At 42.6% G+C, this 288,358-nt stretch overlaps 1 protein-coding gene across 3 annotated transcripts; it reads left to right on the top strand.

Annotated features, from left to right (window-relative positions):
• The first annotated feature begins 93,053 nt into the window (after nucleotides 1-93,053).
• On the top strand, nucleotides 93,054-254,622 carry LOC126281729 (caspase-1-like). Of its 3 annotated transcripts, XM_049980916.1 has the most exons (7): nucleotides 93,054-93,220; nucleotides 160,474-160,657; nucleotides 160,761-160,950; nucleotides 192,059-192,345; nucleotides 219,881-220,059; nucleotides 231,526-231,667; nucleotides 254,275-254,622. In XM_049980916.1, exons 3-7 carry the CDS (start codon nucleotides 160,817-160,819, stop codon nucleotides 254,544-254,546), a joined length of 1,014 nt encoding a protein of 337 aa, XP_049836873.1. In that variant the 5' UTR covers nucleotides 93,054-93,220; nucleotides 160,474-160,657; nucleotides 160,761-160,816; the 3' UTR covers nucleotides 254,547-254,622. The 3 variants fall into 3 exon arrangements, with proteins under 3 accessions (XP_049836873.1, XP_049836869.1, XP_049836882.1); XM_049980912.1 differs by lacking the exon at nucleotides 160,474-160,657 and having other exon boundaries at nucleotides 93,055-93,220; XM_049980925.1 differs by lacking the exons at nucleotides 160,474-160,657; nucleotides 160,761-160,950 and having other exon boundaries at nucleotides 93,059-93,220.
• The last annotated feature ends 33,736 nt before the right edge of the window (nucleotides 254,623-288,358 follow it).

Raw genomic sequence — 288,358 nt, 5'->3', positions numbered from 1 at the left:
GTTTGACCTATGGCAGCGCTATCTAGCAGGCCAACCATAGCCCCTTCTGATTTCCCCCTTCAAGCTAGACAAGTTTCGTTCTTTGTAGTTTTTTCGTTTGATGCTTATTTCGTGAGATATTTGGCCCGGTCACTATCAATGGACCACCCTGTATATGAGGGTTGTATCGCGTAAAAAAGATAAAAAAGGGCAGTACGTAGACGGAGCTCTCATCTGTACTCAGATGATGTTTGTGAAAAGGTTTCCGTAGTGATTGTGGAACACGGCGGGCATTAACAGACACTGAACGGTAGTTGAAGCTAAATGGATGGGACATTCCATTTCGGAAATTGTTATGGAATTCAATATTCCGAGATCCACAGTGTCAAGAGTGCTCGGACAATACGAGATTTCAGGCTTTACCTCTCACCACAGGCAGCGCAGTGGCCGACGATCTTCACTTAACAACCGACAGCAGTGGCGTTTGCGTAGAGTTTTCAGTGCCAACTCGCAAGCAACACTGCATGAAATTACCGCAGAAATCATTGTGGGACTAGCTACGAGCCGGCCGGAGAGGCCGAGCGGTTCTAGGCGCTTCAGTTTGGAACCGCGCGACAGCTACAGTCACAGGTTCGAATCCTGCCTCGGGCGTGGATGTGTGTGTCGTCCTTAAGCCGTCTGCACCCGGACCGTGCTGTCGAACGTTAACGTTGAGCGTGACAAGTTCAACGTGCTCCTGAACGCTCAGGAACTATGCGACTTGTGCATACGGTACGTGGGCCCCAACGTGGTATACACGATCGCAACGCACTCTAGCGGCAGTTGAGGGATGTTTCTAGTTTGTAAATCACACTGTTTACTCGACGGGCGGGCGTAAATTTCCCACGTTAGCTCTACTAAAACGCACATTTCCTCCATCGTCAACGAAAGGGAAAGTACCATGTCCAATCAATAAGGACACAGGGTTATAAAAGTTCAATTACAGACAGTGCGCTGCAAATTTGGTATACTTCTCTGCATAATATAAACATTATTTCATCATTCCAACATTTTAGTAAAACCCCAAGGTCAGTCTTGCTCGCTGTTCCTGCCCAGTGGCAGAATCTTTACATGTGAATTACGAAGCGTAAAAGAAAAAAGAGCAAAATAGCTTTACACAAGTAGCGCAAGCTGTCCTTTAAATTAAGCCAATTGAATAAAGTCACCCCTCAAGAAAGGGTGAACTCATATTTACATAACATCAAATATTATAGTATATATTTATTTTAAACTAACAATAAAGTATCAGAACCTAATAAAATCGTCAATGTTAGGAAAAACAATTGTAATGTCCAGTCGCGAACCACCGCCTGAGCAACCAATTATTAAGTGACATTGACGCTACTCACTACGCTAAACCAATATTACAGTCTTAGCATCTAATCATATTATCTTACCCTTTCTGAAAACTTCATCGTGGCTATGTTACTGATTGAAATTTAATTATAGCAAACTGTGCCAAGAACAATGCGTTTTGGGTGGATCTTCAGTGTGTGGCTGCCTTCAAATAGTCTACGCTCATAATACGCACGTTACAATAATTCTTATGCCACGAATATGATGTTTCTCATTATTTGATTGGAACGAATCACACAGTTAACAACGCGTTTTCCAGTGATTCTCAATTTTCTGGTGCTCAGAAACGGCATGTATACGTATAAGCTTGAAATGAATGCCAATATGGCGCCCCACAACTCTGTTCTGAAGGGAGACGGAGTGCGTGTGACGTAGGTGGCGTTGTGACACCTTATTGGTCAACGCTCAGACGCACACTCAGAACATCTGACATACTAGATATTGCTCTGCACGTTCGGAAAGACTCAGGAACGTACTATTCCACGCTATGACGTCAGAAACTCGACACGCTCAACGCTCAACGTTCGGATGCACGGTCCGTGTGCCGGCTGCTTGAGGTTAGTTAGCCTTAAGTTATTCAGAGTTCTAGGGGACTGATGACCTCAGATGTTAAGTCCCATAGCGCTGAGAGCCATTTGAACCATCTGAACTAGCGATGAACGTATCCGTTAGGGCAGTGCGGAGCAATTTCGTATTAATGGGCCACGGCAGCAGACGACCGACTTGGGTGCCTTTGCTAACAGCACGGCACCGCATCCCTAGATGACTGGAAAATCGCGGCCAGGTCAAACGAGGCCCGATTTCAGTTCGTAAGAGCTGATGGTGCAGCACGAGTGTGGCGCAGACCCAAGGAGCTCGGGACCCAAGTTATGAACGAGTCACCTTGCAAGCTGGTGGTGGTTCTGTAATGTCGTGGACTGCGTTTACATGGAATGTGCTGAGTTCGCTGGTCCAAGCTCATTCACTGGAAATGGCTGCATTCGGCTACGTGGATACCACTTGCAACCATTCTTGAACTTCATGTTCCCAAACAACGATGCAATTCTCATGGATGACAATGCGCTGTGTCACGGGCCACAATTGTTCGCGTTTGGTTTGTAGAAAATTCTGGACAATTTGACGGAATGATTTAGTCACCCAGATCTCTCGACATGAATATATTCCAACATTTATGGGTCATAACTGAAAGACGTCAGAGACAGCAAAGGACTTGGAAGAGCAGTTGAACGGAATGGATAGTGTCTTGAAGGGAGGTTATAAGATGAACATCAACAAAAGCAAAACGAGGATAATGGAATGTAGTCGAATTAAGTCGGATGATGCTGAGGGAATCAGATTAGGAAATGACAAACTTAAAGTAGTAAAGGAGTTTTGCTATTTGTGGAGCAAAATAACTGACAATGGTCGAAGTAGGGAGGATATAAAATGTACACTGTCAATGGCAAGGTAAGCGTTTCTGAAGAAGAGAAATTTGTTAATATCGAGTATAGATTTAACTGGGAGGAAGTCATTTCTGAAAGTATTTGTATGGAGTGTAGCCATGTATGGAAGTGAAACATGGACGATAAATAGTTTGGACAAGATGAGAATAGGAGCTTTCGAAATGTGGTGCTACAGAAGAATGTTGAAGATTAGGTGGGTAGATCATATAACTAATGAGGATGTATTGAATACGATTGGGGAGAAGAGAAGTTTGTGGCACAACTTGACAGGGCATGTCCTGAGGCACCAAGGGATCACAAATTTAGCATTGGAGGGCAGCGTGGAGGCTAAAAATCTTAGAGGGAGACCAAGAGATGAATACGCTAAACAGATTCAGAAGGATGTAGCTTGCAGTAGGTACTGGGTGATGAAGAAACTTGCACAGGATGGAGTAGCATGGAGAGCTGCATCAAACCAGTCTCAGGACTGAAGACCACAACAACAACTGAGTGATCAGTTCGTGCACAGTATCGTGCGCCGGCAACACTTTCGCAATCGGCACCGCGGAATTTGCCGAGTGGTCTTAGGCGCAGCAGTCTCGGACTTCGCGGCTGGTTCCAGCGGAGGTTCGAGACCTCCCTCGGGCATGGGTGTGTGTGTTTGTCCTTACGATAATTTAGGTTAAGTATTGTGTAAGCTTAGGGACTGATGACCTTAGCAGTTAAGTCCCATAAGATTTCACACACATTTGAACATTTTTGAACTTTCGCAGTCATGGACGGCTATAGAGGCAGCAAGGCTCATTTTTCTGCAGAGGATTTCCAACGACTTGTTGGACCCATGCCACGTCGAGTTGCTGCAATATGCCAGGCATAAAATGTTCCGTCACGATATTAGAAGGTATCCCATTACTTTCTTCACCTCAGTGTATTATTTTAGGGTGCATGTTGATGAAGATCTGAATAGGAAGAAACTTAACTGATCTGATCAAATAATTAAGCCCTGCTGTTTTTGCTCTTTGCGTAATTGCTTGTTTGGAAATTAACAAACCACGAACGCACATTTACGCCTGTTTCTGGGATTTTATCCTTTCACCATTCATTCCAGTACAAAACTTCTATGTCTTCAAAAAATGGTTCAAATGGCCCTGAGCTCTATGGGACTTAACTTCTGAGGTCATCAGTCCCCTAGAACTTAGAACTACTTAAAACTAACTAACCTAACGACGTCACACACACCCATGCCCGAGGCAGGATTCGAACCTGTGACCGTAGCGGTCGCGCGGTTCCTGACTGTAGAGCCTAGAACCACTCTGCCACCACGGTCGGCTCTCTCTCTATCTCTCTCTTCGATTCGTTATATTGTTCATTACAAATTTTTTATCGTTGATTCGTCTTCATTTCTAGCTCGATCAATTCATCCGACCTTTAATGTTATGCTGTAACATCACAGTTCGAATGCTTCTGAACGTTTTCAGCACCTCAATATATTTTGAACATTTGCAGTTAGTAATGTAAGAATACCATTCTTCTTTAACTTATCAATTTGAAAGAAATAATTTATTGCAGGAAAATTGGTACCGAGAACATTACTTGCTGTTCACCCACAATCAGTCTGTAGACAACTGTTCAAACATTTAGAAATTTTACACTCTTTTTAACAATCTGTATTTTCGCAGATGAAATCTGGGAGGTGCCGGGGCTAGCAGTGTATTTAACACTAAATTCTTCTAGAATCTTCATATGGAAATGATGCTCTAAGCCCCCCCCCCCCCCCCATTTCTAACTCCGACTTTTGCTGTTGCACATGGATTAAGAAGAAACGAGAACTGACTATAATCGACACTGCAAGTGTAGTAGAAAAGAGTTTGGCACCTGCAATAATTTAATTTGATAAAGGAAAGTTTCATTAACGTAGTGAGAAATGAAAGGGTTCCTCTACTTCTGTCCGAAATAACAATTTGATTTATTATGACTAACCTCAAAATAATAAATAAAACACATGAAACATTTACAATACATCAAACTGGATACTAAAATAAATACTGTGAAGGTGAAGTTGTCCATAAACTATATTGTGACATTTATGAGCAATTGGTATGTGGAGCCAATTCCTTGCAAGTCAAATCTTAAGAGAAACACCCAGCCAACCCAACATTACTCAGACAATGAACACCCAATACAGAACAAAGTTAGAAAAGACGAACAGGTGCGCTCTGCTGAGCTCTGATTATCACCTAGCAAAATTCCCTGATTTGCCGGTGCTGCGGACGTACATTACCAAGCTGTCTTCTTAGCTGCAAGGACACGATCTGGCGTAACGGAGGCGATGGCTGGTAGCTTCGACGTCCCTTCGTGGTGATGATAATATCGCGAAACAAATTCTTCTGGTCTGGTTGTTCCAGACTAAAGACTTCCTAGCAAACACAAATGTGCCTCTGAAGAGACGAAGAAGGCTCGCTACACTATCACTGACTGTGCAGTGAGTGATTTCAACAGGAGAAGTCACACAATAACTCCGGTATACTCAACTTTAGCCAAAACTGCTCAAGACGGACAACATAGGCGTCTTGTACACAGAACGCTCAATTGCCAACTGTACGCGGAAAGTTACGTGGAAGTCGAAACTTCAGCAACTTCGTCAAACAGTTACAATTAAATGAAAGTATATTAGACAGCCAACGGAAGGCAGGCTGTCCAGAGCAGCGACAGCTCAGTCTTGTAACCTACTCCGACCGAAAGGCGAGAGCCGACCCTCTCAAGAGCACCTGTACAAGCCGAACACAGAACATTCCCGCCCCCACGACAGTGGCCGTGGTTAAACTTTCCAATCAGCAACTCGAAAACTGGCGGAAAATTCCACTCTATTGCCGAAACACAATGGAGATACTTGGCGCCAATTTCTGCGCCGATTTTGCTACGTCACGGAGATATCCCCTGAGCAAGCCAATCACAGTTATGATTTTGCAGAAAACGCGGGAATTTGCCCGCCAAGACTCTCTGGGAACACAAGTCATTCCCACGCCTCGCTGGTAGCCCGCCAGAAAGTGTTTTCAGTAAGTTTCTGTGAAGTAACGGAATCTATAGCCCAGCAGCTCCGTCTGGCTCCTGTGGGCGTGTCGCCCCCGCTCTCATGACAATGTCGGCGTCTGGAAAGCATCCACTCGACTCCCTCACACCCTTTCAAGATCAGCAGAACCCGCCTGTCACTGGACCACCCGGGTGACGAGAGACGCTGCGTGGGAAGCCCGTGTGTGAAGGAATAGCAACTTTTCACCGCATGCAATTAGAGAGGAAATCGAATTACTCAGAGTAAGATAGAAATATGAGAGGAGGCTCCTGCCACCTCTCAAACCTATCGCAAATATCGTAGTACAGTTTGGGAAGAATATCCATATCCACAGTTACAACACGAGAACAAATAATGACCGTTATTACTCTGTGATAAAGCTCCCAGTGGGTAGCTCATTGGTCATAACGAGTGCAATACCCCAATTTACCTGCAACTTCGCTCAGTGGAAGAGAGATCGAAACAACCGAACAAGTGTCTCCGCATACCTGTAGATACTCTACCGTTTGTGAGAAAACGGTGATCAAAGTTTTCGTTGTATTTTCGAGGTATCTCAAACGGCTCTGAGCACTATGGGACTTAAATTCTAAGATCGTCAGTGCCCTAGAACTTAGAACTACTTAAACCTAACTAACCTAAGGACATCACACACATCCATGCCCGAGGCAGGATTCGAACCTGCGACCGTTGCGGTCGCGCGGTTCCAGACTGTAGCGCCTAGAACCGCCCCACCACTCTGGCCGGCCTTCGAGGTACTGTACGTTCGTTTTAGCTTGGGTTACTCTCAGACGAAATGGTAGCACAGTGGCTGGCGTCGCAGCTTCTTCATTTTGCGCCCCGTGTTCGAAATCCCACTATCACTTTTATTTTTGTTTTTTCATTTATATTCTTATGTCTGTAGAATACTGTTATACGAATGTTTTCCAATGTATACTGTCCTTATCCGTCTACGAATTGTATGTCATATGAATGAATTTAAAATAATGAGAAAACTGTTTGAAGTAATTTGCGCGAAATTGTCAACGTACGAAACCTTCAGTAATGTTACTCGACATTTTTTCCCGAGTGAGATTCATACGAAGAAATGTCACTGAGGCAAACCTGCCTTCAAAATATGCTCGTGGTGTTCGGAATATCTATGTTTTGAATGTTTCTACGATCGGTATCGTGCAACGGAGTATGCCAAATCTTCCCGAAGAATAAACAGCTGAATAAAATTTACGAATATGACGGTTTAGAAATATTGTACTTTCTCTCCCTACCGTACACACAGAAATTATATGATAAATGTGTGACATGTGTTGTCAAATCCAGCTGTAATTTTACAACTAATATAACGGTCTTGTATCCCCTAATTTAATAATAAACGTTCGTGAAGTAACCTACGCGAATGGGAAGATAAATGAAAACAATAAAAGTGAAACGAAAATAAAAATTAGCCACTCAGCCACCATTTCGTCGGTAGCCAAAGCGCGATAAAAGACAAATAAAGTAACTCGAAAACTTTGATCGCTGTTTTTTCAGAAACGGTCGAGTATCTACGGATAAGGCCAGATACGTGTTCGCAGCAGGTAGGTAGTAAAGTAAATGGTAAACCTAATTTAAAGTCGTTCCTTCTGACAGCTCCTCTACTGTACAGGGTGTTACAAAAAGGTACGGCCAAACTTTCAGGAAACATTCCTCACACACAAAAAGAAAATATGTTATGTGGACATGTGTCCGGAATGCTAACTTTCCATGTTAGAGCTCATTTTGTTACTTCTCTTCGAATCACATTAATCATGGAATGGCAACACACATCAACAGAACGTACCAGCGTGACTTCAAACACTGTGTCACAGGAAATGTTCAAAATGTCCTCCGTTAGCGAGGATACATGCATCCACCCTCCGTCGCATGGAATCCCTGATGCGCTGCTGCAGCCCTGGAGAATGGCGTATTGTATCACTGCCGTCCACAATACGAGCACGAAGAGTCTCTACATTTGGTACCGGGGTTGCGTAGACAAGAGCTTTCAAATGCCCCCATAAATGAAAGTCAAGAGAGTTGAGGTCAGGAGAGAGTTGAGGCCATGGAATTGGTCCGCCTCTACCAATCCATCGGTCACCGAATCTGTTGTTGAGAAGCGTACGAACACTTCGACTGAAGCGTGCAGGAGCTCCATCGTGCATGTACCACATGTTGTGTCGTACTGGTAAAGGCACATGTTCCAGCAGCACAGGTAGACTATCCCGTATGAAATCATGATAACGTTCTCCATTGAGCGTAGGTGGAAGAACATGGGGCCCAATCAAGACACCACCAACATGCCTTCCCAAACGTTCACAGGAAAAATCTGTGTTGATGACGTGGTTACACAATTGCGTGCGGATTCTCGTCAGCCCACACATGTTGATTGTGAAAATGTACAATTTGATCACTTTGGAACGAAGCCTCATCTGTAAAGAGAACATTTGCACTGAAATGAGGATTGACACTGTAATTTTTCCTCCTATCTATGTAGTTCTCAATTCGTTCGAGCAATCAATCGTTCACGATAGGAAACACAGTCATAGCTCTGTCATTCAAAATGATTGAGAAATTTTACTTGTTAGAATGAAATCAGGCGATGATTCTTCTTCTCTGCAGGCTCGTGCTTTGCGGCAGTCTGCTAATATGTACAAATAAAATGTCTCGTGATTTTGGGAGCGTTGTATAATCAGTCGGGAAACCTCAGATCAAGCGGATATTTGGCTGTGATGAAGTTTAACCTTCCGAAGAAGTAATGGAGCTCTTGGATTATTAAATGCAGGTTCGTATCCAGTTTTTCTGAAGTTCCCTTCTGATTAACAACTACGCAATATATGGATGAATATCATTAATCCTCAGTTGGCAAATACACACCTTTGTTTAAAGGAGCAATATATATATTTCCCTTTAAACCGTACAATTTCGTACCACTTATCGTCGGTCATAAATCTCAATAATTAGATTACAGTTCTACAAACCAAAACTCAGGCTACTCGGCACGAAGACAATCTCCGAAGCTTTTTTTTTTAACCACCACCAGAGAGAGTACTACAAAGAACAATTATGCGCTCATGGCATAGCTATTGTATGAAACTATTTTGATCATGGATTCTGCGAGTATGAAGATAGAAATTTTGTAAACGTCATTCAAGGGTAGAATTGTATCAGAATAATTCATCGAATATAAAGAGATGTTACAATTGCCCCTCGTAGCGAGCAGAGTTAATGATAATACAGTTTGCGAGCTAACAGGAAAAATTTGTTGGGTTGTTTATTGAAAAGAGGAATATTTTGAATTAATAGAATTTTACTATAGAGAGTATGGGTATCATGTTAAGACAGTAAGTTACGAGAATACCTAAGCTGTAGCTTTTACATATACCGGGGTATACCCGCACCCCCAGTACATAACCAGGGAAGATGTAGACTGGTGCAATTACGAAAAAGGTCTACCCATTTGGGAACTAGCTTTCACAGGGAAACCCTGGAAAACCCGGAAGAATAGACCGCAGCTCAGGTATTAAAGAAGAGAGGAAAGCCTAAATCCAGTAATTTTGAAATTTACAAAAGCTCGATATATCGAAGGAAAAGTGCCTCATAGCCAAAAAAATTTTACAATAGTGCTCCAAAAAATTTTCAAAATTCTTCTTTCGACGATGTAGCCGGCGATCTCGTTGTGAAGTCGATGGAACAGGAACACTGGGTACGGACAGCGGGTAGGCGACGCACAGCGTTTGGTGGAGGCGGTACGGAGGTCAGGCGATGGCTTATGGTACAGGACAGAAGCTGGTAACGTGCCGTAGAAACAGCAAGATGATCTCAGGAACAGATGGTCAAGGACGTGAACATGGAACAGGTTTAAAGTGGAATAAGAAAAGGTTCTGACTGAATAAATCCCTGGAAGAGAGTAGATTAAGGCAACGAAGTCCATATTTCATCGTTGAACTCAAAATCGGAGTGGATTCTTATATTCTTTCATCTGTACTAGACTGGAACATCCATCAGTCCTGACAATCGCGAAATTTTTTGTAGTCCTCAGTACCAATTACAACTGCTGATTGTCCAAAATATTGCCAAGTAGACTGTGGGCATTTAAATTTTGTTGTAGCTCATATCGAATGTACACCTCTCAATTTTTTTAAATCTAATCTTCGTTTTGTAATAGTGCAGGTGGAAGTAGAGCATTGAATCTGTCCGAGGTTTGCTTTCAATTACGAAATTATGGATAAAATTTAAGTTTACACCTGATGAAAAGTATTGAACATAGGCATATGACACTGACTCCACAAAGGGAATAATTTCTAGAAAAAAATTCTCTGAAAAATTTTGATTATTCTTATAATTAATTGATTTATAGATCCACCTGCAAATAAATATCATTAATGAGACGTATGTTCATCTACTCGCAGAATCTTCTTCATTCTCTCATGAACATTTATGGAAATATATTTCAACAATTATGTCCATAATATGAAACACACAAACTGCTATTCTTAAAATGTTAATTAAAATTCTTAAATTAATTCTCCTGGTAGAGAAGGCATAATGAAAAATCTAAAAATTATAATAATTTTCTCTCGCACAACCAGAGAGTTTCTTCAGTTGTTTGCAGCAGTGACATTATCGACTGTTGCTTCATTTCACAGTTCATTTGTTTTCTCGCTCGAACAGCGCACATCATAGACACAGGGTATTTACCTACATATCCCGCACTGTTCAAGTTTCACACGCAATTCTCACATAAGTGCCGTGTCTTGAGGAAATGTAGATGCACTTTCATTGTATATCACTATGGCTTCTGCTCATAGTTCACATTTAAAACACCAGTATTTAACAATTTCTTATATGTATCTTAAAATTTTGTGCTAAACTATCACAGGAGTAATCTCACTGTCTCTTAACCTATGACAGGAGTCATATCACTGTCTCTTAACCTATCACAGGAGTAATCTCACTGTCTCTTGACCTATCACAGGAGCAATCTCACTGTCTCTTACCCTCTAGACAACATAAACATCTTGATAATTATATAAACATTCGACTCATAGTCAAATTCCACTCTAAATCCTTCTCCACATTTGGTATCACAGATCCTTCAAAAATTTCTTAATATCATTATGCGGGAATAATCCCTTTATTCTTTTCGATTCGGGATATGCCAACAAGTATGATCCAGGATTAGGTATATTTACAATAACATATGGTCCGGTATAAATAAGATTCCGTTTCTTTATGTTCTTCATCAGTTTCGAGGAATGGTTGTGTCGCCTCAATAAAACCTTTTCTCCAAGATGAAACGTCTGAATCCGGTGAATCCGTTTATCATATGTCAATTTCAGTTGTATTGCCTTTTTAGTTAAATTGGCAAGTGCGAGTCTCATTTTAAATTCTGGTCTTCATATTTTTCTTTCGTTGCCTCCAGGTTTTGGAACGACTTAGAGCGGAGAACAATGTGGACTAGTTGATGGCTCAATCAAGTTCCATTCTAACATTCTATTTATCTCCCTTTGAACAGATTGTTTTAAACGCCAGGGGATCGGATAGTGCGTGTAACAGTAAGTCTGACGTGGCTTCACTTGTAGGTGACAAATACACCCTTCAATAATTCCTGGTTTCTCATAGAAAATCTCTTCATATGCCTGTAACAAATAATGAAACTGCTGCCTTTGTTCTCCGGTAAGCTGCTTTGATTCACTAGCTTTTATCATTGTTGTTTGGTTAAAGTCCTCCTGTTGTATCAAATCCTTTGAAAGCTCCTTCCAACGACCGTTTGTAGAGTCAATTAATTGAATTACGGCACCGCGACAATATTTCTCATGCACAGTTTCCTTTCTATTTAAATCCAGTGCTATCTCTTCTCCATTTAATCTAAATTTAACTATTCCTTCCAAAAAATCATTCTGACAACCATACTCCTGCATACTCCCAATACCAAGAATACAGTCCACTAATAACTTCTCCACTACAAGGAAAGTGCATTTTATTGCTACATTTCCCATTTTCATCTCTAATTGTGTTTGTATTTTGACATTGGGAGAGCGTGCTCCAACAGCTCCGATGATTTTGCAGTTCTGTAGCCGCAAAATTGGTACTTTCTTCTTCCTAATAATTCTCCGGAAAAGAGCGCCTGAGATGACATTGGCGAAAGCGGCGGTGTCTAATATCACATTCGTTGGAACTTCTTCTATTTTAACAAATACTTCCGATACCGGAACACTCGATCTGTCATTATGACACGTTATTAAATCCTTTGTTAATTCTTCAGTCAACAGCTCACCATCATTATATCTTAACAACTGTAATTTTACTGCTTCGCCCCTAACAGATCCCCTGACCGCTGCTCCGAGGCACGATGCGGTCATGTTCAGTCTGACTGATTGTTGGTCCGATTGGTATTTGTCTCTTCAGCTACTTCAGTGATGATCGGTTGTTGTGGTGAATTCGATCTATATTGTCTTGCTTGATTCGTGTAACTATTGTTGTTGTTCTGCCGGTGTTGGTAGAACTGTCTTGTGTTGCCATACATTGGATTATAACGATTAAAATTCCTATTGTTCCTAAAATGGCCCCTCGCTGCACCATCAGTAAAGTTTCCATTATGGTAATAATTATTGTTTGCATTTTGTCCATTTCTAAGTCTCCTCGGAGAGTGTAGTTGGTTATGATTATTGTTACTGCCTACCATTACTGCCATTCCCATTCGAGTTGCAGCTCGGATTCGCTTCTATTACCCTTCTCTGATATGACATTTCTCTTGCCCTTTTATTGTCCTCCTCAATTATATCAATATGATCAAGCGTAGTCATAAATGAGTCTATATCCTTATCATTTATATATAACAGCTGATTCCTTATACTGGTGGGTAGTCTGGACTTGAGTATCTTAAGTATATCCGGCAAAGGAATCGGTACATCCCAGTACAAAGATTTATTAATGTATTTCTCAAAATATCTCTTTAGAGATCCTCTAGAAAATGAGAAAGGCTCAGGATATAATACTTCCTGCCAAAGTCTTTCTTGTATTCCAGCAGACCAATATTTTGCTAGAAAAGCCTGCTCAAATTCTTTGTAACGTTTACAAGAAGATGTTTGTTCGGATGCCCACAATGCTCCTGATCCAGATACAAAACTAATCTTTTGCCATTCTGTCCAAGATTGTGGAAGTAGACCTCTGAAACTTCGAATAAAGACTACAGGATGAACATTCTTTTTGTCATGGTTAAAGATTTGAAACTGTCTCTGTTTAATCATCTTCTCCTCAACGGTACTACGATTCCAAAAATCATCCTGTTCGTACTTTTCCCTGTGGCTATCCGTTATATCGAATCTAACTTCTGACGTTCTAGTTCTGTGTACATCGGATCTTGACGTGGACGGAATGTCACGCGCAGATTGAGAATTTTGTTTCCTACTTCTCGCTGTTTCTAAATCCTCCTGCGAGAGATTTTGTGATCTTTCGATATTTTCTTTCCAACGCGAGCATTCTTCGCAAAGTTGTTCACGAACTTCCTTTAACCCTTTGTAGAAAAAATTCTCTTCGGAACTCTCCAATATTGACTGTAAAGCTACTTTCACAGTTTCTTCTATCGTTTCAGAAGGAAAATTTTGCCGCTTTATGTCATTTCTGAAAACTTTCCCGCAAGTACATTCATTCTATGTTCTACTGTCTCCTGGTTTTCCTTCACTTCGTCAAATTGCTTCTTTAGATTATCTTGGGATTCTATAATTTCTGGTATCATAGCTACGGAACACTGTATGTCCTCTTGAGCTTGTATTACTTGAGGAAACAATTCTACTTGTTTTTGTATCGTGTCAATTTTGGCGGATACATATTCGGTTTGTTCCGTTTTTAATTTACTAATGTTTTCTTGGCATCGTTGGCGGACCTGCTCAATTTGAGCAATAAGATTCTGTTCGGTCCTTACTGCCTGTTCATTTATTTCCTGTGTCTGGGTATTTAATCTCTGATCTAATTCGGTAAAGGTTGCTCTTAATTGATTCGGTAATTCTGTTTGATTTTCAGCTAATTGATTTTGGAGTTCATTTTGTATAAAGGATAAATCTCGTTTTACCTCCGCTTGGCCTTCGGCTACTAGAGACAACTGTTGCATAATAACAACTAATGTGTCAACAACAGTCTGATCAGCTGTTGGATGAATGTTTTCTGAACCAGCGGAATTATTTATATTGCTACCGCTAGCCACAACAGTCTCAGAATTGCTATCCGTGGCCTCTGCTTCTGCGCAAACAGCTGAAGGCTGTTGCATGTCTCGTTGCTGATTCAATGACATTTTAAATGCCGCTCTAGTCAATACCATTAAATAACTGTCAATATCAGGTTCTAATTACTAAATACGGTTCCAAATTTACTGTCGTAGACACACTTAACTTTCAAATTGCTTCACAGATGGTATAAAGTTCAATGTCCAGATACGAAAATCACACAATATACAGTTCTACAATCTAAATACTATCTGGAAAAAAGTTCTTTCTAAATGTATTTCAAACTATTTTAACTACAGGATAAAAAATTAGATTTCTCTGGCCATGTTCTGCAGTCTCGGTGTTGTCCAATAGTTGAAATCGTTTCTTGGTATCCGCAATCTTTTCCTATGGGCACCGAATCTCTCTTCAGATTAGTTACCTTTCGTTCTCGTTGGTTATAATGAAATAAAAAATACATATATTATATAACAATCCAAGAGAGTCCTGTCACACTGGCGCCACTGTAATTTTTCCTCCTATCTATGTAGTTCTCAATTCGTTCGAGCAATCAATGTTTCACGATAGGAAACCCAGTCATAGCTCTGTCATTCAAAATGATTGAGAAATTTTACTTGTTAGAATGAAATCAGGCGATGATTCTTTTTCTGTGCAGGCTCGTGCTTTGCGGCAGTCTGCTAATATGTACAAATAAAATGTCTCGTAATTTTGGGAGCGTTGTATAATCAGTCGGGAAACCTCAGATCAAGCGGATATTTGGCTGTGATGAAGTTTAACCTTCCGAAGAAGTAATGGAGCTCTTGGATTATTAAATGCAGGTTCGTATCCAGTTTTTCTGAAGTTCCCTTCTGATTAACAACTACGCAATATATGGATGAATATCATTAATCCTTAGTTGTCAAGTACACACCTTTGTTTGAAGGAGCAATATATATATTTCCCTTTTAACCGTACAATTTCGTACCAGTTATCTTCGGTCACAAATCTCAATAATCAAATTACAGTTCTTCAAAACAAAACTCAGGCTAATCGGCACGAAGACAATCTCCGAAGCTTTTTTTTTTTTTTTTAACCGCCACCAGAGAGAGTACTACAAAGAATAATTATGCGCTCATGGCATAGCTATTGTATGAAACTATTTTGCGCATGGATTCTGCGAGTATGAAGACAGAAATTTTGTAAACGTCAATCAAGGGTAGAATTGTATCAGAATAATTCATCGAATATAAACACATTGTTGGACGAACCATTCACAGAAGTGTACCCGCGGAGATCAGCTGCTGATAGTGCCTGCACACACTGTACATGGTACGGAAACAACTGGTTCTCCCGTAGCACTCTCCATACAGTGACGTGGTCAGCGTTACCTTGTACAGCAGGAACTTCTCTGACGCTGACATCAGGGTTATTGTCAACTGCACGAATAATTGCTTCGTCCATTGCAGGTGTCCTCGTCGTTCTAGGTGTTCCCCAGTCGCGAGTCATATGCTGGAATGTTCCGTGCTCCCTAAGACGCCGATCAATTGCTTCGAACGACTTCCTGTCGGGACACCTCAGTTCTGGAAATCAGTCTCGATACAAACGTACCGCGCCACGGCTATTGCCCCGTGCTAATCCATACATCAAATGGGCATCTGCCAACCCCGCATTTGTAAACATTGCACGTTCGTGATGAACACTAACCTGTTGCTGCTACGTACTGATGTGCTAATACTGTTGAGCAATGAGTCGTATGTCAACGCAAGCACCGAAGTCAACATTACCTTCCTTCAATTGGGCCAACTGGCGGTGAATCGAAGAAGTACAGTACATACTGACGAAACTAAAATGAGCTCTAGCATGGAAATTAAGCGTTTCCGGACACTTGTCCACATAACATCTTTTCTTTATTTGTGTGTGAGGAATGTTTCCTGAAAGTTTGGCCGTACCTTTTTGTAACACCCTGCATAGACGAGTATTTATTAGTAGCTTGTAGCACATGTACCTGAATCCGAAATAGTCAGTAGTTACCTGATTGATATTGTAAGGTACATGATTAGTATTGTACATATGTCTATACTGAAACTTGCTGGGAAATTAAAACTGCGTGCCGGAACGAGACTCCAAATCGGGACCACTGTTTTTCGCGGGCACGTGGTCTACCAATTTCTTTTCTTTTGTTGTTGTTGATCTCATTGTGTTTTATATTGTTCGTTGAATTTGTTCGGTGCGGACGTCAGATGGCACCCGTTGAGGTTCATTGATCCGTTCATTCAGTTTTTTTTTTATTACAGAGGGTAAGTAACCCTCTGATTGAACACGCTGAGCTACCGTGTCGGCTGTCAACTGAGCAACCTAAGCACAGCTTCAATTCTGTCAGTACCTCGTCTCCTACCTCCCATACTTCACAGAAGTTCTTCTGCGAACCTTGCAGAACTAGCACTCCTGAAAGAAAGGCTATTGCGGAGACATGGCTTAGCCACATCCTGGGGAATGCTTCCAGAATGAGATTTTCACTCTGCAGCGGAGTGTGCGCTGATAGGAAACCGTGTGGAGGGGTTGTGAGTCGTCCTTGGGTAGCTCAGTTGATAGAGCACCTACCTGCGAAAGGCAAAGCTCCCGTGTTTAAATCTCGGTCGGGCCCACACTTTTATATTTGCCAGGAAGTGTCGTATCAGAGAATACTCCGCTGCGGAGTGAAAATATTAATACTGGCTATATATACTGTTCGTACGTATCGGATCTTACCCATACTCATCTCTGAGGGAAGGGAACACACAAGTGGCACGGGCGTGCTTCATCAGGGAATATAGATGCGTTCTGGCACCTGTCGACTTCGCGCATGGAAGTGAGCCACAGGCGAGCGCGGTGAGCGCAATGACGAATCTGAGTGCGGGAAAAAAGGGGCGAGCATTAATGCATGTCGATGCACATTAGTCTTGTAGAAAAGAGAAAACATACAATACACTACTGGCCATTAAAATTGCTACACCAAGAAAAAATGCAGATGATAAACGAGTATTCATTGGACAGATATATTATACTAGAATTGACATGTGATTACAATTTCACGCAATGCAGAGATCCTGATAAATCAGTAACCGGAACAACCACCTCTGTCCGTAATAACGGCCTTGATACGTCTGGGCATTGAGTCAAACAGAGCATGGATGGCGCGTACAGGTACAGCTGCTAATGCAGCTTCAGCACGATATTACAGTTCATAAAGAGCAGTGACTGGCATATTGCGACGAGCCAGTTGCTCGGCCACCACTGACCAGACGTTTTCAATTGGTGAGTGATCTGGAGAACGTGCTGAGAATGCCAGCAGTCGAACATTTTCTGTATCCAAAAAGCCCCATACAGGACCTGCAACATGTGGTCGATCATTATCCTACTGAAATATAGGGTTTCGCAGGGAAATGTTACGTCCACTGTTCAAAGTGCCGTCAATGCGAACAAGAGGTGACCGAGACGTGTAACCAATGACACCCCATACCATCACGCTGGGTGGTACACCAGTATGGCGATGACGAATACACTCTTCCAATGTGCGTTCACCGCCATGTCGCCAAACATGGATGCGACCATTATGATACTGTAAAAAGAACCTAGATTCATCCGAAAAAATGACGTTTTGGCATTAGTGCACCCTGGTTCGTCGTTGAGTACACCATCGCAGGCGCCCCTGTCTGTGATGCAGCGTCAAGGGTAACCGCAGTCATGGTCTCCGAGCTGATAGTCCATGCTGCTGCAAACGTCGTCGAACTGTTCGTGCAGATGGTTGTTGTCTTGCAAACGTCCCCATCTGTTGACTCAAAGATCGAGACATGGCTTCAATATCCGCTACAGCCATGCGGATAAGATGCCTGTCATCTCGACTGCTAGTGGTAGGAGGCCGTTGGGATCCAGCACGGCGTTCCGTATTACCCTCCTGTACCCACCGATTCCATATTCTGCTAACAGTCATTGGATCTCGACCAACACGAGCAGCGATGTCGCGATCCTGTAAACTGCAATCGCGTTAGGCTACAATCCGACCTTTATCAAAGTCGGAAACGTGATGGTACGCATTTCTCCTCCTTACACGGGACATCACAACAACGTTTCACCAGGCAATGCCGGTCAACTGCTGTTTGTGTATGAGAAATCGGTTGGAAACTTTCCCCATGTGAGCACGTTGTAGGTGTCGCCACCGGCGCCAACCTTGTGTGAATGCTCTGAAATGCTAATCATTCGCATATCACAGCATCATCTTCCTGTCGATTAAATTTCGTGTCTGTAGCACGTCATCTTCGTGGTGTAGCAATTTTGATGACCAGTTGTCTATTTTAAGACGACCGAAAAAAAGGAAAAAAAAACAGTAGTAAATCTACTTACATGTCGTATAAATGCTTTCAATTAACTTAAAGCATGATTAATTCAATTTCTGGTATTAAGCCTATAAAGCGCTGGCACACTCAAACATATCTACCGGCGGAAAATTGCCCATATTGGAGCACAAAATGGCGAATACCTATGACTGGAAAGTGGGGCACCAGCTTTACTCGCACCTTTAAAAATGCTTCCAAAAATTCTGGCTCGCAAACATTTTCGCGATCTTTTTAACATGCAGCTCACTTTTCGCGATCTTTTTAACATGCAGCTCACTTCTCACTCCCACACGCTCCCCTAACTAACTCACTCACACCCACCAGCCTATCGCTGTAATTCACGCACACCCTTCCATTCCCAGTTGTTCATTCTAACTGATTCAGCCCAACTCATTTTCATTACCTCTTTGTGTGTCTTGAAACTTCTTAGCTTGTTTGTCTAACTGAAATAACTGAGTACAAATGAACCTACTATGTCATTACTTGTTTTTCTCATTTCAACACTGACCTGCAGGATTTTCCCTAACAAACACAACTCAAGCTTATCCTATTCAATTATTACCCACAAGATACACGTGCAACGCACTCTGGCTGCTTTAGAAATGACAACCTGTCTTCAAATAATTAACTCATTAATGGCCCTGATTTAGAAGAAATTCAGTCCATACTTTTCATAAGTTAACTTTCCTCCCAAAACTCTTCTAAACACCTACAGCAATCACAGCAAGCAGCAACTACAGCCCGCTAAATAAGAGGATTCTAACTACTAAAGGCTCTAATATGTTTAGCAAAAGAAAGGTTTTGTTGAAGGGCAAACAATGTATTTAGCAGATTTTACCTTAATCATCTGACATCCAGTTCCAAAAATCATACAATCATCAATAATCCCACCAGTTCCAAAAATTATATAATCGTCAATATTGCCACTACCCATGCATGAGCAAATACATCAATCAACATTTTACAATGTATGTCCTACCAGTGCTGGATCTCCATGACAGACACCTGTCCGATCCATCCGCTTGCGAACTGCCGACCGCCGAATGCTACCTGCTAGTCTGTCCAACCACTGAGTCTCTTACAGAGGGTGCAGGGCGCTGTCAGTGATATTAATGCAGTCTACCAACATACAAACATATAAACGGGCTACTTACATAGCCCCCTGCTCCCCTCAAAAAATTTTACGAAGTGTTTTGGGCAGTGGCCAAGACTAAGTTGTTAAACTTTTTTATATTAACAATATCAAATAGATCATGTGCACACAAAGGTTGAGTAATGCTGTTGGTCCATAAAGCAAAAATTCTCCTCGCATTCCTTAAAGACAGTTCTAACTCAGCGGAAGATAAGTTTATGACAGTTTTATCTACAAAGGCATTAGTAAAAGAAAATGCTCACATAAGTAGTGGACAACCATGCTGTCTTGAAGAAGTAGTGTCGTCCTCCCCACAGACTCTTGACACGAAGATTGGTAATGGGCCACAATACAGCAGAGCCACAGCAAAGTCAGCCAAAGTCTTGAAGGGTAATGGTAGAATCGTTGGGTCATCACAGAGCAGACCCACAGTATTCCTTGTAGACATTATGACAGTAATGAGCCACCAAAGATGCAGACCCACTGTAATCCTTGTGGAGATTATGGTAGTAATGGGCCACCAAAGGTGCAGACCCATTGCAGTCTTTGTAAAGATGGCCAGCAGCCATCCATTGCGACTGTGTGGGTGCACAGTAACAATTGAAGAGTCTTGAGGATAACGTAGCAAGTCCATGAATCACCACTTATGCACTCACAAATTTTTGTTATATCCTTATAACCAGCAATGCTGTTAACCAGTCCCTTACTGAATTATTATCACACGTGCAAGCACTAATGCAGTCATATAATCTCGGAGATTTGCTACATACAGTATGACCAACAGACAAATGTGTGCAGTAAAATGAAACCCTACCATTTACCTTACTTGAAGAACTGGTCTCTATACAATTACATTTTAACAGTATTAAATTTCAATTACAAATGTAAAAAGAAAACATTATTATGGCAAAGAACTTGATAATACAAGTAACATTTGCAGTAACAAAGGCTTTACAAAAAGGATAAAAATAAGCATATATACGAGTATTATAGGAATTATGACATAAGTAAATAAATGAAAATTGAGAATATCAGTAGAATCATAACATAATAAATTATGTTTAAAAGACCTTCCTAACATAAAGAGCAATATCCAAAAACAGATCAGATTTAAGAATAACAGTATTCCTCATCATAGAACATGCAGCCTAGTATTAGAAGGAAAAAAAATTCTACCAAATATATCTTATCAGGTAAACACACAGAGATAGGAAGAACACAGACACACAGTGGTACACAGAATCATAGTGGAATAACACAATAGGAAAGGACAGGGTCTGTTTTCAAGAGTAAATGTGTGAAAGTGTAAGTATAACATTTGGTACTGCAGTACTTGTAGTGAGCATTCGATACCTACTTTATGCTCATACCTGCTTTACTTTCAACCAAAACTACTTCATTTCCAACTAAAACTTCATTTAATTATTGCCAACTTTTCTTACTTCAACATTTGTTTCCACAAAAAAGTCCTATTTATCCTTATTTAACCTAGACTACTTCATTTCCTCTTTCCAAATAATCATTTCTCGATATAGAATATTTTTTGGCCAAATATTTTTCTTATAACTTCTCAATGCATTTCTTCCCAACTCATCATAACTCAATTGCTTATATAGCATACCCCCCTCTTAAGCTAACTTAAAGTCTGCTGAGCTCAGATACATAAACTAGAGAACAAGGCAATGCACCAGCACAAACATTAACACAAATAACAATGACAAAAATGCAAAGTGGCAAAGCAAGTAGCAGCATATCTAAATTAGGAAAGCAAATGCAACATTACAACTAATATAAGGCAATATGCAGCAGAACAAGACAATGCACCAGCACAAACATTAACACAAATAACTATGACAAAAATGCAAAGCAAGTAGCAGCATATCTAAATTAGGAAAGCGAATGCAACATTACAACTAATATAAGGCAATATGCAGCAGACAAGAAAATAATCAGTGGTAAACTGGCTTAGAACAGTAATACAGAGTAAAATTCAGTTGGACATTTCCTGACAAACAGCAGCAGCAAATGCAATAACTTATATCTAAACATCAGAAAGCACAAGCAGAAGAAAATATTACAGTAAAGAAAGCAATGCAGATAAGGGGGAACATACGTGTGGGCTTAAAACAGCTTGTGTGCATATATCATCAAAACTACTCAAAACGCCAGCACAAGGAACAAGATCTATCTCCCATGTGAAATGCAATGATTCTATGTCATATCTTAATACTAGAGTTCTATGTCACATCTCAACACTAAATTGGTGCACCACAACAACTTATTCTACCAAGAAATTACAAAGCCCTTGAAAAGAAAATTATGTATGCAGTTCCTATTCCTAGTCTCTTCTCCTTATTATTGTTCTTTCCTCTCCAATTGCTCCTTTTTCAAGAATGTGGATCATGACATTATTATTTAATAGATCGGTTGGCAGAAAGTGTTCATATTAGCATATGTACTGAATTTTATTTTATGAAACCAATGCTGCAGCGCAGCTAGAAAACAAACATCAAATAAAATAAGCAAATGATGTACAAAGCAAAACATACGAACATCATTTAACAGCCATGTGGCATTTCATAAATCAGTAGAAATTCTCTCGTAGATAGACGCTTGTCATAATAAGTGTGTAAACGTAAGAATATTTCTCATCAATTCATAAGCGTTTCAGTAAGTAGCACAAAGTACAAACTCCAATGTGTAATCATATGTTTCCAAGTAATAGTGTATCGTATTTGTGGTGTGTTCTGCAAAGGAATGTTAATAGTGAGGTCAACAGCCTCTTTTCTACAGCTAAGCGAGCGCTTGCAGGACTGCAGTGAAAGTTGAAAGGCACAAAAATGGGTTTTCGTGACGGCTAGCGCACAGCCCAGGGCAGCAGAGCATTAATTCAACATATACTCTTTACCAAAATATTTGCAAACTGCAGTTTCAGCTACAATGACTGTTTCACACAAGTAAAAAGATTTTCACACGTTGAGAAATTACAGGAGAAGTGTGTTGAAACGAAATCTCATCAATAACAGTGACCAAAAACTTCCGTAGGCATTCTGGTCTTCACATTCACATATATATTCTGTTTTCATAACTCTTAAAGTACAATTCTTGGTTTCCTACATTCTTTTCCACAAACCAGAGTCCCTAACCCCTACTCATTATTCATTACCTTATTATACACATGCATATTCGTCGATACTTCTTCACTATTTCATCATAATAAACACGTAACATAATCATATTCCTCAGCATCACCTTCTTGGTTATAACCATATCTCACCATCATAATACACATCGTTGTCGTAACATCATGATAACACATCAGTTAAACCTCAAGATCGTCATAGCTTCCTTCAATAATCTCAAAACCTCTTAAAAATCCTCTCTGCTCGTTAGAATAGTGTCATCCAATCAAACGTACTTCAAAAAGCTTGATTTCATACAATATACACCAGTAAAAGCTCTCGCAGTACCACAATGGTTCCGAAAATATGTGTGAACGGTTCACAAAATTCAGACGAGGTACAATTTCATAAATGCAAAGTAATCCAACCATGTGATTACCTAGACGTATGTCAGTCACATAGTAAAAAATGTTTATTTCTCTCAGTTAAATATCATGTAGCTGTGTAATTCTGTGGCAGAGAAATAGAGTACCGATGTGTAAAACTGTATGAGCAAATACCATAGTAGCAAGGGCTCCTTGTGCTTACACACGCATGGTACACAAAGTAGGCGTACCCCCATGAGGGGCGATGTAATTATACCTCAGATGTTACAGATTAAAAGTGCGGGGTGAAATGCATCACCGAAAATCTTCTCTGTATCACTGTAGTTCACAAATATTTCTAAAAAAAATGTTCAAAATGCAAAAGTAATCACTCAAATGCGTGTTATGTAGCGCTTATCTATGCTTCTTGCTGTAAGAAAATTTCTGTCATTGTTTAGCGGTAAAAACTGCCAATTGTCGTAGTTATCGTCCTCCAGAAGCAGAGTTCTTCAAAAATCGATGTACTTACCTTGTCATACACAAAAGTAAAATGCTAAAGTGCTACGTATATAAATGTCGAAGTCATTACGTTCATTGCTGTGACTTGAAAGTACTGTAATGTAACGTATTGTTGAGTTACGAAAATAACTGTCTCATTGTACCCATACCACAAAAGTCATTACCCAAAACGTGTTTTACTTTCCAGAAGAATGTAGAAAAACTGTGCAGACATAAGACAGAGACAGCGTAAAAGCAAAGGTGAAAATTGTGTCACTCGTTAGTGGCGTCGTAATATAATCATACAGGTGTCAAACAAACGAAGTACCGTGTCATCTGTGACCTCTTAGAAAGTATTTCAAATTAAAAAAAAATGATTCTTTTCAAGTAAACTAAAATGTTGCAGTGAAACCTCTTTAGCAGTATATGTTCCTAGAATGCGAACTTTATAGTCGTGACGTAATCGTGCAACTAACAAGCAAAAATGTGCACTCAATAACACTGTGTCGCCTGTTCCCTATAAAAGTGAACTCGTAAAATTACTGTCTTAATAAGTTCCATAGGTTGTTGATCAAAGAGTTAACTTCAAAACATGGCAGCATAGTAAATGTGACAAAGCGTAATAGTAACTTGAAGTGAAAAATTTAATAGTGAAGATTAGGCCAAAAAGCGGATTATATCTAAATTAACGGTATTACGTGAGAAATAAGGTGTAATCTTTTGTTAATCTTTTATATATGTTGCTCATATGACGAATTAGGTGGAAAACAATGATAAAATTGATGAAGCCAAGCTTGTGGCTGTATGTCATCACCAGAAGTCTTGAATGTTTTAAATTGACGCGTTGTTATGAAGAGCTTATAGTCAAAGTCGGCGAGTCGCAAATCGGTCATTGTTAAGTCGTGTCGGCTGTTCCAGCTAAAGGACTCACTGCACCTTGCCGATTCCTTTCAAAATCTCCAAATCTTTTGTGTCGCGTATTGACTTTGTTTGAATTTCCTAATTCTCTTGTACTCCTCTGCATCAGTAAAGGCTACCGGTCTTTTATCATTCAAATCATCATGTACCTTCTAAGATAAATTTGTTAACTGATCCGAAAGTTCGGCTACTTTTTCCGCTAGTGTGCTGATTTCCTCCGTGAGTTTTTCTCAGCCAAGTTTTAGTGTGTCCATTTGTGTCGTAATCGTATCTACTGTGTGCGTTAAGTTTTCGCGATTTTTTACAAGTTGCGCTACCATATCGGTAGATTCAACTGAGTCAATTTTAGCCTGCAAGATGTCGTGATTTTCGTGTACGATGGTCGTTTGTTAAATTATGTCTAACTTTTGAAGCTGTTGCTGTCTTTGTTTCCGATTTTGTTCCATTGTGTCTAACATCTAAAGCCTTTGATCAAGTTCTTGAATTAATAGCAATAACAATGCATTAGTGACTGAAACATGTTCCATTGTGTTTCTTGTCAGTACATTTGCAGCGGCAACATTTATATTTTCAAAAGCAGAGAATGTCTCTTGACTTAATTGAGAAAAGTGTAATGACGCAAATCCTGAATCTACGGTATTTGCAAAATTTTGTTCTGTTATTTCCCAAGCCTACGGCGAACTGTTACCAACCGATTGATCGACAATACTTCCCTGTTCACTGTTTCAATGTCTACGCCGCTAATTACGGCTTGGTCTATGTCCCTATGCAGTATTACCAAATTAATGTCTTCGTCAGTTCATTACTAGGTGGTGCTAACAAGCTACGTTCGTCGTCACTGTCTAGTTTTGCGCTTTTCACTCGCCACGATTTCACACAATAACACACAAAACACAATTTGAACAGCAAAAATAAGAAGACACACTAAAATAACACTGAAAATAATCAATATATAATCAGTTCCAAAAGCGACTGCGAGATACTTAATGAAAATGCACATGCGTGCCACAACTGCTTTGTTCATTACAATACAGTACAACAATAAGAAACTACAACTACAAAGGAAATTCCATACATACAATTACGCGCTAACAGTAAACAATTTTTAATCATGCACTAATTATTCAAACTACAAGAAAACCAGAAGATTCCTGTGAAGTATTCTCTGCTAAGGATCGAGAGATGAAACTTCTTAGTTCGTTTGCCTAACTGAAATAACTGAGTGCAGCTGAACCTGTCTCATTAGTTATTTTTCTCAATTCAACACTGACCTACGGAATTTTCCCCGACAAACAACTCAAGCTATTCCTACTCATTTATTACCCACAATATACAAGTGCAACGCAATTTGATTGCTTCAAAAATGACAACCTGACTTGAAATAATTAAAAGAATGGGCCTGAATTAGAAGGAATCCTAACAATAACCCACACTTTTCATAAGTCACTTACCTCACAGAAAACTTCATAACGCGGACTACAGCAATTACAGCAAGCAGCAACTACAGCCAGCTAAATAAGAGGATTCTAAATATTAAAGGCTCTAATTACTAGTAGGCATTTGTTTAGCAAAAGAAAGATTTTGTTGAAGAGCAAACACTGTATTTAGCAGATTTTACATTAATCATCTGACATTCCGTTCCCAAAAATTGTATAATCGTCAATAATTCCACTACCCAAGCATTAGGTAACACATTAATCATCATTTTACAATGTACTGCTAACTGCTAGTCCGTCCAACCACAGACGACGCAGTGTGTGGTCAGTGATTTGAATGCAGTCTATTGCGCTGCCAACATACAAACGAATAAACGGGCTACTTACAATCTCTAACTGTCATTGCCTCCTGTCTCGCAGTTACAGTCTCCTTCGTTCGTTCTACTACTGTTGTCTCTCTCATACTGCAACCTCAATCATTTCTTCCCGCTGCTGCTGTGTGTTCTGTCACTATCTCTCTTTCTCTCGTAGCCATAGTCGCAGACTCTTTCTATCATTATCACTGGCTCTCACCCCCTTCTCTTTATTGCTATCCCACTGAGAGTGTTTCCTTCAGTTTTTTCCTGCCACTGTTCTGTCGCTGTCAATAATGTTGCACTGTCACTGAGCCCCTCTTTTTGTCTCATACTGCCATCGTCTCATTTGCTCTTTCTATACTACAACCACTGTCTACTATCTTCCAATATTTATTACTTTTCCGACTCTTTCTCGCGACCACTGTCTCCTTCTCTCTCAGCATAAAAAGCGCGACATCTTCGCATGCGAAAATGTTTGTGAAAATTGGTGGAAGATGGAATGAAGCAGGTGGGACCCTACTTTTCAGTCAGACGCTTTTAGACTGAAGCATATTCGCCATTTTCGTGCTCCGATACTATACGCCCATTTTTCCTTTGCTTCCTTCCTTTTCCGTGCTATGGCTGGGCATCTCACTATTATGAAAAGAAAGCAAATTTTATACCAGAGACCGGTTTTTACGTGCACAAAAATTCTGCGTGTGCTTCAACACTACTACATTGGGTTCCCAGAACCCTTATGACAATAACAATGAAACTTTACAGCATTTCTTTTCGTGCTAAGTGACTTTACGAACTACGTTTCCGCATCACACCGTATTTTACGTGTGCAAGTAGGGTAACTTTGAACCTCTGTATTTCAGAAACGGATAAAGACGTCAAGAAAACTTTCAAAGTTGTTCGAGATCGAGGTCTTAAAGGAATGCATCGTAAAATTTCAGCTATTTGCAACGTGTAGCCGTCTTGGAGCCCGCGACTTCGTTTTGGTATCCAAAAACCCTGTTTTTAGAATGTTTGTTGATAACGTACAAAATTTTTTGAAAACGCGAAGATGGCTGCGAAAAAATGGTGAAAAACGCTTTTTTTCGGGTTTTCTCAGGAACTGCCCATGAGATAAAAGGTGCCTCGTGAAGCCCATTCAGGCGCACCGTAGAGCACATCAACGAATAAGGGAAAAAAAGAAATTGCTCCATTGCTCCATGTTCTTAAGCTGGAGGAGTGTGTTATGTTCAAACTTAGACCCTGTAATTTAGCATAGTTACAGTGATAGAATCCATTTGTTGGGTACACAAATGGTCCCTAACCCAAGTACTATCCAAACACTTGACCCTACCTTTATACCACTAACAGAACCCAGGGTATGAACCCCAGTTGAAACCCATTTTTATGCGCGGCGTTTGGAACATATTGGTAGCGCTGAAACGTCCCCTTAGAAAAGTTGTTGAATTACGTTATTTGATTTTGAAACAGCTGAGCAGAAATGAACGTACTCAGACATTTCGCTCTTTACTTATTATGATCAACACTAAACTGACACACAATATTTTTAGCGCAACGCAATCTGACTTTCAAAAATCCCTACAAAAGAATGGTCCTGACTAACAATAACCTATACCTTTCATGAATCACTTACCTCACAAAAATCTTCGTTACTCGAACTACTGCAATACAGCGAGCGCCAATACTGCCAGCTAAATAAAAGATTCAAACTACGGAAGGCACTAACTACTGTTAGGGATACTTAGCAAATGAAAGATTTTGATAAAGAACAAACAATGTATTTACCTTAATAGTGTTCAAAAGTCATAACATATATATCAGTTCATGACATCCAGTCTTACAGATTTACTGTCTCTGATGGACACACGTCCAGATCATCCGCTCTCAAAACTCCGCCATGTCTCTCCCCACATTCACCACCGCTGGCGGCTCACCTCCAACTGCGCAACGCTACGCGCTGTCAACAGCCAACTGCCCAACACTACAATAGCAAACCAGCCACAGACTGTACACAGCACAGTCGTTGATTTTCATATAGAGCGCTACATGGAGTTACCAAAGTAAAAACCTAGACAGCCTACTTACAGCGCATGATGTCCAATGCTTCCCGATGTGAAGGACGAAAACTGGCTTGTTTCACCTTATCGAGACTAAAATCGTTCAGATGATCTGCGTATCATTTAACTAAATTTCCTCACCGCCTCCTCCCCCCCCCCCCCCTAGTTCAATAACGAGTGGTAAGCGGATAGAGCGACTGTTGGTATACGTCAGTATAATTTGATTTTCTGGTCGTCTGCATTTCGCTAGAGGTATATTGAAGAAAAGTACCCTCTCAGAATTTTAACAGAAAATGGTTGGACTGTAGCGGTTCTGTTATACTTACTGTACGGACCTGGGACAAACCACACTGCTCTTCTTTGGATCGCCTCCTTCTCTTCTACGAGCCCCGTCAGTATGGCGAACGATAATCAAGAATTGGCGGAAGAAGGTTTCTGTATGTTACTGCTCTCGAGTTGAATTTTCCTAGTGAATTCCTCACTGGCACTTACTTTTGTTTGGTCGCTCCGTTTTAGACCACTCCGGCCCATGCTCAGCTCTGTGCGAGCTGATATTTATGCAGTTTTAAATGCGTTATATTTACAATACAAATACGTACAAAAGTGAAGAACTTTTGTAGTTTAACCCTGAAAAACCGTACTTTAAGTTTCCTAACGGTTGCTAGCGAGGGATGTCTGTGCATTTCTTCGAATGTTTGCCAGTTATACTTCCGCCCCGATCACACAGGCATGACTCTATTAGCCCTCCGTTCTTTGTACAGTTTACATGTTGGATGTCTCCCGTTAATACGACCTGGTGCGAGTCGCTTAGAATAGAGAAGTGCTTAAGTATGCGCCACATATGTATTTCGTGTGGAATCACTTTTGTACACTATCTTCATTTTTAAAACAATTCTCATTTATCTTTCATTCGCAGTTGCACTATTTTTGTGGAACTGAGACTGAAAAATAAATGAGAATTGTTTTAGATCTCAATACATTTGCTGATTCCCTCGCAACGAATATGCCGACTACAGTGTATTTTAATTTTCCCAGTATCCACCCACTGCATCGTAGCTTGACATTTCATTTACACGAAATGTGATCATTCTACTTCACGTCTCCACACTCTGCTCTTATGCGCAATTTCTAAGCAAAGCTTGCTTCCTTTGTGAGTCATGATTGTGCATTGAGGGATTATAACACATCTGGAAGTGCACGACATTACATCTCTCTATATTTTGAGCTAGCTCCCATTCTTTGCAGTTGGTTAATAGGTTTTCATGACGTAACTTATTATTACCACATGTAAGTCAGACGGAATTTTCTTATTCAGCGGTATGTTGTTCTCAGTGAAACAACTGAGATTATAGATGACATTAGCACCAGCTTTTCCGATAGCCATAGTTATTTTTTAAAAGCTGCTATTAATTTCACGTGTTTTCAAAAGTGCTTTTATTACCTCACGATTTGGTAAACGCTCTTCACAAAAACAAAGGACATCCATTATATTAGTACTTGTCAGAGTTTTCCTAGCGAATATGAAATTTAAATTCTTTTTTGGTATTGTGAAGGGTTTAATTTGCACGACTTTTCGGCAACAAGACTTACTGCGATCTCTAGGCACTGTTGGTTCACCCGGGAGTCATTTTGCACTCTTATGGCGTGCGACGTGTTGGGGGAGAGACGTCGCTCTCTCATCGTCACTGGGTTCGCATTCAGCTTCGTGCTGTGCCCTCTGCATTTGAAGCGCAAAATCTCATACTTTGCTAAGACGAAATCCATTGTCTTTGACCCCCAACGTATCGCCATCCACTGCTTTAGTGGCAATACGACTAGCAATATCGGATGGCTCCTTGGACTGTGAATTCTGTCCGCCTCACAAAACCTCGGCGCAGTTAGGATGTGTGGGAGATGCCTCGGCCCCAAGCAAGCTGGCGAGGCAAACCGTACTAGCCGCGCGGAATGGCCGCGCGGTTTGAGGCGCCATGACACGGATTGCGCGATCCCTCCCACTGGAGGTTCCAGTCCTCCCTCGGCCATGGGTGTGTGTGTATGCGTGTTGTTATTAGAAGAAATTAGTTTAAATAGTGTGTAAGTCTAGGGACCGAGGACGTCAGCAGTTTTGTACCTTAGGAATTCACACACATTTGAACATTTGAATCCGTGCTTTGGACAGTATGTGTGCGTTACAGGTGGGCGAAACGATTGTTCCTCAGTAGCAGTGCTTGTATTGTAAGCTATTTTTAAAAACGGCTTTTAAAACTAATTTTAATAATTAGCACTTACATGTGCTGCGTTTGGCTGCTGGAGAACAAATTAAGCAGATGCTTTGGTTGATGTCATTAAACTGAAAAAAAAGTACGCCATGTTTTTTTTAAATACAGAGTATTTTAAAAATAGTCAGCCGATATCCCAGATTATATCTCTTACAGTATTGAAAATAGAAACGTAGGATGGGTTTTAACTTATACATCCAAACTAAACGTTTGCCTTGGGAATAGGTGGAAGTTGCCAGATTGTTTGCCGGTAGCGGTCTCACTGGTGTACCTAGATCGTTTACTCTGTGGCGTCGCAACTAGTGCGAGCGCACAGTTTTCTATCAAATATTTACTGTGAAATGTAGACAGACTGTAAAGTAGCCATCAGATTAGCATATGTGCTGTAGCGGGCAGATTACCGGTGTCCGTTCGTCTGACGTCACGACCATATGGCATGTCTGTACCGTGAGAATGTAAGACCTGTGCGCTAACTAGCCGCGTGTATAACGTGGAACTTTCATCTTTAATAACTTCTAACTGAGGAACCTGAGGAAATTAAAAGTTAATATACTAGTTTCTGTTATGAATAAAAATAAGTCATCCAAATTTGAGCTTTGAAACCTGCATATTTTGGAAATTAGAAAAATCTTACAGAAAACGCAAATTTCTACAATTTTCGAGTCTAAATAAATACCATTATGTATAGATCACCTTCAGTGACCATCCAACTATGAAACAAAATCACCTTCCGTGCTTTTGTATTTATTTTGAGAATTTTACTTTTAGAAATTCACCTATAACTTTGTTAAAACCATAAATGTTTTGAATTTTGGTGAACAGTTATTTTATATGAGTAGGTGAGAGTGAATGAGTGTGCCTGAGTGAATGAAAGAGGGACATTCGCCATTCTTTGCAAGTGTATAAAATCTAGGTTGGAACTCGCAAGTGTTCAGACGATGTAACCGTGGGAACAGAGTCGCCAGTGGTTCCCCATCTTAGTGAATGTCGGATGTCCAAGAGTGTATGGTATTGTACAAGCAGCCAGAACGTTCGCGAGTATTTAAATAATTTCTGGAAATAAAGTAAAGTCTAGTTTTCCTTTCGGTTTGTTAAATTATACAGTAAATTTTGTGTAACAAGAAATCATGACGTAAATGATTCAGAAGTCATGACTGGTGCGTGCTAGATTTTGGCGCGAGGCGCACCCAAAGAGTTAATTCTGATTGGCTGTGTGATGTGTGAGCCAATGAGATGCGAGGACGGTTAGCAGACTAGGAGAGTGAGTCGCGAGTGGATGAGGAGTCGCGAAGGAACTGTGATCGAGAAGAGACATGCTTGATGTGTCCTCGCGAATAATGTGTAAAATGAAGTCATAAAACGGCTTCATCGGTTCGGTACTGTGCGATTTGAGACTGGAAGAGTCCAGTAACGCGTAGTGTGAGTTTGAGCGAGTTGTGACTTTTCGTTCCGCGAAAGACGCGAGTAACTTTAATAATTAAAAGCGTGGCGGTACTTCGTAAACTTTTACTAAGTGCTTATGGCGAGCATTAACGTTAAAAAACGAACTATTATTGAACATCGACTGCAAACGTGTATGTTAGAAAATCGTCTGTGTTGCAGTTAAGTAAATTCCGTAACTTTGAAAGCTAATTCTGGCGGGGTTTGAGTGTGGATAGAATTGTGAACTGAACTTTCTTCAAACGTAGATTAGCGGGCTGATGATCAGGCTTAAAGACAATAAAGAGCTTAAATAGAATTACCAACTTCGCGTTCTCGTTTGAGTAAACAATTACTACCATTCCAATAACTCAATTTATTTAGGAAGATTGCTCATAGATTGTATTTCAGCAAACATGTATCGCGGCCTCCGGTGAGCGGCTATTAAATTGCAGTTTCTTCAACACTGCTTTTCTGCAATTTTTCCAGTAGCTGCTATCAGGAGAGGCGAGTGCAGCAACTACCTAAGAAACGAGGTAGGTGGATTTTCTTTCAGGGAAAGGAAACTGCGCGATAAGAGCCTGACCCGTCGCAAGTGGTGCATCGGCCGGGAAATAAAAATAGTAAATTCCAGTGAATTTCAAAAAAAGCAGTAGTGACAATTACCGGACAATACAGAAGTGCTCGCTATGTGTAGGAACTGTGTAGCGTACAAATTGATATCGCCACGTGAATAGGAAGGACAGTGAAAGTGTCCGTGAACTGTAATGTGTTGTACGGAACGGAAGAATTTTTCGGTGACTACGCGCCGATTGGAATAGCAGTCTACGACGGCGTCTGGCAGACGACGAGCTACGGAGACTGCGCAGAGGCGACGACAGCAGTGGCAGTTGGCAGCGCTGATTCGAGCGGGGGCCCGGAAACTGGTACAGCATTGCAGTGTATGGTGAACGGACCCGCAGTTTCATCTAGCAGCAACGCAGCACGCCGAAGCACAGAGTTAAGTACAGTGCTTTTGAAAACTTTGTGTGTTTGTGGAGTCAAACTGAGAAAAATGGCTGAGTTTCAACCAAGTGACAAAAAGGCGGAACTAAGTTGTGATAGTGGGATGGAGACAGGGGAAAATGACCCCATGAATTTTAGTTTAGACGTGTCTCAACCCAATTTCAGTAGTAGTTTGACTGATTCATCCTATGTTAATTATAGTTTGGAGTCAGATCCAAATATGTCAGTGCCCAGTGAGTTACAGTTACCCATGCCGGTAGTTAATGGTAATAGGGACATTGTATCAGCAAATGAGGGGGCGAAGGATAATGTCGCCAGTATGCTGATGAATCTATTAACTAAGATGAACGTGTTGGATTCCAATATGTCAAGTAAAATGGATTCCAGTATATCAAAATTGGAAACTAATATGTCACAAATGGAAACTAATATGTCAAGTAAAATGGATTCAAAAATGTCTAAATTAGGATCTGATTTAAGTAATGAGATGACTAAAATGGGCGCTGATTTAGATTCCAAAATATCCGATCTCAGAGACTGTTGGAAGCAAGATTTAGCAGTGCTCAGTAGTAAAGTAAATGTTGAAATACAGCAGGTTAAACTAGAATGTACAGAAAATATTGTTCAAGTGCAAAGTGAATTGACGACACGAATCGAACAGGTTACTGAGGATCAACAGCAATTTAAATCCCATGTTGATGCAGAATTAGATAAAGTATGTGAGCACATAAAAGTGGTAGAGAATTCCAATGAAATTAATCATGCCGCCTTAGAATGTAAAGTAAATGATACCAAAATTCGGTGTGAGAAACTTGGAGAGCAAGTTGTAAATAAGGTCAATAATTTAGAGACTCACATAAGCCATTTCAGTGAAAGTGTGAATGAGCAACTTTGTGGGCATGAATGCAGACTAACCAAAGTAGAACAGTGTGTTTCTAACCATAGTGGTAGTATAATTTCCAGTGGAATAATTGAATCTACCGAGGTTGCGTATGTTACCCACAGACAGTTTTTAAAATTTGACCCAAGTAAGAACATGCACCCCAGAGAATTTTGGAACGATTTTGAAGACGTTTTGCCGAAAGTATGGAGCGATAAACAAAAGATAGGCTTTATCACTTCAAATTTGATGGGAGAGGCCAGAGTATGGGGGAATTTAGCCTCTGAAAAATACGCGAAATTGTCAGAATTTAAATTAGCGTTCTTTGAGGAATACTGGGGAAAGAGAAAGCAGATGGATGTTCTTAATCGGTTCTGGTCGGGAGAGAAGTATGACCCCAAGAGAGAGGGCATCAAACGATTTGTTCAAAGGTGGGTAACAACTCTGTCCTACCTTAGTAATAAGTTAGAAACAGAACAGATCATATTAGGGGTAGAAAATAAGCTACCGTGGAACTGGAAAACTAAGATCATATCTGCGCCCCGAGATAACATTGACAAGTTCGTACAGTATTTAGAAAGGGTTGAATCCGTCCAAAAAGAAGAAGAAAACATGAGGAGGGAGCATCGCCCGCCTGCTAGGCAGAATGACAATCGCGCGGATGTAAACATTAATAGGATGGGTGTTCAGAGAGGCGGCGGATACCGTGGCAGTTCACGTGGTAGAGGAAGAACATATGTTAACAGGTTCAATGAACGCGAGCAGTATGACAGCGGCCGACAGATGTCAGGAGGTGAGGCGGTCAGCTGGAGGCATAGTGATGACGCACCGCGCTCGGAAAACCATTAATTGTCTACGAGTGTGCTGGCGATCGTAGGCAACAGCGTTTAAAGTTAAATCCGCTGGCAAAACCATTCATAAGAAAGCAGCCTGAACGACCACCTAACATAAATGTTGTTGCTACAAAATTTAGGGAGGATAACGTAAAACAGACAGAGATAGTAGCTTTAAGTCAAGTGGAGGTTAATGAACCAATTAACTGTAAGAATAATCATAAGAAGCCACTTATTGAAGAACTAAGTACTAGTTATAAGGGTAATAATCAGAAAGACATTATGCACAGTAAAACTAATGAAGAGCTGTCGGATAGGGGTGAGAACAGTAATAATGGCAGGGTTGTGACTGTGCTTGATAAGATAATTGATGTTGTAGATAGTTACGAAGAAGAGGATAGATTAGAGGAGGAGGTAGAGGTTAATGACGACGCCTTGGATAGGGTCGTAGAAAAGGAGGTTAATGAGAAAGAGGGGGAAACATTGGAAAAATGTTTTGACTTAGCAATAGTGGATAGGCTAATAGGAGCTGCCACTAGAATTGAGGGTGATAATAAGCATGAAATAAACCCTGTAAGTGTGAATGTGATTGCCACCCAAAAGACAGGCTTCGAAAGGAGAGAAATTGTGCAAGATTTATTGGAGGAAGCAGAACCCAAAATAAATAAAGAGTACTTAGGGCAACCGATAGTAGAGCTAAGAGTATTAAATGAACCAGTTAAATGTTTGATAGATACTGGATCGGAAGTCTGTGCAGTATCCCAGAACTTGGTAAATGAACTCCCTAACAGTAAACAGATTGTTAAGATGCCAGTAAGTGGCTTGAACATTGTAGTAGCAACCGGTAAGACTAAGAAGACAGTAAAACAGGAAGTGTTTCTACCCATAGCATTTAAGGAAGTAGAAATAAGACAGAACTTCTTAGTTATAAATGGACTGAGTGTAGACATATTGGTGGGGGCTGACTTTTTGAATAAATATGAAGGATGGGTGAATTTTTCTACCAATGATGTTATGGTAAAAATTAAGGGTAAACTAATTACTATACCTTTCATCGGTAAGCAGCTATGTGAGGATCCTGAGCAGAATGATTTTCCTATATGTATTTGTAAAACAGAGAAATTCTTGGAGGGCTATAATGAGTACGGTGGCAAAAAAGTAGAGGATCCGTCTGAGCTTGTGAGTGTCAGAAATAGGATCGAGGAGAAATTACTAGAATTAATTGATATTGATGAAGCAAGGAAAAACGATTTAAGACAAATACTAGTCAAACATGCCGAGGTTTTCTCAGATCAACCAGGGCTAGTAAAGGATTATGAGTGTTTTTTGACAGTGCAGAAAGACGCTCATTTCTTCAAAAAACCATTTGCAATCCCAGAAGTACATAAGGAGGCAGTACGTGACTTAATTCAAAATATGTTAGGGCTTAGGAACATTGTGGATTTGAAAAGATATGTTCAAAAGAGAGACGTGGCCAGGAGTGAGTAGATACCTCAGAGAGCTTTGCACTCTTTGCAGAGCTAAGTGCGTGACGAGCACTAGGTCTCGAGTCGTTTGACAATATTTCTTCCACTTTCTTTTCCGTATTGTCAACCTACCTCTTCTTTCATTCAGAACTAAAATTCTATCGTCTTTCCTTCTTCTCTATCGTAGTTTTTAAGTGATAAAGTGTTTAAGTAATGAGTAGGAAAGAACCTCAGTGCAGTATAGGTTAAGCGTAAGGAATGAGTGTAAGAGAAAATCAAAAAGGATTAAGATACCTCAGATAAGTAATAAGTCTCAGTAAAGTAAATGTTTGGCCTAAGGTGTGAGTAATGCCCTTAGAAAGGTAAAATAACTAAGAAATGTAAGAGCCTCAGAAAATATGGTGACGAACATTGAAGCTGTTTGTTAAGTAACAGAACGATATGTTAAGACGTAGCATTAAGCTAATGTTTAGGAAAGGAAATGGAGCAGTACAGCAAAACTGTCTGTTCAATGAAGTCAGAGCCTCAGGAGGTGATTTAGTGGTAAAATGAGTAAAGGTACAGTGCAACAAGGTTGACTGTCAAAGGGGTAAAGGAAGTTAAGTTAAAGGGACAGTGCAGCAGGACTGACTGTCAAATGAAGAGAAATATGTGAGAAAAGGAGAAAGAATGAGCATAGTGTTTGGCTAGCTCGATATTAGGAAAAAGTGAGGCTACGAAGGTGAGTAAATAAAAAGCTTAATGTTGGTAACCAGAGGTGGCGTTTGTTGGTAAACAGAGGAGATGTTTGTAAACAAAAGGAAGTGAGGCTACGAATGTAAACAGAGCTGAGGCGACGTTGGTAACTCAGGAGGTGGATGTATGTTAGAAAGTATGGGTAACGAGGTTTCGCAGATTAGTAGGAAACGCTTTAACAAATACTAACCTGAGTGTGTGAAGTATGAGTATGAGAGTTGTAAATTAAACCCGAATATGACTAGAGAAAACCTGATGTTGACAAGAAATTGAAGTAACTCCAGATATGTGAGATGAGGAAAGTACCCATGACATCGATTCCATTTTTGACCAGAGACACACAAAGCTCCCCAAGTTTGTCGTAGAGATTAGTATAAGGATTGTAGTGTTGATAAATGAATAAGTAAATATGTATTTTTCAGTGTTTAATTTATGATACAGGACTACAGGAGATTGCCTGGAGACAGAATTGTAATATTGATAATTTTGTGTATATTTTATATTGTTGTGTATTGTACAGGAACTGGAGAGTCACCAGTGCTGGCGGAGATTTATTATGTATTTGTGAACTATTTGTAGGAATTGTTTTTCTTAGTATTTCTTATGTAACCATAACTTGTTTGATTATGAGATGAAGAAGTAATTAAAGAGTAAATGTGCCACTTCGGTACTGCATTAGGAAAGTCAATTCACTTTTCACTTAAAAAAAAAAAAAAAAAAAAAATTTGAAAATTGTACATACTGTAAAGTAAATTTTATCAAAAATATGAGACTTTAGAGTCAAGCAGATAGCGCCATTTATCGCTGCTGTAGGTTAAGACGTAGCAGTTAGAAAGGGAACTGAGGCCAGCTGATGTTTCAGGTGCGCCGAAGTAAACAGAGGTGGTAGCACGAGACTTGAAATGGACCTCCCAAGCGGGACCCGGTCGAACTACGAGTGCTATCAAAATCTTAAGTGTAAGTGGTAAAAAAGTGACGCTCACCATAGCGATAGTAGTGTTAGTGTGCGTGTGACGTACATCAAGATAGTATTTAGGTTTGTTTTCTCTTTCAGGAATTTGTAAATAGAATTTTGTAATCTGAAAAATTTTTTTTGAATGATGATAAAAGTGCATGTTTAGATATAAGATGTTTTGTAGGTCGTCAGCCCTAGGTATAAGTGGATGATTGATGTACAGGAACTATAAATGTTAAATAGCTGTTTGAGTAAATCTTTAATAGAAATTTTTTTTAGAAAACTAAAAGTTTGTCATGAATGAAAAAATTTAGTTTCCTCAGGAGGTGTGTGGCGTCGCAACTAGTGCGAGCGCACAGTTTTCTATCAAATATTTACTGTGAAATGTAGACAGACTGTAAAGTAGCCATCAGATTAGCATATGTGCTGTAGCGGGCAGATTACCGGTGTCCGTTCGTCTGACGTCACGACCATATGGCATGTCTGTACCGTGAGAATGTAAGACCTGTGCGCTAACTAGCCGCGTGTATAACGTGGAACTTTCATCTTTAATAACTTCTAACTGAGGAACCTGAGGAAATTAAAAGTTAATATACTAGTTTCTGTTATGAATAAAAATAAGTCATCCAAATTTGAGCTTTGAAACCTGCATATTTTGGAAATTAGAAAAATCTTACAGAAAACGCAAATTTCTACAATTTTCGAGTCTAAATAAATACCATTATGTATAGATCACCTTCAGTGACCATCCAACTATGAAACAAAATCACCTTCCGTGCTTTTGTATTTATTTTGAGAATTTTACTTTTAGAAATTCACCTATAACTTTGTTAAAACCATAAATGTTTTGAATTTTGGTGAACAGTTATTTTATATGAGTAGGTGAGAGTGAATGAGTGTGCCTGAGTGAATGAAAGAGGGACATTCGCCATTCTTTGCAAGTGTATAAAATCTAGGTTGGAACTCGCAAGTGTTCAGACGATGTAACCGTGGGAACAGAGTCGCCAGTGGTTCCCCATCTTAGTGAATGTCGGATGTCCAAGAGTGTATGGTATTGTACAAGCAGCCAGAACGTTCGCGAGTATTTAAATAATTTCTGGAAATAAAGTAAAGTCTAGTTTTCCTTTCGGTTTGTTAAATTATACAGTAAATTTTGTGTAACAAGAAATCATGACGTAAATGATTCAGAAGTCATGACTGGTGCGTGCTAGATTTTGGCGCGAGGCGCACCCAAAGAGTTAATTCTGATTGGCTGTGTGATGTGTGAGCCAATGAGATGCGAGGACGGTTAGCAGACTAGGAGAGTGAGTCGCGAGTGGATGAGGAGTCGCGAAGGAACTGTGATCGAGAAGAGACATGCTTGATGTGTCCTCGCGAATAATGTGTAAAATGAAGTCATAAAACGGCTTCATCGGTTCGGTACTGTGCGATTTGAGACTGGAAGAGTCCAGTAACGCGTAGTGTGAGTTTGAGCGAGTTGTGACTTTTCGTTCCGCGAAAGACGCGAGTAACTTTAATAATTAAAAGCGTGGCGGTACTTCGTAAACTTTTACTAAGTGCTTATGGCGAGCATTAACGTTAAAAAACGAACTATTATTGAACATCGACTGCAAACGTGTATGTTAGAAAATCGTCTGTGTTGCAGTTAAGTAAATTCCGTAACTTTGAAAGCTAATTCTGGCGGGGTTTGAGTGTGGATAGAATTGTGAACTGAACTTTCTTCAAACGTAGATTAGCGGGCTGATGATCAGGCTTAAAGACAATAAAGAGCTTAAATAGAATTACCAACTTCGCGTTCTCGTTTGAGTAAACAATTACTACCATTCCAATAACTCAATTTATTTAGGAAGATTGCTCATAGATTGTATTTCAGCAAACATGTATCGCGGCCTCCGGTGAGCGGCTATTAAATTGCAGTTTCTTCAACACTGCTTTTCTGCAATTTTTCCAGTAGCTGCTATCAGGAGAGGCGAGTGCAGCAACTACCTAAGAAACGAGGTAGGTGGATTTTCTTTCAGGGAAAGGAAACTGCGCGATAAGAGCCTGACCCGTCGCAACTCGCTCGCTTTTCATATAGCTTTTTCTACAAATATGAGCACATGACGAAAATTTCATTTTTCAGCAGGACTGAGAACAACCGCACTGGCATTTATTAACAGAGAGCTACCTCAACGATGGATCAGCCGTAAGGGTGTCGTATTCCTCCATTTTTCTCAAAGCTCGCCTCATCTCAAGGTGTGTAATCTTTTTTTTTTTTCTTGTGGGCGTCTGTAAAATGCTCCATTTCTCTCCCGTTCCACTAACTGTGGGCGAATCGCGACTCCGCGACCAATGGCAATGATTGCAGATGTTGTTGTTGTTGTTGCGGTCTTCAGTCCTGAGACTGGTTTGATGCAGCTCTACATACTACCCTATCCTCTGCAAGCTTCTTCATCTCCCAGTACTTACTGCAACCCACATCCTTCTGAATCTGCTTAGTATATTCATCTCTTGGTCTCCCTCTACGATTATTATCCTCCACGCTGCCCTCCAATGCTAATTTTGTGATCCCTTGATGCCTCAGAACATGTGCTACTAACCGGTCCCTTCTTTTTGTCAAATTGTGCCACATACTCCTCTTCTCCCCAATTCTATTCAATACTTCATCATTAGTTATGTGATCTACCCATCTAATCTTCAGCATTCTTCTGTAGCACCACATTTCGAAAGCATCTATTCTCTTCTAGTCCAAACTATTTATCGTCCATGTTTCACTTCCATAGATGGCTACACTCCATACAAATACTTTCAGAGACGACTTCCTGACACTTAAATCTATACTGGATGTTAACAAATTTCTCTTCTTCAGAAACGCTTTCCTTGCAATTGTCAGTCTACATTTTATGTTGTTGTTGTTGTTGTCTTCAGTCCTGAGACTGGTTTGATGCAGCTCTCCATGCTACTCTATCCTGTGCAAGCTGCTTCATCTCCCAGTACCTACTGCAACCTACATCCTCTGAATCTGCTTAGTGTACTCATCTCTCGGTCTCCCTCTACGATTTTTACCCTACACGCTGCCCTCCAATGCTAAATTTGTGATCCCTTGATGCCTCAAAACATGTCCTACCAACCGATCCCTTCTTCTAGTCAAGTTGTGCCACAAACTTCTCTTCTCCCCAATCCTATTCAATACCTCCTCATTAGTTACGTGATCTATCCACCTTATCTTCAGTATTCTTCTGTAGCACCACATTTCGAAAGCTTCTATTCTCTTCTTGTACAAACTAGTTATCGTCCATGTTTCACTTCCATACATGGCTACACTCCAAACAAATACTTTCAGAAACGACTTCCTGATACATAAATCTATATTCGATGTTAACAAATTTCTCTTCTTCAGAAACGCTTTCCTTGCCATTGCCAGTCTACATTTTATATCCTCTCTACTTCGACCATCATCAGTTATTTGACTTCCTAAATAGCAAAACTCCTTTACTACTTTAAGTGTCTCATTTCCTAATCTAATTCCCTCAGCATCACCCGACTTAATTTGACTACATTCCATTATCCTCGTTTTGCTTTTGTTAATGTTCATCTTATATCATCCTTTCAAGGCACTGTCCATTCCGTTCAACTGCTCTTCCAAGTCCTTTGCCGTCTCTGACAGAATTACAATGTCATCGGCGAACCTCAAAGTTTTTACTTCGTCTCCATGAATTTTAATACCTACTCCAAATTTTTTTTTTGTTTCCTTTACTGCTTGCTCAATATACAGATTGAATAACATCGGGGAGAGGCTACAACCCTGTCTCACTCCTTTCCCAACTACTGCTTCCCTTTCATGCCCCTCGACTCTTATTACTGCCATCTGGTTTCTGTACAAATTATACATAGCCTTTCGCTCCCTGTATTTTACCCCTGCCACCTTTAGAATTTGAAAAAGAGTATTCCAGTCAACATTGTCAAAAGCTTTCTCTAAGTCTACAAATGCTAGAAACGTAGGTTTGCCTTTTCTTAATCTTTCTTCTAAGATAAGTCGTAAGGTCAGTATTGCCTCACGTGTTCCAACATTTCGACGGAATCCAAACTGATCCTCCCCGAGGTCTGCATCTACCAGTTTTTCCATTCGTCTGTAAAGAATTCGCGTTAGTATTTTGCAGCCGTGGCTTATTAAACTGATAGTTCGGTAATTTTCACATCTGTCAGCACCTGCTTTCTTTGGGATTGGAATTATTATATTCTACTTGAAGTCTGAGGGTATTTCGCCTGTCTCATACATGTTGCTCACCAGCTGGTAGAGTTTTGTCATGACTGGCTCTCCCAAGGCCGTCAGTAGTTTCTAATGGAATGTTGTCTACTCCGGGGTCCTTGTTTCGACTCAGGTCTTTCAGTGCTCTGTCAAGCTCTTCACGCAGTATCGTATCTCCCATTTCGTCTTCATCTACATCCTCTTCTATTTCCATAATATTGTCCTCAAGTACATTGCCCTTGTATAAATCTTCTATATACTCCTTCCACCTTTCTGCCTTCCCTTCTTTGCTTAGAACTGGGCTGCCATCTGAGCTCTTGATATTCATACACGTGGTTCTCTTCTCCCCAAAGGTCTCTTTAATTTTCCCGTAGGCAGTATCTATCTTATCCCTAGTGAGATAAGCTTCTACATCCTTACATTTGTCCTCTAGCCATCCCTGTTTAGCCATTTTGCACTTCCTGTCGATCTCATTTTTGAGACGTTTGTATTCCTTTTTGACTGCTTCATTTACTGCATTTTTATATTTTCTCCTTTCATCAATTAAATTCAATATTTCTTCTGTTACCCAAGGATTTCCAGCAGCCCTCGTCTTTGTACCTACTTTATCCTCTGCTGCCTTCACTACTACATCCCTCAGAGCTACCCATTCTTCTTCTACTGTATTTCTTTCCCCTATTCCTGTCAATTGTTCCCTTATGCTCTCTCTGAAACTCTGTACAACCTCTGGTTCTTTCAGTTTATTCAGGTTCCATCTCCTTAATTTCCCACATTTTTGCAGTTTCTTCAGTTATAATCTACAGTTCATAACCAATAGATTGTGGTCAGAGTCCACATCTGCCCCTGGAAATGTCTTACAACTTAAAACCTGGTTCCTAAATCTTTGTCTTACCATTATATAATCTATCTGATACCTTTTAGTATCTCCAGGGTTCTTCCACGTATACAACCTTCTTTCATGATTCTTAAACCAAGTGTTAGCTGTGATTAAGTTGTGCTCTGTGCAAAATTCTACTAGGCGACTTCCTCTTTCATTTCTTAGCCCCAATCCATATTCACCTACTATGTTTCCTTCTCTCCCTTTTCCTACACTCGAATTCCAGTCACCCATTACTATTAAATTTTCGTCTCCCTTCACTATCTGAATAATTTCTTTTATTTCATCGTACATTTCTTCAATTTCTTCATCATCTGCAGAGCTAGTTGGCATATAAACTTGTACTACTGTAGTATGTGTGGGCTTCGTATCTATCTTGGCCACAATAATGCGTTCACTATGCTGTTTGTAGTAGCTTACCCGCATTCCTATTTTCCTATTCATTATTAAACCTACTCCTGCATTACCTCTCTAATTCGACCATCATCAGTTTGTTTGCTCCCCAAATAGCAAAACTCCTTTACTAGCTTAAGTATCTCATTTCCTAATCTAATTCCCTCAGCATCACCCGACTTAATTCGACCACATTCCAATATCCTCGCTTTGCTTTTGTTGATGTTCTTATATCCTCCTTTCAAGATCCTGTCCATTCCGTTCAACTCCTCTTCCAAGTCGTTTCCTGTCTCTGATAGAATTACAATGTCATCGACGAACCTCAAAGTTTTTATTTCTTCTCCATGGATTTTAATACCTACTCCGAATTTTTCTTTTGCTTCCTTTACTGCTTGCTCAGTATACAGATTGAATAACATCGGGGAGAGGCTACAACCCTGTCTCTCTCCCTTCCCAACCACTGCTTCCCTTTCATTCCCCTCGACTCTTATAAGTGCCATCTGGTTTCGGTACAAATTGTAAATAGCCTTTCGCTCCCTGTATTTTACCCCTGCCACCTTTAGAACGTGAAAGAGAGTATTCCTATCAACATTGTCAAAATCTTTCTCTAAGTCTACAAATGCTAGAAACGTATGTTTGCCTTTCATTAATCTTTCTTCTAAGATAAGTCGTAAGGTCAGTATTGCCTCACGTGTCCTAACATTTCTACAGAATTCAAACTGATCTCCCCCGAGGTCGGCTTCTACCAGTTTTTCCATTCGTCTGTAAAGAATTCGCGGTAGTATTTTGCAGCTGTGACTTATTAAACTGATAGTTTTCCACATCTGTCAACATCTGCTTTCTTTGGGATCGGAATTATTATATTCTTCTTGAAGTCTGAGGGAATTTCGCATGTCTCTCACATCTTGCTCACCCTATGGTGGAGTTTTGACATTACTGGCTCTCCCAAGGCCGTCAATAGTTCTAAAGGAATGTTGTCTACTCCCGGGGCTTTGTTTCGACTCAGGTCTTTCAGTGCCCTGTCAAACTCTTCACGCAGTATCGTATCTCCCATTTCATCTTCATCTACATCCTCTTCCATTTCCATAATATTCTCCTCAAGTACATCGCCCTTGTATAGACCCTCTATATAGTCCTTCCGCCTTTCTGCTTTCCCTTATTTCCTTAGAACTGGGTTTCCATCTGAGCTCTTTATATTCATGCAAGTGGTTCCCTTTTCTCCAAAGGTCTCTTTAATATTCCTGTAGGCAGTATCTATCTTACCCCTAGTGAGATAAGCCTCTACATCCATACATTTGTCCTCTAGCCATCCCTGCTTAGCCATTTCGCACTTCCTATCGATCTCATTTTTGAGACGTCTGTATTCCTTTTTGACTGCTTCATTTACTGCATTTTTATATTTTCTCCTTTCATCAATTAAGTTCAATATTTCTTCCGTTACCCAAGGAATTCTACTAGCCCTCGTGTTTTTACCTACTTGATCCTCTGCTGCCTTCACTACTTCATCCCTCAGAGCTACCCATTCTTCTTCTACTGTACTTCTTTCCCCCGTTCCTGTCAACTGTTCCCTTATACTCTCCCTGAAACTCTGTACAACCTCAGGTTTAGTCAGTTTATCTAGGTCCCATCTCCTTAAATTCGCACCTTTATGCTCATTAAAATAAAGGGCGAGTTTGATTATAGTCTGTCTGTTTGTCAAGTGTCCGGCGGAGAGCACACTGAAAATTTGTGAAAGGCGTATGAAAACACCGATCATTAAAGTAATTGTAAAATGTACGTAAATCTTGTATATGCATGCATGTAAGAGATGCACCTTTGCAAAAGCGGATGGCTCTTCAGAAAATAAAAAAAATACTTTGTAGGCCTATCCGTAACCCCATTTTCATACATGTACAAGACGTTACCTTGTTAAATCGAGCGAATCTTCTTCACGCATTCTATATTAATTCTACATTAAAACTTACGTGCAACGAGAAAAATCTACTATCAGCTTCTGGCGGATTAAAGATCCATCAGTTCAGCGTTGTATTTTTTTTTACTCGTCCTCTAAAAATCTTACGGCGGAAAATGCTGTGCCGTTGTATAAGAACGTTACCTCCGTTAGCTTTGACTAACACTCAGACCAGTTACTGCAGATAAAGTTTGAAGTTAATTTTCTGCTGCTCTGTAGTAGCTGCGTTAGGTATGCCGCTGTACATAGCCACAAATGAACATTGCATGGTACTTCTGGACAACAGAGGTATTGCGACATAGTATTTATCCGTCGAAACCGGGTAAGCGACTTTGAATTGGTATTTGTCACCTGTAACGGAATATACGTACTGAATATACGAATGCAGGTTGTTGGCGCATGGATGACGACATATGGAGGTTTGGATTCGGCGTGAGTCGTCCTCGGATAACCTAATGGTAATCCAGAGGGTGACCTTCGTTAACGTATACCTAGCACCGAGACTCACTCACGTAGCGCATGTCCTGCCTTTAACGCGCACAATGGCATCACGGATACAAGCAACTTTTGGAACTTACGTGAGTGTGGGACACCTGTTTAAGATCCAATACACAACGCTTACGCTCTTACGCTACCAACTGGAGAAGGTGCACTTGGTCTGGTGAATGTATATGTAATGACAAGGGCGTTATTCGTCAGTACGATTTTATGACAGTGGCGCGGTCAATTTCGCAATATCTCGGGTGCGTTGGCCGATGTACTAGCGCCCTCCTCAATGCTGTCCCCAGACCTTGTCGGCCATATTTCACCGAAGATGTCACATTTGAAGTCTTTTTTTATTGTGCTTAGCTATGTCAAAGAATCCTTCCCAACAACACGACTACCGACGACGCGAGATGTATACCAACTCTTACTGCGCCGGTGTCCCAGGAATGCCCTGCGATACATTTGGCAGACACTCCACTATGTTTAGGCTGCGCAACAGTGGACACTGATGAACATCGTGTAGCATGTAGTGGGACGGCTGCGGTGTGGCACTTGGCACAACAGATATTGGCGTTCCTGTTACGCTCCGCCCCTCACACAATTTCATCAGACACACTTTTTTTCCCCCAAGAATCTTATTTTCCGGCCCAAAAAATCAATGCAGTGACATGTGTACGGGGAATGGTCGTGGGCTACGTCTATAACCAATCGGAAAAGGACAAAATGGATTTTTGGCATTTTCTCCTGGATGGACACGCGAAGTTGCAACAGCATAAGAGATGTGGGCAAGACTTCGCTAATTACTTGCGACTTACATTTACCGAACCGCCGGCCAGATGGGGTGTAATGGGTGAGAGATGAGATAGACGAAGAAGCCGAGATAGACATCGATCACACTTACGGACCCTCAGTTAATTTCGAGAAGACGACCCAGTCTTACACCAACGTGTGGAGAACGAGTCGATAGATGGCCCTCTTGCTCTACCGAACATCGGGTCGTGAACAGGTGTCGCCCCCGACACGAATTTCATTTCATTGCTACAGGAGCATGTTTCTTTTGTATTTGTACTATCCGCGATGTCTTCATATCTTTCATTTGGACATTTTCAGTTTTATTCATTTCCTTACTTAATTAATTTTATAATTAGCCACTATTTGTCAACATTTGGCCACTGTAGACACTATTTATGCGGTAGTACAACAAAATGTACGTCAGCAAAGGTTGTAAGTCTGACATTCAAAAATAATAAAAATAATCAATAAAAAATAAAAATAAATGAGTAGCGTTGAAGTCTCAGTATGAGCTTCAAACCATCTTTACACCATTTTTTCTTACTTTTATACATTATAAAAATTTAAAAAAAGTGGTTAGCGTTCAAGCACCGTAATAAAACAATGGTAAGCCGACCGCTCGCGATAAGCGAGGAATACAGGTTCGAATCCCAGTCCGGCACAAATTTTCACTGTCGTCATTTCTTTATACAGCTGATGGTTACTCGTATTCGTAACTGCGAATACATTTGATGAAACTGAGGTGACATCGAAGTACGACGGTTGTTTTTTAAGCAAGGGCCGTTTTTTTTTAAAAAAAGATACAAATACTTTTGTAAAAATACTTTTATCTTCTGATTCTACACACTTTTACCTATTTTTCTACATAGTTGACTTGTTTATTTAAGCACCTGTCATACCGTACAACTAAGTTTTTAATTCCCTCTTCAAAGAATTCGGCCGCCTGCTCCGACAGCCCGCTTTCACTTCATCGTCGTCATTGAAGCGCTGCCCGCCAAGATGGTGTACGGAAGGCACCGTAAAAGGTGAAAATCGCTAGGAGTAAGGTCGGGGCTGTGTGTTGCGTGGTCCAAAACTTCCCAGCCAAAAGAATCAATCAAATCCCGAGTGTTTTGAGAGGTGTGAGGCCTAGCGTTATCGTGCAGGAGCCTCGTAGATTGTTTCACTACGGGGCAAAATATTTTGTTCAAGAAAAGGTTTATTAGATAAAGCTACAAATATGGTAATAAAGCTTCCAGTTGAGTTAAAAAAACCGCACGAATATTCAGCTGAAGCCTGCATGTTATTAGAATAAATATTGATATGTACACTACAATTTGCAGTATCTCCAGCAGATCGTGTTCACATGTTAAAAACTTGGAAATTTGTGGGAAATCCTATGGGGTCGTTGATCCCTAGACTTACACACTACTTAATGTAACTTAAACTAACTTACGCTAATGACAACACACAGACCCATGCTCAAGGGAGGATTCGAACCACCGATGGGGGGGGGGGGGGGGGGGGGGAGCCATGCGAACCGTGGTAAGGCGCCTGACACCGCACTGCTACCCCGCGTGGGCACATGTCAAGATAACGTTTCTTAGTAGTATAGGCTGCTACAGCGTTAGTGTGGTCCACTGCTGTGTAAGGGAATGTGGTTTCTATCACACTCAGATCCATTTATTTATTTTTTCTGACGCAAAATCTGTGGTACGCCAAGTCGTATAGGGTAATGACACGTTAAAGAACTCTCGAGTGTCTGTAGAGTGTAGACCCATAAGCTGACTTGTGGTATGACCCCACCAGGGCAAGGCGTATACGCCAAGTCGTATAAGGCTATGACACATTAAAGAACTTTCGAATATTTGTAGAGTCTATAGGCCCATAAGCTGACCTGTGATGAGATCGCATAAGGTGAAATTTTTTTATGACTAATGAGAACAAATGGTATTTTACACCAATTTTCGAAATAAAAGCTCATCATCCAACATGAAAAGGATGCTATTTAATTGTATATCCTTTGAGGTGTAATGCCACAACGAAGCATAGCCAAGGCACAGCAGTTGAATAAGTGAATGCTCATGGCGTCTGTTAGATAGTTGCGCAAACAAAAGCACAGGTGCTTTTGCCTGGCGGAAGTCAAATGAAGTAGCGCTACGAGTAAGACAGTATCTGAATAGTGCTGCGCTCAGACGATGAAATAAAGAAGCATTAAACTAGGATATTATATATATATATATATATATATATATATATATATATATAGATATATATATATATATATATATATGACTGTAATTGAATATGGTATGTTATGGTATGTCCATTTGTAAGTAGAGAGCTTGGCATAGTGTAAATTAATGTTTAAATGTGAGGGAAATCCCCGAGAACACGGACAATACAGGTTGGCGCGTGAATTTGGCAGTAGAGAAAGAGATGTGTTCTGGAACTGTTCAGATGCAGAACAGAGATTACGCGGCCCGAAAGTGACGGTTTAAGTACGGTACGGTAACGTTTCGTATAGACAGTTAACCGTAAGCTTACAACAAACACGAACTGGATTTATCGTATGTTAGCAAGTCAAATGGACAACAAGGCTTGCAGGATGCAACATTTCGAGGGAGACGGCTTGTGAGCGATAAAATTGCTGTTCCCGCTCAAGAAGCACATGGGACGCCTTGTGGAAGTCTGCGTACTTAACGACGGACCAGCAGCAAGGTATGAAGTGAGCAGCGCCTGCAGCTAATGTTGTAATGTGATCTTACTGCCACATGAGATCCATTGATGAGCTCACGCCAGCACAAGTACCGAACTAGTAGTTATCGTACGACTGTGTTTTTATGAACAGTGCATTTTATACCGCCGCTATAACAAGTACATTTATACGTAGCAAACCAGTTTATGTATTTATCAAGTCAAGTTCTCTACAGTGTAATGTCTGAGTGAAATAATAAGCTTGTGAGTCAAAGTGCATTCCACGGGTGTCATTAATTACTTACAGAAAATAGTTCATTATTATTCCAAATCCATCACTGTGTGTGCAGAAATACCAGTAAAAAATCTGCATTACGTGAGTATCGGCGTATTAATGCAAACAAGAGGACATAATAGGAGTTAACGCCAAAAATTCCCAACAAACGCCGGATTATACAACTGACAGAAGACGCCAGGTACTGTGCCACATTAATTACAGTTCAACTCGATGTGGTGGCTTTTCCGTACATTATCAACGTAAAAACCAATTCAGTTTCATTAGAACAAAATGATTCTAAAGTAATGTTTTTAACATCTCTAGTAGCCATCAGTTCTATAGTGTTTACTGATTATTCAATTAAAGAATTTATTACCACCACAGTACTCATTGTACCTTCCGTACAATGCAAATTCAGTAACATTAAAATCATTATTGACAGTTGGTGTAGATCAATCTAATTTACAGCAGGTTCAAGTGTTTATCATATGTGTGTGTATATTGTGTTACGTAAATGTTGTTCGTCTGCTAGGCGTGATTAACGTACACCAGTTAGTGCATTCTGTTCAGTCACTTCAAAGACGTTATTTTTGTTAATGAAAATCAGAATTCATTTAACATTCCATTTCTTGTACGCCATCACCAATATTTATTCAGTAAGTCCGCGCAGTAGTCTGAACTACAAATACAAAGCTATTCAGGCTTATTACACGCGATAGCCGCTTTCCAGACGTCCGATGCCGCATGGTCTAAAAATATTACAGTTCATTTGGATAGTGGCATCGCAGGTGACAAAAGTCTCCTAAAATCATGTTGGACTCCTTTTGCGCTCTGTAGTACAGTAGCTCGACGTGGCATGCAGTCAACAATTCGTTGGAAGTACCCTGCAGAAATACAGAGCCATGGTGCCTCTATTGCCGGCCCGTCCATAATTGCGAAACTGTTGCCGGTGCAGGATATTCCGCTTGAACTGACCTCTCGATTATTGCCTATAAATGTTCTATAGGATTCATATCGGGCCATCTGGGTGGCGAGGCCGTTCACTTGCACTGTCCAGTCTCGAACAGTTTTGGCCCTATAACGTAACGACCTGTCGTCCATAAAAAATTGGATCGTTGTTTGGGAACTTGAAGTCCATAAATGGCTGCAAAGGGTCTCCACGTAGCCGAACATACCTGTTTTCCGGTTCTGTTGGACCAGAGAACCTAATCCAGCCCACGCCATTATGGAGCCACCACCGGCTCGCACGGTGCCTTCTCGACAGCTTGGGTCCGTTGCTTCGTCAGGTCTGTGCCTTTCGTCAGCTCTTACCAACTGAAATCGGGACTCCTCTGACCAGACCACGGTTTTCCCGTCGTCTACGGTCCAACAGACATCGTCACGCCGGCAAGGGAAGCCCTGCAGGTGACGTCATGCACTTAGCAAAGACACTAGCGTCGGTCGTCTGTCACCATAGCCAAAAATGGTTCAAATGGCTCTGAGCACTATGGGAGTTAACATCTATGGTCATCAGTCCCCTAGAGCTTAGAACTGCTTAAACCTAACTAACCTAAGGACGTGACACAACACCCAGCCATCACGAGGCAGAGAAAATCCCTGACCCCGCCGGGAATCGAACCCGGGAACCCGGGCGTGGGAAGCGAGAACGCTACCGCACGACCACGAGATGCGGGCTCATCATACCCCATCAACGATAAATGTCGGCGCACTGTCCTAACATCCACGTTCACCGCACGTCGCACAACCATTTCTGCGGTTATTTCACGCATGATGAGAGATTCGTCAGTTTAAAGAAAAATCTCCGTGTTCACTATAAACTGCATTAGTATAGAATAATAAATCTTTAGCTCTCAAATTGGAAGGAAGAGGGTGACCCATACATTAGAGTTGGCAGATAGGGAAAGTGAAAACTGTCGCTAATCCAGACCCAACAGTATTTGTCTGAGACATGTGAATAAAAAGCTGCATCACATCAAAGCTTGCTCTACCCTCCTCTGCAGTACACACTTCTCACTTGAAAAGATGATGACATTGTGACAGTTTCCAAAAGATCATAAGTCTGTCAAGGGTGAGAGATTAAAATTTTGTGTTACTTGTTGTATGAATGTGAAGAGGTCAGTTAGGGTAAAAGAAATGCTCGAAGTATCTTTTAAAATAACAGTAGCAGATGTTTTGAGAGAAATACCGTTTACATTGAACTGTTGGAGAAATTAAGTGCATACTGTCAGCTAAAGCATAATAAAACACTTTGAACTGAGTGTGCTCTTCCTCGCCAGCCAGCAAGGATTCTGAAAACATTGATGTTAAGAAACTCAGTTTGCGCCCTTCTCAGGAGAGGCTGAAAGCCGCAGACTAAGAAAAATAGAGGGCTGCCACAGAAAACTGGAAGTCTGTACATCACTCCTGTCACTGTCTCCTGGTGAGACTATTGCTGCTGCTGTCGTTTAACGCTTCTTGGCGGTAGCTGATATTGAAGGTTTGAGTTGCTGTGAATCTAGACTTTGATGATTGGTAATACATTGTACGTCCCCCTTCCTTTCTTTCTGCATTGCGTGACAGCAGGTAGTACATTGTACGTCCCCCTTCCATTCTTTCTGCATTGTGTGACAGCAGGTAGCTCCACGACTCTCATGTCCAACGTTTTGCCAGATCATGTACCCAAGTAGTCACCTACATTGACAAGTTCACGTGCTGTAAGCCCAACCTTTGTGACATGCTCAACGACATGCTGTTCTAACACTTTCCTGACGACCAGAGACTGTGTGGTACTGGGGTGCAAGACTCACACGTCTCTCACGGGTGATTTACGTATTGTGTGCAGCCGATCTTCTTCTCAGGGCAGGTGGCTGCGTCGATCTTCACAATGATTCTTCTACGAAGATTTCGTGCTGATTAGGGAAAAGATACTGAACTACTTCACTACTTTTGAAATGATTTCTTACTCTCGGAATACCTTCATATCAACTTTGTTATATTTTCTCCCTCACAATATAACAACCACACAAATTTCACATGCGCTTTTAAGTCTCGCAAATCAACCCCGTCTGGAAAACTTAAGTACTTAACATACACTATTGGCCATTAAAATAGCTAAACCAAGAAAAATGCAGATGATAAACGGGTATTCATTGGACAAATATATTATACTATAACTGACATGTGATTACATTTTCACGCAATTTGGGTGCATAGATCCTGAGAAATCAGTACCCAGAACAACTACCTCTGGCCGTAATAACGGCCTTGACATGCCTGGGCATTGAGTCAAACAGAGCTTTTATGACGTGTACAGGTACAGCTGCCCATGCAACTTCAACACGATACCACAGTTCATCAAGAGTAGTGACTGGCGTATTGTGACGAGAAAGTTGCTCGGCCATCATTGACCAGACGTTTTCAGTTGGTGAGAGATCTGGAGACTGTGCTGGCCAGGGCAGCAGTCGAACATTTTTTGTATCCAGAAAAGCCCGTACAGGACCTGCAACATGCGGTCGTCCATTATCCTGCTGAAATGTAGGGTTTCGCAGGGATCGAATGAAGGGTAGAGGCACGGGTCGTAACACATCTGAAATGTAACGACCACTGTTCAATGTACCGTCAATGAAAACTAGAGGTGACCGAGGCGTGTACGGAATGGCACCCCATACCATCACGCCGGGTGATACGCCAGTATGGCGATGACGAATACACGCTTTCAATGTGCGTTCATCGCCATGTCACCAAACACGGATGCGACCATGATGATGCTGTAAACAGAACCTGGATTCATCCGAAGAAATGACGTTTTGCCATTCGTGCACCCAGGTTCGTCGTTGAGTACACCGTCGCAGGCGCTCCTGTCTGTGATGCAGCGTCAAGGGTAACCGCAGCCATGGTCCCCGGGCTGATAGTCCATGCTGCTGCAAACGTCGTCCAACTGTTTGTGCAGATGGTGGTTGTGTTGCAAACGTCCCCATCTCTTGACTCAGGGATCGAGACGTGGCTGCACGATCCGTTACAGCCATGTGGATAAGATGCCTGTCATCTCGACTGCTAGTGATACCAGGCCTTTGGGATCCAGCACGGCGTTCCGTATTACCCACCGATTCCATATTTTGCTAACAGTCACCGGATCTCGACCAAGGCGAGCAGCAATGTCGCGATACGGTAAACCGCAATCGTGATAGGCTACAATCCGACCTTTATCAAAGTCGGAAACGTGATGGTCCGCATCTCGCCTTCTTACACGAGGCACCACAACAACGTTTCATCAGGTAACGCCGGTCAACTGCTGTTTGTGTATGAGAAATCGGTTGGAAACTTTGCTCATCTCAACACGTTGTAGGTGTCACCACCGGCGCCAACCTTGTGTAAATGCTCTGAAATGCTAATCATTTGCATATCACAGCATCGTCTTCCTGTCGGTTAAATTTCGCATCTGTAGCACGTCGTCTTCGTGGTGTAGCAATTTTAATGGCCAGTAGTGTATATCACTACAGTTTCTTTTGGTTTTAATAACCCTTGTCAAAAAGTTCTTGCTCCTAAAAAGTCAAACAACAGAGCATATCCATCTCTAGATAAAACATATGTCATTTGCCTCTGTAACAATCCTCCCGACACCACACACCATGCAACTTATCCAGATACTCTTTGACTTTTTGATATAACTTCTAGGGCGCTGCTTGTAACCACTTGTCGGGGCTTATCGTATGACATAGCTCCTTGCTCTTCGTGACAGTTGTCCATCCTGCACACACAGACATGTGTGGCAAAGTAAAAGGCTCTCTCACCCTTGTCATTAAAATATAGGGTGTTCGAGACTGTGGAGAGCCAAGTGTTCCTAAAATTTACCCCGAAGTTCTCGAAGCGCTACACTCTTTGTGCATCTTGTTTTCTTTCCCAACTTTTGAAAGCTGTGGCTTCAAGTCGCTGCTGTGCTTTGTCAATCGACTTCAGTTGAGGCAGCTGTCACTATTGCCACATCATGTAACACAGCAGTCAGCATGAAAGAGGAACTGAAGCGGTGGAAAACAAACATTTTTTGTATAGCTGGTGACAAATTGTTTGTGTAGCTTAGCTTCTGCATCTGCAACACCAAGTAGCTGCATGTTTCTGCTGAGCCAGTAAAACTGTCTGCAGCTGAGGCTGTTACCATTGTTGCTGCATCTTGCGTCCAAGCTGTCAGTAATATTGTGGGGTTCGATAGCAGTGAACCTAACATTTGTTTCAGCAGTTTCAAAACTGCGTTGGCACAAAGGACCCGCAGATCAAATTATTAATTATTTATTAAGGTATCCGTCACAGTTGCATGTAATTCTTCTCATAGGTGACTATTTTCGAAGGCTCGTGTTCATTTTCAAAAATTACCTACATCAGGAGGTCCAAAATTAATAAACAAGTAAAATACACAATTTTAAAATAACGAAATAGTTTTCTAACAATTTAAAATCCAGGATGGAATAAATAATATCATGAAGGATTGTTGCTACTCACCATATAGTGGTGAGGCTGAGACACAGGCAGGCACAACAAAAAGTCTGTCACAAAACAGGCTTTTGGCCAACAAGGCCTTTGTCAAAAATAGACGACAGACACATACACCTGCTAACGCAAACGCAGCTCACACACACATGACCATGGTCTCTGGCGGCTGAAGCCAGACTAAAAGCAGCTGCAAAAGCAGTGCACGATGGGAGAGACATCTGGGTTAGGGCAAGGATGAGGCTGGGGTGGGGCAGGGGTGGGATACCAGGGTAGGGGTGTGGGACGGTGAATTACTGCCTGGAAGCGTGCAGGGAAGATATGGAGAGGGAGTAGGGCAGCTAGGTGCAGTACTGTGATTAGAAAGAGAGGGGGGTATGGGGGTACTGGAAAAGGAGAGAAGTAAAAGGATGGATACATTGGTGGAATAGGGGGCTGTGTAGTGATGTGTAGTGAGTGTGCTCCCTGCCGCCGTTGGATAAGCAGCTGCAGCAGCAAGTCGTATAACCGTAGCTTACTTATTTGTTACATAGTTTAATTAATTTCTTTGCGTGTTTTTGGGTACTTGCATTGTTTAATTCATATATTTCGGGCGTATTATAGTATTTGACAGTTGTAGCATCGCGCTTTAGTGTTTACTTCGTAGATTCTTATTTAAATTGCGTGTGAGTTTCGTATAGGAGGTGCAATTTCGAGTTTTAGTTACTGTTATCATAAATTCAGCAGATTGTAGCGCAGTCGTTAGGCATTTGTACAGGTTAGTTGATACATTCTTTGCGTGTTCCGCTTGCGTTATCTAGGCACGGACTCGTGTTTCGGTAACTGTTGTTAAACATCGATTACAATGGACAGGGACTGCGATTGCTGTGTTCGGATGAGGGCTGACTTGGCATCCCTTCGCTCACAGCTGCAATCGGCGCTGACTTCGGTCGCACAGCTTGAGGCTGTTGCCAATGGGCACCACTGTGGGGAGCCGGACTCGGGTATCACGGGGATGTCAACCTCGTCCCGTCTGTCCCCAGATCGGTCTGCGGCTGTGGTTGCCCCGGTTGCTGCCCGCAGTGGGGCTGAGCCCTCGCCTGTGGTTGATTGGGAGGTCGTTCCAAGGCGTGGCAGGCAGCGAAAGGCGTCCCCGGAGGCTGATCAGAAAGCCTCCCCGGTGCGTCTGACAAACCGGTTTCAGGCACTGTCTCTGGCTGAGCCAGATGCAGCTGCCTGCCCTGTTTCAGAGGATCATTCTCAGCCTTCAAGGTCCGGGCAATCGCAGAGGGTGGGCTTACTGGTAGTTGGGAGCTCCAATGTTAGGCGCGTAATGGGGCTCCTTAGGCATACGGCGGCTAAGGAGGGGAAGGAGGGGAAGAAATCCAGTGTGCACTCCGTGTGCATTCCGGGAGGAGTCATTTCTGACGTGGAAAGGGTCCTTCCGGATGCCATGAAGAGCACAGGGTGCAGCCAGCTGCAGGTGGTGGCACATGTCGGCACTAATGACGTGTGTCGCTTTGGATCTGAGGAAATTGTCTCTGGATTCCAGCGGCTATCTGATTTGGTGAAGGCTGCCGGTCTTGCTTACGAGATGAAGGCAGAGCTCACCATCTGCAGCATCGTTGACAGAACCGACTGCGGACCTTTGGTGCAGAGCCGGGTGGAGGGTCTGAATCAGAGGCTCAGACGGTTTTGCGACCGTATTGGCTGCAGATTCCTTGACTTGCGCCATAGGGTGGTGGGGTTTCGGGTTCCGCTGAATAGGTCAGGAGTTCACTACACTCAGCTGGCGGCTACACGGGTAGCGGAGGCTGTGTGGCGTGGACTGGGCGGTTTTTTAGGTTAGAAGGCCTCGGGAAGGTGCGGGATGGGCTGCATTGTCAAAGGGTGCTTGGCAATTACAGGACGTGCTTGGATCAAGGAACAGTCGGAATTATAGTTGTAAATTGTTGTAGTTGCGCTGGAAAAGTCCCTGAGCTTCAAGCGCTAATAGAAAGCACAGAAGCTGATATCGTTATAGGTACAGAAAGCTGGCTAAAGCCTGAAATAAGTTCTGCAGAAATTTTTACGAAGTCTCAGACGGTGTTCAGGAAAGATAGATTAGGCAGAATTGGTGGTGGAGTGTTTGTGTCTGTCAGTAGTAGTTTATCTTGTAGTGAAGTCGAAGTAGATACTCCGTGCGAATTGGTGTGGGTGGAGGTTATACTTAACAGCCGAATTAAGTTAATAATTGGCTCCTTCTACCGACCCCCAGACTCCGATGATACAGTTGCGGAACAGTTCAGAGAAAGTTTGAGTCTCGTAACAAATAAATACCCCACTCATACGGTTATAGTTGGTGGGGACTTCAACCTACCTTCGGTATGTTGGCAAAAATACTTGTTCAAAAATCTCCGAAAATTATTTAGAGCAGTTAGTCCACGAACCCACGCGAATTGTAAATGGTTGCGAAAACACACTTGACCTCTTGGCCACAAACAATCCAGAGCTGATAGAGAGCATCATGACTGATACAGGGATTAGTGATCACAAAGTCATTGTAGCTAGGCTCAATACCATTTCTTCCAAATCCATCAGAAACAAACGCAAAATAATTTTATTTAAAAAAGCGGATAAAGTGCCACTAGAAGCCTTCCTAAAAGACAATTTCCATTCCTTCCGAACTGACTATGCGAATGTAGACGAGATGTGGCTCAAATTCAAAGATATAGTAGCAACAGCAATTGAGATATTCATACCTCATAAATTGGTAAGAGATGGAACGGATCCCCCGTGGTACACAAAAAAGGTCCGAACGCTGTTGCAGAGGCAACGGAAAAAGCATGCGAAGTTCAGAAGAACGCGAAATCCTGAAGATGGGCTAAAATTTACAGACGCGCGAAATTTGGCACGTACTTCGATGCGAGATGCCTTTAATAGGTTCCACAACGAAACATTGTATCGAAATTTGGTAGAAAATCCGAAGAAATTCTGGTCGTATGTAAAGTACACAAGCGGCAAGACGCAGTCAATACCTTCGCTGCGCAGTGCCGATGGTACTGTTATCGACGACTGTGCCGCTAAAGCGGAGTTATTGAACGCAGTTTTCCGAAATTCCTTCACCAGGGAAGACGAATGGAATATTCCAGAATTTGAAACACGAACAGCTGCTAGCATGAGTTTCTTAGAAGTAGATACCTTAGGGGTTGCGAAGCAACTCAAATCGCTTGATACGGCCAAGTCTTCAGGTCCAGATTGTATACTGATTAGGTTCCTTTCAGATTACGCTGATACTATAGCTCCCTACTTAGCACTCATATACAACCGCTCGCTCACCGATAGATCTGTACCTACAGATTGGAAAATTGCGCAGGTCGCACCAGTGTTCAAGAAGGGTAGTAGGAGTTATCCATTTAACTACAGACCTATATCATTGACGTCGGTTTGCAGTAGGGTTTTGGAGCATATACTGTATTCATACATTATGAATCACCTCGAAGGGAACGATTTATTGACACGTAATCAGCACGGCTTCAGAAAACATCGCTCTTGTGCAACGCAGCTAGCTCTTTATTCGCACGAAGTAATGGCCGTTATCGACAGGGGATCTCAAGTTGATTCCGTATTTCTAGATTTCGGGAAAGCTTTTGACACCGTTCCTCACAAGCGACTTCTAATCAAGCTGCGGAGCTATGGGGTATCGTCTCAGTTGTGCGACTGGATTCGTGATTTCCTGTCAGGAAGGTCGCAGTTCGTAGTAATAGACGGCAAATCATCGAGTAAAACTGAAGTGATATCAGGTGTTCCCCAGGGAAGCGTCCTGGTACCTCTACTGTTCCTGATCTATATAAATGACCTGGGTGACAATCTGAGCAGTTCTCTTAGACTGTTCGCAGATGATGCTGTAATTTACCGTCTAGTAAGGTCATCCGAAGACCAGTATCAGCTGCAAAGCGATTGAGAAAAGATTGCTGTATGGTGTGTCAGGTGGCAGTTGACGCTAAATAACGAAAAGTGTGAGATGATCCACATGAGTTCCAAAAGAAATCCGTTGGAATTCGATTACTCGATAAATAGTACAATTCTCAAGGCTGTCAATTCAACTAAGTACCTGGGTGTTAAAATTACGAACAACTTCAGTTGGAAGGACCACATAGATAATATTGTCGGGAAGGCGAGCCAAAGGTTGCGTTTCATTGGCAGGACACTTAGAAGATGCAACAAGTCCACTAAAGAGACAGCTTACACTACACTCGTTCGTCCTCTGTTAGAATATTGCTGCGCGGTGTGGGATCCTTACCAGGTGGGATTGACGGAGGACATCGAAAGGGTGCAAAAAAGGGCAGCTCGTTTTGTATTATCGCGTTATAGGGGAGAGAGTGTGGCAGATATGATACACGAGTTGGGATGGAAGTCATTACAGCATAGACGTTTTTCGTCGCGGCGAGACCTTTTTACGAAATTTCAGTCACCAACTTTCTCTTCCGAATGCGAAAATATTTTGTTGAGCCCAACCTACATAGGTAGGAATGATCATCAAAATAAAATAAGAGAAATCAGAGGTCGAACAGAAAGGTTTAGGTGTTCGTTTTTCCCGCTCGCTGTTCGGGAGTGGAATAGTAGAGAGATAGTATGATTGTGGTTCGATGAACCCTCTGCCAAGCACTTAAATGTGAATTGCAGAGTAGTCATGTAGATGTAGATGTAAAGGGAACATGTAAGGCGCTAGATGGCTGAGGACAATGACTAACTAAGGTTGAGGCCACAAGGGTTACAGAAACATAGGCTATATTGCAGGAAGGGTTCCCACCTGAGCAATTCAGGAAAGATGGTGCTAGTGGGAAGGATCCATGTGGCACAGGCTGTGAAGCAGTCATTGAAATGAAGAATATCATGTTGGGCAGCGTCCTCTACAACAAGTGGTACAGTTGCTTCTTGGCCCTAGTTTGTCAGTGGCCATTCATGCAGACAGACAACTTGGTTGTCATGCCCACATAGAATGCAGCACAATGGTTGCAGCTTAGCTGCCCTACTCTCTCTTCACATCGTCCATGCATGCTCCCCAGCAGGATTTCACCATCCTCAACCCCTACCATGGCATCCCTCCTCCTCCCCACTCCAGCCTCAGCCTCCTCCTTACCCCCAGCCAGTTGCCTCTCCCATCATGCACTGCTGCTGCTGCTCATAGTCTGGTTTCAGCAGCTGGAGACTACGGTCATGTCTGTACAAGTTGCATTCACGTGAATGGGTGTGTGTGTCTGTCATCCAGTTTTGATAAAGACCTTGTTGGCTAAAAGCTTATCTTGTGACAGAGTTTTTTTGTTGTGCCTATCTGCGTCTCAGCATCACTGCTATATGCTGAGTAGCATTTAGCCTTTTTATAATATTCTTACAAATAGGTTTCTAGCATTCTGTATGCATAGACTACAATAGTGCAATAATCCTTTATGACATACCTGTGTTTGCCTATACATTATTCCCATGGAATATTCAGAAGTTTTATAGAAAGATTTGTTCATACATCATGTCAGTTCTACAGATGTGATGTGGCTGCAACGTAATTGCAATGGTACATTCAAAACTGGACAGGTGTCTTCAGTTGTTTGAGAGACACCTGATGTCGTTTATCATGTATTCATGTTCGCTGTCTTTCTGGAGATTATAAACTTAAAAAGAAATACATTGATACTCTACTTATGAAGGCCGCAGGCACTGTCGCACTGTTTTACAAAATATTAACATGCACAGCCATCAGCTGACTGCTGGAGTGAATCATATGTCATTTACAAAAGGAGCAAAAAAGTTGTACTGTATTTGAAGTCGGACTGATCAATCGTCAGTTTGTCCAGCTCCTTTATGTACCAATTATTTTTTTCTCATTCCTCAAGTACATTCAGTTTCACTCCCATAGGTGCTACATATAAAATTTTCATAGTGTTTTCAATACTACGTGCTGCATGCTCTGTGCTTTGCAAATGATGGCCAAACGCAGTCTTGTTGTACAGGCCAATACGTTTTTTTTTGTACCGAATTACAAATGTCTGACCAGTATGAGCTATATAAAAACGATTCCACGTTTCACACTGTAGTCTGTACTCGCCAATACATAATTATTTCCAAAATTTCTTTCATTTTTTACTGTTCCATGTGTTGGCTTACAATCAAATCACATTTATGACGTTGATATGATGTAAAAAGAAATGTTAAATCTTTTGAGCGTTCATGGGGAATTATGTACAGTCAAACATTAGAGGTGCATGTACACCATAACTGATGTATTTTACTATGGTAAATTAAACATAGAGAATGTTGGAAAACTATTTTATATTTCACAATTTTGTCTATTATGTTCTCATTAATTTTATACCTCCTGAAAATTTGTTCAAGTGTTTGAAACTGGGCACCAATAATACCTTATGTGCAAATGTAATGGAAACCTTGATAAATAATAACATTTGGTTGAGGTTCAGTGACAAATCGCATATGTGCCATATTTTCTTTTCCGTTTTGTGGTAGCAGTGCAGCATGTTGGCTGCATGTCTCTGACAAGCCCTCATGGCTGTATGCTATTGAGGCTGCTGCCATTGTTACCACACCATTTGTCTGAGTAATCATCGATAATGAGAGGTTTATGTCCTGCAAACCAAATCTTTCTTCAATGTTTCATTGGTCTTCCTTTGTTTTTCACTTTGATACAGTAGGCATCTGCATGTGCTGCTGCGCTTTCAAGGCTGGCCACTGCTGAGACTGCTCCCACTGTTGCCAGCTCACAAGTCTGAGAAGTCGCCACTGTTGAGAGGTACGGGTGCCATATATCGTATCTCTAGTGGATCGCCTGCAAAACTGCACACCTAAATCTTTTCTTCTCCATTGTTGGCACCAGTTTGCTGAATGTCTCTACTGCGACCCTATGGTCGGCCGCTGGCGCGGCCACTGCCACTGCTGCCACATCGTGTGTCTCCGCCACCCTCGCCGCCGTCGCCGCCGCCGCTGGAATCGCCCCCGTTCTCACCATCAGAGCTGCAGGAGCTGGTGTTGCCCCACCGGCCAACATCAACCCACTTGAAATGTGCCCCTGACGAGGAAAACTCCTCATCGTCATTATCGTCGGCCAGCTCGCTACCAGCTATTCTGTCAATAGGTGTGGACACTACCAGCAGTGACGAGTGAGTACTACAGTACACCGCTGCAGTACGCAAGTGCACAATTTTGTAAAGTTATTGTTGTGTCCCTACACCTACCTCCCTAAATTATTGAATATACAAGTAGTTTGGATTACAGAACTGTACCAGATTTTTGACTTCAGGAATTCTGTACGGTGGAAAACCCGTGTATGCTGCAACAGCCCGTCGTGGTATATAATCAGAAAGGTCCTAGATAAGTTCCTGGAGGGAAATTACTTAACAGACAGTTTTGAGGAGTAACATGTCATGCGAATATGCTTTTGAGGGCCGCAGTGTTTGGCCACCATTCACTGAAAATTACTTGCACATTCCTTCGCCCATTTAACTGGGAATTTTCATGATAAAATATCACATATGGTGTGATCTGTAAGAAGGGCAGTACGAAATTCTAGAACCTCCATGAAGTAGTGTTTGTTGCCAAGACTGCTTTCAAGGCGGTGTAGCAGAGATTGCATTTGGTTTCACGTGGCACCCTAAACCACGACGCCTAACATTGGACACGGTAGCACTCAACGATGGAGGCTTCCAGAGAGCAGGTAACATGGTACTATCTGTCACATGGATAGCTCCATCACTGAACAACAGACTGGCGCATCAGACCCAAAGTGACCCTTCCTCCACCTCGAACGAAAAGAATGTTCATTTGTTTTCCATAAATCCAAAGCAATTAAAACAATACGATCGGCTTAGATAATTGGGCATCCAAGGTACTAAGATCGTCAACACTGTCTCTATATAATGTGCCCGCAGAATCTTGGCAATCAGATATGACTCCTCATATTGCAGAATACTGACTCTCAGGCATCTCTGGGCAACTATTAACTAAACATAATGGGGTGCATTCTGAGGCATAACTTCCAACTGGAATTACGGATCATTCTCTTACACAGTTTAATTAGTTTGTTTATAATATAGTTGTTGCATTAATGCGAAATGCACTTGTATACATATTCTCACGAAGTTTCGCAGCCTTAACTCTAGATCCCGTCTGGTAGAATTTTGCACAGAGCATAACTTAATCATAGCTAACACTTGGTTCAAGAATCATAAGAGAAGGTTGTACACATGGAGGAATCCTGGAGATACTAGAACGTATCAGATAGATTATATAATGGTAAGACAGAGATTTAGGAACCAGGTTTTAAATTGTAAGACGTTTCCAGGGGCAGATGTGGACTCTGACCACAATCTATTGGTTATGAACTGTAGATTAAAACTGAAGAAACTACAAAAAGGTGCTAATTTAAGGAGGTGGATAAACTGACTAAACCAGAAGTTGTAGAGAGTTTCAGGGAGAGCATAAGGGAACAATTGACAGGAATGGGGGAAAGAAATACAGTAGAAGAAGAATGGGTAGCTCTGAGGGATGAAATAGTGAAGGCAGCAGACGATCAAGTAGGTAAAAAGACGAGGGCTAATAGAAACCCTTGGGTAACAGAAGAAATATTGAATTTAATTGATGAAAGGAGAAAATATAAAAATGCAGTAAATGAATACAAACGTCTCAGAAACGAGATCGACAGGCAGTGCAAAATGGCTAAGCAAGAATGGCTAGAGGACAAATGTAAGGATGCAGAAGCTTATCTCACTAGGGATAAGATAGATACTTTCTACAGGAAAATTAAGTAGACCTTTGGAAAAAAAGACAGCCACTTGTATGAATATCAAGAGCTGAGATGGAAACCCAGTCGTAAGCAAAAAAGGGAAAGCAGAAAGATGGAAGGAGTGGAGGAGTATATAGAGGGTCTATACAAAGGCGATGTACTTGAGGACAATATTCTGGAAATGGAAGAGGATGTAGATGAACATGAAATGGGAGATAGGATACTGCGTGAAGAGTTTGACAGAGCACTGAAAGACCCGAATCGAAACAAGGTCCCAGGAGGAGACAACATTCCATTAGAACTACTGACAGCCTTGGGAGAGCTAGTCCTCACAAAACTATACGATCTGGTGAGCAAGATGTATGGGCCAGCCGAAATTTCCTCAGACTTCAAGAAGAATATAATAATTCCAACCCCAAAGAAAGCAGGTGTTGACGGATGTGAAAATTATCGAACTATCAGTTTAGTAAGTCACAGCTGCAAAATACTAACTTGAATTCTTTAGAGACGAATGGAAAAACTGGTAGAAGCCGACCTCGGGCAAGTTCAGTTTGGATTCCGTAGAAATGTTGGAACACGTGAGGCAATACTGACCATACGACTTATCTTAGAAGAAAGATTAAGGAAAGGCAAACCTACGTTTCTAGCATTTGTGGACTTGGAGAAAGCTTTTGACAATGTTGATTGGAATACTCTCTTTCAAACTCTAAAGGTGCAGGGGTAAAATACAGTGAGCGAAAGGCTATTTACAATTTGTACGAAACGAGATGGCAGTTATAAGAGTCGAGGGGCATGAAAGGGAAGGTAGTGAGACAGGGTTGTAGCCTCTCCCCGATGTTATTCAATCTGTATATTGAGCAAGCAGTAAAGGAAACAAAAGAAAAATTCGGAGTAGGTATTAAAGCCCACGAAGAAGAAATAAAAACTTTGAGGTTCGCCGATGACATTGGAATTCTGTCAAAGACAGCAAAGGTCTTGTGAGAGCAATTGAACGGAATGGATAGTGTCTTGAAACGAGGATATAAGCTGAACATCAACAAAAGCAAAACGAGGATAATGGAATGTAGTCGAATTATGTTGGGTGATGCTGAGGGAGTTAGATTAGGAAATGACACACTTAAAATAGTGAAGAGGTTTTGCTGTTTGGGGAGCAAAATAACTGATGATGGTCGAAGTAGAGAGGATATAAAATGTAGACTGGCAATGGCAAGGAAAGCGTTTCTGAAGAAGAGAAATTTGTTAACATCGAGTATAGATTTAAGCGACAGGAAGTCGTTTCTGAATGTATTTTTATGGAGTGTAGCCATATATGGATGTGAAACATGGACGATAAATAGTTTAGACAAGAAGAGAATAGAAGCTTCCAAAGTGTGGTGCTACATAAGAATACTGAAGATTAGATCACATAACTAATGGGAAGGTATTGGACAGAATTGGGGAGAAAAGGAGTTTGTGGCACAACTTGACAAGAAGAAGGGACCGGTTGATAGAACATGTTCTGAGGCATCAAAGGATCACAAATTTAGCATTGGAGGGCAGCGTGGAGGGTAAAAATCGTAGAGGGAGACCAAGAGATCAATACACTAAGCAGATGCAGAAGGATTCAGATTGCAGTAAGTACCAGGAGATGAAGAAGCTTGCACAGGATAGAGTAGCATGGAGAGCTGCATCAAACCAGACTCAGGACTGAAGACCACAACAAGAACAACGACTCTAGATGGCAGATGATACTACTCTGCTCATATGTACCTCACTGTGTAAGTATCCTGAACTATCCGTATATGAACTAGGAATCGAATGAAGAGTTCAACTGTAGCACGTAGTGACAAGGAACTTTTTGAGTGTGAGGTTGCAAGTTCGATCTTTAGTAAAACTCGTTTGGAAGTGTTGTGTTCACAATTATGACAGGAAAAATATTAGCTGCTAATGATTCACGATGTGCATCAGGAGGTCGACAGAAAATGAGGGTTCATGACGTGCAGAGATCAACCTTCTATAGGATGTATTCACAAAATAGACATCGGTGACATTCAAGATATGTAAAAAAAAAAAAAAAAAAAAAAAAAACATTAACTTTCACCAAGAATACGGAATGGGAAATGGCAAGCCACAGTGATCACAAAGCTTGGCACCATCAATATCGAAGGTGAACTCCTTGGGAGCTATAAATCGTGCATAGCGTTCAGCTAGGTATCCACTCTTCAAGTATGGATATACAGGTAGAATCATACTGATGTAACTAGGTGATGTGAACTGATGAAATGTGATGGCATGAAACCGAATGTTAAACAGTCTGTCATGGAACTTATCGTTAAATTGGCTATCATTTAAGGTGTAGCTGCCGATAGTGTGATAATATGTTTTATAGGGCTGGAAAAAAACAAACATCCAGAGGTTGAATTTGTCCAGTGGTTCCAGGTGATATGAACTGTAATGTCACACACTTTTCAGGAGGGATAATTTGCTCCAAAACAAGTTTTTATAGGCAGACCAGAAATCAAGAAAAAGTAAGTTATTTTGACAAGCTATTGGCCAAAAGCAGTGCTCATGCCCTAGCTGTAGTTCTCTTACGTCCATTTTCTCACGTAAATATTTCCTATAGACCTTCCACGATCACGCTAGTGAGAAAGAGCCCGTACCTCCAACTTCTCGCAGGAGAATAAATTACTTTCCCGCCAATGTATCATCCAGATTAACCGTCGGCATAATTGTATGTGATTGCGTTAAGGCATTCATGTTAGTTTATCTTGATAGAATTCTCTTCGTGCCTCTAATTTCCAGAGTTCCTTTCATATGCATTTCCTCTTCAAATCCGGATTAGTCGGAGTTGAAAACAAATACCTTACTGAACAATCGGATGAGTTTGTTTCTCTCATCTACGAATTATCAGGCCGATTCCTCAACTTGCTGTGCATCGTAAAGTTCACGCTTCGTTTGAAATTTTGTTATCTTACGTCTTGCAACTCTGTAGCACTGTGAAGATATGCAAGCATCCATTGATCCTCTTGAAATTTGATTTGCATAATGTAGTAGGTGACTACCATGCACATCCTGTAAATTATACCTAGCTCCCTTGAAACGCGCAAACAGCAGTTTGAATATCCGTAGTTTTAATTATACAGTACACGAGAGGCGGCCAAGATTTCGGCTCGTGGGCCGTGCCCGGACGCTAGCGTAAAAGTGCTCAGCGTGGCCGACATGCTTCGCCCACTCCCACGCCCCGGTTTCTGAGCCCGAGGACGGGGAATCCGTCGCACCTAAATGGTAATGCAGTCGCGCTGCATACGACTTTGTTTTATAGTTCACATTTCTCGACAACATACATCACAAACAAAACGAGTTAGCAGTATTCAGAAATGAGATATTCACTCCGCAGCGGAGTGTGCGCTGATATGAAACTTCCTGGCAGATTAAAATTGTGTGCCAGACCGAGACTCGAACTCGGAACCTTTGCCTTTCGCAGGCATCTGCTCTACTAAATGAGCTACCCACTTAAGACTCACGCCCCGTTCTCACAGCTTTAATTCCGCCAGTAGCTCGTCTCCTACCTTCCATACTCTATAGAAGCTCTCCTGCGAACCAGTCACGACCAGCACTCCTGAAAGAAAGGATACTGCCGAGACATGGCGTAGCCACAGGCTAGGGGATGTTTCCAGAATGAGATTTTCACTCTGCTGCGGAGTGTGCGCTGATATGAAACTTCCTGGCAGATTAAAACTGGTTCGAAGGAGAGCTTCTGTAAAGTTTGGAATGTAGGAGGCGAGGTACTGGCGGAAGTAAAGCTGTGAGGACGGGGCGTGAGTCGTTCTTGGATAGCTTAGTTGGTAGAGCACTTGCCCGCGAAAGGAAAAGATCCTGAGTTCTAGTCTCCATCCGGTACACAGTTTTAATCTGCCAGGAAGTGTCAAATTGGCAGTGTTATTTAACTATTTTTGGCCCGCTGAAGACATAATTTTTCTTTGGTACAAACTGTCGCCGTACAGACAGAAGCAGAAAATTTCACAGAATTTCGCACTCTACTTGCACGTAACGTGATTTGTTTGGTTTCATAATTGAAAAAAGATCTTTCGCACGAGTATATCGATTCAAATACTGTAGCAATGTTGCAACCTCATTGTGGAGACTCTACCTGGGAAAAACTATGCAGGTGTCCTGGACGATTTTAATGCAAAAGTATTTTTCATTAAAACTTGAATTTCCTTCCAGGTCAGTCAGTTGGAATTGTACTTTCACAGGGGCGCTTTCAACTGAAGCAGCAAACAGTCTCGAAAACATATTGAAAACGTGCAAGATTGACACTGTCTTCAAAACCTTTATGAAACTATTCTTGTAATTCTTTCTAGGCCACTATGAATTCTTCAAACCTCGCGTTTTCTTCAATGGTAGTGAGGAAACTGCACCGCCTTTGCCAGAATGCGTCCCTTGTACAAAGCTATTTTCTTTTTAAATGCACGTCATCCAATCACGAAGAAGTTAGCTTAGTGTAGCGTGCAGTAGAGTGCACTTACAATGCGAAGTCTGCATTCCATCCCGGATGTTCTAATTTTCGTACCTGCACCCTTTATTCCTTCATAAATTCATCAATTAGCGGTTTTTAAATCGAAAAGTCGTTCCGGTGATGCTGCTTGACTTAACCAACGTACTCTGCAGTAATCTATAACGTCTCCAAACTCTTCGTTCAGTTCCACTGAAAACTGTTACAAATGACAAATGATTAACGTGTGCGACTTCAGAAATGTTCGTATCACCAATTTCTTCACGCGCTACATGCCTGAAAGTTTAGCAAAAAGCACTTCTAGATGTGTAGATTAAGTAATCTCGTCTGCCTATAGCTGTAATTTTTTGCTCTTTCATTTTCAACTAAATCTTTAAATTCTTTCTGCGTGGTATTGCAATGTCGTGTCAGAAAACATGCAGTACCTGTCTCTTATGCGAATTGAAAAATGTCATCCCTCTCTTCTGTCATTCCGATTCATTTTAAGCGATTGTGACGATAGGTCACTAGACTGCCTCTCTGTTCAGACAGCCACTGCACCAGCGAACGTCCTTCATACCACAAACAAATAGCGGACGGTCACCAGAGATGACACCGCCATTCCGCCGAACTCAGGGTTTTGCCGACCGGAACTTGTAGCACTGCAATGCTAAATGAAATGTCGCGCTATTCCAGGTACTTCCGTGAAGTACCGAGTACAGCCAAGTGAAATGTTGAGTGCTGTGTGCTAATGACAAGGGATTTCAGATCGAGTCCGTACTTCTGGATTTGCGGAAGGCTTTTGAAACTGTATCACACAAGCGGCTCGTAGTGAAGTTGCATGCTTACGGAATATCGTCTCAGTTATGTGACTGGATTTGTGATTTCCTGTCAGAGAGGTCACAGTTCGAAGTGATTGACGGAAAGTAAGACAGAAGTGATTTCTGGCGTTCCCCAAGGTAGTGTTATTGGCCCTTTGCATTTCCTTATCTGTATAAACTATATAGGAGACAATCTGAGCAGCCGTCTTCGGTTGTTTGCAAATGACGCTGTCGTTTATCGACTAATAAAGTCATCAGAAGATCAAAACAAATTGCAAAACGATTTAGAAAAGATTTCTGAATGGTGCGAAAATTGGCAGTTGAAGGTAAATAACAAAAAGTGTGATGTCATCCACGTGAGTGCTGAAAGGAACTCGTTAAACTTCGGTTACACTAAAAATCAATCTAATCTAAAAGCCGTAAATTCAACTAAATACCTAGGAATTACAGTTACTAACAACTTAAATTGGAAGGAACACATAGAAACTGTTGTGGGGAAGGCTAACCAAAGATTGCATTTTATTGGCAGGACACTTGGAAAATGTGACAGAACTACTAAGGAGACGGCCCACATGACGCTTGTCCGTCCTCTTTTAGAATACCGCTGCGCGTTGTGGGATCCTTACCAGATAGGAAAGACGTAGTACATCAAAGTTCAAACAAGGGCAGCAAGTTTTGTATTATCGCGAAATATGGGAGAGAGTGTCAATGAAATGAAGCAAGATTTGGGCTGGACATCATTAAAAGAAAGGCGTTATTCGTCGTGACGGAATGTTCTCAATACATTCCAATCACCAACTTCCTCCACCTAAGCGAAAATACTTTTTTTTTGACACCGACCTACATAGTGAGAAACGGTCACCGCGATAAAATAAGGGAAATCAGAGCTCGTACGGAAAGATGTAGGTGTGTACGTTCTTTCCGCGCGCTATAAGAGATTGGAATAACAGAGAATTGTGAAGGTAGTTCATCGATGAACCCTCTGCCAGGCACTTAAATGTGATTTGCAGAGTATCCATGTAGATGTAGAGTGAGGGCTTGGACTTTGGCCCACACACTGCCCTCACACACGGCACGCGTGAAGTCTGGTACACCGTATGGTCGTATTGCTGCGGATTTATTCGAAATCTCATCATAACCGTTTTTTTATTATTCTGCAGATGACTCTCAACGTACCTGCCTCTTCAACAATGAGTGTCCTTTGCTACACTACTGGCCATTAAAATTGATACACCAAGAAGAAATGCAGATGATAAACGGGTATTCATTGGACAAATATATCATACTAGAACTGACATGCGGTTACATTTTCACGCAATTTGGGTGCATCGATCCTGGGAAATCAGTACCCTGAACAACCACCTCAGGCCGTAATAACGGCCATGTTACGCCTGGGCACTGAGTCAAACAGAGCTTGGATGACGTGTACAGGAACAGCTGCCCATGCAGCTTCAACACGATACCATAGTTCATCAAGAGTAGTGACTGGCGTATGGTGACGAGCCAGTTGCTCATTGACCAGGCGTTTTCAATTAGTGAGAGATCCGGAGAAAGTGCTGACCAGGGCAGCAGTCGAACATTTTCTGTATCCAGAAAGGCCCGTACAGGACCTTCAACATGCGGTCGTGCATTATCCTGCTGAAATGTATGGTTTTGCAGGGCTCGAATGAGGGGTAGAGCCACGGGTCGTAACACATCTGAAATGTAACGTCCACTGTTCAAAGTGCCGTCAATGCAAACACGAGGTGACCGAGACGCGTAACCAATGGCACACCATACCATTAGGCTGGGTGATACGCCAATATGGCGATGACGAATATACGATTCCAATGTGCGTTCACCGCGATGTCGCCAAACACGGATGCGACCATCATCTCGACTGCTAGTGATACGAGGCCGTTGAAATCCAGCACAGCGTTCCGTATTACCCTTCTGAACCCACCGATTCCATATTCTGCCAACAGCCATTGGATCTCGACCAACGCGAGCAGCAATGTCGCGATACGATAAACCGCAATCGCGATAGGCTACAATCCGACCTTTATCAACGTCGGAAACGTGATGGTACGCATTTCTCCTCCTTACACGAGGCATCACAGCAACATTTCACCAGGCAAGGCCGGTGAACTGCTGTTTTTGTATGAGAAATCGGTTGGAAACTTTCGTCATGTCAGCACGTTGTAGGTGTCGCCACCGGCGCCAACGTTGTGTGAATGCTATGAAAAGTTAATCATTTGCATATCACAACATCTTCTTCCTGTCGGTTATATTTCGCGTCTGTAGCAGTTCGTCTTCGTGGTGTAGCAATTTTAATGGCCAGTAGTGTGTATTTCACTGGAAACGCGATTTGTGGTTCCCTGTCCTACAAGGACGATAAAACACTTCGACATCTGTTACAGTATCACTTTTCTTGCATCCTCATCATTGTACTCCTATTGCACATTGCCTCCACAGTTGAGTGTATTTGTTTCTACACACTCCACTGGCTCAATTTACAAAAACCCTACCACTTCTTTCTTACTTTGTGAAATTCGTTGGGTTCCTTGCTGACGAAATGTCAATATCGGCAACTGTTGTTGCAGACATAACGCAATGTTTCCTTTGTTCACCGTTGCCACTTAAAAATGGTTCAAATGGCTAAGCGCTATGAGACTTAACATCTGAGGTCATCAGTCCCCTAGACTTAGAACTACTTAAACCTAACTAACCTGAGGACATCACACACATCCATGCCCGAGGCATGATTCGAATCTGCAGCCGTAGCAGGAGCGCGGGTCCTGACTGAAGCAACTAGAACCGCTCGGCCACAGCAGCCGGCTACCATTGCCACTGCTGTGCTTTGTATCAACACCTCTAGTAATGTAGCACTGTTTTCAGTTACACATCGACTAAGCAGTCCAACTACACTCTGTAGCCGCATGCTGTGTTCACTACCACCGATCCCGCCCCTGCTGCCATTTGCAGCCAGTATTGTGGTTGCATGGTGCACAATACGTCGGGCGTCGATTGCCGTAAATATCTTTGGCATTTTGCACTGTCACACTCAAGGCTTCCTTGTACGTGCCAAATGTCACACTTGCCCGCCTACTGAAGAAATCAATGTATCTTTCTGTACATAACTCATTTATATAAAAAAACTGAAAATGTATTTTGATCCCGTAGAAAATCATAAGATAAATTAGAAAATAAATAATTTGTTAAGAACATTCTAAGAGTCATACCAGGAATGTAGCTGGTTCTAAATGTCAATAAGAAATTTTTGTTCCAAGTGTCATTCCTACAGAAGCCCTATGTTTTATTTGTGATAAACGGAACAGTAATGTTTTAGATAGCAGAACTGTAGTCAACAAAAACCTGTTTCATTTTTAAAAATTTTTTGTAAGAGAATAACAAAATCAAATTAATGAAAAAATATCTCAGCATTGACTTCTGTTTACATAAAAGTTTTCTGGGTATGGAACCTCGTCATCTGAGGTCATCAGTCCCCTAGAACTTAGAACTACTTAAACCTAACTAACCTAAGGATATCACACACAGCCATGCCCGAGGCAGGATTCGAACCTGCAACCATGGCAATCGCTCGGTTCCAGTCTGAAGGGCCTAGAACCGCTCGGCCACACGGGCCGGCATCACAGTATCCTTAATGACTATCAGTTCATCGTCGAAGGATTCAATTTCGTTGCTGATGTGTTCCACACAGTTCTGCTCTCCAGTGTTGGCATACTTTGTCCAGTACTCCTGGACTGTGGCTAGATGTGATGAATTCAGACCAGAGAGGTTTAAAACACCGCCAGAATGTAATTTTTTTTTTTCAATGTTCAATCGCAGTGTGACTCTGAAGACTGCTTCATGCAAGCACTTATGAAGTGCTCCTACAGTCTGTTTCTAGTTGTTTATACTCTGTCATTTTCACAGTTTTCATCGTCGTAATCTTTCATCGAGAGCTACCAACAGCCATTTTTTTTAACTCGGTGACTGAACATGTGCATGATTGTCAAGCGTTATGTAACTGTCGATGGCAAATAATGTCCGCATATTTGCAATGTTCATTAAAACTCTTACATGTAAACCATAACTTTCGCTGACTCCCCTGTGAGGGTAGCGCTTCTTGGCACAAAGGCTATGCGCCGTCTAGTAATGCACGTTTGAAACGATTTTCTCCATCATTTGACACGTGCAACAAGTCATGCGCTGTGCAACAGAGTACGGAGAACACAATAGCGCTGAAAACACGTTTTCGAGAAAGATGGCGCTTAGAGCGTTTTCCATTTCGACTCTTCAAATATTTTCATTGACGGCTTATGTTGAGCTGTTACAGTGTGGCAAGATGGAAGTGGAATCCTCTGAAAATACTACCTTTGTCCGCTCTGCACACCAGTGATGAGTTTCACACATTTCCATCTAAGGAATGTCTGGTTTCTATGAGGGAGTGCTGAAAACAGTTCTTCCGAATATTTTATGTGCTTTTGTAAATAAAACAAACATTATCAACATTCTACAGCTTTTCCCTTCGCCTATACGTATTTGCGGGCCTCTGCCGCTAGATAGCCCCGAACTGTAGCTTGTAACGTGTCGGTGTCTAACGTAGCTACCTCGGTGCGTGAGAAACAGTCTGCTGTAATCGAGTTTCGAAATCGAGGCTTTGCACCACACTTGAAACACCCCGTCCTCCAGCATGATAATGCCGGTCCACACACGAGCGCTGCGACAAGTGCAGCAGTCCGATGCCTCGGGTTCCTCCATACAGTCAGGACTTGGCTCGATCCGATTATCATCTGTTTCCAAAACTTAACGAACACTTTGGAGGACTTCACTTTGGTAGAGATGACACGGTGCAAGCAGAGATGAGGATGTGGCTCCGTCTACGAATTCATACAATCTAACATGACGGTACCAGCAAATTTTTCCCTGAGAGAAGTGTGTTCGTCGCCAGGGTGACTATGTTGTGAAATAAATGTGCAGACATGACGAATAAAGATGTAGGACGTTAATAAAGTTTGTTTCATTTAAAAAGACTTGAGTTTTCACATGAAAAATTCGGAGGCTTCAGTTTTCAGGACGAATGGTACTCGACACGATAACCAGTTTACCATCAGTCTAATCCAGGGCCGGCCAAACGCTGCACAGTGTGCAGACGTGCGGAAGTGCTGCACATGTGCGCACGTGTGCGACAGCGACATCTGTTATTAGACATGTGTCCTAAATGAACGGCGGCGGCTCCACTTCCCTGTTTATGTGGTACAAGCAAGAGGAAAATTGGTCTTTAAACCAATTGTTTCAATGTATACTTACATTTAGGTTATTTTTTAATGTGTGAAGGGCTACGCTCAGCTGAAGTCGATAGAACATAACATTCATCTAACTGTCGGTTAATATGCAGATTTCAGACGGAATTGATGAAAGATATAGCAATAATGGTATTGAAATAACAGGTGATCATCGAGAGGTCTGCGGTTATCATTCTGCTCAAAGGTCAGTGAGAGAGAAATTATGTGGGTGTAACTGAGGACACCGAGAATTAGTTATAGGAAACCTTGACTAGTTTAATGTTATTTGAAATCATGAATAACATTCGTTGGAAGTCGCTATGTGCTCTCTTTCTTAAATAATAGCTCAAAAACATTACGCGTATTTACCTGCCGTGAGTCAAGATTCCTTAATAAAAACCCAGAGTTGTTAACTGTATTACATGTCTTACTGGGTTAAAGTGTTAACATAAAAGTATATGTCTCAATGAGTACACTATGACAGTATTTTAAATGTTTAATACGCGAAATACTTTTCCATGGTTGGCTTGCAAGCTGTGGAAAGAGCACTATAATGTGCCGGTACAGAGTCTCTCTTCAAGAGGATAAAACGACATCTGTGCGTAGAAACATGCACTACATGAACGCTGACGCCTCCGGCGTGCACGCTGTGACCCGGAAGTTGCACATGTGCAGGAGCGCCTCACGCGTGCAGAATTTCTGGCCGGCCCTGGTCTAATCTCTACCAGATAGAGTTGGGCTATCAATGCTGAGAGGTCCACATTCGTAGTCCTGTATTGATTTATTGCCGTGAAAAACAGAAGTACAATTATTTCGACCACGCAGTCAACATTTTTGCAGAATATTGTAACGTGGTGAAATATATGAGTGCTTCGACAAATTTAAAATTTCTATGTTCTTATTTTCCTATTTGACTACACAAAATCGGCTCAAAGATTCAAAGATTGCACAGATTTCCGTTTCAGCAGGAAACAGTCCTAGATCGGTACAGCACTCTTGGGCTTTTGAGTTCGGCTCAAATGGCTCTGAACACTATGGGACTTAAGTTCTGAGGTCATGAGTCCCTTAGAACTTAGAACTACTTAAACCTAACTAATCTAAGGACAACACACACATCCATGCCCGAGGCAGGATTCGAACCTGCGACCGTAGTGGTCGCCAGGTTGCAGACTGTAGCGCCTAGAACCGCTCTGCCACTTCGGCCGGCTTTTTTGAGTTTCTTAAATATGTCTTTATGAGGCTGACTTGGAAAAATGTCGTTTGTATCAAGTAAAATTTATCTGTAACTACAGTGGAATTAAATGAAAATAATCTCAATATTTTCTTCCACAATAAGAGGCTGATTCCAATACAACTTCGAGATAGTACTATTAATATAGTATGGCCAGAAGTAGAAAATCGATCGCTGTTTCACCAGTTTATCTTACTCTTTGCAACGATCAGTGTTGCTCGAACAGTCACGGCTATGCTGCCGGTTCATGGTGTCCAACAGGCACAATATTTCGGCGATCAGACATGTCGCCATCGTCAGGTGCGCTGACGAACTGAGCTCCCGAGGGCGGGCGGCCGATTTAATGACGATGGCGACATGTCTGATCGCCGAAATATTGTGCCCGTTGGACACTATGAACCGGCAGTATACCCGTGACTGTTCGAGCAACAAATAAGCCGGGAGAAACTGAAGAATCACAGCGATCAATGTGTTTTTAAACTTATGTTATCTACGCAACTCCTCCTCCACCCTTTTTCTGTACATCTAATCCTTCCATCTCTCACTATCCATCTTCTTCCTCTCTCTACCTGCTCCACAAATCTAGCCCCTGCAATACATACTGATACTACCTGCGCAGCACCCCTGCCGTGATGGGTTAAAAAACCGTAGTTTGCCTATAGCTCCACTGTTATCGGTGCTACGATGTTATGTTCTAATTTCGAAGTGTTGATTCTCATACAGCCGCAGAATGTGTACCAAGATGGGTACGCCTAAAATTCTCATAAGGCTTGATGAAGATCAAAGAACTAATAACATCATAATTAGGTAACTACGAAATTTTTTAGTGGTTTTCATCCATTTGAAGTGAATAGAGAAACATAATCAGAGGAAACCAGTCGACAGAGATCTTGCAGTTGGACACTTCAACAATCTTTCAAAGGCTTCAAAAAATAAATACCAACAGCTATAATGTTGTAAACTACTCTACTTGACTACCAGTTTCGGTGCCTGATTGGCACTATCTTCAGACCCGTATAAATGTAGCTAGACGTTATCACTTAAACGTCCACTCTATTATTGGGATTACTGTTTTCAAATGGCTACCATAGATTTCAGGGAGCGAAAGGCTATTTACAATTTGAACAGAAACCAGATGGCAGTTATGAGTCGAGGGTCATGAAAGGGAAGCAGCGGTTGGAAAGGGAGTGAGACAGGGTTGTAGCCTCTCCCCGATGCTATTCAATCAGTATATTGAGCAAGCAGTAGAGGAAACGAAAGAAAAATTCGGAGCAGGTATTAAAATCCATGGAGAAGAAATAAAAACTTTGAGGTTTGCCGATGACATTATAATTCTGTCAGAGACAGCAAAGGACTTGGAAGAGTATTTGAACGGAATGGACAGTGTCTTGAAAGGAGGGTATAAGATGAACATCAACCAAAGCAAAACAAGGATAATGGTCTGTAGTCGAATTAAGTCGGGTGATGTTGCGGGAATTGGATAAGGAAATGAGACACTTAAAGTAGTAAAGGAGTTTTGCTATTTGGGGAGCAAAATAACTGATGATGGTCGAAGTAGAAAGGGTATAAAATGTAGACCGGCAATGGCAATGAAAGCGTTTCTGAAGAAGAGAAATTTGTTAACATCGAGTATCGATTTAAGTGTGAGGAAGTCGTTTCTGAAAGTATTTGTATGGAGTGTAGCATGGAGAGCTGCATCAAACCAGTCTCAGGACTGAAGACAACAACAACAACAACATAAAATGTAGACTGACAATGGCAAGGAAAGCGTTTCTGAAGAAGAGAAATTTGTTAACATCCAGTATAGATTTAAGTGTCAGGAAGTCGTCTCTGAAAGTATTTGTATGGAGTGTAGCCATGTATGGAAGTGAAACATGGACGATAAATAGTTTAGACATGAAGGGAATAGAAGCTTTCCAAATGTGGTGCTACAGAAGAATGCTGAAGATTAGATGGGTAGATCACAAACCAATGAGGAGGTATTGAATAGAATTGGGGAGAAGAGGCGTTTGTGGCACAACTTGTCTAGAAGAAGGGATCGGTTGGCAGGACATATTCTAAGGCTTCAAGAGATCACCAATTTAGTACCGGAGGGGCAGCGTGGAGGGTAAAAACCGTAGAGGGAGACTAAGAGATGAATACTCTAAGCAGATTCAGAAGGATGTGGGTTGCAGTAAGTACTGGGAGATGAAGAGGCTTACACAGGATGGAGTAGCATGGAGAGCTGTATCAAACCAGTCTCAGGACTGAAGACCACAACAACAACACCATAGGTTTCTCAAACGTCTTTGTAGACTTGAAATCTCTACACCTCTCACAACATAGGGGCCTAAAAATGATGGCAATTGGGCACCTAAACTGGTTGTCAAATAAAGTAATTCACGTAATTACGGCTGTCGGTGCTTATTTCTTTCTAGCCTTTGACCAGCCTCAGTCCCGTTCCATCTAGATGGAACTACAGAATCTTTCAGACAGTTCCCAGCGCACAGTAGCCAACGATGAAGGCGTGTACTCGATTTTAGCATGTGGTGTCGCCTGTCCGACAGGGAGCCGTGGTGGCGGCCCCCTACGTCGCCGACGGGGCGCCCGCTCCGGCTGGCGCGCTCTTCCTCCATCAGCAGCCGTGCTTCGGAGGTGGCGGGGGCGGCTGCGGCAGCCGGTTCCGCCCCCACGCACAGCGCCAGCAGCGACAGTGGCTACAGCCTGTGGAGGCTGCTGCGGCCCCTGGATCTGGAATCGGACCTGGAGTCTACCGAGTTCCAGCTGACTCCCCCCGGCTACGAATGGCTCCTGGATGCCATCAGCAGTGATGGCGGCGGTGTGCCGTGGCTGGAATCGATGGCCGCCGTGTCCTGGGCGGCGGCCGAGCGCGCCAGGCAGAAGTGCAGCCACTGGCTGGACCGCTACTGCGACGTCGGTGCGCCCTGAGCCATCACGCAGCGAGCCCTTTCAAATCTGTTCTCACTTCACACTACTCAACTTGAAACGTCCCCTTGGAAAAATTAATGATTGACTGTGCTTATAAAACTCTTACATTATTTGATTTTCAAACAGCTGAGCAGAACCGAAAGTACTCAGATATTTTGCTCTTTCCCTATTCTGATCAACACTAAACTGCTCCACAATATTTTTAGCGCAACGCAATCTGACTTTAAATAATCTCTACAAAAGAATGGCCCTGACTAACATTAAACTATACCTTTCACAAATCGCTTACCTCACAAAAATCTTCGTTACTCAAGCTACTGCAATATAGCGAGCGCCACTACTGCCTGCTAAATAAAAGGTTCAAACTACTGAAGTCACTAACTACTGATAGGCATAGTTAGCAAATGAAAGATTTTGATAGAGAACAAACAATGTATTTACCTCAATAGTGTTCAAAAGTCATAGTGTACAGGGTGAGTCACCTAACATTACCGCTGGATGTATTTCGTAAACCACATCAAATACTGACGAATCGATTCCACAGACCGAACGTGAGGAGATTGGCTAGTGTAATTGTTTAATACAAACCATACAAAAATGCACGGAAATTTGTTTTTTAACACAAAGCTACGTTTTTTTAAATGGAACCACGTCAGTTTTGTTAATACATCTGAACATATAAACAAATACGTAATCAGTGCCGTTTGTTGCATTGTAAAATGTTAATTACGTCCGGAAATATTGTAACCTAAAGTTGACGCCTGAAACCTCCGGCGGGCGTTTCATAGGACGTGGAGGACGCATAAATTGGCCAGCCCGTTGTCCTGATATTACACCTCTGGACTTCTTTCTGTGGGGTACGCTAAAGGAGAATGTGTACCGTGATGTGCCTACAACCCCAGAGGATATGAAACAACGTATTGTGGCAGCCTTCGGTGACATTACACCAGATGTACAGCGGCGTGTACGACATTCGTTACGCCAGAGATTGCAATTGTGTGCAGCAGATAATGGCCACCACATTGAACATCTATTGGCCTGACATGTCGGCACACACTCTATTCCACTCCGTAATTGAAAACGGAAACCACGTATGTACGTGTACCTCACCCCTCATGGTAATGTAGATGTGCGTCAGTGAAAAAGACCAATAAAAAGGTGTTAGCATGTGGACGTAATGTGCTGTTCCAGTCTCTTCTGTACCTAAGGTCCATCACCGTTCCCGTTGGATCCCTACGTAATTCGGTGCTCTTCGATACACACGATAGTGCAGCGGAGGAGTGCTACTCAAGCGTCAACTTTAGGTTACAATATCTCCGGATGTAATTAACATTTTACAATGCAACAAACGGTACTGATTACGTACTTGTTTATATGTTGAGATGTGCTAACAAAACTAACGTGGTTCCATTTTAAAAAAACGTAGCTTTGTGTTAAAGAACATACTTCCGTGCATTTTTGTATGGTTTGTATTAAACAACTACACTAGCCCCTCTCCTGACGTTCGGTCTGTGGAATCGGTTCGTCAGTATTTGATGTGGTTTAAGAAATATATCCAGCGGTAACGTTAGGTGACTCATCCTGTATATAGCAGTTCATGACATCCAGTCTTACAGATTTACTGTGTCTGATGGGCACACGTCGAGATCATCCGCTCTCAAAACTCCGCCATTTCGGGAGCTATGTAAGAAGGCTGTTTAGGTTTCTATGTTGGTAACGCCATGTAGCGCTCTATATGAAAATCACTGGCTGTACTGTGTGCAGTCTGTGTCTGGTTTGCATTGTTGTTTGCTATTGTAGTGTTGGGCAGTTGGCTGTTAACAGCGCGTAGCGTTGGCGTTGGAGGTGAGCCGCCAGCAGTGGTGGATGTGGGGAGAGAGATGGCGGAGTTTTGATAGCGGATTATCTGGATGTGTGCCCATCGGAGACAGTAAATTTGTAAGACTGGATGTCATGAACTGTTCTCTATCAAAATCTTTCATTTGCTAACTAGTCCTATCAGTAGTTAGTGACGTCAGTAGTTTGAATCTTTTATTTAGCTGGCAGTATTGGCGCTAGCTATATTGCAGTAGCTTGCGTAACGAAGATTTTTGTGAGGTAAGTGATTTCGGAAAGGTATAGGTTATTGTTAGCCAGGGCCATTCTTTTGTAGGGATTATTAAAAGTCAGATTGCGTTGCGCTAAAAATATTGTGGGTCAGTTTAGTGTTGATCAGAATAAGTAAAGAGCGAAATGTCTGAGTACGTTCAGTGCTGCTCATCTGTTTGAAAATCAAATAATGTAAGAGGTTTATCAGCGCAGTAATTCATTAATTTTTCTAAGGGGACGTTTCAAATTCTATGTGAACTCAAGCACGAAGATACCCTCAAGAAACCGCTGGGAGATTAGTTCCATGTGATCACAAGCATCCAGATATCCATGGACCTGTACATAAGACTACATCATGATATGGGCTGTAACCATTCACTTTTTTCGACTCTGGTAATCCATCGAGGACAGTGAGACAGCCGCTAGATACGAAGTACATGAATACTGATAACTGAAACCAACAGGTCTACTGTAATCCATTGTTCAAAACGTGATTCCTGTTTCGACGACGAAAACCGTTATCTTCAGGCCCCGAGCGTAATCTGCCATCAATGTACGAACCATAAAGACAAAGACCAACGGAGTCTTCAAACAGAAACAGTACAAATTCTTACGCATGTTACGTCAGCAAATGCAACCCACGATGTCGAGTGCAGCGGGGTCAAAATCAACTGGATCTCGTAACTTCCAGTAACTGCAGTTGTCGTCTGACCATTGGTGGGTTTGTTACTGGAAGTTACGGGATCCGATGGATTTTGGCCCCGCTGCACTCGACTTAGTGACGTAACATGTTTGTCAAACACAGGCATTATACAGCCAACCGGTTGCAAATAACTGTTTGGTACAATTGACACATACTTGTCGCGCATGCTTTAAAGCATTTTATTTTATTTGACTTGAGCGCAGCTGCTCTAAACTCTGGACATTCCTTCTCGCAATGTAATTTTACGATTTCTCAAAATTTCATTCTGATGAAGACATCCTTAGTAGGAATCGAAACCTAGGTCAGTTGTACTAAAGAGTTATTTGCAACCGGTTGGCTGTATAATTCCTATGTCTGAAAACTGAATACGGTTACAGAGAAACAGCCATGTTTGAAATTGTAAGTTGTATTGTTTCAATTTGTAGACTGTGTTGTGGTTCGTACTTTGGTGGCGAATAACGTTTGGAGCCTGAAGATGACGGTTTTCGGCTTCGAAACTGGTAGCATGTTTTGAATAAACGACGCTGGATTATGGTACAGACTTTGGTTATGATTATCGTTATTCAAACACATTTTAGAGGTTTTAAGCAGCTGCCCAGAAATGACTGAATTGAGGCGTCAGCACTTCATTGGTAGAGACTTCTTTCGCCAATCCTTATTAAGTGATGTCATCTGTCTTATTAAGTGTAGTATTCTTTGCCTTGCATTCCTCTGTAAACGATAAAAGCATTGCCATAATTTTACCAATTTTTGCGAAATTATTTCACAAATAAAACTTTATTTATTGCTGCTTTAAAATTCTGATTCAGCCCCATTCGTATGAATATCATACCTACCAATTAACAACTTTTTAACTTAAGCTTATATTCCTCTTCTTTCTGAACCAGTACCCTGTAAAATTACACTGCCTGAAGAAAAATTGCAACACCAAGAAGGAGCTGCGCCACATAAAAAGAGTGTTGGTAGGTGTGTTAATACATCTGAAAAATGGTTTCTATTCAAATTTGGGACCAGTCAAATAAGAGTGACGCTATTAGTGCCACATAACAATGCAAATCAAGTTTGCTTTAAATATGCGCTGCAGTGGTCGTGAGCGTTAGCTACATTAAATACTGGCCGTGGTGAGTTGATGTTAGTCAAGAACTGCTTTAAGGCAGCACAGATACCATTTATCAACACCCCACTGAGTTTGAGTGGGGTCGTGTAAAATGGCTACGAGTAACTGGGTGTTCATTCTGCGCTATTGCAGAAAGACTTAGCAGGAATGTAACCGTTGTGAATGACAGCTGGCACCAGTGATCACCAGTATGTGCGGTGGCAAGGAGACGGTGCTTTGGACAGCCATGTGGCGATACCGAGAGCGAAGACGATAGTGTTCGGCTTATGGTTCTGGCGCATCGTATTGCATTTGCAGCAGCAGCTCGAGCAGCAGTGGTCGCCACAGTGACACAACGAACTGTTACCAATCGGTTACCTCGAGGACAGCTCCTAGCCAGATACCCTGTAGCGTGCATCCATCTGACACTAAATTACCGCCATTTACGACGTCGGTGGTGTCAAGCGAGAGCTCATTATAGAGCACGGTTGAGGTCTGTTAAGTTTTCTGATGAAAGTTGGTATCAGTGATGGCCGTGTGTTGGTTAGAAGGAGGTCAGTTGAGGACTGGCTCCCAACGTGTCTGTGAGCTAGACGCGTTGACCTATACCTGGAGTTATGGTCTGCGGTGTGATTTCGTATTACAGCAGCAGCATTGCCATCGTTATCCCACGCAATCTGACTGCAAATCTGTACCTCAGTCTGGTGATTTCACCGGTTATGCTGTCATTCGTGAATAGCATCCCAGGGGATGCTTTCCAACAGGATGACGCTTGCCCACATACCGCCGTTGCAATTCAACATCCTCTGCAGAGTTTCGACATGTTCCTTAGCCTGCTCGATCACCAGATCTGGCTCCAATCCAGCACATATGGGACATTGTGGGACAACTCCAGCGGCATCCACAAAAACAGCATTAACTGCCTCTGTATTGATCGACGTAGTTCAGCAGGATGGAACTCCATCCCACAATCTGACATGCGGTACCTGTACAGCACACTGCAGGTAAGTCTGCATGCTCGCATTTAACCTTCTGGTGGTCGCACCGGTTATTAATGTACCAGTATCTCACATTTGCAATGGATTACCTCCCGATTACGTTAACCTATTATTTTTCAACGTCAATCACTTAAAATGTTACCTAGAGAAACTTATCTCCCAAATTTCATCACTCTTAATTAATTTTTGTTGTTGTTGCGACTTTTCTCCGTTAGTGGATTTTCAGAGGAACTGCACTTTTCTGCTTCCTATTGTACACTCACTCTCGTGGCAGCTCAGTCCATTTCAAACCCTAAAAGGAAAGTAATTTTATGGTACACTAGCACTCGTGCCAGCTTAGAGTATCTTACTACATACACAGCCGGATAATATCGTACAACACAAGCGTTCTTAACAGCTTAATCCGTCACCTTTCCTCACCGTAGTAGCCATTACACTGTAGTATCACTCCAAAACACTGAGTCACCTAACTGCAGCTTATCAGTGTTGCCTGATAATTTTAGACTGCAATTCCTTGAGCTGTACCCATCCGAGAATGTTTATAAGAAGAGATAAGTATTCCATATACCATTGTCTTAGGTGTGTGCACTTCTTTCAATAGTACCATTTATTTCTTCATCTAGTTGCCCAGCACTATCCATAATTTCAGACCTTTACATACGGGCTTACCAAACTTGCTTGTAGGTGGTGTTGAGCATAAAGCAATCACACTCCTACCAACATTCATGGCGACTTCGTACGCATGATTCTTTGCCAAATTTGCAGCCACAGTGTATTTGAAATAGACCCCATACATTGCTGACCTACTGCCTAGTGCAATACATTCCCATTACAAAAAATGTTTTCACCTAGTACAACCATGTCCGATTCTAACTTCATGGATTACGGACTTTGAAGCCCTTCATCTTTCCACTCCCGTCTACTATATTTCGCACACTTTGTTTCTTCTAGTCATTTTAATTTCACCTAAGATACGAACCTTTAGCTAAAGCCTCACAGATGAACAAAAACTAAACGCAGCCAAAACTAGCACAAGGATAGGTATGCGTGAAGCGTTCAATTAATACGAAACTAAAACTCTAGCTACCAAGTTGACAGAAAATCCTAAGAATTTATGGTACTATGATATCTCAGTGAATGAACAGAAACCATCTGTCCAGACACTGTGTGACCATAATGGCACTGAAACAGGGAACGACTTAGAAAACGCTGAAATGCTAAACATCTTTCTCCAATTCTGTTTCACAGAGGCAGACCGTATTGAAGTTCCTCCTTTAAATCGTCTCGGGAACGGCAAAATGACAGCTATCGGAATATGTGATCAAGGAATCGAAAAGTAGATGGCATTGCTCAACAGAGGAAAGTCCACTGGACCTGACGTGACACCAGTTCGATTCTACACACGTACGAGAAAGTAGCAGTGTACCCAAGGGGTCTACTAGAGGTAAGCGCTTCTAGTGATTGGAAAAAAAGCACAGGTCATTCTCATTTTCAAGAAGAGTAGTCCAGCAGTCGCACAAAACTATAAGCCTGTATCTCTGACGCCAGTCTATTGTAGATTGTTTGAAGACATTTCATGCTCGCGTATTATGAAATTTCTGGTAACCGAAAATAATCTATGTAGAAAACAACATAGGCTCGGAAAAGAACGATCGTCCGAAACCCAGTTCGCTCTGTTCGTCCACAAGAAACACAAAGCATTAGTGACAGGCGCCCAGGTACATACCGTGTTTACTGACTCCCGAAAGGCATTCTACACAGTTCCGCACTACCGCGTAATGAACAGCACGCGAGCGTATGGAATATCAGACCGACTGTGTAGCAGAACTGAAGTGATTTTAGCAAATAGAACACCGTATGTCATGCTGAACGGAGACATGTCTTGAAACGTAAAAGTAATTTCAGGCACGCCCCAGATAAGTGTTATAGTACCATTTTGGACAAATGTCGAAAGACCTGTAGAAGATGGACGCTCGCTGCAAGGTTAGATAGTCGACCCTGAATGTAAAAAAAATTGTAGCAGATTGGGAATATAAACTCCTAGAAATTGAAATAAGAACACCGTGAATTCATTGTCCCAGGAAGGGGAAACTTTATTGACACATTCCTGGGGTCAGATACATCACATGATCACACTGATACAACCACAGGCACATAGACACAGGCAACAGAGCATGCACAATGTCGGCACTAGTACAGTGTATATCCACCTTTCGCAGCAATGCAGGCTGCTATTCTCCCATGGAGACGGTCGTAGAGATGCTGGATGTAGTCCTGTGGAACGGCCTGCCATGCCATTTCCACCTGGCGCCTCAGTTGGACCAGCGTTCGTGCTGGACGTGCAGACCGCGTGAGACGACGCTTCATCCAGTCCCAAACATGCTCAATGGGGGACAGATCCGGAGATCTTGCTGGCCAGGGCAGTAGACTTACACCTTCTAGAGCACGTTGGGTGGCACGGGATACATGCGGACGTGCATTGTAATGTTGGAACAGCAAGGTCCCTTGCCGGTCTAGGAATGGTAGAACGATGGGTTCGATGACGGTTTGGATGTACCGTGCACTATTCAGTGTCCCCTCGACGATCACCAGAGGTGTACGGCCAGTGTAGGCATCGCTCCCCACACAATGAATCCGGGTGTGGCCCTGTGTGCCTCGGTCATATGCAGTCCTGATTGTGGCGCTCACCTGCACGGCGCCAAACACGCATACGACCATCATTGGCACCAAGGCAGAAGCGGCTCTCATTGCTGAAGACGACACGTCTCCATTCGTCCCTCCATTCACGCCTGTCGGGACACCACTGGAGGCGGGCTGCACGATGTTGGGGCGTGAGCGGAAGACGGCCTAACGGTGTGCGGGACCGTAGCCCAGCTTCATGGAGACGGTTGCGAATGGTCTTCGCCGATACCCCAGGAGTAACAGTGTCCCTAATTTGCTGGGAAGTGGCGGTGCGGTCCCCTACGGCGCTGCGTAGGATCCTACGGTCTTGGCGTGCAGCCGTGCGTCGCTGCGGTCCGGTCCCAGGTCGACGGGCACGTGCACCTTCCGCCGACCACTGGCGACAACATCGATGTACTGTGAACACCTCACACCCCACGTGTTGAGCAATTCGGCGGTACGTCCACCCGGCCTCCCGCATGCCCACTATACACCCTCGCTCAAAGTCCTTCAACTGCACATACGGTTCACGCCCACGCTGTCGCGGCATGCCACCAGTGTTAAAGACTGCGGTGGAGCTCCGTATGCCACGGCCAACTGGCTGACACTGACGGCGGCGGTGCACAAATGCTGCGCAGCTGGCGCCATTCGACTGCCAACACCGCGGTTCCTGGTGTGTCCGCTGTGCCGTGCGTGTGATCATTGCTTGTACAGCCCTCTCGCAGTGTCCGGAGCAAGTATGGTGGGTCTGACACACCGGTGTCAATGTGTTCTTTTTTCCATTTCCAGGAGTGTATATACAGGAAGATCCTTTATTGTATGGCTCTGAGCACTATGGGACTCAACTGCTGTGGTCATTAGTCCCCTAGAACTTAGAACTACTTAAACCTAACTAACTTAAGGACATCACACACATCCATGTCCGAGGCAGGACTCGAACCTGCGACCGTAGGAGTCGCACGGTTCCGGACTGCGCGCCTAGAACCGCGAGACCACCGCGGCCGGCTTTATTGTATGATTAAACAATTGCGGAACAATCACTGCAATCCATAAAGTATCTCGGTGTATACGTGTAGAGCGATTTGAAGTGCAAGTGGAAATAGCACATAAATTAATCGCGAGTAGAGTATATACCAAACAGAGATTCATTGGAAGAATTCTCATGAAGTGAAGTCCATGAACGAAGGAGGTATATTACAAAACACTAGTGCGCACAGCACTGGAATACTGCTCGTCAGTATGGGATTCGTACCGAATGGGGCTGATAGAGCAAATAGAGAAGATCCTAAAAAGACCAGCACAGGTTCATTTACACTACTGCCCATTAAAATTGCTACACCAAGATGAAATGAAGATGATAAACGGGTATTCATTTGACAAATATATTATACTAGAACTGACATGTGATTACATTTTCACGCAATTTGGGTGCTGAGAAAGCAGCACCCAGAACAACCACCTCTGGCCGTAATAGCGGCCTTGATACGCCTGGGCATTGAGTCAAACAGAGCTTGGATAGCGTCTACAGGTCCAGTTGCGCATGCAACTTCAACACGATACCACAGTTCATCAAGAGTAGTGACTGGCGTATTGTGACGAGCCAGTTGCTCGGCCACCATTGACCAGACGTTTTCAATTGGTTAGAGATTTGGAGAATGTGCTGGCCAGGACAGCAGTCGAACATTTTCTGTATCCAGAAAGGCAGGAACAGGACCTGCAACATGCGGTCGTGCATTATCCTGCTGAAATGTAGGGTTTCGCAGGGATCGAATGAGGGGTAGAGCCACGAGTCGTAACACATTTTAAACGTAACGTCCACTGTTTAAAGTGCCGTCAATGCAAACAAGAGGTGACAGAGGCGTTTCACCAATGGCACCGCATGCCATCACATCGGGTGATACGCCACTATAGCGATGACGGATACACGCTTCCAATGTGCATTCACCGCGATGTCACCAAACACGGATGCGACAATCATGATGCTGTAAACAGAACCTGGATTCATCCGAAAAAATGACGTTTTGCCATTCGTGCACCCAGGTCCGTCGTTGAGTACACAACCGCAGGCGCTCCTGTCTGTGATGCAGCGTCAAGTGTAATCGCAGCCATGGTCTCCGAACTGATAGTCCATGATGCTGCAAACATCGTCGAACTGATCGTGCAGATTGTTGTTGTCTTGCAAACATCCCCATCTGTTGATCGAGACGTGGCTGCACGATCCTTTACAGCCATGCGGATAAGATGCTTGTCATCTCGACTGCTAGTGATACGAGGCCATTGTGATACAGCACGGCGTCCCGTATTACCCTCCTGTACCCACCGATTCTATATTATGCTAACATTCATTGGATCTCGACCGACGCGAGCAGAAAAGTCGCGATACGATAAACCGGAATCCCAATAGGCTACAATCCGACCTTTGTCAAAGTCGGAAACGTGATGGTACGCATATTATCTCCTTACACGAGGCATCACAACGTTTCACTAGGCAACGGTGGTCAAGTGCTGTTTGTGTATGAGAAATCGGTTGGAAACTTTCCTCATGTCAGTACGTTGTAGGTGTCGCCACCGGCGACAACCTTGTGTGAATGCTCTGAAAAGCTAATCATTTGCATATCACAACATCTTCTTCCTGTCGGCTACATTTCGCGTCTGTAGCACGTCTTCTTCGTGGTGTAGCAATTTTAATGCCCAGTAGTGTAGTAACTGTGACAGCGTCACGGAGAGGTCTGCTGTCAGAGGCTGCAAGAGAGAAACTCGGCGTCAGGGTGTGATTTACTGTTAAAGTTCAGAAATCGTACTTTCGCAGAAGAGTCAGTCAATATACTGCTTCCCCCTACGTACATCTTGCGAAAGCACCGTGAAGATAATATTAGAGCCCACACAGAGGCTTACTAACAATCGTTCTTTCCGTGAACCATACTCGACTGGAAGAGGAGGAGCAGGGAGCGGCACTCGTATACAAATCACACTCCGCCACACACCATAAGGTGGCTTCTGGAGTATATATGTGTTTTGTTTCCTTTCGTTAAATAGCACTGCAAGGCCGAAAATTTCAACCTCTCGTATTTCGTCAAAAGTATGGTTGCTGGAACTGCCATCCAAGCTGTCACCTAATGCAGTGCGTGAGTCATTAGTAATACTCTGAGCCTGCCTCCGAATGGCAAGGTCAAATTTGGTTTTGCAATTCCACCATGTACCTTTTCAGTGTTCTTAAAACATTTTCCTTCGCCTTTCACGTTAAAAATAAACCCTGAAACCTCGGAAATCGTTGTCTGTAGTTAACCAACTTCCCGTCTACAGCACTATTATGCACCCTCAGTACGCTTTGCGACAACTATCACGCATTCCACTCAGCGTGTAGCATACCACTCGTGTCCACTACCTGTTTCCTAAGGCTAGTAAACTGCTGTGGCATAAAGTTCTGCGATCATACTAACTCTTTGCACACGGCTTCCTTGCGCGTTGCTTGCTTTCTCTCTATATGTTCATTGAAGGTGTGATTAGCATTTGCATTGGCATCGAAGTTTTTCTGGAAGTTTTTCTGTGATTCTTGTGCACTTGTTTCACAAACTTGATGCTCTGAATTAAAATCTGCAGAATGAAACTGATAATAATGACATCACACTTGCAATTTACATTTTCATGTGGTCGTAATACGTAGTTGGCAATCTGTTTTTCAATGTCATATTTCACTTTGGATTTCAAGTTAGAGATTTCAGTTGAAATATGTGTTCATAAGTTATTAACTTCAGTTTTTGAATTTGCTTTGTCATTTTTCAATTAATCTCCGAAGCTGTTTACTGTATCCATTAAAGACAGAATAAAAAAAATTTCCCCCTCGGTACTGACATCGGGACACAGTTTCTCCTCTGTAGATTCCGTCTTTATGCGAGTATCTTAAGTACTCTTAGACACTGAATCACTCAACTTGAATGATGCTGCTTCGATCTTCGCTTGGTCTACCAGTCTCATATTAGGCAATTCTTCAGCAGTTTTTCCATTCTCATTAATACAAGTGCTATACATTCTAGGACTGAAAATTTCAGCACTTCTGAAGTCAGCTTTTACAAAGATCGATATCTTCACCCATACCGGGTGGCTAAGATAATACCTTTTCCTTACTCTTAGATTTTCTGTTCTGGGATTTTACAAAAATGCCCAGCAACAACAAAAAGCCCCTTTTCACTTAGCTTCTGTGTAACCGCACATTGCGATTACCTCAGACCCTGTCTCACTTCCTTTTCAACCACTGCTTTTCTTTCATGCCCCTCCACTCTTTTAACAGCCATGTGGTTTACGTATAATTTGTAAATAGCTTTCGTTCCCTGTATTTTGCTTGTGCTGCAATCAGAATTTGAAAGAGAGTGTTCCAGTAAACATTGTCAAAAGATTTCTTCAACTCTACAAATGCCATAACGTGGGTTTGCCTTTCCTTAACTTATCTTCTAAGATAAGTCGTAGGGCCAGTATTGTCTCGTGTATTCCTACATTTCTCTGGAATCCTAGCTGATTTTTCTCGAGATTGGCTTCTACCAGTTGTTCCACTCTTCTGTAAAGAATTCGTTTTAATATTTTGCAACCGTGTCTTATTAAACTGATAGTTCGATAATTTTCACACTTGTCAGCAACTGTTTTCTTTTTAATTAAAGGAAGTATATAAGTTCTTTAAGCTCTTTATTTGTTTGAGAGATAGTGATAGTTTATAACTAAATGAGATGGTAACATTTGTGTCAGTGTGGAAGAAAGTGGTTGTAATGTTCATGATTCAGAACTATAGTCATGAGTTAAATTAGCTTGTGATTTACGAAGAAAATAATCTCTCTGAACTATTAAAAAAACACATGGTAAATAAATTGCTGATATAGATCTTTCGTAAAACCGAAATGTCACATCAGACTTATCTTACAAGATAGGTTGATGAAAATCAAATCGACATTTGAGGATTGTAGATTAATAAATAGAGTTTGATTTAGTCTGCTGGGATACCCTTTCAAAATTTTTGAACTTATACAGAGTGGAAGATCATTTATAACTTGTGCAGAAAACAAACGTACGAAGTACTTGTCTCAGAAAATGCCAACAGAACTGGGACATTGTTTATAAGTTTACAAGAGCATCTCGATGGCTGAGGATCTTTTGTTAATATTTTATGTGTATTTCAAGAAAAATGTCAACTTAATATGTAATAAGAAAATGTAGTTCTACCGTGTTCAAAGCAGAAGCACATTTCCTGATTCCATATTAGGAAGTAAATGCCTACGAGGAAAGAGCTTCGTCCAATAAATGATTAATAGGCATTAATTACCTTGACTGATGATACAACTGAGTCAAAAATTTTTTTTAAGACTTGTCGAACACTTTTGATTTTGAGAACTGCGATATAGTCGTGCATAAGAAAAATATTAAGGAATAGTAGACACTACATGTTAATGATTGACAGAGTGCACCCATTCCATTTCGATCACATGCCAACAGACACACAGAATTTGTATCATCCAGATTTTCCGATCTGGATTATAGATAAATTATGGCAAGGTTCAGTTGGTTGTGTACAAATCAATAGTGCTCATTAACCTCTACAGAAATTAAAAGTAATTTACTCAGTGAGGCACCAGGGTAGAAAGCGTTAAGTATGTGGGATTCAGCTCATGAAACTGCGAAGCACACGCTACAGAACCAATTAAGTGCTGTAGATGAACTAAATTCACCGTACATATAATTACCGCTTTAGATATTTAAAAATTGAGGAAATAGTTTATCTGGCGTAATTCCGTTCTCTGATGAGTTACAGAACCATTTCCTGGAAAAAGTCAGCTACCAGACATAGCATTTTCGTATTACAGAAGCCTGATATTATCTGACGTTTGATCTTGTACAAAAAGACCTTGCTATTTTGACAGTTGCTTCAGAATAAATATATTTATGAGTTTTATCTCCCGTTATGAAAATATCTATTTTTCCCGCACATAGTACAACGCATAAAATAATACTAGAACCAACCTCTACAAAAAATGCATGGTGTTAACATTCGTACAGATGGGCGAGAGCCGGCCGGAGTGGCCGAGCGGTTCTAGGCGCTTCAGTTTGGAACCGCGTGACTGCTACGGTCGCAGGTTCGAATCCTGCCTCTGGCATGGATGTGTGTGATGTCCTTAGGTTACTTAGTTTTAAGTAGTTCTAAGTTCTAGGGGACTGATGACCACAGAAGTTAAGTCCCATAGTGCTCAGAGCCATTTGGACCATTTGATGGGCGGGAGCTATAAGGCAGCACATGTATTCAGCGACCTGCCAGAGCGCTTTACATGTATTACAGCTGGTGTGAAGTTTATGACTGCAATAAACAACTGTATTTGGTGCAGCTCATTATACTCTATTAAATATAGAAATTAATTGTTTAGATTATTTTATAATTAAATACTTGTGATATTTTAATAAAATATATTAATAAAACACAATTTTAAGTCATTTCATTGTATTTCAGTTCAATAAAACGTACGTTTTCAATTTCTTTCTACACCTCACCACTTCTTTCCACACCATACCACTTCGTGATCTTTGGAATACTAGAGTAACATAATAATGCTAATTTTTTACAACTGTCAGCACTGCGCCCGTATTTAAAAAGAAATTGATTTCGTCTAACAATCGATTTTTTCTCTTCGGGGGCCTGAAGACTGGACGGATGAAGAGGTGGTATCGTGTCCGGGAAAACCAATGAAAGGAGTTTTCGCAGTCTGGTTTTATCATTGAACGTCTCTGTCGAGTAAGGAAGTGACATTTATGTTCTGCCTATCAAACTTGCATTTCACCAAATATCGTGAAGAATGAGTGCGGGAATATTTTTGATTTACATACTTCATATTATCACGACCGGTATTTTGAATTTGTGTGACTTAGATAGCCTCTGCCCGCCGTTTCGCACACCACAGATAAGCTCTCCCGAGCGTTTGTACCCCGTCAACAGGAAGCTTCGCATCCGGAGTCAGCGTGCATTTTCTGTATTTCCAAGACGGGAACTTGAAATCTGCTGCCGTCTGATTCGCGAACCCGTCAGCCAATAATGAGTCGGGAACAAATGATACGTCATTCGCGGAACTCATGTCTCCTAGAATGAGATAACTTCTATCTTGTGCAAGTCGCAGCACCAGACACGGCCCAGACGCGACAGATCTCTTAACAACGTAAGTACAGTGCATATTCTCATTTCTTTTTCGCTTGTATTATTGGTTTTCTCAAACTTGCTGAATGTTTTCTTGTGTACAACTTAATCTTGTGTGTAGAATTACACTGACGACAAATTCCATTAGGAAAAATATGTTCTCCAGAATTGGAAAAGGTCACTAACATTCTTTTCTAGCAGAATATCAGTGAGTTTCTACATTAAGGCTTCCATGGGGGAAAAACGTCCTCCATTGACAGCAATACGTGTTTTCGTTTAGTTATCAGTCTTCTGACTGGATTTATGCGACCCACCAAGAATTCCTCTTCTGCGCGAACCATTTAAAAGTAGTATTTCCATCGTACGTCCTCAATTATTTATTTCACGCGCTCAGACATCTACCGGATGTATTCCAATCTCTGTGCTTCCCCTGCAGACCTTACCCTCGACAGTTCCCTCTAGACCTTAACAAATGTACTATCATGCTCCCTGTTTTTCATGTCAGTGGTTTCCATGTGTTCCTTTTTTTGCCGATTCTGCGGACAACCTAATAACCTGTCTTATAAGTCATCTGGTTTTCAATGTTATTCTGTAGCAACCCATCTCTAATACTTCGATTCTCTTCTTTTCCGATTTTTTCACAATCTTTGTTTCATTACCACACAATGCTGTGCTCCAAACGTTCACTCTCAGCAACTTCTTCCTCGATTTAAGGCCTATATTTCGTAGGAGTAGACGTCTCTTGGCTAGGAATACCATTCTTGCCAGTGCTAATCTACTTTTTATGTCCTCCTTGCTCCGCCCAATAAGGGTTCTGCCTAGGTAGCAGGATTCCTTGGCTTCGTTCATTGCACTTGCGATAGGAATGTCGTCAGCGAATGTTGTTGATATCGTTTACTTTGAATTTTATTCGGCTCTTGAAACCTCCTTTAATTTATTTTATTGCTTCTTCGATGTATAGACTGCGTCCCTGTTTACACACTTTTTAGCGCGAGTGCTTCGCTTTTGATGTTCCACCCTCGTTGTTCCTTGTGTATCATCAGTCTTTCACTGTAGCGTACCCTTATTTTTCTCTTAATTTCGAATATCCATTACCTTTGGCCACTATCGAATACTTTTTACAGGTCAACAGATCCTATGAAAGTATCTTGATTTTTCTTTAGTCTTGCTTCCGTTATCAACCACAAGGTCAGAACTACCTCTCTACTGCCTTTCCCTTCCGTAAAGCCAAACTGATCGTCATATAACAGATCTTCAATTTGCTTTTCCATTTCAATGTACATTATTCTCGTCAGCAACTTGGGTGCATGAACTGTTCAGCTGATTCTACGATAATTCTTGCACTTGTCTGCTGTTGCTGTTTTCGGAATTGCGTGGATGATATTTTTCTGAAAGTATGACGTTTTGTCTTATACATTATACAACTGTCAATTGGTTGCATGTCTCTCTCAGTGTTTTTCTTTAGAAATTTCGATGGAACGTTATATATCCCTTCTGTTTTATTTCATCTAAAGTATTCCAAAGGTGTTTTAAATTATAACTCGAATGCTGGACCCCTATAGTCCCCTTACCGAGACCAGTTTCTTCTTTTATCAAGTCATACAGGCCCTCATGGAGGCGTTCAGAGCACTCTTTCCACCTATCTGACTTTTCGTCTGCTTTTAACAGTGGAATGTCCATTGCATTCTTAGTGGTACCACCCTTACATTAAATTTCACCGAAGGTTTTGACTTCTCTGTATGATTAGACAGTCCTCCTGACGATTATTTCTATTTCGATTTACTCACATTTTTTCTGCACCCTTTAAGTCTCGGCTGCCACGTACTTGCTGTTTATTTCATTCCTAAGTGATTTATAATGCTGTATTCTTGTCTTTCAATGAACATTTTTGTACTTCATCTTTTCATCGACCTACAGAAGTATTTCTTCTGTTACACAAGATTTCTTCGGAGTTATATTCCCTGTATGTATGTTTGACTGTCCAACTGTGACTAGCCTTTTTAGAGATGTCCACGCCTCTTGAAGCGATCTGCGTACTGTGACATTCCATGTCGTAGTATCCACATCCTAAGTTAATTTCAACGCGTCTCATACTTTATCATTACTTTTGTCTTCCTTCCACACTGATTCTTCCGAACTACTATCTTGGACTTCAGTCTACTCTATTCCTACTGAATATCTAATCAGATTTACGACTTCATCAGAGTTTCGTGACGGGCAGGGTGCAGGTTTGTATTCTTCGTGGACAGTCATTTACAAGCACTGGGGAAATATTAGGTTGGACCACAAGTTCGTAGCGTTTTGGTTTTGCATGTTGGTATTCCATTTGCTACGGGTTTATTTGTCGATTGTCATTTTTTATTTGTAATTCGCTATTACTATTTGATTTTATATATTGTCATTTTGTCATCCCGAGATAACGAATGGAGCTGCGGACGCTAGAAAATGGTGTGCCAGATGGAGAAATTGAAACATTTCCGACATAATCTTCTGATGAGCTCACCCTGCAGGGGTGATATCAGCTCAGGCAGCCGGAAACATTTACACCATGTATGGTGATAATGCCATTGGACAGAGCACGGCGTTCTAGGCGCGCAGTCCGGAACTGTGCGACTGCTACGGTCGCAGGTTCGAATCCTGCTTCGGGCATGGATGTGTGTGATGTCCTTAGGTTAGTTAGGTTTAAGTAGTTCTAAGTTCTAAGGGACTAATGACCACAGCAGTTGAGTCCCATAGTGCTCAGAGCCATTTGAACCATTTTTGACAGAGCACGGCAGGAAAATGATTATCTCGTTGTAAGGAGGATCGTTTTGACGTTTGTGACTCGCCACGTCCAGGAAAATCTTCCGGGTTCGAAAAAGATCTTTTAAATGCATTAGTCCTCAATGATTCAAGTTAGTGTACTCGACAACTGGAAAATGTGATGAACTACGATCATTCCACCATCATGCGACATTTGCATGAAATGGGGAAGATTCAAAAGTCGGGTGAATGAGTACCGAATGCTCTAAACCAAAATCACAAAGCTGAGTGGGTGGCCATTTGTAATCTCTGCTTGCTCGTCATCAACTGACTCATGAACAACATCGACCATTCCTAGCCTGTATCCTTACTGGTGACTAGAAGTGATGTGTTTATGCTAACATAAGGAAAAGAAAGGAATGGTTGAGCCCAAACAAAGTTGTAACTCCTCGCACGAAGACCGGTATGAATCCCCAAAACTGTTATGCAGCTGGTAAAATAGCGACGGTGTGATGTACTATGAATTGCTTCCCCGAGGTGTAACCATCACTGCTGACATTTACTGTCAACAAATAGGACGTCTTTCAGATGCAGTCGAAGAACAACGACCAGGAAGGCAGCGCGATAACGCCCATCCGCACCCTGCTATCCTCACAAAAATCACTGTACAAGAACTGGATTGGAAAATCATTTCCCACCTACCTTGTTCATCTGATCTTGCACCCTCAGATTTTCACCTGTTCCACTCTCTATTGAAGAACCTTCAGGGAACTTGCTTTTTGGATAAAATGCGTTCCGAACAAGGCTCGACGAGTTCTTCACCTCCCAACCACATGATTCCTACAATCGTGAAATCTAAAAGTTGTTCGGGGTTGACAGACTGTTGTAAATAGTGAAGGAGAATCTATTATTGACGATTGAAGTCTCTGTCATGTGTGTCTGTTTTGTTTATTAAACTTATGGAAAAACGCTACGAACATATGCACCAACGTAATATCAGGTGTGCCTCAGGGAAGGCTTAGGTTTTATGTCGCATTCATCATTTACACGATCAACCGTAAATATGTGTAAAGAACCATTTTAGATTCATATCACACATTCATATGTAAATGTGTATACATAATAAACATTTTTTGTGTACAATGTTAATGCTGTGTATAAGGGTATTTTCGCAGATGTTGATGAGATTACCTATGTGGAAATACTGCCAGAAAAAAAAGAGATCATTTATGTCCTATTAGATCTCGATAAGGAACATAGTTTCGTCCCACGCATACTTTCGTCCAAGAAGTGTAAAACTCCTTGAACATGGTGTTTATTTTACAGCTCGGAGTATTTAGTGAGCAAAAAACTTTAGACCTATGGGACGAAATATACTGTTCACAATGTGCAAGAAGTAGTTCGTAAGATTCAGTATTTGCACCCACTATACAAGCGTTCCGATTAGAGACACTATTAACTTCTTAAAGACCAATTTCATTAAAATAAGAAATTAAACAATGCTGAAATACAGAACTGATGGAAATATTAGGACTTATCATACAATTGCTTCAAACAAAAAGACAAAATATATTTCCAACCAAACGGGATTGTCATGGGGACCTGTACAGCTGGAACACTGTGGTTATATCGGTAAACCACATGGAACGCGAATTTTGTTTTAGTAAATATAAGCAGACATCTGATAAAAGAGTAGCCTTTAATCAGCCAACAATCAACTGGGATTATTACTGTGAAACATTATTGAATGTCTTTTCTGGAAAGTACCTGGAATAGATGGTTCGGAATCCCACTCATAAGGGATATATTAGATCTACTGGCAACAATTAGACCCGACCTCTTTGAGGATGTCCATGTCGATTTTAACATCAACGACCATGAGACAGTTGTAACAACAATTATTACCAACTTACAATGGGCAAATAAAATAAGTAGAAATATTTATATGTTCAGTAAACTAGATAAAAAAGCAGTAGTGTGTTCTCTCATTGAGGAATCTGAAACATTTAGCTCAGCTCTGGAGCGTGTAGAGGAACAGAAGGTCAATTTTAAAAGAATATCTGCCGATGCACGAGATATATACAGGGTGGTCCATGGATAGTGACCGGGCCAAATATCTCAGGAAATAGGCAAGAAACGAAAAACCTGCAAAGAACGAAACTCGTCTAGCTTGAAGGGGGAACCAGATGGGGTTATGGTTGGCCCGCTAGATGGCGCTGCCATAGGTCAAACGGATATAAACGAAGTTTTTAAAAAAATAGGAAACCCTATTTTTGTTACATATTCGTGTAGAACGTAAAGAAATATGAATGTTTTAGTTGGAGCACTTTTTTCCCTTTGTGATAGATGGCGCTGTAATAGTAAGAAACGTTTAAGTACGTGGTTTCACGTAACATTCCACCAGTGCGGACGGTATTTGCTTCGTGGTACATTACCCGTGTTAAAATGGACCGTTTACCAATTGCGGAAAAGGTCGATATGTTGTTGATGTATGGCTACAGTGATCAAAGTGCCCAACGAGCGTTTGCTATGTATGCTGCTCTGTATCCTGAACGACATCATCCAACTGTCAAGGCCGTTCGCCAGGTAGTTACGTTATTTAACGAAACAGGAAGTGCTCAGCCACATGTGAAACGTCAACCACGACCTGCAACAAATGATGATGTCAAACTAGGTGTTTTAGCTGCTGTCGCGGCTAATCTGCACATCAGTAGCAGACAAATTGCCCGAGAATCGGAAATCTCATAAACGTCGGTGTTGAGAATGCTACATCAACATCGATTGCACCCGTACGATATTTCTATGCACCAGGAAGTGCGTGGCGACGACTTTGAACGTCATGTACAGTTCTGGCACTGGGCACAAGAGAAATTACGGGACGATGACAGATTTTTGCACGCGTTCTATTTAACAACGAAGCGCCATTCACTAACAGCGGTAACGTAAGCCGGCATAATATGCACTATTGGACAACGGAAAATCCACGATGACTGCGACAAGTGGAACATCAGCGACATTGGCGGGTTAATGCATGGTGCGGCATTATGGGGGAAAGATGATTGGCTCTCATTTTATCGATGGCAGTCTAAATGGGGCAATGTATGCCTATTTCCTACGTAATGCTCTACCGATGTTACTACAAGATGATTCACTGCATGACAGAATGGCGATGTACTCCCAACATGATGGATGTCCGGCGCATAGCTCGCGTGCGTTTGAAGCGGTACTGAATAGCATATTTCATGACAGGTGGATTGGTCGTCGAAGCGCCATACCATGGCCCGCACGTTCACCGGATCTGACGTCCGCGGATATCTTTCTGTGGGGAAAGTTGAAGGATATTTGCCATCGTGATCCAGCGACAACGCCTAACAACATGCGTGTGCGCATTGTTAATGCATAGCCGGCCGGTGTGGCCGTGCGGTTAAAGGCGCTTCAGTCTGGAACCGCGTGACCGCTACGGTCGCAGGTTCGAATCCTGCCTCGGGCATGGATGTGTGTGATGTCCTTAGGTTAGTTAGGTTTAATTAGTTCTAAGTTCTAGGCGACTGATGACCTCAGAAGTTAAGTCGCATAGTGCTCAGAGCCATTTGAACCATTTTGTTAATGCATGTGCGAACATTACGGAAGGCGAACTGCTCGCTGTTGAGAGGAATGTCGTTACACGTCTTGCCGAATGCATTGAGGTTGACGGATATCATTTTGAGCATTTATTGCATTAATGTGGCAATTACAGGTAATCACGCTGTAACAGCATGCGTTCTCAGAAATGATAAGTTCACAAAGGTACATGTATCACATTGGAACAATCGAAATAAAATGTTCAAACTTGCCTACGTTCTGTATTTTAATTTAAAAAACCTACCTGTTACCAACTGTTCTTCTAAAATTGTTAGCCATATGTTTGTGGCTATTACAGCGCCATTATCACAAAACGAAAAAAGTGGTCCAACTAAAACATTGATATTTCTTTACGTACTACACGGATATGCAATAAAAATGGGAGTTCCTATTTAAAAAAGTGCAGTTGATATCTATTTGACCTATGGCAGCGCCATCAAGCGGGCCAATCATAACGGCATCTGGTTTCCTTCTTGAAGCTAGACAAGTTTCGATCTCTGTAGTTTTTTCGTTTGACGCTTATTTCGTGAGATATTTGGCCCGGTCACGATCAATGGACCATCCTGTATATGTACTCGGTAGAATAGTTCATAATGGGAGGCTCCCTTTATAATATACAGTGATTGTAAAGAAACTTCTAAAAAAACAAATACTAATGCATAACAGGTGCACCAACAGACACCGTTGCATAGTGGGTGTAATAAGCAGCATAGGGCTATAGACAGATGGAGAATTAAACGCATTCGGCTGTCAAGACAGTAAAGAGTGAAGGCTGCGACGACTACCGGAGCAGGACACTGTCCAAAGACGTTCTACGAAACCCAAAACAAATTCTCGTCATATGTAAAGGCTGTCAGTGGCACCAACGTTAGTACCCAGCCACTTAGGGACGAGATAGGATCAGAAATTGAGGGTAGTAAAGCAAGGGAGTGCTCAACTTCATTTTCAAATGTTCCTTTACAAAAGAAAGTCCAGAAGCATTCCCAAGTTCAATTCTCGTATTACTGAAAGGATGTGTGAAACGGATGTTAGTGTCAGTGGCGTCTGATACTGTACCGAATTTTCGGCTGAGTTAGCCTCACTTTAAACCACAACATGTAAGTCGCTGGGTGTCTCCCGGGGAAGTGTGTTGAGGCCCTTGCTGTTAATGTTGTTTATTAATGACCTTCTGGACAATGCAAGTTAACACTAACCTCAGACATTTCTCATATGATGCAGTTATCTGTGTTGAAGTGCTGTCTGGAAGAACCTAATATTCAGTTAAATCGTGATGAGATTTCAAAGTGATGGAAATGTTGGCAACTTGCTTTAAAAGTTCAGAAACGTGACATTCGGCAGTTTATAAAATGGAAATTATAAATGTAGTGCGTCAAACTATAATATCAATGAGTCACAGGGTGGTTCAGGTCATACGAATGCCTCGGTGTAAAAGTCTGCAGGGATACGAAACGGCACGATCAGACAGTCATGGTCGTGGGTTAAGTAGGTGACAGAACGCGGTTCACTGGTGGAAATGCGGCCAGTCTACCAAGGAGGCTACGTAGCAGGCACTCGTGCTGCACATTCTAGAATATTGCTCCGCTTATGACCGGTACCAAATAGGAGGACTGGTACCCAAGCAATTCTATTGGTTCTACTTTATGTGGGACGTTGTCGAAATATCGCAGAACGTTTTTAGCGTTTCACGTTACAAAATGTCTTCTCAACGAGAAATAGCGAGAAGTCACTTCACAAAACACCAAGAGCACCACGTTGATGGTAGCTACTCGTCCCTCATCAGTCTATCCATTCATTTAGTCAAATTACTGTGTCATATAGGCCTTATAGTCTCATTTCTAGGCCGTAGCTTTTCATCAGTTACTCCATTTCCCGATCTGACCTTCAGCGTGCTTCAGTAAAAAGCACCTTCTGTTCCCCTCATGTTTATATTTTTCATCATACAACGAAATACCTTTAGTGTTTCATAATCTGATTCATTACCCTCAAGCTTCTCCTGATTTAATACGACTACATTCTATTAACTTTCTTACTTTTTTATGTTCTTCTTATGTCCGCTTTTCAAGACAGTATCTGTTCCGTTCAAACGGCTTAGGAAATCCTATGACGTCACTAACAGAACTACAGCACCACCGGTACAGCCCAGAGTTTCATGCAAATGGGTGTTGCATGTATGATTGCAAGTTTTGGGGGTTTCGGTAGTAAAAGCATATTTCAGGATTTCATCAATATATCTGCATTATATTCAGGTACTTCACAATTTTTCTAGCCATTGAGCATATATTGCCACAAATTGCATGATAGCACCTTTTACTTAAGCTTTTTCACGTGAATTACGCCAAACATCTAAAATACGAGAAATTTCGCATCTTTGTTGCAGTTTGTAAACTCAATAGAGTGCTCTAGTACCCTAGTTCGTCTCTGTAGATGTTGCTAGAAGTCAGTATACTCCATGCCAATAAATTTAAATAGAAAGGTGTCCTCCTGCTGTTAAGCGATGATGTATCGTATATGATGAAGACCAGAAAAACAATTAAAATATTTTACCCTAACTTACAGCACGTTACATATTTAGCGCGTGTTCTACGCCGCGTAGTTGGAGCTGTACGTCTAAAATATGAAAATGTGAATACGCTGATATCGTCCACACGCAACGTAAATAGGCGCACAAAATACGAAGGATTGATAATTCTGAGAGCATTAATTAAGTCAAATGCTGACTTGTTTTCTGTTGTAAATGTTCTTGAAAGCGCCTATCCGTGTTACCTCATCTAGAGATACACTGCCAGATTTACCTTTGGAGTCACAACTAATTCTAATAGATAGAGTACATGGAAAAATGTTCCTGTCTTTCATTGTAATAAGAGATCTTAAATTCCAGTAAATTTATTGAAGTTAGTATACGTGAGCTTCATTCTACTTAAAAGAAGCTTAAGTTACTGCCCCCTAATTGATTTTTTTCCAGTTTTAGGTCGTATACACTTTAGAAGCCACTCATGTAGCTTGCCTTAAAGACACGGAACTAGCATTCAAAAAAACTGATTTGAAACAAAACCTGAATTAGGTTACACCAAATCAAATTTTGTGCAATTTCCTATGGTAATAACGAAATTGGAATCCACAAGTAACGGGCAGGATGTTTGACAACTACTGAAGATTTTAACCAGCATGGTAAAGAAGAAAGAGTGATCTGTTCTTGATTATCAATTAGTAAAAATCGTCAATATCCCAGAATATCTCATTTATAAACATGGCCAATTTTGGAACTTTAAATCGGCCATCTTCAGTTTAGGAGCACCGTTTGGCTGAGGTGGAGGCGCAGCGAACAGCTGCGTTTGGTCACAACTGCAACTAAATTATTGAAGAGGCTGAAAAATCTATGCAATCGTCCTATGGAGAAGTGAGTGTTGCATCACAAAATAAGGTGACCAAAGTTATCGGATCAAATTCTGGTTTTGAGGTTTTTTTTTTGGGCGAAAATGAAGAAAACTTCCATCTTGACCTCACTTTGTGCGAAATTTTTTCACTTGTGTTTGCACCTGTCACTTACTGTGGCGTAGAAAGGTCTTTTTCTGTGTTCAATTATGTCCTATCTGATAAACACATGAGCCAAAGTGAAGAACATTTGGAGAAATTGGTTGTTGTGTCTTGTTTTAGAGCTGAATTTTGATACCGCATAATTTTATTGTTTTGCTGACTCTTGGTGCACTTTTAATGGCATGGTACTGCACGAATGTATGTACGTTTTACGACTGGACAGTTAATGAAGATCTGGGCTCTCACTATCGACAACCGACAAGTTTTTATTTCTTTTCCTCAGAACTTTACTTCTCTTTCTATTCTTATTAATTTCAGTTTCCTCTACTGTTTCTACATGTATATTGTGTTATACAGGGCGTAGTCTACAAATCAGTCTCGTTCTCTTTTTAACAATTTCTTCTCTTTCGTGTCGTGTTAGTTTTAGAACTAAAGTCTGGTTTGAGTACAAGCTGAGGATAACCACAAATTCTTCATTTTATCCCTAGTAGCTAGAATTCCAAAAAAATGTGCTCAGGAGTATTCCATATTTGTTTTCTAAAGGGAGAATCCGTATTGCATCAACAAAATTTCGGAAACCTGGGTTATTGTTTTATGAGGAGTTTGGTGTAACGGACCCATAGTCCACGGCGGCGCGTTGTAGAGTTCTTTCGATTTCTTACCCCGATTTACGTTGGTATCGGCAGGGTGTTTACAGTTCATATTACACACTGCTAGAGGCTGTACAGTACATTAAGTTTTACATAGAAACCCATGTCCGGAAATGTCACCCAACGACGCTAAATAGCGTCAAAGTTATAGGCACCGGCGCCTGTAAATGTATGTGTATATAGGGTGATTTCACTTCAGGATCATGAACAAGGGTAGCAGTATCAATTTGATGTAAAGGTACCTGTGCCGGAAACGAACGCTACTGTGAAACACCTCTATTAAACAAGCGCTCATAGCTGGTAAGGTGGACATTTTAGAGCCCGTGTTTACTGATCATTTTTTCTCGTTTTGGTCCATACCACCAGCTCAGCAAGTTGTCTACCCGATAATCTTAGCAAAAACAGTACCAATACATGTATTCCATCGTCAGAGGTGAGAGAACGGTTTCCGCTTATAACTTTCAATTCGTTCGTTTCAAGTACAGAGACGATTACTTCAAATTGATACATTTATCCAAAAAAGACTGTAACAATCATTACGGAATCGCCCTGTGTATACTAGTACATACATTTACAGGCTCCATAGCCTGTAACTTTGACGCTCTGCACAGTTAGTGGGGTGCCGTTTCCGGGCATGGGTTCCCACGATAAACTTGAGCTACAAAATCCCTCTACAGCCTCTAGAAACGTGTAAACATGAATTATGAAACACCTTGTGTATTGCACTGAAATTATCTGCTGATTAGTATAAACGTCGATGATATACTCTGGGTGTCTCGTTTGGGAACAAACTTGATTCATTTAGAGACGGGGCTTGCTTTTGACAACAATTTAATCTTCCCCCTCAAGTTTTAATTCAGCATTACTCGGTTCTGGCTAAGTTTCTTTTTCAGTAGTGTTAGCTGTGCCTTGTGGATAGATTAACTGATGATGAATAGGCCGATATGCATCTTGTACATGAGTTACAGATTGCAATGGAAGCGTACCACCAAGGCGCTATGCTCAACAGTGATGGCAACCGCATCGCCGTACTTTTCACCTACGGAGGTTGTTGCATTACTCTGAGCTTTGTGTTGTACACTACTGGCCATTAAAATTGCTACGCCACGAAGATGACGTGCTACAGACGCGAAATTTACCGACAGGGAGAAGATGCTGTGATATGCTGTGATATGCAAATGATTAGCTTTTCAGAGCATTCACACAAGGTTGGTGCCGGTGGCGACACCTTCAACGTGCTGACATGAGGAAAGTTTCCAACCGAGTTCTAATACACAAACACCAGTTGACCGGCTTTAGCTGGTGAAACGTTGTTGTGATGCCTCATGTAAGAAGGACAAATGCGTACCATCACGTTTCCGACTTTGATAAACGGCGATTACGGTTTATCGTATCGCGACATTGCTGCTCGCGTCGGTCGAGATCCAATGACTGTTAGCAGAACATGGAATCGGTGGGTTCACTAGGGTAATACGGAACGCCGTTCTGGATCCCAACGGCCTCGTATCACTAGCAGTCAAGATGACAGGCATCTTATCCGCATGGCTGTAACGGATCGTGCAGCCACGTCTCGATCCCTGAGTCAACACATGGGGACGTTTCCAAGACAACAACCTTCTGCAACAACAGTTGGACGACGTTGCCGCAGCATGGACTATCGGCTCGGAGACCATGGCTGCGGTTACCCTTGACGCTGCATCACAGACACGAGCGCCTGCGATGGTGTACTCAACGACGAACCTGGGAGCACGAATGGCAAAACGTAATTTTTTCGGATGAATCCACGGTTTGTTTACAGCATCATGTTGGTCGCATCCGTGTTTGGCGACATCGCGGTGAACGCACATTGGAAGCGTGTATTCATCATCGCCATACTGGCATATCAGCCAGCGTGATGGTATGTGGTGCCATTGGTTACACGTCTCGGTCACCTGTTGTTCGCATTGACGGCACTTTGAACAGTGGACGTTACATTTCAGATGTGTTACGACCCGTGGCTCTACCCTTCATTCTATCCCTGTGCAACCCTACATTTCAGCAGGATAATACACGACAACATGTTGCAGGTCCTGTATGGGCCTTTATGGATACAGAAAATGTCCGACTGCTGGCCTGGCCAGCACATTCTTCAGATCTCTCACCAATTGAAAACGTCTGGTCAATGGTGGAGCAACTGGCTCGTCATAATACACCAGCCACTACTCTTGATAAGGTGGGTTTACTGGGTACTGATTTCTCAGTATCTATGCACCCAAATTGCATGAAAATGTAATCACGTGTCAGTTCTAGTATAATATATTTGTCCAATGAATACCCGTTTATCATCTGCATTTCTTCTTGTAGCAATTTTAATGGCCAGTAGTGTATCTTTACCCAGCTGTTGGTTGCACAGCTAAATCGGACGATCCAGTACGTGGTTTCCCCTGATTGAACTTCTTTGGGAGCTGCCAGTAACATCCCCACTGCCCTCTGTCGCTATCAGAACGTAATCGCTCTTGGTCACTCTCGCCGTGTCGCTGACCTTTTGCCAGCTCTTGACTTCAGCCAGGTGTTCGATCGAGACTGCAATATGGGGTACCCTGACACTACCATTGAAGTCGTAATGCGTCTCCTTGGAGGCACACCCGTGTTCTCTACAATGGCTGCTTCACTCCTTCCATCTTGATCTGCCGTTCGGTGCATCAAGGTTGCCCACTCTTAGCACTGTTGTATGCTTTTCCCATGGAGCCACTGCTCCGGGGTCTCCGTTAACGACTGTCTGGGACGTCTCTGGCTGGCCATGTACTCAGTTGCACTGCTTGTGCGGACATCGTCATAATCATTCTTCGCAGCGGTGCAGAGGCCACGGAGTTACCACCCACGGCCTTAACGTCGGAAAATCTAGATGCTGGGCTTCCTGTGGACGGTGCTGTTACATTGCGTGCAGCTGCTACTGTCCGATGCTGAGGACTCGATTTCGTATGGGACCTGCGGCGCACGATTGCCCTCAACTGCCCGTGCCTAAACTATGAGCTGGGCTCGTAGATCATCGTTTATGCGCCTTCGATCTTCTGAAGCTGACACAGTATGTAAATCTATATTTGGCATCACGTATCCCCCACATGGTACAGACACTTCCTATTCGACCGTCTATGGCCCGCAACATGCTACCGGTACTAGGCTCGTATCTTCAAGATACAGTACGAAACTCTCACCCTCCCATCGTGCAGGAGCAGTTAAAGTCTGTATCATGCCCCTGACACAGCAACAGCCGTTTTCGTCAGCTCTCAGATGGCGCTGTGGCACCGTTGCACGGCTAGTCTGCACGGTACCTTATGGTCAATGGGAAGCGAGTATGCCGGTCACACCTTCACAGGATTCACATTGCAGACACCCTCTTGTACACCCTGTGAGGCACTGGACACGGTCACGCATAGCCTGGTGTGCAGATCGCCGATGGGTTTGTGGCTCTTGGTGCGACAGATGTTGTTCCTAGTTACCCGAAAGACTCCTCGTCATATACCTCCTCGCGTCGTCCTCTTTCTGGGATAGGTGTGCTTCCCGCAAGCGAAGACGAGCTCTGTGAAGTTGATTTGCGGACTCGCAGTTTACTACTTGTTTACTGACGGCGAGCAAAATATTCTTGATTTTTGGCACTTCCTTAGTGACCTCCATTTTGTAGATATCCGCAGGCTCAAATTCGGACAATTTTAATTTTTCTCGAGTTTCATCAGTATTGTCTCTCTAAATCCACCACAGAGTTCGGGTGTCACTACAACGAGGAGTTGATCCACGCCATTTCTACTCTTAGTCTTCCTTAATCCACCACAGAGTTGGGGTGTCACTGCAACGAGGAGTGGATCAACGCCATTTCTACTCTTAGTCTTCCTTAATCCACCACAGAGTTGGGGCGGCACTGCAATGAGGAGTTGATCCACGCCATTTCTACGCTTAGTCTTCCTTAATCCACCACAGAGTTGGGGTGTCACTGCAACGAGGAGTGGATCAACGCCATTTCTACTGTTAGTCTTTCTTAATCCACCACAGAGTTGGGGAGTCACTGCAACGAGGAGTTGATCCACGCCATTTCTACGCTTAGTCTTCCTTAATCCACCACAGAGTTGGGGTGTCACTGCAACGGGGAGTGCATCAACGCCATTTCTATTCTTAGTCTTCCTTAATCCACCACAGAGTTGGGGTGTCACTGCAACGAGGAGTGGATCAACACCATTTCTACTCTTAGTCTTCCTTAATCCACGACAGAGTTGTGGTAACACTGATACCAGGAGTTGATCCACACCATTTCTACTCTTAGTCTTCCTTAATCCACCACAGAGTTGGGGTGTCACTGCAACGGGGAGTGCATCAACGCCATTTCTATTCTTAGTCTTCCTTAATCCACCACAGAGTTGGGGTGTCACTGCAACGAGGAGTTGATCCACGCCATTTCTACTCTTAGCCTTCCTTAATCCACCATAGAGTAGGGGTCACAGCAACGAGGAGTTGATCAACGCCATTTATAGTCTTAGTCTTCCCTAATCAACCACAGAGTTTGGGTGTCACTGCAACGAGGAATTGATCCACGCCATTTCTACTCTTAGTCTTCCTTAATTCACCATAGAGTTGGGGTTTCACTGCAACGAGGAGTGGATCAACGCCATTTCTACTCTTAGTCTTCCTTAATCCACCACAGAGTTGGGGTCACAGCAACGAGGAGTTGATCAACGCCATTTCTACTCTTAGTGTTCCTTAATCCAGGTACAGAGTTTGGGTTTCACTGCAACGAGGAGTTGATCCACGCCATTTCTACTCTTAGTCTTCCTTAATCCACCATAGAGTTAGGGTATCACTGCAACGAGGACTGGATCAACGCCATTTCCACTCTTAGTCTTCCTTAATCCACCACAGAGTTGGGTGTCACTGCAACAAGGAGTTGATCCACGCCATTTCTACTCTTAGTCTTCCTTAATCCAGTACAGAGTTTGGGTGTCACTGCAACGAGGAGTTTATGCACGCCATTTCTACTCTTAGTCTTACTTAATCCACCACAGAGTTGGGGTGGCACTGCAATGAGGAGATGATCAACGCAATTTCGACTCTTAGTCTTCCTTAATCCACCACAGAGTTGTGGTAACACTGCTACCAGGAGTTGATCCACGTCATTTCTACTCTTAGTCTTCCTTAATCCACCACAGAGTTGGGGTCACAGCAACAAGGAGTTTATCAACGCCATTTCTACTCTTAGTCTTCCTTAATCCACCACAGAGTTGGGGTGGAACTGCAATGAGGAGATGATAAACGCCATTTCTACTCTTAGTCTTCCTTAATCCACCACAGAGTTGGAGTCACAGCAATGAGGAGTTGATCAACGCCATTTTACTCTTAGTCTTCCCTAATCCACCACAGAGTTGGGGTCACAGCAACAAGGAGTTTATCAACGCCATTTCTACTCTTAGTCTTCCCTAACCTACCACAGAGTTGGGGTCACAGCAACAAGGAGTTGATCCACGCCATTTCTAATCTTAGTCTTCCTTAATCCACCACAGAGTTGGGGTCTCACTACAACAAGGAGTTGATCCACGCCATTTCTACTCTTAGGTTTCCTTAATCAAAAACAGAGTTGGGGTCACAGCAACGAGGAGTGGATCAACGCCATTTCTACTCTAGTCCTCCTTAATCCACCGCAGAGTTGGGGTGTCACTGCAACGAGGAGTGGATCAACGCCATTTCTACTCTTAGTCTTCCTTAATCCACCACAGAGTTGTGGTAACACTGCTACCAGGGGTTGATCCACGTCATTTCTACACTTAGTCTTCCTTAATCCACCACAGAATTGGGTTATCACAGCAACCAGGAGTTGATCCACGCCATTTCTACTCTTAGTCTTCCTTAATCCACCACAGAGTTGGGGTGGCACTGCAATGAGGAGATGATCAACGCCATTTCTACTCTTAGTCTTCCTCAATCCACAACAGAGTTGGGGTCACAGCAACGAGGAGTTGGTCAACGCCATTTCTACTCTTAGTCTTCCGTAATCCACCACAGAGTTGGGGTCACAGCAACAAGGAGTTTATCAAAGCCATTTCTACTCTTAGTCTTCCTTAATCCACCACAGAGTTGGGGTGTCACTGCAATGACGAGTTGATCCACGCCATTAATACTCTTAGTCTTCCTTAACCCACCACGGAGTTGGGGTGTCATGCAACGAAGAGTTGATCCACGCCATTTCTACACTTAGTCTTACTTAATCCTCCACAGAGTTGGGGTTACATTGCAACGAGGAGTTGATAACACCATTTCTACTCTTAATCTTCCTTAATCCACCACAGAGTTGGGGTCACAGCAACGAGGAGTTGATCAACGCCATTTCTACTCTTAGTCTTCCTTAATCCAGTACAGTGTTCGGGTGTCACTGCAACGAGGAGTTGATCCACGCAAATTCTACTGTTAGTCTTCCTTAATCCACAACAGAGTTGGGGTCACAGCAATGAGGAGTTGATCAACGCCATTTCTACTCTTAGTCTTCCTTAATCCAGTACAGAGTTTGGGTGTCACTGCAACGAAGAGTGGATCATCGCCATTCCTACTCTCAGTCTTCCTTAATCCACAATAGAGTTGGGTTATCACTGCAACGAGGTGTTGATAACGACATTTCTACTCTTGGTCTTCCTTAATCCACCACAGAGTTGGTGTGTCACTGCAACAAGGATTAGATCAACGCCATTTCTACCCTTAGGCTTCCTGAATCCACCACAGAGTTGAGGTTACATTGCAACGAGGAGTTGATAACACCCTTTCTACCCTTAATCTTCCTTAATAAACCACAGAGTTGTGGTGTCACTGCAACCAGGAGTTGATCCACGCCATTTCTACTCTTAGGTTTCCTTAATCCAAAACAGAGTTGGGGTCACAGCAACGAGGAGTTGATCAACGCCATTTCTACTCTTAGTCTTCCCTAATCCACCACAGATTTTGGGTGTCACTGCAACGAGGAGTTGATCCACGTTATTTCTACTCTTAGGTTTCCTTAATCAACATCAGAGTTGGGGTCACAGCAACGAGGAGTTGATCAACGCCATTCCTACTCTTAGTCTTCCCTAATCCAACGCAGAGTTGGGGTGGCACTGCAACGAGAAGTTGATCCACGCCATTTCTACTCTTAGTCTTCCTTACTCCACCATATAGTTGGGGTATCACTGCAACGAGGAGTGGATGAACGCCATTTCTACTCTTAGTCTTCCTTAATCCACCACAGAGTTGGGGTGTCACTGCAACAAGGAGTTGATCCACGCCATTTCTACTCTTAGGTTTCCTTAATCCAAAACAGAATTGGGGTCACAGCAACGAGGAGTTGATCAACGCCATTTCTACTCTTAGTCTTCCCTAATCCACCACAGAATTTGGGTGGCACTGCAACGTGGAGTTGATCCACGCCATTTCTACTCTTAGTCTTCTTTAATCCAACATAGATTTGGGGTATCACTGCAACGAGGAGTGGATCAACGCCATTCCTACTCTTAGTCTTCCTTAATCCACCACAGAGTTGGGGTGTCACTGCAACAAGGAGTTGATCCACGCCATTTCTACTCTTAGGTTTCCTTAATCCACAACAGAGTTGGGGTCACAGCAACGAGGAGTTGATCAACGCCATTGCTACTCTTAGTCTTCCCTAATCCACCACAGAGTTTGGGTGTCACTGCAACGAGGAGTTGATCCACGCCATTTCTACGCTTAGTCTTCCTTAATCCACCATAGAGTTGGGGTGTCACTGCAACAAGGAGTCGATCCACGCCATTTCTACTCTTAGGTTTCCTTAATCCAAAACAGAGTTGGGGTCACATCAACGAGGAGATGATCAACGCCATTTCTACTCTTAGTCTTCCCTAATCCACCACAGAGTTTGGGTGGCACTGCAACGAGGAGTTGATCCACGCCATTTCAACTGTTAGTCTTCCTTAATCCACCATAGAGTTGGGGTATCACTGCAATGAGGAGTGGATCAACGCCATTTCTACTCTTAGGTTTCCTTAATCCAAAACAGAGTTGGTGTTACAGCAGCGAGGAGTTAATCAACACCATTTCTACACTTAGTCTTCCCTAATCCACCACGGAGTTTGGGTGTTACTGCAACAAGGAGTTGATCCACGCCTTTTCTACTCTTAGTCTTCCTTAATCCACCATAGAGTTGGGGTATCACTGCATCGTCGAGTGGATCAATGCCATTTCTACTCTTAGTCTTCCTTAATCCACCCCAGAGTTGGGATGTCACTGCAACAAGGAGTTGATCCACGCCATTTCTACTCTTAGGTTTCCTTAATCCAAAACAGAGTTGGGGTCACAGCAACGAGGAGTTGATCAACGCCATTGCTACTCTTAGTCTTCCTTAATCCACCACAGAGTTGGGGTGTCACTGCAACAAGGAGTTGATCCACGCCATTTCTACTCTTAGGTTTCCTTAATCCACAACAGAGTTGGGGTCACAGCAACGAGGAGTTGATCAACGCCATTGCTACTCTTAGTCTTCCCTAATCCACCACAGAGTTTGGGTGTCACTGCAACGAGGAGGTGATCCACGCCATTTCTACGCTTAGTCTTCCTTAATCCACCATAGAGTTGGGGTGTCACTGCAACAAGGAGTCGATCCACGCCATTTCTACTCTTAGGTTTCCTTAATCCAAAACAGAGTTGGGGTCACATCAACGAGGAGATGATCAACGCCATTTCTACTCTTAGTCTTCCCTAATCCACCACAGAGTTTGGGTGGCACTGCAACGAGGAGTTGATCCACGCCATTTCAACTGTTAGTCTTCCTTAATCCACCATAGAGTTGGGGTATCACTGCAATGAGGAGTGGATCAACGCCATTTCTACTCTTAGGTTTCCTTAATCCAAAACAGAGTTGGTGTTACAGCAGCGAGGAGTTAATCAACACCATTTCTACACTTAGTCTTCCCTAATCCACCACGGAGTTTGGGTGTTACTGCAACAAGGAGTTGATCCACGCCTTTTCTACTCTTAGTCTTCCTTAATCCACCATAGAGTTGGGGTATCACTGCATCGTCGAGTGGATCAATGCCATTTCTACTCTTAGTCTTCCTTAATCCACCCCAGAGTTGGGATGTCACTGCAACAAGGAGTTGATCCACGCCATTTCTACTCTTAGGTTTCCTTAATCCAAAACAGAGTTGGGGTCACAGCAACGAGGAGTAGATCAACGCCATTTATAGTCTTAGTCTTCCCTAATCAACCACAGAGTTTGGGTGTCACTGCAACGAGGAATTGATCCACGCCATTTCTACTCTTACTCTTCCTTAATTCACCATAGAGTTGCGGTTTCACTGCAACGAGGAGTGGATCAACGCCATTTCTACTCTTAGTCTTCCTTAATCAAAAACAGAGTTCGTGTGTCACTGCAACAAGGAGTTGATCCACGTCATTTCTACTCTTAGTCTTCCTTAATCCATCACAAAGTTGGTGTGTCACTGCAACAAGGAGTCGATCCACGCCATTTCAACTTTTAGGTTTCTTTTTTCCAAAACAGAGTTGGGGTCACAGCAACGAGGATTTGATCAACGCCATTTCCACTCTTAGTCTTCCTTAATCCACCACAGGGTTGGGGTTACATTGCAACGAGGAGCTGATAACACCATATCTACTCTCAATCTTCCTCAATCCACCCCAGAGTTGGGGTCACAGCAACGAGGGGTTGATCATCGCCATTCCTACTCTGAGTCTTCCTTAATCCACAACAGAGTTGGGTTATCACTGCAACGAGGTGTTGATAACGCCATTTCTACGCTTAATCTTCCTTAAACCTCCACAGAGTTGTGGTGTCACTGCAACGAGGAGTTAATCCACGCCATTTCTACTCCTGGTCTTCCTTAATCCACCACAGAGTTGGGGTGTCACTGCAACAAGGATAGGAAAAACGCCATTTATACCCTTAGGCTTCCTTAATCCATCACAGAGTTTGGGTGTCACTGCAAAGAGGATTTGATGCACGTCATCTCTACTCTTAGTCTTCATTAATCCACCACAGAGTTGGGGTTACATTGCAACGAGGAGTTGATAACACCCTTTTTACCCTTAATCTTCCTTAATAAACCACAGAGTTGGGGTCACAGCAACGAGGAGTTGATCAACGCCATTTCTACTCTTAGTCTTCCTTAGTCCACCATAGAGTTGGGGTATCACTGCAACGAGGAGTGGATCAACGCCATTTCTACTCTTAGTCTTCCTTAATCCACCACAAAGTTGGGGTGTCACTGCAACAAGGAGTCGATCCACGCCATTTCTACTCTTAGTCTTCCTTAATCCACCACAGAGTTGGGGTGGCACTGCAATGAGGAGATGATCAACGCCATTTCTACTCTTAGTCTTCCTCAATCCACAACAGAGTTGGGGTCACAGCAACGAGGAGTTGGTCAACGCCATTTCTACTCTTAGTCTTCCGTAATCCACCACAGAGTTGGGGTCACAGCAACAAGGAGTTTATCAAAGCCATTTCTACTCTTAGTCTTCCTTAATCCACCACAGAGTAGGGGTGTCACTGCAATGACGAGTTGATCCACGCCATTAATACTCTTAGTCTTCCTTAACCCACCACGGAGTTGGGGTGTCATGCAACGAAGAGTTGATCCACGCCATTTCTACACTTAGTCTTACTTAATCCACCACAGAGTTGGGGTTACATTGCAACGAGGAGTTGATAACACCATTTCTACTCTTAATCTTCCTTAATCCACCACAGAGTTGGGGTCACAGCAACGAGGAGTTGATCAACGCCATTTCTACTCTTAGTCTTCCTTAATCCAGTACAGTGTTCGGGTGTCACTGCAACGAGGAGTTGATCCACGCAAATTCTACTGTTAGTCTTCCTTAATCCACAACAGAGTTGGGGTCACAGCAATGAGGAGTTGATCAACGCCATTTCTACTCTTAGTCTTCCTTAATCCAGTACAGAGTTTGGGTGTCACCGCAACGAAGAGTGGATCATCGCTATTCCTACTCTCAGTCTTCCTTAATCCACAATAGAGTTGGATTATCACTGCAACGAGGTGTTGATAACGACATTTCTACTCTTGGTCTTCCTTAATCCACCACAGAGTTGGTGTGTCACTGCAACAAGGATTAGATCAACGCCATTTCTACCCTTAGGCTTCCTGAATCCACCACAGAGTTGAGGTTACATTGCAACGAGGAGTTGATAACACCCTTTCTACCCTTAATCTTCCTTAATAAACCACAGAGTTGTGGTGTCACTGCAACCAGGAGTTTATCCACGCCATTTCTACTCTTAGGTTTCCTTAATCCAAAACAGAGTTGGGGTCACAGCAACGAGGAGTTGATCAACGCCATTTCTACTCTTAGTCTTCCCTAATCCACCACAGATTTTGGGTGTCACTGCAACGAGGAGTTGATCCACGTTATTTCTACTCTTAGGTTTCCTTAATCAACATCAGAGTTGGGGTCACAGCAACGAGGAGTTGATCAACGCCATTCCTACTCTTAGTCTTCCCTAATCCAACGCAGAGTTGGGGTGGCACTGCAACGAGAAGTTGATCCACGCCATTTCTACTCTTAGTCTTCCTTACTCCACCATATAGTTGGGGTATCACTGCAACGAGGAGTGGATGAACGCCATTTCTACTCTTAGTCTTCCTTAATCCACCACAGAGTTGGGGTGTCACTGCAACAAGGAGTTGATCCACGCCATTTCTACTCTTAGGTTTCCTTAATCCAAAACAGAATTGGGGTCACAGCAACGAGGAGTTGATCAACGCCATTTCTACTCTTAGTCTTCCCTAATCCACCACAGAATTTGGGTGTCACTGCAACGTGGAGTTGATCCACGCCATTTCTACTCTTAGTCTTCTTTAATCCAACATAGATTTGGGGTATCACTGCAACGAGGAGTGGATCAACGCCATTCCTACTCTTAGTCTTCCTTAATCCACCACAGAGTTGGGGTGTCACTGCAACAAGGAGTTGATCCACGCCATTTCTACTCTTAGGTTTCCTTAATCCACAACAGAGTTGGGGTCACAGCAACGAGGAGTTGATCAACGCCATTGCTACTCTTAGTCTTCCCTAATCCACCACAGAGTTTGGGTGTCACTGCAACGAGGAGTTGATCCACGCCATTTCTACGCTTAGTCTTCCTTAATCCACCATAGAGTTGGGGTGTCACTGCAACAAGGAGTCGATCCACGCCATTTCTACTCTTAGGTTTCCTTAATCCAAAACAGAGTTGGGGTCACATCAACGAGGAGATGATCAACGCCATTTCTACTCTTAGTCTTCCCTAATCCACCACAGAGTTTGGGTGGCACTGCAACGAGGAGTTGATCCACGCCATTTCAACTGTTAGTCTTCCTTAATCCTCCATAGAGTTGGGGTATCACTGCAATGAGGAGTGGATCAACGCCATTTCTACTCTTAGGTTTCCTTAATCCAAAACAGAGTTGGTGTTACAGCAGCGAGGAGTTAATCAACACCATTTCTACACTTAGTCTTCCCTAATCCACCACCGAGTTTGGGTGTTACTGCAACAAGGAGTTGATCCACGCCTTTTCTACTCTTAGTCTTCCTTAATCCACCATAGAGTTGGGGTATCACTGCATCGTCGAGTGGATCAATGCCATTTCTACTCTTAGTCTTCCTTAATCCACCCCAGAGTTGGGATGTCACTGCAACAAGGAGTTGATCCACGACATTTCTACTCTTAGGTTTCCTTAATCCAAAACAGAGTTGGGGTCACAGCAACGAGGAGTTGATCAACGCCATTGCTACTCTTAGTCTTCCTTAATCCACCACAGAGTTGGGGTGTCACTGCAACAAGGAGTTGATCCACGCCATTTCTACTCTTAGGTTTCCTTAATCCACAACAGAGTTGGGGTCACAGCAACGAGGAGTTGATCAACGCCATTGCTACTCTTAGTCTTCCCTAATCCACCACAGAGTTTGGGTGTCACTGCAACGAGGAGTTGATCCACGCCATTTCTACGCTTAGTCTTCCTTAATCCACCATAGAGTTGGGGTGTCACTGCAACAAGGAGTCGATCCACGCCATTTCTACTCTTAGGTTTCCTTAATCCAAAACAGAGTTGGGGTCACATCAACGAGGAGATGATCAACGCCATTTCTACTCTTAGTCTTCCCTAATCCACCACAGAGTTTGGGTGGCACTGCAACGAGGAGTTGATCCACGCCATTTCAACTGTTAGTCTTCCTTAATCCACCATAGAGTTGGGGTATCACTGCAATGAGGAGTGGATCAACGCCATTTCTACTCTTAGGTTTCCTTAATCCAAAACAGAGTTGGTGTTACAGCAGCGAGGAGTTAATCAACACCATTTCTACACTTAGTCTTCCCTAATCCACCACGGAGTTTGGGTGTTACTGCAACAAGGAGTTGATCCACGCCTTTTCTACTCTTAGTCTTCCTTAATCCACCATAGAGTTGGGGTATCACTGCATCGTCGAGTGGATCAATGCCATTTCTACTCTTAGTCTTCCTTAATCCACCCCAGAGTTGGGATGTCACTGCAACAAGGAGTTGATCCACGCCATTTCTACTCTTAGGTTTCCTTAATCCAAAACAGAGTTGGGGTCACAGCAACGAGGAGTTGATCAACGCCATTTATAGTCTTAGTCTTCCCTAATCAACCACAGAGTTTGGGTGTCACTGCAACGAGGAATTGATCCACGCCATTTCTACTCTTACTCTTCCTTAATTCACCATAGAGTTGGGGTTTCACTGCAACGAGGAGTGGATCAACGCCATTTCTACTCTTAGTCTTCCTTAATCAAAAACAGAGTTCGTGTGTCACTGCAACAAGGAGTTGATCAACGCCATTGCTACTCTTAGTCTTCCCTAATCCACCACAGAGTTTGGGTGTCACTGCAACGAGGAGTGGATCAACGCCATTTCTACTCTTAGTCTTCCTTAGTCCACCATAGAGTTGGGGTATCACTGCAACGAGGAGTGGATCAACGCCATTTCTACTCTTAGTCTTCCTTAATCCACCACAAAGTTGGGGTGTCACTGCAACAAGGAGTCGATCCACGCCATTTCTACTCTTAGGTTTCCTTAATCCACAACAGAGTTGGGGTCACAGCAACGAGGAGTTGATCAACGCCATTGCTACTCTTAGTCTTCCCTAATCCACCACAGAGTTTGGGTGGCACTGCAGCGAGGAGTTGATCCACGCCATTTCTACTCTTAGTCTTCCTTAGTCCACCATAGAGTTGGGGTATCACTGCAACGAGGAGTGGATCAACGCCATTTCTACTCTTAGTCTTCCTTAATCCACCACAGAGTTTGGGTGTCACTGCAACAAGGAGTTGATCCACGCCATTTCTACTCTTAGGTTTCCTTAATCCACAACAGAGTTGGGGTCACAGCAACGAGGAGTTGATCAACGCCATTGCTACTCTTAGTCTTCCCTAATCCACCACAGAGTTTGGGTGTCACTGCAACGAGGAGTTGATCCACGCCATTTCTACTCTTAGTCTTCCTTAATCCACCATAGAGTTGGAGTGTCACTGCAACGAGGAGTTGATCCACGCCATTTCTACTCTTAGTCTTCCTAAATTCACAATAGAGTTGGGGTGTCACTGCAACGAGGAGTTGATCAACGCCATTTCTACTCTTAGTCTTCCTTAATCCACCACAGAGTTTGGGTGTGACTGCAATTAGGAGTTGATCCACGCCATTTCAACTCTTAGTCTTCCTTAATCCACCATAGAGTTGGGGTATCACTGCAACGAGGAGTGGATCAACGCCATTTCTACTCTTAGTCTTCCTTAATCCAATACAGAGTTGGGGTGTCACTGCAACAAGGAGTTGATCCACGTCATTTCTACCCTTAGGTTTCCTTAATCCACAACAGAGTTGGGCTCACAGCAACAGGGAGTTGATCAACGCCATTGCTACTCTTAGTCTTTCTTAATCCAGCACACAGTTTGGGTGTCACTGCAACGAGGAGTTGATCAACGCCATTTCTACTCTTAGTCTTCCTTAATCCAACACAGGGTTGGGGTGTCACTGCAAGAAAAGAGTCGATCCACGCCATTTCTACTCTTAGGTTTCCTTAATCCACAACAGAGTTGGGGTCACAGCAACGAGGTGTTGATCAACGCCATTGCTACTCTTAGTCTTCCCTAATCCACCACAGAGTTTGGGTGTCACTGCAACGAGGACTTGATCCACGCCATTTGTACTCTTAGTCTTCCTTAATCCACCATAGAGTTGGGGTATCACTGCAACGAGGAGTGGATCAACGCCATTTCTACTCTTAGTCTTCCTTAATCCACCACAAAGGTGGGGTGTCACTGCAACAAGGAGTCGATCCACGCCATTTCTACTCTTAGGTTTCCTTAATCCACAACAGAGTTGGGGTCACAGCAACGAGGAGTTGATCAACGCCATTGCTACTCTTAGTCTTCCCTAATCCACCACAGAGTTTGGGTGGCACTGCAGCGAGGAGTTGATCCACACCATTTCTACTCTTAGTCTTCCTTAGTCCACCATAGAGTTGAGGTATCACTGCAACGAGGAGTGGATCAACGCCATTTCTACTCTTAGTCTTCCTTAATCCACCACAGAGTTTGGGTGTCACTGCAACAAGGAGTTGATCAACGCCATTGCTACTCTTAGTCTTCCCTAATCCACCACAGAGTTTGGGTGTCACTGCAACGAGGAGTTGATCAACGCCATTTCTACTCTTAGTCTTCCTTAATGCACCATAGACATGGGGTATCACTGCAACGAGGAGTGGATCAACGCCATTTCTACTCTTAGTCCTCCTTAATCCACCACAGCGTTTGGGTGTCACTGCAACGAGGAGTTGATCCACGCCATTTCTACTCTTAGTCTTCCTTAATCCACCATAGAGTTGGAGTGTCACTGCAACGAGGAGTTGATCCACGCCATTTCTACTCTTAGTCTTCCTTAATTCACTATAGAGTTGGGGTGTCACTGCAACGAGGAGTTGATCAACGCCATTTCTACTCTTAGTCTTCCTTAATCCACCACAGAGTTTGGGTGTCACTGCAATGAGGAGTTGATCCACGCCATTTCAACTCTTAGTCTTCCTTAATCCACCATAGAGTTGGGGTATCACTGCAACGAGGAGTGGATCAACGCCATTTCTACTCTTAGTCTTCCTTAATCCACCGCAGAGTTGGGGTGCACTGCAACAAGGAGTTGATCCACGTCATTTCTACTCTTAGGTTTCCTTAATCCACAACAGAGTTGGGCTCACAGCAACAGGGAGTTGATCAACGCCATTGCTACTCTTAGTCTTTCTTAATCCACCACACAGTTTGGGTGTCACTGCAACGAGGAGTTGATCAACGCCATTTCTACTCTTAGTCTTCCTTAATCCACCACAAAGTTGGGGTGTCACTGCAACAAGGAGTCGATCCACGCCATTTCTACTCTTAGGTTTCCAAAATCCACAACAGAGTTGAGGTCACAGCAACGAGGAGTTGATCAACGCCATTGCTACTCTTAGTCTTCCCTAATCCAACACAGAGTTTGGTGGTAACTGCAACGAGGAGTTGATCAACGCCATTTCTACTCTTAGTCTTCCTTAATCCACCATAGAGTTGGGTATCACTGCAACGAGGAGTGGAACAACGCCATTTCTACTCTTAGTCTTCATTAATCCACCACAGAGTTGGGATGTCACTGCAACAAGGAGTTGATCCATGCCATTTCTACTCTTAGGTTTCCTTAGTCCTAAACAGAGTTGGAGTCACAGCAACGAGGAGTTGATCAACTCTATTTCTACTCTTAGTCTTCCATAATCCACCACAGAGTTTGGGTGTCACTGCAACAAGGAGTTGATCCACGCCATTTCTACCCTTAGTCTTCCGTAATCCACCATAGAGTTGGGGTGTCACTGCAACGAGGAGTGGATCAAAGAAATTTCTACTCTTAGTCTTCCTTAATCCACCACAGAGTTGGGGTGTCACTGCAACAAGGAGTTGATCCACGCCATTTCTACTCTTTGGTTTCTTTAATGCACAACAGAGTTGAGGTCACAGCAACGAGGAGTTGATCAACGCCATTTCTACACTTAGTCTTCCCTAATCCACCACGGAGTTTGGGTGTTACTGCAACGAGGAGTTGATCCACGCCATTTCTACTCTTAGTCTTCCTTAATCCACCATAGAGTTGGGGTATCACTGCATCGAGGGGTGGATCAACGCCATTTCTACTCTTAGTCTTCCTTAATCCACCACAGAGTTGGGATGTCACTGCAACAAGGAGTTGATCCACGCCATTTCTACTCTTAGGTTTCCTTAATCCAAAACAGAGTTGGGGTCACAGCAACGAGGAGTTGATCAACGCCATTTCTACTCTTAGTCTTCCCTAATCCGCCACAGAGTTTGGGTGTCACTGCAACGAGGAGTTGATCCACGCCATTTCTACTCTTAGTCTTCCTTAATTCACTATAGGGTTGGGGTGTCACTGCAACGAGGAGTTGATCATCGCCATTCCTACTCTGAGTCTTCCTTAATCCACAACAGAGTTGGGTTATCACTGCAACGAGGTGTTGATAACGCCATTTCTACGCTTAATCTTCCTTAAACCTCCACAGAGTTGTGGTGTCACTGCAACGAGGAGTTGATCCACGCCATTTCTACTCCTGGTCTTCCTTAATCCACCACAGAGTTGGGGTGTCACTGCAACAAGGATTGGAAAAACGCCATTTATACCCTTAGGCTTCCTTAATCCACCACAGAGTTTGGGTGTCACTGCAAAGAGGATTTGATGCACGTCATTTCTACTCTTAGTCTTCATTAATCCACCACAGAGTTGGGGTTACATTGCAACGAGGAGTTGATAACACCCTTTTTACCCTTAATCTTCCTTAATAAACCACAGAGTTGGGGTCACAGCAACGAGGAGTTGATCAACGCCATTGCTACTCTTAGTCTTCCCTAATCCACCACAGAGTTTGGGTGTCACTGCAACGAGGAGTGGATCAACGCCATTTCTACTCTTAGTCTTTCTTAGTCCACCATAGAGTTGGGGTATCACTGCAACGAGGAGTGGATCAACGCCATTTCTACTCTTAGTCTTCCTTAATCCACCACAAAGTTGGGGTGTCACTGCAACAAGGAGTCGATCCACGCCATTTCTACTCTTAGGTTTCCTTAATCCACAACAGAGTTGGGGTCACAGCAACGAGGAGTTGATCAACGCCATTGCTACTCTTAGTCTTCCCTAATCCACCACAGAGTTTGGGTGGCACTGCAGCGAGGAGTTGATCCACGCCATTTCTACTCTTAGTCTTCCTTAGTCCACCATAGAGTTGGGGTATCACTGCAACGAGGAGTGGATCAACGCCATTTCTACTCTTAGTCTTCCTTAATCCACCACAGAGTTTGGGTGTCACTGCAACAAGGAGTTGATCCACGCCATTTCTATTCTTAAGTTTCCTTAATCCACAACAGAGTTGGGGTCACAGCAACGAGGAGTTGATCAACGCCATTGCTACTCTTAGTCTTCCCTAATCCACCACAGAGTTTGGGTGTCACTGCAACGAGGAGTTGATCCACGCCATTTCTACTCTTAGTCTTCCTTAATCCACCATAGAGTTGGAGTGTCACTGCAACGAGGAGTTGATCCACGCCATTTCTACTCTTAGTCTTCCTAAATTCACTATAGAGTTGGGGTGTCACTGCAACGAGGAGTTGATCAACGCCGATTCTACTCTTAGTCTTCCTTAATCCACCACAGAGTTTGGGTGTCACTGCAATGAGGAGTTGATCCACGCCATTTCAACTCTTAGTCTTCCTTAATCCACCATAGCGTTGGGGTATCACTGCAACGAGGAGTGGATCAACGCTATTTCTACTCTTAGTCTTCCTTAATCCAATACAGAGTTGGGATGTCACTGCAACAAGGAGTTGATCCACGTCATTTCTACTCTTAGGTTTCCTTAATCCACAACAGAGTTGGGCTCACAGCAACAGGGAGTTGATCAACGCCATTTCTACTCTTAGTCTTCCTTAATCCAACACAGGGTTGGGGTGTCACTGCAAGAAAAGAGTCGATCCACGCCATTTCTACTCTTAGGTTTCCTTAATCCACAACAGAGTTGGGGTCACAGCAACGAGGTGTTGATCAACGCCATTGCTACTCTTAGTCTTCCCTAATCCACCACAGAGTTTGGGTGTCACTGCAACGAGGAGTTGGTCCACGCCATTTCTACTCTTAGTCTTCCTTAATCCACCATAGACATGGGGTATCACTGCAACGAGGAGTGGATCAACGCCATTTCTACTCTTAGTCCTCCTTAATCCACCACAGAGTTGGGGTGTCACTGCAACCAGGAGTTGATCCACGCCATTTCTACTCTTAGGTTTCCTTAATCTAAAACAGAGTTGGGGTCACAGCAACAAGGAGTTGATCAACGCCATTTCTACTCTTAGTCTTCCCTAATCCACCAAAGAGTTTGGGTGTCACTGCAACGAGGACTTGATCCACGCCATTTGTACTCTTAGTCTTCCTTAATCCACCATAGAGTTGGGGTATCACTGCAACGAGGAGTGGATCAACGCCATTTCTACTCTTAGTCTCCCTTAATCCACCACAAAGGTGGGGTGTCACTGCAACAAGGAGTCGATCCACGCCATTTCTACTCTTAGGTTTCCTTAATCCACAACAGAGTTGGGGTCACAGCAACGAGGAGTTGATCAACGCCATTGCTACTCTTAGTCTTCCCTAATCCACCACAGAGTTTAGGTGGCACTGCAGCGAGGAGTTGATCCACACCATTTCTACTCTTAGTCTTCCTTAATCCACCACAGAGTTTGGGTGTCACTGCAATGAGGAGTTGATCCACGCCATTTCAACTCTTAGTCTTGCTTAATCCACCATAGAGTTGGGGTATCACTGCAACGAGGAGTGGATCAACGCCATTTCTACTCTTAGTCTTCCTTAATCCACCGCAGAGTTGGGGTGCACTGCAACAAGGAGTTGATCCACGTCATTTCTACTCTTAGGTTTCCTTAATCCACAACAGAGTTGGGCTCACAGCAACAGGGAGTTGATCAACGCCATTGCTACTCTTAGTCTTTCTTAATCCACCACATAGTTTGGGTGTCACTGCAACGAGGAGTTGATCCACGCCATTTCTACTCTTAGCCTTCCTTAATCCACCATAGAGTGTGGGTATCACTGCAACGAGGAGTGGATCAACGCCATTTCTACTCTTAGGTTTCCTTAATCCAAAACAGAGTTGGGGTCACAGCAATGAGGAGTTGATCAACGCCATTGCTACTCTTAGTCTTCCCTAATCCAACACAGAGTTTGGTGGTAACTGCAACGAGGAGTTGATCCACGCCATTTCTACTCTTAGTCTTCCTTAATCCACCATAGAGTTGGGGTATCACTGCAACGAGGAGTGGAACAACGCCATTTCTACTCTTAGTCTTCATTAATCCACCACAGAGTTGGGATGTCACTGCAACAAGGAGTTGATCCATGCCATTTCTACTCTTAGGTTTCCTTAGTCCTAAACAGAGTTGGAGTCACAGCAACGAGGAGTTGATCAACTCTATTTCTACTCTTAGTCTTCCATAATCCACCACAGAGTTTGGGTGTCACTGCAACAAGGAGTTGATCCACGCCATTTCTACTCTTAGTCTTCCGTAATCCACCATAGAGTTGGAGTGTCACTGCAACGAGGAGTGGATCAAAGAAATTTCTACTCTTAGTCTTCCTTAATCCACCACAGAGTTGGGGTGTCACTGCAACAAGGAGTTGATCCACGCCATTTCTACTCTTTGGTTTCTTTAATGCACAACAGAGTTGAGGTCACAGCAACGAGGAGTTGATCAACGCCATTTCTACACTTAGTCTTCCCTAATCCACCACGGAGTTTGGGTGTTACTGCAACGAGGAGTTGATCCACGCCATTTCTACTCTTAGTCTTCCTTAATCCACCATAGAGTTGGGGTATCACTGCATCGAGGGGTGGATCAACGCCATTTCTACTCTTAGTCTTCCTTAATCCACCACAGAGTTGGGATGTCACTGCAACAAGGAATTGATCCACGCCATTTCTACTCTTAGGTTTTCTTAATCCAAAACAGAGTTGGGGTCACAGCAACGAGGAGTTGATCAACGCCATTTCTACTCTTAGTCTTCCCTAATCCACCACAGAGTTTGGGTGTCACTGCAACGAGGAGTTGATCCACGCCATTTCTACTCTTAGTCTTCCTTAATTCAATATAGAGTTGGGGTGTCACTGCAACGAGGAGTTGATCAACGCCATTTCTACTCTTAGTCTTCCTTAATCCACTACAGAGTTGGGGTGTCACTGCAAGAAGGAGTCGATCCACGCCATTTCTACTCTTAGGGTTCCTTAATCCAAAACAGAGTTGGGGTCACAGCAACGAGGAGTTGATCAACGCCATTTCTACTCTTAGTCTTCCCTAATCCACCACAGAGTTTGGCTGTCACTGCAACGAGGAGTTGATCCACGCCATTTCTACTCTTAGTCTTCATTAATCCACCATAGAGTTGGGGTATCACTGCAACGAGGAGTGGATCGACGCCATTTCTACTCTTAGTCTTCCTTAAGCCACCACAGGGTTGGGGTGTCACTGCAAGAAAAGAGTCGATCCACGCCATTTCTACTCTTAGGTTTCCTTAATCCACAACAGAGTTGGGGTCACAGCAACGAGGAGTTGATCAACGCCATTGCTACTCTTAGTCTTCCCTAATCCAGCACAGAGTTTGGGTCTCACTGCAACGAGGAGTTGATCCACGCCATTTCTACTCTTAGTCTTCCTTAATCCACCATAGAGTTGGGGTATCACTGCAACGAGGAGTGGATCAACGCCATTTCTACTTATAGTCTTCCTTAATCCACCACAGAGTTGGGGTGTTACTGCAACCAGGAGTTGATCCACGCCATTTCTACTCTTAGGTTCCCTTAATCCAAAACAGAGTTGGGGTCACGGCAACGAGGAGTTGATCAACGCCATTTCTACTCTTAGTCTTCCCTAATCCACCACAGAGATTGGGTGTCATTGCAACGAGGAGTTGATCCACGCCATTTCTACTCTTAGCCTTCCTTAATCCACCATAGAGTGTGGGTATCACTGCAACGAGGAGTGGATCAACGCCATTTCTACTCTTAGGTTTCCTTAATCCAAAACAGAGTTGGGGTCACAGCAACGAGGAGTTGATCAACGCCATTTCTACTCTTAGTCTTCCCTAATCCACCACAGAGTTTAGGTGTCACTGCAACGAGGAGTTGATCCACGCCATTTCTACTCTTAGTCTTCCTTAATCCACCATAGAGTTGGGGTATCACTGCAACGAGGAGTGGATCAACGCCATTCCTACTCTTAGTCTTCCTTAATCCACCACAGAGTTGGGGTGTCACTGCAAGAAGGAGTCGATCCACACCATTTCTACTCTTAGGTTTCCTTAATCCACAACAGAGTTGGGGTCACAGCAACGAGGAGTTGATCAACGCCATTGCTACTCTTTGTCTTCCCTAATCCACCACAGAGTTTGGGTGTCACTGCAACGAATAGTTGATCCACGCCATTTCTACTCTTAGTCTTGCTTAATCCACCATAGAGTTGGGGTGTCACTGTAACGAGGAGTGGATCAACGCCATTTCTACTCTTAGTCTTCCTTAATCCACCACAGTTTTGGGGTGTCACTGCAACAAGGAGTTGATCCACGCCATTTCTACACTTAGGTTTCCTTAATCCACAACAGAGTTGGGCTCACAGCAACGAGGAGTTGATCAACGCCATTGCTACTCTTAGTCTTACCTAATCCACCACAGAGTTTGGGTGTCACTGCAACGAGGAGTGGATCAACGCCATTTCTACTCTTAGTCTTCCTTAATCCACCACAGAGTTGGGGTGTTATTGCAACCAGGAGTTGATCCACGCCATTTCTACTCTTAGGTTCCCTTAATCCAAAACAGAGTTGGGGTCACGGCAACGAGGAGTTGATCAACGCCATTTCTACTCTTAGTCTTCCCTAATCCACCACAGAGATTGGGTGTCATTGCAACGAGGAGTTGATCCACGCCATTTCTACTCTTAGCCTTCCTTAATCCACCATAGAGTGTGGGTATCACTGCAACGAGGAGTGGATCAACGCCATTTCTACTCTTAGGTTTCCTTAATCCAAAACAGTGTTGGGGTCACAGCAATGAGGAGTTGATCAACGCCATTTCTACTCTTAGTCTTCCCTAATCGACCACAGAGTTTGGGTGTCACTGCAACGAGGAGTTGATCCGCGCCATTTCTACTCTTAGTCTTCATTAATCCACCATAGAGTTGGGGTGTCACTGCAACGAGGAGTGGATCAACGCCATTTCTACTCTTAGTCTTCCTTAATCCACCACAGTTTTGGGGTGTCACTTCAACAAGGAGTTGATCCACGCCATTTCTACACTTAGGTTTCCTTAATCCACAACAGAGTTGGGCTCACAGCAACGAGGAGTTGATCAACGCCATTGCTACTCTTAGTCTTACCTAATCCACCACAGAGTTTGGGTGTCACTGCAACGAGGAGTGGATCAACGCCATTTCTACTCTTAGTCTTCCTTAATCCACCACAGAGTTGGGGTTTCACTGCAACAAGGAGTCTGATCCACGCCATTTCTACTCTTAGGTTTCCTTAATCCAAAACAGAGTTGGGGTCACAGCAACGAGGAGTTGATCAACGCCATTTCTAGTTTTAGTCTTCCCTATTCCACCACAGAGTTTGGGTGTGACTGCAACATGGAGTTGATCCACGCCATTTCTGCTCTTAGTCTTTCTTAATCCACCATAGGGTTGGGGTATCACTGCAACGAGGAGTGGATCAACGCCATTTCTACTCTTAGTCTTCCTTAATCCACCACAAAGTTGGGGTGTCACTGCAAGAAGGAGTCGATCCACGCCATTTCTACTCTTAGGTTTCCTTAATCCACAACAGAGTTGGGGTCACAGCAACGAGGAGTTGATCAACGCCATTGCTACTCTTAGTCTTCCCTAATCCACCACAGAGTTTGGGTGTCACTGCAACGAGGAGTTGATCCATGCCATTTCTACTCTTAGTCTTGCTTAATCCACCATAGAGTTGGGGTATCACTGCAACGAGGAGTGGATCAGCGCCATTTCTACTCTTAGTCTTCCTTAATCCACCACAGAGTTGGGGTGTCACTGCAACAAGGAGTTGATCCACGCCATTTCTACTCTTAGGTTTCCTTAATCTAAAACAGAGTTGGGGTCACAGCAACGAGGAGTTGATCAACGCCATTGCTACTCTTAGTCTTCCTTAATCCACCACAGAGTTGGGGTGTCACTGCAACGAGGAATTCATCCACGGCATTTCTACTCTTAGTCATCCTTAATCCTCCTCAGAGTTGTGGCGTCACTTCAATTAGGTGGCGATCCACGGCGTTTCCACTGTTAGAACTGGATATTCTCTGGCTATAGCCATTTTCAAAATGATAACTTTTCAAGAAGCAAAGGATTTTCGTAAATAAAAGTATCATCCTTTGATTCTCTATGTACCTCTACTCCAGCATATTCGATTAGTAATGAAAACGTCCGACGTTCAGGATTTGAACCAACCCACCGCTTAAATCCTGAATAAAAATTATCAGCAATGGCGGCTGAAGACTTCGCGCATGGAAGTCACCGTCATTCGGCTAACGGTACTGTCAAACGTGGCGGAGGAGCTGGTTGAGTGTGTAACTGCACCTAACGGTGGAAGAATCAGCAATGATCAACGTCAGGAGGATGCAGTAGGCAATGAGAACCACATCATTAAAGACACATAAAGTGTATCCACGATACATGTCTCCTATAACTGAATAACTATCATGATGATATCTTCATTGGCCGACGATTCTGGACTTGTCGCCTATTCGATAACCCAAGAAATGGATAACGTTCTATGAATCGAGGCTTGGAATGTAAGGAGTTTGTACGTGGTAGGACAGCTAAAAAATCTGAAAAGGGAAATGCTAAGGCTCAATTTAGATATAGTGGGGATCAGTGAAGAGATATGGAAAGATGACAAGTTTTTTAGGTTAGATGAGTGGAGGGTAACATCAACAGAAGGAGAAAATAGTATAATCTTATGAATAGGCAGGTAGGGCATAGAGTGATTTACTGTGAACAGTTCAGTGATAGGTTTGTTGTCATCAGACTACATGGCAAACAAACACAGATAATAAGAGTTTAGGTATTCATGCCGACGTCGCAAGCATAAGATGAAGAGACAGTATATGTGAATACTGAGCATAATATGAAAAGATAGAGAAACAATATGAGAAGATTTAATAGTCATGGGGTATTGAAATGCTGTTGTAGGGGAAGGAGTAGGTCAAAGTGTTACGGGGAATATGGGCATGGTTGTAGGAATGAGAGAGGAGAAAGTATAATTGAGGTCTGTAATAAATTTCAGCTAGTAATAGTGAATGCTCTGTTCAAAGATCAGAAGCGGAGGAGGTATACTAGGAAAAGGCCGGGCGGTACGGCTATATTGCAGTCACACTACAGCACGGTCGGGCAGATATTCCGAAGTTAGATACTGGATTGTCAGGCGTATCCAAGAGAAGATATAGACTCATCCAAAAATTTATTAGTGATGATGGGTAGGCTACATCTACATCTACATCAATACTCTTGCAAAACACATTTAAATGTCTGACGGAGGTTTCATGGAACCACATTCACAATTCTCAATTACTCCAATCTAGTAGAGTGCGCGAAAAAAACGAACACCTATATCTTTCCGTGCGAGCTCTGATTTCCCTTATTTTATCGTGGTGATCGTTTCTCCTTATATAGATCGCTGTCAACAAAATATCTTCGAATTCGGAGGAGAAAGTTGGTGATTGGAATTTCGTGACAAGATTCCGTCGCAACGGAGAACGCCTTTCTTTTAACGATATTCAGGCCAAATCCGACACTCTCTCCCATATTTCACGATAACACAAAACGTGTTGCCCTTCTTTGAACTTTTTCAATGTACTCCGTCATTCCTATCTCGTAATTATCCCCCACCGGGCAGCGGTATTCTAAGAGAGAACGGACAAGCGTAGCGTAGGGAGGTTCCTTAGTAGATCTGTTACATTTTCTACGTGTCCTGCCAATAAAACGCATTCTTTGGTTAGCCTTTCCCACAAAATTCTCTATGTGTTATTCCAATTTTAGTTGTTCGTAATTGCAATTCCTAAGTATTTAGTTGAATTTACAGCCTTTAGATTTGACTGGTTTATCGTGTAACCGTAGTTTAACGAATTCCTTTTAGCACTCATGTGGATGACCTCAAACTTTTCGTTATTTAGCGTCACCTGCCAATTTTCGCAATTTGTTTTGATCTTCTGATGACCTTATTAGTCGATAAACGACAGCGTCATCTGCAAACAGCTTATGACGGTTGCTCAGATTGTATCCCAAATCGTTTATATAGATAAGGAACAGCAGAGGGCCTATAACACTACCTTGGGGAACGCCAGAAATCACTTCTGTTTTACTCGATGACTTTCCGCCAATTACTACGAACTGTGACCTCTCTGACAGGAAATCACAAATCCAGTCACATAACTGAGACGATATTCCGTAAGCACGCAATTTCACTACAAGCCGCTTGTGTGGTACAGTGTCAAAAGCCTTCCGGAAATCCAGAAATACGAAATCAATCTGAAATCCCATGTAAATAGCACTCAACACTTAATGCGAACAAAGAGATAGTTGTGTTTCACAAGAACGATGTTTTCTAAACCCATGTAGACCGCTTTCCTCGAGGTAATTCATATGTTCGAACACAATATATGTTCCAAAATCCTGCTGCATATCGACATCAATGATATGGGGCTGTAATTAAGTGGATTACTCCTACTACCTTTCTTGAATATTGGTGTGTCCTGTGCAACTTTCCTGTCTTTGGGTACGGATCTTTCATCGAGGGAACGGTTGTATATGATTATTAACAATGGAGCTAATGCATCAGCATACTGTAATAGGATCCTAATTGGTATACAGTCTGGACCAGAAGACTTGTTTTTATTAATTGTTTTAAGCTGCTTCACTACTCCGAGTATATTTACTTCTAAGTTACGCATGTTGGCAGCTGTTCTTGATGTGTATTCTGGAATATTTAATTCGTCTTCTTTTGTGAGGGGATTTCGGAAGGCTATGTTTAGTAACTCTGCCTTGGCAGCACTGTCTCCGATAGTATCTCCATTGCTATTGAGCAGAGAAGGCATTGACTCTTTCAAAAAATGGTTCAAATGACTCTGAGCACTATGGGACTTAATATCTGAGGTCATCAGTCCCCTAGAACTTAGAACTACTTAAACTTAATTAGTACATCACACACATCAATGCCGGAGGCAAGATTCAAACGTGCGACCGTAGCGGTGACGCGGTTACAGACTGTAGCGCCTAAAAACGTTCGGCCACCTCGTCCAGCCATAGATTGCTTTCTGCCGCTAACATACTTCACATAAGACCAAAATCTCTTTGGATTTTCTGCCAGGTTTCGAGACAAAATTTCGTTGTGGAAACTGTTATAAGCATGTCGCATTGAAGTCTGCCCTAAATTTCGAGCTTCTGTAAAAGATCGCCAATCTCGGGCATTTTGCGTCGGTTTGAATTTGGCTTGCTTGTTTCGTTGTTTCTGCATCAGAGTTCTGATTGGTTTTGTGTACCAAGGAGGATCAGCTTCACCATTTGTTAATAAATTTGGTATAAATGTCTCAATTGCTGCCGATACTATTTCTTTGACTTTAAGCCACATCTGGTCTACACTTATATTATTAATTTCGAAGGAGTGGAGATTGTCTCTCAGGCAGGCGTCAAGTCAATTGTTATCTAATTTTTTGTACAAGAATATATTTCTTTTATTTTTGGGGGATTTGGCTGTTACAATATTATCTCGCTACGACAACCCTGTGTCCACCAATCCCTGTATCTGGTTTGATGCTCGTTATTAACTCAGGATTATTTGTTGCTAAGAGGTCAAGTGCGTTTTCACAACGGTTTACTATTCGCATAGGGTCATTAACTAACTGCTAGAAATAATTTTCAGAGAATATGTTCAGCACAATTTCGGATGATGTTTTATGCGTACCTTCGGAATTAAACATAGATTTTCGCCAGCATATCGAGGGTAAATTTAAGTCACCACCAACTATAATCGTATGAGTCGGGTACGTGTTTGACTCAAGTTTTCTTTGAATCTTCAGCAACTGTATCATCTGAATTGGGAGGTCGGTAAAAGGACCCAATTATTATTTTATTCCGGTTGTCAACAATGACCTCTCCCCATACTAACTCAGAGGAACTATCTTCTTCAATTTCGCGACAAGTTAAACTACTTCTAACAGCAACAAACACAACACCACCCACCGTGTTTAGCCTATCCTTTCGGAACACCGTTAGCTTCTTCGCAAAATTTCGGCTGAGTTTATCTCCGGCTTTAGCCAGCTTTCGGTGCCTATAACGATTTGAGCATCAGTGACTACTATCAGCGCTTGGAGCTCTGGTACTTTCCCAACATAGCTACGACGATTTACAAGTGTAATACCGATGGTTCCTTTATCTACGTTCTTCCTGTGTTCGGCCTGCACCCTTTGTGACTGAAGCCCTTCTTGTGTTTTCCGATACCCTCTAACCTAGAAAAACCGCCCAGTCTACGCCACACAGCCTCTGCTACTCGTGTAGCCGTATTCTGCGTATAGCGCACTCCTGACCTATTCCGCGGAACCCGAAACCCAACCACCCTATGGCGCATGTCGAGGAATCTGCAGCCTGCACAGTCTAGAACCGTCTGAGCCTCTGATTCAGACCCTCCACTCGGCTCTCTACCAGAGGTCCACAATCGGTCCTGTCGAGTATACTGCAAATGGTCAGCACTTCTTTCATCTTGCAAGCAAGACTGGCAGCCTTTACCACTCCTGTTAGCCGTTGGAAACCAGAGAGAATCTCTGCTGATCTGAAGTGACACACATTATTGGTACCTACGCGAGCAACTACCTGCAGGTGGCTGCAGCCCGTGCTCTTCATGGCGTCTGGGAGGACACATTCCACATCTGGAATGACCACCTGGCTGAAGTTTGAGAGCATAATCAGGAAGAGTGAACGGGTAAAGGAGTGGGATAGGGAGATACGACTGAAGTTTTCTGAGACTGTAGATATTGAAAAAAAGAATATCTCAGTAGGCATTTCAGTTGAAGACGAATAGACGACTCTAAGAAGGGCCATCACAGAAGTTGGAAAGGAAAACCATAGTATTTAAAAAACAATAGGTGGTTGCACAACGTTCTTTATTAACTCAAGAACGACGCGTTTCGCTCGTGTAGGACATCGTCAGGTTACGTTAAAAATATATTCATATGTATTCTCTATGTGAATACGGACGGGTCTGTGAGCCCCTTGAGATCTACGGCTGTATTTACAGTTTGTGTGCAGTTCCTGTTCTGCGTTGCTACGCCTGTTGTCGCCTCTATGAGATGGCCTTTTAGTACGTCTTATGCGGTGTCATGTCATCTTGACGAATGTTTTCTGGCAGAAAATTTCTGATTTTTCGACGTAACATGAGGATCCCCTATCCGGGCGAAACGTGCCGTCCTTCAGTTAATAAAGAACATTGTGCAACCAAGACTGTTTTCTAAATAGTAGCAATAGAAGGTTGCTGTACCACTACGCCAAGATTGAATGGAATAATTTTAAAAAAAAATATAGATACAAAGAAGGTATGCAATTTTGTCATATGATGACATGATGGAAACCGTGGCTGTTATTTGAAGACAAATGTTGATGGTGTTGGGACAGCAACCAGCCACAAATTTACTTTCACTTCCTTTATGTGGTGCGTGTTAGTGTACAGTGAGAAAAATTTACGTGTGCAACAATAAGAATGCACTGGGAATGTATTCACATCTGTTGGACGAATATTATGAAAACAAACACTCCAAACCGACATTTCACGACAATTAATCTGTAAAAAACACACCACATGTCATAAGGAAAGCGTGTAAACCGTCTGAAGATGAATCACAGCGATTCGAAACCGGTAACAGTACTCCTAGAATAAAGCAACTGAAAGCAAATTTGTGGTTGGTTGTTGTCCCAACACCATCAACAAAGAAGGTAATTGCAAAGAAACTATGAGTAACAGAAGAAATACTTCGGCTGATCGATGAAAGACGCAAGCTCAAAAATGTTCAGGGAAATTCAAGAATACAGTGATACAAGTCACTTAGGAATGAAATAAATAGGTAGTGAAAAACAACCTTCGTTGTCATTAAAAGCAGGGATGGTACATTAGCAGTGCTGTGGGAATTCCTTATTAAATGCTGGGAAGAGAGCGGATAGGTGGAAAGAGTACATTGAGAGGTTGTATGAGGGGGAAGACTTGTCTGATAGCGCGATAGAGAACAAGCTGGACAGTCGATACAGAAGAGATAGGGTATCAAGTATTAACATCAGAAGAGCTTTGGAAGACTTAATATAGAATAAGGCAGAAGGGATGGATAACATTCCATCAGAATTTCGAAAATAATTAGGTGAAGTAGCAACAAAACGAATTTTCACGTTGGTGTGTAGCATGTATGAGTCCGGCGATATACCATCTGACTTTCAGAAAAACATCAACCTCACAATTCCGAAAATAGCAAGAGCCGAGAAGACAATTATCGTACAATCAGCCTAACAGCTCATGCATCCAAGTTGCAGACGAGAATAGTACACAGAAGAATGGAACAGTAATTGAGTTTGCGTTAGATGCCGATCAGTTTGCCTTTATGAAAGGTAAAGGCACCAGAGAGGCAATTCTGACGTTGCGATGATAAAGGGAACAAGACTGAAGAGAAGTCAAGATACTTTCATAGGATTTGTCGACCTGGAAAAAGCGTTTGACGATGGCAAATGGTGTATGGTGTTCGGAATTCTGAGAAAAATAGTGGTAAGCTAAAGGAAAAGAATGGTAATATACAATACGTACTCGTACAAGAGTCAAGTCGGAACAGTAAGACTGGAGGGCCAAACACGATGTGCTCGAATTTAAAAGGGTTTAAGACATTAACATAGCGTCTCGACCCTACGGTTCCGTCTGTACATCGAAAAAGCAATGATGGAAATAAAAGGAAGGTTCAAGAGTGGAGTTAAAATTCAATGTGAAAGGATGACAAGATTCGCTGATGATATTGCTACCCTAAGTGAAAATGAAGAAGAATTACAGGATCCGCTAAATGGAATGAACAGCTTAAGGATTATAAAATGTGGATGGATTAAGAGTAATTCGAAGAAAGACAAAAGTAATGAAAATTAGCAGAAATGAGAACGGCGAGAAATTTAACGTCAGGACTGGTGATCACGGAGCACATGAAGCTAAGGAATTCTGCTTCCTACGCACCAAAATAACCAAAGGCAGACAGAGCCAGAAGGCTAAATAAAGCAGTCTAGCAATGATAAAAGGGCATTCCTAGCCAAGAGAAGTCTACTAATATCAAACATACGCCTTAATTTGAGGAAAAATTTTCTGATAATGTACATTTGGACTGCAGCATTGTATGATAGTGAAGCATGGACTGTGGGAAAACCTGAAAAGAAGAGAAACGAAGCACCTGAGATGTGGTGCTACAGAAGAATACTGAAAATTATTTGTACAGAAAAGGTAAGGTTCTCCGTAGAATAGTCGAGGAAAGGAATATATGTAAAACACTGACAGGAAGAAGGGACGGCATGGTAGGACAGTTATTAAGACACCAAGGAATAATTTTAATGGTACTAGAGGAAACTGTAGGGGGTAAAAGCTGTTGCGGAAACCAGAGATTGGAATACGTCCAGGAAATGCTTGAGGACAAATGTTGGAAGTGCTGCTGTGAGAAGAATAACTTGCCTTTTTACTGCTGAGAAGGTTTATCCTCAGACAAAAGTGAAACGTGCTAACAAACCAAATACATCAGTATTTTTTATGTTGTTACTCATTAACAAGCCAGCAGAAAATATCCGTGAACAGACTCCGAAGATTTGTCGGTAGAATTCACTTCAACCAGGTAATTAATATGAAAACTGCGACTCTTCTACATTGCAGCTAAGCAGGGTGAGTATAAAGCTGGTAATGTCATTTAGCGGGAAGAATACCGATGTCGTAGGAACAGATTTTTGAAATTAGTAAAGTCTCGGTAGGGTGCATGTCTTTCCATCCAAACGGCGTCTGGTCTCGCAAACTTTTATCTGTCTGGCTGAAGTTGCCATCTGTAATCAGCAGTGACGTCCCAACGCTGGTATAAATGCGTTCGTGCTCATTTGTCATAGTAGGCAATTAATTCAAATAAAAAAGATCTGTCTCCGTGTTAACAGATGGGTTTACGCTGTCTGACATAGTTGCAACACAGATAGCTATGTTACTGTGTACATTGCTCAATAAAAAATTCGTTAATAGTGTTCTGTACATCCAATAACGAAGAGGAAACTTTAGGGACATGGAATGAGGAAAGGTTCTCGTTAAAGAAACTGGAGAAACATTTATAACTTTACTCCATGCACTTTCTTAAAACAATAAACTGTATCTACACTGAAGAGCCAAAGAAACTGGTATAGGCATGCGTATTCAAATACCGAGATATGTAAACGGGAAGAATACGGCGCTACGGTCGGCAATACCTATAAAGGCAAGAAGTGTCTGGTGTAGTTGCTAGCTCTGCTGTTTCAGTGCCAGATTATCAAGATTTAAGTGAGTTTGAACGTTGTGTTATAATCGGCGCACGAGAGATGCGACACAGCATATCCGAGGTAGCGATTAAGTGGGGATTTTCCCGTACGACCAGGTCGTGGAAGCACCGTGATTATCAGGAATCCGGTAAAACATCAAATCTCCGACTTCGCTGCGGCCAGCAAAAATCATCCAAGAACGGGACCAAATACGACTGAAGAGGATCGTTCACCGTAACAGAAGTGCAACCCTTCCGTACTTTGCTGCAGATTTCAATGCTGGGCCATCAACAAGTTTCAGCGTGCGGACCATTCAACGAAAAATCATCGATATGGGTTTTCGGAGCCGAAGGCCCACTCATGTACCCTTGATGATCGCACGACACAAGGCTTTATGCCTCGCCTGAGCCTGTCAACACCGACATTAGACTGTTGAAGACTGTAAACATGTTGCCTAGTCGGACGAGTCTCTTTTCGTACTGTATCGAGCGGATGGACGTGTACGGATATGAACCATGGATCCTGCACGTCAGCAGGGGACATTTCAAGCTGGTGGAGGCTCTATAACGGTGTGGGGCGTGTTCCGTTGGAGTGATATGGGACCTCTGATACGTCGATATACTACTTTGACAGGTGATACGTACGTAAGCATCCTGTCTGATCACCTGCGTCCATTCATGTCCATTGTGCATTCCAGCGGACTTGAGCAATTCCAGCAGTAAAATGCGACACTCCATACGTCCAGAACCGCTACAGAGTGGTTCTAGGAACACTTTTCTGAGTTAAAACACTTCCGCTGGCCACCAAACTCCTCGACGTGAACATTATTGAGCATATGTGGGATGCCTTGCAATGTGCTGTTCAGAAGAGATCTCCACCCCCTTTTACTCTTGCGGATTTGTGGACAGCCCTGCAAGTTTAATGGTGTCAGTTCCCTCCAGCACTACTCCAGACATAAGTCGAGTCCATGCCACGTCGTGTTGCGGCACTTCTACGTGCTCGCGGGGCCCCTACACAAAAAAATGTTCAAATGTGTGTGAAATCTTATGGGACTTAACTGCTAAGGTCATCATTCCCTAAGTTTACACACTACTTAAACTAAATTATCCTAAGGACAAACAAACACACCCATGCCAGAGGAAGGACTCGAACCTCCGTCGGGACCAGCCGCACAGTCCATGACTGCAATGCCTGAGACCGCTCGGATAATCCCGCGCGGCAGGCCCCTACACGATATTAGGAAGGTGTAACAGTTACTTTGGTTGTTCAGTGTGTATTGCTTAATGCTGTCCTGTCAGATCACGAATTTTCTAGACTAGATTAATAAAAAAGCAGATAAAAGATGAGATGGTGCTTTTAATGCTTCAGCTGTTATACAAAGGGCTTTCTAAGAGTTTTGCACAGTCGGCTCTACTTTTTCATTTTTTGCAGGAGGAGAATGAAATTTTTTGTGAACATACTTGGAACATTTAGCTATAAGTTAGTATATAAAAGCATTTTCTTTTATTTACAGGTGAACTATAATGGAGTGTGAAGTAGATGTGAGGTTGCGACAACGGTCGGTGATGGAGTTCCTGTTCAAGGCTGGCGGTGACTCTGCCAGATCGATTCACAGAAAGTTGCTCCCTGTTTATGGCGAGGACAAAGAGGACCCCAGCAGTATCCAGCGGTGGTTTCATAGGTTTAAAGAAGGTGATTTCTCTATGCATGAGAATTCACGATGTGGCAGACCATCGACATTAGTGAGTGATGTGAATAAGGAGACCATTGATCAAATCATCCAAAATGACAGATGTGTGACGACACGACATCTTGCTGAAATGACCTCTGCAACCACCGCTGGATGCTGCTGTGATCCACTGTGTCCTCCCCAAAGCAACTTTCTGTGAATCGATGTGGCACAATCATCGCCGGTCTTGAAGAGGGCTCCATCAGCGACCGTTGTCACAACCTGACATCTACTTCACGCTCCATTATAGCTCACGTCTAAATGAAAGAAAATACTTTTATTATCAACTTATAGATTAAGGTTACAAATATGTTCACAAAAAATTTCATTCTCCTCCCGCAAAACATAAAAAAAATTAGAGACGACTGTGCAAAACTTTTTGAATGCCCTTTGCACATAGTCTCTCCTCACTTGAGAACAAAGCACATACAACAATGTGAAACTGTCAAAGAAGACCTTCTCTGGGACGTACTTCAACCTGCACGCAACATTGATGTAAATATAGGTTATATAGTCAGAGCGTTGACCTTTCATTCGAATTTCAGTACTTTCTCACAACTGCCTGGTGAAATACACAACCGATGGTCACAGTGGTAACCTGCCACGTAATTGCTGGGCTCGCATATTTGGAGGACGGGGTAGTTCAGCGTTGCTACTTGAAATTAATCTCATAAATTGGAATGAAAGCAGCTGTATAAAAAAAACCTGCTTCTTCCTCAGGTACATTGAATAGCAGCTGCTTGTTGGTAGCTAAATATTTACGTGATAGCAATTTATTTATTCGTATGGTTATTATATACAGTATACAGTTGATATAAGGAAAATGATTTTATACAGTATACATATGATATAAGACAAGATTAAACCTTAAAGTCCATGTTTTTCAACCAGTTAATTAAGCTGGGTGTGAGAGTGAACAACTCATAGGGAATTCCAGGGTATGAATGAAATGGACAGCATTGGACTAAATGTTAAATTGTCTGCTCTTCTTGATTACATTCACATATTGGTGAACTGATCCACCCCCATTTGTACCTGAAGTAACTACAACAACCATGTCCAGTCCTTATCCTGTTGAGGCGGCACCAAAGTTTCCTCGACTTCCTTGGCTTCTTTGTAGGATCAAGGTGATGGGCTCCTAGTTCCTAATGTTTTTGTTGACCATTCATGCTTCCACCTTTCATTTGGATCAAAAAACCATCCGCGATGAGTTGTCCCGCAGTAGCACTTGCTGGTCTTCTTGACCGCAATTGTGGCTGTGGTGGATGACAGCATTCGTGGTGCAGTGGTAGAGAGGGTGACGCAGAGATTTTCTTGGCCTGCCTCAGTAGATCTCGTTTCCGAATTAAGTGAGGTGGAGGGATGTGACTGAGTACAGGTAACCAGTGGCGTGGGGTTGATTTGATGGAACCAGTAATGCAGCGCATTGTGTCGTTAAGTTTTGTTTCTACCTTCTTCACATGTACATTTTCCAGCCAGACAGGAACCTCTGGTGACTGTCTGCGTTTAACTGTCATCAGTCTTGTGTACTCTGCAGCCGAGTACTGTACACCTGTGTGGTTGGAAAGTGTGATGTTGTTGTTGTGGTTTCAGTCCCGAGACTGGTTTGATGCAGTTCTCCATGCTGCTCTATCCTGTGCAAGCTTCTTCACCTCCCACTACCTACTGCAACCTACAATCTTCTGAATCTACTTAGTGTATCATCTCTTGGTCTCTCTCTACGATTTTTAGCCTTCCCTCCAGTACCAAATTGGTAATCCCTTGATGCCTCAGAACATGGCCCACCAACCGATCCCTTCTTGTAGTCAAGATGTCCCACAAACTCCTTCCCAATTCCATTCAATACCTCCTCATTAATTGCATGATCTACCCGTCTAATCTTCAGCATTCTTCTGTGGCACCACATTTCGAAAGCTTCTGTTCTCTTCTTGTCTAAACTATTTATCGTCCATGTTTCACTTCCATACATGGCTACACTCCATACAAATACTTTCAGAAACGACTTCCTGACACTTAAATCTGTACTTGATGTTAACAAATTTCTCTTCTTCAGAAACGCTTTCCTTACCTTTGCCAGTCTACATTTTATATCCTCTCTACTTCGACCATCATCAGTTATTTTGCTTCCCAAATAGCAAAACTCCTTTACTACTTTAAGTGTCTAATTTCCTAATCTAACTCCCTCAGCATCACCCAACATAATTCGACTACATTCCATTATCTTCGTTTAGCTTTTGTTGTTGTTCATCTTATACTCTCCTTTCAAGACACTGTCCATTCCGTTCAACTGCTCTTCCAAGTCCTTTGCTTTCCTTCTCCGTGGGTTTTAATACCTAATCCGAACTTTTCTTTTGTTTCCTTTACTGCTTGCTCAATATAGACACTGCTAAACATCGGGGAGAGGCTACAACCCTGTCTCACTCCCTTCCCAACTGCTGCTTCCCTTTGATGTCCCGGTAGATGCCGTGTTTGTTGACTTCCGCAAGGCGTTCGATACAGTTCCTCACAGTCGTTTAATGAACAAAGTAAGAGCGTAAGGACTATCAGACCAATTGTGTGATTGGATTGAAGAGTTCCTAGATAACAGAAAACAGCATGTCATTCTCAATGGAGAGAAGTCTTCCGAAGTAAGAGTGATTGCAGGTGTGCCGCAGGGGAGTGTCGTAGGACCGATGCTATTCACAATATATATAAATGGCCTTGTGGATAACATCGGAAGTTCATTGAGGCCTTTTGCGGATGATGCTGTGGTATATCGAGAGGTTGTAACAATGGAAAATTGTACTGAAATGCAAGAGGATCTGCAACAACTTGACGCATGGTGCAGGGAATGGCAACTGAATCTCAGTGTAGACAAGTGTAATGTGGTGCGAATACATAGAAAGAAAGATCTCTTATCATTTACCTACAATATAGCAGGTCAACAACTGGAAGCAGTTAATTCCATAAATTATCTGGAAGTAGACATTAGGAGTTGATGTTCTTATATCCTCCTTTCAAGACACTGTCCATTCCGTTCAACTCCTCTAAGTCCTTTGCTCTCTCTGACAGAATTACAATGTTATCGGCGAATCTCAAAGTTTTTATTTGTTCTCAATGGATTTTAATACCTACTCCGAACTTTTCTTTTGTTTTCTTTACTGCTTGATCAATATACAGATTGAATAACATCGGGGAGAGGTTACAACCCTGTCTCACTCCCTTCCCAACCACTGCTTCCCTTTCATACCCATCGACTCTTGTAACTGCTATCTGCTTTCTGTACAAATTGTAAATAGCCTTTCGCTCCCTGTATTTTACCCCTGCCATCTTCAGAATTTGAAAGAGAGTTCTCCAGTCAACATTGTCAAAAGCTTTCTCTAAGTCCTCACACGCTAGAATCGTAGGTTTGCCTTTCCTTAATGTTTCTTCTAAGATAAGTCGTAGAATCAATATTGCCTGATGTGTTCCAACACTTCTACGGAATCCAAACTGATCTTCCCCGAGGTCGGCTTCTACCAGTTTTTCCATTCGTCTGTAAATAAAAAAAGTGTGATAGGAATGATATATTTTTAAAAAAAACGTCGTTACCTACATCCGAAACGAGAGAAATATTTTTCTAGCACACTTACTTATTGCGTAAATTGAAGTTGGATTGAGGAGAAAGGAAAGGAAATGAAAGGAAAGGAACTAACGATATCACTTGTATCGGGACTTTATGCAGAATCGGTGGCAACGAATGAGAATGTGTGCCGAACCGAGATTTGAACCCATGATCTCCTGCTTACCTTTATTCCCTCCTCTCTCCATTTTAATCGTTATTGTTATCGATATCTGGCCTGGACGTACATAACATGACATGTGCTCAATCTGGTCGTTGATTACTTCATTCACTTTTTTTTCTTTTTTTTATTTTTGGTTTGTCGCGCAACCTCGGCGCGCTCCCCGGCTCACCCACACTCCCACCTAGTGCCGTCAGCAGCTCGTGGTCTCGCGGTCGCATTCTCGCTTCCCGAGCACGGGGTCCCAGGTTCGATTCCCGGTCGGGTCAGGGATTTTCACCCACCTCGAGATGACAGGGTGTTTGTGTTGTCCGTATCATTTCATCTTCATTCATGAAAGTGGCGAGGTTGGACTGAGGAAAGGTTGGGAATTTGTACGGGCGCTGATAACCGTGCAGTTGAGCGCCCCACAAACCAAACATCATCATCATCATCGTCATCACCTAGTGCCACCTATCCGCAGTGTCCTCCATGCACGCTAATTTTAGATTCCAGCTGGAGGTCGAACGTAAATGTGTATTTCCACTGAATATTTTGGATAGATTGCCCATCAACGTGAATCAGTTATATGAATGCATGGTGTCTATTGTTTTGGACTTGTCTAGACACATGATCTGATCAGTGGCGGCTCGTGAGTGTACATTCTGCTTGTTTACAAGGTTTTAGATTCACATAAATATCAAGGTGCGGAATTAATAGCTGCTGCTGTATAAGATATATATATACGAATACTGTCAATGGCAATAATAATAACTATAATAATAATAATAATAATAATCATATGCATAACTTGTCTGAAAAAAGGATGGACTGTTTTTGTGGAATTTTGTTATTTTGCATACAACTAAGCACAGTTTAGGGCGTGAACGAAATAATGTTTCAGGTTTCGCTACTCTCCGTCCCATATTCTTGTTTAGGCGGGTGTTTCAGTGCTTTTTTTATTTTATTCTTTTTGACAAACACACAAGATTCCTACCTCATGTATTACTTAGCGAATTAACTTCCGGGCTGAAAATCAGACATTCTCACGTTGCACCCACACAACAACTTTAGGCTTATCACAGACTTCTTTGTTAAATGTTCACGTGCAGCCACGCTTATTTGGTTTCGCCACTTTCTCAGACAGCGGATGTGGCTCAGGAGGGCCTAGTTCCTATGCGGCTAACTTTTGCTGGTAATTTACTTTTCTGTTAGCATTTTATTTCATATATATATTAATTTGTGGTAAGCTTCTATGGGACCAAACTGCTGAGGTCATCGGTTCCTAGACTTACACACTACTTAATGTAACTTAAACTAACTTACGTTAAGGACAACATACGCACCCGTGCCCGATGGCGGGAGCCGCCGCGCGACCTGTGACAAGGTGCCTCAGACCGCGTGGCTGTTATCATTTAGAACAGATTCAACAGAATTCATTTTGACACTGCACACGAAAGCCGATTCCTGCGCGGTAACCAACTCCATACGCAAACTGCCATTTGTGGAAATGGTTAAATTCAAGTAGTACTGTCCTCGACCATGTCACATTGTAAGAGGTTGTTGCTAGCGCAATCGAGCAGATGTAATGTCGATGGACTGCTCACGCGCTGCCTGCGATATGTAAGCTATAAGAGAATCTCAGACCAGAGAGCAATGTTGTCTGCAGTAGGAACTGTGTAGCAGTAGGAGTTTGTAGTTGCTAGCGGTCGTGTGTATGAAGTTGGCTGGGCCGGTCGTGGGGAGCGATGACGGAGCCTGAGCGATATACACTCCTGGAAATTGAAATAAGAACACCGTGAATTCATTGTCCCAAGAAGCGGAAACTTTATTGACACATTCCTGGGGTCAAATACATCACATGATCACACTGACAGAACCACAGGCACATAGACACAGGCAACAGAGCATGCACAATGTCGGCACTAGTACAGTGTATATCCACCTTTCGCAGCAATGCAGGCTGCTATTCTCCCATGGAGACGATCGTAGAGATGCTGGATGTAGTCCTGTGGAACGGCTTGCCATGCCATTTCCACCTGGCGCCTCAGTTGGACCAGCGTTCGTGCTGGACGTGCAGACCGCGTGAGACGACGCTTCATCCAGTCCCAAACATGCTCAATGGGGGACAGATCCGGAGATCTTGCTGGCCAGGGTAGTTGACTTACACCTTCTAGAGCACGTTGGGTGGCACGGGATACATGCGAACGTGCATTGTCCTGTTGGAACAGCAAGTTCCCTTGCCGGTCTAGGAATGGTAGAACGATGGGTTCGATGACGGTTGGGATGTACCGTGCACTATTCAGTGTTTCCTCGACGATCACCAGAGGTGTACGGCCAGTGTAGGAGATCGCTCCCCACACCATGATGCCGGGTGTTGGCCCTGTGTGCCTCGGTCGTATGCAGTCCTGATTGTGGCGCTCACCTGCACGGCGCCAAACACGCATACGACCATCATTGGCACCAAGGCAGAAGCGACTCTCATCGCTGAAGACGACCGTCTCCATTCGTCCCTCCATTCACGCCTGTCGCGACACCGCTGGAGGCGGGCTGCACGATGTTGGGGCGTGAGCGGAAGACGGCCTAATGGTGAGCGGGACCGTAGCCCAGCTTCATGGAGACGGTTGTGAATGGTCCTCGCCGATACCCCAGGAGCAACAGTGTCCCTAATTTGCTGGGAAGTGGCGGTGCAGTCCCCTACGGCACTGCGTAGGATCCTACGGTCTTGGCGTGCATCCGTGCGTCGCTGCGGTCCGGTCCCAGGTCGACGGGCACGTGCACCTTCCGCCGACCACTGGCGACAACATCGATGTACTGTGGAGACCTCACGACCGACGTGTTGAGCAATTCGGCGGTACGTCCACCCGGCCTCCCGCATGCCCACTATACGCCCTCGCTCAAAGTCCGTCAACTGCACATACGGTTCACGTCCACGCTGTCGCGACATGCTACCAGTGTTAAAGACTGCGATGGAGCTCCGTATGCCACGGCAAACTGGCTGACACTGACGGCGGCGGTGCACAAATGCTGCGCAGCTAGCGCCATTCGACGGCCAACACCGCGGTTCCTGGTGTGTCCGCTGTGCCGTGCGTGTGATCATTGCATGTACAGCCCTCTCGCAGTGCCCGGAGCAAGTATGGTGGGTCTGACACACCGGTGTCAATGTGTTCTTTTTTCCATTTCCAGGAGTGTAATACGAGGTGCATTCAAGTTTTAAGGCCTCCAATTTTTTGCCTAATTAACTACTCACCCGAAATCGATGAAACTGGCGTTAGTTCTAGACGTAATCGCCCTGCAGACGTACACATTTTTCACAACGCTGACGCCATGATTCCATGGCAGCGGCGAAGGCTTCTTTAGGAGTCTGTTTTGACCACTGGAAAATCGCTGAGGCAATAGCAACACGACTGGCGAATGTGCGGCTACGGAGAGTGTCTTTCATTGTTGGAAAAAGCCAAAAGTCACTAGGAGCCAGGTCAGGTGAGTAGGGAGCATGAGGAATCACTTCAAAGTTGTTATCACGAACAAACTGTTGCGTAACGTTAGCTAGATGTGCAGGTGCGTTGTCTTGGTGAAACAGCACACGTGCAGCCCTTCCCGGACGTTTTTGTTGCAGTGCAGGAAGGAGTTTGTTCTTCAAAACATTTTTGTAGGATGCACCTGTTACCGTAGTGCCCTTTGGAACGCAATGGGTAAGGATTACGCCCTCGCTGTCCCAGAACATGGACACCATCATTCTTTCATCACTGTCGGTTTCCCGAAATTTTTTTGGTGGTGGTGAATCTGTGTGCTTCCATGGAGATGACTGGCGCTTTGTTTCTGGATTGAAAAATGGCATCCACGTCTCATCCATTGTCACAACCGACGAAAAGAAAGTCCCATTCATGCTGTCGTTGCGCGTCGACATTGCTTGGCAGCATGCCACACGGGCAGCCATGTGGTCGTCCGTCAGCATTCGTGGCACCCACCTGGATGACACTTTTCGCATTTTCAGGTCGTCATGCACGATTGTGTGCACAGAACCTACAGAAATGCCAACTCTGGAGGCGATCTGTTCAACAGTCATTCTGCGATCCCCTAAAACAATTCTCTCCACTTTCTCGATCATGTCGTCAGACCGGCTTGTGTGGGCCCGAGGTTGTTTCGGTTTGTTGTCACACGATGTTCTGCCTTCATTAAACTGTCGCACCCACGAACGCACTTTCGACACATCCATAACTCCATCACCACATGTCTCCTTCAACTGTCGATGAATTTCAATTGGTTTCACAACACGCAAATTCAGAAAACGAATGATTGCACGCTGTTCAAGTAAGGAAAACGTCGCCATTTTAAGTATTTAAAACAGTTCTCATTCTCGCCGCTGGCGGTAAAATTCCATCTGTCGTACGGTGCTGCCATCTCTGGGACGTATTGACAAAGAACGCGGCCTCATTTTAAAACAATACGCATGTTTCTATCTCTTTCCAGTCCGGAAAAAAAAAATCGGAGGCCTTAGAACTTGAATGCACCTCGTATAAGGTAAAAGCAGCCTCGCGCATATTTACTATTGTTATGTCAAGCCCCATGTAAATGTTTTTAAAAAAATCTCTTAATAATAATCTTTCTTATAAAACATTAACTTTTGATAATCATTCATCTCAATTTAAAGAACTTACTAATTTCTCCAATCCATGGTCATCCCGATTATTGTAAAGAAAAATCAGTTGTTTCTTTTTATACATGACAAATCTATCGGCCAGCATTGCACAGGGCTGTGCCAGAAAAATTTCTTATAGGAGCAGATATATACGCGTTATCCGGCGACCTTATTGAGGTAAGAATTTTCAATGTATTCAGAATGATCTTTCAGGGCCACGACGCAGCGCTGCTGACGTCTAAAATTCAGCAATTTAAATTCACAGTCATTATTGAAAGGTTATAAGTGAGTGACAATTTTAATGAGAAATTAGTTACATTGTATTATAGATACGTTACGATATTTTACTGTTGGGAGATGTGAATGATATAAATAATTATATCTTTTTTATTGGTAGGTTACATAATTTGTCTGTTGGTAGGTTACGCTAAAATCTGAATTATACGTAATATTTTTTTACTGTTGGGAGGTTATTACTTTTTGTGGGGAGGGTACAACATGACAAATTAGGCACCAAGAACAATAAGGCCAAAAACACACCGTCGTCGACCCCACATTTAAGTGAATATCAGAGAAACCAATGGTACAGCTTTTAGCGAATGTTCATGTACACAATGTGAGGCTACAGCACAGGTAAACCGGACCTACTATAAGATAAACAGATGTCACAAGCGTGGATAAATGCAACAGTCTCACAATCGACGAAGTTGTGCTTTATGGTTCTCAGCGCCTCAAATGGATCACTGTATCGTAAAACCCAAAACTTAGTATACTACATCTCATTCAGAAGCTCACAAAAAACTAGCGAGGCGAGATGCCGCAGGGGCGCTCTCGGGCAAAGCTGGGCCCTCAACGCCAGGTTCGAAAATCGAGAGGCCGAAACGGGCACACCTCCAAATTTAATCATGCATTCTTCCAATGAGACTGCTTGCGCTATCCTCCAATGGTATTGTACTTCCGATGGCCAACAGTGTATTTTAATGAAATCTTGAAATACGGTATTTTCTATGACACCAGTGGTGAAAACGCTATTGACGTCTGCTTTGGCCAAGCTGTGTGTTTCTTCGTCCTGATTTTCACTTCCGTAGGATAGAGCTACAGGAGTTTCCCAGCGAGTCGTATTCCTAGCACATGTGGATGGTAGTAATGGGAGCGAAGCACACGACCTGCCTCGGCTGATGACGTGCGGGTTTCCGCTTCGGAAGACTTACGATTTCATGTAGGTTCTCGGTCTTATTTATTTATGGAACACTGGAATTACCTGTAGCATTCTGCATACGTATGAATTGGTGCATTATTTGCAGAGGCAGGAAGTTCAGCTCTGAGAGTAGTTCCGTACGTGCTCGATAAACGTGCTTTCGTTGTGAAGTGTTACTTGGTATTGACTTCAGCGTTCTCTCACCTGTTCCTCGATTCAGAAGTATACTGTGCCGCGTGCGACACCACTGCCTAAGTTGGCACTGCCAGGCCTGTGTCAGAGGTCGGTTACATTTCCTGGCGCCTTATGGGCTGATATCTCTCGTGCCGAAAGCCTTTATCTGCGTGCACTAGGGACATGGAAGTAGTCTGGCAGCTGGCACGCGGATCCACGAAGAAAGGCACTTACTCGATCGCTCTGGAGGAGCATTGCCGAAAATTACGAATGCATCTAAATCAACAGCTGCATCAGCATGGAATTTCTGCAAAACCATAGTTGACGCCTTCACAATAATTCTCTGTTATTCCACTCTCGAACAGAGCGTGGATAAAAACGAATACCTATATCTTTCCGTGTGAGCTCTGATTTCCCTTATTTTATTACGATGATCGTTTCTCCCTATGTATCTCGGCGTCAAGAATATATTCTCACATTCGGAGGAAAAAGATGGTGATCGGAATTTCGTGAGACGATCCTCCTCCAGCGATAAACGCTGTTGTTTTAATGAAGCCCACACCGAATCGCGTATCACGTGCGTGATACTCTCTCCCCATTCCTCGATACTATAAAGCCGCTAACCTCCTTTGAATTTTCCCGATGTACTTCGTTAATCCTACCTGGTAACGATCCCACACCTCACAGCACTACTACAAAAGGGGACGGACTACCGTAAAGTAGGCAGTCTCTTGAGTGCACCTGTTGCATCGTCTACGTGTTCCGCCAACAAAATGAAGTCTTTCACTCGCGTTCTACACAAAATTTTCTGTACGTCCTTTCCAATTTAAGCTGTTCGGAATTGTCGTTCCTAAGTACATTACTGGCCATTAAAAATGCTACACCACGAAGATGACGTGCTACAGACGCGAAATTTAACGGACAGGAAGAAGATGGTGTAATATGCAAATGATTAGCCTTTCAGAGCATTCACACAGGGTCAGCGCCGTTGGCGACACCTACAACGTGCTGACATGAGAAAGTTTCCAACTGATTTCTCATACACAAACAGCAGTTGGCCGCCGTTGCCTGGTGAAACGTTGTTGTGATGCCTCGTGTACGGAGGAGAAGTGCGTACTATCACGTTTCCGAGTTTGATTAAGGTCGGATTGTAGCCTACCGCGATTGCGGTTTACCGTATCGCGACACTGCTGCTCGCGTTGGCTGAGATCCAATGACTGTTAGCAGAATATGGAATCAGTGGGTTCAAGGTGGTAATACGGAACGCCGTGCTGGATCCCAACGGCCTCGTGTCACTAGCAGTCGAGATGACAGGCATCTTATCCGCATGCCTGTAACGGATCGTGCAGCCACGTCTCGATCCCTGACTCAACAGACGGGGACGTTTGCAAAATGACAGCCATGTGCACGAACAGTTCGATGACGTTTGAAGCGGCATGGACCATCAGCTCGGAGACCATGGCTGCGGTTACCCTTGACGCTGCATCACAGACAGAAGCGCCTACGATGGTGTACTCAACGACGAACCTGGATGGAGGAATGGCAAAACGTCATTTTTTCGCATGGATCCAGATTCTGTTTACAGTATCATGATGGTCGCATCCGTGTCTGGCGACATCGCGGTGAAAGCACATTGAAAGCGTGTATTCGTCATCGCCATACTGGCGTATCAGCCGACGTGATGGTATGGGTGCCATTGGTTACACTTCTCGGTCACCTCTTGCTCGCATTGACAGCACTATGAACAGTGGACGTTACATTTCAGATGAGTTACGACCAGTGACTCTACCCTTCATCCGATCCCAGCGAAACCCTACATTTCAGCAGGATAATGCACGACCGCATGTTGCCGGTCCTGTACGGGCCTTTCTGGATACAGAAAATGTTCAACTGCTGCCCTGACCAGCACATTCTTCAGATCTCCCAACAATTGAAAACGGGTGGTCAATGCAGGACGAGCAACTGGCTCGTCACAATACGCCAGTCACTACTCTTGATGAACTGTGGTATAGTGTTGAAGCTGCGTGGGCAGCTGTACCTGCACACACCATCCAAGCTCTGTTTGACTCAATGCCCAGGCGTATCAAGGCCGTTATTACGGCCAGAGGTGGTTGTTCTGGGTACTGATTTCTCAGGATCTATGCACGCAAATTGCGTGAAAATATAATCACATGTCAATTCTAGTATATTATATTTGTCCAATGAATACCAATTTATCATGTAAATTTCTTTTTGGTGTAGCAATTTTAATGGCCAGTAGTGTATTTAGTTGTGTTATGGCCTTTACAGGTGATTGATGTACCGTGGAACAGAAGTTCAACGGATTCCTTTTAGCACTTTAGATACAACTGACAATTTTCGCACCATACAAACATTTAAATCTTTTTGCAATTAGTTTTTATCTTCTGACGACCTGACTAGATGAGTCTGCAAAAACCTAAGGGTGCTGCTCAGATTGTCTCCTAAATCGTTTATATACTTATAAATAAGGAACAGTAGAAACCTGTAATACTACACTGGTGTGCGGTGCAAATCACTTCCGTTTTACACGACGGCTTTCTGCCAGTTACTACTAACTGTGACCCCCTCTGACAGGAAACCATGAGTCCAGTCGCAGGACTGAGAGTATATGCCGTATATCTGATTACGTGCCGCTAGAGGGGTACTGTGTCGATAAAAGCCTGCTTCGTATATGCGTTAATGATTTGGGGCTATAATTTAGTGGATTACTCCCATTGCCTTTCTTGAATATTTGTGTGCGTTTGCAACTTTCCAGTCCTTGGGTATGGTTGTTTCTACGAGCTAGCGTTTATACATGAGTATGCAGCTATCGCACCAGCATAGTCTGAAAGGAACGTATTTGTATACAGTCCGGATAAGAAGGGTTTCTTTAATTAAGTGATTTAAGTTTCTTCACTACTCGAATTCTGGAATATTTAGTTCGTCTTCTCTGCTGAAGGCATTTCGGAAGGCTGTGTTTAATAATTCTGCTTTGGCAGCACTGTTTCGATAGTGTTTTCATTGCTAACGCCCAGAGAAGCCTTCGATTGTGTCTTGCCGCTATCATACTTCACTTACTACCAGAATGTCTTTGGAATTTCTGACAGATTTCGAGACAAGGTTTCGTTGTGGAAACAATGCAATTTGTATACGGGACCACAGCACACATCGAGCACTCGTGGGTCAGCTGTATTGGAATTCTGGAGGTGACGCACCCTGGGCTTACGACGGTGGTTGTATTGTGTCAGAACAAGTCGGACTCACGGAGAGAATTCTGGATGTGGTACACGTATCCTCAAAATGAAAACAGGTACTGTGGTTTGGTGTGGCTTTATCATCATTTTCTACTTGCCACTTACAGACTGTGCGCCGATTGACTACGTTTAAGCCGGACGGTGCAGCCGAGCCTTTCTAGCCGCTACAGTCTGCAACGGCGCGACCGCTATGGTCGCAGGTTCGAATCCTGCCTCGGGAATGGATGTGTGTGATGTCCTTAGGTTAGTTAGATTTAAGTAGTTCTAAGTTCTGGGGGACTGATGACCTCAGATGTTAAGTCCCATAGCGCTCAGAGCCATTCCAACCATCTGAACTATATTAAGACTATGCTCACGTATTTGGCCACACCCTGGGTTCGTGTGAGTCTGTACAAGGTCTAACTTTGTATCAACGAACGGCGTTAACAGGCAGTTATCCGATTAACTTACTCTCTTTATATACATCTGACTGCTCACTTCATATGTGTTGTATAGCGATGGATTTTGTATGGGTACTGGTTATTGGTGCATAACCGATTTCTAGTACACCTACACTGTATGGCTGCGCTAAGAAGCGATGGTTTCTTGTTTCTAATACTAAGTTGTTTCAGAGTAGCCTGAGACATTTCATGATACTTGTATAAGCTGGAGTGGAATGATGTTCATACGCCGAAGTACAAGTTACGACAGAAAGAGCGCCGGAGATCCCACTGGCTGTGCCATGGAAGTTACCTTGTCCTTGTGCTTCAACATAAATTCAGTTTTCGCACCAATCTCTTTGTGAATTGTTAAAATGAGCATATGTCTTTCTAAAATACGGCTAAATAAAATTTTTATTGTATTTTAAAGCGATGTAGTGTCCAATTTAAGGAGTTCGATTAGAAAGCGTTTCTGCAAATATTTCATTTTCAAACCTGAATGAGACTTGGAAGTACTTGTTCCACTGGTCGTTATGCTTATGCATAATTTCTTGTTAATGCTGTAGAATTTTATTGACTCAGAGTATTTAAAACATTTTACTGTCCTCAATTTTATTTTAGTTTTTACGACAGGTTGACCGTTCAAACAAAACTGCATTTTTGTATTGACCTTGAATGAAGTTATTAATAGATGAATAGGTGATCAAATGTTAACCTGAGCTCAATCAATCGATTCCACCCTTTTATCCAGTCCACCCAATCCAGCACGCTAGAATACGTGTCAGTTTTACTGGTGGAAATGAAGGCTAATACTGAGCAGACACGTCTTAACTATGTCTTCGAGTACATTTTCATTTATTCCTTTCATTGTGTACAGATTTGCGACGGTAGGTTTTTCAAATTTATAATGTAGGTCGAAAGGCAGACGCGCAGAACACATGGCAAACTAATGCCGGCCTATTTTGTGTTCGCATATCCTGTAGGGACCTAAAAGCACATTTACAAAGTAAAGTCACATGAACAATGTTTAACAAGTTGGTTAACACCAGTAGTGAGAATACATTCACGAATAACTGTTTTAGCTGCTTACACGTTTTTGCAGGTCCTGTATGTCCTATATGACATTGATGCAAAAAAAAAAAAAAAAAAAAAATAGCTCTGAGCACTATGGGACTCAAGTGCTGTGGTCATCAGTCCCCTAGAACTTAGAACTACTTAAACCTAACTAAGCTAAGGACATCACACACATCCATGCCCGAGGCAGGATTCGAACCTGCGACCGTAGCAGTCGCATGGTTCCGGACTGCGCGCCTAGAACCGCGAGACCACCGCGGCCGGCTTACATTGATGCAACTAGTTGCTTAAAGAACAGGAAAAGACACGGGTGAAAAATTAATTTTACGTTATTTTGATTCTATGACGTAACACACATTTCTTATCCTGTAAAGTGGTCAAGATTGTTAAATGTTGCCACCTTAGTGTTACTTGGGAGGACAAAAGATGTTAAGAAATATTCTAAGATATAAAGTTACACAAAATTACTTTGCAAAATAAAACACTTTCTGAATGAAGTACGGTAAAAGAATGCTTTACATTCGGAGCACCTCTCATTTATCAGACTCGAACGGCCCAGTTCCCTGTACTATGATCTGCTTCTTTTTTTTTCGGTAGCGAGTTTTAGCATGTGTAAAACACATTTGTACCTTTTGGCCAATTTTCCTCTTCCCCGGCGATAGTATGTCCAATAATGGTGTTTCTTCTTTCATTTGCGACGTTTTCTGTCTTTCATAAATAACATTGTTTGCTTTGTGAAGAGTCGGTGCAAGGTCCAAGCGACATAGGCGGCCGCTTGGGGTAACAAACTGAGGGGCGCGCCAAATACAAAAGATTTATCGATTTTAACAAGCACCCAGCTAAAGACAGCTAATGCCGAAGGGATTGGGACGGGGGAGGGAGGGTGGGCGTGAGGCGAAAACTTATGTGTTGCTTGTACGGAAAAATGACTGGAACTAGGTTCTGTACTTACACTCATTGTATGGTTTTGGAATGGCTAAGTAATTATCTTTGTTCCCAGCGCATTTTCATCTAAGAAAAAGTAACAAATGACATAGTAGTTATTGAAGCTGTCATGCATGTCTTAAAAACTACAAAACGATGAATACAGTAAAACTGTAACGACTGTCAGTTGCTCATGCACCATTAAGCCAGCCAGCCATCCAGCCAGTATCCTGAGCTACCTGTTTACTGAGGATTCTTCCAATGACTCAGGCTCGCATCTACTTTATCTTCAATTACTTTTACGTGATCGTGTCACTTTAATCGCTCCCTTCTCATAAACATAGGCAATCAATCGATGTGACTGCGTCCTGAATACGAGTATTATGCTATCTCGTAATCATGTAATAGTGCGTCTTACCACCTATTTATGCACATTAAGCCATTGTTGAGGGTCAACTACCAATCCCTGTACCAAGCGTCAATCCTGTATATGTCTTCCTGAATTTCATTACCATACAGGTTTGCGGCTTCATCCGCAAGCAGTCTCATGGAATTTACGAAGTTATCCACTTAATCATTTATATACACTGTGTAAAGTAATAGTCCTCTGACAATCCCTTCCTGTGTGCACAAAGTTACTTCGAAGTCTGAAGATTTCTCACCGTTCACTAGGAAATTTTCGCTCCTCCACTGACCGTTAAGAATGACACGCTGTACACCCTCGTATTTTGCTCCCTAAGCAGCAGTGGTGCTACAAGACGAGTAAGTTCTTTGGCGTACTGTATGCAGAAGCGTATGACATCAGATTCTGTAGCCTTTCCTCTGCTGAGCGTTTCCAGCCAAATCTAGATATGATTCTACAAGGTTGCTTCCATCAGGAACTGCGTGCTACAAAGCCGTATTAATAAGATCCAACATAGAAGGTAGGGTAGCATTGTCCGTAATTTAAAAAAAAAAAGCAAAAACAAAAAACAAACAGGTTACCGTGAGCTACTTGAGATAGGATGTTAATATTCGCAGGACACTTATAATAGCATGTTCTGTAGATATGATTAGCTTTTGAACCATGTCGGCCTGAGGGTTCAAGGACAACACCGATATCGCCACGCAACGCCGCCTACCGGTAAAATATGCTTTCGGCTCTCGTTGTCGCTATAAATCGAAGGTAATGGATCAGTGTTAGTTGAGCAGACGAGCAGGATAGCAGGATGCCTCGCCGCAGACGTATCCGCGATCCGTACCGTCGAATCAGTGAGACTGAAAGAGGGCACATTACTGGCATGAGGGAATGTGATGCATCCATCCGGAAAATTGCTGCTCGTGTGGGTCGAAGTGTTTCAGCAGTGCAACGAGTGTATGCAGAGTGGTTGACGGAAGATCGCAGAACACGACGAGATGGGCCAGGTCACACTAACCAGACCACACCCCGAGAAGATCGACACCTCGTCCGAACGACATTGCGGGATAGATCTTCTTTCTCCGCGGCTCTGACGCAACAGTGTAATACATCGTAAACTATCAGGGGTCACAAACCGCCGCCCTCTATTACGGCGTCGTCCACTTCTCCACCTACCATTGACGAATGTACAGAAACATGCTAAATGACAATGGTATAGAACAACGTCACACATGATGGGAATGACATCATATAGTTGAAGATAATAACTGTTCTCGAAAGAACAGGTACCATTGATGACCGTGCAGCTTCTCTAAAATGAATGATAATTAATTGAAACCCTCAGCTGCCGACAGGTGTTGTTGATACATCTCGATGGGGACAGCTGAAAATGCGTGCCCCGACCGGGACTCGAACCCGAGATCTCCTGCTTACATGGCCGACGCTCTATCCGTATGAGCCCCCGAGGACACATATGAATGGCGCGACTGTAGGGACTTATCTCTGGCACGCTTCCCGTGAGACCCACATTCCCAACTGTCCACAATCTACATACGAAATGTTCTTAACAGATATATTGGCCATCTACTCATTACTCGCGCCAACTAAGGAGACGATTCCCGTAAGAGAGAAAGTGCACACGTTGCCCGAACTCTTACGGGAATCGTCTCCTTAGTTGGCGCGAGTAATGAGTAGATGGCCAATATATCTGTTAAGAACATTTCGTATGTAGAGTGTGGACAGTTGGGAATGTGGGTCTCACGGGAAGCGTGCCAGAGATAAGTCCCTACAGTCGCGCTATTCATATGTGTTCTCGGGGGCTCAGACGGATAGAGCGTCGGCCATGTAAGCAGGAGATCTCGGGTTCGAGTCCCGGTCGGGGCACGCATTTTCAGCTGTCCCCATCGAGATGTATCAACAACACCTGTCGGCAGCTGAGGGCTTCAATTAATTATCATTCACATCGTATAGTGTTTCTGGCGAATCCACATTCTTTGAAAACGGTGGTCGCATTTTGGTTCGCCGCAGACAGGGGAAGCGCCATCGCAGTGACTGCATTCGCACAAGGCGTGCAGCGCCAAGACAAGTCCTCACAGTTTGCGCTGCTGTTGGGTACAATCGCAAATGACAGTGGCGGCGTGTCCAGGGCACTGTGGCCAGCGTGACACACGTGAAAGACATGTTGCTGCCCGTAGCCATACTCTTTGTGCACTACGCCCCCGTTTCCACTTTTCAGCAAGACAACGCACGGTCTCTTGTTGCTTCACGAACTAGTGCCTTCTTGATGGACGGATGGATGGAGAGGGTTTTAAGGGAGCACGACGGCAAGGTCTTCATTGCCCGCTCAGTAACAGATTGAGACGTGTGTCAAGAAAAGACTCAGAAGAATAAGATAAAACACAACATAAGACACAGGAAACAAGCTTGGAAAAATATGTGCCTACCCACACCGAAGGGTGGGACGAAGCATGCCGCTAACAGTAAAACATGGATAACCCAGGAAGAAAGTGGTAGAGGGAGCTAAGACAATATAGCAGATGGTAGTGGCTGGCTGACCGCAAGGAAAAAGGGAGGAGGCAGCCACTGTGCAATACACTAAAACCTCCAGCCTAAAAGTTTAGGCCAGAGTCCAGACACATCGCAAAACTTGTCAGAGGAGCCAGCCTTTTGCTCTGGCCCACCAGATCACGAGACTTGCCGCCAGTCTAAAGTGTGTGGGATATGGTCAAATGACAGGTGCAGTACTGTGACCCAATGCCAACCACCAGAGATGAACTTTGGAACCCTGTGAATACAGTATGGGAGACTATACTAAAGAGCGCCATCACGTGTGTAACAAGTTACACTACTGGCCATCAAAGTTGCTACACCAACAAGAATGTTAGATGATTAACGGGTATTCATTGGACCAATATATTATACTAGCATTGACATGTGATTATATTTTCACGCAATTTGCGTGCATACATCCTGAGAAATCAGTACCCAGAACAACTACCGCTGGCCATAATAACGGCCTTGATACGCCTGGACATTGACTCAAACAGAGCTTGGATGGCGTGTACAGGAACAGCTGCCCATGCAACTTCAACACGATACCACAGTTCATCAAAAGTAGCGACTAGCGAATTGCGACGAGCCAGTTGCTTGGCCACCATTGAACAGACGTTTTCAATTGGTGAGAGATCTCGAGAATGTCCTGGCCAGGGCAGCAGCCGAACATTTTCTGCATCCAGAAAGGCCCGTACAGGACCTGCAACATGCGGTCGTCCATTATCCTGCTGAAATGTAGGGTTTCGCAGGGATCGAATGAAGGGTAGAGCCACGGCTCGTAACACATCTGAAATGTAACGTCCACTGTTCAAAGAGCCGTCAATGTGAACAAGAGGTGACCGAAACGTGTAATCAATTGCACCCCATACCATCACGCCGGGTGATACACCAGTATGGAGATGACGAATACACGCTTCAAATGTGCGTTCACCGCGATGTCGCCAAACACGGATGCGACCATCATGATACTGTATACAGAACCTGGATTCATCCGAAGAAATGACTTTTTGCCATTCGTGCAGCCAGGTTCGTCGTTGAGTACACCATCGTAGGCGCTTCTGTCTGTGATGCAGCGTCAAGGGTAACCGCAGCCATGGTCCCCGAGCTGATGGTCCATGCTGCTTCAAACGTCATCGAACTGTTCGTGCAGACGGTTGTTGTCTTGCAAACATCCCCATCTGTTGACTGAGGAATCGAGACGTGGCTGTACGATCCGTTACAGCCATGCGGATAAGATGCCTGTCATCTCGACTGCTAGTAATACGAGGCCGTTGGAATCCAGCATGGCGTTCCGTATTACCCTCTTGAACCCACCGATTGCATTTTCTGCTAACAGTCATTGGATCTCGACCAACGCGAACAGCAATGTCGCGATACGATAAACCGCAATCGCGGTAGGCTACAATTCAACCTTTATCAAAGTCGGAAACGTGATGGTACGCATTTCTCCTCCTTACATGATGCATCACAACAACGTTTCACGAGGCTGCTGTTTGCGTATGAGAGATCGGTTGCAAAACTTTCCTCATGTCAGCACGTTGTAGACGCCAACATTGTGTGAATGCTCTGAAAAGCTAATCATTTGCATATCACAGCATATGCTTCTTGTCCGTTAAATTTCGCGTCTGTAGCACTTCATCTTCGTGGTGTAGCAACTTTTATGGCCAGTAGTGTATCAGAGCCCATGGCAGACCCTGTGACTACTAGGCAACAGGACAATGCTCGACAGAAGTGACTGAAGTGCTAATCATTTCTGCAGAACATGCTAACGTACCTGTCTTGTGAATATGAAGTTCCTTTCTCTAGTCGCTCAAGTCGTCATGTTTTTTACTGAACATTACTGTAAAATCGCACATAGGACCACCTTGCCATTAGAGATAAACAGTTGACTGAGGTTGCTGCTTATATTTCCATCCCGCTAAACGCATTATGTTGACATATCGACATTTTATTTAAGATGAGTCACCATGTCTTGAATGTAACTACGCTGATGACAGCTACACATTAGCTGAAATCAGTCTACAATAAATAGATTAAAATTAACGACCGATACTTCCCTTCCTCCTATCTTGGACCCAGTCAGTATGATATATAACCTTTTAACGTTGCGAGCTAGCTCCCATTTTGACAAACCTCTTCTGGGGAGGTAAACGCAAGCAGTGCTTAAAGATACTGGCATTTCGTTCGAAATTTGAGGAAACAGTTGACTGATCAGACTGGTCAGTTTAATGACGAGCGTGTCGAAACCGTTCATATTTGGGTGGGCGACCAGGCCACAACAGGGTTCAGAAAGAAGACAATTATCCTTTGTACAGCTATTTGACGGAGGCGATTTTCTGACGCCACAGCTCACAAAGCTGTCCTGCAGTGCCTGAGAGCGACTGGGAATCAAATACACTCCTGGAAATGGAAAAAAGAACACATTGACACCGGTGTGTCAGACCCACCATACTTGCTCCGGACACTGCGTAAGGGCTGTACAAGCAATGATCACATGCACGGCACAGCGGACACACCAGGAACCGCGGTGTTGGCCGTCGAATGGCGCTAGCTGCGCAGCATTTGTGCACCGCCGCCGTCAGTGTCAGCCAGTTTGCTGTGGCATACGGAGCTCCATCGCAGTCTTTAACACTGGTAGCATGCCGCGACAGCGTGGACGTGAACCGTATGTGCAGTTGACGGACTTTGAGCGAGGGCGTATAGTGGGCATGCGGGAGGTCGGGTGGACGTACCGCCGAATTGCTCAACACGTGGGGCGTGAGGTCTCCACAGTACATCGATGTTGTCGCCAGTGGTCGGCGGAAGGTGCACGTGCCCGTCGACCTGGGACCGGACCGCAGCGACGCACGGATGCACGCCAAGACCGTAGGATCCTACGCAGTGCCGTAGGGGACCGCACCGCCACTTCCCAGCAAATTAGGGACACTGTTGCTCCTGGGGTATCGGCGAGTACCATTCGCAACTGTCTCCATGAAGCTGGGCTACGGTCCCGCTCACCGTTAGGCCGTCTTCCGCTCACGCCCCAACATCGTGCAGCCCGCCTCCAGCGGTGTCGCGACAGGTGTGAATGGAGGGACGAATGGAGACGTGTCGTCTTCAGCGATTAGAGTCGCTTCTGCCTTGGTGCCAATGATGGTCGTATGCGTGTTTGGCGCCGTGCAGGTGAGCGCCACAATCAGGACTGCATACGACCGAGGCACACAGGGCCAACACCCAGCATCATGGTGTGGGGAGCGATCTCCTACACTGGCCGTACACCTCTGGTGATCGTCGAGGGGACACTGAATAGTGCACGGTACATCCAAACCGTCATCGAACCCATCGTTCTACCATTCCTAGACCGGCAAGGGAACTTGCTGTTCCAACAGGACAATGCACGTCCGCATGTATCCCGTGCCACCCAACGTGCTCTAGAAGGTGTAAGTCAACTACCCTGGCCAGCAAGATCTCCGGATCTGTCCCCCATTGAGCATGTTTGGGACTGGATGAAGCGTCGTCTCACGCGGTCTGCACGTCCAGCACGAACGCTGGTCCAACTGAGGCGCCAGGTGGAAATGGCATGGCAAGCCGTTCCACAGGACTACATCCAGCATCTCTACGATCGTCTCCATGGGAGAATAGCAGCCTGCATTGCTGCGAAAGGTGGATATACACTGTACTAGTGCCGACATTGTGCATGCTCTGTTGCCTGTGTCTATGTGTCTGTGGTTCTGTCAGTGTGATCATGTGATGTATCTGACCCCAGGAATGTGTCAATAAAGTTTCCCCTTCCTGGGACAATGAATTCAAGATGTTCTTATTTCAATTTCCAGGAGTGTATATGTTCTCATTCTGCGACCATCAAAATTTTCACATGAGTTTTTGTCCTTCACACGGCATGATCAAGATAGCCCTGCAACAGAATTTTGGGCCTATACAGAACCATTCCAACAGCGTTCTTCCCGCCCACGATTCGCAGAAGGAACATCAAGAGGAGAAATGGAACTGGTGTGGTGTGAGCCCCTGCCACACACTGTATAGTGCGGCCCCTGCATAACGTAGATGTAAGGAGCTGCTACTTAGGGACGATAACATGGTGTGTACAGCTGGACAGAGAGGGCTTTGAAAAGATATGGAAGTAAGTATTTGCGGAAGCAGTAGTTCGGACTAGCATGTTATGCTGAATTTTGTTGTTGGCTTCAAATTGTTTTCTGTATTGAAAGCAACTTTTCACTCTTTAGTTTCAGTTACTTACGAGGTAACGAGTCTCTGAAGCAGGTACTCTTATCCCCGTGTGATGGAAGAAAAAAGTGTTCAGATCAGCGAGTTGAAAGAAGGCAGACAAGAAGACTTACTGGCAAAGCCATGTGATGATCACGCCAAACCCAGTGGACAAGATGAAGTGCTCACCACCTTACACGATGGCACCAGGTAGGCAGACTATGGGTATTGCGTGCAAAATTTAGCGCACAACATAAAAAGGTAGTTGTAATCAGACCAGTGCCGTGATGAGTCGGGAGCCATGGCTGGCTCATGATATGCGTTGGATTAAACCTTGGTTGCTATTCTGCATTCAGTCTTCCGCGGTTATTGAGATTATGCTATTATCCTCTTCTGGACTGCCTTTGGCCTGGCGCTTATAGTTTCCAGCTGGGCTGTGTGCGGGCAGTTGGCGTGGAGCAGCGAGGAAATCTCCGCGGCATGTAGTTTGGCCGGGCCCGCTGGCGGCCTCTATGTGGTGTCAGAATATGTGGTGCTTTACCCATTCTACGAGGTTCGTAGCTCACTGATCCTGGACATGAAAGTTGAGTTTGACTTAATCTACCAGCAAGTCATGACTTTTGACATTGTGTTGTTTGGAGTTCGTTGTCGGCTGCTAGGATATTCCCGCGAGCAACTACGTGTGTTTTCAGGTTGGCAAATTTTAGCCACGCTCTGGTGGAGTTTAACTGTACTCGCTTATTTTAACTAAAGTGCAGCAGAGGAATCTTCTGTCTTGTGGAAGTTAACGTTCCGGCTACCTGCCCTAGCCGCTGATGTAAATTCAGGCAGCGTATTTTCCTCATCGTGTTGTCGCTCTCCAGCATGGTGTGTAGTTTGACAGCTCAATGCATAATTGGTTGTGGGCGCCAATACCTTCTACGTTGTTCCATTGAACTCCCTGTTGAGTGATGGTCGGGTGAAGCGGAGGTTATCCTGTCGGTGGGTCCGTTGACTGTCTGTCGGTTGGTTTGTCGTCGGATCCACAATGGTTGGGCTGACTGCCTGTCTCACCTAAGTGAGCGTCAGTGTTTGAATTCCAGGCCGACCCTGGGAACTTCTGAGCGCCCTTGGGTGTACTGCCTTTTCTTGTTTGTTCTTGTTGTTTGCATTTGTATGGTTTCTAGGCGATTTTTAGATTAAGATTGTTTTGCTCTTAAGGCGTCAGATGGTTTGGATCTTCAGCATAGTTTAAGAAATGTTTTATGTAAAGCCGTTGGTATTTTTTTTTTTTTAAATTACTGATATTGAGTCTTAAGTAATGGGCCTTCAGCCGATTTTGAATTTAAGTTGTTTGCTCTTAAAGTATCAGATTCTTTGGGCCTTCAGCCCAATTAAGGAACTGTTTTAAGATAAGGCTTTGCTTTTTAAATTTCTGATTTTGGTTGAGCTTTAAATTATTGACGTTCAGCCGTTTTTAAATTAAAGTGGTCTTGCCCTTAAGGCATGAGATTGTACGGTGCATTCAGCCGCTAATTAAGCTCCAAAACTAAAGCTGTTTTTTCCTTTCTTTTTTTTAAATATAGAAAACAGGGCGTCTCAAGCTGTTACTGACTTTTGAAACATCCGGCGACCCAATCATCGCGTAAAGTGATGTTGAATGTTTTTGGGAATACCACCATGTGGTGTTGACATATTACGCTCTAAAAGTCAAACTTGCATACATTAAACATAGTCTCACAATGGTATGGGTGTCTGACAAGGTCATGTGTCCTTGTAAGCTGTTCAAGGGTGTGTGTTGCTCCACGAAAACTCCCCAACTCATCCAGAACATTTAAAGCAAAGTTGCCAATCGTCGCATCACCTTGGAATATTTTCAAGATTCGGCAATATTTCTACAGCTTCTTTAACATAGTATTTCATTGCAAATAATTTCATTGTCTGATAAAGTTTGAGCTTACAATTAATAGTGTCCGTCAGGTTGCCAATGTCCAACATGAACATTAAGCGTCCCTACATACTTCCCTGACACATGCATCAAGTTAAGTCAACATCTACCGACGTCTCTCCAGACGACTTAACACCCTGGGACTTTCATAGCCAGAAATCCTTAATACAGTGCCAAATTACACTTGATATCCCGTACGATCATACTTTCGATAATATACGTAGATGTGGTACTGAGTCAATCGTTACTTGGAACTGGAGAAATACTACGTCTCACTTTATTCATAGCTTCCCAGTAGCCACTTGATAACATAATAAATCTCTTTTCGAAAGGTCTACGTTTGCGGAATCTGCGCTGGCTGGCAGGGAGAAGGCCCTTGTGTTTGAGATACGTTGTTAAGTTCGAGCTCACCATATGCTCCAAAATGAAAAGCGTCCCCTGGCATAAGCTTCACAGTGATACTGAGAGAACATGTACATATGTAGAAATTCAACAAATAATTTCATTGGACTGTCCACTTTTCGAGCTGCTTGATCTGCCTTCTTCCGTTTAATTCTATCTACTTACTTTCTTCTTACAACATAGGCTGTTCTATGGTGCGTTCATTTGTTTTTCTGTGTCTGTTACGTCCAATCGATTTGTACACTCCTGGAAATGGAAAAAAGAACACATTGACGCCGGTGTGTCAGACCCACCATACTTGCTCCGAACACTGCGAGAGGGCTGTACAAGCAATGATCACACGCACGGCACAGCGGACACACCAGGAACCGCGGTGTTGGCCGTCGAATGGCGCTAGCTGCGCAGCATTTGTGCACCGCCGCCGTCAGTGTGAGCCAGTTTGCTGTGACATACGGAGCTCCATCGCAGTCTTTAACACTGGTAGCATGCCGCGACAGCGTGGACGTGAACCGTATGTGCAGTTGACGGACTTTGAGCGAGGGCGTATAGTGGGCATGCGGGAGGCCGGGTGGACGTACCGCCGAATTGCTCAACACGTGGGGCGTGAGGTCTCCACAGTACATCGATGTTGTCGCCAGTGGTCGGCGGAAGGTGCACGTGCCCGTCGACCTGGGACCGGACCGCAGCGACGCACGGATGCATGCCAAGACCGTAGGATGCTACGCAGTGCCGTAGGGGACTGCACCGCCACTTCCCAGCAAATTAGGGACACTGTTGCTCCTGGGGTATCGACGAGGACCATTCGCAACCGTCTCCATGAAGCTGGGCTACGATCCCGCACACCGTTAGGCCGTCTTCCGATCACACCCCACGATCGTGCAGCCCGCCTCCAGTGGTGTCGCGACAGGCGTGAATGGAGGGACGAATGGAGACGGTCGTCTTCAGCGATGAGAGTCGCTTCTGCCTTGGTGATAATGATGGTCGTATGCGTGTTTGGCGCCGTGCAGGTGAGCGCCACAATCAGGACTGCATACGACCAAGGCACACAGGGCCAACACCCGGCATTATGGTGTGGGGAGCGATCTCCTACACTGGCCGTACACCTCTGGTGATCGTCGAGGGGACACTGAATAGTGCACGGTACATCCAAACCGTCATCGAACCCATCGTTCTACCATTCCTAGACCGGCAAGGGAACTTGCTGTTCCAACAGGACAATGCACGTCCGCATGTATCCCGTCCACCCAACGTGCTCTAGAAGGTGTAAGTCAACTACCCTGGCCATCAAGATCTCCGGATCTGTCCCCCATTGAGCATGTTTGGGACTAGATGAAGCGTCGTCTCACGCGGTCTGCACGTCCAGCACGAACGCTGGCCCAACTGAGGCGCCAGGTGGAAATGGCATGGCAAGCCGTTCCACAGGACTACATCCAGCATCTCTACGATCGTCTCCATGGGAGAATAGCAGCCTGCATTGCTGCGAAAGGTGGATATACACTGTAGTAGTGCCGACATTGTGCATGCTCTGTTTCCTGTGTCTATGTGCCTGTGGTTCTGTCAGTGTGATCATGTGATGTATCTGACCCCAGGAATGTGTCAATAAAGTTTCCCCTTCTTGGGACAATGAATTCACGATGTTCTTATTTCAATCTCCAGGAGTGTAGTTGGCCTGTTGCGTCAACATGGCAGTGTATGGCGGCAATTGCAGATTAGGTGTAATTTTGTCTGTTTGTGTTTTCTACACTCGGACGAGCTGAAAGTTTCTCATTATAACGGTCTTGAACGTGGATGGCCTTGAAGGTTGGATGGAGGATAAAAACAGCCAACCGGTTGCACAAATTTTACTGCATTTACCTGGTTTTGGTACCAACTAAGACGATGCTGATGTTTGGATTGTGGGGCGCTCAACTGAGCTGTTATCAGTGCCCGTACAAATTCCCAATCTTTCCTCAGTCCAATATTTCCACTTGCATGAATCATGATGAAATGATGAGGACAACACAAATACCCAGTCATTCCGAGGGAGCTGAAAATCCCTGAGTCCGCCGGGAATCGAATCCGGGACCCTGTGCTCGGGAAGGGAGAACGCGACCCCGAGGCCACGAGCTGCAGACTGTACCAATTAAGGGCATCTTCGTCAGAATGAGCTACAGTTACCTATAAAAAAATTAATCAACTTACCAGAATAACAAATATGTATAACTTACATAAGTTCCATCGAATCGAGAGGTAATAAAACAATATAAACTGAAGTGCCGAAGTCCAATTAATAAAAGTTATCTTGTAAAGTCAGTGTTAAAATCATAAGCAAATCAAACAACTAGGGCTGGCATCAGACGCAGTATCAGCACTACAGGATGGTAACAGCGCAATGCGCCCCAATTTTGGGGCGCGATTGCCGTAGAGCGGTACGCGAAGAAACATCTGTGCTACAAATGAAAATAATTACTACAACAGAACTATCTAAATAAAGGACGTATAGTAATAGATAATAAATGAAAGATACAAGAAATGCTGCACGTTGAAACAACAGTTCTTACACGACATCTGTCGAGTGCATAAAGCATTAAAGTGCTCAAAATGAGTAGAATTAACACAGCAGGAATAGCAGCCATGAAATACAACAAAAACCACTAAGAGAGGAGGAAAACTATGTATCAGAACTGTCTGTGTAAAGAGCGACAACCAAGGAACGGCAGTAATTTCTAAAATAAATTCGTAGTTAAGTCTGCTGTAAACGAACATAATGTCATCACGTACCTAGAATGTAACTGAAAACGTAAATTCACAAAACAATAAATTTTTTAAAAATTCTTCCTTCAAAGAATTAGCGAGGATGCCTACCACTGGGCTGCCCACTGCAAAGCCGTCAGGTTGTTTTTACATTTTCCCATTAAATTCAAAGTAATTGTATTTCTGCACTGTTTCTAGCAAACAATGAGATCAATACTTCTTTCGCAACAAATATCTTTTTTAAAGATATTCTTTATTTTACTAGACGACAAATGTAAGGATATAGAGGCATATCTCACAAGGGGTAAGATAGATACTGCTTACAGGAAAATTAAAGAGACACTTGGAGAAAAGAGAACCACTTGTATGAATATCAAGAGCTCAGATAGAAACCCAGTTCTAAGCAAAGAAGAGAAAGCAGAAAGGTGAAAGGAGTATATAGAGGGTCTATACAAGGGCTATGTACTTGAAGACAATATATGGAAATGGAAGAGGACGTAGATGAAGATGAAATGGGAGATGTGATACTGCGTGAAGAGTTTGACAGAGCACTGAAAGACCTAAGTGGAAACAAGGCCCCGGGGGCAGACAACATTCCATTAGAACTACTGCCGGCCTTGGGAGAACTAGTCCTGACAAAACTCTACCATCTGGTGAGCAAGATGTGTGAGACAGGTGAAATACCCCAAGACTTCAAGAAGAATATAATAATTCGAATCCCAAAAAAGCAGGTGTCGACAGATGTGAAAATTACCAAACTATCAGTTTAATAAGTCACGGCTGCAAAATACTAACGCGAATTCTGTACAGACGAATGGAAAAATTGGTAGAAGCCGACCTATAGGAAGATCAGTTTGGATTCCGTAGAAATGTTCGAACACGTGAGGCAATACTGACCCTACGACCTATCTTAGAAGATAGATTAAGGAAAGGAAAACCTACGTTTTTAGCATTTGTGGACTTAGAGAAAGCTTTTGCAGTGTTGACTGGAATGCTCTCTTTCACATTCTGAAAGTGGCAGGGGCTAAACACAGGAGGGAAAGCTATTTACAATTTGTACAAAACCAAATGGCAGTTTCAAGAGTCCAGGGGTATGAAGGGGAAGCACTGGTTGGGAAGGGAGTGACACAGGTTTGAAGCCTATCCCCAATGCTGTTCAATCTGTATATAGAGCAAGCAGTAAGGAAAACAAAAGAAAAATTCGGAGTAGGTATTAAAATCCATGGAGAAGAAATAAAAACTTTGAGGTTCGCCAATGACTTTGTAATTCTGTCAGAGACAGCAAAGGACACCGAAGAGCACTTGAATGGAATGGACAGTGTCTTGAAAGGAGGATATAAGATGAACATCAACAAAAGAAAAACGAGGATAATGGAGTGTAGTCGAATTAAGTCGGGTGATGTTGCGGGAATTGGATAAGGAAATGAGACACTTGAAGTAGTAAAGGAGTTTTGCTATTTTGGGAGAAAAATAACTGATGATGGTCGAAGTAGAGAGGATATAAAATGTAGGCTGGCAATGGCAAGGAAAGCGTTTCTGAAGACGAGAAATTTGTTAATATCGAGTATTGATCTAAAATTGTAAAGTATTTGTATGGAGTGTAGCCATGTATGTAAGTGAAACATGGCCGATAAATAGTTTGGACACGAAGAGAATAGAAGCTTTCGAAATGTGGTGCTACAGAAGAATGCTGAAAATTAGATGGATAGATCACATAACTAATGAGGAGGGATTGAATAGGATTGAGGAGAAAAGAAGTTTGTGGCACAACTTGACCAGAAGAAGGGATCGGTTGGTAGGACATATTCTAAGGCATCAAGGGAGCACCAATTTCGTATTGGTGGGCAGCGTGGTGGGTAAAAATCTTAGAGGGAGACCAAGAGATGAATACACTAAGCAGATTCAGAAGGATGTAGGTTGCAGTAGGTACTGGGAGATGAAGGAGCTTGCACAGGATAGAGTAGCATGGAGAGCTGCATCAAGCCACTCTCTGGACTGAAGACAACAACATCATGTTTTTCTTTATGATGTTGGTGATTGTTTGAACTGGTGTACGTGAGTAGCCTTTACGTGTGCGCATGTAATCGTAAATGCAAACCTGGGGATGTGAACTGACAAGCTAAATGCGCTTTGGAGCACAACGCCACATCACTTACATGAAACTGAAGATAATACTATGAGTGTGTGTGTGTGTGTGTTTGTGTGTGTGTGTGTGTGTGTGTGAAAACCGATCTCATTCATAAGCAAATAAATAAGCAAACCGATAATTTTACGCTCAGTAGGCTTGGTCAGTGACATTTTTATATTGTCGTTAAGAAATTTTGCCAAGTTATGATTAGCATTGTTCATACTATTCATGATTGGTCGAAGTGGATGAAGCAATCGTATGTACTTTGGACTTTGAGTGCAATTTTGGGCCGTGTGAATTCATATTAACTATCTGTTTTTTTATGGAATGCTTCGAGGAAATGCTTAGCGTCGCCAATAAATGATTTAATTTCCTTTCGTAATGCAGGAATTGGGTTCACATTAGATCCTGAAATGCTGTTTCCTCAAAAAAATTTAAAGTCTTTGTTACATGTTCGCGCTTAATGACAATAACTGAAGCATTACCCTTGTCTGATTTCGAATTGAGGGCTTCATTTCTTTAAGTTTGGCATTAATGTTTTTAATCACTTTTAGAGTGAACGCGTTGTCTAGGGGTAGTGCCTCTCATTAGTAATGAAAACGTCCTCGGTCTTAAATTTCGAATAAAAACCACCAGCAAGGGAGGCCAAAGACTTGCGGCTATTAAGTGCTATTAAGTCACCAACGGCCTTGTCAAAGAGGGCAGATGAGCGGACAGAGGTTCAGAGCAAGCTCTTGCCCTCGGAGTAGAAAAATGCCCCTGAAAAATGAAAAGTGGAATAATCACCAATGGTCAACGGCATGAGAATGCAGAAGGCAACTATTGCATTACATGCACTTAACGTGTATCCACAGGACATGTAGCCTGAAACTAAAAGTGTCTTTATGATCTTTCCATTGGCAAACGATTCCGGACTAGTCCCCCATTCGGATCTTCGTGTGGGGACTGCCAAAGGAAGGTGATCATGCGAAAAAATTAAATAACCAACGAAAGGGTGACGTTCTACGAATCGATGTGTGAAATGTAAGGTGTCTGTACGTTGTAGGAAAGCTAGAAAATCTGAACAGGGAGCTGTTAAGGATCAGTCTAAATATAGTGATACTCAGTGAAACGAAGTGGGAAGATGGTAAGGATTTGAGGCCAGGCGAATTTAACGTAATAACAACTGCAACAGAAAATGGTATTAACGGGATTAGGATTCGCTATGAATAGGAAGGTAGAGCAGAGAGTGAGTTATTGTGAACAGTTCCGTAATAGGGTTGTTCTCATCAGAATCGACAACAAACAAACACCGACAACAAAAGTTCAGGTATACATGCCAACGTCGCAAACAGAAGATGAAGAGACAGAGAAATTCAGGACATGAAAAACTAATAGTCATGGAAGACTTCAACACGGTGGTACGGCAATGAGTGGAAGAAGCGGTTATGTGAGAATACGGGTTTAGCTGGCCGCTGTGGCTGAGCGGTTCTAGGCGCTTCCGTCCGGAACCGCGCTTCTGTTACGGTCGCAGGTTTGAATCCTGCATCGGGCGTGGATGTGTGTGATGTCCTTAGGTTAGTTAGATTTAAGTAGTTCTAAGTCTAGGAGACTGATAACCTCATATGTTAAAACCCATAGTTCTTAGAGCCATTTGAACCATTTTGAATACGGGTTTGGTAATAGAGATCAGAGAGAATGAAGGCTAATTGAGTTTTCCAATAAATTTCAGCTTGTAATAACAAACACTCTGTTCAAGAATCAAGAGAGGAGTAGCTGTACTTGGTAAAGGCCTGAAGACACAGTAATGTATCAGTTACATTACGTCATGATCAGATGGAGATTACGAAATCAGGTGTCGGATTATAATGTCTAGCGAGGAACAGATATAGACTGAGATCACAATTTAGTAATCATGAAGGGTAGGGCGAAGTTTAAGAGAGTAGTCACGAAGAATCGAAGAAATGGGCTACGAAAGTACTAAGGAATGAAGACATCGTACGCTTGAAGTTCTCTGAGTCTATAGACATTGCATTACAGAATACCTCAGCAGGCCGTTCATTTAGAGGCCAATGGACTTATTCCAAAAGAGCTATCACAGACGTTGGAGAGAAAAACATAGGTGCGAGTGAAGTAACTTCGAGAAAACTGGGTAAAAGAAGAACTACTTAGTGATCGACGAAAGAAAAAAGTAGACAAATTTTCAGGTAACTTCTGGAACAGAGAAATACAAGTTACTAACGAGTGAAATAAACAGGAAGTTAAGCGAAATGGCTGCATGAAAAATGTGAAGTAATAGAAACAGAAATAATTGACTGAAGGACTGACTCGCCATACAGAAAAGTCGAAACAAACTTAGGCGAAATGAAAAGCAAGGGTGGTAACATGAAGAGTGCAATGGGAATGCCACTGTTAAATGTGGACGGGCGAATAGGTGGAAGCAGTAAACCGAAGGCCTCTATGATGAAGAGAGCTTGTCTGGTGACGTGACAGAAGAAGAAACAGGAGACGATGAGGAAGAGATACGGGATCCAGTATTAGAAACGGTACGTTAAAAGGCTTTGGAAGACTTAAAATCAAATGAGGCAGAAGGGATGGGTAACGCTACATCGGTATTTTTAAAATCGTTTGAGCATTGACTCCACCCAAACGACTATTCACGTTGGTGCGCAGAATTTGTGACACTGGATAAATGCCATCAGATTTTCGGAAAAACATCGTCCATGCAGTTCCGAAGATTGCAACAGTCGAAAAGTGCGAGTTATGGCACAATCAGCTTTAGAGTTCATACATCCTAGTCGCTGACAAGAATAATATACAGAGGAAGTGATAGTAAAAAAATGGTTCAAATGGCTCTGAGCACGACTTAAAATCTATGGTCAATAGTCCCCTAGAACTTAGAACTACTTAAACCTAACTAACCTGAGGACATCACACAACACCCAGTCATCACGAGGCAGAGATGATAATAAAACTGGGGGTCAGTTATATGACCGTTAATTTGGCTTTAGGAAAAGGAAAGGCACTGTAGAAGTAGCTCTGACGTTGCGGCTGATAATCAAAGCAAGACTGGAGAAAATTTGAGACATGACCGTAAGATATGTCAGCCTTGAAAAGGCTTTCTACAATGAAAATTGGTGCATGATGTTCGACATTCTGAGAAAAATTGGGGTAAGGTATAGAGAAAGACGTATGATATACGATATGTACAAGAATCAATAGGGAACAATAAGGGTGGAACATCAAGTACGAAGTGTTCGAATTGAAATGGGTGAAAGATAGAGATGTATTCTTCCGCCACTACTGTTCAGTTTATACATCGAAGAAGCAATGAGGGAAATAAAAGAATGGTTCCAGAGGGGGCTTAAAATTCAACGTGAAAGGATATCAACGATAGGTTTTGCTGTTGACGTTGCCATCCTCAGTGAAAGTGGGTACGTATTACAGGATCTATGTGCTGAATGTGGCTTGAGAGTAAGTCGAAGTAAATAATGAGAAGTAGCAGAAATGAGAATAGAGAGAAACTTCACATCAGGATCAATGGTGCGAAGTATATGAAGCTAAGGAATTCTGCTACTTATGCAGCCAGGAGGGTATAGGAAGCAGACTAGCGCAGGCAAAAGGGCATTCCTGGCCAAGAGAAGTCTGCTAGGATCAAACATAGGCCTCAATTTGAAGAAGAAGTGTCTGAGAATGTACGGTGGTGAAACATGTACTGTGAGAAGACCGGAAAAGAGCAGGATCGAAGCATCTGAGATGTAGTGCTACGGAAGAATGTTGAAATTTAGGTAGACTGATAAGGTAAGAAACGAGGAGGTTCTCCACAGAATCGGAGACGAAAGGAATATGTGAAAAACACTGACAAGAAAAAGGAACAGGATGGCAGGACCCGTGTCAAGACATCCGGGAAATACTTCCATGGTACTAGAGGGAGCTGTAGAGGGTAAAAGTTGAAGAGAAAGACAGAGACTGGAATACATCCAGAAATAAATGAGGCCGTAGATTGCAAATGCTACTCTGAGATGAGAAGCTTGGTACAGGAGATGAATTCATGGCGTGCGGAAGGCTGATAACTCAAAAAAGAAGTCGTTTTTAAACGAACATTGACTTTTAACTAAATTTTTGTTGGAAATGTTACATACGTCATAGGCTATCCTTATTTGAAGAGAATTTTTCCAATTTAATACTGTCAAGTCCCGCCACTTTTTCAACCACGTTTTGGTCTGACATTTGGCATTACATTGCATTTAAATTGTTTTCTAAGAGTGATGATTCTTCACGCGTAAAATGTATTTTAGTCTTATTTGAAGATATATCAAAAAAACTTATGATCTGACTTTTGAAAGCTAACAAAGTAACAAAAGATTTTGGCACAGTTAAAACACTTTGGACCTTAGCGAATTTCTTTTCACAGCTACTGTAAATAAGATTTGTACTGTTATCTTACCCATGTTTAGTAAAATCCCAGACATATTAGTCTGATAATTTAATTCATAAGAAAACTTTTTGTAAGTTCTAAGTGCAGTAAGAAAGCTTCTTCATTTAGTCTGTTCGTCATCTTGCAAAGAGAACTGATATTTTTCGGAAATTACTTTTTGTTCTATGCTCTTAAAAGTTGTTGGTTCTTTCATACACTGCCTGAAGGTTCAGAATGGCTTTTAAGTGACTAGGTTACCATCCCATTTCTTCTCAACGCATGTTATAAATAATTACTGTACATGTGTATAATAATTTTCCTCTTACGTCTTTGTACTTTGTGACACCATTGTATACTTGGCCTAGGAAAAATCTGACAACCCGTTGACTTATTACAACGGATCTAGATTTCAACTGTAGCATAGTCATATTTAGTGCATACCTTAAAATGACTTTCTTATTACTATACCACATCGTCGTACAAAATACAGAAAAAATATATAACCAAAAGAACTGGTGGCTTGCCCACGTGGGTATACACTGCTGAGCCAAAACATTACGATCACTTGCTTAGTGTCTTGTTTGCCCGTCTCTGGAACAAAATGTATCACTGATTCTGTGTAGCAGGGATCCGATAGTTTGTTGGTAGGTTTGTGAAGGTATGTGGCATTAGAACTCTACGCACAGGTCATGCAATTCTCGTAGATTACGCGCCACTAATTCGCATACGCGGTGATCGCACCCGATAGTGACCCAAACGGGTTCGATAGGACTTACATGAGACGGATTTGGTCACCGAGATATCAGCGTGAGTTCACTGTTAAGCTCCTCAAACCACAGTGAAACGGTTCTGGCCCCCAGCCGTGGCTGAAAGATGGCATCGCTGTAAAAATTGTTTTGCAACAACATAAACCTTATTTCCACCCTTTCTGAAACCTTTTTGAAAACCACACATTGCACGTTGTACCACCATACAGCGAGACGTTCAGAGGTAGTGGTCCAGATTGCTGTACACACCAGTACCTCTAATACCGAGTAGCACGTCTTCTTGGATTGATGCATACCTGTATTCGTCGTGGCATACTATCCACAAGTTCATCGAGGCACTGTTGGTCCAGATCGTCCCACTCCTCAACGGCGATTCGGTCGTAGATCCCTCAGAGTGGTTGGTGGGTCGCTTCGTTCATAAACAGCCCTTTTCAATCTATTCCAGGCATGTTCGATAGAGTTTATATCTGGAGAACATGCTGGCCACTCTAGTCGAGCGATGTCGTTATCCTGAAAGGAGTCATTAACAAGATGTGCACGATGGGGGCGCTAATTGTCGTCCATGAGGACAAATGCCTCGCCAATATGCTGCCGATATGGTTACACTGTCGGTCGTGAGATGGCATTCAGGTATCGTACAGCCGTTACGGCGCCTTCCATGACCACCAGCGGCTTACGTTGGCCCCACATATTGTTGTTGTTGTTGTTGTCTTCAGTCCTGAGACTGGTTTGATGCAGCTCTCCATGCTACTCTATCCTGTGCAAGCTTCTTCATCTCTCTGTACCTACTGCAACCTACATCCTTCTGAATCTGCTTAGTGTATTCATCTCTTGGTCTCCCTCTACGATTTTTACTCTTCACGCTGCCCTCCAATACTAAATTGGTGATCTCTTGATGCCTCAGAACATGTCTTACCAACAGATCCCTTCTTCTGGTCAAGTTGTGCCACAAACTTCTCTTCTCCTCAATCCTATTCAATACCTCCTCATTAGTTATGTGATCTATCCATCTAATTTTCAGCATTCTTCTGTAGCACCACATTTCGAAAGCTTCTATTCTCTTCGTGTCCAAACTATTTATCGTCCATGTTTCACTTCCATACATGGCTACACTCCATACAAATACTTTCAGAAAAGACTTCCTGACACTTAAATCTATACTCGATGTTCAAAAATTTTTCTTCTTCAGAAACTCTTTCCTTGCCATTGCCAGTCTACATTTTATATCCTCTCTACTTCGCCCATCATCAGTTATTTTTCTCCCAAAATAGCGAAACTCCTTTACTACTTTAAGTGTTTCATTTCGTTGTGCAATTCCCGCAACATCACCCGACTTAATTCGACTACACTCCATTATCCTCGTTTTTCTTTTGTTGATGTTCATCTTATATCCTCCTTTCAAGACACTGTCCATTCCATTCAAGTGCTTTTCGGTGTCCTTTGCTGTCTCTGACAGAATTACAATGTCATCGGCGAACCTCAAAGTTTTTATTTCTTCTCCATGGATTTTAATACCTACTCCAACTTTTTCTTTTGTTTTCCTTACTGCTTGCTCTATATACAGATTGAACAGCATTGGGGATAGGCTTCAAACCTGTGTCACTCCCTTCCCAACCATTGCTTCCCCTTCATACCTATGGACTCTTGAAACTGCCATTTGGTTTCGTACAAATTGTAAATAGCTTTCCCTCCTGTGTTTAGCCCCTGCCACTTTCAGAATGTGAAAGAGAGCAGTCCAGTCAACACTGCAAAAGCTTTCTCTAAGTCCACAAATGCTAAAAACGTAGGTTTCCCTTTCCTTAATCTATCTTCTAAGATAGGTCGTAGGGTCAGTATTGCCTCACGTATTCGAACATTTCTACGGAATCCAAACTGATCTTCCTAGAGGTCGGCTTCTACTAGTTTTTCCATTTGTCTGTACAGAATTCGCGTTAGTATTTTGCAGCCGTGGCTTATTAAACTGATAGTTCAGTAATTTTCACATCTGTCAACAACTGCTTTCTTTAGGATAATGCCACCCCAAAAGAGCAATGAGTCTCCACCTTCTCGTACTCGCTGGACACTGTGTCTAAGGCGTTCAGCCTGATCGGGTTGCTTCCAAACACGTCTCCGACGGTAGTCTGGTTAATGGCAAATGCGACATTCATCGGTGAAGAGAACCTGATGCCAATGCTGAGCGGTCCATTCGGCATGTTGTTGGGACCATCTGCACCGCGCTGCATGGTGTCGTGGTTGCAAAGATGGACCTCACTGTGGACGTCGGGGGTGAAGTTGCGCATTATGCAGCATATTGTTCACAGTTTGAGTCGTAACACGACGTCCTGTGGCTGCACGAAAGGATTATTCAACATAGTGGCGTTGCTGTCAGCCATAATCCGTAGGTAGCGTTCGTCCACTGCAGTAGTAGACCTTGGGTGGCCTGAGCGAGGAATGTCATCGCCAGTTCCAGTCTCTTTGTATTTCCTCCATGCCCAAACACCATCGCTTTGGTTCACTCCGAGACGCCTGGACACTTCCCTTGTTGCGAGCCCTTCCTGGCACAAAGTAACAATGCGGACGCGATCGTACTGCGGTGCTGACCGTCTAGGCGTGGTTGAGGTACAGGAAACAAGAGCAATGTACCTCCTTCCTGGTGGAATGACTGGAACTGATCGGCTGTCGGACCCCATCCGTCTAATAGGCACTGCTCATGCATGGTTGTTTACATCTTTGGGCGGGTTTAGTGACATCTCTGAACAGTGACTGTGTCTGTCATACAATATCCACAGTCAACGTCTATCTTCAGGAGTTCTGGGAACCGGGGTATGCAAAACTGATGTGTGTATAAAGGTATGCAGGTGGTTCGCAGCTGTCAGCGTGTTTTCGATTACTACCACACTTTCCAGACAACCGCAGGTGACTGTCTTCCGTAGCATTATACTGCTGTCAACAGCTTGCGCCCGTCGCGTCGCCGTTCACCTCGATGACGGCGTTGGTACAGCTACGCATCGGCCTAATGCAGTAAAAATGCGCTTACTTGAAGAACTCATACATTTTCAGTGATCGACGGTCGACTCCCGATGTTCCCGTGACCACTGCAATCGTAACTGACGATGTCGTTTGGTCAACCTGTGAACAAGTAGCGGTGGTCTGCTTTAAGGTATCCGAAATTCCTTCACCAGAGTAGACGAATGGAATACTCCAGAATTTGAAACACGAACAGCTGCTAGCATGAGTTTCATAGAAGTAGATACCTTAGGGGTTGCGAAGCACCTCAAATCGCTTGATACGGGCAAGTTTTCAGGTCCAGATTGTATAGCGATTAGGTTCCTTTCAGATTACCCTGATACAATAGCTCCCTAGTTAGCAATCATGTACAACCGCTAGCTCACCGATATACACTCCTGGAAATGGAAAAAAGAACACATTGACACCGGTGTGTCAGACCCACCATACTTGCTCCGGACACTGCGAGAAGGCTCTACAAGCAATGATCACACGCACGGCACAGCGGACACACCAGGAACCGCGGTGTTGGCCGTCGAATGGCCCTAGCTGCGCAGCATTTGTGCACCGCCGCCGTCAGTGTCAGCCAGTTTGCCGTGGCATACGGAGCTCCATCACAGTCTTTAACACTGGTAGCATGCCGCGACAGCGTGGACGTGAACCGTATGTGCAGTTGACGGACTTTGAGCGAGGGCGTATAGTGGGCATGCGGGAGGCCGGGTGGACGTACCGCCGAATTGCTCAACACGTGGGGCGTGAGGTCTCCACAGTACATCGATGTTGTCGCCAGTGGTCGGCGGAAGGTGCACGTTCCCGTCGACCTGGGACCGGACCGCAGCGACGCACGGATGCACGCCAAGACCGTAGGATCCAATGCAGTGACGTAGGGGACCGCACTGCCACTTCCCAGCAAATTAGGGACACTGTTGCTCCTGAGGTATCGGCGAGGACCATTCGCAACCGTCTCCATGAAGCTGGGCTCCGGTCCCGCACACCGTTAGGCCGTCTTCCGCTCACGCCCCAACATCGTGTAGCCCGCCTCCAGTGGTGTCGCGACAGGCGTGAATGGAGGGACGAATGGAGACGTGTCATCTTCAGCGATGAGAGTCGCTTCTGCCTTGGTGCCAATGATGGTCGTATGCGTGTTTGGCGCCGTGCAGGTGAGCGCCACAATCAGGACTGCATACGACCGAGGCACAGAGGGCCAACACCCGGCATCATGGTGTGGGGAGCGATCTCCTACACTGGCCGTACACCTCTGGTGATCGTCGAGGGGACACTGAATAGTGCACGGTACATCCAAACCGTCATCGAACCCATCGTTCTACCATTCCTAGACCGGCAAGGGAACTTGCTGTTCCAACAGGACAATGCACGTCCGCATGTATCCCGTGCCACCCAACGTGCTCTAGAAGGTGTAAGTCAACTACCCTGGCCAGCAAGATCTCCGGATCTGTCCCCCATTGAGCATGTTTAGGACTGGATGAAGCGTCGTCTCAGGCGGTCTGCACGTCCAGCACAAACGCTGGTCCAACTGAGGCGCCAGGTGGAAATGGCATGGCAAGCCGTTCCACAGGACTACATCCAGCATCTCTACGATCGTCTCCATGGGAGAATAGCAGCCTGCATTGCTGCGAAAGGTGGATATACACTGTACTAGTGCCGACATTGTGCATGCTCTGTTGCCTGTGTCTATGTGCCTGTGGTTCTGTCAGTGTGATCATGTGATGTATCTGACCCCAGGAATGTGTCAATAAAGTTTCCCCTTCCTGGGAGAATGAATTCACGGTGTTCTTATTTCAATTTCCAGGAGTGTATCTGTACCTACAGATTGGAAAATTGCGCAGGTCGCACCAGTGTTTAAGAAGGGCAGTAGGAGTAATCCATCGAACTACAGACCTATATCATTGACGTCGGTTTGCTGTAGGTTTTTGGAGCATATACTGTATTCAAACATTATGAATCACCTCGAAGGGAACGATCTATTGATACCTATTCAGCATGGTTTCAGAAAACATCGTTCTTATTCGCATGAAGTAATGGCCGCTATCGACAGGGGATCTCAAGTTGATTCCATATTTCTAGATTTCCGGAAAGCTTTTAACACCGTTCCACACAAGCGACTTCTAATCAAGCTGCGGGCCTATGGGGTATCGTGTCAGTTGTGCGACTGGATTCGTGATTTCCTTTCAGGAAGGTCCCAGTTCGTAGTAATAGACAGCAAAGCATCGAGTAAAACTGAAGTGATATCTGGTGTTCCCCAGGGAAGCATCCTGGGACCTCTGCTGTTCCTAATCTATATAAATGACCTGGGTGATAATCTGAGCAGTTCTGTTAGGTTGTTCGCAGATGATGCTGTAATTTACCGTCGTCCGAAGACCAGTATCAGTTGCAAAGCAATTTAGAAAAGATTGCCGTATGGTGTGGCAGGTGTCAGTTGACGCTAAATAACGAAAAGTGTGAGGTGATCCACATGAGTTCCAAAAGAAATCCTTTGGAATTCGATTACTCGATAAATAGTACAATTCTCAAGGCTGTCAATTCAACTAAGTACCTGGGTTTAAAATTACGAACAACTTCAGTTGGAAAGACCACATAGATAATATTGTGGGGAAGGCGAGCCAAAGGTTGCGTTTCATTGGCAGGACATTTAGAAGATGCAGCAAGTCCACTAAAGAGACAGCTTACACTACACTCGTTCGTTCTCTGTTAGAATATTGCTGCGCGGTGTGGGATCCTTACCAGGTGGGATTGACGGAGCACATCGAAAGGGTGCAAAAAAGGACAGCTCGTTGTATTATCACGTAATAGGGGAGAGAGTGTGGCAGATATGATACGCGAGTTGGGATGGAAGTCATTAATGCAAAGACGTTTTTCATCGCGGCGAGATCTATTTACGAAATTTCAGTCACTAACTTTCTCTTCCGAATGCGAAAATATTTTGTTGAGCGCAACCTGCATAGGTAGGAATGAGCATCAAAATAAAATAAGAGAAATCAGAGCTCGAACAGAAAGGTTTAGGTGTTCGTTTTTCCCGCGCGCTGTTCGGGAGTGGAATGGTAGAGAGATAGTATGATTTTGGTTCGATATACCCTCTGCCAAGCACTTAAATCTGAATTGCAGAGTAATCATGTAGACGTAGATGTAGATCAACACTGTACGATGAACGGTGTGCTCCGAAACACGTGTGCGTTCACCAGCATTGTGCTGTTTCTGCAGGGATGCCTCAGATCATCCCGTATCTTACTTTACAGAGCACACGGACTTGCGAGCCCCATGTTCTGTGAAGAGTCGTGGAAGCGCCTGGTTGTGGTTTCACTGTCCTCCTACCTCTTTTCGTAGATTCTCACGACAGCAGCAGTGAGCATTCGAGCAGCTTCGCCGTTTTCGAGATATTCGTTCCCAGGCTTTGCGTAATAATAATTTGCCTTTTGTCAAAGTCACTTATCTTAATGGACTTCGCCATTTGCAGCCAATATCTTCGCTATGGTGATCCCCCGTCCGTGTTTGCTCCAGTTATACATATTTGTTACCGTGTCACTTGCCAAAAATCGCGTTGGGCAGTGGTCATGACGTTTAGGGTTATCAGGTTTATCGCATCTTATCTTACGTAGTATACTGGTTTAGCTACTTTACTTATGAGTCTATTTATCACACTTCTTTTGCACGTCTGGCGGTTTTAACCTTCGTGAGTTGTCCGACTGCGCCGTTTTATCTTTTTCTCTTTCACACTGCATGCCTACACTCTCACTATTTCTTATGCTCTAGAATGGTGGAACTTGAGCCAGTGTGACAGTGCAATCAAAATCACTCTCGCCCATCGTTGTCCTTCACTGAACTGATCTACATGCTACAGTAACTGTGACACATTGTTGGCTACGGTATCTGAATAAAATGACAGAAATTTTGAAAATAAAAATTAGTAAATCAGTGTAGTTCATTTCTGATTGAGCAGCTGAACAACGATCATCATTGATGGTGGCACGCATTCTCTCTACTGCATCTGATACACATGTAAAAAGACTGCGCGGCCAGAGTGGCCGAGCGGTTCTAGGCGCTAGAGTCAGGAACCGCGCGACCGCTACGGCGCAGGTTCGAATCCTGCTTCGGGCAGTGATGGATATGTGTGATGTCCTTAGGTCAGTTAGGTTTAAGTAGTTCTACGTTCTAGGGGACTGATGACCTCAGTAGTTAAGTCCCAAAGTGCTCAGAGCCATTTTTTAAAAAGACTGCAATGATTTCAAAACAAAGCTGGCTCCTGAAGTTTTATCATTTACGAATCGTCGTAATTTAACACCACTATCATTTCTGTGTGTGGGGTCTGTATCTTACAGAAGCGAGAGCAGTAGACTCGCAGTTCGCTGACAGTGGCCAGATCATATGTAGTTTGCGCTTGCTCAGAATTATATAAGCCACTGTTAAATGATCCGCAAATAATGGAAGGAATGCGCTTTGCTTACAGCAATGGCGGAACACAAATTTCATTCTGCATATTAGTCTCTATACCATGATCTGATGACCTCACAGTTCCAGGTTTTTTGAAACAAATATTAGAAAAATTTATAAAGCAAGTATCAGTTAATAATTACAGGGAGTACATATCCTTTTAAATCGAACATAAATATAACCCATTGTGACATATTTAATTCTAAATCAAACTAATTCCATTACAGAGAGACTTAACATAAAATATGTCTTTTCAGTTCGATGGAGACAACAGAAAGGAGTATAGTTTGTTGAGAGGAGCTTGGCTTCCACCTTATGTTTTGCAACAAAACATTTGAAAATACAATTCCTCCGATTCGTTTCAACCATAGGCTGATTTCACTGTTCTCGCTGATATGATTCACAGCTCATAAACATTTTATTATATTTTTCGTAGACCACATGAAACATTTCCTTACGGAAAGAGCGCAGATTCGCACAAGAAAAGCAATCTGCAACATTTTTTATATTTAAAAGTGATGATTTTCTTAAAGCAATCCTTCAGCTGATGCACTGAAATGTGCCCTGCCTGCACTTCAGTATATCTATCTGGCGAACGGATTAGGTCAGGTTCTAACGTTGGTTTACAAATGTTATATTCGGTGCTGGCAATACTTCCAGAGGTACTTCTGGACTGTGCATCTGTCGTTGTGCTACGTTCAGTTGCGTGATTACTGTAATCTCTGCTGGTAGATGGAAGATTGGTCCTGTTATACAGCATCTAGTCCTGCTGGTTGATAAGCCACTACCCTTCAGTTGAATCCATCTGGCCTCAGTGAGCTTGCACTGCTCGTAACAACTAGTCAATACTACCATGTCACCACAAGTATAGCAAATCCAATGAAAAGCTGCTTGCTGGAAATGCACTTTAGGTTCCACGCTATCCCTCACACTATCTTGTCCATTCTGTTTGGGTAAGAACAACTGTAACACGCATGTGCTCAAGCTAATTTGTTTAACTCTTGTCGGACCTGGTGTGGTATTCCCCCTTCAACGATTTGTAGCTCCTTCGTCGATTTTGTGTGCTTGCAGCCATCTTCCGATGTTAGTAATGTTCCACGGATTCCAATCTGCATGATCTCCTCAAGGGCTGCCCCCCTGACTGGGTATGTGTGAATGGCGTAACACTTCAGCTGTATGTGTCTTCCTGTTACTATAAATCGAAAGAGAACTCACAATCGTACCCGGTCAGTTTTCACCTTTAGTGATGCTATGCGGTGATAGAAGGACACGTTGTATCTACTGGGTTCCATAATCAGGTATAACTCAGGCGGCAGCTTTATCCATGCTGTCTATAACACTCACAAGTACTGTTCAGACGACAGAAAATTAGCACACAGTTATCCATGAAACACATGACGTGTATCTTCTTGCAAGTTTGAGACTACCCCTCATGTGCCCCATAAGCTATCTGATAATACTTGTAATAGCCTCCTCACTACAATTCCCTTGCGCATTACTTCTACTCATGCTTCCAAACTCACAAAATCCGATTTATCGTGTCCTCCGGTTTCCTAGCGTAGTCTATTACACTACTCGACGATTTCCGTAACGACCATGTGTTGTCAAGCAATTCGCTCTCTAAAATCTGTCTTTGTAACGTGTCACGCTTCTGGCTACTTATTTCCCTATGCTAGTCTACTTACCGCTCGTACAGTTTTTCGTTTCATTCTCTAATATCTCCCTCGCATGTGTATGGATAGTGAGAATATCCTGATAGTATTCTTGCAAATCCTAAGATGCAATGAGAGAAGAAAGATAGATTTGCTCCCATAAATGTAACTATGAAATGGATTTTTGATCATGTATTACTTACGGTTACTCCAGTAAATACACCTAAATCTGCGTACATCACACTTAGTGCCTCACAGAGGGTCACCGAACCATCTTCCCGATAATTCGGTTTTATTCTACTCCCGAACAGTGTGCAGAAAAAACGAACATCTATTTCTTTCCATGCGGGCTCTGATTTTCCTCACTTTGTTGTGGTCACCGTTTCTTCCTACGTAGGTCGGCGCCAATAAAATATTTTCACATTCGGAGGAGACAATTGGTGATAGAAATTTCTCGAAAAGTTCCCACCGCAACCAGAAACGCCTTTGTTTTATTGATGTCCACCCCACATCCTGTATGATTTCCGTGACGCTCGCTCCCCTATTTCTCGATAATACAAAACGTGTAGCCCTTCTTTGACCTTTTTCGATGTACTCAGTTAGCCTTTTCTGGTAAGGGTCCGAGACCACGCAGCACTACTCCAAAAGAAAACGGACAAACGTAGCGTAGGCGCTCTCTTTAGTACATCTGTTGCATCTTCCAAGTGTTGTGCCAATAAAATACAGTATTTGGTTCGCCTTCCCCACATTTTCTGTGTGTTCATTCCAATTTAAGTTGTTCGCAATTGCAATTCTTAGATATTCAGTTGCATTTACGGCCTTCATATTTAAATGATTTATCGTGTAACCGAAGTTAAGCGGATTTCTTTTAGTACTCATGTGGATGACCTCACAATTTTCATTATGGGGCTCAACTGCCAATTTTCGCACCATACAGTTAACGTTTCTAAATTATTTTGCAGTTTGTTTGAATCTCTTGATGACTTTATTAGACAATACACGACAGTGTCATCTGCAAACAACCTAAGACTGCTGTTCAGATTGTCTCCTAAATTGTTTGTATAGATAAGGAACAGCAGAAGCCCGTGACACTACGTTGAGGAACGCCAAAAATTACTTCTGTGGTACTTGATAACTTTCCATCCATTACTACGAACTGTGGCCTCTCTGACAGGAAATCACGAACAATTTGAAATCCCTTGTCTGTAGCATTCAATACTTCGCGTGAGTAAGGAGCTAGTGGTGTTTGACAAGAACGATGTTTCTAAATCCCTGTTGACTGTGTGTCGCTAGACTGTTTCCTCGAGGTAATTAATAATTTTTGATCACAATATATGTTCCAAAATCCTGATACATATCGATGTTAATGATGTGGATCTGCAATTTAGTGGATTACTCCTATTGCTTTTCTTGAATGTTGGTGTGACCTGTGCAACTTTCCAGTCTTTGGGTACGAATCTTTCTACGAGCGAGAGGTTGTATGCGAGTGTTAAGTACGGAGCTATTGAATCAGCGTAGTCTGAAAGAAGCATAATTAGTATACAGTCTGGATAGGAAGACTTGCTTTTATGAAGTGGTGTAAGTTGCTTCACTACTTCGAACACATCTTCTTCTAAGTTACTCATGTTGCCAGTTGTTCTTGATTCGAATTGGCAAAAATTTACTTCCTCTATTTTGGTGAAGCAATGTCAGAAGACTGTGTTCAGTAACTCTTCTTTAGTAGCACTGCTATCGATAGTATTTCCGTTGCTATCAAGCAGAGATGGCATTGATTGTGTCTTGCTGCCAGAATACTTTACATACGACCACAGTCTCTTTGGATTTTGTGCCATGTTTCGAGAGATAGTTTCGTTGTGGAAACTGTTATAAGCATCTCGCATTGAATTCTGCTCTAAATTTCGAGCTTCTGTAAAAGATACCAATCTTAGGTATTTTGCGTTCGTCTACATTTGACATATTGTTTTCGTTGTTTCTGAAACAGTGTTCTGACCTGTTTTGTGTACCACGGGGAATCAGCTCCGTCTATTCTTAATTTATTTCGTACAACTCTCTCAATTGCTGTCGACACTGTTCCTCTGAATCTCAGTCACGTCTGCTCTACACTTATATAGTTAATTTAGAAGGAGTGGAGATTGTCTCTCAGGAAGGTGTCAAGCGAATTTTTGTCTGATTTTTTGAATAAATATATTTTTAGTTTATTTTTGGAGGATTTGAGAGTTAAGATATTCAGTGTCGCTACGGCAAACCCGTGTTACTCACTTTGATGCCCATTAGCTCAGGAGTGTTTGTTGCTGAGTGGTCAAGTGTGTTTTCACATCTGTTTACTGTTCCAGTAGGTTGGTGAACTAATTGTTCGAAATAATTTTCAGATAATAGGAATAGCACAAAATGCGTATCTGTGGATTTAAACATGTATTTTCGACGACATATCGAGGGAAAATTTGAAGTCACCATCAACTTTGATTGAACAGGTCGGGTATGTGTTTGAAACTAGAGTCAAGTTTTCTTTCAACCTTTCAACAATTGTATCATTTGGTTTGGGAGGTCGGTGAAAGGATCCAGTTATTATTTTATTCCGGATGAAAGGAATGACCTCTACCTATACGAACTCACAGGAACTATCTACTTCCATTACGCTAGAAGATAAACTCCTTCTAAAAGGACCAAAGACGCCACTGCTGTCTTTAGCCTAGCTTTTCTGAAACACCATTAGGTCCCTCGCAAAATTTTCGGCTTAACTTATCTCCGGACGTAGCCAGCTTTCAGAGCCTATAACGAAATGAGCACCAGTGCTTTCTATTAGCATTCGGAGCTCTGGCACTTTTCCGAGAGCAGATAAGACAATTTACAACTGTTATACCGATTGTTCCTAGATCTAAGTCTTCCTGCGTTCGACTTGCACCCATTGAGACTGAAGTCTTTCTATGTTTCCCCCAAACCCTCCAGCCTACGAAACCGTCACGTCCACGCCACAAACCCCCATTACACGTGTAGGCACCTCCTGCGTGTAATGGACTACTGACTTCTTTAGTAGAAACCGAAATCCCACCACCCTCTGGCGCAAATCGAGGAATGTGCAGCCTACACGATGACAGAACCATCTGGGCCTCTGAGTCAGACCTTCCACTTAGTTCAGTACGAGAGGTCTACAATCGGCCCCGTCAACTATGTCACAAATGGAGAGATCTGCTTTCATCTCGCAAGCCAGACTGGCAGCCTTTATTACTTCTGATAGCCACTCGAAACCAGAGACAATCTCTTCTGATCACTGGTACCGACGTGGGCCACCATCTGCACGTGGCTGCATCCTGTAGTCTCCGTGGCATCTGGAAGGATCCATTACACATCTGGATTGACTCCACCCAGTACTCACACAGAGTTCACACTGGTTTTCTTCCCCTCTTTAGCAACCATTTATCTGATGGACCCCATAATGCGCCTAACATTGGACCTCCCAACTATCAATAATCCCACCCCCTGTGACTGCCTGGGTCTTGCAGGCTGAGAGATTTCCTCTAGAAAAGGACAGGTGACTGCATATGGCTCAGCGAGAGTGTCAGCCACAGACAGCACCTGGAAACTGGTCGTCAGACTAACCAGGGAGTCCTTACTTTCAGCCCCCTGGGAAGTCTTTCACTGCCTGCCACGCCTCAAGGCGACCTTCCACTCGACCACAGGTGTGGGGTCAACCTCAATTCAAGCAGTAACAGGGCGGCCACCAGTGCGGATCCATCGGCAAACTCCTGAGTCAAGTTGGACGTCCGTTGGATCCCCACAGCCGGGACACACTCACTGCAGCCTCAAGATGTGTAAATGAAGCCATGCCGTCTCAGATACCGTTTTCTAAATTTTTCCCACAGCATCCTACCGTCCCCTCTTCCATGTGTACGTGCCACAACTTCCACTACCCATCTTATTTGTTCCCGTAGTTGCTCATAGGATGTATGCAGCTTACTACACCGGATTCAGCACCCCTTGCCAAAGTCAGCTGAGTACTTTTCCCAAAGTTCTCACGTTATTCCGCATTTCCCTTCCGTTAAAAATCACCTTCAGCGCCACTGATGCCTAGTAAATATGATGAAATGCATATTGCAACAGGGGCTAATGTCACTCCCCCCCCCCCCCCCTCGGAAGACAACTGCTGCTAGAAAGCCCATTAAATATAACAAAAATAACGGAAAAAGTATTTGTGTTAAAATAAGTAATTCACTACAATCCTATATACGAGGTAATATATAAATATAAGAAACGAAATCTGTAACAAACACCACTCATATCCTTGATCTTAATATATATGGTACTTCTTGCATAGGCTCAACCACATTTTCTTGTCTCTTCCTCTTATTCCTTCTCCTCATGTTATTCTCTGACTCTGCCATAAAAACTCTTGAGTTCAGACTATTTTGAAAAGGTCGTAGATGTTCAAAATACCCTTCTTCTCGTTAACTAATGCTTTAGGTTGACTCGTGAAGTAGCCTTCACCACCTCATACCTTGTGATGAACTTCTTCATCCTCCCCTTCAGCCTGTGAGGGGCGGATAACATCACCCAGTGCCCTACTTTAAACTGCAGTCAATTGCCATATGTTTCACTGATTCCTCCTGCTTCTCTCAAGCCTTCTAATTCGTCTTCTGTACTCGTTCTCATTCTTCTTGTATTTTATTCTTCGTGTTTATGAAATCGAATGATGATGCTACCGCCCATACATCAAATCATAAGGGGATAACCGAGTATTCGAGTGTACTTTTCAGTTATACACGAACCTAAGATATGTATCCAAATCAAATCGCTGTGATGTGGCATCACATAGGACCAGCATTTTCTTGATTGTCCTATGAACCCACTACATTATGTCCTTAGTCTTTGCATGAAGAGTACTAGTTCTTCACTTCTTCACTTGCAACAACCAACGCAGCTCCTTCAATAAGACCAACATGAAATTCGTGCCATGGTTGTGGTCAGTGTACTTGGATCTCCAAACTCGATTATCCAGTTGTTAGCCATTGCATGTGCGGGTGTCACTGACAACATACCGAGGAAAATGATTTATCATTTTTAATACAAATCAGTTTCTTGCTGGTATATGATTTAATGGTTCCAGTACATCGATCCCAGGCAGTTTAGTTGATTTTGATGCCTTCAGTACCTCTGCAATGGCACTTCCCTCCGATTCAAGTCTGTTTGCTGCACACTCTCCAAGCAGTTCCTCATGGATGGATCCACATCTGGGTGATTTCATCTCAAACCATACAGCTCATGTCAACTCATGGTCATGAATTTCTCTGAAAAAATATATATTAGACCTCTGTATCGTTAAGTGTTAAAAAATAAAATGTATTAGTTTTATGTTAATTTTCGTAAATGTTATGGCCTTTTGAAGAATGTTTATTTTGTAAATTACTCTTATAACAGTAGAGAAAAAAAACTAATGAACCAAAAGTACTGGGGACATGGCAGATATTTTGCTATAAAGCTCCCTGTTAATGTCTTGAAATTTATTTAACCCATACACCTAAAGGGTTCCTTTAAATTACAAATTTAAGACGAAAAACGAAATTTAAATTACTTTTTCCAATTAAAAAACGTTTTCTTCTAATTTCGAAATTCACAGAACGCTAACTTTTCTGATATATTACCAGATACTACTGATGTAATTATAAACAGTATCTTCCCTGCTCCATCTGTCTGTATTATGTAAATATTTATTACTGAAAATATTAAAAAATTCATTTTTACGAGTTTTTACGAATTATTTACTAGAAAATCCACATCCGAAAACTTTTGAAAATTACGCTAAATATTATTTGGTTAATATGTTAGTAGTCAATGCAAACCAGTGGGCCATATTTTTCTGTGTAAAGTGTTAAAAAAAACTCAATATTCTGCATAATTTGCAACATTAAATTTCTGGTGTAAAATATGCGCTCTTCTGTTTATAACAAACGATTGAGAACTTGCACATGAACCGCTATGCATTGAGTTTTGTGTTTGTTTTGAACTTTTTGTTAGATATAGTGCCGGTGAGGAAATACAGAAGTGAAAGAGTGAGATGGGTGGGCTATGAAAAAAGACGCAAAAAGGTGGTGTTTAAGAAAAGTGAAAAACACTTCACAATTGTTGGAAGTCTGTCAGAGGTATTGCAGAAATATCTTGGTCCTCAAGTAACGCTATTAGCATTACATCAATTGTGCAGGAATTGCTACACTCCTCACAAGAAGAAATTTAGTGCCGACTCAGCTGGACGATCCCCATCACCAAAATGTGAAGAAGACATTGTAGAAGACATTGCAGATGTTTATATTTCTGGGTGTGAAGTTGTTGATGTGTTGAATGTTAGCGTTTCTTGTCTAGCTCATATTATACCCCACCTTAAACGTCCAGGAAAGATAAGATGCACAAGAAGAACACGGTATGTAAAAAGAAAAGTAGAAGGAAGTGAAACAACTTTGAACAGGCAACATTTTCAAAACTTTCTGAAGTGTATAATGTAGATGCACTTGGTGCAGACCCTGAAGATAGTGATATGTGCACGAAATGTGATGTGTGGTTTCAAAACCTAAATACTTCTGTCCCAGAAGCCACTTGTACTGAGAAGGTACAGTTACTGACACTGATACCAGGTAGCTACTCTAAGCAGTAGGTACCGAAATACATAGCCACTTCATCACATTATTTGATTTCAAAAGCTTATAAAATAAAGAATGAGAAAGGTATTTGAGCATGCCCATATTCCAACTGTGGCAATCCATTGCAAGACGATATGCTTACTTTTGCTCTGGAATATTACGTAAGTGATAACAAATATTACAACAGGCGAGGTCTTAACGAGGGTTATGTTATCTCTGTTAGTGAAAATGGTGAAAAAGTTAAAAAGGTAAAAAGACATATGACAAGATGATTCAGAAAAACATATCTCTTAATGAAAAAGGAGAACTCAAATTTGAAAATTGGTCTCACAGAATTCTACTCCTTACTACCAACATGAGTAAAATGCTAGGCAGTGAAAGAAGTATGCACATTTATTTACCTCACTAATTGGAAACTTGTTTCTTTCGCCATAAGTAGTGTCACAGAAAAATAGTACACAGAGATGGACCTGAGGCTCATGTGTATATGACAAGAGCCGCAAGATAAATGATGGTTTCAGGAGTATGTAATCTGTCCTGGTGCTTAAGTGATGATTGTTGAAGCATTACATCTTCAGGATCCTGCCAATGACGTAACCTATGCATTGTGGGACAGAGGAGAGTTGGTGAAGCAGACAGCAGGACGAGATAAGAATGTTACAGAGGTTAAGCATTGGGTCGTGAAAGGAATAGCTCACCATCCTTTTTGGAGGATTCAGAGACAGATCATAGCAGAAGTAAAATCAGTCACATCCCAGAATACTTATACATTAATTCTTCATTTCGACTTTGCTGAGAATTGGTCTGTTGCTCAGAACTAAATTCAAAGTTACCACTGGCTCACATCACAGGTATCAATATTCACATGTGTTGCTCACTTCCTTGGAACATCACACTGTTTTGCTATTGTCAGTGACGATCTCATTCATGACAGTGCACATGTTTGCTACGCTGTCGGCATGATAATTGATGACATAGTGCGGCGGCGCGGTTCTTTCCGTTCCTTTACGACGGACCTGCACCTACCTGAGAACATTGTCTCAACAGATAATCAGAAGGGAAGCCGAGTGAAGTCTAATGTACTTCGACGTGAACCGGGGTGCAATTAAAGTCACTAATCTACGTTTCGGGAGAAACACGAAATGAATGCTTGGAAATTTTGTCCTCAATTAATATATTCTGAAACTTAGGTGAACCAGTTTCACTGACAAGCCCGTGCTAGTCTTAACACAGTCGCTCATAATCCCTTCCATTCACGTTAGCAAGTTTATGGTGTTGCATTTCCCGAAAACGTAATACCTACAAAAATACTGATTGTTTTGGATTGATAATGCTCGCCAAATATGAAACCTGTCGGTACGAAAAGCAGTCACAGTTTTTAGCCACCGACCTGCTCAATACGCCACGCGGGATATATGTTTTTCTCGTCACAAAATTCACTTAAACATTCCGAATTTCTACACACACATCGGAATAATTATGCCGTCACTTTCCAACACTTTTGATGTATGAAACACTGCTAGATCCGGCAACTTATCATTTCCATCGGAACTACTACTGTACACGTCCGATCTCTTTCATGGGTAGGCTTCCACTCTTCTCTAGAATACTCTGAGTCCTCTCTATCAGCAGAGAAAGGTGCGAGAAGAATATTGCTTTACCATTGGTGAACAGCCAATAGCAAAACAACATTCAGTCCGCGCTTTTCATCAATAACCAATCGCAAAATAGTAAACCTCACGACTGCACTTTTTACCGACGTAATTATCTAATATACAGAAGTTTTGCTTATGCATAAAGTTATTTAATGTTGTTATTTATACCTGAATTAACTTTCCCTTCACCACCATAAACTTACTTTATAAATCTATTCTACAAAAATCCCCTTTGTCCACATCCATACTTCTTCGAAATGTTCCCACACTATATCCTACTAAATAACTTGTTAAACCTTAAACCACACTCACGCATCATTCATACTGCTAAAACACATTTATAACATTTTACATACACAAAAAGTAATAATAACACTTTATGAAAATACTAGAACAGTTTATGAAAAACATTCTATTACTTTAGTGCACTCTAGTGGTCACAATCAAAACTAAAATCACAGTCCCCCTATCCAATACTGTCCTCTATCGGCTGATACATAAACTACGTGCGCGTCCAGTCTCGCGTCACCGTCTGTCACTATCCAGCTCTGAGACACGTCTCCCACTTAACCGCCTCCAAGGCAGGATCGCTATAAGGCGCTACGCCTCAATAGCGGTGACTGATGGTGCAGCATGACCGCTTTCAGCTTTAAGAGCTTCGTCAACACTGTAGTACAGGAATAAAGACAACAAAATGGATAATTTCAGTAACAGGTGTTGGAGAAAGTGCATGTGATGTGATGGGGTGAACATCTTGCAACAAGATTTAATCTCCAGCATGACGCTGTTGATGCTATAAGAGATGCTGCTTGATTTGTACACACAGTATCAACATTAGTAACAAACATGAAACTCTGAGTTCGACGTTGTTTTCGTCAGTGATGAGTCTCACATTAATTTTTTGGCGTTCGTAAATAAGTAGCCAGACGACTTCATCATCGACCCCTACATTCACAACGTGTAACTGTTTGGTGTGCACAATCGCGAGCTGAAATAATGGGTCCACGTTTATTTGCAGAAAACGAACGGGCAGCTTCGGTGACTTCTGATAGTTATGTCCACAAGATTCAGGAGTTTTTCCTGCCAACACTCAACGAAACAGGCGTGGAAGATGCATGGTTCCAGCCGGACTGTGTCATGGGACACACAGCATGTGAATCAATGACTGTTTTGCGATAACTCTTACCAGGACATCTCGTTTCCTTGGGGAGGGATCTCCACTCGCCACCATGATCCCCAGATTTAGCCACTTACGACTGGCTATTTAAAATAATTTGTGTACAACGATCGCCCTAGGACCCTAGTCTCCTGGAAAACAACATTTCTGAAGCTGACACCAACATATCCGTCGATATCCTGGGAAGAGTTGAACGAAACTTCCTATGATAGTTCAGTTAAAGCAGAGTATTGGCAATAATGGAAACCTTCTGCCTCATATCGTCTCGAGAACTCTGTAAATACAAAAGCTGGATGTTGTCCTTGGTGCTATTCAAATAATTAAATAAGTATCTGCGTTACTTCTATTTGAATGGATTTCTAAAAAGATCAAGTTGCTTTGCTCTACAATGTACAAACACTGAATGACACTCAATTGGTTGTAGAACGTCCAAACGTCCGCGAGTGATGCAAGAGCTGCCGAACCCTGGCGTCTCGAAAGACGACGAGGAATACTTCATGCGTAATACTAAGCGTGGTTTGGCTCTCGTCTTCAACCATTATGAGTTCGACATCCGTGAGTACAAAGACGGCGAGTTGTACAGGCCGCCGAAAAGGAAAGGAACCAGCCGAGACAAAGACGCAGTCTTGGAGACTTTTAGCAAACTCGGCTTCGAAGTCATACCTCACGACGATAAGCGTTACGAGGAAATAAAGGAGATACTGGCAGAAGGTAAGTAAACATCTTCAGAAACATCGTAATTATTTGTTGTTGTTGTTGTGGTCTTCAGTCCTCAGACTGGTTTGATGCAGCACTCCATGCTACTCTATCCTGTGCAAGCTTCTTCATCTTCCAGTACCTACTGCAACCTACATCCTTCTGAATCTGCTTGGTGTATTCATCTCTTGGTCTAACTCTACGATTTTTACCCTCCACGCTGCCCTCCAATGCTAAATTGGTGACCCCTTGATGCCTCAGAACATGTCCTACGAACCGGTCCCTTCTTCTCCTCTCCCCGGTCCTATACAATACCCCCTCATTAGTTACGTGATCTATCCATCTATTCTTCAGCATTCTTCTGTAGCGCCACATTTCGAAAGCTTCTGTTCTCTTCCTTTCCAAACTATTTATCGTCCATGTCTCACTTCCATACATGGCTACACTCCATAAAAATACATTCAGAAATGGCTTTCTGACACTTAGATCTATACTCGATATTAACAAATTTCTCTTCTTCAGAAACGCTTTCCTTGCCATTGCCAGCCTACATTTTATATCCTCTCTACTTCGACCATCATCAGTTACTTTGCTCCCCAAATAGCAAAACTCCTTTACAAATTTAAGTGTCTCATTTCCTAATCTAATACCCTCAGCGTCTCCCGACTTAATTCGACTACATTCCGTTATCCTCGTTTTGCATTTGTTGATGTTCACCTTATACCCTCCTTTCAAGACGCTATCTATTCCATTCAACTGCTCTTCCAAGTCCTTTGCTGTCCCCGACAGAATTACAATGTCATCGGCGAACCTCAAGGTTTTTATTTCTTCTCCATGGATTTTAATACCTACTCCGAATTTTTCTTTTGCTTCTTCACTGCTTCCTCTATATACAGATTCAATAACATCAGGGATAGGCTACAACCCTGTTTCACTCCCTTCCCAACCACTGCTTCCCTTTCATGCCCCTCAACTCTTATAACTGTCATTTGGTTTCTGTACAAATTGTAAATAGGCTCTCGTTCCCTGTATTTTACCCCTGCCACCTTCAGAATCTGAGAGTGTTCCAGTAAACATTGTCAAAAGCTTTCTCTAACTCTACAAATTCTAGACACGTAGGTTTGCCTTTTCTTAATCTACCTTCCAAGATAAGTCGTAGGGTCAGTATTGCCTTACTTGTTCCATTATTTCTACGGAATCCAAACTGATCTTCCCGAGGTCCGCTTCTACTAGTTTTTCCATTCGTCTGTAAGGAATTCGCGATAGTATTTTGCAGCCGTGACTTATGAAACTCATAGTTCGGTAATTTTCACATCTGGCAACACCTGCTATCTTTGGGCTTACAATTATTATATTCTTCTTGAAGTCTGAGGGTATTTCGCCTGTCTCATACATCTTGCTCACCAGATGGTAGAGTTTTGTCAGGACTGGCTCTCCCAAGGCTGTCGGTAGTTCTAATGGAATGTTATCTACTCCCGGGGCCTTGTTGCGACTCAGGTCTTTCAGTGCTCTGTCAAACTCTTCACGCAGTATCGTATCTCCAATTTAATCTTCGTCTACATCCTCTTCCAGTTCCATAATATTGTCCTCAAATACATCGTCCTTGTATAGACCCTCTATATACTCCTTCCACCTTTCTGCTTTCCCTTCTTTGCTTAGAACTCGGTTTCCATCTGAGCTCTTGATATTCATACAAGTGGTTCTCTTTCCTCCAAATGTCTCTTTAATTTTCCTGTAGGCAGTATCTATCTTACCCCTAGTGAGATAAGCCTATACATCATCACATTTGTCCTCTAGCCACTCCTCCTTAGCCATTTTCACTTCATGTCCATCTCATTTTTGAGACGTTAAATATTTAAAAATAAAAATTTACGTATCTTTTCGAATATTGGGTTCACAATGATACCTTTAAAAGTGACCGTAATAGTTTAAAGACAAATGTTGATTTCTTTTGTGTTGGAAATGAAGTATTTCACCTTTGCCGGAAGAGTAAGAGCGTTAAATGGCATCGTTAGTTAAAGGAGAGAAGATAATGTACACAATTATGAAATAAAATCCTTTGAATCCAGTGTTTTCGAACGTTTTAAAACATAATGTAAAAGGGACGAATTCCACATCTAAGGATACGTAATTTATTGGCAGACTGGAAGTTTACCTTCGAGGAAATAGCATTCACAGGAAAAGGAATTTGTTGTTTTGAGTGTGAGGAATTACTAGGGCAGCAGAGGGGGACAGAAGTTATTGTCTTTGATTTAACAAAGGCCTTTGTAGTCAAACAATTTTGCATAAATTGGAATATCATAGGATAACGGAAAACCTTGGGCAATAGCTCAGATCTGGGAAGAAGAAAGCAGAAAGTTCTCCTCCAGTTTAACAAACAGGGAATAGATTATAATATGTAAAGTGGAAAGTTGCCACAGATTCTGTTACAGTACGTTTTTTTTTAAAAAAAATAATTGTATCAATGATCTAATAATGAACCTGAGATATGATTAGAAACACTTTCCCTTTGCAGATGACAAAATTGTTAGATGGAGAACAATATGTAAAAGATCTAAGCTGCTTACACTAGGCTTGTCCGCCCTCTTCTGGAGTGCTGCTGTGCGGTGTGGGATCCGCATCAGATGTGATTGATTGAGGACATCGAAAGAGCTAAAGAAGATCTGATCATATTGTATTACCGCGAAACAGGGGAGAGAGTGCTACGGATATGATACACGAATTGGAATGGTTGTCATTAAAACAAAGATGTTTTTCGCTGAGGTAGGAACTTCTGACGAAATTTCAATAACCACCTATCTCCTCAGAGTGTGAAAATATTTTGTTAGTGCCCACCTACGTAGAAAGAAATGATCATCATAATGAAATAAATGAAATCAGAGGTCGCACGGAAAAATTTAACTATTCGTTTTTCTCGCGCACTGTTCTAGAATAGAACGGCAGAGAAGTAGCTTAATGGTGGTTCGATGAAACTCCTGCCAGACACTTAACTGTGAATTGCAGAGTAATCGTGTGGATGTAGATGTAGAGCCATCTAACAGGTTAGTCAATAACATTAGCAGGTGGCTTCCAGAGAGTAAATTAACGTCGAACTACAACAAAAAGCAATGCTCTTCACTCCTGTAAGAGCTGAAATGTTTTGTCCCGTGGTGGTCACACAGTAAAGTCTCGTATTTTAAATATTTGTCACTAAGGTTAGATGAAAAGCTTTCTTGTATCACGTAAAAGAGTTTGTGCTACAGCTGGATACCAGTACTGCTATTTTCATGATAAGAATAATCTCCACTCTCTCTGAAGGCTTCTTTGCTTTGCTTACATTCACCTCATTATCTGTTACCATATTCTTACCCCAGAAGAATGATTTACGACAAATCTGCAGCGTCAGTTAGCGAGAATCATGTGGGCCAATAAGACTGTGAAATGCCCTCTTTCCTCTCCACTTTCGGCTTTCAAAATAAAAATTCTATTGCCACAGCTGTGATCAGGATCAATACACCATAAAACACTCATCGTTCATTGTCTGGGGCGGCAGGTGGAAATTAATTGTTATATATGTTCCTATTACATTTATTTAATGCTGTTGTTTGCCGTTCTCAACACTGGCTCTCTAACTACAATACTGGCAAACAGAAAGTGATTAGCAAAACGTGAAGTCTGTAATTAGAATTCCTAGTGCCCACTTCATCTGAGAAATACATTTATAGCTATAGCTTATAGCTCTGAGGAATTAGGAGATTGTCTGGGATTAATAATCAAAAGCCATTCTCTCTAAAATGTTCACCATATTCTGAAAGTCACAGACCAAAAGAATCCACACAATCCAACTGCCAGAGCACTTCAGAGTCTAATGCGCTGATACAACTATAACTGTTCAAATTAAATGTTTAAGTGAATGCTCACCATAATTTGATGCTAATGTTCATCAAACGCCACTCTAAATAATGGTAGAATGTCTGTCCTGCGGCGGCACGTGAAAATACGACATACGCAAACTGAAGATAGATCATTAAAGACATCCCAGAATTAACCCTTCACTCAAAAACGATTTCATGGTTATGTGTATCCCGAGTAACTTATTATGGCATCCACGGCTTTTTATAGAACTGATATTGACGCGACGCGACCCCCGGCACAGATGGTGCGCTAATCAGCATCTGGAGAGAACTGGGGCCTTTTTTCCTCACGCAGCGTTCTTACATATACAGCTGCGGTGCGGACGGCTAAGGGAACGCCTGATCAAATCCGCTCTCCTGAATAGCCGTTGGGCTAGTAATGCACCACTTTAAGTTATCGAATAAATGATTGCTTACTTTGCTTATGGCCGATGAAGCTCTCAATGTAAATGTGCAATCAGCACACAGGTAAGTAATCAAAATAAAAGTCTGGTGTGGCTAAGTCAAATATTTTGGGCGAGAGAATTAATTTAATTACACTACACGCAGTAGCCGAGCTTTGAACTTGCCCTTTGGAGATACGCTATCGCTATAGTTTTATAGTTATTCAGTTGAAACATCTCACATCTTTATGATTACAGCGGATCTCCCTTCTACTTAAATTTAAACATCCTAGCTTTATTTATTCGCCTCCTTAATCTATCTTGCTTCCTTAATTTTTAAGACAAAAACCAGAACATCATGAATTTCTAATAAAATTTTAATTAGCGAGATCCAGACTACTGTTTCTACTCAATTATTATGCGAAAGGACTCTAAACATAAATTTTTAAGTTTCTAGCTCTTTCCTGTTGCGCCAATGATTTTTACAGAAAAACATCCAAATTTCGGAAATGGTTAAAGTTCTTGAACTGATATTCAACACATATTGATTTAATATTACTCCTGACATGCTAGAAACGTTTCAGGTTATTTACTTAATTTTTAAAGTATTGCGCAACATTTATGACTTCAGAGCTAGTTACAGCGGACTAGGCTGGCACACAATGGAAAGACTAATGTGAATTTTATAAGTCGTGAGCAGGCTGCTTCCCTACATAACCCTCTACTTAATTTTTTTGAAGGTAAATGGAAAAAAATAAATTACAAAAACGGAAGCAAGAATACAGCTTAACTCCCTATGAAAATTAAAATTGAAATGTAAACATATAGAAATATTAAAAGAAAACTTATTACCTACTTCAATTATTTGAATTTCTGTGATGTTCATTGCTTAATAAGCAACATTATCATTCAAAATTTAAGCAAAATCAATTAAGCACTTTGGCATACATATTGCCTTAGACAGGCAAACACATAAAATATGTAAAATTATGAAAATCTTAAATCCTTTAAATACATTTTTAGATACACAAATTGAAAGAAAATAACACAGTTATTTATGATACATAAACAGATAATTATATCTTAGCAGTCTTTTGTAAACCTGAAAGAAAATTTCACAAATCATGAAAAATTTCATTTTTACACACTTGGTTGTAGCTGCTTTGGCTGGCGTTCTACACTTCCATTCACAAGGGTAGAGGAGGGGAAATTGCTATGGTGTGCATCCTTCATATTCACTCTAAATTACATGGGGAAATGGGAGGGGTCACTGTGAGTTGTGTCCAAGTCACTCCACGCTTTCACGCAGCTACCAGGCTGCCATTATCTGGTTTGTCCTGTAGAACAAACAAAAAGAGTTCCTCAGACTCTGTTCACTTAATATCTAAGGGAGGGTCACAATGAAATGGGGATATATACATTTTATCTTTCAATATGTTACTGGAACAAAATTAACAGAACTTTTTCAATTTCACTCTCGTGGTTACTTAACTGTCATAAAATCGGTAAACAAATGGCTCAAAACGCCGTTAGTCACGTACTAGATAAAATTTATGGTCAAGGCATACATTCATAAATCCTATTTAATTTCAATTTATTATATGTGGGCCGGAACACTGAACCAATGCTCGGTACATTTCTGATACATTTGTATTTTATTTACTTAACTGACTCATCTTCAATTACCTTATTCTTAGAGATAGTATGAGTATATTTGATTAGTAGTTGTCTTCTCAGCTTCTTTGTACACGTGAGTAACTTGTGGTAATAGTACAGTTCTGAGTGATCAAACCACACTACGTTTAGATGACTACTAAATCCACTTATTGGTCCTCTGCTGCTGTGTCAGTCCCACATCTGCAATTATGTGCTTACTTCATCGAAGTGTATTTATGCTGAGCTATAAATAATGTTTCACGTCAATTATGTTGCTAGTGTATGTACTTATTTAACACTCACTCTATTAACATTTAACACATAGGATAGCACATTTATTTCATATCTATAGTGTATTGCAGCTGATCAATTTGCTCACGTTGCAATCCATTTCCACTTGATTGAATGCTGAAACCACAGGTAGTCTCTCTCTACTAAAGTGCATTAAGTAATTGTGGACGAGCGTAATGCTACATTCCGTAAACCTATAGGACACCATGAGCTGCTCTGTCTCATCTAATATAATGGTATTTATGCTCGCATTCACGCCTCCAACTCATAACCTAAATATGTGTAGGTGTGTTTCGTCACACTACACCAAACAACGGCCAGCTCCAACGTTATAGATATTTCAGGGACGTGTCCTTCACGTCTCAACCACAAACACTACTCAATTCTATTACACTGCCATTCCTTGCTACACAACATGAGTTCATTCTTACAACTTATCTGCATATTTTTCAAAACACTAAGCAATCTCTTTTACTATTAATTAGTTAGCTCTACAGCATACAATAGGTTCACTGCCACTTCAGATCCTGCTTGTACACTAATTTGTATATCTTTCTAAATTACTGTCGGTGGACCATTTCCAATAAAGCAACAACTTTGTACTTATAATATTACCAAGGTTCTATACATACTTGTTACTCAAATACATTTGTATCTTAATTACATCATACTTCTCATTTATTTATGTCACTGTTAGGTTTGTCACATTAGGTATTTTCTTCACTAATCGGTGGATAGAATGGTTACAGAACTCATGGCTTGATAGCCATGACGGAAATTTTTTTGTATTGCAAAGAAGGAGTCGAAACTTTGGTGGATAAGAAAGATGAAGAATGAGTGAGACCTGAAATAGGAAAGAAGATCTCACCCAGCTGGGACTGCAGAGCTGCCTACAGAATTCATTCACTACCCATGACCTTCTTTAGGTCGATCACGTTCCTGAGACCTATTATCTTTTTACTCTTAGGTTACTCTAGGCTATATGCATTGGCATGTGGTTTTCCTATGATCCTGAAAGGTCCTTGGTATACGTTCATGAATTTCTTTGTTTTTGCATTTCTTTTCTTTGATTTTTCCTTGGTTTTGACAAGGGTAACTGACCTATTTGAAAACTGGTGGGTACAGCTTTTGCGTCATGACGCTTCTTCCTTTCCAATGCTCTTTTTCTTATATTTGCCCTAGCCTTTAACTTCTCCTCCTCTGTGGATATCTGCGTTAGAATAGGGAATTCTACCATATCTACAATCACATTGTGCGGTTCTTGGCCAAAAATCAATTCGCAAGGCGCAGAACCAGTTGAATCATGCCTTAAGTTGTTAATTACATTCTCAAAATACTTGATGTGCTCCGCCCAACTTGAGTGTTTCCGAGCACAATAAGTACTGCAAAGCCTATTCAATTCTCTCATAATACGTTCACTCATATTTCCTTGGGGGAAATACGCAGATATTTTCAGATGCTTCACTCCCGCCTTATCCAGACATTCCTTAAATCTATCAGAAGTAAATTGAAGCCCATTGTCTGACAGCAAACTCTTCGGAACTCCATCGTTCGCGAAGAAATCTTTTTCCAACTTTTCTACCAGCGTTTTTGCATTTGCTCTTTTAATTGGGTATAGCTTAACATATTTACTAAATCCATCCACAACAACAAAAACAGGGGGTCACCTACCTCTCGAAGCAGGGAGAGGACCAAACAAATCACAAGCCAGTAATTCTAGCGTTTCAGTTGGCTCTACTGAATGCATATCCCCTTGTATTCTGGTGTTAGCACCACAGACTTTCTGGCACACTACACAAGATGCTAGACGCTTGGCAACACGGCGGTACATGTTGTCAAACACAACTTTCTCTTTTAATTTTGCAATGCACTTCTTTGCACCATAGTGCCCATACGTCAGGTGTACATAGTCGATTAGTAAGTCTAGATGTTGTGAGGGAAAGCATAGCTTCCACTCAGAAACACCTACCTTTTTCCTCCTAAAGAGAATACCTTTATGCAGACAGTAGTATTGCGAAACCTTATGATAGTTCGCATCTCCCAAATAGCTCTTTACTAATTTCAGCTGGTCATCTGCATTTTGCTCACGTCTCAAGTTCTTAATCACCCTCTTTAATGCACTTTCTTCCTTTACTTCGTGCAACGCAAACATTCGTACTTCACTTAGGTCTGTTGCTGTAATTCCCGCGTCGTCACAGAGTTCCGCACTTCTAGATAACCCATCAGCGACCAAATTATCTTTCCCTTGAATATATCTAACCTCAAGGTCAAACTGCTGGAGATACAATGACCATCTTACCAAACGAGCATTCCTCAACTTACAGGTCTTTAAAAAGGTCAACGCCTTATGGTCACTGTAAACAATTATCTTGTGACCTAATAGATACTGCTCAAATTTCTGTACCCCAAATACAATTGCCAATTCTTCCAGTTCTGAGATCCCATAATTTCTCTCTGCTGCTTGTAAAGATCGACTTGCGAAAGCTATAGTCTTGTGCACTTCTTGCTCGTTCTCTATTTCTACTTGGAATATCTCCACAGCTATACCATAGCCACTAGCATCAACAGACATACAGAATGGTTTTTCAAAATCAGGATGATGTAAAATAGGACTATTAATTAAAGATTGTTTAAGCACCTCGAACGCCTGTTGGCATTCTGCTGTCCAAACCCAAGGGGTATTCTTCTTCAGCAGGAGGTGAAGACAGAGCGCATTAAAAGCCTGATCACTAACAAAACGCCTATAGAAGCCGAAAAGACCGAACATGGATCTCAACTGCTTCTTGTTTCTGGGAGCCTAAAATTTTTCAATGACCGCTAGCTTGCCTGGGTCAGGCAGAATACTTTTTCCACTTATCATATATCCCAATAAACCTATTTCCTCTTTAGGCACTCTGTCTTTTCTATCTTTAGTTTCATGCCACCTCTCTCAATAGCCTCTAACACTTCCTCTAATAAAACTATGTGTTCTTCCCAGGTAGGTGTTGCTTTTAACAGATCATCTACGTAGACAGTGATTTTATTAATTAAGGCTGGTCCTAAAACATGGCACATCACACGTACTAAGGCACAAACAGAGATATGAAGTCCGAAAGGTACCACACGGTATTGGTAACAAACTCCTTCGTACAAGAAAGCTGTGTACTTCCTTGAACTTTCCACCAGTGGCAAATTCCAATATCCACACGTGATGTCCATAGAAGTTAAGAATTTTACTCCCCGGAACTTTTGCAATAACTCGTCCATGTTCGGCGGTCTGTCACTTTCCGTAACCACTATTTCATTCAACCAACGAGCGTCCAAGACCAATCTGACACTCCCGTCTCTTTTTGGTACAGCAACAAGAGGATTATTGAACTCAGAGACCGCTTTCTCAATCACACCCCACTCTAGCATTCTCTGTATCTCCTTTTGAACCGCCTCCTTCCTAGCTACATGTATTTGGTATATCTTTCTGAAAAACACTTGGCCAGGTTTCACCTTTAACTGATATTCATAACCTTTGACCACGCTAGGTTGATTTGAAAATACCCTATGATGCCTTTTTAAAACCTGTCTCAGTTCTTCCTTCTGATTACCTGAAATTTTATCGATTTCCTGCAATTTAGCTTCTATTTTGTCCAAAATAATTGCATCTTCTTCTTCTTCTTCTGTGTTTAGCTTACTTTTACTAAAATTAACACCTTCGTCCCAATAGCTCCTATTTTTCAGAACTCGTATAGGCAGCTCCCACGTTTCATCATTAGTTACCACATGTTTATCAATAAAAGGTACCGTAATTACTCCGTTTATCGGCAAAACCATTTTTAACTGGCTTCTTTCAAAGTCAACAACACTCTGATATTTCGACAAGAAATCAATGCCAGTTAAAACCTCAATACTGAGGTTATTTACAATTAAGCATGGATGATCAATTAAATTACCATTAATATCAAAGGGCAGCAAAGCTCCTTGCTTCACCGTTTTTGACACCTTGCCAGTAGCACCAATTATTCTTAGTCCTGATACCCTCATTACTGTAAGCTTGTCTTTACCAGGTAATGCATCAAAGAAGGACTGAGATATCGCTCGCAATCACCTCACTTCCACTGTCTAAGAGACAACGTACATTGATAACCAACATATTCACTATTATTATAGGGTGGCTTGTTCTAGTTTGTATAGGTGGTTCCTCAAACGCATCCAATAGTTCCTTTTGGATTTGTCTCCAACTAAAGTGATCGACATCTGTCTTCATTACATTTAGGTCAAGGTGTGTAGGGGTTTCCTGAATTACATTTCCAGCTGCATTTTCCAGTCGGTCTATTAATTTCAAATCGAAACACAGCACGACTTCATTATATTTAGTTTGCTGAACATGACCCAAATTACTGTGGTCTGAGCGATTCTGCGCCTCCAGACCGGGCATAACACTAGTCACAGCTAAACCACTTTCACCATTATTGCCGGGTTCCTTCTCAAGTGACAACTGGTCACAGCTACTGGGTTCATCGACCCCCAACAGGCTATGCTCTGCATTCTCACTTACCTCCTGTCCTAAATCTATTAGTACAGTATCAACATCGTGCACAGGCACTTTAGACAAGAGCACATCATCCTCATCGTAAATATAACCATGAACTTCTTCTGCTTCTTCACCTGACAATTCAGTATTTTGTAGCTCTTCCCTACCGTTACACTGCTGCATCTTCTCTTTCTCTTCCCACTTAGAAAGCGTCTTTCACACGGTACCTATCAAATACTGTGAGTGATCTAATATTTCTGCTGTATCCTTAGATGCTACCGACCCCTCATCCACATGTTCAGTCTCAGTATTCTGATGTATCTTACCAATTACTGTAATGACTGGCTTAAGAAAAGTAACTGCCTGGTGAGCGCCAGTGTTCTCATATAAGGGAACTAGTTTTCCTGCCTCGGCCTACTACTGTTTCCTTTATTTCCATTATAGTTAACTGGCACAGCATTGCTTTCCGCACTGTTGTTACCTGCATAATTTTGTTTTGAACAAAATTACTATCATTTGGATGCCATTGTTGGTTCTGATAATTATTTCTCCAATTCCTACCTCTCTTAGGATGGCGAACACCTACTGTTCTAATGTTTACATTGTCATTCTGCTCGTTCTTAAAATTACTACTAGTGTTATTACAATTTCTGTTATTACGTGCTTGCCCCTCATTGGCAGCAACACGCTCTACGCGTTCCAAATATTCAATGAAACGATCCAGATTGTCTCTAGGAGCAGATATAATTCTAGTTTGCCAATACCATGGCAGTTTGTCTTCAAGACCTTGTATTATCATTTCAGGTTTTAGCTTTTCGGCCAAATGTGACATACATTAGATCCATGACCTAGCAAATACTTTAATAGATTCCTTGCCTACATTGAAGCGTTTTCCACTCCAAAATTCTCTCAACACTTCATTTTGCTTATTACTGGACCAATACTCATTAATGAAAGCTGTTTTAAATTCCGCTAATGTTTTACACTTCAACATAACATCAGCTGACCAACGCATGGCGTCACATGCTAAACGGCTTCTAATAAACGAGATTTTCTCTCGTTCAGACCAAGATGGTGGAATCACATCTGCAAAATCGTTCCAGAAATCTAGCGGTTGGATATTTTTATCTGGATCGAACCGCAAGAACTGCCGACACCCGATAAAAGCGGCGTTTGCAACTACAACTTGTTGCATACAACCATTACCAGAAGTTACTGAAGCTACTTTACTCTCAATGTTAGCAATGTTAGTACTAATATTTTCTACTCTCATTTCAACATTATCTACTCTTTGCACAATATGAGTAGTATCAGTTTTGATTGCGTCTACTTCTGCTTGACATATGTTTACTTTTATATTAACATCTTTAAACCCATCTGAGCACAGTTCAGATGCCGCCTGGATCTTTTCTGTTAACTTGTGCTCCAGCTTCGCATCTTCCATTTGGAAGTCTTTGCGAACCTCAGAAACTTCGGATTTTACTGTTTTATAACTTTCAGAAAATTGTTGAGCAACCTTTTTCTTAATATTCTCATGGTTGTAATCAATTTTATAATTAAAACTGTCCAGATCCTCTTTCGACTTATTGCAAGCAGCCTTGAAGGTATTGTCCATTACCTCCAATCGTTTATTAAAATTAGTTTGGCTGGCCACAATCTCATATATTAAAATCATATTAAATCAATAGCCCCAGTATCTATGGGTTGCTCACTAGCTGGTTTTTTATCACACTCAGGTCACGAAAAACTAGCTCCAATACCAGAATCATCAAAACGAAATGAAACATCTGATAGATCAGTCATATCTGACTTATCCTTTTTAAACTCTACCACTTCTGATGACTGTTTCGTTTTTAACTCATCAGATAAACTATCATCCAATAAATTAACAATTTCTGATTTCTGCTTTACTACAGGGGTCTCTATTACTGAATCATTGCCCCTTTTCACACTATTGTCAGGAGACAATACTTCACATTTCACTTTAACATTACTATTTCCATGCAGATTTACACTTGAACCGTTGTCTGAATTTACAGTTCCCTCACCAGACATAGGTTCTGATTTAAGTTTAACCTCAGTTTCTTCTGGCGGTTCCATCGCCAACAGACTTTTAGTGCAGGTTAGTAAAATTTTTAACAGCTTTCCACTTAACTTAGTTCCTTCTGCACGACGTATGGCGTTGCCGGCGCGGCGCGTTGAACTTCAGACGGCACTGTGTGTTTGCGTGGCCCGCAACTGCAGGCGAGGCTCCGGTTGCTGCGGTGAGGCGAAACTGGCTTCTCGCGATGCTAGACTCAGTGCCAGCTCCGTCAATCCAGATTAGTTGTTAATGCAATTGCGTCGTCCACATACACACGTAACACTATCACAGTTCTATTACTCAGTTGCGTGTCGCATTTCACTCCCGAATCCGAAAATTTAAAAATCAATTTAACTTTTACTCAGTTTCTTTCCTGGCCGATGCAACATATGTCGGGCGTTGGGTGGAAATTAATTGTTATACATGTTCCTATTAGATTTATTTAATGCTGTTGTTTGCCGTTCTCAACACTGGCTCTCTAACTACAATATTGGCAACCAGAAAGTGATTAGCAAAACGTGAAGCCTGTAATTAGAATTCCTAGTGCCCACTTCATCTGAGAAATACATTTATAGCTACAGCGTATAGCTCTGAGGAATTAGGAGATTGTCTGGGATTCATAATCAAAAACCATTCTCTGTAAAATGTTCACTATATTCTGAAAGTCACAGACCAAAAGAATCCACACAATCCAACTGCCAGAGCACTTCAGAGTCTAATGCGCTGATGCAACTACAACTGTTCAAATTAAATGTTTAAGTAAATTCTCGCCAAAATTGGATGATAATGTTCATCAAACGCCACGCTAAATAATGATAGAACGTCTGTCCCGTGGCGACACGTGAAAATACGACATACGCAAACTGAAGATAGATCATTAAAGTCATCCCAGAATTAACACTTCACTCAAAAACGATTTCATGGTTATGTGTATCCCGAGTAACTTATTACGGCATCCGAGGCTGTTTATAGCAACGATACCGGTGCGACGCGACTCCCGGTACAGATGGTGCGCTGGTCAGCGTCTGGAGAGAACTGGGGCCTTTCTTCCTCACGCAGCGTCCTTACATATAAAGCCATGGTGCTGACGGCTAAGGTAACGCCTGATCAAATCCGCTCTCCCGAATAGCCACTGGGCTAGTAATGCACCACTTTAAGTTATCGAATAAATGAATGCTTACTTTGCTTATGGCCGATGAAGCTCTCAATGTAAATGTGCAATCAGCACACAGGTAAGTAATCATAATAAAAGTCTGACGTGGCTAAGTCAAATATTTTGGGCGAGAGAAATAATTTAATTACACTACACGCAGTAGCCGAGCTTTGAACTTGCCCTTTGGAGATACGCTATCGCTATAGTTTTATAGTTATTCAGTTGAAACATCTCACATCTTTATGATTACAGCGGATCTCCCTTCTACTTAAATTTAAACATCCTAGCTTTATTTATTTGCCTACTTAATGTATCTTGCTTCCTTAATTTTTAAGACAAAAACCAGAAAATCATGAATTTCTACTAAAATTTTAATTTGTGAGACCCAGACTACTTTTTCTACTAAATTATTATGAAAAAGGACTCTAAACAGAAATTTTTAAGTTTCTAGCTCTTTTCTATTGCGCCAATGATTTTTACAGAAAAACATCCAAATTTCAGAAATGGTTAAAGTTCTTGAACTGATATTCAACACATATTGATTTAGTATTACTCCTGACATGCTAGAAACGTTTCATGTTATTTACTTAATTTTTAAAGTATTGCGCAACATTTATGACGTCAGAGCTAGTTACAGTGGACTCGGCTGGCACACAATGGAAAGACTGATGTGAATTTTATAAGGCGTGAGTGGGCTGCTTCCCTACAATCGTCCTACTTTACCCTCACCGTATTCGTCCAGTAATAAAACAGAAACCTAGCTCTTTACACTAACAAGACGAGTGAACGATATTCCAAGTACAAAATTCAAAATAACAAAGTCTAACTGTTTCCATTGTCGTCGGCCATTTGCATGGCTCCAACGTCTTATTTTAATATTCCCAATATTAAGTGGTACACAGCCATGGAAACAAAATACAAAGTTTGCATTTTAATTATGTTAATTAACTGCAGTGTTATTTTAATTTATTTACAAAGATCGATAGTAGTTTTCATCAAATTCTTGTGGTTGCCCCTTAACGGCTATCTTTCATCTCAGCTATGTAAATTCACAGAAATCAACTTATTACGAAACGATCAGTGATGAATATGCCACACAATAATATTTCATGACATTAAAGCAGTATTACTTTCATTGAAATTGCATTGCAAAATGAACCTGAGATGTTTTGTTAACAGACGAGCTAGTACGGTGCTTCGCTCGTTACTTGTTCCTTATTGTGGGTCTTAAAGCTTCAAATTACATTTCCATAAAAAAAGATTGTGTAATTTGCCCGTGATAAATAGTTTTCTTACTTTAGTGTCTGTTGGATCATTTGATGTGCAACTACACGTATATTTGCATGAAAATGATGAACTGCACATGTACACACAATTAAAGCACACCACATGACGTAAAGAACGGAGCACAACATACATATTAAAAAAAACAACAACAAACGGTGGTAAAGTATCTTGATCTGATGCACCCCAGAAGGGCATATACTTCCAGCTTCTATAACCATTTCTGTGCCGAAAGCTGCTGTTTAATGTTCACCGACTAGGTCCTCACAATTACCTGACATGGATATTTATTCCAGATAATAAATTTCTTAATTTTTCCTTTTACAGTGTATGAGCTTGTCAGTATAACCCACTGACCTATACAGTACTATGGTGGTTTGCATTGTGGTTTCCCAACCATTCCTGACCTTCAAGGATTCTGATATTTGCTTTCTTTCCTCTTACGATATCTTCCAGAAAATTTGCACTGACGCACCATTTTTCCCAACCTTAGGTTTACGTTAAATGGCGGCGGCTTGTTCCTACTATATATTACTTTGGTGAGAGCCCTGTACTTTCACGAGTCTTAGAATTATATGCTGTGACAGCTTATGACAGTAAAATATCCCAGTCACCTTGATGACTGTTCACATGGTGAGTTAATATTTTCCCTATCATTTGATGTATACTTTCTGCTCTACCATTTGGCTGTGGATGTAATGGGGATGTCCTCAACTTACAAACTGCAACAAATTACACAACTGCTTCCTTAATTACAATGTTAAATTGGTGCTCTGATTCATAATGAACTTCTCTGTAACACCGAACTTTAATAGCCAGTTGTTCACTGTTGCCTGTGCTACCATGTCAGCTTACTGATTCAGGGCAGCAACAATTCTCACATCGCACCAAGCGCCAAATGTTATCTAGTATTGGCAGAAGATAGCCGTTCACCCCTGGTGTCTGGTCAGAAGGTCCTGAACTCTCCATCCCAATCATTATAAAACGTTTACTCACCTCTAGTGACAGGTAACTTTGCCAGTAGAATATGTTGCTGGCTCAACTCTGCCCACTGTCCACACGGCACGCGGTTTCTTAGCATAATTGTTCACACCTTTTCTATGTGTGCATCACCAGTGATATTGAGCTACTCTTTACTCCTTGGTCCTTTGGTCCTTTGCCTCCGTCACCCTAACTGGATAATATGTGGTCATGTGCCTGTTTTGGTACTTCTTCACGCAACGGAATTGTAACCACATGGTCCAAGCTTTTACATCCTGCGTAATACACCATCATGTATAATGAACTGCAGCTGCATTCCAAATAGTTTGCAATCCCCATCTGCAGCTTGCGCTCTGTGACTCTGCAATTTTAAGACAAACTTTCCATAATACACCAGTCTCCCTATTGAGGCTGCCTGCATTACAGGGATTTTTACCAGGTTTACGAACAACTTCTAAATTCACTTAGTTTCTGTGCTAAGTTTGTGAGCCTAATAGATGGATCCTTTAACACAAACACCCAATTCAACATCGTTAGATCTGTGATTACGTCAAACTTTTTTATATAAACTGCAGCAGACGTATGTGGCACCATATATGAGGCTCAGCATGCCCTTTACTTTTGGAGAATTGTTCATCTCAGCTCTGTCTAATTGTTGCCTTGGTTAGGTTATGGAATGTTCATCCCCTTCTACCTCTTTCCTTAAAATAGAGTCTAGTGTGTGATTTTTAGTGTCCCATCATAATATGGAATCCTATTTTTAGTTCAAAAATACCATTACTGGGCTAGTAGTCAGCAATTTCTTCGGCTTTTCTAATGAAGCATTGCATTTTGATGTCCAGTTTAACTTTACTTCTTTTGTCAATAAGAGCACAAGAGGTCTGCTATACTTGGGAGAAATTTCCTCTAACATTTCACTAACTTCAAAAACCATTGCAACTCCTCTCGTCCCTGAACGGCTGGAAATTCTGGAAGGTGTTCATCCTTCTAGAATCCGTCCACACCCTCTCATGAATAATTCGGTGTCCTAAAAATGGAAAAATCCAGGATAGAATAATGACGCTATTATGAAAAGGATATATTGCTACTCGCCTTATAGTGGAGATGCTGAGTTGCAGACACACACATTAAAAAATACCGCTAAACAAGTAAGTTTTCGGCCAAAAGGCCTTCTTCTGAAATAGACAAAATACACACACAAACACGCACACACACACACACACACACACACACACACACACACACACACACACACACACACACAACTCACAAACACACACACATACACACATGACCACTGTCTCTGGCAACTGAGGTGTTTGTGTGAATGTGTGTGTGTGTGTGTGTGTGTGTGTGTGTGTGTGTGTGTGTGTGTGTGTGTGTGTGCATGTGCGTGTGTGTTTGTGTTCGTTGTCTACTTCAGCAGAAGAAGGCCTTTTGGCCGAAAGCTTGCTTGTTTAGTGGTTTTTGTTGGTCCTGTTTGCGATTCAACATCTCCACTCTATGGTGAGTAGCAATTTATCCTTTTCATAATACTACATGTGCAAAGTAATTTACATCCTGCAGTGGAAACTAACACTTTTCTGTGCTAATGTTTATGTTTGCTGAGCATATTCCCTTTAACACCAACGTACACGCCCCTCTGTATCTCTAGCAATCACAAGGATCTCGTCCAGATAAACGATACATTAAATTTAATCCACTCCACACTCCATGAAACGCTGAAATGTGGCTAGTGTGTACTTCGTGTTAAACAGCATATGGCGACACTGGTAATGACTTCAAGGTTGATATGCTGTTTTCAGCTAATGATATCCACTCCTTAGATCTATAGGGAAAATATACCTACAATGCCACAAATTGTCCAGTATTTATGTTATATTCAGGATTGGGTATATGTCTGTAATTGAATGACTATTGAGGCATCTATAGCCACAGCTAAACTTCTACTCCTTCTTTTCATTCACTCTCTTTTCTCTTTTGGTACTACCACTAGAGGATCACCTCATGGACTGTAGTTTCCTCAATGTTGCCATTACACAGTTGCTGGTTAATAGACTCCATCATTATGTGATGCGGCGCAGACTACACCAGTGATTCACACCAGATGGTATTCTGTGTTGCGTCACTGTAGTTGGTACTCTTTTCGTTACCTTTAAATGTTTCACCTTCTCATATAATGCAGTTACGCCGATGGTTATCTTATAGGTAGGCTTCAAATTCATCCTGTCCAGATCATCTTCATCTAGAACATCTAAACCGGTGACCAACAATGCTTTAGGTAACTCTCTGTCTTCATTCACGAAATTATCAATGCTGAAGTGCACTATCTGCTTACTGTCTACCTCCTGTGCAAGTAAAATGTTTTTGTGTTTTATCCAGTTCATTATTTTCGAACAGTGGTTCAACTACAATAGCACGTTTACTGGTAGATCTGTTACTACTTTCATCTGTAGTAGGGTCCCTGTACCTTGTGGTATGCAATCACATGAACTGATCATTAATGCTTTTGCACGTAGTTCAATCGGTTCATTATACTGGAAAGATGAGACTTGTAGCAGTATGTCACTGACAACACTTTCCCAGACAGAACTATGTTTCATGGAGAGTAGTTTTAGCGTGGTGCTTATACAGAAAACCCAACGAAGGATATGCTGTAACTGTCATCTGCATTATATGTAACCTCCACATTCTTCCAAAATGGCTTTGCTCCCGCCTGAAAACTTAATACTGCCAATCCCAGCGAATGCACGTCATTACCCTCTATTCTACATAATCTATACTGTGAAGGGTTTAATAACCTCTTTCGTATGGGGTGCAAACTTAATACGGACATGTACACCGCTGTGTATGATAGGCATTTGTGCTTCCTTTCCATCCAAAACTCTGCTAACATTCAATGAGCGTGCTGCCTAGAGGACCTGGGCCCTCCATTCTCATTTAATGGTTGGCTATTTCTATTTAATACCGTTCTGTTATCCTCCCTATTTTTCTACAGTCTTGTTCTTAACGTCCAACTTTCCCACATTTTCTACATTGCGGATAAAGCCAATCTCACTGTATGTGGCCCGATCCTCTACAATGCTAGCATTTCATGTCAACGGAAAAAATGATTCTCTGACTAGCCATCTGTTTCTCCTAAATCCGTTGTTGTGCCAATGGCTCCACCTAATTCTTTCAGAGATTCTGCTCTTACCTTCCTTGACACAATGGGTGGCAATGCATCTACTACCTTGTGCGCTGCTTCTTGTAGATGGATCTTATTTGTGTTGTAACTCTCCTTTAACTCACAGGGCCGGCCGTTGTAGCCGAGCGGTTCTATGCGCTTCAGTCTGGAACCGCGAGACCGCTACGGTTGCAGGTTCGAATCCTGCCTCGGGCATGGATGTGTGTGAAGCCCTTAGGTTAGTAAGGTTTAAGTAGTTCTAAGTTCTAGGGGACTGATGACCTCAGATGTTAAGTCCCATAGTGCTGAGAGCCAACTTACAGGTATTAATACGAGGTGCATTCAAGTTCTAAGGCCTCCGATTTTTTTTCTCCGGACTGGAAAGAGATAGAAAAATGCGCATTGTTTTAAAATGAGGCCGTGTTCATTGTCAATACCTCCCAGAGATGGCAGATGGAATTTTACCGCCAGCGGCGAGAATGAGAACTGTTTTAAATACTTAAAATGGCGACGTTTTCCGTACTTGAACAGCGTGCAATCATTCGTTTACTGAATTTGCGTGTGTGAAACCAATTGAAATTCATCGTCAGTTGAAGGAGACATGTGGTGATGGAGTCATGGATGTGTCAAAAGTGCGTTCGTGGGTGCAACAGTTTAATGAAGGCATGACATCGTGTGACAACAAACCGAAACAATCTCGGGCTCACACAAACCGGTCTGACGACATGATCGAGAAAGTGGAGAGAATTGTTTTGGGGGATCGCAGAATGACTGTTAAACAGATCGCCTCCAGAGTTGGCATTTCTCTGGGTTCTGTGCACACAATCCTGCATGACGACCTGAAAATGCGAAAAGTGTCATCCAGGTGGGTGCCACGAATGCTGACGGACGACCACATGGCTGCCCGTGTGGCATGCTGCCAAGCAATGTTGACGCGCAACGACAGCATGAATGGGACTTTCTTTTCGTCGGTTGTGACAATGGATGAGACGTGGATGCCATTTTTCAATCCAGAAACAAAGCGCCAGTCAGCTCAATAGAAGCACACAGATTCACGGCCACCAAAAAAATTTCGGGTAACCGCCAGTGCTGAAAAAATGATGGTGTCCATGTTCTGGGACAGCGAGGGCGTAATCCTTACCCATTGCATTCCGGAGGGCACTACGGTAACAGGAGCATCCTACGAAAATGTTTTGATGAACAAATTCCTTCCTGCACTGCAACAAAAACGTCCGGGAAGGGCTGCGTGTGTGCTGTTTCACCAAGACAACACATCCGCACATCGAGCTAACGTTACGCAACAGTTTGTTCGTGATAAGAACTTTTAAGTGATTCCTCATGCTCCCTAATCATCTGACCTGGCTCCTAGTGACTTTTGGCTTTTTCCAACAATGAAAGACACTCTCCGTGGCCGCACATTCACCAGCCGTGCTGCTATTGCCTCAGCGATTTTCCAGTGGTCAAAACAGACTTCTAAAGAAGCCTTCGCCGCTGCCATGGAATCATGGCGTCAGCGTTGTGAAAAATGTGTACGTCTGCAGGGCGATTACGTCGCGAAGTAACGCCAGTTTCATCGATTTCGGCTGAGCAGTTAATTAGAAAAAAAAAATCGGAGGCCTTAGAACTTGAATGCACCTCGTACTGAGTCTTCTTATTCTCTCGGTAAAACTGTTGATAGATTCGCCCCGCTTCTGTGACATACCATTTAACTGATTTATCTGGTGCGTAAAGCTTTTCTTTCTTCTATGCTGCTGTAATGAACATCCCTCAGAACATGAAACGTCTGAGCGTTTCTCAGTTGCTCGTGGCACATCACATAAGTTTACACATCCCCTGTTAAACATAGCTCGGCCCTTCGTGACAATTGTTCATCAGCCCAAGAAAAGTAGCTTTGCGACGGTCAACAGATTTTCACTAATACTAACGCATCGTCTCCTATCCTGTCCAGGAAAGGATTAACTAGGCTAACAGCACTAGCATCTAGGATGGGCACCGATAAGCTGGACGGAAACCCTCCTCCTACAAAGCATCCAACTGCAGATATGTTTCATCTGCTCTCATTTGAACTACTTGGTATAGTCATATTTCAACAGGTTCCTGACCGGTGACCACCTGTGCCTTTGTTTTATACATACTGTATCTAAACCACTGATACAAGCACAATAGGACAAACACAGGGACACTTAACTTTAGCACTATTGTAACAATTCTTGACATGCCCTGATTTTTGCACCTGTACGCTCGTCACTCTCCTGGCGTAATGCCCGAACCTTATGCACTTGAAGCGCATTACAGGTGATGACTGAGTGCAGGGGGCACTAACACTAGTAAATTACATTTCGTCCATGGAAAAGGGCGCATGTCGGCGTAAGCCTCGTGCATTTCCTCTGAACTGTCCAAGACAATGCCCTCAGTAAGTCTCATAATTTACTGTAAACCCAGTCCTCCAATCCAATCTAACCAACATCGCACAATATTTGAAGACAGAACAGCTACTGACCCCCCTGCGCCATTGATGTTGTATGCTGGCCCAAGACGTAGCTCAGTTTCACTGGTCGCTTCTGACAGCACTCATTACACGTCAGGTTGGTCCAGGTATGTTGTTGTGGTCTTCAGTCCTGAGACCGGTTTGATGCAGCTCTCCATGCTACTCTATCCTGTGCAAGCTTCTTCATCTCCCAGTACCTACTGCAGCCTACATCCTTCTGAATCTGCTTAATGTATTGATCTCTCGGTCTCACTCTACGATTTTTACCCTACACGACCCTGGGTGATGCTGGCCCCAAAAAAAGGACGCATCAGCATCGGGTGTCAAACGGCACAAGGACGCCACGCCGATAACGCGGCCATTTTTTTGTGGATAATGTGGAAGGTCCACGAAGAGCACCGTTGAGTTGTACGCTAAAAGGTATTCCAACAGATAGCGTCGAGCAATGTGCAAACGGTTTTAATAGAAGGGCACTGATACTCCATGCAGAAGGTAAACAGCAAAATCTCCCGTAGGACGAATGGACGAAATAGGTTTTCTTGCAGCTGTTTCTCATGACTCACATGTTAGCTCCAGAGAAACTGCGAGTGCCTCTGGAATAAGTCAGCCTACGATTGTTCACACTTTGTGTGGAAACAACTTCCAGCCACATCATGAGCCACTTCACCAGCAGAAAACCAGCGGAATTGCAGAATACACATGCAATTCTCCCGTTCGGTTCTGTTGCAACACCAGAACAGTAGCCTCTTTCTTCAAAGAATTCTCTTCTACATCTACATGCATACTCCGCAAGCCATCTGACGGTGTGTGGCGGAGGGTAACTTGAGTACCTTTATCGGTTTTCCCTTCTATTCCAGTCTCGTATTGTTCGTGGAAAGAAGGATTGTCGGTATGCCTCCGTGTGGGCTCTAATCTCTCTGATTTTATCCTCGTGGTCTTTTTGAGAGATATACGTAGGAGGAAGCAATATACTGCTTGAATGCTCGGTGAAGGTATGTTCTCGAAACTTCAACAAAAGCCCGTACCCAGCTACTGTGCGTCTCTCCTGCAGAGTCTTCCACTGGAGTTTATCTACCATCTCCGTAACGCTTTCGTGATTACTAAATGATCCTGTAACGAAGCGCGCTGCTCTCCGTTGGATCTTCTCTATTTCTTCTATCAACATTATCTGGTACGCATCCCACACTGCTGAGCAGTATTCAAGCAGTGGGCGAACAAGCGTATTCTAACGTACTTCCTTTGTTTTAGAATTGCATTTCCTTAGGATTCTTCCAATGAATCTCAGTCTGGCATCTGCTTTACCGACGATCAACTTTATATGATCATTCAATTTTAAATCACTCCCAATCCGTACTAACAGATAATTTATGGAATTAACTGCTTCCATTTGTTGACCTGCTATGTTGTAGCTAAATGATAAGAGATCTATTCGCACCACATTACACTTGTCTACATTGAGATTCAGTTGCCATTCCCTGCACCATGCGTCAAGTTGTTGCAGATCCTCTTGCATTTCAGTACAATTTTCCATTGTTACAACCTCTCGATATACCACAGCATAATCCGCAAAAAGCCTCAATGAACTTCCGATGTTATCCACAAGGCCATTTATATATATTGTGAATAGCAACGGTGCTACGACACTCCCCTGCGGCACACCTGCAACCACTCTTAGTTCGGAAGACTTCTCTCCATTGAGAATGACATGCTGCTTTCTGTTATCTAGGAACTCTTCAATCCAATCACACAATTGGTCTGATAGTCCATACGCTCTTACTTTGTTCATCAAAAGACTGCGAGGAACTGTATCGAACGCCTTGCGGAAGTCAACAAACACGGCATCTACCGGGACATCAAAGGGAAGCAGCAGTTGGGAAGGGAGTGAGACAGGGTTGTAGCCTCTCCCCGATGTTATTCAGTCTGTATATTGAGCAAGCAGTAAAGGAAACAAAAGAAAACTTCGGAGTAGGTATTAAAATCCACGGAGAAGGACAGCAAAGGACTTGGAAGAGCAGTTGAATGGAATGAACAGTGTCTTGAAAGGAGGATATAAGATGAACATCAACAAAAGCAAAACGACTATAATGGAATGTAGTCGAATTAAGTCGGGTGACGCTGAGGGAATTAGATTAGGAAACGAGACACTTAAAGTAGTAAAGGAGTTTTGGTATTTGGGGAGCAAATAACTGATGATGGTCGAAGTAGAGAGGATATAAAATGTAGACTGACAATGGCAAGAAAAGCGTTTCTGAAGAAGAGAAATTTGTTAACATCAAGTACAGATTTAAGTGTCAGGAAGTCGTTTCTGAAAGTATTTGTATGGAGTGTAGCCATGTATGGAAGTGAAACATGGACGATAAATAATTTGGACAAGAAGAGAATAGAAGCTTTCAAAATGTAGTGCTACAGAAGAATGCTGAAGATTAGATGGGTAGATCACATATATAATGAGGAGGTATTGAACAGAATCGGGGAGGAGTTTGTGGCACAACTTGACAAGAAGGAGGGACCCGTTGGTAGGACATGTTCTGAGGCATCAAGGGATCACAAATTTAGCATTGGAGGGCAGTGTGGAGGGTAAAAATCATAGAGGGAGACCAACAGATGAATAAACTGAGCAGATTCAGAAGGACGTAGGTTGCAGTAAGTACTGGGAGATTAAATTTGCACAGGATAGAGTGGCACGGAGAACTGCATCAAACCAGTCTCAGGACTGAAGACCACAACAACAACAACCTGGGAACCCGTGTCTATGGCCCTCTGAGTCTAGTGGACGAATAGCTCGAGCTGGGTTTCACACGATCGTCTTTTTCAAAACCCATGCTGATTCCTACAGAGTAGATTTCTAGTTTCCAGAAAAGTCATTATACTCGAACATAATACGTGTTCCAAAATTCTACAACTGATCGACGTTATAGATATAGGTCTATAGTTCTGCACATCTGTTCGACGTCGTTTATTGAAAACTGGGATGACCTGTGTGTGCCCTTTTCCAATCCTTTGGAACGCTTCGCTCTTCTAGAGACCTGCGATCCTCCGCTGGAAGAAGGGGGGCAAGTTCCTTGGCGTGCTCTGTGTAAAATCTAACTAGTATGCCATCAGGACCAGCGGCCTTCCTCTTTTGAGCGATTTTAATTGTTTCTCTATCCCTCTGTCATCTATTTCTATATCTATCATTTTGTCTTCTGTGCGACAATCTAGAGAAGGAACTACAGTGCAGTCTTCCTCTGTGAAACTACTTTGGAAAAATACATGTAGTATTTCGCCCTTTAGTCAGTCAGCCTCTGTTTCAGCACCGTTTTGGTCACAGAGTGTCTGGAAATTTTGTTTTGATACATCTACAGCTTTGACATCAGACAAACATTTCTTATACCACTCTCCAACAGCGTGCTGCAAAAACTAACTCCCATATATTTTCGTGCGAGCTAGGATTTCCCTTATTTTATTACGATGATCATTTCTCCCTATGTAGGTCAGCCTCGAAAAAATATTTTCCCATTCGGAAGAGAAGTTCCCGCCGCAAATAGAAACGCATTTGTTGTTATGCTTTCCGCCCTGTATCACTGGACACTCTCTCACCTGCTTCTCGATAATACGAAACGTGCTGCCCTTCTTTGAACTTTCTAAATGTACTCCGTTAATCTTACATGTTAAGTATCCCACACCACGCAATAATACTCGTAAAGAGGACGGACAAGCGTAGTGTAGGCAGTCAATTTAGAAGATCTGTTGCATCTTCTAAGTGTTCTACCAATAAAACGCAGTCTTTCGTTCACCTTGCCTACAGCATTTATCTAAACGAGTCGTCAGATTTTGGAAAGTGGAACGCCGTCAAATGTCTCGTTTAGAACTACGGTACCAGCGACAGAAAATACAGGGTGTCCGAAAAGTCTTTCCCGCAACTCATAAATCAGGCTAGAAGTAAGACACAAATATCAAACTGATGTCTAATTGTTTACAAACTGTCAAAGTATTTTACACACATCAGTAAACTTCCACGTGAGCACCGTTGGTAACACGTAGCACATTTAGGCGATTTTCAATTTCCGTCCTCACATTAGCCAAGATCACAGGAGGGATCGATTCAACGACTGTGGTTAACCGTTGCCGCAGAGTTTCAAGATCTGGTACACGTGTTCGGTAGACCTCGTCTTTGACATAACCCCATAAAAAGAAGTCTAGTGGGGTTAGGTCAGGAGAGCGTGGAAGCCAAACCGTTGACCCATCACGACCAATCCATCGCCCAGGAAAGGTCATACCGAGATAGGCACTGACGTCCAAACCCCAATGAAGCGGTGTACCGTCTTGCTGGAACAAGACATCGGGGTGATACTGAAGCAGCTGAGGAACAGCACACAGTTGCAACATGTCCAGATACACTGCAGATGTGATGGTAGCCTCAGCGAAGAAGAATGGCCCGATAATTCGATCGTGCAATAGCGCGCACCAAACATTCACCTTTTTGACTGCCTCTGGTACACTCCATGACCTCGCCCGGGGGTTGCGAACCCCAAATGCGCACATTATGGTGATTCACTACTCCACTGACAAAAAAGGTCGCTTCGTCGGAAAAGGCAATTCGTCTGAGATAACCAACATCATCCTCAATACGTGATAGCATTTCGACCTCAAAGTCATGTCGACGTGTACTGTCATTGGGCAACAAGGTCTAAACGATTTGCACTTTGTATGCACGAAACAATAAACGTTTGTGACAGAGCGAGGTGGCGCAGTGGTTAGCACACGGGACTCGCATTCGGGAGGACTACGGTTCAATCCCGCGTCCAGCCATCCTGATTTAGGTTTTCCGTGATTTCCCTAAATCGCTCCAGATAAATGCCGGGATGGTTCATCTGAAAGGGCACGGCCGACCTCCTTCCCCGTCCTTCCATGATCCGACGAGGCCGATGACCTCGCAGTTTGGTCTCTTCCCACAAACCCAACAAACCAATAAACGTTTGAGTAAAATGTCATGGAGAGAGCTTTTTGGCATCTGTAATTCACGTGAGGCCCTGCACGCATATTTCTTCGGACTTCGAAGAAAAGACTGCCTTACATCTTCCACCCTGTCTGCTGAGGTTCTTGGTCGACCAGACCTCAGTAGGTCAGCAACCGATCCTGTGTTCTTGAACTTCTCATATCAGGCTCTAATGCTCTTGACATCAGATGGATTCAATCCAAAAGTTGTCCGGAAGTGTCTCTTCACTATGGTTGGTGATCGTGTCTCATTTGACCACAGGACACACTGTGCCTTCTCCTGCTTGGTTAACATGGCTTCTTGGGCACTGCCCCTCATCCACTACTTACGTACTGCGAACCTAAAACAGAAAAAAAACTATGATAGTTGTAAACAATTTGACACATGTTTCATATTTGTATCTTACTTCTAGCCTGAGTTATCAAGTTATGTAATCAGGGAGAGTCTTTCCGGACGCCCTGTAGTATGCTCCTGTTTGAAAACGAGAAATTGTAATTAATACATTTATGGAATGGCAGTGTACGTCATTCAGTGGGGACTCTAAATCGTTTGAAAACTTTATAACGGTATCTTCAGGAGCAAACAGGTGAAGAGCTTAGCTGCAGCCTTGTATACCAGTCGCAAATAAAAATAGAGTAAGCCATTGTGTGAGGCACCGGTTGTGACAGCGTGGTCGTCTCGTGGTTCCAGTGGCTCAGCAGGACCACAGCGAGCACGACTGCCTGGCGGTGATCGTGCTGACGCACGGCGAGCGCGGCGACAGACTGGATGCGAAGGACGGGGAGTACGACGCCAGGAGGCTGTGGGAGCCCTTCATAGCCAGCAGGTGTCGCACTCTCGCTGGCAAGCCCAAGCTCTTCTTCATTCAGGTAGGCTGGCCCGCCAGCTCCGTTCACTTCCATTATTTATGTCATACTACAAACAACATTTTCAGTAAATAATGTACACTGATAAGCCGGGACCCTTATGGCCACCAACCTACTATCGATATGAAACCGTCCAGGTGATAGCAGCGCCACCTAGCGAGGAAATACTGTTAATCAGACTCACGCACGCGGCATTTACACTACTGGCCATTAAAATTGCTACACTACGAAGATGACGTGCTACAGACGCGGAATTTAAGCGACAGGAAGAAGGTGCTGTAGTATACAAACGATTAGCTTTTCAGAGCATTCGCACAAGGTTGGCGACAGCTACAACGTGCTGATATGAGGAAACTTTAAAACCGATTTCTCACACACAAACAGCACTTGAGCGGCATTGCCTGGTGAAACGTTGTCGTGATGCCTCGTGCAAGGAGGGGAAATGCGTACCATCAGGTTTCCGGCTTCGATAAAGGTCGGATTGTAGCCTATCGCGATTGCGGTTTATCGTATCGCGACATTGCTGTTCGCGTTGGTCGAGATCCGATGACTGTTAGTAGAATATGGAATCGGTGGGTTCAAGAGGTAATACGGAACGCCCTCGTATCACTAGCAGTAGAGATGACAGGCATCTTATCCGCATCGCTGTAATGGATCGTGCAGCCACGTCTCGATACATGTTCGACGACGTTTGTAGCAGCATGGACCATCAGTTCGGAGACAATGCCTGCGGTTACCCTTGACGCTGCATCACAGACAGGAGCGCCTGCGATGGTGTACTCAACGACGAACCTCGCTGCACGAATGGGAAAACGTCATTTTTTCTGATGAATCAAGGTTCTGTTTACAGCATCATGATGGTCGCATCGGTCTTTGGCGACATCGCGGTGAACGCACATTGGAAGCATATATTCGTCATCGCCACACTGGCGCATCACCCGGCGTGATGGTATGGGGTGCCATTGGTTACACGTCTCGGTCACCTCTTGTTCGCATTGACGGCACTTTGAACAGTGGACGTTACATTTCAGATGTGTTACGACCCTTGGCTCTACCCTTCATTCGATCCCTGCCAAACCCTACATTTCAGCAGGATAATGCACGACCGCATCTTAGTTCGATAGAGGGCAGATCATGATGGCGCAACCGAGCGAGGTGGCGCAGTGGTTAGCACACTGGACTCGCATTCGGGAGGACGACGGTTCAATCCCGTCTCCGACCATCCTGATTTAGGTTTTCCGTGATTTCCCTAAATCGTTTCAGGCAAATGCCGGGATGGTTCCTTTGAATGGGCACGGCCGATTTCCTTCTCAATCCTTCCCTAACCCGAGCTTGCGCTCCGTCTCTAATGACCTCGTTGTCGACGGGACGTTAAACACTAACCACCACCATGATGGCGCGGAGGCTCGGCACGGCCATTTCGAAAACGGCACGACTTGTCGGGTGCTCGAGGAGTGCTGTGCTGAGTGTCTTCCACACGTGGCCAAACCAGGCTGCAACCACGTCCAAACGTCGTCGGGTTGGGCGGCCACCCCCATTACAGATGTCGGACGTCGTAAGCTGGGCTGACTGGTAAAACAGGACAGGAGGCGAACTGCGGCGTAACTGATATCAGACTTTAATACTGGATGGAGTAGAAGCGTGTCTGAACACGCTCGTAGCGATGGGTGCCCATTACCGATAACCCATGCATGTGCCAATGTTGACACCTCAACATCGGCAACTACGAGTAAAATAGGCACGTGACCATCAGCACTGGCCATTGGCGCAGTGGCACAGCGTTGCATGGTCAGATGAATCCCGATACTGAACCGTAATTTTACTTTCAAAATATTTTCTTAAAGAATTACTTTATTTACTGGCGATTCATTAAGATCATTGACACATTTAATCACACTAGGTGAGCGTGGAAGTAGTTCCCATAAAGCAACTGATGAAAAATGCACCTTTAACAGATGTGAATTTATTCCTAAAAGGTTTTCAAGACAAATTAAAAATTATAAGCAGAAAAGCACACTCGAAATATCAAGTCACAATTTAACAAATCTGAATTTTTATTGCTAAAAGCATTCTCGAAACAGGTTTAAAATTACAAGCAGAAAAGCACACTCAAAATATCAAGCCACAATTTAACGAATGTAAATTTTTATTCCTAAAGTTCCTAAAGGCCTTTTCAAAACAGACTTAAAATTATAAGCAGAAAAGCACACTTGAAATATCAAGTTACAGTTTTATTTTGAGGCAAGAACAATGTTAACAGTAGGAGCCTTCGGGCTGAGAAGCTTGCCTGCTCCCTCTCAACACGGCCGTAGTCATGACCGCTCACAACAATCTCTGAAAGAGTGCACTGGTGCAAATGTGCAACACACCAGATTACTTTAAACAAAAATTTTAACAACTCATGTAAACATGTAAGCTATGCACCCAGTAAGAGAAATGGAAATGGTACAACCCTCAAATTACACTCCTGGAAATGGAAAAAAGAACACATTGACACCGGTGTGTCAGACCCACCATACTTGCTCCGGACACTGCGTAAGGGCTGTACAAGCAATGATCACACGCACGGCACAGCGGACACACCAGGAACCGCGGTGTTGGCCGTCGAATGGCGCTAGCTGCGCAGCATTTGTGCACCGCCGCCGTCAGTGTCAGCCAGTTTGCCGTGGCATACGGAGCTCCATCGCAGTTTTTAACACTGGTAGCATGCCGCGACAGCATGGACGTGAACCATATGTGCAGTTGACGGACTTTGAACGAGGGCGTATAGTGGGCGTGCGGGAGGCCGGGTGGACGTACCGCCGAATTGCTCAACACGTGGGGCGTGAGGTCTCCACAGTACATCGATGTTGTCGCCAGTGGTCGGCGGAAGGTGCCCGTCGACCTGGGACCGGACCGCAGCGACGCACGGATGCACGCCAAGACCGTAGCATCCTACGCAGTGCCGTAGGGGACCACACCGCCACTTCCCAGCAAATTAGGGACACTGTTGCTCCTGGGGTATCGGCGAGGACCATTCGCAACCGTCTCCATGAAGCTGGGCTACGGTCCCGCTCACCGTTAGGCCGTCTTCCGCTCACGCCCCAACATCGTGCAGCCCGCCTCCAGCGGTGTCGCGACAGGCGTGAATGGAGGGACGAATGGAGACGTGTCGTCTTCAGCGATGAGAGTCGCTTCTGCCTTGGTGCCAATGATGGTCGTATGCGTGTTTGGCGCCGTGCAGGTGAGCGCCACAATCAGGACTGCATACGACCGAGGCACACAGAGCCAACACCCGGCATCATGGTGTGGGGAGCCATCTCCTACACTGGCCGTACACCTCTGGTGATCGTCGAGGGGACATTGAATAGTGCACGGTACATCCAAACCGTCATCGAACCCATCGTTCTACCATTCCTAGACCGGCAAGGGAACTTGTTGTTGCAACAGGACAATGCACGTCCGCATGTATCCCGTGTCACCCAACGTGCTCTAGAAGGTGTAAGTCAACTACCCTGGCCAGCAAGATCTCCGGATCTGTTCCCCATTGAGCATGTTTGGGACTGGATGAAGCGTCGTCTCACGCGGTCTGCACGTCCAGCACGAACGCTGGTCCAACTGAGGCGCCAGGTGGAAATGGCATGGCAAGCCGTTCCACAGGACTACATCCAGCATCTCTACGATCGTCTCCATGGGAGAATAGCAGCCTGCATTGCTGCGAAAGGTGGATATACACTGTACTAGTGCCGACATTGTGCATGCTCTGTTGCCTGTGTCTATGTGCCTGTGGTTCTGTCAGTGTGATCATGTGATGTATCTGACCCCAGGAATGTGTCAATAAAGTTTCCCGTTCCTGGGACAATGAATTCACGGTGTTCTTATTTCAATTTCCAGGAGTGTATTTGCCACCGAAAGTGCAATTTTTTAAATTTCTTTCAGGACTCTTACGGTGGCAAGCTTATAACCTAAAATGACTATTTAAATAAAACCCATAAAATTCAGACTTACACAAAATGTACATCATGCTCTACATTACACATATATCACCTCGCAAGATGATAAGTAAGATAGAAACATATTTCAAGAATTCGGCCTTTAAGCAATAATATCATTAACACCGAGGCCGATAAACATGACAGAGGCAGTTATTAATGTTCGGCAGACCGATTGACAGACACTAACTGCCTAACAAATGTGGACGAGAGCAAACGAGCAAGCTGGGGACGATCGACTGTCCAAGAACACAAGTAGAATTTAACAAGTAAATGAAACAACATATCCGCATTCAGTTAAGTTTTAATAAATGGCGATGTCTGGCGAAGACCTGGCGCAGCTCTCTCAAACATTCTCCCGAACCGTCCACTGCCAGCCGCTTCAACGGACGCAGGAAGGCGCGCCGATCTCCCGTCTAACGGTGTTGCAACTCGTACCGGCCAGACGGATGTAGATTGGCTCCTGTCGCTGACGTGCCGGCAGCGAAGCACTACGCCTCGCTATAAGGCGCGGCCCACTGGGCTCACGTGGTGACCTCACATGCGCCGACGCTCAAGGTGGACAAGTCATCTCGTGTCTCTGTATGCGACTGACCAGCCGATCGATCCAATCGCCAAAGCCCACTGCCTGAGCAAACTCGAGCAGACTGGCGGCCTGACACATGCTACCGCACCGGACGACAGGCAGACTCTGACTGGGCCACACTGACGTGGCTGACCAACTGCCCAGACTCGCCCCCTCCTAGTGCCGGCTTTAAAGTTTGATCCAAACGACAGACATACTAGAGCTCCAAACGACAAACAGACACTCACTGCCGCACACTGAGCTATATGACCAACTGACCAGACTCGCCGAGACTGAGAGACAGCCCCTCTACCGAGTTTTTTGTTTTGTTTCTTTGTTGTGAATTCATTCCCCTGCTCCATATGGGCAGGGAAGAGCTGTCAGCGGCACAATTCGCCGCTCTTCAGCTGAGTGACATGACAACTTAAAATAAGAATAAAATGTTACATACATAAGGCGATGAAAAAGGGGAACTTAAAACAGAATAATAGGAGAAAATGGAGGTAAAAATAGACTGACATGGAGACGGTCATGGAGGACAGTTAAAAAAAGTCACCAGAAAGTTAAGAAACACAGGTGGCGACTCTTGAAACACAGAGAAGACACTGAATGGAGATGCACAGGTTAAAACATTCCAGAACAACAAACTTAAAAAACCCACTTGGAGCACACACAACGAAGAATATAAAATTTCCAGGTGGAACCTGCCGAGGGAAAGGTCAGAGAGGATGAAAAAGGAGGGGAGAGCAAGGGGCAGCAGCGGAAGCAGCGGGATGAAGATTGGAGGGGCATCAGTGGGTACACGAAGAGGCAGGAGACACGTGCGGCGGGAGATGAAGAGGGAAGACAGGGCAGGAGGGAGTGCAGAGACACTGAAAGGGGGCACAAGAGAGGTAGGGGGAGTAGGAGGGGGGAGGGGGCCTCTACCGAGCTCATAGCGCCCCTTAAATGCACGTGAACAGGCAACTTTTCCCTTTTCCCACCAGAGGGGCACACCAAAGCTGCGATTTCCACAGCGGCGCCACCGCCAATAAACGAAAGGCGACTGCTTTACACTACACGCTGCGGCGCGCTCTTCAAAACAGCAAATTTTACTATGGCTCAAATACCTTCTTCATGAAGCCGATGGGAGGGGGCGAATCCGTCGTCTCCCAGGAGAACAGCTACTTCACACCTGTACTGCGGGACGGAGACATACTGGCGGCGGATCCATTATGTTCTGGGGAACATTGTCTTGGGCATCCATTGGTCCAGTGGAGCTTTGCAAGGCACCATGATGGCCAAGCAGTATCGTACTCTGAATGCAGACCACGTACACTCCTTCAAGACGATCTTGTTTCCCGTAGACAATGGCATTTTTCAACAGATAATGCGTCATGCCACAAGGCCAGGAGTGTGATGAGTCGGTTCGAGGAAGACAGTAATGAACTCCAAGTGATACGCTGGCCTCCAACTCGCCGTAGGAATCCGTCTGGGATGTGACTGAACGTCGTGTCCCAACCCATCGTCCATCTCCCCGGAATTTACGGGAATTAGGTGATTTGTACGTGCAAATGTGGTGCCAGCTCCCTCCAGAGACCTACCAAGGCTGCATTGTAGCGTCTAATCGCTGCTCTTATCCATGCCAAAGGTGGACGTACAGCTACTAGGTAGATGGTCGTCATCCTCTGGCTACTCAGTGTATACAGCCAATTGGTCGAATGATGTTCATTCGTAATAGGCCTTGTCCAAGTTTCAGTACCACTAGAGATATCTCCTTCAGAATGAATGAAATCTTCAATAGTGTTTCAAACCTTTTTTTCTTTATTATTAATATGTGAGGTATTGACATGGGAAACGTAGTAAGTCAACAAAAATCATTTTTCAGATTTGTTATCGAAAAGGTAGTGAGCCATGTCGCCAGTGGCACAGAAGAAGCAGAATGTCGAAGTTGTTAGCTGTTGCGTTCCTACGAACGATGGGAGACGGCACTTGTAGTAACACCAAGTGAGCTGGCGTGGGTTTGGAAGTAAGTGAAGAAGCCACCGAGATACCAGCGTTTACTCTGTAACCAACCGTTCGTTACTGTGTTATTGATTCGACAGTAACGTTACTAGGAGTTGTTAGAACGACAAAACGGCTCCCAAACTTGTTCCATTCACGTATCTCTGACTGTGTGGTGTGTGAAATGCTCGGGCCAAAATAAAAATTGGATGGTTTTGACGGCTTTAACCTACTCAGTCGACAACAGTATGATTGAAAATGTCAATTTGTGATTCCTAGTATCGGAGTATTCGTAGATGCCTTGTCTCCCAGATTTCGGAATAAGAGAGAAGAGAAGAGAAAGAATATTTCACAACCAATGACTCCTCACAAAATAGCTGATATGATTATAGGTGCGCAGCATTTACAACCATTCAATGTTGTAAAGATGTCGGAGGAACAATTCTATGATTTCGCCTCTGCAGGAGGTATGTTATTGCATGCAGAACTCGTTAAGGTCAGTTCTGCTTCTTGGAATAGAATTTTGAGGGATAAGCTGTCCATTGTACGAATAAAAGATTCATACAATGAAATGTAACGGTGGGGGGAGCACGAAATTATGAAAAAGGATAAATTCAACTAGAATTAAGAAAAAAACTTCTTGTCGATTTTGGACTACATGGAGGTCAAATATCGCGCATTTCACCACAATATTTGTACACCATAATTATATTTCTTATAAAAATTTGCAGCTTGCTGTAAATATATAATCATTTGGTAAATATATAACCATTTGGTAAATACAACTTCATTTTTCATAATGTCAAACCAGTGTTTTGCTTCTCCTCTCAAATTTGCCTTCCCCATGTCAACGCCTCATTTTCACGAGGGTAGATGGAGGGAGGGGAAGCATATTACGGGTACAGTTCACCCAGCTCGTTAGTCAATCGAGAAGAAAATCTAAATAAGGTGAAAGAATAATAAACACAAATGTGAGATATACACAGTGAATTAGAAAAATTTTAAGGCGAAAATAAAATGGAAGTTTTTGTACATACGGGACATGACTTCCTTCGCTTTCAGTTAAAAACAGTTGCCATAAAAAGTAAAAACCAGACACACGGCAAAATTACATTGAAAAACATATTTAATAACCTTGGTGGGGACCACTGATGTTAAGAAGAAACACGTCTGTGGCACTAAAGCTGAAGGACCTACCATGGCGTGGGTAGTCTAATGTTGAATCGGAATGGCTGGTCGTCAATGAGGGCACAAGGGAGGTAGTATATACACTCCTGGAAATTGAAATAAGAACACCGTGAATTCATTGTCCCAGGTAGGGGAAACTTTATTGACACATTCCTGGGGTCAGATACATCACATGATCACACTGAAAGAACCACAGGCACATAGACACAGGCAACAGAGCATGCACAATGTGGGCACTAGTACAGTGTATATCCACCTTTCGCAGCAATGCAGGCTGCTATTCTCCCATGGAGACGATCGTAGAGATGCTGGATGTAGTCCTGTGGAACGGCTTGACACGCCATTTCCACCTCGCGCCTCAGTTGGACCAGCGTTCGTGCTGGACGTGCAGACCGCGTGAGACAACGCTTCATCCAGTCCCAAACATGCTCAATGGGGGACAGATCCGGAAATCTTGCTGGCCAGGGTAGTTGACTTACACCTTCTAGAGCACGTTGGGTGGCACAGGATACATGCGGACGTGCATTGTCCTGTTGGAACAGCAAGTTCCCTTGCCGGTCTAGGAATGGTAGAACGATGGCTTCGATGACGGTTTGGATGTACTGTACACTATTCAGTGTCCCCTCGACGATCACCAGAGGTGTACGGCCAGTGTAGGAGATCGCTCCCCACACCATGATGCTGGGTGTTGGCCATGTGTGCCTCGGTCGTATGCAGTCCTGATTGTGGCGCTCACCTGCACGGCGCCAAACACGCATACGACCATCATTGGCACCAAGGCAGAAGCGACTCTCATCGCTGAAGACGACACGTCTCCATTCGTCCCTCCATTCACGCCTGTCGCGACACCACTGGAGGCGGGCTGCACGATGTTGGGGCGTGAGCGGAAGACGGCCTAACTGTGTGCGGGACCGTAGCCCAGCTTCATGGAGACGGTTGCGAATGGTCCTCGCCGATACCCCAGGAGCGACAGTGTCCCTAATTTGCTGGGAAGTGGCGGTGCGGTCCCCTACGGCACTGCGTAGGATGCTACGGTCTTGGCGTGCATCCGTGCGTCGCTGCGGTCCGGTCCCAGGTCGACGGGCACCTTCCGCCGACCACTGGCGACAACATCGATGTACTGTGGAGACCTCACGCCCCACGTGTTGAGCAATTCGGCGGTACGTCCACCTAGCCTCCCGCATGCCCACTATACGCCCTCGCTCAAAGTCCGTCAACTGCACATACGGTTCACGTCCACGCTGTCGCGGCATGCTACCATTGTTAAAGACTGCGATGGAGCTCCGTATGCCACGGCAAACTGGCTCACACTGACGGCGGCCGTGCACAAATGCTGCGCAGCTAGCGCCATTCGACGGCCAACACCGCGGTTCCTGGTGTGTCCGCTGTGCCGTGCGTGTGATCATTGCTTGTACAGCCCTCTCGCAGTGTCCGGAGCAAGTATGGTGGGTCTGACGCACCGGTGTCAATGTGTTCTTTTTTTCCATTTCCAGGAGTGCAGATGGAGGAAAGCGATAATCGCTCAGCCGTATGGAACACGTAACCTGTGCGGTAATGCAACAGTGTGACATACATTTTAGGGTCTTAAATAGAAAAAAAATTGTACGTAGTCTAAAGGCAAGGACATTATAAAAGAGAATCATCATCATCAGTTATCTGCTATATTAGCAGGGCATTTGCCTCTCCATTTTCTGCGGTCCATTGATTTCTTCTTAAGGCTGCTGTATGTTGTACCGTCCATCATCTCATCCAGTATCTGGAATCTCTTCCTTCCTCGCTTCCTTTTCCCTTCTACATAACCTTCTAAAACTGTTTTTATTAGTCCGTTATTCTTTCTTAATATATGCCCAATCCAATTTCTTTTTCTTTTCTTTTTTACATCTAGTAATTGTCTTTTCTCTCCCACTCTTCTCAGTACCTCTTCATTTTTTACTCTGTCCATCCAACTTATTTTTTCCATCTTCCGCCATGTCCAGATCTCAAAAGCCTCCAACCTTTCTCTGTCTTTTTTCCTCATAGTCCATGTTTCAGCGCCATACACTCCATACAAGACATTTTATGAGTCTCTTTCTGTCCAGACCGTTACGGAAGATTCTCCTTTTCTTATAAAACGCCTCTTTTGCCATTTCTATCCTTGTTTTAATTTCTGTGATGCACTTCCAGTTGGTGTCTATCCTGCTTCCAAGATACTTAAAATTTTTCACCTGTTCTAGTGTTTCTCCATTCAGCATAATTTTTATTTCCTTATTTCCTCCTAGTGTCAATACTTATGTTTTATTTGTGTTAATTTCTATTCCATATTTTTTCCGTTAGTTGCAATGGTGTCCACCAAATCCTGTAATTCTCCTTCCCTGTGGCTAGGAGGACCATGTCATCAGCAAAGCTCAAACACCCTACTCTTCTTCCTCCAATTTCTACTTCTTTGTCATCCAATGAGCATTGGTCAATCATATTTTCCAAGTAGAGGTTGAAAAGGGTAGGTGATAATCATCATCCTTGTCTTACTCCTTTTCCTAGTCTGATCCAGTTTGTACTTTCTTCTCTCACTTTAAGGAAGGATCTGGTGATCTTGCTGGCGAAGGTAGATATTGACAAGCACATGGAAAAAACGAGAAACTCTTGCTGTGTGCCGGCGGGCATTATGTTGCTGAAACGTAAACCCAGGATGGCTTTCCACGAACGGCAACTAAACGGGGCATACAATGTTGTCGAAGTACCGTGGTGCTTTAAGACTGCCGCGAATGACAACCAACGGGGTCCTGCTATGAAGTGAAGTTGCTCCCCAGACTTTCACTCTTGGTTGACAGTCAGTTTGAAGCGAGACTGATCAATGAAGAATTTTTTTTTAGTCATCAGTCCTCTGACTGGTTTCATGCGATTGACACGCATTCCACTACTGTGCCAATCTCTTAGTCTCAATTATGTACTCCATATCCTCAATTATTTGCTGAATGGAGTCCAATCTCTTTCTTTTTCTAAAGGATGTACCCCTGCAGCTATCTCCAGTAACATGGAAGTTATTCCCTGATGTCTTAACAGATGTCCTACCATCCTGTCTCTTCTTCTTCGCAGTGTTTTCCATCTATTCCTCTCCTCACCGATTCTGTGCAGATCCTCATCATTGCATACATTATCAGTCAACCTAATTTTCAACAGTCTTCTCTAGCACCACATATCAAACGCTTCGATTCCTTTCTGTTCTGATTTTCCGACAGCCGATGTTTCACTACCATGCTCCCAACGTAAATTTTCAGAATTTTTTTCCTAAAATTGAGACATTTGTTTGATATTAGCAGTCTTTTCTTGCCCAGGATGGCCCTTTTTGCCAGTGCTAATCTGTTTCTTATATTTTCCTTGCTCCGTCCGTCGTCGGTTAGTTTGTTCCCTAGGTAGCAGAATTCCTTAACTTCATCTACTTCGTGATCATCGACCCTGATTTTAAGTTTCTCACTGCTCTCATTTCTGCTACTTCTCATTACTTTCGTCTTTCTTCGATATGCTCTCAATCCATCGTCTGGACTCATTTAGACAGTTCATTCCATTAAGCAGATCGTGTAATTCTTCTTCACTTTCATTGAGGACAGCATTGTCATCAGCGAATCTTATCATTGATGTCCTTTCTCCTTGAACTTTAATCCCACTTTTGAATGTTTCTTCTATTGTGGCTAAGTACCCACTGTCAACCCCTTTACAGTGTTGTCCAGGTAATACATACAGATGCAGATGTAGATACGTGATTGAGATACGATCTGTTGATTGCAGGCGTGCAAAGGTCGAACCAGGGACGTTGGCGCCATTGTCCGAAACTCCATCAGTGACTCAACAGATGCTGCTCCAGTTGTCTCAGTCAGCTTCCAGGTGCCATCGTTCGCTGACTTCCTCATCGCCTACTCCACATTCGAAGGTGTGGTACAATGTCAACCACTAGAACATCCGTCTTTTTTTTTTAATTTTTGTTAAGAGTAATAAGTTTACCAAACACACATCTATTATATGCAGCTTAATTCTGCCCATCTATAAGTGCTACGCGAATGATAGAACTTAAAAATATTTTTGCGTCCGTACTGCTGAGAATTTGAACAGGTAAAAACACATTCATGAACTCCCGCAACAACTTTGTTCAGAAAAATTTGTACATTGAATCATTGCAAATCTTTGGGAGTGGCAAATCAGGAGGGTAACATATAATGCGTATTTAAGTACCTGTACGCCCTTCTCGGTTGCCAGAATGTAGTGGAGTTGGGTGTGCTCTCTCTTCACGTATTCACTGCTGTGGTTCAAGATGGTTGCTATTCAGAGGTATTTTTTCCTGCAAACGTTATTCGGAAATATAGGCGAAGTAACTGTTTGTTAAAAGGTTCTACCTATGCTCGCGCGGAATTAATCTAATGGGAGAAGGCATCTACCTGTTGTAGAAAATTCTTTTCGTCATAGTTTACTGTAACTATGAATCCGTATATCGACTGTCTGAGCTCTTTGTTCCAACGATATTCCGCAGATTATGTTTCTAATCCGAGTTATTATTAATGAAATTTTGACTTATAAAAGTTTCATTATTCATGCTCGTGTTTGTTAGTATCTTTGTAAAATTGAAAGGATGTGACTACACAACTAGAAATTACTTTTATCTCGTTAAAATCATTCAAGGCACATTTTATTTTACGCAAGATCACTGCTTCAGGGGTTCATTAAGACTTTTGTGATGCTTTTACTAACAAAAGTTTAAAATTCAACAAAGCAGTTTTCCTTCGCCACACACAATTTAGAAAAAAAAAATGTTGTGGCTCGACTTCATTGTATTCTTCTCATTAAATCACACACAGTACTTGACAAATTTTCTGCCGAAGTCCACGATAACATGTTCGATGCTGTCAATGGGTCGGCTGATGGACGTATATACAGTTATAATGAAACATTTTCCTTTTTAAAATATGTACACCAATTAAGGGACAGCGACCCAGGCGAGTTGTGGCGCATCAACACATGTGGGCTCGCTGTTGGCTGGTAGATTTTCAGCGACCGTCGGCATCAGGCCAGTTACGAAGTACGGTATGCGATGCTGCTCTCCACTGTCCCCACCTGGCGCCAAGATACAGAAAAAACGAAACAGAAAACGATTACGTACTTCAGTTAATTGTCTCGGAGTGAAAACATTAGAAACCTCGCAGAGAAAGAAAGAAGCTGACCTAATTGTCGCACTGTTGAACATGGAGCTCCGTAGCAGACCGAATGTATGAATTCACCGCCCTTACTGATTAAAAGTAGAAAAAAGGAAATTCTGTTAATTTATGCAGAAAGTTGGTTTAGAACATATACACAGCGACGTTGCCTAAGCGGAGCACAAAATAAGTAAATAAATAAATGAACAAGTAAATTGTGGCCAGGTTTTTGAAGGTCTATTTGTTGGATGGTTCAATGCTGAAATTTGTTAAACTTACGTCAGAGAAGCACTCGACCCAAGGGACAGAAAAGAAGGCTCAAAAATATTAGAGTTCAAGAATGCATTTGTAGATGATCAAAAAAATTGAATAGACTAACAAAAATTAAGAACCTATTAGGGAGGTGGTTCTTGATCAAACTGAATGACTTCAAGATAACGTAGAAAATCTTCCACATAACTGCTATGCAAAAGAAGATAGTGTATTAGTTCAAGAAAGAGCAAATGAAGAAGAATCCAATGAAAGTAGTAGTAATATTGTCTTTTCTGACATCTGTCAGTGACCTTTGACTGTGTTGGAAATCTAACAGTTGAGTCATCAAAATAATGACAAAAAATTTAAAAACATATATTACTCATTCGTTTTTGTTTAACCCTTTCAGGGATAAAATTCATTTTTTACAGATTTTTAAAATATTAACGTGATAACAGTTTCTTCTCAGTCCCATTATTATATTTTAACCACCAAAATATTTTTTAAGTTCTCCATTTTTTTCACAACACGAAGTGGGACACACATGTCCCATGAACCAACGCAAGATACCTTTTCTGCTGACAGACTGATTTTGTAATTTTATTTTTTTAGCCATAAACAGGATTTTGCAGAGAGTAAAATAACTACAAATTATAGATGCATGTAATCTTTTTATTTGTGTAGAGCCAGTGTAAAAAATATTCATTACATTTCAGTTTTCATGATATATGATCAATACTTACAAAACTTTACATGCCATGAAACTTGGAAAAACATGGTGTGGCACAGAGTGGTTCACCACAAGCAGTGCAAACACCTTTTGTTCTCTTCTCTTTAGAGTTTGTGCTGGGAAGAAAGTGGGCATTGATCCCCTCTTTTTCCTGGATGAATACCCATTAATCAATTGTCTTGCTAATCTTTACAAATAATGTCTGCTGGGACACATGTGTCCCACTAATTTTATTTCGCTTATAAGACAGTACAGTCGCTGAGAAGTACATTCCACACTCTATTTGTACTAAAAAATGATTATTAAGTTAATAATAAGATGAATTACTTACTTCAGACATCGCTGGAAAGTGAGAAATGATGAAAACTGAAGAATGATACAAATAAGTGGCGTTGCAGCGGCCATATATACACGCCAGTGAACAAAAGTAGTCACCGCTTCTCTGTTGCCTTTGCACTGCAGTCCCGATTTTTTTTCTTAGGTTCAGGACAGTCGTCCCTAGATGGGAGCACCGTCCAGAGCTGGGTAACATATATCCCGACACTCGAACTGGCGCTCAAAGTTAGTGGGACATATATGATCCATCAACCACGAAAGGGTTAACAGACAACGAGATAAAAAAAAGCGTTAACAATTAACGTTTGACACCTTCTGTATCAGCCACAGCGTGAGAATGTTTATAGGACTTGGATGGCACATTCAACTAAAAATCACAGTTTGTACAATTATTGTTGCAGTCTCTTTACCACTGGCACGATTTTGAACAACGCATATACTCATAAATTTGTTAAAAGTTTTCAAGCCTCACTAGAAATCTGTCAACCCTCTGCCACGTACCTTACACATTGTGTCCCGCCCTAGCTGCATCCGGACCGTCCTAATCACTTTGCTCTACCTGTTCCCTGGACTCGGCCGAACTTCGCCCGCACAGTCCCGTCTGCCAGTTAGTATCGCTCTAGTTTTCGTAGACTTCACATCGTGCCATTGGATATTACCATCTCAATAGTTGTGATATGGAAGTTTCAACGACAATTCGTGGTATGCCTAGTTGCCACTATGAAGGTTATTCTTACACGGAAGCATTGCGGCGGAAAGCTTAAAAACCAAGAATTCTACAGCGCTCTTTTCACACCAGCATCATTGTGGAGCTCTGGATGACACAAGGTTTGAAGTACAGAGGACTCTGAACCAGGCAAAAAAGAGGGCACGAGAGGAAAATACGTTTATTTCTAAAATCTGTTCAGAGGAGTTAGGTAGCTTGCATAATCGAGGGTACGACTTTGTGGCAGAAATACCAGACCAGCGAACAACGAAGAGGGCGGGCAAAGTTGCAGGGAAGTGAGAGGGATCCAGAGACAAGAGAAGAGATTGAACTCAAACCAGAGCTATTAGCTATGGATGATGACAGCAGTTTCATGTTAAGCGACAATAAATCAGGAGACAGGATAATAGTTTCTTGTGGAAGAGAAGGGAGAGAGGCTCTAAGAAGTAAACGAGACTTTTTTACGGAGTGCACGTTCTAGTGCTGTAGCAAACAGTTTTCACAGATAAATAGGGTGTTACAAAAAAGGTATGGCCAAACATTCAGGAAACATTCCTCACACACAAATAAAGAAAAGATGTTATGTGGACATGTGTCCAGTAACGCTTAATTTCCATGTTAGACCTCATTTTAGTTTCGTCAGTATGTACTGTACTTCCTCGATTCACCGCCAGTTGGCACAATTGAAGGAAGGTAATGTTGACTTCGGTGCTTGTGTTGACATGCAACTCATTGCTCTACAGTACGATCATCAAGTACATCAGTACGTAGCATCAACAGGTTAGTGTTCATCACTATCGTGGTTTTGCAGTTAGTGCAATGTTTACAAATGCGGAGTTGGCAGATGCCCATTTGATGTATGGATTAGCACGGGGCAATAGCCGTGGCGCTTTACGCTTGTATCGAGACAGATTTCCATAACGAAGGTGTCCCGACAGGAAGACGTTCGAAGCAATTGATCGGCGTCTTAGGGAGCACGGAACATTCCAGCCTATGAATCGCGACTGGGGAAGACCTAGAACGACGAGGACACCTGCAATGGACGAAGCAATTCTTCGTGCAATTAACGATAACCCTAATGTCAGCGTCAGAGAAGTTGCTGCTGTACAAGGTAACGTTGACCACGGCACGGTATGGAGAGTGCTACGGGAGAACGAGTTGTTTCCGTACCATGTACGGCGTGTTCAGGCATTATCAGCAGCTGACTGGCCTCCACGGGTACACTTCTGCGAATGGTTCATCCAACAATGTGTCAATCCTCATTTCAGTGCAAATGTTCTCTTTACGGATGAGGCTTCATTCCAACGTGATCAAATTGTAAATTTTCACAATCAACAGGTGTGGGCTGACGAGAATCGGCGCAGTTGTGCAATCACGTCATCAACACAGATTTTCTGTGAACGTTTGGGCAGGCATTGTTGGTGATGTCTAGATTGGGCCCCATGTTCTTCCACCTACGCTCAATGGAGACGCTATCATGATTTCATACGGGATACTCTACCTGTGCTGCTAGAACATGTGCCTTTACAAGTACGACACAACATATGGTTCATGCACGATGCAGCTCCTGCACATTTCAGTCGATGTGTTCGCACGCTTCTCAACAACAGATTCGGTGACCAATGGATTGGTAGAGGCGGACCAATTCCATGGCCTCCACGCTCTCCTGACCTCAACCCTCTTGACTTTCATTTATGGGTGCATTTGAAAGCTCTTGTCTACGCAACGCCGGTACCAAATGTAGAGACTCTTCGTGCTCGTACTGTGGACGGCTGTGATACAATACGCCATTCTCTAGGGCTGCATCAGCGCATGAGGGATTCCATGCGACGGGGGGTGGATGCATGTTTCCTCGCTAACGGAGGACATTTTAAACATTTCCTGTAACAAAGTGTTTGAAGTCACGCTGGTACGTTCTGTTGCTGCGTATTTCCATGCCATGATTAATATTATTTGAAGAGGTGTAATAAAATGAGCTCTAACATGGAAAATAAGCGTTTTCGGACACATGTCCACATAACATATTCTCTTTCTTTGTGTGTGAGGAATGTTTCCTGAAAGTTTGGCCGTACCTTTTTGTAACACCCTGTATACAGTTCATGCAGATTTTGGAAGTAATAAAAATGAGACTAATATCGAACCAGTTGCATTTGCATTATTACCAAATAAAAGGAGAGACATACATCCGACTTTTCAGAAATGTGCTGGAAAATATTCCAGAATGGAACACTGCAGGTGTGACTGTAGATTTTGAGTCAGCCGCGATTTCTGCAATTTTACATACGTTACCAACTTCCTCAGTCCATGGACTCTATTTCCACACGAGAAAGTCTTTCTGGAGGAAAGTACAGGATCTTGGACTCGCTCGAGAATATAAAGAAAACGAGGAAGTGAGACAACAAATTCGCACGTGTGCTGCGCTGGCGTTTCTACGGCCCGAAGATGTATGTGATGGCAGGCTGGAGATACGTACATTCACAGGCACCGGATGTTTCTGGGCTTTCTGATTTTTTCGACTATTTTGTAGAGAGGTGGGTGGAAAATGAAGAAAACCCTATCAGGCTTTGGAGCTGCTACAAACGGCTCAATCGAACAACTGACCACCCCTGCGTGTTCATATTACGATTGCAGTGGACACGCAAACGTCGGGGCTCGCCCTTCGATCAATGTAAACGTGTCGGGCTTCTGGTGAATCACATGTTTGCTACAATAGGTCGATAGTCGCCCCCACAGACGCCGTCATCGAGGTGAACGGCGCTCGAAACGTCCAGCGCGCCACGGACGCAGGCTGGCGGGATCTGTATTATGCTACGGGAGACATTCTCCTGCGCTTGCATGGGACCTGTGGTAGTAACCGAAGACCCGCTGATAGCTGCGAACCACCCACATACCTTTACATCTTCCCCAACGGCGGTGACATCTTTCATTAATATAATTGTCCTCAGTGGTTTGAGGAGCTTAAGACTGAACTCACGTTGAAATTTCGCCGATCAAATTCGTCTGATGTAAATCCTATGGAATCCATTTGGGTCACTATCGGGTGCCATCGCCGCATACACAGATAACAGGCTCGTAATTTATTCGTATTACATGAAGTACGCGTCAACATCTAATGCCACATACCTCCATAATCCTATCAACAAACTGTCTGATCTCTGATACGCAGAATAAATGGTGTATTTCATTACAAACATGGACAAACAAGTTGTTAAGCGGGTGGTCATAATACTTTAGCTCATCAGTGTAAAATATAGACTGGCATTGGCAAAAAAATCGGTTCTGGAGGAGAGAAATATGTTTGCATCCAATATAGCTTTAAGTGTCAGAATTCTTTTCTGAAGGTAGTTGTGGGAAGCTTGCCCTTGTATGGAAATGAAACGTAGACGATAAACAGCTCAGACAATAAGAGAAGAGCTTTTGAAATGTGGTGCTATAAAAGAAAGACGAAGATTAAGTGGGTAGCTCGTGTAACCAATGAGAAGGTACTGCATAGAATTGGAGAGAAAAGGAATGTGTGGCGTAACTTGACTAAAGGAAGGAATCGGTTTGTAAGGCGCATTTTGAACCATCAAGGAGTCATCAATTTAATACTGAAAGGACGTGTGGGGGCTAAAATCTGTAAAGGGAGACCAAGAGACGATTGCAGTGATCAGGTTCAAAACGATGTAAGTTGTAATAGTTAATTGGAGATGAAGGGGCTTGCACGGAATAGAGTAGCTTGGAGAATTGTACAAACCAGTCTTTAGACTGAAGACCATAACAACAACGTTTAGTTTGTTTCTAGTGTTAAATTGTCATTTCACGTTTTAATGGAGTCCAGTAATTGTAGTAGCCAAAACTAGTTATTAAAGAAACTAAAATTTCTGTCCTGATGGAACGTTTTGATAAAAAGTACAAAAAGCGATCGCGGGCTCTTACTAATACTTCACGCATTTGACTGATGGAAGCAATAAGTTACATGGGTATGGTGAGAAATAAGTAGATGCTGAGGGTAGTGGGAGAGCAAGACAACTACTGAGTGTAATAAAAAGAATGAAAAGAGCCTTAGAAGGATATGTGGAAAGTGAGTTGAAGGGTGAAGAGATTTCTAATCCTGGATGGTGTGGAGGACGGCGGCACGTATATAAGCATGAAGAAGAACCGCCTGAGATGCAGATGAGAAATACCTCTTAATGTAGTAGTTAATGTCTGATGATACCAATGATGACTTTTTTCATAAAATGTAGAGTTAGTGTTACGTTAGAAAGCTTTCTTATGTTATGAGATGGATAGTAGAGATATTATTATTATTGGTATTCGGTTATACCGATTTCTTTACACAATTGAATGATATGCTGCAATATAGTTCTATAACTTCATTTCATTATGAGTTGTTAGACTAGAACCGGTAGGAGCATTAACAGAAACATGACCAGGACTGATCATTTCAGTGGAGGTGTATTCACATATTACATCACTCCAAATGGAATAAGACAATGAAGCAATAAAAGAAGGAAGTAATTGAAACTTTGGTTGACCAGGTTATTTTTTGTAACTCTTTATAGTTAACAATGAACAACTTTAAAAAAATTACTATTCATAGAATGGGTTTGATTTCATTGGTCCATTATTTGACAGGCCTCTTAGCAATGGACACTTTCATTGCTCCATCATATGGCAGGCTTTATAGTGAGGAACACATTCATTGGACTGTCAGATGATGGCCATTGCTGCGAGGGAACGCTTTTGTTGATCTGTGATATTATGCTTTTCATACTGAAGCCTGTTGTGTACATAGTTCCGCATAGTCAGCGCGTATACAACTTTCCCACTAGAGCGCGCCCCTCTAAGGACAACAGCGCGGCCGCAGCGCTCGTCTGTATCCGCACTACGAGATGGCGCTGCCATAGAGACGGACCAAATTCTGCTTCCGCCGATCCGCGTATTAATATGTAACGTAGCCAATGAGATTGCTGCTAACGTAGAACCTTTTTGCCTCGCGGATCACACTCGCGCAGTGATACAAGAACACGCGAGGTATTATAACGAGTGTACAGACCTCTGATTAGTCAGTCTGCATTTGTCTGCATCAGTCTGTACAAGTTCTACATTTGTCTGTACCAGTCTATAGTCAAATTTCAGTCTGCGCCCAATAAGATTACCATATTCCTGTACATCACCATGAAGATAAATGTATAGACACTTTTGTCAAGTATCAGAAATATATGTGAGCATAAGATTAACGTAGCAATACCAAAGGAACTTCAGATTGTCAATTGTAAATAGCATCCAGAACCAAGTTAAGTTATTTTTGTGCTTGTTATTATTTTAATAAATGTGTGTGAAAATTAATCATGTTCTGTTTAAAGTTGGTCACAGTCAATCTGCTACTCTAAGCGTGCAAGAGGCATTTCTATCGTCTGACCTAACAGCAGAAGATAAACACGCCACGATAAGACCACGAGACATATTGCTGATACTCGCCTACTTCGTAAGAACGACAAGTCAAGTAATCTGATGGTGTGTGTACTGAAGGTCTTACAGTACGCTCACCACAATGCCACACGGTGATGAATCCACAGTTAAATGTGTCTTGTATTCGGGGCACTCTTTTCTTGCTACGTAGTGAGAACACACTTTTATTGATATGCCAAATTACAAAACTCGCAGCAAGAGCACACTGACATCAGTCCATTAATGACACTTCTCATAGTGTAAGTGTGTGTATGAGTTCTTAAGGGACCAAACTACAGAGGTCATCGGTCCCTAGACTTACACACTACTTAAACTAACTTAAACTAACCAGTTTTAAGAACAACACACACGCCCATGCCCGAGGGAGGACTCCAACCTCCAGCAGGAGTGGCTGTTTCTCATAGTGAAGGCACACTTTCGTTTGTCGTGTGACCGCCCTCACAACAAAATAATACTTTCATTCTTCTGTGATACTATGAACCTCGTAGTGATCAGTCCTTGTACTGAGTGCGTATGGTGATTGATTTGATTTGCACAGGGAGACAAAAACAGCAGTGGTTAAGCCTATTGTTGCCCACAGCGAAACTGAGCTTACTGTGCGGTTTCGCTGCCTGTGATACCAGCAACGCTAACCAGTAGCCTAAATATGTAGTAAGAAACCCTATAGTAGTTCCTTATTGGACACTATTTCTTCAAGACTTAATGATACGAATATCCTGTGTCTTTGGACGTCTAACGCTTCTCATTGCAAGCTCAGGTGTCTGGCGATTTCATCCCTCTCATCACACTTAGGGGCTTCTTTCTCCATAGTAATATTATGTTGGTGTTTCTCAAAGCTCTCATGGCCAGTCATTACTTATACGTTGTTCAAGTCCGGGATTACAGAACTTCTCGTGAAACTTGCCTTTGGCTTCATCAACTTGCCAAGTTTTTGCTTTTGGATCATCGATATTCTACACGTTGCCTCCTGATCCAGCTACGTAGTTTTGATTTTACCGTTGCGTTAGTATGGTTAGGGTAGGTTCTGGTCCAATAAATGTATCGTCACACCAGTCTTGGCCAGATTATCAGCTTGTCCTTTGCCAGTTGTTCCTCAGTGACCAGGAATCCACAGCAGTTTTATTCTGGTGTTTTCACCTGGTCTCACAAGGGCATAGTAGCATTCTACTATGATCTTTGATATCATTGCAAGCGTTGATAGAGATTTCACAGATGCTTGGCTGGCTGAAGATGCTATGAGCCTTGCAGCATCTACGCTAGTTCTCCTCAAATGGTTCAAATGGCTCTGAGCATTATGGGACTTAACTTCTGAAGTCATCAGTCCCCTAGAACTTATAACTACTTAAACCTAACTAACCTAAGGACATCATACACATCCATGACCGAGGCAGCATTCGAACCTGCGACCGTAGCGGTCGCGCGGTTCCAGACTGAAGCGCCTAGAACCGCTCGGCCACCCTGGCCGGCCAGTGCAGAGCCCCAGATGTTCGGAGAAAAGCGCAAATGACACCTCTATATAAAAAAGGGCAAAACGACGGATCCACCAAATTAAAGAGCAATACCCCTAACATCGATTTGCTGCAGAATTCTTGAACAGATTCTCAGTTCGAATATAATAAATCTTATAACCGCAAATCAGCATGGTTATAGAAAGCACCTCTAGTGCGAAACTCAGCTTGCCCTCTACCGCGAGATAGGGATGCCGCGATGCCCCATTGGAGCTGTTAACGAAGGTACGAGCACATGGAATAAGTTCGCAGCTATGCGAGTGACTCGAAGGCTTCTTAAATAATCGAGCTCAGTATGTTGTCTTCGACGGCGAGTGTTCAACAGACATTAGGGTATAGTCAGGAGTGCCCCGGGGAAGTGTTCAAATTGGTTCAAGTGGCTCTGAGCACTATGGGACTTAACTGCTGAGGTCATGACTCTCCTAGAACTTGGAACTACTTAAACCTAATTAACCTAAGGACATCACACACATCGATGCCCGAGGCAGGGTTCGAACCTGCGACCGCACCGCCAGGGAAGTGTGGCTGTGATTTGCCGGACGGGGTGGGAAATAATGTGCGGCTGTTTGCTAATGATGCTGTGGTCTTTAGTAAGCCAATGAAGTCAAATGACTGTGGGAAGATGAAAGATGGCTTAGACCAAATTTGTGGTTCACATGTTGAGTGGCAGCTCGCTCTAAATGTAGAATAAATCGTAAGTTTTGCAGATGAGTAGGAAAAACAAACCGGTAATATTCGAGTAAGGCATTAATAGAGTACTGCTCGACACTGTAACGTCGTTTAAATATCTACGCGTAATGTTTCAAAGTGATGTGAAATGGGACGTGCATGTGAGGATTGTGATAGGAAATTTGCACAGAACCAGTTATAAGAGTCGAGGGACATGAAAGGGAAGCAGTGGTTGGGAAGGGAGTGAGACAGGGTTGTAGCCTCTCCCCGATGTTATTCAATCTGTATATTGAGCAAGCAGTAAAGGAAACAAAAGAAAACTTCGGTGTAGGAATTAAAATCCATGGAGAAGAAATAAAAACTTTGAAGTACGCCGACGACATTGTAATTCTTTCAGAGACAGCAAAGGACTTGGAAGAGCAGTTGAACGGAGTGGACAGTGTCTTGAAAGGAGAATATAAGATGAACACCAACGAAAGGAAAACGAGGATAATGGAATGTAGTCGAACTAAGTGGGATGATGCTGAGGGAATTAGAGTAGGAAATGAGACACTTAAAGTTGTAAAGGAGTTTTGCTATTTGGGGAGCAAAACAACTGATGATGGTCGAATTGGAGACGATATAAAATGTAGACTGGCAATAGCAGGGAAAGCGTTTCTGAAGAAGACAAATTTGCTAACATCGAGTGTAGATTTAAGTGTCAGGAAGTCGTTTCTGAAAGTATTTGTATGGAGTGTAGCCATGTATGGAAGTGAAACGTGAACGATACATACACTCCTGGAAATTGAAATAAGAACACCGTGAATTCATTGTCCCAGGAAGGGGAAACTTTATTGACACATTCCTGGAGTCAGATATATCACATGATCACACAGACAGAACCACAGGCACATAGACACAGGCAACAGAGCATGCACAATGTCGGCACTAGTACAGTGTATATCCACCTTTCGCAGCAATGCAGGCTGCTATTCTCCCATGGAGACGATCGTAGAGATGCTGGATGTAGTCCTGTGGAACGGCTTGCCATGCCATTTCCACCTGGCGTCTCAGTTGGACCAGCGTTCGTGCTGGACGTGCAGACCGCGTGAGACGACGCTTCATCCAGTCCCAAACATGCTCAATGGGGGACAGTTCCGGAGATCTTGCTGGCCAGAGTAGTTGACTTACACCTTCTAGAGCACGTTGGGTGGCACGGGATACATGCGGACGTGCATTGTACTGTTGGAACAGCAAGTTCCCTTGCCGGTCTAGGAATGGTAGAACGATGGGTTCGATGACGGTTTGGATGTACCGTGCACTATTCAGTGTCCCCTCGACCATCACGAGAGGTGCACGGCCAGTGTAGGAGATCGCTCCCCACACCATGATGCCGGGTGTTGGCCCTGTGTGCCTCGGTCGTATGCAGTCCTGATTGTGGTGCTCACCTGCACGGCGCCAAACCCGCATACGACCATCATTGGCACCAAGGCAGAAGCGACTCTCATCGCTGAAGACGACACTTCTCCATTCGTCCTTCCATTCACGCCTGTCGCGACACTACTGGAGGTGGGCTGCACGATGTTGGGGCGTGAGCGGAAGACGGCCTAACGGTGTGCGGGACCGTAGCCCAGCTTCATGGAGACGGTTGCGAATGGTCCTCGCCGATACCCCAGGAGCAACAGTGTCCCTAATTTGCTGGGAAGTGGCGGTGCGGTCCCCTACGGCACTGCGTAGGATGCTACGGTCTTGGCGTGCATCCGTGCGTCGCTGCGGTCCGGTTCCAGGTCGACGGGAACGTGCACCTTCCGCCGACCACTGGCGACAACATCGATGTACGTCCACGCTGTCGCGGCATGCTACCAGTGTTAAAGACTGCGATGGAGCTCCGTATGCCACGGCAAACTGGCTGACACTGACGGCGGCGGTGCACAAATGTTGCGCAGCTAGCGCCATTCGACGGCCAACACCGCGGTTCCTGCTGTGTCCGCTGTGCGTGCGTATGATCATTGCTTGTACAGCCCTCTCGGAGTGTCCGGAGCAAGTATGGTGAGTCTGAAACACCGGTGTCAATGTGTTCTTTTTTCCATTTCTAGGATTGTAGTTTAGAAAAGAAAAGCTTTCGAAATGTCGTGCTACAGAAGAATGCTGAAGATTAGATGGGTAGATCAAATAACTAATGAGGAGGAACTGAATAGAACTGGAGAGAAGAGACGTTTGTGGCACAACTTGACAAGAACATGGTATCGGCTGGTAGGGCATATTACGAGGCATCAAGGGATCACCAAATTAGTATTGGAGGGCAGCGTGGAGGGTAAAAATCGTAGAGGGAGACCAAGAGATGAGTACACTAAGCAGATTCAGAAGGATGTAGGTTGCAGTAGTTACTGCGAGATGAAGAAGCTTGCACAGCATAGAGTAGCTTGGAGAACTGCATCAAACCAGTCTCAGGGCTGTAGACCACAACAACAACAGGTTCGAACAACATTCAAGTGCTACGGACGAGCTTTAGGAACTCAATTGGCAATCCCTGGAGGGAAGGTGACGTTCCTTTTCGAGGAACACTACTAAGAAAATTTCCAGAACCAGCCTTTGAAGTTGACTGCAGAACGATTCTACAGCAGTGGACATAGACTGCGCATAACGACCACTAAGATGAGATACGAGCAATCAGGGCTCGTACGGAGCCATATACTCAGTTGTTTCCCCTCGCTCCATTTGCCATATACACAATTGTATCCCCTCGCTATATTTGCGAGTGGAAGAGGAAAGTTTATGACTAGTAGTGCTACAGAGTACCCTCAGCCACGTGCCTTAAATTGAAGTGGTGTGTATTTATGTAGAACAATGTAGGTGTTGCATGATCAGCTGCTACTTCCCTAACCATTCCTATATGTATCATAGTCATTATATTTCTGCAGATCTACATCTACATCTACATCCATATTCCGCAAGCCACCTGACGGTGTGTGGCGGAGGGTACCCTGAGTACCTCTATCGGTCCCCCCCTCTATTCCTGTCTCGTATTGTACGTGGAAAGAAGGATTGTCGGTATGCTTCTGTGTGGGCTCTAATCTCTCTGATTTTATCCTCATGGTCGCTTCGCGAGATATACGTAGGAGGGAGCAATATACTGCTTGACTCTTCGGTGAAGGTATGTTCTCGAAACTTTAACAAAAGCCCGTACCGAGCTACTGAGCGTCTCCCTGCAGAGTCTTCCACTGGAGTTTATCTATCATCTCCGTAACGCTTTCGCGATTACTAAATGATCCTGTAACGATGCGCGCTGCTCTCCGTTGGATCTTCTCTATCTCTTCTATCAACCCTACCTGGAGCGGATCCCACACTGCTGAGCAGTATTCAAGCAGTGGGCGAACAAGCGTACTGTAACCTACTTCCTTTGTTGTAGGATTGCATTTCCTTAGGATTCTTCCAATGAATCTCAGTCTGGTATCTACTTTACCGACGATCAACTTTATATGATCATTCCATTTTAAATCACTCCTAATGCGTACTCCCAGATAGTTTATGGAATTAACTGCTTCCAGTTGCTGACCTGCTATTTTGTAGCTAAATGATAAGAGACCTATCTTTCTATGTATTCGCATCACATTACACTTGTCTACATTGAGATTCAATTGCCATTCCCTGCACCATGCGTCAATTCGCTGCAGATCCTCCTGCATTTCAGTACAATTTTCCATTGTTACAACCTCTCGATACACCACAGCATCATCTGCAAAAAGCCTCAGTGAACTTCCGATGTCATCCACAAGGTCATTTATGTATATTGTGAATAGCAACGGTCCTATGACACTCCCCTGTGGCACACCTGAAATCACTCTTACTTCGGAAGACTTCTCTCCATTGAGAATGACATGCTGCGTTCTGTTATCTAGGAACTCCTCAATCCAATCACACAATTGATCTGATAGTCCGTATGCCCTTACTTTGTTCATTAAACGACTGTGGGGAACTGTGTCAAACGCCTTGCGGAAGTCAAGAAACACAGCAATCTACCTGTGAACCCGTGTCTAAGGCCCTCTGAGTCTCGTGGACGAATAGCGCGAGCTGGGTTTCACACGACCGTCTTTTTCGAAACCTATGCTGATTCCTACAGAGTAGATTTCTAGTCTCCAGAAAAGTCATTATACTCGAACATATTACGTGTTCCAAAATTCTACAACTGATCGACGTTAGAGATATAGGTGTATAGTTCTGCACATCTGTTAGACGTCCCATCTTGAAAACGGGGATGATCTGTGCCCTTTTCCAATTCTTTGGAACGCTTCGCTCTTCTAGAGACCTACGGTACACCGCTGCAAGAAGGGGGGCAAGTTTCTTCGCGTACTCTGTGTAAAATCGAACTGGTATCCCATCAGGCCCAGCGGCCTTTCCTCTTTTGATCAATTTTAATTGTTTCTCTATCCCTCTGTCGCCTATTTCGATATCTACCATTTTGTTAACTGTGCGACAATCTAGAGAAGGAAGCACAGTGCAGTCTTCCTCTGTGAAACAGCTTTGGAAGAAGACATTTAGTATTTCGGCCTTTAGTCTGTCATCCTCTGTTGCAGTACCATTTTGGTCACAGAGTGTCTGGACATTTTGTTTTGATCCACCTACCGCTTTCACATAGGACCAAAATTTCTTAGGATTTTCTGCCAAGTCAGTACATAGAACTTTACTTTCGAATTGATTGAAAGCCTCTTGCATAGCCCTCCTGACACTACATTTCGCTTCGCGTAATTTTTGTTTGTCTGCAAGGCTTTGGCTATGTTTATGTTTGCTGTGAAGTTCCCTTTGCTTCCGCAGCAGTTTTCTAACTCGGTTGTTGTACCACGGTGGCTCTTTCCCATCTCTTACGATCTTGCTTGGCACATACTCATCTAACGCATATTGCACGATGGTTTTGAACTTTGTCCGCTGATCCTCAACACTATCTGCACTTGAGACAAAACTTTTGTGTTGAGGCGTCAGGTACTCTGTAATCTGCTTTTTGTCACTTTTGCTAAACAGAAAAATCTTCCTACCTTTTATAATATTTATATTTACGGCTGAAATCATCGATGCAGTAACCACTTTATGATCGCTGATTCCCTGTTCTGCATTAACTGATTCAAATAGTTCTGGATATCCTAAGGGTATCTAGTTACTTAGACTTTTTTTAACATTTATGTCCCCACCGCTGCCTCCATTGTAACCCAAAGGTGTAATGCGCATGTCCGGATTGGCCTCCAATCAAGCAGTGGGCGTGCTGCTAATTCCTCTTGTTATGGATAAGCAAGCCAAGCTCCTTAGCACCCACCTTCTGTTCACTTCATTCCACCATTCTGTAACCCCATATGTTAGCCTGGGTCCGAATACAGTGGTATATATTCAGTACATACTCCCTGAGTTTAGACACCAGTTTTTACCACAGGCCCTTCTAATTCTCATACGAGTACCTTTTGCCTTGGAACATGTATTCTTGAGGTTAGGGATCCATCACAGTTTCGCATCCATGGTTTCCCATAGATACTTCACTACCCTCTTTGCTTGTAAAGTTTCGTCGAGAAGCTTGAGGTTCCATTACGTGAACGGGAATGCTGTCTCGTAAATGGTACTACGATAGTTTTCTTGGGACTAACCTTTAGATCCTGTTTCCCACCTCTGTTTTGCACAATATTCAGTGCACCTTATGCCACTCTTCGAACAGTATTAACAAATTAGCCAAGTATTACTATGAGTAAATCGTCTATGTATCCTTGGTAAAATATCCTCCAATACGTAACTTTCCAATGAGTTCATTTTCTGCTACGTTCCACAGGAGTGGGAAGAAAACACTTGTTTTGGACACCCTCTGATAGTGATGATCACCATTTTCTCATTCATCATGGAGGCTTATACTTTCCTTCTACTCAGTAATGTCTTAATCCACCGGGATATGGTAGTCTCAGTACCATGCTCTTATGCAGCTTGATTCGAAGATAATATTGCAAAAAGCTCCCTCAGTATGCAGGAAGATGGAGAGAGCAATGCCTGAAAGTGTGCAACTTTTTCTGCCTTTTTCTGCCTTCGTAAGATTTGCTTGGTTCAGACGCACTTTGGTTTCCATGCAGAGGGACCTAACTTAAATCTCTTTTCCTAACATACACATTAACCTGTACTTATAATCCTTTAAAAAAAGGAGGCCAAATTGATTGGTCTCGTATCTTTAGCCTTCGTATGATCAGTTCTCCATGGCTTCGAAATCAAAGCGATCTTCTTTGTCCTTTGACGGTATATTTTATACTGAACGAGATATATAGTCTCTTGTTTGACTCTATGGGTATCCTCGTCCAGAGCGTGCGTGAATTTGTGGCGTCTTTGAGCTGTTGTATCTAGAGCAAAAAGAATTTTACGAGCGGTATTCAGACAGAAAATCTTAGGCAAAATGGGCTTGGGCAGTAGCAATATAACAATACAAGGTTAGCAAATACAAAGTTTCATTTGAGCACCACTGATGCTATCTGTATTCTAGTATTGAATACGTTGAGCGTAAAGTTGAAAATTCTGTAAAAATTTTAAAGCTGTAGTATTTTCGATCTGATTTTGCAAAAAACAGTTTTCTATAAACGCTCAGCCGGCAGTGGTGGTCTCGCGGTTCTAGGTGCTCAGTCCGGAACCGCGCGACTGCTACGGTCGCAGGTTCGAATCCTGCCTCGGGCATGGATGTGTGTGATGTCCTTAGGTTACTTAGGTTTAAGTAGTTCTAAGTCTATGGGACTGATGACCACAGCAGTTGAGTTCCATAGTGCTCAGAGCCATTTTTCTCCTCGTAATCTGGCCGGCGGTGGTATTCATTAAGCTGCAAATCTGATTACAGTGGCGTTTTGCAGGCCACCGGTTGGTCGATGTATTTGTTGTTACAGATGTCCATAAGTGCACAGTTTTAAGGTTTCTGGCGCACACAATTTAAGTTTACTTAAGCTACACACAGTTTATAAAACTTGCCGACCGCGAATTCTGTAGAAAATCAATTCGTATTATGAGTGCCGCGATCGCGAAAAACCGTCCTGGGCGGGAATGTACTCACACACAATAGACAGTTCGCTTGAGTTCAGAACGACTGTTACTGATTTACCAGAAGTATTGTAATGTTATGCTACTTGGACAAGGGCGCCCGCCATAAATACGTAAGTTGACAGTACTTGAGTGTACGAAAACACTGTCAAAGTACAAGCGCAGTTCAATTCACAGACACAGAGCTACAATACCGTCCATTCTCGGTTGCATTGTCATAGTTACTTCCTCTCACGGCACAGTCTCAGTATTTACTTCGCCCAGTTTCTACTCTCACCATTATCATATCACGTCCTGGCATAAAACAGTCAATAAAAACGTACATCGCTTGCCACTAAACTCAATCTTCACCAGCTCGTAAAAGTCGCGACTCCCACAGTAAAACAGGTGTTCGCCTCTCTAGCTACCCAGCAACACACACCCCCTTTGTTCGATCGACTATCGATATTGCTCTCTCTCAATACTCTCGCCTACAGTTTATACAACATCAAAGTAAATTATATATATCTTTACACAACTATTTTCTACCAAACGTATTCCTGTAAACGATAAACAAAAAAAATTAAAGCTTTCCACAATCAATAAACTCTAAACATATTTATCTACTTACAAAAAAGAAATTCTTTCCAGTTACATATTACATCTAGAAAACAACTTTTATCTCTATTTTACAGGACAAACAAAAAATGAGCTACAACATCAAAGAGATATGAACAGACGGAGAAAAGAAAAAAAACATGGTAAATACATATCTATCGCAAATAACGATGTCTTCACAAACTGCTCGCTACTATGCCGCAACTAAGACGTACGTCAATCACAGATAAAATTAAACACAGAGACAAGGATCTTATTCGCAACTCTTGGAGTTCGCTCATTCGTCCTTGTTCTAACACAGGAAAAAAATTTACAGTAGCAGAAAAATATGAGAACCTCACAACTTTCATTGATCCCTCATGTGCCAGATGTGACAGGCTTTGTATCGAAGGCATGCTTACATTGGTCGGTGGTTTTATGGGCCTTGCGCTGAGTACACACTTTGAGGCACCTTATCTACCGTGTGAGGGCTCTAGTGTGAGCATGCTTTCATTGGTCTGTTGCATAACAGATCCAATAGTGAAGGCATACTTTCGTTTGTGATATTATGCATCTTGTGATTTCTGTGATCCATCACAACACGCCTCGTAGTGAGGACACACTTACATTGACCTGGGTTATGATGGGCTTTATATCGAGGACATTCTTTCATTTGTCCATCAGATGACGGGCTATATGGGGTGGGGGCGCACTTACTGCAAAACTTCACGCGTCCACTTTGCTCCATACTTCTCGGAAGTACCCAAAACCGCACCACGTTTCACTTAGCATTGCAGTACGGCATTTTTCGGTCGACACAATTCTCTGAGTACGGCAAAATCGTAGTGTCAGCCTTGTTCACCCTTCGCTACTTGTTTGTCGTATGAAGGACGTTCACAGATCCAGTGGCTATCATCAAAAGCCTTTAAAACGAATAGGAACGACAGAACAGAGGGGCGAGAATTCTCAGTTCCCATAACTGATGGGTACTGCACATTTGCTATGAAACGTTGTTACATTTCCTTGCAGGAAAAATGTAAATACTTGGTAGACAATGAAAGAACAAAAACTTACAACAATGTACAGACTGTAGTCATTGTTCTGCACATAAAGAAGCGCTATGTGATAAACTTGCAGGCATGGAGCACTTGAAGAAATTGGAGGTATGAACAGTAAAATTTCTGAAGTCGTATGCATTATTCCATTGTCAGCTCCAACCGTTTTTAATAGAAGTGAATGAAAATTATGGAGACTCCATATATTACTGAAAAGCATGTTCCAAGAGGCACCCTTGGAACGATATTCCGATTTAGAAGCCACTATTGATATTTTTATTAAGGAAAAAGAATTGCAGGAAAGAAAATAAGAACATCCGAACTGGATTGGAGACTTCAGATTTTAAGTGGACTTGACTGCACATTGCCCACAGTAAAATATTACAACGTAACTTCTCTCTGATTTGATGGGGATGCAATTAAAAGAAAACAGTGTCGCAGAAGGGACACATTCGGACAAAGACAGACCTCTCCCCTATGCTCGTTGGCATTAAGGAACGCGAGGTTCGAAGAATTCATTGTGACCTTAAAAGAATTGTAAGGATAGTTTCCTAAGCGTTTTGAGGACACTAGTCTTATATCTGGTTCAAGCTGTTTTTGGACCGTTTACTGTTTCAGTTGAAAGCGCCGAGGTGGGTGTTCATATGCAACTGTTTGATCTGCAAGGTAATTCCCGTTTTGGAGACAAATATCCTTAATGTTAACATCGTTTAGAGCCTCTACATTGTTTTCTTGAGGCAGAGTTTCCACGTCTCCATAATGGGGCTGCAAATATGATACAATATTTGGATCAAAACATGTGTATGAAAAACGTATTTTCGATCATGACACCAAATAAATAACCATTACGTGGCAACCTGAGTGCGAAAATCTGTGATATTGTCTGAGTCTGTCCGTAAGCCGACAGTTCGTATCTGATGTCTTCGGCGCGCCAAAAATAATTAAATAACACTGAAAATTTAATTTTTGTAGCCATGTCGTTGAGAAATGTGAGATATATAACCAAGTCGTATGCAGTGCGACTGGACTGCCATTCAAATTGACTTCACGCAGTCCCCCCCCTCCCTCTCCTAGCGGTCAGACAGCGTAGCGTGGCGGTGTGGGAAATGTTCCGGCCAGGTTGAGAACTATGGCACTCGTGTCAGGGCACGGCGCGTGAGCCAGGTTCTTTGCCGCCCAGGCTTAAAAGTCAAGTACAGTGCCTCTCATAAGTTTTGGGACAAACGGTGTTCACAGTATGTCTGGGTATTAAAGAATTTAGGGTAGTTAATAGTGAAATAAAGATGTACGTCGGAAAGTCGTGCATGTGACTATAGGCGATGGAAAATGCAATCACGTTCAAATGGCTCTGAGCACTATGGGACTTAACATATTAGGTCATCAGTCCCCTAGAACTTAGAACTACTTAAACCTAACTAACCTAAGGACATCACACACATCCATGCCCGAGGCAGGATTCGAACCTGCGACCGTAGCAGTCCCACGGTTCCGGACTGCAGCGCCTAGAAGCGCAAGACCACCGCGGCCAGCTGCAATCACGTATATTTGCTTGTTTACAGCAGAAAAGGCCCATTTCTTACTGCATGTTATGAAACTCTGTACTTCAAAAGTTTTGGGACAAATGTTGGCAACAGAGCGCCAGTGTGCATATCTGTTATTCGTTACTTCCTGCGATGTCTAGAGCTCAAAAGTAACACAAGTGTGTTTGTACACAATGGTACATAGAGGTAAAAACAGCAGTTTTGAACAGTTACTAATATTCCACGACGAAAAGGAAAGAACACGCAAAGAAATACCAACGCTACTGACTATGAGGAAAAGTACTGTAGGGAAGATCGTCCGTCGACATAAATATAAAGACAGGATAGAAAATCTGCCACGGACAGGCCGTCGAACGATATTTGTGAGGACGGAAGAGAGGGCAACAGTGCAGAAGGCTAAGCAAGATCCACGAATCACAGCTACACAAATTGCCATTCAGGCTGAGGAAGGGTTTGGGGAGATGGCCAGTCGTAGCACAACCAGACGAGTACTGAACAGAGAAAATTACCAGAGGCGAATTGCAAGAAGGAAGCGTTACATCAGTCTTGCCAGTAGAAAGAAGAGGCGGCTATTGGCAAGGAAACACATCAACAAGATCATGGAGAGTTGGAATCAAGTAATTTTTTTGGATGAATCAAAAGTTTAACATATCAGCGCCCGATGGACGAATAACGGCCCGGCGGCAGCCCAACAAAGAGCTGGAAGGAAAAAAATGTGCAATCCACAGTGAAATATGGCAGGTGCCAGTTATGGTTTGGAGTTGTGTGTCGGCCCAGGGAGTGAGTGAGCTGGTCTTCATTGACGTAACAACCGATAAACATGTACACCTGCAGATTCTAAGGAACAATTTGAAGAAGAGCGCAGAAAATATGGGAACTGGAAACTGTTTCAAATTTTATAAGGGCAAGGACCCCAAACATACCGCCTATATTTGTACGGTTGTGGCTCCTGTATGACTGTCCGAAAGATGTAATCCTCCTCCACAAAGTCCGGACACGTATCCTATAGAGAATGTATGGGATGCTTTAGAAAGAAATATTGGAAAAGTCGCCCTACGGTCCAAACAAGACGTCAGGAGAAGACTGCAAGAAGAACGGAAAAATCTAAGTATTTCGAACTTACAGAAGCTTGTACAAAGTATGTGAAAACAGCTGAAACAAATGTTACAACGTCGAGGTGGAAGGACACAGTACTAATTCCTCATTATTTCCTGGTTTTTAGTTTATTTCTGCACCTCTTCTGCACTTCCTTCCAAAATTTTTGCACCGGAAATCACATATTATTTCGCATAAATATGAAATTATTTGTATTTTGTCAGTCATTAAATTATGTAAAATGTGCAATTTATTGCTCTGTGAATTTCATTCTGCCTGTTGAAATAGCAAGCACAATATGTTTAAGTAGCGTGACACGCACCTGACTCACACTTAAGTCGGTGATTTTGTGATGTCGCAGTTACTTGCACCTGCCTCACGCTTCCGTCGGTGATTTTGTGATTTCGCAGGTATGTACTCCTTCCGCCATCTCACTAAAGGCTCGTGGTTCATCCAGACGCTGTGTACTCAGCTGAGAGAGCATGCGGGCGACAAGGACGTTGTGTCGCTGCTAACCGACGTCAACCGCATCGTGGGCCAGGACAACCGCTCCACCGACCCGTCCGAGCCGTGTATGGACGGCTTGGTGCAGGGTCCCTGTTTCATCTCCTCCCTCACACGCCGGGTACACCTGTGGCCGCCTGTTGTAGCTGCCCCGGACGCCTTGCCTAATGTGGAATAACTCTAACTTCCATCTTTTCTTTCGTCTGATTTTCTTGGAACTAAGTGTTTAACTTAAATAAAAATTTCTGATTATATTGTCATGGTGTAATTGTTCCAATATTTTCGTTCCTTTTGCTGATGGATATGCAAAAAACTGGTGATTTCAAATACTGGGGAACAATCAAGAATGGGGTGCCGCAAGGTTCGGTCCTGGGTCCTCTGCTGTTCTTAATATATATTAGTGACTTGCCATTATATATTCACGGAGATGCAAAGCTGGTACTTTTTGCCGATGATAAAAGTATAGCTATCACACCCAACAGACAAGAATTAACTGGTGAAATTGTAAGCGATGTTTTCAAGAAAATCATTAAGTGGTTCTCTGCAAATGGGCTCTCATTAAACTTCGACAAAACACAGTATAAGCAGTTCCTCACAGTAAATGAAATGACACCATTGATAAATATAGACTTCGATCAGAAATCGATAGGTAAGGTAGAATATTCAAAATTTCTAGGTGTATGCATTGGTGAGCGGTTGAACTGGAAAAGGCACATTAAGGATCTGACGAAACGTTCGAGTTCAGCTACTTATGCTATTACGGTCACTGCAAATTTTGGCGATGTCCATCTCAGTAAATTAGCTTTCCACGCCTATTTTCATTCTCTGCTTTCGTATAGCATCATATTCTGGGGTAATTCATCATTGAGTAAAAGAGCGTTCATAGCACAAAGTGTGTAATCAGAATAATTGCTGGAGCTCATCCAAGATCATCCTGCAGACACTTATTTAAAGAGCTAGAGATATTCACTGTAGCCTCACAATCTGTATATTCACTTATGAAATTTGTTATTAACAATCCGAACGAATTAAAAAGTAATAGCAGTGTACATGGCCACAACACTACGAGAAAGGTTGATCTTCACTACTCAATGTCAAATCTAACTTTGGCTCAGCAGGGGGTAATTATGCCGCCACAGAAGTCTTGGGTCACTTCCTAATACCATCAAAAATCTGACAGATAGCCGTATAGCATTTAAAAGGAAATTAAAAGAATTTCTTAATGACAACTCCTTCTACTCATTAGATGAATTTTTGTATATAGTAGGTGGGTAATTTCCCCAACCCCCACAAAAAAAAAATTAAAATTAAAAATTTTAAGTGTCATGTAATATTTTGTGTAATGCAATATCTGGTATAGACACCTTTTATTAACCTGACACATTCCACATCATTAGGAAGTATCGTATTCATGATCTATGGAATGAGTACTAATCTAATCTAATCTAATAGGATCTATATAAATGATAATGTCTGCTTCGAATGATTCTGATTACCAATGTTATGTGACTACATTAATCAATGTTTCAGCCAACTTGTTGTCATTTTGAATTCCAGTACAGTCACAATCCTGCAATGCATTGCCTGCCATACCACTTTCTCATCAATATCATTCAGAAATTTGATTTGGTTTAGTATAGTCTACAAGTTAAAATCTTCATATACTTATTCCTGACTGTCATGTAAAATGCTTTTACTTCAAAAAGACAGTTTGATACTAAAATAAGCTCAAAATTACGATGTATTTTACAGTTTGTAACGGTTTTACCAAAGGAATTAAAGGTCTGGGAGAGGGAATAAAATCCTTTAGGTTCCCTGAAAACGTTATCAGTCTTTTAGAGACGCCGAAGAGATCTGGAAGAGCATTTGAATGGAATTAACACGAAAATACGTTCAGTCTATCCATGGTCGTTTATCATTCCTTCTATGTTTTAGGTTGGTGCATAAATTCGTAGCGTTTTTGTTGTGCATGTTAGTATCATGGTTGCTATGGATTTATTTATCGATTGGCATTTTCTTATTTGTAATTCACTGTTGCTGTTCAGTTTACATATTGTCATTCTGTCATTCGGAGTAGTGTGGGGAACTACCGACGTTAGGAAATAGAGTGCCAAGTGCAGAAATAGGAACACCTCTGACATTTTTTTTTTTCTGTTTGAGTTCAATAGAGGGTGACAGCAGTGGAGGAAGCCAGAAAGATTTGCGCTGGGCATGGGGATAATACCTGTGGATAGTGTACGGCAATAAAATGGTTTTCTCGAATTAAGGAGGATCGTTTTTGACATTTGTGACTTTCCACCTTCAGCGTTTGACTAAGGTCGTTTAAGCACATTTACTTAATCTACAGTGATGCACATCAATACAATCTAGAACTGCAAAATGTGATTAATAGTGATCATTCCACCACTGTGTGACTTCTGCCGGTTCAAAAATCGGGTGTATGGGTATCGCATGCTCTAAGCCAAAATCACAAAAAACAATTTGTTGCCTTAGTGCATCTCTACTTGTTCGTCATCAGCTGGCTTGTCAATAACACCGACCATCCCTATCCCGTGAGTAGCATGGGGAGCTGCATCAAACCAGCCTCAGGACTGAAGACCACAACAACAACAACATACCTATCCGGTATCGTTACTGGCGATGGGGAACTGAATCTTCATGCTAGCGTAAGGCAGAGAAAGGAATGGTTGAGGACAAGCCGGCAGCTGTGGCCGAGCGGTTCTATGCGCTTCAGTCCGGAACCGCACTGCTGCTACGGTCGCAGGTTCGAATGCTGCCTCGGTCATGGATGTGTATGATGTCCTGAGGTTAGTTAGGTTCAAGTAGTTCTAAGTTCTAGGGGACTGATGACCTCAGATGTTAAGTCCCATAGTGTTCAGAGCCATCTGAATCATTTGTTGAGGACAAACAAACCAGCAACTCCGCCCAAAAGGATCTGCGTGCATCTACGAAAGATAATTTTATGCATCTATAGAACAGCGACAGCAGAGTGTACTACGAATTGCTTTCACGAGGTGTAACCATCATAGCTGACATTTATTGTCAACAACTGGGACGTCTTGCTGACTCAGACCAAGAACAACGACCAGTACGACTGCGTAAAGTGAAACCACTCCACGATAACGCCCATTCTGTTAGACTGACAAAAACACAAAGGAGCTATGTTGGGAAGTCATTCCACACCCACCTTCTTCAGCTGATCTTGCGCCCTTGGGTTTTAATCTTCTCCGGTCTCTATCGAACACCTTTCAAAAAATTTCGTTTCCAAATCAAAATGGGCTCCGAACGTAGCTCGACGAGATGTTCGCTTCGAAACCATGTGACTTGTACCGTTGTAGAATCGAAAAGTTGCCGCAGCATTGGCAGACTGTTGTAAATAGTGATGGAGGATATATTATTAATCACTAAAGTCTCTGTTATGTTTATTTGTTTCGTATATTAAAAAGATGGAAAAACTCAACGAACTTACATACCAATCCAATAAGACACAACAATCAGCAGGAGTGATGCTCACTCTTAAGGCATCCTCACTCGATACTTGTTCCTCATCGGGACACACACCAGACATAGTTTTCATCGTGGGTGGTGCACGCTCAGAAGCAAACTGGTGCATCTCGCGGAACATGCTTCTCATCGTGATATGTGTCCTTAGTGTATCACGCTGTTTGTTTATGAAAATGGACTCGCATATAATTTCTACGTTACTTTTATTAAAGCCCATCGGCTTGCAGGGAAGCAACCTACTCACGCCATATAGAATTCTTATGCTTTCCATTGTGTGCCAGCCTAGTCCGCTCTAACTAGCTATGACATCACGAATGTTATGCAGTACCTTTAAGTAAAGTAAATAATCTGAAAAGTCAATAGATGTCAGGAGTGATGCTAAAATAATAATGTGTTAAGTTTCAGTTTAATAACTTTAACAGTTTTAGAAATTTGGACATTTTATGTAAAAATCATCGGCAGTACAGGAAGGAGCTAGAAATGTCAAAATTTATATTCGGATTCCTTTTTCACTGTAATTTAATGAGAACAGCATGCTGGATCTCACAAAGTAATATTTTGGTTGAAATTCATGATTTTCTGTTTTTGTGTCCTAAAAGTACGGAAGCAAGATATTTTAAGTAAGTGATTAGATATAGCTACGATTTTCATATTTAGGTAGAATGGAGATACGCTGTAGTAACAAAGATGTGAGAAGTTTTCAAAAGGTAGCTATAAAACTATAGCTGTAGCATCTCTCCAAAGGGCAAGTTCAGAGCTCATCTATTGCGTGCAGTGCAACTAAAATAATTCTCTCGCCAAAAGTATTAAACCTAGCCACATCAGAATTTCATTACAAATACGTACCTGTGTACAGGTAACAGCTCTGACAGTACAATAACTGATAGTAGCATTACTTGGATAATCACTTGTTTCGAATTTTACTCTTTATCGTTTTCAGAATATACTGAAAATTGTTATAGAAAATTGCATTTTCTGTGAATTCCAGACATCATCCTAAATCCTCAGAGTAATGAACTTCAATGATCAATAATTTTATTTCTCCATCAGAGTGGATACAGTGAACTTTAATAGCAGGCATCACGTTTTTGCTAATCACTTTCTGCTTGCGAACATTGTAGTTAGACAGCCTGTGTTGACAACAGCAACTATACAAAGGAAATAAATTTTCCACACGTCGCCCCACAGACTCACTTTTTCAGCCGTACTCACCCGGAATTGTTTCTGATCGGGACGCACACTGGACATAGTTTCCATCGTGGGAGGTGCACGTTCAGAAACAAACTGTTGCATCATGCGGAACATTTCCAAAAGAAATCCGTTGGAATTCGATTACTCGATAAATAGTACAATTCTCAAGGCTGTCAATTCAACTAAGTACCTGGGTGTTAAAATTACGAACAACTTCAGTTGGAAGGACCACATAGATAATATTGTCGGGAAGGCGAGCCAAAGGTTGCGTTTCATTGGCAGGACACTTAGAAGATGCAACAAGTCCACTAAAGAGACAGCTTACACTACACTCGTTCGTCCTCTGTTAGAATATTGCTGCGCAGTGTGGGATCCTTACCAGGTGGGATTGACGGAGGACATCGAAAGGGTGCAAAAAAGGGCAGCTCGTTTTGTATTATCACGTTATAGGGGAGAGAGTGTGGCAGATATGATACACGAGTTGGGATGGAAGTCATTAAAGCAAAGACGTTTTTCATCGCGGCGAGATCTATTTACGAAATTTCAGTCACTAACTTTCTCTTCCGAATGCGAAAATATTTTGTTGAGCGCAACCTGCATAGGTAGGAATGAGCATCAAAATAAAATAAGAGAAATCAGAGCTCGAACAGAAAGGTTTAGGTGTTCGTTTTTCCCGCGCGCTGTACGGGAGTGGAATAGTAGAGAGATAGTATGATTGTGGTTCGATGAACCCTCTGCCAAGCACTTAAATGTGAATTACAGAGTAGTCATGTAGATGTAGATGTAGATGTAGAACATGCTTCTCATCGTGATATGGGTCCTTAGTGTATCACACTGTTTATGAAAATGGACTGACATATAATTGCTACGTTAGTTTTATTAAAACCCATCTTTCCTCCCTCGACCATACATTGTTGATGTTGTTCAATCTCTAGCATACACAAATAAAAACTTCAATAGTTGAGAACATACGCCACGACTAAAATTGCATGACCAGTCAATAATATCAGCTTTTGAAACTTCCATTGCAAACTATGCGTTATAAATTTACAGCATAATTCACAACAAGATAAAAATTATTCCTTCATTCTCAGTTTTTAGTAAAATACTAACATCCTTCTATTCAGTAACAGAATGTTCAGAACATGTGAAACACAAGAGTTGTAACAAAGTGCAAAATATCCTATGGCAAGCAAAGAAACCCTCATGTACATAAAGACAAAAAACAAGTTTCTTATGGCAGAAAGCAGAGCACGAATAGCTGTAAGACAGGAAGAAGAACACATTGTGATATTTCCCATAAGACAAATGTGTTTAGTGGTAATATATGTGGAATTCTAAATAGTATAGTTCTTCAGAATTCTAATTGTTCTGAGATGGGAAACTCGCAAATTCTGCAGCATCGGAGAAAATGATCCCATGTAGTTTTCAAGTAAGATACGATTTGAACGAAGTCCCACTGTAGTTTACTATTTCTCCCATTGCGGTGAAACCAAGCAGAGTGATGGCTGTAGGACAGCAATAAGTTCGTCAGTGGTGACAGTATTACAATGGAGAACATGTAAAAAGTTCTTCATTCAAAAAATCTCAAATGTGGCTCATTCCTCCACTCCTTATGACCATCATATATATTGTGTAATTGACTGCTTTGAATAGAATATTTTAATTCAGCAAAATTCCAACTATTTATACTTAAACATTTCATGTCTTAAATCTCATATTGTAATTTTAACTTGTTCTCTGATAATATATCACTAAAATCACACTAGTACAAAATTTTTAAGTGGTATGCCACTAGTCTCTGCAATTTATATTGACATTTACAGATTTTGAATAACAAATATATTACTATAATATAGTACAAGTAAATTCTTGGAGTGTAGTTCCTCAGCGATTAACGTAATTCACTCCACATATATAAAATGAAATGCCTGACCAATGACCAATCTTTCCATTTTTCATTTGTCAAGACACTTTCAACGCCACTTTCCCACATTTACAATCATTCAAACATTAATTAATATATTTCTTAGTGCTAACAATAACGGAATGAGACATACAATAACTTGAATCCATTTTTAATTGCGCAACGCAGTTGATGCTTTTCCTTTCACAGTAAGTGTTAACAATTTATTTATTTATTGTATGATGATACAGAGCTTGAATCAAATAAATAATTTTAAGAGTATACAGTGTAAGAAATGATAAGCAAAATACATGTCCAGAATCAAATGTTCGAAGTATTAAGCTAAATTATCTACACATTACACAAGTTCTTAGGTTTCTAAGTACAATTTGTTAATCCAGTTGAGCCCTTCAGGTAATGCAAGGTTGATGTCATTTATTGATCCCCCAAAAGATCGTTTCGGTCATTCACCAACAATGTGATTAATTGCTTGCAGAGCTGCTCCACAGTCACAATATGGAGATGTTACCCACCCCCATTTGCTCTTTAGATATCCGCAGCTCCCTTGTCCTGTTCAGATGCGGTTAATGGTTCTCCACTGCTGTCTGGGGAGTGTGAATCCTGGAACACGCATGGAAGGATTGTTCAACCAGATATCCGGTGAACACTGACGATTCTACCCACTGACTTCTCCATACTTCGTTGATGTTAAAGTCGGAGGCTTCAAGATGATGTGCAGTTCGCCAAGGTGGTTTTCTTGACTTCAGATGCTGATGTTCTGCTATTAATATATCGCTGTGTATGGGTTCTTCTGAATATTTCTCCAGGTCTTCAGGAGAGCATCCGATCTTCGTAGAGCTGGAGGTTGGATGTTACTTAAGACTGATAGCCATTCAGTTTGAGTACTACGTATGCAGCCTGTGATAAGTCACATTGTCTGGTTGAGTTGCGCATCTATCTTGCTACAGTCAGAACTGTTCATCCAAATTGGACAACAGTATTCAATGACAGAGTATGATAGTGGCAAAGTAGTTAATCTTAGGGTTTGAGAGCTGCAACCCAAGGAGGTACCAGCAAACTTCTGAATGATATTCTTACAGGTCTTCACTTTTGTTGCCACGTTGGAGAGATATTGTCAGAAAGTTAAGGACTTATCTAGTGTTATTCTGAGATACTTCGGTGTGCTGCAGTACTTCAAGATTTGGCCCCAGATTTTAACTTATGGTTTATAGTCAGAGTGTTTGTTCTGTAGATGGAATACTGAAGTAACAGTTTTCTGAGGGTTTAGTCGGAGGCACCGTTTCCTGAAGTACGTGCCCAGGATTTCGATGTTGGCAGTTAATGTGCTTTCAGCAGTGGTGAAACTGGAGCTCTGGGTTACCAATCAGATGTCATCAGCATATATAGATTTCCTTGAGGTTATGGCTGGCAGGTCATAAATGTATAAACTGGGAAGGGGAGAGGCCAATACAGATCCATGGGGTAGTCTGTCACTTACTTTGAAGACTTTGCTTTTGATGTTATCAGAGTAAATCTGGAAAACTCTGTTGCTTAGCATGGTACTAAGTAGGTTTGTGAGTTTCTGACACTCAAGGATGCTCACAAATTTTAAGAGAAGGCCTTCTCGCCATATGGTGTCGTAGGCGGCAGATAGACCCAAGAAATCAGCTGTGCCTATGCATTTCTTCTCATATCCATTTCCAGTATGGGTTGTTAATGCAAACACTTGTTCATTACAGCTTCTATCAGGCCTGAATCCAACTTGCTATATGGGTATTGGTTTATAATTCGTTTCACAGATCTTGTTATAAATGAGTCGTTCAAGTAGTTTGTAAGTAACTCTTAACAGGGCTATTGGGATATAACTTTCTACTTTTGTTGGGTCTTTGTTCAGTTTAAGGGTTGCTATTAGCCTGCTTTTCTTGAATAATGGTGGGAGATTTCCAGTGGAAAGAAAACCTGAGAAGAAGTCAGAAAGCCATTTGATAGTTGCTGGTCCACAGTGTGTGAGAAATTCATGGTAAATCCCATCGAATCCAGCAGCCTTCCAAACTTTCATGTCTGTGATGGTATCCCTTACTTCCTCTTCATTGTATGGATTGGAAAACTTAGACGTTGAGCTGGGTTTTGATTTCCCTTCTGGTCTTCTTATCCTTTGGGCTCTTGGACTTTGAGATTAGGTGTTCAGCAAAATCATTCAGCTTGATAGGAGTTTTAGGTCTTAACCGGTGCTGAGTTTGTTGCATCCAGTTTTCTGATAACAGACCAAGTTTTTTGACTTGAATGTGTATGGTCGAATGATTCTACGGTTTCATGCCAGATCTTCTTCCTGTTCTCATGAAGTGACTGCAGAAGATCCATAGCTGTGCTAACAATTTGATTTTATTCATATTCTTCCAGCAATTTTTTACTGTCCTCATTCCATCCAGGTGCATATTCTTTACGATAGCCTCTAGGGATAAATTCTCTGGCTGCTCCTTTAATTATACCCATAAACAGACTGTGTATTGGCTTGATTCATCTGACATTGTTATCTGTTTGTTTTATGAATTCAGTCCAGTTAGCTTTCTTGAAATTCCACATTGGTTTCGGATGCGTCTGCGCAAGGGGTACACATATTCCAATCTCTAGAATAATAGGTATGTGCTGACTGTGGGGGAAATCTTTAAGTATTGAGCGGCGTATCTGGGTATGTGGGCTGTGAAGCACAGATCAGATGTATATCCTCTGTTCCAACATCCTGAATGAAAGGTAGGTGGATCCTTGGCATCGAAAACTACTTCCAAGTTTTCGGCTTCCATCTGCTCACAAAGAGCTTCACCATTACTGTCGTTTTCACAATATCCCCATAGATTATGGTGGCTGTTGAAGTCGCCCAGGAATAGAGATGGATGCTGCTGAGATGGTAGAGAAGAAATAGGCCACTATCAATTTTTGCTGTAATTGTGAAAATATCGTTTTCGCTGCTCACTGAGTACCTGACAGTTTTTCATATTATGCTAGCCGTAAATTGTAAGACCATATTTTGGATGGTTATTTGAAGTTATTAGTTTATATCCTGGTATTTTCCCTCTGCTCCTTATCTGTGGATTATCTGCTGTGTGTGTTTCTTGGGGTGCAATGCCATCGACTGCATGGTTTCTCGATAGTTTGGCTAGATATTAATATTTCGACCTGCTTATTCCTTCAATGTTAAGTTGGCATATCCGAATAGATGGTCCAGTTCTACGAATCTGTGCGTCCTGAGAAGGATTTTTTGGTTGTTTGCTCTGCATTCTATGACCGAGAGGCCTTATCAGGCAATTCAGTCTCATCCTGTTGTTGTTACTCATTTAGCACTACCCAGGAGGCACGCGTGACTTAGGGTATGTCATGTACGCGAGTAACCTTGCCTCCCAGTGCTAACAATAATAGAATGAGACATAAGAGTGTGTATGTATTACTTTGAGTGGCAATATACAATAACTTGAATAAGTGAATAATATATCATATTGGCTGTGTTTTGTAAGTTACTCTGACGATTATGTTTGTGCATTATACATTGGTAAATTGGTTCATAAGTGACAGATACATCATGAAAATTATTATGGTTGAGTATTATACATTGGTAATTGGTTCATAAGTGATAGATACATCATGAGAATTATGATTGAGCATTATACATCGGTAAATTGGTACAGAAGTGATACATACATCATGACAATTATATGGTTGAGCATTATACATTGGTAATTTGTTCGTAAGTGACAGATATATCATGACAATAATATGAATATGTTTTATACATTGGTAAGTTGGTTTGAGCAAAAAGTCAGTATAAATTTGAAACCTGAATAAATCACGGAATAATGTAGATAATAGACAGGTACAAACTGACACACATGCTTGGAATGACATGGGGTTTTATTAGAACCAAAAAAAAAATAGCAATAATTAGGATAACACAGTAAGACAAAGCAAAGATGACGTTCTTTACAGGAAATGCTCAATATGTCCACCATAAATCCTCAACAATAGCTGTAGTCGAGGAATAATGTTGTGAACAGCACTGTAAAGCATGTCCGGAGTTATGGTGAGGCATTGGCGTCGGATGTTGTCTTTCAGTATCCCTAGAGATGACGGTCGAACACGATACACTTGCGACTTCAGGTAACCCCAAAGCCAATAATCGCACGGACTGAGGTCAGGGGACCTGGGAGGCCAAGCAAGATGAAAGTGGCGGCTGAGCACACGATCATTACCAAACGATGCGCGCAAGATATCTTTCACGCATCTAGCAATATGAGGTGGAACGCCATCTTGCATAAACATCGTACGTTCCAACAGGTGTTTATCAGCCACGCTGGGGATGATGCGATTCTATAACATATCGGCGTACCTCTCACCCGTCACAGTAGCAGTTACAAAACCAGAATCATGCATTTCCTCGAAGAAAACTGGCCCGATAACGGCAGATGTGGTAGATTCAACCCATACCGTGACATTCTCGTCGTGCAGTTGAGTTTCCAAGACAGTTCTAGGATTTTCGGTGGCCCAAATTCTGCAGTTGTGGGCGTTGACAGACCCACGGAGCGTGAAATGAGCTTCGTCTGTCCACAACAAATTACTCAACCAACCATCAACTTCCGCCATCTTTTGAAACGCCACACCGCAAACGCCCTCCGCTTCACTAAATCGCCAGGTAACAGTTCATGATGCGTAACTGCCAACCAAACAGTAGTGTATGGAAAGCCGGTGCGACGTGCGACTACACGAACGCTGACTTCCCTGTGCACAGACGAACCCGCCACAGTCTCCATTTCTTCCTGAACTGTCTTAGCAGCATTACGCCTTGTGCTCAGTCAGCCACTATGGGGTCTATCGTCTAAACAACCCGTGGCTTCGAACTTCGAAATCATTCTCGCCACAGCTGCATTTGTCAACGGACGTTTACCCGTCCGAATCCCCTTCCTATGGCGATAGGATCGTAACGCTAAACTAGCACATTCCCCATTCTTATAATACAGCTTCACTAAAATCGCCTTTTCAGGTAAAGTCAACATGCTGCGACTGCTGGCGCATCTGATTCTCTCTTTTTTTTTCTTTATTGTATTTCAGCTCCCCATCGGCGAGCTGGCAGCAGCCTATGCGCTGCTCTTCAGCCGAAAGAAATAAAACAAACAATAGAAGACATCTAAAAATAACAAAGGAGAGAAAATGGTGAACATAGATATAAAAAAGGGGGAACATCATGGAAGGCAATAGACAAAATACGGGGTGACTGTAAAATAGAGATACAAAACTGTTTAAAAGTAGCACACACAAAAAGCCACACACTGCGACAATTAAAAGAACACAAGGCACAGTATGACTGGAGCTTAAAAGGTATCGACGGATGGCGTAGCACATAACAAACACTGACAGCAAACCTCAAGGCAGTACACAATTAAAATCACACCTCTTGATGCACAGGAGAAACAGCACTAAACACAACATTCATGTGGCACGCTGTTGATGATCAAAACAGAGGATCTGCCAGGCGCAAGGAGATGAGGGAGACCAGAGCGAGGGAGGGAGGGGAAGAGAGTGAGGAGATGGGCGGGGAGCGCGCTGGAGACGGCCAGGTAGGGAGGGATGTGGGAAGGAAAGAGGCAAGTATGGGGTGCAGGGTCTCAGGGGGTGGGAGGAGGAAAAGATGCTCTGGGAGAAGGAGGGGAGAGGAAAAAGGGGGTCCTGGGGAGGGGGAGGAACAAGGCCAGGTTATAGTTGGAAGGAAGGGTAGATGTCAAGGCGAAGTTCGTCATCCAGGAGGGGGAGGCGCTGGAAATTGTCCTGATGAAGGAGATGGAGGGTGTGGCGGTGGAGAGAGGGAGAGGTACGGTGGTAGAGGTGTGGCTGATTCTCTCTCTCATTACAGCTCATTTTATACACAATTGTCATGCACAATCACTGACGTTTTGCTGTCCAGCGCCATCTGTTGGTCAGACCCCATGTCATTCCAAGCATGTGTGTCAAATTTTACCTCTCTGTCTATATTATTCCTTGGCTTATTAAGTTTTCAAATTTATACTGACTTTTTGATCACCCGGTATATACACTCCTGGAAATTGAAATAAGAACACCGTGAATTCATTGTCCCAGGAAGGGGAAACTTTATTGACACATTCCTGGGGTCAGATACATCACATGATCACACTGACAGAACCACAGGCACATAGACACAGGCAACAGAGCATGCACAATGTCGGCACTAGTACAGTGTATATCCACCTTTCACAGCAATGCAGGCTGCTATTCTCCCATGGAGACGATCGTAGAGATGCTGGATGTAGTCCTGTGGAACGGCTTGCCATGCCATTTCCACCTGGTACCTCAGTTGGACCGGCGTTCGTGCTGGACGTGCAGACCGCGTGAGACGACGCTTCATCCAGTCCCAAACATGCTCAATGGGGGACAGATCCGGAGATCTTGCTGGCCAGGGTAGTTGACTTACACCTTCTAGAGTATGTTGGGTGGCACGGGATACATGCGGACGTGCATTGTCCTGTTGGAACAGCAAGTTCCCTTGCCGGTCTAGGAATGGTAGAACGATGGGTTCGATGACGGTTTGGAGGTACCGTGCACTATTCAGTGTCCCCTCGACGATCACCAGAGGTGTACGGCCAGTGTAGGAGATCGCTCCCCACACCATGATGCCGGGTGTTGGCCCTGTGTGCCTCGGTCGTATGCAGACCTGATTGTGGCGCTCACCTGCACGGCGCCAAACACGCATACGACCATCATTGGCACCAAGGCAGAAGCGACTCTCATCGCTGAAGACGACACGTCTCCATTCGTCCCTCCATTCACGCCTGTCGCGACACCACTGGAGGCGGGCTGCACGATGTTGGGGCGTGAGCGGAAGACGGCCTAACGGTGTGCCCAGCTTCATGGAGACGGTTGCGAATGGTCCTCGCCGATACCCCAGGAGCAACAGTGTCGCTAATTTGCTGGGAAGTGGCGGTGCGGTCCCCTACGGCACTGCGTAGGATCCTACGGTCTTGGCGTGCATCCGTGCGTCGCTGCGGTCCGGTCCCAGGTCGACGGGCACGTGCACCTTCCGCCGACCACTGGCGATAACATCGATGTACTGTGGAGACCTCACGCCCCACGTGTTGAGCAATTCGGCGGTACGTCCACCCGGCCTCCCGCATGCCCACTATACGCCCTTGCTCAAAGTCCGTCAACTGCACATACGGTTCACGTCCACGCCGTTGCGGCATGCTACCAGTGTTAAAGACTGCGATGGAGCTCCATATGCCACGGCAAACTTTCTGACACTGACGGCGGCGGTGCACAAATGCTGCGCAGCTAGGGCCATTCGACGGCCAACACCGCGGTTCCTGGTGTGTCCGCTGTGCCATGCATGTGATCATTGCTTGTACAGCCCTCTCGCAGTGTCCGGAGCAAGTATGGTGGGTCTGACACAGCGGTGTCAATGTGTTCTTTTTTCCATTTCCAGGAGTGTATAACACATTTAAGTAAATTCAGCATCTTGAATAGTGCAGTAATACTAGGTTGTTTCCAAGATTCTCCTATAAAATAGGCTTTAGTCAACAATGACATGTGTTGACATGGTAAATAAGAATGATCTCAGCAATAGTGGTATATGCATGTGGACAGGGGGAAAATGGCTTTGTACTCTGACGAGAAGTAAGAAATGAAATAGAAAATTTGGAGTGTTGTAGTTGAAGAAGAAAAGATGATAAACCCCACAGATTAGAACAGCATTACACATGAAACATAACTATGTAACAGAGAATGGTATAAGCGAGCCATTGCTCATGACGATATAGTGCCAAAGCATACTTACATAAAAGTGAGTGTTCACAACTTCGAGTGCTGGTATATAACAAAAGGACAATAATTACATACAACAAACTTAGACATTGATAAATATACAGATTAGTGTAAGTGAGACATTCACTGTGATAATTAAAAAAAAATACGCATAGTAATACTGACGAGATATTCCTCAAGATAATTAAAAAAATTAGTAAATGAGCCATTAATCATTATATTTAACAAACATTAATAAGTGGGCCATTCTTCACGATATTTAACAAACATTTGTACCCAATCCATTACTCACGATATTTAACAAACATTTGCAATTGAGCCATTCATACGTTATTTAACAAACATTATGATGGTAGTACAGAGTGTTATAGGTGAGTCATTCCTCACGATAATATGTTAACAGAGCATGTTTTAATGTAAGTATGTATTCAGAACTTCGATTGCTGGTATTTAGCAAAGTGGATACATAAATAAATGTTTACCAACTGGGTGACAGCATACAACAAAATTAGACATAAACAAATAATTTAGTATGACAGAGCATAGTTACATCTAATAATGCAGAAATGCTAGCTTGTTCCCTGGATCCTCCTATAAAATAGGTTTCAGTCGTTTAGTAAAGGTGACACAGTAAACTAGAATAGTCTCAGCAATACAGATATATGCATGTGGTCAGAGGGAAGGATAGCTTGGTACTCTAATGAGAAGTGAGAAATGAAATAGAAGGTTTGGAGTGTTGGAGTAGAAGAAAAATAGACGACAGACCCCAAAGACAGGAAAACCCCTACCCAGGACCCCACTGTTCCAGTAATTCACTGTGGCGCCAGAAGGAGAAGAGAGTTCGTCATTCCCTGCAGAATGGACTTACCACAGCTTCACCTTCCCAGTCCCCAAAAATTAACCCCAACACTCCCTACTGCCTGATCAATGTAGGATGGACAATTGGCATTCTGCAGGACGTAGTAAATGACATATATAATGCTGTATTGGTTAACCCAAGTAACAAATGCTAGATCCTACCAGCTGACTTACAAGCAGTTGCTCTAGCATCTGGGTTTGATCAAACATAATCAATTACATAAACATGAGATATTGAAACCTGTGACATATCTGAGACATAAGACATAAACATGAAAATATTGAAGTGATGCATAGAATTACTGTGTTCCTCTGATATAAACATGCAAATTTAGAAATAAGGTAGCCAAATGCTTCGAATTACAGCGTATCTCATATCAATAAATAAACAAAGTTGATCAAACACAATCAATTACATAAATATGAGATATTTAAACCTGTGACTTATCTGAGACATAAAAATGTAAATATTAAACCGAGGTACAGAATTACTGTGTTTCTCTGATATCTGTTGCTGCTCAAACATAAATTATTATATAGACATGAAAATATAGAAATAAGGTAGCCAGATGCATCGAATTACAGCATATTTCATTTCACTAAATAAACAAAATCAACTGCCTCATTGGAGAGATCATCCAAGTGTTACAATGTTCATATCATGTGAAGTATTTTCTTATGCATCAATATATTTGCTAAACACCACATCGTCTAGTGTGATAATGACAAAAGAAATTTTTTGTTACACTTTTAAAATTAAGCAGGAGGCTGGTCTGAAATACAAAATTAAAGTTACTGGAATCTCAGCCAAGTGATATACAAGTTCCCTTGCCAATTGATGAGGCATACATAAGCCTTACATTAAGTTCAAGGACATATTTCATGTGTTTATAATATTACAAAATATATATCTGTGTGTGTGTGTGTTTGTTTTTCAGGTGGCAGTATGTATAGATAAACAGTCATTAGCAGAGTGATAGAATCAATTATAGTTATGATATTCTTGGTAATAATAGCTGGGGTAGGCTGTATGCCACAAGAAAGCAGTTTATCACTTAGACAATGCATGATTACAGAGAATTAGGATGCCTGTGACAACACATCATGGTATAATATATGTCAATAGATCGCTAGTTCTAATGTTGTGCTTGTAAGTTGTAGATCTAATTAAAGTAAATATATTTCTTTTCAAAGGAACAGAGCATTGATAATGAGTGGTTACTGAGAACCATGCATGTGGCAGTATGTCATTGTATTAAGTAGAGGTAAAAAATATTTCAGACAACAGCGCATATAGATAAACTCTCGTAAGTTGAGAATACATTGTAAATGGGTGCTTAAAAGAATTATATTGCATATAACAGTATATCATTGTACTAAGTCTAGATAGACCAGATTAAACAGATGATTATAGTGTGCATCATATCATGTAAAGGTAGTTGTAAAGCAATTTGCAAGAAATAGTAATTGTTAGCCTATCAGACATCTGTTTTCATGGAAAAATTATTTCAGTTTTCAACTGTTGAAATGCACATAGACATAACGACCGTATCACTTGTAGGACCTAGCGTCCTCACTTCTTTACAAGTCAAACTCAGACTTTAGAGCAACTGAACTGACATGAACATTTCAAGTCCAGAAACCACAAGGATAGATAAAAGAATTTGCCCACGATAACTATCAAAGGCGCCTTGTTCTCGTAGCTTGAAATTCGTCCTCCGAAATTCTTCTGCATCTTCTTGTAGAGACTGATAACCACCATGGCCATGTGCCACCGTAGACTCAGATTTAAACTGGTAAATTAAATACGAGCAGGGTACTTCCAGAACATATACTGCTCAATAACCAGTTGACAGATTTCTTGTTGATTGTCACCACATTAGACATGATGTAGCAACATCAGATCAGACAGTAAATAAAATTGGGCATAGATAAGGTAAATTCCAACATAGGTTAAGGCAAAAGGTAAAGTACCAGTGGTTAAATATGAATGGGTTAATGTTAGGAGTAAAATGGTTTGTTCAGCCATTCTAAAGGTATGATATATATATATATATATATATATATATATATATATATATATTTCCTCATCAGTTACGTATTACTGAATCAAATAGACTTCAATTGAAAGTAGATGTCTGCAAGAAGTATAGCTATACCACGAATTCAAATCTTCAGTTTTGAGTTTTTCCTTTGTTACTCATTTCACATGAATCATTGGTGGTCATCAGAGTATTTTCAACAAGATATTGTAGAAATTTAACCAGTTTTCATTAAGAATCACATTGTAAGCTAACATTTCTATATATTTAAAAGCACTGACTTGCTGTAACACAAAGCAGTATTGAACAGCACCTAACTCAAACACTTTCTATCACATGAAAGTAGCAAACATCATAATTAAATAAGACTACCAATGGTTTAGTCATTGAAGTGCTAGAAATTACATGAAAATAAAACTGCGTGACTCTTAAATCCTGGGAATCAGAATACTTCTGTACCAGTTACTATTTCCAACATAAAATTCCATTTCCTTCATGCTCCTTACGTCTGTAATACAAACATAAAAAATTTCTTTCTGATAAATGTTCCTTTGCCAATTACACAGTAGATCTAATGCATGTTAAGAACAAGATCGTGACATAGTGTATTTTCATACTTGATAGTAATCAACACCTATCCAGTGACTTTCGCATAATAGGTATAGTAACAGATCCTATTTGTCAGCAGAGAGCGTTGCAGACAGCAGTCATCGCAGCTTATGGTATTGTACGCTACAGCTCTTGCGAGCCCCATATTTCCTCCACAACAGTACACTTCACTGCATTTCACACGCGACAGCCTTGAGCGTTCCTAGCAACATTCTAACGGATAATTATTCAAGTTGAGTAGGCGCGCCTCTCAGCCATTGTGCCAAGTCTATAACAATCTTAAACTTTGTATAGAAATTTCATTAGCTAATCCTATCCCGGAAATAACTTTTTCAGTTCATAACTAAAAGTGCCATTGTGATTTCTCACATTTTTTGCCAAAAAATTAATAATTTTCGTTAGTTTCATGTTTTTCTTACACTAACTACCACTACTACAGTAGCCAAGTATCCCACTAGCTACGTAAGAAAATTTTGTGAATTTTTGTGTCATTTTCTTACAGCGGACAACTCCAGAAGATATTTATTGCTGAAAGTTTTTGAGGCATTTCGCTTTAAAACGTTAGGAGCGTCTGTCTGACTTCTGTAAAAGTGTGGGGGTGGAAATTGCATTTTGCAGGAGCCACAGGGTAAAGAGTACACCTCAGATTAATCCATTGCACAGAATGACAGAATAGCACCCACACGTTCACCACAGAAAATGGCGACCTGCCAGGATAGGTAAAATACGTAAGCTACCAGGATAGGAAAGTGTTAGGATAGTTAGGTATGGTGGGTCATAGCACTAACACTTTGAAGAACTTTCTTTCATGTATTAAATAGCTATTTGCAAATATTGGGATCAGAATAGATACAGGTAGTGAAGAAAGCAGAATTGTAGGGAAAAGGGCGTGTGTTATTGTGTTGGAAAATTTTGCATTTTTTTTACGATTTTTGTGTAGCTGTTAGGGCATAGAATTTTCAGGTGATGGGCACAGACGCAGAGTGACGCAGAGACGCAGTGTGACGCAGCATCATATACGTAAGAATTAAGAAATAACATTTTTCTCCCTTAGCAGGGGCACAGCTGGAGACTGGAGACTGTAGCATAGCAGACAGAACATTAGCCGAGAAGTCACGACGTTGTTGTTGTTGTTGGTTCAGCCAACTGGTAAGTGGTCGTACAGTTTTGTAGATAGGGTTGTGGGGTGTTGAAAGAATTTCCATGTTAACAAGAGCTCAAGCCAAAAGGTTATGTGAGAGACAGCAAGTAGACAAGATGGGGCAGAATCAACCAAATAGACAGCAAGTAAACGAGCTTATTAACAATAGGACAGAAGATGAACCTGAGAATAGGACAGACGGTGAATCAGAGAATAGGACAGTCGGAGAGCTGCAGAATCAGCAGGTTCAGTTAGACTGGGATAAAATTGAGACAGATCAGACAGATGGGAATGGAAGGGACGAGAACATCGAATTTCCAGAAAATGAAATTCCAGGTAAGGCACATTCTGAACCAGAAATAGACAGCCCACGTAGGAAATGGTAAAGATTAGAAGCGAAACGAGCACAGGAAACGTGTTTGTTTGCAGCATATTCAGGGACAGAATAAGCGTCAATACAGTCAATGAACCTGCAGTTAGCTAACGTTCAAAGAGAATTAGACAGTGAGGAAGAGGGGGAACATTTAGAATATGTCGAACCCATCGTACACTTTCTAAATATGCCCCAACAACAGACACAGAATTTTGCGGAGTTACGAGCGCCACGAAAAGGTTTCGTAACAGACGCAACTGTACCTACAAACACAAGACATACACAAAAGAGAGGGCAGAAAGCGGAGTGGTTCAATGGCAAACGCAACTAGTCCTCAACACAGACAACACGGGTTATTGCAGTTATCAAACTTAGAAACGCCACAGCATAGCACAGTAAAAGACGTAACTGACCGAGTAGAAAACAATAGATGGAGAATACACAGTTCAGCGGAAGGTAGTGTTACAGGACAGGGTACGATCACGGAGATGTTACAAAAAATGAACGCTAGTATGACGAAACAGAATCAAGATATTAATACACAGATGACAAAATAGTATCAGGAATTGAAACAGGACAATCAGGCTATTAATACACAGATCCATCAGGTTAAAATCAAGATGGCAGAAGGGATCGCCAGAATTGATAGTCAGATCACTCAGATAAAAAAAGACGCGAAAGAATCTAGAGAAAGAATTCAGGTACTAACACAAGGTCAGCAGCAATTACGCACTGACGTGGACAATGTCCAATTGGACATCTAAACGTTAGCAAAAAGGTGGAACGTTTTACGAAAAAAGCCACTCGAACAGCAATACAAATTTCGGACGAACAAGCAATTCAAATCAAGGTCGTAAAGTTTGCACTGAAAAAATATGATCAGCGGATCAATAAAATAGAACTCAGAAACAAAGATCAGTTTGAAAAGTTCCGAGCGGAGTTGATACAAACTATCGAAGAAAAGATGTCACGTCAAGCATTAATTCAGTACACGAACAGGCGCCGTCTAAGAAAGTTCAAGTAGAACCATGGCTAGGCGTAACACTCGCGCAGAAATCGAAACAGAAAACCCCGATTAAAGTAATACATGACATGCCACAGGACCAGGCACAGTATCTAGGAAAACAGAACACATATATTCAGCCGATACCAATCGAAAGACGGGCAACTGAACCAGTAAGTCGAATGACACAACATAATAGCAGCACAGGTACTGCACCACGAACGACGAGAGTAGAAACACAAGAACAACACTTTTGTTCACCAATGATACGATATGACGCGGATATGAGTCAGGAAATTGAGAATAGGCAGACAGGCAGTAGATTACCAGAGAATAAACAAGACGACACAAGCAGTGGCAGTTTATTTGATTCCATGAATCAGCCACAAACCGGATTCATGAGTAGATGTGATACGGACCACTTCCTTACAGTTAGAAAATTTCAACATTTTAAAGAAGAAGGCGGTAGCTTGCATGCACGCACATTCATCGACCAGTTTCAAGTAGGCTTACTAAACTACTGGAGCGTAGCTCACAAACTTGACTTCATTTGTGCACACATGTCAGGGACAGCAGCAGAGGAGGTGCTGCAAAAGATCGCGGCTACCTGTACGTCTGACCTACAGTTCAGAACAACATTTCTCGAAAGATATTGGGCTAAGGAGGCGCAAAACAAAATTAAATACGAGTTACTTCAGATGACGTCATATGAAAACTCAGGGGAGAAGAGCGTAGTAATATTCCTTGAAACAATGGACAAAAAGAATCAATGCCTAGACAAACCATACAGTGATGGAGAGCTGATACGTCTATGTAGAATGACGTTACCGGGAAATTATCAGCAGGCGATCATAGGAAAAAATGAAAATACCGAAGAATTCAAAGAGGTCTTAAGGGAACTCGAATTCATGTTTAAAGAAAACGAAGCGGAAGAAAAAAGAAAGGAGGGAACAGCAAAAGGAGAGGACTAGGAACGAATATTCTAATAATAATAATCCTAATAATAATAATTTCAGGCAATTTAACAGCTCAGGACAGTGGCATAATGGAGGTAATTGGCATAGAAACGGGAACAAGAATAATTGGTACCGAAATAGGGATGGTAATGGACACTGATACAGTAGTGGATATAGGGTTTAGGGATCGAAATACCAACGGCAAAGTGTACTATGAAAGAGGTCACGATGGCAGAAACAGCAACTGGCGAGACCAGGGCGCGAATAATTACAGAGGAAATCATGGTACACAGAGATAAGAACAACACAGCAAAGAGAAACCAGATGTAGAAGTTAGGACACCAAATCCTGAAAAACGTAAAGACTGACAGGAAAATGCCGAAGAGCATAGGCAAACTAACGTCCACACATTAACACAATAAAAACACAACGTTTACTTCTTCGAAGCAGATAAATCAAATTTAGAGAAAAACTGACAATAGCCACAATTCAGATAAACAGGGACTTACAAAAATTTCCGATAAAGAGTCAGCACAACATAGTACCACAACTTATCCACCAACTACAGTATTGAAAAAATATAGATCCATCAGAAAAATAAAAGAAATGATTAAATTTCCAATAATTCCCCGAAAGCAACACAGACAAATCGTCGTTTCAGCCTTACAGAACATTCGCGTAGCAGCAATGAGACGTAAGATAGCCCAAGACGAGTCTGCCATATTGAAACGCTTCACCTTGGGCCAGAAAGTATTCATAAAGATTCATTAACTTTCACACAAGACCCAAAATAAATCGCGTAAATTTTTTGCAGTCTATAAAGGGCCGATGATAATTTTCAGAATCGCTCACGAAAATGTTGTAGAGCTAATGATCCCAAAAACAGGTAAGTGTATTGGCATCTGTTACGTTAGCCATTTAATAGCATGCAAATGAAAAGGACAGAAAAGAAAAGAAAAGGAAAGATACAAAGGGACAAAAGAAATCTCATATCTTATACTAATCACTAAATAAAAGATAATTAAATAATCAACAAATTAACACATTAATTAAAAGAAAGAAAGAGAGATATAAAACAGACTAATAACTTTCTTGTATCATTCAGTACACTGCAACATGTACACGAACAATAATTGATATACAACTACTAAAAGAATGGAGTGGTAGGGTATAATATATGGTTTAATTAGATTATCTTTTTGCAACTGCCAAAAAAATTTTCGCATTATATAGAGTCATACGTTCTTGCAAAAGTCAATAATAAACGCCTGCAAAGCAAGGAAAAAGATCTACACATCATAGGGACATCGCCACCAACATCAATTGCCAGCTCCCTCAACACCAAATGCTTCGAGATAGCGACGGAGAGGGTACAGACATGTTGAGAAAGCACTTAGGGAAATGATAACAACATGAAGATCCACATGGTAGTAGAAATGCAGGGCAACCAGGTTGTACTTCAGGAGGACAATGCACAGCCTGGACATTTTATGTCACGACACTGCAACTCAACAGACGAGCGTGAGGAGAATCATGGTATGAAGAGACTACAATGAAGGTACAAGAAATACTAAGATCTACAAACCCATCAAACAATATTTGAGAAAGGCAGTCAGATCCTACAAATACCATACCTCTCCCAATTTAAATCCACATATTCCTAGCCCAAGAAGAACAGAAGAATGCAAGAAAGAAGAGAAGACCAGACGATGCAAGACAGAGTAGCACAAAACGAAAGGACTATTTCGAAAAAATATTCTCTCTGTACTAAAACAAACTTAAATTTATGAAAATTATATAAATTTGTAATATGACATTTTTCTTCTCTTTCTTTGTAAAAGGAATTATTTTTATTATATATGTAAAGTCCATAATTTATAGATACCTTAAAACTTTTGTGAAAAAACTTAGTTAGTATAGTTATATAATCTCACAAACTCATAGAAAGTCTATTTATTTCTTTTATATGTAAAATTAGAAAAGGATTTATGCAGGATTTGTCTTCTTTAAGTAACATTCAAAAACACCTTTTGGGGGTAATATTATTAATTCTAAGGATAGAACTAAGAGGAAACGCTTCTGCATTCTTACACAAAAAAACAGTGACACATAAAAGAAAAGATAATGCCTAAATAAATAAAACAAACTAACACAACGGAGCTTTCGAGAACATTTATGCAAAAACTAACTAAAGAAAAGAGATAACCACACCAAGACATAACACACTGTACTCTAACGGGTTTAGATAAAGAAATGGGTGTAAAACAAATTTTGAAAATGAAAAAGAAAAACAGAGACATGTAATGGAAACGGCACAGACAACCAATTTTTGTGAAGTCCATTTCTGCCTAGCAACGAAACACAAATTGTATCATTAGAAACTAGAAAGAATAGAAAAATTAATTTCAAAAATTGTTAAGAACGGCTGAGAAAGTTAATTGGAAAATCTGAAAGAACAATTTTTGACTGACTCTGTCAATGTTTTCCTCGGTATTGACAAATCCCAAAGAAAAATTTTATTACGGGGGGGGGGGGGGGGGGGGGGGGGGAGGGCGATATGTAAGGTGGTGTGATCTCCTGACCTTCATTTCATACATTTTCCGACCTCACAATCGTATTCTGCGTATCAAGACGTATCATTCGAGCCCAAACTCGATAGGGTAGAGTCAATTTTTACATATTTCCGTCTAATCGACATGCAAATGTAATAAAAAATCGCAATTGCTTACCGCGATTGAAACGTCGAGGCTCGCCTGCACAAACATTCAAGACACGACGACCAGAGGAGTTTTTGTTCGGCGGAGGTTACTAGCCCATTGGAAATTCCTTAAGAGGGTGAGTTAGCATGCAGTTGCGCTGGCCAGCGGACCCTTCCGTGGACCAAAAACGTTTTTTGCCAGAGAAAAGGGATAATGGCATGTGTGTTCACTTTAAAAGGAAAAACCATTCCATTGTTTGGGAAAGTCACAGCATACGCATTTTTGATAGACCTAGTGTGCAGTTTCAGAGTTCTCACAGGTGGACAGTAAACGCCTAAACCAGATGCTATATATTTCCGGATTTATCAGATTAAATGGAGCGCCATTCTCCCATTTGTAAGAGTAACGCTGATTGGCGGACTGTTTCTGACGCAATGAACCGGAGGAGAGATGAAAAGACAGCGGATGATATACGCTTTCGCTTTTTGCGTGGAGGGGAGTAGTTCCGGTGACGCCCTTGAAGTGGGAACACGTAGCGGGAGCGAGTGCGCTCGTGCGTGTATGCAGAGAGCGAGAAACCAAGTCTCTCCTCAGTACTGCACTGAGAGAGCACCTCCGTCGCCCGTGAATCGGAGTGATACTCTATATTGAGTTGACCGTGGTTAAGCATTTGTTCACTGTGTTGGTCGCTACACTTAATGTGCTGTGTGAACACAGGCAGAGTATCAGTTAGCGTCTGTGAGTGAACATTAAGTGGCATCACGGTCGACTGGTCATCTGACCGGTGTACTTCGCCAATAGTTAGACCAGGGGCAGATAGGATTCCTTGACTTCATCAAGGTGTAGTGAGAGTTCGATTGGCGAAGGTCAATCCAGATAGAAAGAGATAGTTTTGTTATTTTTCAGCGATGAACGATGCAGGCAGCAGTCGTCGGCAGCTCACGGTATTGGCGCTGCTGTGTAGGCGAGCCCCATCTTTCTTCCCTGAGAAATAACATACTTCATTCATGTCACTCCATTACATTCCTCCTGCAACAACCTCGACTGTACTTAGAAAAATTCTGTCGGATAATCATTCATGTTGAGTAGGCGTGGCTCTCAGCCATGCTGCCGAGAAAACAACATTCTTAAGGAAAAGGGATAAAAGAGCTTTCCCACACTTTGTATTTGAATTTCTTTAACAAGATTCCTAACCATAAGAGGTAACCTCCCACTTCGAAAACAACTCTGAAATTTGTGTATCAGTTCATAAATAAATGTTTCACTTTATTTTCTCAGATTTTGCAATAAATAATACTTTCCGTTCGTTTAATGATTTTCTTACACTAACTAGCAATACTCCAGTAGCCAAGTACCACACTAGTTACATAAGAAAATAGAATATTTTTTACAGCATATCTCTCCAGAAGATATTTATTGATGAAAGTTTTTCAGACATTTCTGTTTAGTAAGTTAGGAGCGTCTGTCTGACTTCTGTAGTAGTGTGGCGTGGAAATTGCTTCTTGCAGGAGCCAAAGAGTACTTGTCAGAACAATCCGTTGCGCAACTCGTCAACATAACACCCACACACTTACAGTTTAATAATATGCGTCAAAAAATCCATGAACCGTCAAAACTAATTTTTACCCATCAAACAACATGAAATTCCTTCAAATTTGTCGGCAAATTCGCCAGGTTGGCAACAGTAGTGTACTGTAACAGAGCAACCTTTGAAAAAACTTACGTCGCTGTAGAAATATTTCACGGATCACAAAGTCTCAGCACTGCTACACATGTACGAGTGAACACAGGGGTGAGAACCAGGAAGGACACTGTGTGATTGACCACGAGCTTTCCAAGGAGATCAAACCAGACGGTCTGGCACCGCCCAGTGAAATCACACCGACGGCGTCTGACGCCACAACCTTGTTCTAATGTCACGATCCGTGTCTGGGGACTCGCAGCCAGCATTCCATACACACTCAAGGCCCCAAGTCTTTGGAATCGATGCTCAGCCCCAGAACTTCATGTCGCATTTAAGTAGGATTGATAGAGGACAAATTTGTACCTAGGACATCACAATGATGGAGCGAAGTGCCTAGTGGATACGTTTTTACTGAGAAAAGAGAGACGACATCTACATATGAACTTCCCTTTGCAATGTGTAAAGGTTGAATGACTACTCACATAGAAGCAAAGAACTGTATCATAGTCATTCAGGCGGCATTATAATACTCCTTTAAAAAAAACTATTGTGTGTAAAATATTAAGCTAACATTGTGACCAAAAAGGCGATATTCATACTTGTGTTGACTAAAAACGTGTGGTCACGAATGCACAATGGCTGGGAGAGCGGTGTGCTGTCCACATGCCCGTCCGTATCCACATCCGGTGACGCCTAAGGCCTGAGGATGACATGGCGGAGGGTCGGTACTGTTGGGCTCTCAAGGCCTCTTCGGACGGTGTTTGTTTGCTTTTATGTTATAAAAGTCTTCACACTTTTTAGAGAGCAGTTAGGGGTCGCATGGCTGTTCGCTCTTGCGAAATGCAAGTACTATGAGGTATAGTTGTTGTGATCTCACAATCACGTGAATGTTTATTTCATTATTCATTATATTGTGAATTTTATTTTTCAGTATTTCTGACAGGGAAGATACGACACTTCGTTGTTGCACCGATCTACCACTGGTGTGATTTCATTACTAACTTGAAATGTTCATTCTCCCTTATTGTATGTGTGGAACCTGCAACCATTCAGAAAAGAACTCCTTTTTTTTCCAAATCAGTCATACAGCATACAGCAACTACCGAATTGCGACATTAAAATTATATTTCGTTTAGGTCCACAGCCTCTGTTGCGCCGCACCCAAAGCCAATCTGGGATCACAGTCTTCATTCAGGTGACGACATTTTAAAACGTTTGTGTTGACGGAACTGGAAGTCAACTCACAACTGGTCCTTATAAGATTGTAAGTCTTCCACATGTGGGAAGATCTCTTCTGGCTTATCTTAAGACCAATGAAATGAAGGGATTATATGCCTACCACTGTATGAAAAGATACTTAAATAAATCGTATTTCCATTATATGTGATATCTCATATTTGAAGATAAAGATTAATTTTTGTAATCTTTCACTGGTTTAACCAATGTTATCAGTGGAAACTATAGTGCCATATGTGAGAAGGGCTCTGTATGGACTGAAGTTATTACTACTACTAATTAGACATTCATTGCAAAAAATTGTTCCAGCTATTAATAGTCAGATAAAAGAAACTCCTTCTTATACCTATTAACTTAAACACTCGGTAAGCCTTATGCTGCCTAGGGTATTTAGACATTTTTTGCTGTACATAAATGTGTGACTAGTAATAATAAGAAAAGTAAAGAAAAAAAACTCTGTGGTGTTAGTTGAAATACTGCTCAGAAACACACACCCTAATCGCTATAGTGGTCGACGACATACTTATCTTAGCCTAAGAACAGCTCAATTAGGTGTCTCTCATCATTCAGGTACAGAGAACACCAAGCTTTCTCATATCATTATTATAACATACCTGGATGCGCTCTATCGGGTAACACTCGTTTCAAATTGCTTACCGCTTTCGTGACGTCGTTTTGACGTCAAGCGCAATATCGACGACAACACAACCGATTATCGATTTTGTGATAAGAGAGAATATGAATATTACTATTCTTCGTTTCGCTCGCAGCGATCGTAGCAGTCCTCCTAGGTTTCTGAGCAACCACACACTGAAAAATGTCCATATATTCCGATATAAAGAGCCAAATATTTGTGGAAAGGCAGAATATGAATTTTTGTTGTTGCGCGTTTTAGTCTCAGTATTGTATTGAGGGTAGGTAATTTGTATCACAAAGTACAGCTATTCAAGAAGACGGCGATGACGTCATCAAAGATGGCGGCCATGACGTAATACAATATGGCGGATTTTGGCGGGAAGTTTGAAATTTGGTGGGAAAGTGCAACAAACCCTCCACCAGAAAAATGACAGCAAGCTCAAATTCCAACAGGATAATGTGACACACCAAGAAAAATGGCGGGAAAATGGGACTTGACTTCATTAATTAACCAGTTTCCAGCATATGTGTTCTCCACGAGCTCCATAACCCAGCTGGCTTAGTTGATATCGTCACCAGCAGAGAGCGCCACTGTGACGTGATCCAAAATGGCGACCGTGATGTCACCACATGGTGTAAGATTGGACACTTGGCCTACCTCCACTAACCTAACCCCATCTCCAATAAAAATCACGTGAAGTTCAAATTCCAACATCATAATGCGGCATACCTACGATAATGGCGGGAAAAAACAGACTTGTCTTTACTATTTAACCAATTTCAAACAGATGTGTTCTCCATTGGGTCTGAACTCCAAATGGCTTAGTTCATATTGTTGCTGCCAGAGGGCACTCTCCTGATGTCAGATCATGATGCAAGTACCGTTATTCAAAATGGCTGCAACCGACGTATCCGTAACGAGCTCCAGAGCTCAAGTCGCTTAGTTCATATCATGACCATCAGAAGACGATACCGTGTGCATGCATTATAATCGGACACATGCCACGCCGCCAGACCACGAGCATCCCACTGCTTATGTCACATACCCCAGGCCACCACCACCATACCCATTCCAGACATTGTCTTCTGTACATATGCTAACACCCACATTATGCATCTAACATATTAATTACTTCAGTACTTACTCACATTTCACTTTTAATCATATTTAACAATTCAATTTACAATTTGATATAGGTATTAAAAGGTGTTCAACTACTTTTGAAGGTCCAGACAGCCAACTCTTCCTAGGAACCAGTATCGGGTGTGAATTCTGACAGTAAAGAAAGGTCACTTGTGCTATCGCTATCAACCTAAGAGAATTGGGCAGGACAGAAAGGACACTTATATTAACATCATCCACCCGACCGCCGCTTCCTCCTAGGAACTGGCGCCAAGTTTGAATTCTGCCAGTAAACAAAGCTCACTTGCGTTTTCGCTACCAATGTAAGAAAACTGTTGCAGACGAAGCTCACCTTCGCCACTAACCTAAGTCGCCAGACCCCCACCTCTTCCTAGGGGCGGGTGGTAAAAGGACAAACCCCCACTAGGCTGACGGAGAAAGGAAGGAATGTACTTTATTTATTTGGGAGCAATTAATTTATGTATGGAGTATATCTATCACAGAACACACGCTCTGACATGCCCCACAGCATACAGCCCTGCAAACTACTCATACAAGACTCATGTATAAGGCTTTACATGCACTCTTGCTAATTGTAAACTGTCAAAAATAATACATTGCATAACCTACACACATAAGAACCACTCATAAATAATGCAATACATTTACGTCCAGATAGCCAAGCAACTCTTAAATTCTCAAAATGATAATCCAACTAAAACACTTGAAACGTCCCCTTAGAACAATTATACATGACTGTGCTTAAACTGACACACAATATTTTTAGCACAACGCAATCTGACTTTCAAAAATCCCTACAAAAGAATGGCCCTGACTAACATTAACCTATAAGTTTCACAAATCACTTACTTCACCAAAATCCTCGTTACTCGAACTACTGCAATACAGCGAGCGCTACTACTGCCAGGTAAATAAAAGATTCAAACTACGGAAGGCACTAACTACTGATAGGCATAGTTAGCACATGAAAGGTTTTGATAGAGAACACATCCAACACTGCTGGCGGCTCACCTCCAACTGCGCAACACTTTTCTTGTTGGTAACGCCAGGTAGCGCTCTGTATGAAAAATCACTGGCTGTGCTGTGTGCAGTCTGTGGCTGGTTGGCATTGTTGTAATACTCGCCATTGTAGCGTTGGGCAGATGGATGTGAACAGCGCGTAGCGTTGCGCAGTTGGAGGTGAGCCGCCAGCAGTGGTGGACGTGGGGAGAGAGATGGCAGAGTTTTGAAATTTGTAAGGCTGGATGTCATGAACTGCTATATACATTATGACTTTTGAACACTATGGAGGTAAGTACATTGTTTGTTCTCTATTAAAATCTTTCATTTGCTAACTATTCCTATTAGTAGTTAGTGCCTTCAGTAGTTTGAATCTTTTATTTAGCTGGCAGTAGTGGCGCTCGCTGTATTGCAGTAGTTAGAGTAACCAAGATTTTTGTGAGGTAAGCCATTTGTGAAACGTATAGGTTAATGTTAGTCAGGGCCATTTTTTTGTAGGGATTTTTGAAAGTCAAATTGCGTTGCGCTAAAAATATTGTATGTCAGTTTAAGCACAATCATATATAATTGTTCAAAGGGGGCGTTTCATATGTCGACCCTTGTAGTTTGTGTAATTAGTGTAGCTATTGTTTATTGCTAGCGCGTAATTGTAGAGAGAATCTCTTTTGTAGTTGCAGTCTTTCATTGTTGTACAGTAAAACAGTTGTGGCATGCATTTAGATTTGCAGCAAGTATCTCGCAGCTGCGCTTGCAATTAACTAGATATTATTTTCGATGCTACGTTAATGTGTTCTCTTATTTTTGCTCTTCAAATTGTGCTTTTCTGTGTTATCGTGTGAAATATTGTGACAATAATGGCACGTGAAAAACGTAATTCTAGGCTCCAAAATAAACTGAGAAATGACAGTGAAGACGATAGCAGTGTGTTAGCGCCACCATGGTATGAATTAACTAATGTTCAAAGTAGTAATTTGGTAATTGTGCATAGGGAAATGGAGCGGGCGGCAAATAATGGTGTAGACAATGAAACAAGTAGTGAACAGGGAACCATTATCGATCGATCGGTCGGCAACAGCTCGCCTCAGGAACCCGAAATGACAGACCACAATATTGCAAATACTGTAGACTTAGGTTTTGGGTTCTCAACGTTTTCTCAAATAAGTCAAGACACATTTTCTGCTTGTCAAAATGTGAATGTTGCCGGTGCAAATGCACTGCCAAAAAGCATAGAGGAACAGATTCCAGACACTATTACACTATTATTGCAATTAATGCAACAAATGGAACAAAATCATCTACATTCATACTCCGCAAGTCACCCAACGGTGTGTGGTGGAGGGCACTTTACGTGCCACTGTCATTACCTCCCTTTTCTGTTCCAGTCGCGTATGGTTCGCGGGAAGAACGACTGTCTGAAAGCCTCCGTGCGCGCTCGAATCTCTCTAATATTAGGGGAAGCAGTAAATTCGATACCCTCGTCCAGAAACGCACCCTCTCGAAACCTGGCGAGCAAGCTACACCGCGATGCAGAGCGCCTCTCTTGCAGAGTCTGCCACTTGAGTTTGTTAAACATCTCCGTAACGCTATCACGGTTACCAAATAACCCTGTGACGAAACGCGCCGCTCTTCTTTGGATCTTCTCTATCTCCTCCGTCAACCCGATCTGGTACGGATCCCACACTGATGAGCAATACTCAAGTATAGGTCGAACGAGTGTTTTGTAAGCCACCTCCTTTGTTGATGGACTGCATTTTCTAAGGACTCTCCCAATGAATCTCAACCTGGTACCCGCCTTACCAACAATTAATTTTATATGATCATTCAATTTCAAATCGTTCCGCACGCATACTCCCAGATATTTAATAGAAGTAACTGCTACCAGTGTTTTTTCCGGTATCATATAATCATACAATAAAAGATCCTTCTTTCTGTGTATTCGCAATACATTACATTTGTATATGTTAAGGGTCAGTGCCACTCCCTACACCAAGTGCCTATCCGCTGCAGATCTTCCTGCATTTCGCTACAATTTTCTAATGCTGCAACTTCTCTGTATACAACAGCATCATCCGCGAAAAGCCGCATGGAACTTCCAACACTATCTACTAGGTCATTTATATATATTGTGAAAAGCAATGGTCCCACAACACCCCCCTGTGGCACGCCAGAGGTTACTTTAACGTCTGTAGACGTCTCTCCATTGATAACAACATGCTGTGTTCTGTTTGCTAAAAACTCTTCAATCCAGCCACACAGCTGCTCTGATATTCCGTAGGCTCTTACTTTGTTTATCAGGCGACAGTGGGGAACTGTATCGAACGCCTTCCGGAAGTCTAGGAAAATTGCTTCTACCTGGGAGCCTGTATCTAATAATTTCTGGGTCTCATGAACAAATCAAGCTAGTTGGGTCTCACACGATCGATGTTTCCGGAATCCATGTTGATTTCTACAGAGCACATTCTGGGTTTCCAAAGACGACATGATACGCGAGCAAAAAACATGTTCTAAAATTCTACAACAGATCGACGTCAGAGATATAGGTCTATAGTTTTGCGCATCTGCTCGACGACCCTTCTTGAAGACTGGGACTACCTGTGCTCTTTTCCAATCATTTGGAACCTTCCCTTCCTCTTGAGACTTGCGGTACACAGCTGTTAGAAGGGGGGCAAGTTCTTTCACGTACTCTGTGTAGAATCGAATTGGTATTCCGTCAGGTCCAGTGGACTTTCCTCTGTTGAGTGATTTCAGTTGCTTTTCTATTCCTTGGACACTTATTTCGATGTCAGCCATTTTTTCATTTGTGCGAGGGTTTAGAGAAGGAACTGCAGTGCGGTCTTCCTCTGTGAAACAGCTTTGGAAAAAGGTGTTTAGTATTTCATATTTACCTGTGTCATCCTCTGTTTCAAAGCCATCATCATCCCGGAGTGTCTGGATATGCCCTTTCGAGCCACTTACTGATTTAACGTAAGACCAGAACTTCCTAGGATTTTCTGTCAAGTCGATACATAGAATTTTACTTTCGAATTCACTGAACGCTTCACGCATAGCCCTCCTTACGCTAACTTTGACATCGTTTAGGTTCTGTTTGTCTGAGAGGTTTTGGCTGCGTTTAAACTTGGAGTGAAGCTCTCTTTGCTTCCGCAGTAGTTTCCTAACTTTGTTGTTGAACCACGGTGGGTTTTTCCCGTCCCTCACAGTTTTACTCGGCAGGTACCTGTCTAAAACGCATTTTACAATTGCCTTAAACTTTTTCCATAAACACTCAACATTGTCAGTCTCGGAACAGAAACACAGAAAAAGCTTCAAAAGTTAGACACAATGGAACAAAATCTTCGAAAGTTAGACACCACACTTGAACAAACACGTGAAGATTTAACTACTGAGTTACATAACATTGAATCGAAATGTCAAAAAGTCTGTAATAACGTAAAAACAGAAATTTGTCAGCATTTTCAACCTATTTTTTCACGGTTTGAAAATGCATTACAGAATCTGGAAGCAGCCGTAAAAGAACTGCAAACTATTGTTCATGAAAATCATGAGACCTTGCAATCTAAGACTGACTCAGCTGCATCTACCGATTCGGTTACGCAACTTGCAAAAACTCAGGAAAACTTAAAGGACACAGTAAATACGATTTCAACACAAATGGGCATTCTGAAACTTGGTTCATAAAAGCACACAGAGAAAATAATTTCACTATCGGATAAAGAAGCCGAAATTTCAGATCAGTTCACTAACTTATCTACAAAGGTAGATGATGATCTGAATGACACGAGACCTGTAGCCTTCACTGACACTGAAGAGTATGAACAAACTAGAAAATTCAAACAAAATCAAAATCAAATCAATACACTGTACAAAAGAGAAATCCGGGAAGTACAAGATCAGTTGGCACAAGTAATACAAGAATTACGTATTTCAGAGGACACTCGCGCTCCAATACGGGAAGAGAGGCATAGAAATACGGAACAGACACTAAATAATAACACAGGGCACTTCGAAAATTATGAAAGATTGGCAAGGAACACCGAATTTTGAGATGGAACCGCCGAAACGACATAACAATGACCGACGTGCGACTCGCCGACATGATGATTTTGACCATAAGCTGTTCATTACTACACGTAAATTCAAAACATTTAAGAATTCTGACAACGACATTCATCCACAAGCGTAGCTCCATCAGTT

The sequence above is a fragment of the Schistocerca gregaria genome, chromosome 1 (genome assembly GCF_023897955.1).
Source record: "Schistocerca gregaria isolate iqSchGreg1 chromosome 1, iqSchGreg1.2, whole genome shotgun sequence".
Classification (NCBI taxonomy): Eukaryota; Metazoa; Arthropoda; class Insecta; order Orthoptera; family Acrididae; genus Schistocerca; species Schistocerca gregaria.
The sequence above is the reverse complement of the archived record's forward strand: the minus strand, read 5'-3'. Positions and strand labels throughout refer to the sequence as shown.

Coding starts and splice junctions, on each gene's coding strand:
- LOC126281729 (XM_049980916.1), top strand. CDS start 160,817: ATGGAAGAAAAAAGTGTTCAGATCAGCGAGTTGAAAGAAGGCAGACAA. Junction 192,346..219,880: donor AAAGGAGATACTGGCAGAAG/GTAAGTAAACAT, acceptor TCGTGGTTCCAG/TGGCTCAGCAGGACCACAGC. Junction 220,060..231,525: donor CCAAGCTCTTCTTCATTCAG/GTAGGCTGGCCC, acceptor TGTTGATTGCAG/GCGTGCAAAGGTCGAACCAG.